This window comes from Periplaneta americana, chromosome 6 (genome assembly GCF_040183065.1).
Source record: "Periplaneta americana isolate PAMFEO1 chromosome 6, P.americana_PAMFEO1_priV1, whole genome shotgun sequence".
Taxonomy (NCBI): Eukaryota; Metazoa; Arthropoda; class Insecta; order Blattodea; family Blattidae; genus Periplaneta; species Periplaneta americana.
In genome coordinates, this window is record NC_091122.1 from 65,350,015 (window position 1) to 65,638,372 (window position 288,358).

Genomic DNA, 288,358 nt, shown 5'->3' on the forward strand with positions numbered 1-288,358 from the left:
TCGCTTATGTATAATCCAGGCTAAGTTCCCTATTTTTTAACTCTCTTCAAAATATATTTCTTTAAAAAGTACATACATTTTTCTTCTTTCAGTTTCTACCTAAAGAATTCTTCAATAATAAAAGGTATACAAAAGCTTCTAGCAAACCGTTCACAGCAATTTGTTTCGTAAAAAAAAAAGTACAATTCTTTTGTAGGACAGACTTCACAAATCAGCATTGTTTATAAATATTATTGTGTTATAAAGACATTTCCACTTTGAGTTGTATTTTGGGATATAAAGGTCAAGTTTAAATTGCTGCAACGTCCAATAAGAATTCTGCAAAACCAAGAAAAAGAGAACTTTTATGATAGATGTGTTTACTTAGACTCTTTTCAAAATACCGTTCTTTGAGAGTACACATTTTTTTCTTTCATTTTCGACCAAAGGTTTCCTTTAATAATTAAATCTATACAATAGCGTACCAGTAAACCCTTCACAGCGACTTCATTTGGTAAAAAAAAAGACACAATTCTTTTACAAGACATCTCTCAAATATGTTACAAACAGATTGCCTCTTTGAGTTGTGTTTTGGGTCATGTTTAAAACTCCTTTTTACTTGGAGATGCTTCAGAAATTCATGTATTGGAAAGGGAAGAGCATGTCTAACCTGTCGTACAATCCCAATGACCCTTCTACAGAACCACGAGAAATTAGGTCTTCATACAGCCTTTCAGCAAACCCTTCACCCACACCGTACTTCCGATTGTTACTGACGAACAATATTGCCTGTTGTAAAATCGACACAGGAATAAAAGTTAACTTTATGGCACTGCTATAAATTTTCTTCTCATGCGTATTACAATTGAGGGGCTTAGAACAAAAAGCAGGTAAGTGACATTATTAAAAAAAATGAGGTAAGTGCGTGTTGTGATAGCCCAAAAGGATGTTTCTTTGGGATAAAATCAGGTAAGTGATCGCACTGTACAGTGCTGCTATATGGGCATCATTTCACCAAACTAGTGTATAATATTTCATTGCATGTAGAACTTTAACTGTAATTTCCTCAAAACTAGGTTTATGTCACTTACCTGCTTTTTGTTCTAAGCCCCTCAATTGTGTGTCACCGTAATAATGTACACTAACAACACACAGAAAAGCGACTTTGGCTTCATAATCCATCTCGGAAGAAAGCTTCCACTACACTACTGTTGAGTGCTGCAAAACGCAAAAGAACTAGCTACAAATGTCGCTACGTGTGGCATGTCATGTGGCCACACGTAGCGACATTTAACGCAGAAACTAGCAGTAATTGTAGCGCCCGTGTGGCCACCCATTTTGCGACAATTACGGCAGCTACATTTGTAGCAGAAAACTTGCTACAAATGTAGCTCGTGTGGCCGTACCCTAAGAAGCAAAAGGAGGAGAACTTCGGTGACGGTGCGGAGCGGGGAGAGCAAAGGAAGCATCTCGACGCAGATTTCTCTCGGAGATTCTGTAAGCCACGCGAATCGAAGGTCCGAGAACATGTGATTTAATAAATGAAAGCGCTATTTTTCAGAAGTCAGTCAGTCTACAAGTGAGTCTTCGAGCGAGCAAGGAAGTTAGCCTTCGAGAGCATCTGAAAGACCGGAGTTCGACGTGCAGAGAACCGCAACTGGGAAGACTCGAGTTCGACGTGTCGTGGACCGTAGCCGGAAGACCGGGGTTCGACGTGCAGTGAACTTGAGTGAGTCGGTAACTGTGACAATGTCCACCAGGCGAGTGCGGCGTATCCGGAAGACTTGAGTTCGATGAGCAGTGAACTTGAACAGTGAGTTAGAAGAACTAGCCAAGGCGAGCGAACTGTGAACTGAGAAGTGACAGTTTGTTCTGCACACGGTGCTTTGTGAACAGTGTTGCCAATTCAGCGGTTTTCCCGCTAAATCTAGCTTTTTTGGATAACCGTCTCGCGGGTAAAATTATATTATCCCCTTTAGCGGGAATACTATCGGTTTTTAATATTTGAAATTTCTGAAAAGCAAATATTCATATTAGCGTTATTGTTGTTTTTGCAAGTTTAATACCGGTCGATTCTAAAATAATCGGACAGTAAAAAAATTAAGTGCGGTGGCATTCTAATTGAGCGTTAAACATCGAACATCTGCTGTAGCCGTGCACTAATACTTCACATGATCAACAAAGACTTTAATATTATAATATATTAGAAATTACATACAGACTAAATTCAATTGCTTAAAGAATATTATTTATGTAAGACGTGTACCATGACAGTGTTAACTATTACTCGATTTATAACTATACCGGTACAATATCGTCAAACCTTTCTCTGTGCTATTTATCCGTAAATAATTAAGATGTGGGGCCTCAAGATCAGCAACGGTTTCGTAAAGAGTGGCTACGTGAAGTGTAACATAAAGACAAACACAATTGAATTCTGGAGCGAAGTAGCCATTTACAGGGACGCATCTAATATAAATCCTTTTCAAGAATTGCTTGCTCTTATTGTTTTCTTCGTCTAATGCTCAAGTGAAGAGAATATTTTTTAGTATGATGAATGTCGTGAAGTCTACGAAAACGGATGGAGACAGAATTAATGGGTGCAATTCTGATAATACGGGCAGGTCTGGATCGTGTGGACAAGTGTTGCAAGAATTATCAGGTACCACCAGAAGTTTTGGAGCAAATAGGTACCTTGACTACGTACAAAAATGAAAGTGGACAGGCTAGGAATAACTTACTACCCCGGGGACCTCACAGTCACAGTATTATATTCCTGCGTTAGAAGGTTCAGACGGAGATGATACAGAGGAGCTGCTAATTTGAGTGAGTGATTTTTAAATTACATGTTTCTTATCAATACTAATTGGATGCGTATAAAATTGAATGTCTTACATTGTGCCGAAACGAAAGCTTCATTGACCAGCATCTGCGAAAGTTAAACTTGTGCGCTATACCACTTATTTTATTATTATTATTATTATTATTATTATTATTATTATTATAAAATTGAATAATAAATATACATTAAATCTAGAGATTTTTGTTAGAAAATCGCGGGTTTTCGAAAGCCATCTAGCGGAATTATATGAACAACTGTTGGCAACATTGTGAACATTAATTGAAATTAGGAGTACTTTGTTGTTCTTCTCAATAATACACGTGTATTGTCATTGTCGCTATGTGAAGTGCAATAACGACTACTGTGTTGCTGTGTTGAGTGGAATACCCATTGTTGTAGGATGAATTATTAAGAATAAAAGTCACTTTGTTGTCGGGTGTGTAGTGGTAAAAGTAGAATAAAAAGTGCAGTATTTAACTTCGTTATGTTTCAAGTTTTTATCGGATTGCAGAGGAAGAAGTACCAAAAATTATATTTTTAAAACTTCTTTAATTTTCTTTATGCGAAACCTTTTCATTTTTCCACCATTTCGGTGTAGGAGACGTACTAATCTTTCCCTAATTTTCGAAATAAAGTAATTGTTTTTATTGGGCTCCACCACTTTACTCCCTTCACAACAGGATAAGTTTCTAACCATAGTAAGTTAGCTTGCTATTGTAAGAAAATATATACAGAGTGATTGACGAAGATTATCGTCACTTACGGAGCTTATTTCCGAAGACATTCTGAGCAAAGAATGTCAACTCGCTAGAAGTATCATAAAATAGTTAATATGAATCGACTTGTTTGGGCTAAGTGAATAAAAAGTAAGCATTAGCTTTTAGAATTAAGTATTAGCAAAAGCAATTGCTATCTAGCATTCAGAACTAGCATTAGAATTAGCTTAATTTTGTGTGAATAATCTTTTGATAATGCTAGGTAGAAAGTGCTGGAAAATCTCAGCTTTTGCTGGCTAGACACGTGTATTCGCAATGTAGCATGTATTGTCGACAATACCATTATCGATTGTTGAAATTACTTTAATTAACATCTCTTTTCTTTAGTTTGACTCTGTGTTGGGTTAATTCAGATGTTTTCTTTAATATTTATTTAGTTCGACTCTGTGTTAGGTCAGGTGTATAGTTTTAGAAATGTCTTCTTCCGAAAGTGAGTATCCTGATGATTGTGGAAGCGATTCCCAAGCAAGGCTTGTGATTATTTTCAGGAAGCATCCTGTGATTTTTAACAGATCACAGGTTCCTATGATCAAAGATAAAAAAGAAAAAGCTTGGGGAGAGATCGTGAACGAATATCAGCAAGAACTAGGGAAGTCTACTTCAGAGAAGCAATTAAAGAAGAAAGTCCAGAATATGAAAGCAGAGGTAAAAAATAAAACGGACAAAACAGCGACAGGTAACAAGAAAATCGACCTAAAGCCATGGGAAAAAGAGCTTTTAGATTTACTGACTTCGGATCAAAATCCTGTCTTCAGTAAAATTCCAGTTGGGTCAAAATAATTTTATTTACTTAGATACATTAAAAAAGTATGAGACGTTAAAAATATGAAAGTTTACATTACTTTTTTTTTCTTCTTCTTTTTAGGAACCCTAACTGTTGGTAATTGCTCTGAGACACCCCAAGTTACTTTGGAATTTTCCCCACCATCGCCACCTAAAAAAAAGTCCAAGTTCTTTCTGACGGAAAAAGAGGAAACGAAGAATTTGACGAGTGAATTACAAAGACTTCTTTTATTGGAACAATTACAGCTGACAAAAATTCAAAAAGAAAAAGAGATGTTAATATTAGAGAGATTGAAAAACGATAGGCTAAGTAACAGTGAGAGTAATGACTTAACTTACACAATTTTATGAATGGTCACAGAATGAAAACATCTCGTGCATTTAAATTAATAATGACTGTAAAAACAATGTAATTTTCATAAGTTTGAATTGAAATACAACTAAAGTCTTAAATTATAAATAACTTCCTTTATGTCGTCTCTCTTCCTTTGTCCCAGACGTCTCAAATTTCCTTCTTCAAGATCATCTAAAACTCATCAATCTTATTTCCTTCATCTCCTTCAAAGTGGTTGGGATCCCTCAAGTATTTGGCTATATTATGAAGTACGGCACAACTAATTGTTGTAGCAGGTACCTTATCCAGTTTGACTCTCACATGATTTAGGATAGGAAATCTTCTTTTTAGTTGCCCAAAGCACCTCTCGATTATACCCGCTCTTTTGTAAACAAGTTGTTGTAGGCTATTTCTTGAGGAGTGTTGGGTCGTCTATATGGTGCCATGAGCCAGGGAGTTATTCCGTAACCACTGTCACCAAGAAGTACATAATCCTCCTGGTTGTTCATTGCACGGTAGATATCAGAGCGTTTCAGAATTCTATTACCGTGGACTGATCCTGGCCATTGTGCATCTATACTTGTAAATTGTTCCCTAGCATTACAAGTAGCTTGCACATTGATAGTAGCCTTGCCCTTTCTGTTTATATACTCATCCCCGTTATGTGATGGCTTCACAATGTGGACATGAGTACAATCTATGACTCCTATGCCGCTGGGAAATTGATACTTTTCTGCCCATTCTAATCTGGCAGTATTGAGTTCATTATTACCTCTAGGAAATTTAATCCATAAGTGAGACTTATCCAGAATTTTGCTAAGTACAAAACTCACCGTTTTGCAGACAGTCGTCCTATGCACTCCAATGTCCTTTCCAATACCTGCCTGAAATCCAGGGTCACTTACAAAGCGAAGAAAGATTTCCATTCGTTGCTTGGAAGACAAGGCACCATCTCTGGATTCATTCGTCGCACCAAGAAAATAATTAGCAATCCATTTCACATTCTTCTCATTAAAGGAGCAGTCCGCGATAAAATTAAGTTGGGTTTAATCAAACACGTTTTTAAATTTAAGTAGAATGTAATTTGCCGCATGTCAATGCGAGGCTTGGTTCTTGAGTTACAGACTTCGCACAAATACTTATGACGTCATAGCGTAGTGATTGCTGGTGTGATTGCGTAGTAGACCGAGAACATCGGCGAGTGCAGCGCAGCGCTTTGTATTAAAATAAATAATCTTCTCTGCCGTAGTAAACGTGAACAGAATTTCGGACTTAGTTATGATTGTGTGAAGTCATGTTTTGCTTTTCAGTTAATCATAAAACCAGCACATACTAATGTTGTGGTTTTATGTAGACGTATTTTCTTTTATATGAACGATTTTGAACTACAGTAGACTAAACAGAAGAAATTGTATCGTAATACAGTTTAAAATGCCGTGGTGTTGTGATTTTTCGTGTTCAGAGGGAACAACAAAAACAGAACATGAAGAAGGGTATCATTTCATGTATTTCCGAACAGAGAAAAGTTATTGCAAAGATTTCAAACATGGGTGAAGAAAATCAACAGAAAAGGTTTTGCACTATCGAAAACTACTGTTGTGTGTTCCAGTCATTTCCGTGAAACTGATTTTGAAGAATCGTCTTTACTAAAAAGACGTGTAATGAAAGACAATAGAACTCCTATGAAAATTAAGAAAACTTCTGTCCCTTTCCTATTTTTGAAAGGAGAATCTCCCCAAGACAGTTCTGATCTACGCGCTCCTCTGCTTATAAATGAAAGAAGGTCGTCGAAGAAGCAATAGCAAGTTGCAGTGATGCACCTATAGCTGAAAATATTGACGTGTGTGTAGTTCTCGATGAGGCTGAAAATTCACAGGAACCTAATATAAACAAAGTTGTGCAGTGTGACATAGGGTGCGAGACGCTAAGAAATGTGTGTGGTGAATCAGATGTGGGGGAGCAGAAACTGACTTAGAGACATATTTTCAAATAGAAGAAGAAACTTCAAATTCTAATTCATCAGGTTCCGAGGACGCTGCACATGAAACAGAAAGTAAATAGGGAGTCAAGAAGTGTGTGTGTGTGTGTTTTTTTTTTTTTCTGGTCAGCGTTACAAATTTTGTTTTTCTTCTGTAATATTTGTCATTCCTCTTTTACAAATATTTGGTACAAACAATAGGACTATTGCTGAAAGTTAATGCAGTGTGCCAGAATGCCCGTAATTGGGAGTGGAAGTCGGAACAGAGGTGAAACTTAACAGTGAGTTCTGCGTTATACTTGTGCGATATGAGATACAAATTGTTTGAAACATTTTTAAAAACTTTACAGTTATGTTTCATCGGCAAGACAACATTTTATAAAATAATTTCGAAATTCATAGAACCAACAGTAGATGTAGTTATTTTCAGATTCATGAACAACTTATCAATTCCCTAAAAGATAAAAACTTGCGAATCGCTGTGATGGCCAATTTGACTCACCTAGTTACAGTGCAAAATATACGACTTACAGTGTAATGGACCTCGATTCAGATAAGATTATAGACTTCGTAGGTCTGCAAAGAGGTCTAATTGTAGGCGAAGCAGCATGCGAAAAATTTCTAGATCGCCTAAAAGAAAAAAATGAACATTACCCTCTTTCTACCGAACCACCATAGAGGAATTAGGAAATTGATAAGGACCAAATATGAATGGATGGGCTATCAATTTGACATTTGGCACATGTCAAAAAGCTTAAAGCCGCCGCACAAATGTGGAAAGAGAGCATCATAAATCACCTATGTGGTCTTGTGCTACATGTGAAGGTGATTCTGACGATTTAGAAGACAGATTCATTTCTGTATTAAATCATGTTTGTAATATATACGAATGGGGAGAAACAGAGACATAATAAAAAATGTGCACACATTCACCCATACAATAGTGAGAGGGAATTGATCGAACCTGGATCCAGCGATTACAATGCTCTGAAAAAAATTGTATGTAACCCTGCCCTTTTAAAAGACCTAAATCAGACTAATCAATTTTGTCGCACCAGCAAATTTGAATCATACCATAACGAGAGATTGCTTTACACTCCTAAGAGAAAACACTTTCCATATGGTGGAATGGTAACAAGAATTATGACTGCGATAATGGACCATAATTACAACGTGAAAAGAGATGTAACTGGCTCCAGACTCCAGTACTCTTAAAGTCTCTAAACGATGGGTGAAAGATAAAACATACAGCTGGAAGAAAAATGCGTGGAGAGAAGATACTATACAGAAAAATGTCTTGGAAGTAGTTCTAGTTATCAACTGCCGCAATTCGATGATCCACATGTTTTAGAGGTTTCCCCAAACATAGCTTCGTGCCTAAACCGTGTGACTCAACAACTATGACGCAATAGAATAATATAAACCATGTACTAATTTATTGTTGACGTGAGATAAACACGTATTTGCAGTCCATTCATAACGAATATTTCACGTCTCACATACATTCACTCACTCAGTGAAGGCGTTGACTTAAGTTATAATGGATCGACATATTAAACCTTTTCAGTTTGAACCCTTACCAGACCCAAGTTGTTCTAATCACTATGAGTATGAAATTCAAAATGGGTAAGTTATTATTATTATTATTATTATTATTATTATTATTATTATTATAGTATATGCATGTGATAGGTCCTAAGTGTGTTAATAATAACTGACTGTAACGTATGAATATATATTTACTCGTTCTAACGTCTTTGTTCTACGCTGTATGTCAAATGGAACTACAACGCAGTCTTACGAAGCGATCAGTGGTTATGACGTCAGAGCATGCAGTATGACCTTTAATATTTCGCAAACTAAAAGGCGTAGAGCGATGCGACAAACGCCGTTAATCCAAGGATTACTTTGGTAAACATCCTATAATATAATCGAAATATGGAATTTTATCGCGGACTGCTCCTTTAAATCTGTAGAAATCACAGTAGTCTTCTCCCCTGGTCCTTACTCGTTCCCCGTAGAACTTGGGAGACCTCAACTGCATAAATCCCGCCATCTCAGATGAAAGTTTAGAAAAAGACTGAAACCTTTAAGTCTGGGTTGACCCACTTAAAATTTTTTAAGCAATTGCTAATAAAATCAAGACAATGCTTGGTTTTATTCACACTTTTTCTAGTATATGCTGGAAAATTTAGCTTTTACTAGTACCGCTATATCTTTCTATTTAGGAAAAGCTTTATCTTAGATGTTATTCACTAATATTAGTAGCTTTTGTCTAAAATGTACTAGTAAAAGCATTTGCTAGATTTTATTCACTTGACCCATGTGTTTATTACGTTGTCAGACGCTTGCTGTTATTACGGAACTGTACTTTGGAATTAATACTTTCTTGGAACCGGAACACTCGAAAAAGTTCTGGAAAGAGAATGACTTTACCCAACACTAGTCTATGAAAATCTTGACATCTGACTCTATACGTTCAAATCTTGAAATCGTGAATGAAATTCTTCCCGAAGGAGATGATGACCGTTGAGAGACAGGCCTACTACTTCTATTCAACATTGCAACTAGCTTCTGCCAACAGTCGGTACTGAACGGGAGATAGGGTTGCATAATGCCGAGGATGAGGTAATGCCCGCTTGCTCTGCACGGGAGCAGTGTAGAGCGCACATGCTCGCTTTCGGTCCAGTTGATGATCATCACTGTTCTACGTCTTTATCTTAAGTTTGATTTTTGTCCATGGTCTCTTTTCCGACTACTTTCTCAATTACTATACGGGTCATTCCAAGGTTGCGTATGTGACATTTTGACAGGAGATTCACTTACGAAAGACCTGTAGATTAAATGTTTTAAGAGCTAACAATTTTATTTTCTTATATTAACCACCAACTACTTAATTCAATTATGAAGTTTTGATTTTGGTTAAGAAGAATACACTTAACAGAAATAAAATGTCAATCTTTGTTGCGTTTGTGACGAAATAATATATCTCCTTCTCAAGCAAGTGAAGATTTTATTTCAATTCTGTTCTCTTCGATTATGTATATGATTGTAACTTGTTGGTGATATAAATAAAATGTATACTTTTAAGATTATATAATAGTATTTGCAGAGAAACATTGACATTCCACGTAAATTCTAATTTGAAAATGTTGCGTGTGTGACACTTGGAGACATGTTAAGTTTACATATTTTCATCAGCAGCAATGTGACATAGATATTTATTTACAGAGGAAACAAACAAATACAACTGCTATTGAAATTAATTAAAAAAATACACATAGCCTACAAATGTCAAACATTGTTACAAACATTCATATAAAAGTAAGCACAGACGCAAGCATAGTCACCTAAAGGCAAATTGACCCTTGTTATTAAGCAAATTAGGAGACATAGACATTAAATAATTTAATATTTTCATGAAATTAACTGTTTATCAGGTATAAAGGTTCATCTACTCTAGAAATATGGATATTACAATTACTTTGAAATATTTTAACTTTTTGGCATAAAGGGTCCTTTGACATGGAATGACCCATACAAGAAACACAAACAACATTTTCTAAACATTGTTTTAAGTTATAGTCTATACCATGGAAGAAAATAAAAAAACACAGACAATTAATAAACACTTGTTCAATAAAAGGTTTCCCAATTTGTTTAATTCATGATTTGTTTATGCTCACTTCATGTATTCGAGTCAATATAGGCCTAATGCAATATAAGGGGTAGAACATCATAGAATTGCCAGTTTGGATTTAGATTAGTTCATGCAGTTCCCATTCTTCAATATCATTAATAATGGATCTAATTTTATTCCTAAATTGGAATTTCATTGCCGGATTTTTTTTTAACTTTTTATAGCTGAATTAGACCGAAAGAGAAAGTGTGTAGTCACAGTCTTTTTCTAGATCTCTCAGCGGTTCAAACGAATTACTTAATTTTTTGAGATGGTCTTCTATTCCCGAAGCTATTCTTCTTAAATGTGTTACAAACAGTTGAGGTTGGAGTTGCAGTGTCACCACCAGGGACAGGAAGGGTATCGGTACTTGTCGTAATTGAGAAAGATCTGCAGGAGAAGATACGGGAGACATCTGAAAATTGTTGGGCTGGATATCATTACTCTGTAGTGTCTCTGTATTTTCTTCCTCCATCACCACTTCCGTCAAATTAGATGTAGTTTCTATACATGAAATAGAAATAATATTACAAAATTAGTGAGGTGTATTAGTTTATGTATATGCGTTATGTACCATTTTCTCAGTTTCATATATAGGTATATCATGGTTACATACTTTCTATGATGAACACAAGGTTCCAAAAATGATAAAGCCTCCATTAGATGCCATTGTGGCTTTACATTTCCTCCGGAACCACCGGAAAGCTCCAATTTCATTAATTGCAGTTGCAGTGTGAAGCTGTCTCTCAAAGAGACAAATCTAACAAAAGAAGCTCTTGCCGTGCCTACAAAATAAAATAATATCGGAATATTAAAAACAAATCATGTAACAATAGCTTAATGATCGTACATATATATATATATATATATATATGTTAATTCAGGCAACATTACATTCATGTTTCTGTAGCGCAGTGGAAAGACAAGGAATTCATTCAAAAGAGTCCGAGTTCTGTTCCGAGAACAACTTTTTTTTTTCTTTTTGATGTTATTTATTAAATTAATTTAGGTACATTATTTTATTTGAACCCAAAGTGGAAGGGGTTTTTACTGCAGAAATAATATATCTGTATTTCGTACTGGTCCAGCTGACGGGAGTTATTACGCTGTGGAACGGAGCGCTTATGAAATGCAAAACAGACGCAGATAAGCTACTGGCGAATGCCGCGCTAGCAGCGGAGTGGAATCCCGCAGTACAATAATCTCCCTGTAATATGGTTATAATATTATAGAGTATTTCAAAAGTCAGTTCAAACATTAAACCGCTATAAATATCATAATATTTGAGATAGAGAAAAAATAAAAACATCACAGTTTTGGGCAAACAACGGGGTTTACAAAACATTTGGAAGATGCCCTCCGTTCTCTTGTTCAACGTACAGCATTCTGTCTGCGACACCATGCACACATTTTGCAGATAATGTCTTGGAATATTGGCAATTTCTTGCGAGATGGCAACTTTCAATTGCAGTAGGGTTGTTGAATGTCAGAAAAACTCGTTCATTAAGGTAATTCACAACCAAAAGTCGGCCGGATTGAAATCTGGAGATCGTGGAGGCCACATTGTTGGAAAGTGCCTCCTATTTTGATCGGAAATCGAACCTCAATTACACGTGTTAACTCTACCATTAATTTTTAGTAGGTTAATTTACGAAGCTTTATCAGTATCTTAGGTTATTACCGTCTGAATGAGATGAAGGTGATAATGCCGGTGAAATGAGTCCGTGGCAGTGGCTGCTCGTGATATTTGATGTTGGGGGTTCACATATATTGAATATCGGTACTCCTAAATAAATCACGACATTAATTTATAGCATTACTGTTTTCGTGTATATGAACTCGTTTTCAGAAAAATTAAACATACAATCAAACTGTAAGAATCAAATACTCACCTAACCCAGTAATTCGGAAGAGGACGGTGTTGCTGTTGAATATTTGTAGTGAAAATCCATCCTTCTGTCCTTTTTTGTTGAAAATATGTTGATCACTCTCTCGTTGAAATCAACACATTCCGTAACCATAGATTTTTCAATGGATAGCATTGCTAAGGCCGTTAGACGTTCTTCCTCCATTGTACTTCGAAGAAACGTTTTCACCCGAGCTTGACTGTGTAACGTTTTATTAGCACTTCCTAATTTAGAGCGAAACGGGGGGCATTGTTAAGTACATAGAATGTTATACAGAACTCTGTTATTTAACGAACACACTTTGAACTATATAAAACTCCTGATATCAGGGATAAAACGCAGAATATGTAACGCACACGCTGGCTTCTATCTGTTCTGCACAGCAACACTCCAAGATACGAACAGCTCAAGACAGCGCTTTCGAATGCGCCGTGTAATCAGCATTAGGTGATTTATAGCAGCCCTATAACGAGCATGGCGGCACGAGGACCGAATATCATTCTCTGCGCAGCTTTCTTTGCGCTTCCTCTAGTGTGACTGACAGAGAAGGACAGTGTTGGAGCCACAGCTTTCGTTGGCGACAACAGAGTTTTTTTAACACACTTTTCCTCTACTTCTCAGCGTGTTCCCACTGCCGCAGGCTGTTTTATAAGGTCTAGCTGGTTCACTTCTGAGAATGAACCCCCAGATCCAACTATTTCGCCTGACTTTACTGGCTATAACTCACTTATGCTCTAACCAAAAGAAGCCGAACATCCAGCAGTTTCTTTCTATAGTTACTCTTAATTATGAAGGGAATGAGTGGCTTCAAGAGACAGGGGGTTCAGTGAACCAGTGAACCTAAAGACGAGCCGCGCCTGGTCCGTGGTCCCGCACCGAAAGTTACCTAGCATTTGCTTATATTGGATTGAGGGAAAACCCCGGAAAACCTCAACCAGGTAACTTGCCCCGACCAGGAATCGAACCCGGGCCACCTGGTTTCCCGGCCAGACGCGCAAACCGTTACTCCACAGGTGTAGACAATGGAATAAGACAGACTGTTACAGTAAACGGGGAGCGCTGCTACAGCATGTTACAGAACTTCGTCATCCCTAGACTGAGCAATCACGATATCTTCATGTAAGATGACGCTTCACCCCACATCTTTATCTCTGCAAAACAATTACGCAGATGTTTGGCGATATACGCTATATCATATTTAAATTTCTTGTACGTATTTGTAATTATATACGTGAAACTATTACAATAAGTGAATGTAAAAAATTGTTTGCGATAGTGTACTATTGTCTTTAATTAATTTCTTTTGTTTTGTGCGTTTTATTACATTATCTACTGTTGTTTTATTGTAACTATTTTCGGAAGCGATTGTGTAAAAAATGCCTAATTCTTTATTGTAATCTTGCTTTTCATAGGAATGTTTACAAGTCTATTTACTAGGCTATTAAGGCTAGCTATTTTATATTGAAATGGGTGGTTCGAATGCGAAGAAATTAAATGTGTTGTTTGTGTTGGTTTTCTGAAAATTTTGAAATAAAACGACTTGTTAGATTTTTCCACTGTCATGTCTAAGAAATTAAATTTATTATTGTTTTCATCTTTCGTGAAGGAGATTTTGGAATTGATATTATTGATATTCTTCGAAAGATTATCAGAACTAGTATCATGGTATATGATCAAAGTGTCATCTACATATCTTATCCATTTACTGATATAATGTTTGTTTTGTTTGTTTTATATATTTTAATCATATTTATTTAAATTGGACAGTATATCCACACAGCCGTCTCCATATAAGCCGGAGTCAATAATGTGGCGCAGATAATGAGTAGCCGGCAGCGCTGACTGAGAAGGCTACAACTGTTTATTTATTTATTTATTTATTTATTTATTTATTTATTTATTTATTTATTTATTTATTTATTTATTTATTTAATGTGATAGGATTTAGACCATAGGGTCTTCTATGCCATCCTACCAAATAGCACATAGAAATAAAAAATACTAACAGTTACAAAAATATTGCAAATTAAATTAAAGCCCTATAGAGGGCCAGGAGTGTCAAAGAACGCTACAGAGCACTTATTAAGCTAATACAAAAGGGAAAGTTAGTTGAAATAACAGTAATAGCAATGATGATAGTGATAATAATAACTTTAATTATTGGAGCAAGAGGTACCGCTACTCTCTTCATGAAACATGTGCTTAAGAGGCTTGGAATACCCATATCTATTATTCCGATTGTAACCTTAGCTACATTGAAAGGCCCAATTGCGCTACTAAAGCATCATCTATATTCAAAATGAAACTAAGTTCATTAGCACTCTTTACTTTTTCTTAATACTTATGTCTCTCTCTAAAACTAGGTATATTTCTACTAATCTAAAAATGTATTTGCAGTCCTGTACTTGTAGGAGTTTCATTTGTCAAAACAAACATTTGTATGCTTAAGTACTCTTTGTTCCTTGTGGCAGCTCACAAATGGTGAGACGATTTCAAAATTCATTTAATAATAATAAATACATTACCTATTAAGGATTATACTGACAATAGTTACAACATTTATTATATGTTATCCTCAGATCTGGGTTAAGCCAAAGTTGTGCTACTTGACAGGTATTTAACAAGCAATTCCATGATTTAGAATGTGATTCTTTAATTTAAATTTGAATTGTGATATTGTCCGACAGTCTCTGACATAGTCAGGGAGAGAATTCCAGAGGCGTGGAATCGATATGCTGAAAGATGAGTAGACGGATGTTCTGTGCAGAGGAATAGACAGAAGGTATTATTCGACCAAGGCCAGTGGAGTCCTGCAACCCGGAGCCATAACTCTACTGCTCCTGCGTTCGTAATACCGTATCGCGATAGTTCACATTACGTCAGCGGCTCCACTCGCCTCAGTCGAGTAATACATGTTCTGGGTTCAAGGTAGTGAAATGTAAACAAAACGAAATGCTAAGTAGCCTAATAAGAGGAAATTGAAGATTCTTCTTTCTTTAAGTGGATTCCAAGACAACAGTTCTAGTGACGGTGTTACATGATAAAAATTTTCTAATGTTACAAACGAAACGAACTCAAATATTGTGAACACGCTGCAGTCTGTGGACAAGATCAGTATTTAGATTCTTGAATATAGAATCGCAATAATCGAAATGGGGCATCACTGAAGTCTGAATGAGATTCTTTTTAAGGCTAAGAGATAGAATTGGTCAAGTGTTTGAGGGAATGAATTATAGAAAAAGTTTTCTTACATATCGATGGCCCAGAACGAGATTGTCCATTTTACGGTTTTTTTTTTCAGGAGAGCTATTTTAAGCTCCTGACATTCAAAGCTTCATGAAACAATTTGGAATAGCTTCATAGCACCCTTATTGAGAGGAATATTTACAATTTTGTTCGATTCATATATGCAGACAAGAACTGGAACACAATGAAACACAGATTTCTTTCTTATAAAAAGTTGGACTTAGAACAGTCTGGTTCTCAGTCATCGATATGTAAATCACTTGACTTTGAAAAGTTAAATTTGAATCTAAGTATACTACTAAATTTTTCACTGTTTTGCTGTATGTAATTGTGGTATTATTTATTTTCATGTTCGACACAGTGGCTAGATTTATTTTGTTTAATGTTCGTTGGTACCATTATTATAGTTTGCAATTTGTGTGAATTTAGCCTGAGTCCAAATTTTTGTGCCCATTGAGCTACAGATAGGGAATATCGGACATAACAGCATCACAAAATTATAGACATTTCTGTGTATTAACACTATTAAGTATATAATATACAAGAAAGGAACGAAATGCATGTACTATTATAATTGTACTGTAGACAATCTTTTTCTTCTTACAAACTAGGCCTAACGTCATTTTCATCTCCCTTGAAAATCTGTCAACTTCCTTTTGTTTGTGTTATTTTGAGTTGAATTTTGCTGTGTATCATTTTTATGTTTTGTTTAATTATTTAACTATACATTAACTATAGCAGCGACTATTGTGTCACAAATATTATTGATGAAATTTCCATTTAAACATTCGATAGTAATATAAAATTAAAGCACTTAATCACAAGTTACAAAATATTGCAAAAGACCCAAGAAAAATTGCTTCTGATTTTGAACTTCCAAAAACATAACAAATATCAATAGTTCTTGCCGTTTTTTGCATAATAATATTGAAATAGTCGCTGCTGGTTCAGAAATGCAATGTCCAAGAAAAAAATGTCAACAAGGAAAAAATGTTCAATGAAAATTTTGTCAATATGAAAAAGATGTCCAAAATCAAAAAGACCATAGGCAGATAATCCCAAGTCAAAAAGTCCATAAATAGTTCAAAGTAAAAAAATCCATAGTCTCTTCAAATTTATGAATTGTTAAGTTAATTGTAGTAATTGTTAGGAGTGTTACTAATGATTGGTCGTCTCTAAATCCAATCGAAATTTACGAGTAAAAGTATGACCTAACTAATTGATACATAGAAGAATAAACAAAATTTGTGTATGACGGTTTCGTGTATCATTTACATTCGGCTAACAGGAAGAAGGACAAGCGATATTGGAGGTGTACAGAAAAGACCCGCTGCAATTCTATATGCGTCACAAATTTTGATTTGAACAATATAATCTTAAAAAAAAAAAATGGCACAAATAAGCATCTCCATGAAGCTTGTGTTGTTGACATTGAAGTGAGGAAAGTTTCAAATGTAGTTAGGTCTAGTGCGGAAGCACGTCCTAATGAAATGTCCTCCCGAATTGTCCGTTCCGTTCTGGAAAATGTGTAGTTGGAATTTGGAAATTTAGCCAATCTGTCAGACAGAAAAAAACCAAGAAAAACTGTTAACAAATAACAAAATCAGCGTTAACTGCAAAATGTAAGAAATTTTCAAGATGTGGAAATAAATCAGCCATTTGATAAGGCATTGAAAGGTGAACAATTTATCCTATTTAACTTCGGTAGAGAAGATCTGGATAGAATCATAATATTCTGCACGAATCGGAACATTGAACATTTGAGTAGATCTGAACATTACTTCACAGATGGAACGTTTAGACGGTGCCATTGCAGTTATGCAAGTGTTCATTATACATGCTAAAGTTTATAACGCAGTAATTTCATTTGTATTATGTTTAATACAAGAAGAACTGAAGAAATGTATTCAATGATTTATGACAACCTCAAGTCTGCAGCCATTAGATTAAGACATGAACTAAACTCGCTTTCAACACTATTGTTATAATTTTCACTTGAGAGATCATGTTCTACATAAGTATCTTATGAAAATATTGTGTAATTATGACCACTTCGTGAGCCGTACATTTAACAGCAGTATTCATCTCGAGTCACATGTGTGGCTTCGACCACGGTAGTGTATGAATGAGTTGATTATGTGAGCGTTGAAGACTTGATTACAATGAACAGTCTGTAGATCACGTAACAAACAGCAGTGCCTATCCAGTGTTTACATTCTTATATACCGATGGCTAACAATAAGATGTATTATCTCTACTATTGTGTTTAGATAGCTTGGCCGGTCATAAAATTATGCGCAGTAAACCAGACAAGTCCATTTGATACTGACAAGGAAAAAAAGGGTGTATGTGTTATAGGCATCCAACAATGAAAACTTAGTGCGTAGAAACCAGCGGGCGTGACTGTCTCGCGCAGATGACGTATGCTCCCGTTCCCAGCATGCTCTCACGCCTACTGCAGGGGAGTAAGAGGGATATAGCATGCGCGCCGCGAGGAGTTCGAGCTGAGTTTTGCTTGTAAGATACCTATAGTCGCCGTGCAGTTCCTGCAGAGCTCACTTCTTTTCCTCGTACAAGTGCGTAGTATACTAATTACTGCAAAAACATTAGTACCGTAATGGAACCAATAGAGAAATTGTAGTTTATTTTATTGTTAGTGGAATAGTGAAAAGGGAAGACTGCATGTGTTCAGTGCGAGATTTCGACAACAGTGAGTGGAAAAACTGTGATCGCCCATGGAATGCAGGTACGTGACCATTGTTTTTCCACATAGCTATAACCAGGCTTAAAATCTGAAACAACTTAAGAATGAAGTGAAGTTACAGTGCAACGGAGTAAAGATGGAGTGAGGCGGCGCGTTAAGTTTTGTTTACCTGTGCGTTAGTGTGCAATCCGGTTCGTGATCAGAAGTATAGTATTCTTCCGTCTCTCCGTACGAAATGAATTCAGGCCATCACAATGCATTTTCAGTATCATAGTGAACAGTTTTTTCGATCTAGTTGCATAGTTGTTCATTGTAACTCTAACGCCTTCAACGTCGCCGAGGACATGAAAACTTGTGAGGGTATCGTGCTCCATTTTCCACCGTCACTAGATTGTACTACAGTCTTTCATAAGTAACGAATCTATCGAAAAATCAACTATTTTGGATAATTTTTTTGAAATCATGTTCATCCTCTCGAGAAAGAACCCTTCCCTGTGCCGTACAGTCTATTTGGAAACAAACACCTCCTCCCCCGCCGTCAGAGGAAGCTACTTATCCATGTGTAATGTGCATTTGATACCAACTTAAAATGACCTGGAGCATGGCCTTCTATATGCCAAGGACTTAAAATTACCTGGAGCATGACCTTCTATACGCCAAGGATAATGGCACATGGCCATGCCTATACACATTGTTGTGATAGACTGGAATGATAAAATGCCACGCAGCCGCTTAACGTTATTGCAGAAGAGAAAAATTGCTCCTTGGTTTGAACATGAAAACAGTGTCGCTCAAATTAAGCGTTTATTCCGTAGACGAAGTATTTCCAGGCAGGTGGGTCGGTCGCACAGGTCCAATTTGTTGGCTTCCGCGATCACCTGATTTGACTTCCCTGGACTTCTTTTTCTGGGGATTCAGCAAGGATCGTGTCTATGCGACTAAGCCACGCACCTTTCCTGAATTAGTGGAACTAATTGAACACATGATACAAATGGTTACGCCTGACATGCTCACCAGAGTCCATGAAGAGTTGATACGTCGCTTACATTTGTGCATTCAGCAGAACGGAAGACATTTTGAAAATTGTACACCATAATTTGTCAACAATTGAAACTGTTTTTACATTTATGTGTTTTAATAAAGGCTTAAAACAATAACCATTCTTTCGTTTAGTACCTCTGGCGGTTAGAGGACGGTGTGTTTGTTTTCAAATCGAGTGTACGGCACCGGGAAGAGTTCTTTCTCATGAGGATGAACATCATTTCAAAAATTATCGAAAACAGTTCATTTTTCGATAGACTCGTTACTTATGAAAGACCCTGTATTAAGAGTAGAATATAACGCAGCACATTGACGTTGTTACATTCACAGTATGTCTGTCTACTATGTTCAAGGAACTCTATAGTCAAGTTGTGCGTACATTGCTAAAGTGTCCCGGATCCTAAGCCTGGCCATAATTACATCAGCATGCATACAGTTGTCCTCCTTCTCACTGACTCACTCGCATCACCCCTATTCAAATGTTCGCGTATAACACCGACCAAATTATCTAAACACAACAGTATCTGTAAATTTCCAGATGAATAAAAAATATTTAAAAATTATTTTTCTCAAAATAGACAAACTTTTTATATATGTTTCTGCTTTGCAAGATGATCTACTGGAGGATAAAATATTAGTTAACTGTACAATTTTGTGAACAAAATAATTACATAGTTAAACTAAATTACCTTTTTTGTAGATACGAGGTATCACTTCTTAGTCATCAATATTTGTTTTCTGCTTCTTCGAGTGATATGAAGACTGCAATAAATAGAGGGAACAGAACGTGATTACTGTTCGCTTGTTAACACATTAAAATTACAATTTGAAGCAACTGCTTCACGCTCTGGAGTTACATGTGTGGACACAACAAACTCTAAACACAAATACAGATCAAGTAGATATGTTGCAGTTGAACACGCAAGGAGAATCTCTGTGTATAAAAGTAATATCTCTATCTGTATATTATAAAATAGTTCACCAACATGAAGGTGAAACCTACTTTAAATACGGAAACTGTGAACAAACACGGATAAAAATAATTTGTAAACTGGTTTTCAGTCAAATGTTTAATCTTCCTCCGGAGGTGCCGAACTCAATGGTAACAGCTTTGAATAGATATGGTATTATTCAGTTGGTGAAGGACGATCAGTGGAGCACTGCTTTTTCATCTCCTGTTAATAACGGTATCCGTGCATTAAAGATGCAAGTGAAACATAAAAAAGACTGCCCAAGAAGGAAAACAACCCTACAAGTTAGTGTTCAGTCACGGAAAATGTTACTGAGTAATATTGTAGGACCACGTTTAGTAGCTACTTCCGAGAGCGGAGAAGTGGGGCTAGGGGAAGCTAACCTCGCGACCTATGCGTGCTTTATGCTGAACCTGAGATAACATTATGCATCATCCGTTCATAAACATTACCGCTCCATAGTCTGTACAGCTCTTTTATTACTTAAATCTCTGCCTCTGTGCAACGTCACTGTTTGCGTTTAGAGGGAAGAGAGAAATAACAAAATGTTGTAATGTCTTTTTAATATTATGCTAAAAAGCATGAAGTTTCTGCGGAAGATTTTACAGGATCGAAGACTCATTCGAGAACGACCGAACATTATTGATTGGCGTTGCAGGAATATCACAAAAGTTAAACGCTTTAGAGCAGAACAAAGACAAGTTATCTCTTTGAGTCTTCGATAGACACCGATTTGACTTTCCAAAAATGGTGGCAGAAAAGAAAAGAAGAAAACAAACCCAAAACGCTTTTAATAGTAGATATAGGTTTCGAAACCAAATTTCTTGATGGTGGTCTTCTCATTTATAAAGGTGGCTCAACTACTGGTGAACTCCACCAGCTTCTAGAATTAATGGTTGAGGGAGCGAGTAACTCCAAACTTGCCACCTGCCTCTGTAACAATGCGAGTCTACTATGGACGAAATAATTCGAGTAAGTGGAGATGATGGAAGTGGTAATGATGGTAGTGGAATGAAAGTGCTAATGCTAGTGATAACTCTGTCTTAGCTATGCATTTGGAGAGAAAAGCACATTGTTTTGTTTTATGTGAGCGTAATAACATTTATATACAAGTTAGACTGTTATATTTGGATGTACTATAAGCTGTTGTCAGGAAGTCAAGAGGAGGATAGCAATAGCAAAAAAAGCTTTTAATAGAAAAATGGGTTTCTAAAATAAGAGACTAGTGAAGTGCTTTGTGTGGAGTGTGACACTGTATGAGGCAGAAACATGGACATTACGACGAAGTGAAGAGAAGAGACTAGAAGCATTTGAAATACAGATATGGAGAACAATGCAATGGAGCGTGTGAAATGGACATACAGAATAATGAAACTGTGCTGGAAAGACTGGGTGAAGGAAGAATAATGCTTAAACTGATCAGGAAGAGAAAAAGGAATTAGCTGGGTCACTGACTAAGAAGAAACTGCCTACTAAATGATGCACTGAAAGGAATAATGAACGGAAGAAAAGTTCGAGGCAGAATAAGATATCAGATGAAAGACAACATTAAGACACAAGGATCATATGCGGAGGCTAAGAGGAAGGCAGAAAATAGGGAAAATTTGAGATTGCTGGGTTTGCATTGAAAGACCTGATCTTGGGCAAAAAACTATAATTTAAAAATGACACTTAACTGCTAATTCACATAATATTCAACTGGGATAGTCTATGTCTACATTTATATTTTACATTGTTTAAAGTTCAATAACGTCGTAAGGAAGTGTGCAGGACACAACACTTGGCAGTGAGCTTATAATCATAAATAAAGACTTGCCACTACATCCACAGAGCGTAGTCTTGTTCTCCTTATCGGAATTCTAATATACTTGTGCTGCAAACATAGAGCAAATGTTTTTTGTACGCTAGTACCAACTACTGCAATATGTTTAGAATACATCTCGCTTATTGCGATTACGTCATAATCAGGACTATGAAGTCGCTACTAAACGCGGCCCTACAGTACTGTTATGGGGAAATTTTCACAAGGAATATCCACATTACATGAAGGGCTAAGTATGACGAAGTTCTTGGAGCTAGACGCACCTGCAGAGGACGAAACAGGTAATTCATCCGAGACAGAGGTAACAAAAGTAGCGACCGGGAGGACGGAACATTCTGCGTTGGAGAAACCAGACTGGACAGAGAATGCAATAGAAGAGGTGACAGACTCCGATGAACATAACACAGTTCCTGGGTGCATGAAAACAACATAAATTTCTCCTGATTCGAAGTCATCCCCGCAATATAAAGCTTCATGATTAGAGTCATGCTGTACTTTACAATTAGAAGAACCAGTGGAAATTCCTTAAAAAAAACTAAAACTCACAATACAGCAGGATTTTTCAAGGGACCCACGTTTGAGAAGTCGAGATGCGCGGCCTACGTGGCTAACGAGAAAGATAGGCTTCGCCACGAATCGAAGTCACGTGGTTATCATGGTCTAGTCATGACCATCTTGACAATCGCCTAATATAAATACATGTTCAAAGTTCTAAAAAACAAAGGAATAGCTATATTAAACTCATGTTAAAAGTGCATTTATATATACATTTTTCAATGTTGGCCATGTTATGTCTAAGAGTGTGACGTCGCGCCGTAGCCTGCTTTCTCGTAGCCACGTGACGCTACAGACAAAAACATGTCACATAATACTATAGTTTGTGCATTTCGAACTGGCGGCTCAAGGTCAAGCAATGGACTGTATATGCCATGTGTGCTTAACCAATCCTGGATCATTTTCCTTGACTAAAGTCAGCTGGTATAGCCGGAATTACCAGTGCTTCAGTTCAGTGACTCGTGCGTGGTCCGTACTTTTGTAGTTTGTACGTGACTTTTATTCGCCAGTTCGAAATGCACAGATTATAGCAGCAATACGAGAACAAAGACCCCCATCCATGTGATATATGTGGCCGTACTAAAGATAGCAACAAGAAAGACAGTGTTGACAGGAAATCCAATCATAAGGGGAATATAAACTCTACCATTACCATTGCCGAGTGAATACTGACTTGGATATGTCAAATGTTTAGTAAGTGTGTACTGTAAATGTCTTACTGGCGTTTAGTCTTGTTACCTCTTACAGGGTTCTTTGTCCTCAGTTGTATGCAATACGAGGCCTGTCTAAAAAGTATCCGACCTTAAATTTTCCCGCGCAAAGTAGTGATTCTAAGGCGGCGCCACTGTGCACGGTGGAAGGAGGAACCGTAATGCGCATGCTTGAGTTTTTTCACCGCATTCGCTTGTGCCAGTCACTGGCTGGTGGTCGCCAAGTAAGGTGCTGTTCTAAGTGTTTGTCGAATTTAGTTTTCTCGCAAGATGACTGAACGAATTGAGCAAAGATACTGCATCAAATTTTGTCAAAAGCTTGGTGATTCTCAAAGTCAAACAATTCGTAAGATTCAGCAGGTGTTTGGGGAAGATGCGATGGGTGTAACACAAATTAAGGAGTGGTTCAACCGATTCAAAGATGGCCGCACATCAGCTGAGAGTGAGCAGTGTTGTGGCAGACCCCAAACTGCTCGGAGTGCAGCTGTTGTTGAAAGGGTGCAAAATTTGGTGATGGCAGATCGTCGTTTGACCGTGCGGGAGATTGCCAAAGAGGTTGGAGTGAGTAAAGATTCTGCACATGCAATTTTGCGTGATGATTTGAACATGAACGGAGTGGCTGCGAAATTCGTGCCCAAGTAGTTGTCCCTGGAACAAAAACACCTCCGTCGTAACGTTGCACAGGACCTTCTGGACATGGGTGTACGGGTACGACCCAGAAACAAAAAGACAGTCGTCGCAATGGAAGCATCCCGAGTCTCCAAGGCCGAAGAAAGCGCGGCAGGTGCGAAGCAAAATCAAGGTGATGCTGACTGTTTTCTTTGATGTCCGTGGAATTGTGCATCACGAATACGCACCGGAAGGACAAACAGTGACAAAGGAGTACTATCACGATGTTCTCCGGCGACTCCGTGATGCAGTTCGGCGCAAAAGACCAGACATGTGGACGGCGAACAACTGGCACTTGCATCACGACAACGCCCCCGCACATTCATCCCAATTGATCCACACTTTCTTGGCCAAACATGGAATTACAACCGTTCGCCAACCTCCCTACTCTCCAGACCTGGCTCCTTGCGACTTCTGGTTGTTTCCAAAATTGAAGACACCACTGAAAGAATCCCGTTTTGAGAGTAGAGAAGAGATAATGCGGAACGCGACGACGGAGCTGAACACCATTCCAAAAGAAGACTTCCAGAGATGTTTCCGGCAGTGGAAGGATCGGTGGGCTAAGTGTGTGCAAGCACAAGGGGCCTACTTTGAAGGGGATTAGGGTATTTGAAATATTTTTTCTGGCTAAAGGTCGGATACTTTTTAGAGAGGCCTCGTATTTCGCAATTATGTAACTTTAAATGTAAATTGTATACTGGAAACACAAATAACAGATACTTAGCCTAATGCTTTCATTAGACAAAATGACATTGCAAGAAGTAAATACTGATAATTTCCAGTTCTTGGATCCGTAATATGTCGTAAATACAAGCGAAAACAATCGTGGTACTGCAATTTTTTTATTGTACCGTACTGGTATGGATATTGATTCCCTTGAAGAAACATACGAGTGGTAGACTGATATCCACGAGTCTCAATAACACTCAAATTATAAATGTCTATCTTCCTTCTGGAACCAACCATCATCAGGAGAGAGAACATTTTATTATTAAAGAAGTTCCTTTGTTCTTGCGTCATCGATACAATCGACTACTGTACTACCAAAACTTTTGTGGCTTTGACTAGAAAATCGAACGCTAGTGCAGTACATATCACCTACCAGCTGCGACGTGGGAGTGCCAAGCTACTTGGAACTGGAGTACGATTCTCATGATTGCGTCAGTTACTGTGTTGCCATGTCTGATGAAATCATCATGAAGGATGTGAAAACTATGTTATATCGACCACTAATCGAAAGTAGGTGACAACGCTGGAGACACTGGAGAGAAATTCAACAATATGATAAGGACGAGTTGGCACTTGGTGGTTGGGTGAAAGATCGGCCAGGTGATGTCAGTCGATCTGCAGTAATGGTTCACATATTTTCCTCGTCGTCAGAAGTTTTGGCGCATCAGTACTTATAGGTGGAAATTGGAATTGTGTGTTACACGCAGAAGATCAAACTGAAAAATATAACCTAACGCCATTATTAGAAAATTTGACAAGAGATCTGCAATTAATGGATAAATGAGAACTGCTTCGCGGTAACGACGTAGAACGTACCTTTTGTCGACAGAATGTATATTGGAGATTAGATCATTTTTACATAACGCGAACTCATTCAGCAAATCTATACAGAATACAAGTTATCCCTACACCATTTTCTTATCATGATTGTGTCTATCTTTCCTAGCAGGCATGCAAACAACACCCCCTTTCGGTGGAAGTTATTGGAAACTCAATGAATCGTTGTTATATATAAAGGAAACCGTGACATTTTGAAACTTTAAACAGCAGAGACAGAAATTCAAACTTCAATGTAACCTAAACAATAGATGAAGATAATAAAAACTGGAATTAAATACTTTTATCAGTTTGCAGATATTCGTCGATATTCATCCTCAACTTTTATTACCAGATGTTAACTGAACTATATGAGGCACAAAAAGCGATGGAAATAAATGTCTAGCTATAGTTGAAACTAAGTAAAATATTTGTGATATCTACCTCATACTTATGCATGGGTGATTGTTCGGACACGCGTACCGACCGTAAACGAAGACAAGCGATGTGCGTTTACCATTTAGTAAAAGAAAAGTGAAATGATAAAACTAAATATATATCCAAGTTCCACACTGCTGAACGGAATTGTAAATACTACAGGACACTGAATAAAAAAGTTGAGAACTTTTATACTTCACTCTACGTTGCATCTCGTGCATCACTGAATGCAACAGAAAACTTATTGAAGAGTGTGAACAGACATCTCAGTTTACAACAAAACAGCAGTAACAACAACATCACCAGCAACAGAAACAACAACTACTACTATTACTGCTACTACTATTATTACTGCCAATAACTCAAGAAGAATCTCGTAAGACATTAGAAGGCGCACCCAAGAACACTGTCCCTGGTCCCTGATGCACTAACATATAAATTTTATATTAATTAAAAGATATTACTGGAGCTGATGAATTATATTTTAGATAATGGAACTTTTTCGATGGCTTCAGTGATGGAGTAGTGACACTAATTCTGAAAAAGAATAATCCAAATAAGATGCAGGAGCATCGTCTTATATGTAACTTCGCTTAATGCTGACTACAAGTTGCTTGTGAAAGTATTGGCCAATAAATTGAAACCAGTCTTTCGGGATATATTTGAAATTGCTCAAACATGTAGTGTCCCAGAAAAATCAGTTTTATATGTAATCTTCCACCATTGGTGATATGGTGTTTCATTATGAAGAACGTAATGTCGATAAATTGAGCATTGTTCTCAGTTTACTTTAATAAGGCTTTTGGCCGGATCAATTACCTGTACCTACAACGTGTAATTAAATGTTTCTGCATACCGATCACAATAATTACCATTATCAAAAATATGTACAGTACCTACTACGCATTCCAGTGTTCAAGTTAATGCTTTCTTTACAAAATGAATTCTCATACAATCATCTGCACGCCAAGAAGGTCCTTTGTCTATGTTTTTGTTTGCTCTTAGTATGGAACACCTTATTCGAATGGCACATCACAACTTAAATTCAGAACAACGTGCCCGTCATTCACGAGCGAAGTGTACGCTGATGATGTCATCTTCCTCCTTTGTGACATGTTTGCAACACACAGTGTAGTCTCCTGTGCACAAGTGAACTCACAAAAGTTTTTCTTGTTACTCTCGGGTAGCTGACCTGACATTTTAATGTAATACCATCACGGTACGGCAAGCGAAGATAAGAGGAACGACTATTTGTCGTTTTTTCAACGAATGAATGGTTGAAATCAACTGGACAAAGGCAACTGCGCTCACAAGAGTTACACTGTTCTAAAAGATACATAGAAATCTGAATCTTTTTGAAAGGGTGTGAGATGTTAATGTTTTCTGTTCGTCAGAATTATGCTACCTAGCACAAATTCTTCCACTTTCTTGGACGTACAGTCAGCTGCTGCATCTGGAAAGGTGACCTCTGCAAACTAAAGAAAACATGATGTTGTTTTTGCCGAAAGGGAAAATAGGTCTTCTAATAATGGCAATAAAAGAAAAATGTCAAGCACTTATAACACGGAACATTTTACGCGCACGAGGAGAAAGTGATCTATGGACAATGATTTCTAGAAACGACACATTTCGCTATTGTGTAGCAGAAAATCCCCGTTACCAAAGTCTATATAAAATTTATGACAGTCATTAAGAGTCCTATCCTCCAGAACTTACTACATGGCATACAAATCAACAAGCAAAATTAATTTACAAACACATCATGAACTGTTTTCAGCCCTACGTATTGTTGAAGAATTTCATAATCAACGCTGGCACAAAATTTGGCATAGTATACATCTGGCCAATATTCCTAAACACCATCATCATCTGACAGAGTCCCCTGCATGTAAAACATGCGGTTTCCTAGACGCTCTGAAACCCAGAACAACCGGTTGTGGAACAGCACAAACGACTTGAGACGGAGCAAGAAAGCTACTCTTGCAGATATGACTCACGTGACAACTGCATGATAGGCAGGCACCAAACGTTAGTAGATTCTCAAACTGAAAACACACTGTTCTTAAAGGCTTGGCTTGCCGCAAGATTTTTGCATTACGAACTAACGGCTTCATCACATTCAATGGAAGACTTTTTTGAAGATGCTGAAAATAGAATTAAACAATTTTGAGCAAAAGTCACTGGCATAAAGTCTCAGAATTTCCAAGAACTGAAATTATTGCAATTTTAAAACATGCAACTTCAGTGTATAAATGCATGAACAGTACCAAGTGATTACCGATACGCTGTTACTGGTATTATTTAGTCCTCTTGTTTCAGTTTAATTTATGATGTAATTAATTAATAACTTAATGTATTTTGTAATTAAGAAAAAGAAAAGATAACTCATTCAAATATTATTTGTATGTCTACTAAGTACAGAATTCTGGTTAGTATACCAGTGTATGTTGGTTTATTTTAAACATAATATGTGCCTTCTTTTATTTTTACTAAGAATATTCTCTATCGAAGAATAGTAATTCTACATGTAAATGTATGTTATATGAAACAATTTGTATTATTGTAATTTTAAGACAAGATATCCAAAATATAAAATATGTGTTTTGATGTGATAAGTTAGGTAAGGGTATTGTAGCGAGTGTTTTAGTGTTCAAGAGAATGTTAATATTTAAAAGTTATGTAATAAGTTAGGTATGGGTATTGTATTGAAAGCTTAATTGTTGAAGAGAATATTTTGTTAATATTTAAAAGTTATTTCAGCTTATCATTGTCAAAAGAATTTGGTTTGATTATGATTGCACTGGTAATTTGCATAAGGAATTGAATAAGTGGATTTCAAACTGGCCTAAGGCCAAGTGACAAGTTAGGATAAAAATGACAACAATTTATAAAATAAATTTGACACCTTTAGATCCGTTCGCAAAAACATATGCAGACACTAAATCAACACTTAGGAAAGTCTGTTAAATAAACTTACACAGTTATATATAGGCTTGAAAATTATAAATTAAAACGTGAATAAAGCAAGTTAATATGTTAAAAGATGGCTGGTTAACAACAATAACAGTCTAGACCTCGGACAGTAAGGGACACCACATCGAAACTAGTCATCCAGGTGTTTTTATAATAAGACAGTTAACCTGGCCTAGTTGTGCATGAGTGGTGCCGTGTTGGTATCACTTGCGAGGTTCAGACCTGTCTTCGGACAGTTGTTGACTAAACAACAACGCAGTAAAGAAGTTATTGTTAATCAGTGATTATAAAGTATTAAAAGAGTGTATCAAACAATTAAAAAATGGACTTAGGACACTTTGGAATTCACCTCTTCAATTGCTTTGCTTAAAAGTATTTATGATTTCCTTTTCACATAACTGTGGTCGTTTATTTCCAGATAATTGTTTCTTTGTTGATACAGTATTAAAAGATAAATGTTGGGAAGAATTATGAGAGAGCCGTCCGAAAGACGTATGTTTTGTTATATTTTAAAATAATTTATTAGAATAAATTTTACTTAAAAAGTCACTGATACAATATATTGTCCAACACAAACTTGCACACACAGTTCTAAATTCACTTTTATATTTTAAACAACTTTTAGAATTCCAAATATTAACATTCTGTAAAAACAAACATGATCTTCCAACACATTGTGTTCACAAGCTCCTGAAATCTTGGAACTGAAGTTGTCTTAAAAATCACTGTACTTCAACATTTGATGGAAATTTGAACACTATTGTGTAGGAACCTTGAAAAGAACTGTAGTTGCTATACAGCCTGGTACGCAACATTTGTCAAGCATCTGAAAACAATAATATAGTTTAATAATAGTGGTTTATCCGCAATCATTTAATAATAACTACTTATCCAGTATAATATCACTATGGTAATGACAGTCATTACCGCATTGAATGCAGTAATTATTTCATTATCGCACTCAATTTAGTAATAAACTAAAATAGCTACTTATATGTCATGCTTCAAAACGGCTCCTGCAAAAAAGTTGGTATTTTCATGTGTCAATTCATACTTCACCTTCGATTTATTTCGCGGAAGCGATTGAACAACTGTCGAAGCTGCTAATTCAATATCTGAAGGCAAACTATCTTCAGAATCGCTCATTTTAGAAAAAAATATTTTCCTTTCTCACAGATTTTCGCTTGTTCTATTTCTAGACTGCTCGGGAAAAAGAGTATAAGTCAAAAAATGGCCAAAATAAGATGTCAATATTATGTTGCACCATGATATGTTCTATAGATTGGTATAAACAATATAAGTAAAATAATATAATTATTCAATTAAAATACAATGTTTCAGTATAAATAAAATGGGAAAAATCCTGCTTGGGAAAAACAATATAAGTTAATTTATATTGTTATGGCCGTACCAATCTTCAGATCTTCCTTGGCTCTAATAGTATAAGTCAGTTTCTTGTTATATTCTTTGTAGCTTACTTAGATTGATTCTAAATCAACTGCAACATCTAGGAATAGGACACAGGATCCAGAAAAAGAAAAATTTCTTTTAATAACACACAAATTTCACTTGAGTGTCACTGGTTAGAGAATTCCTGTATGTAAAGGCTGCTTCATAAAAACTTTTGATGAGACAAATAAGTTCATAACAAAGCTAGTATTCCTGCTACCAAAAGACTCAAGTTGGGGTAAATAGTATATATAGTAGGTGGAACCCAGGTGATGCAGCAGAGAAAGAGACAGACAAACATGTTCTTACTGCATGTTCGTAGAGTACATCCAGCCTGAAATAAAAGTAGAGCAACTACTGACTTTATAATCTAAAGGCGCAACAGCCCGAAGTTGGCCAGGGCCTACCTGCGTGACAAACATTTTTTCTTCATAAAGTATGGGTACAAAGTGCTGACGGAGTTGGGGCTCACTTGGAATATGTTCCTTCGTGTACTTTTCTAGAAATTCTCTAAAGTGTTTATTGTTCAATTTATTAAGCGGTATATTGGCATTGACCATCATGGCACATAGATCCCTGAAAAACATGGATTTCTTATCGTACTCTCTCTGAGTTTGATGGTACTGCTTGTTCAGCCATATTTCTATGCCTTTTTGTATTGCAGTGTCTTTTAATGTATTGTTTTCTTGCAACTTTTATATCTACTTTGCACAACTTACATGTAATGTAAATTATTATTGGCTCCGAACTCCTGAATTAAGTCCTCCAGCCTTTCATACTTTGAACTTTTTGTCTTCGGCATTTTATCTCGTCACAAATACAATGTTACGTTAAGTAAATAATACGACTTTCACATTTCACTGGTTTAAAGCACTCACTATGACCGTGTTCCGGCTTCAACACAAACTAGAGTGAGCGTGAGTAAGATGCGGTTCTATGTTGTATTAGACGGGACGTATCCCTGGGTTATGACGTCAGGTACAGTATGACTGTAGGCAACTGTATTCCAGCTTAGACGTAGCTGAAATTCTAAGCTTAATGATATGTATTCATCAGTGGACTACATAAGGTCAATGAGACTAGCTTGGCCTGAAGACTATGCAATGTAATTAATTATTGTGAATGGTTTCTCCATCTTCAAACTGTAACTGTAAGATAACTCTCATTATACAGCTTGATTACTAAAGATTTTGGAATGATGGAGAAAGACGGTCACTAAAAATTTGCTATATATATATATATAAATGTTATGTTTTATTTAACGACGCTCGCAACTGCAGAGGTTATATCAGTATCGCCGGATGTGCCGGAATTTTGTCCCGCAGGAGTTCTTTTACATGGCAGTAAATTTACTGACATGAGCCTGTTGCATTTAAGCACACTTAAATGGAATCGACCTGGCCCGGGATCGAACCCGCAACCTTGGGCAAAGAAGGCCAGCGCTATACCAACTCGCCAACCAGGTCGACTATATAATAATATTAGTAATAATTAAGAAGTAGATTTGACTCTTACCTCCTTTATTTTTGCGACAGCAGCCATTGAAGGAGCTCCCCTACTTCCGCCCGCCCCCGCGTCTAGACGATGGTCCCGGGTAATCGTCATCATAATCATCATCATCATCATCATCACCATCATCGAAAAGAGGTTTTTGCGCTTCCCGAATAATTTCCAAAGTCATTATTCGCCGCTTCTGATCCCACAGCCATGCGTCGATGTACTCGTAGTCGTCGTCTTCCAAGTCAGAAGGGTGCAAGGGCCTCTGGCTTCACGTGTCCTTCTTATTCGGAGGAACAGGACGATGACAATCCCAGGGAGCAGCGTCGGTGCGCTGTCGGGAGTTTTGTGTTTCCTCTTGCCCGGGGTTGCTTTGTCTTTCCCCTTCGTCTTTTGAGACTTCGGGGGGAGGTCAAATGTCACCGATTTCTGCGGGCGATCGGGTTCTTGATCTTTTTTATCCTTCCTGAGGATAGAACGGGGGGGAGGCGGAGGTGGCGGTGGGGATGGGGATGGAGGTGATTTTGATGAGGAAGGTAATGGGGATGGGGGGAATGACTGTCGTTTGGCTGTGATTGAACTTATTGGTGTGGGGAATGCGTAATAGTACTTAAATTGTGTGACATACCGGAGGTGTTCTGATTGTGACGACGTGGATGAGGAGGGAGTTGGATCAGGGGTCTTGGAGTCATTCCTGTCCGCTAGACTACCGCTATTCCATAGACAATAGCCTCCTATTCCCACCGTCCCAAGCATCGTCACAATTCTGACCAGTTCTGGTCTCCCTAACGAGAACCGCGTTGCGCCTCCCGAAAATTCTCGGCGTCCCGCAATCGCAGATACTCCTTTTAAGGTAGGAGGAGGGTATATTTTCGTCAAAAATGACAAAAAAAAATGGAAAAAAATATTTTTGTCCTAAATTGTAGCGGAGGGTATGCTGGTTAAATTCCACCTCCCCCCCCCCCATGCCCTAGCGCCGTAATAGACGCCATTTTTAAATGCCTGCTTATGTCACTGAGTGTCTAGATGCCATGCCTCTTCTTCCGTCACTCGTAAGTTTTCAATATAACTTCGTATTTAGCGGGCCTATTACTCTACTCAAAAGTTTACAAGTTTACAACAGATGGCAGCTTACAGAATTGAAAAGTGTACATAAATTGTATGCCGGATGGCAGTAACAATCAGCATTCAACCAAAGGAGAAGTAATGGTTTTACTATCCCTCTGCTCTCAACAGTTTGTTTACATCTGACACGTGTGCCTTCGTGTTTTAATGCTCTGCATGGATAATATTTTTAGTTATATTATAGAAATAGTGGTTTGAAGTGTACATGTGAATTAGTTTTAGTATTTAATTTAGGTATTCGTTTCGTTAGTAAACTACAGTGCAAGAAACAAACAAGAAATTCGAATTTTATGAGTGAAAATTGTATGTAGGCCTATAGGTTCGTGCTGAAATTTGATACTTTATTTTTTATGTTATTATTGTATATATAATATTCTAATGAACAATGGGAAAGCTATCATCCCTCAAAAAATCGAAGTAAAAACTTCTGAATTGTGTAACAACCAAACGATGGCAGAAATACGAGTATGTTGCATCAACTTCACAAGATGATGGTAGGCCTACAAATTCTCAATATATTCAACCCTCTCAACAAGCATTTCGAATAACAGTAAGTGATGAAAGTATAGCTAATGTACCTAAAAGAATAAAACTGCAGGAAGGCCATCAGAATATTCATCATGATGCACAGGCCCCTGATGACATGATTTTGAGTTTTCAAAGTTTACAAAATCTAATTGGTGCTACTGCTTGCAAAATTTGTGGAAATCCATCGTTGAATGTCTCAGTCAGAAATACATTTGGGTTTGCACTTCAGTTATCTGTTGCGTGCAGTGAATGTGATTTGGAGCACACAGTGTACAATTCAGAATAGTGTAAGGAAAAATCAAAACGGCGTACCTTTGATGTAAACATTAGAATGGTAAAAGCTATCTCTAGCATTGGCAAAGGTTATGCAGCCCTATGAAGATTTTGTATTGCTCTCAATATGAAACCAATGGCGCACACAACATATGACAGCATTCTTGTAAAAATTCAAAAGGGGTACAGAAACAAGTACCCAACAATTGTTAGTCAAAGCAAGACAAGAAGTGAAGAAGGCTCATATTGAAGTGAACCCACTACTTGAAGGTAAAAAGATAATAGACATAGCAGTTAGTTATGACGGAAGTTGGCACAAGAGAGGGCATTCTAGTGCTTATATGGTTGGCTGTGTTGTTGATATTCTCACTGGGTTTGTTATAGATTATGAAGTTTTGTCGAAGCATTGTCAATGCTGCAGCATAAACTCAAGAGAGTATGATCATGATGATCCAGATTTCATTATATAAAGGAAGGGCATCAGTGTGAGGCAAATTACTATGGCACATCCCAAGGGATGGAGATGACCGCAGCACTGACATTATGGCATAGGTCTAAAAAGCAAGGTTTTCGCTATACCACGTTGCTAAGTGATGACGATGCAAAAACTTTTCCATACCTTCAAGAAAATAAAGTTTAGGGTGATGTAGTAATTGGAAAGAAGGAATGCATCAAACATGTCGCAATAAGAATGGGTACTGCCCTCAGAAATATTGCCACAAAAGAACGTTTATGTGGAAAATCCCCGGATGTTCTCACAGTAGAGAAGATTGACAGAGTCACCAAATATTATAGAAGTGCAATTTATGACAACGTTAGATACAGGGGCAAAATGAAAAGATCCATCTATGCCATTCTGGACCACTGTCGAGCAACAGATCAAGTTCCACGACACACTAAATGTCCTGTTGTAACATCTGATCCTGACGGTAAGAGAAACTGGTGTTTCCACAATAGAGCCATTGCAGAGGGAAGAAAACCAGGACCTCACACTAAAAAAATAATAAAAACTGCACTCTCTGAAAAAGTGGTAACCAAAATAATACCTGTGTTTCAGAGATTGGCAGCAGATTTATTGTGAGACAGATGCTTGTTGGGTAGGACTCAAAATGCAAATGAGTGTCTTCACCACATGATTTGGGAACATTGTCCGAAGACAACATTTGTGACGAAAAGAAGAATCACCTTAGCTGTGTGTATGGCTGTATCTCAGTACAATTTTGGGTGTGCCATAACAGAATTGTCTAAACAAGATCACGTAGGTATCTCACTTGGAAGAAAATCCATTACATTAGCCAAAGTGCAAGATGTCAGAACTAAATACCGGGGACAAAAACAGCGTGTAGTAGCCTATAACATGTACAGGAAGGAAGTAAAACAGGCTAAACTGCATGCAGAACAAAGAAGAAAGGAAGAGAATGGAGAAACTTACGGGCCTGGACAGTTTTAGTTCAGCTGTGGTAAGTTGCATACTAAGAAAACACATGTAAACTTTAATTGTGATTTTCTTAAAGTTGCTTTTCCTTGCAATTTGACACAGTTGACGTTTAATTTAGCTCCTATAACTATGAAATTTTTACTGTGTATCCATGAATATGTGAAGATTGTTTCTGTCTGTTAAATTTTTTATCCAACCAATAGTTATTGAAAAAAAAAATTGAATTTTCAACAATTTTCTTTTTTGAAAAGTAAAGTTCAGGTTATGATAGGGGATAAACCACTAAAGATATAAAAAAATGAACAGGTAGATTTGTAGCATGATGTCTTAAAAACATAATGGTGAAAGAACTAGGCTTCTATCTACAAAAATAACGGAGTTACTTGGATTTTTTTGAAGTTCTGCAAATTTTGAGTTATAGCCCCAAAATGGGCCCCCAAATTGATTTCCAATTTTTTTTAACCTGTACAACGTGTAGTTTTATTAATGTCTTATTAAGAAAAAACCCTATAATTGTAGATGAAGAAATGTAGAAAATGGAAAATATACCCTCCTCCTACCTTAAAAGTGTAAGCGCAGTTCGCATCATTTCTCACGTTTTCATAGAAAATAGCAAACCACAGTGTTTCCAAGGCAACGATCCGTCTTGTCGTGTCTGTCGGCCATTGTTGATGACGTCGCACGACAATACCCAAACGCGCGGGCACGTTGAAATACCAGTACAATAAAAGATGTGAACGTTTTCACATCTTCTATATGTAAGATATTATTATTCACTTCGTTCATACTTAAAAAATTGGTTGCTAGTTTATAGCTAGACGAGTATTAAATGCTGACACACAAACGTGTAGAAATTATATTTTATTAGAATGCAATCTGCCTACTTATACATAGGTAGTATTCAGGGTGGGTTACTACTCTTTTGACTTCATACAGTGATTAATACTCAGACGCATGCGGAGGACAAAATAAAAATTCGCATGTGTCAGCTATGTTTCTAGTAGCCATGGAAAAAAAATCCTAATCTTGAATTTATTGACTATAAATTTATTGTTAGTGGTCACAGTCATATGAAATGCGACGTGAATCATGGTCTATTAGAAAGGCAAAAGAAACGTCTGGATGTTCCAATAGCACACCCATATAACTGATACCAGTTACTGCATGGAGTTGGAAGGAAAAATAAATTTAAGGTAGTGGAACTTCTTCATGGAGATTCCTTAGACTTAGCTGATTTATAAAGATTAGTATGATGATAAGAAAAAAAAAAAGCAATAGTGGTAATGCTTTTCTTTGGCATGATATCAAATGGTTCCGCTATGTTAAAGACACAAGAAATATTTTGTTCAAAACTTGCCTAAATGAGGAAGAACCATTCAGGACCGTTTTGCGAAGAGGTCAGCAGAAGTTGATTTAGTACCCAGAAGGTTGTATCAGAGTACCTTATCCTGTCAAAAGAGAAAAAAAAAAATTTTTTTGATCTTCTGCCATTGATAAATCCAGTGTTCCATGAATTCTGTAAGACGCTGAAGACTACAGAGGCCCAAAATTTGTATTGTGATGAGGATGATGATTTCTCTGATGTTTAATTAAATTAATATTCCAGCCAGGTGATGACATTTCAAATCACTTTAATTTTTTCAAATTGTTTTATGCCCAGTGATTGCAAATAGCATTGGGGGACCACTGTGTGATAGGTACTGAATAAAGATTGTTCTCGGAGGCCCCAGTTTATGGACTTTGTTTAATGATGAGACATTTTATTTTTATTGCTTTAGTGCAAAAAGTTCATGGGCTGGAAAGAAAGTTGTTAATTACTTCACTGTTATTAGTAACAAGAGTATTAAAATATTGCATAAGTGAGTACTTCTGACTTGGTCAGTATACGTATAAGTCACTGTGAGATTGTGGTCCAAACAGTATAAGTCAGCTTTTCTTTATTTCTGTATAATTTCATAAACGTTTCTCTACTTTAATTGAAAGTATTAATTTCCAAGTAATAAATATGTAAAAATCAGTTTTCTAGTATGTAACATTAGCAAACAGTAAGACTGTAAACCATTAAATTGCTTGTACTGAAAAGTTGTATATTTTGACTTATTCTCTTTTTCCCGAGCAGTCTAGATATTAATATCATTATCATGTTGTTTCTATGATCTAGGGAATATTAAACATACTCTACATTAAATCATAAATCATTAGAATATAACTGAATGATGACGCTGTTATTAAGAAATAATCGGATAGTAACTAAGCATTATTAAATGACCGCGGATAAAATACTGTACACAACTAGTAGGATGAGCTTACAGAACTCGGCTATTGCCTCGTTTTGCAAAACACACTCGAGCGATGATCAAGCTCATATCCCACTACGTCACTAGTTGTGTAAATAACTATTACCACAGGATAACAGTGCATACTATAAAGTGTATTCTTACATGTTGCGACAGTGCATAATTTATAATATTATTAACTAGTACACATGTTTGTAAATATATTTTATTCTCTATGAACAGTGTACAAAGTTATTCTAACCTCTAACAATTGAATGAATATAAGCTATTACCTATATTTAATTCCCTAACGGACTAACCTATATCGCGAGCAGTAATATCACAGACGTGCATGGACTTGTATTTACTTGTTTATGGCATTTAACTTTCTGTTTGTAAACATGAAGCAGTAATAAAAGTCAGTATGCAATATTTAGCATCAAGTAATAACATATATTTACCTGCAACTCAAAATAATACCAAGAAAGGAAGTTAACTGTTATAAATTCTTCTGTAAACAATTCGAATACGAATAGGCTTAGCTAGTCGGTCGGGTTTATACGGTTGCAAAGTGTCAAGACTCCGGCTTGTATAGAGACTGCTGTGATATCCACTATTAGCAAGAGGAGCAGCAGTTGATACAGAAATTCTTTCATTACACTTAAGGTACGTACGGCCACACGTCTCTACTTTTGCAGCGCTGCAGTACAAAAAACTGCGCAACTCTCGTACTGCGACGTGTGTACTACGGTGCAAGCCTAAAAGTAGCGGTTGCCGAATCTGCTGGCCGCTACTTTTCATGCTGCGTACAGCTTATAAGTAGCGACGTGTGAAGAGGGTTCTCAGGGTTGCAGCTGCAGCATTTTTGATATCGGTTTTGTTGAAACTGTTGCTGCGGTTGCGACCGTGTTGTCACCCAAATGTGCCAATGATACTTTTATTGTTTGGATATATTTTAATGTTAAATGTGATGAAACACGGAAATTTTACTTGAAGCAAGCAAAGCGATCGGTTTGGAAGTAAATCCCGAAAAGACAAAGTATATGATTATGTCTCGTGACGAGAATATTGTACGAAATGGAAATATAAAAATTGGAGATTTATCCTTCGAAGGGGTGAAAAAATTCAAATATCTTGGAGCAACAGTAACAAATATAAATGACACTCGGGAGGAAATTAAACGCAGAATAAATATGGGAAATGCGTGTTATTATTAGGTTCAGAAGCTTTTATCATCTAGTCTGCTGTCCAAAAATCTGAAAGTTAGAATTTATAAAACAGGTATATTACCGGTTGTTTTGTATGGTTGTGAAACTTGGACTCTCACTCTGAGAGAGGAACATAGGTTAAGGGTGTTTGAGAATAAGGTGCTTAGGAAAATATTTGGAGCTAAGAGGGATGAAGTTACAGGAGAATGGAGAAAGTTACATAACGCAGAACTGCACGCATTGTATTCTTCACCTGACATAATTAGGAACATAAAATCAAGACGTTTGAGATGGGCAGGACATGTAGCACGTATGGGCGACTCCAGAAATGCATATAGAGTGTTAGTTGGGAGACCGGAGGGAAAAAAGACCTTTGGGGAGGCCGAGACGTAGATGGGAGGATAATATTAAAATGGATCTGAGGGAGGTGGGATATGATGATAGAGACTGGATTAATCTTGCACAGGATAGGGACCGATGGCGGGCTTATGTGAGGGCAGCAATGAACCTTCGGGTTTCTTAAAAGCCATTTGTAAGTAAGTAAGTTAAATGTGATGAAAATAAATGATTTGTAACAGTTACTAAATTTACAACACAATCTCAGTATATTTGCTGACGATATATATATATTTTTTTCCCCGTAGCGTAGTTTCAAACAGGAGAGTTGCCAACATTGATTACGTGAAAATGTTGTTGGTTATCATTAGGGCTAGGATTTTGATTACCTATAAATCATGAAAAAATGCCCTAAAACAATGCATTTATGAACTAAAAATCTTTCAAAAATGCCCTAAAAATTGATCTTACATAATTGGCTTAGTAGGAACATTAATATTTAGACTAGTAATTAAATTAAATTCTAGTACCAACATTTCAGTTTATTTAATTTTACATAATTTTTCTAAGTAGTAGGCCTACACTTTAAATTATTTTACCTGATGTACCACCACAAGGCCAGTCTTATCCGGAACTAGCAGGTATAGAGGAGTCTATATTGAAGGGGTGGTTGGACTGATCCATTACGTGGGGGTGTACTACGTTAAAATGACAATATTTGTGTAGAAAAACGATTAAAATAATGTACAAAATAATGGGTATTAATTGAAAAAATATGTAGAGAAAATATCGAAGGAAATAAATAATATTTTACATTAATAATTGGGATTTATGGCCAAAATTAAATGAAAATACCCCAAAAATGACCTAATAAAACAAAAGTGCTCTTATAAGTTGTAAGAGGTAAAAAATGCAAAAAATGCCCTAACAAATATGTTTTAAAATACTCAGTTTATCACATAACATATAAATACTAAAGCAGCAATGTTTTTGGCTTACTAGAAAAAAGATGCAATTTCATCAAAATCCTAGCCCTAGGTATCATTTAAGTATATAGACGTTTTTAATAGCTTTATAGTAGAAATAATGCCAATTTCTGAATACTAGTTAGGACAGAAAAGCAAATAATAGATAAGTAAGCTATCGCACGAGTTTCATAATAATGAGAACATAACCATAAAATATGTATTGAAAAGTCAACATGGAGATGGATAGCTACAGTTAGACTGCGGCTGCAAAAGGAACGCCTTGTGTGTGAACAGACTCGCAATCTCTAATTGCAACTTCTGCAGCGCTCGGGTTGCGCAGCACAAAAAGTAGCGTGCAGCACGTGTGAACACGACACGCAACTTTTGCAGCTGCAGTACAAATGTTGCGCAGCAACAGTAGCGACGTGTGACCGTACCTTTAGCTGGTGCTTTATCTGAAGCTCGAATGTCACCAGAAATGATATGGTGTATTTAAAACGAATGGCCATAGACATCGTAATACTCGTATATAGGTATTTAAAATCAATTGAATCAAAATTTTAGGAACGATAACTTTACTGCTATTGGTAACACTGCCTTCTTACGATGCCATCTTAATGTGTATTTTTATGATTGGTATTTATTTGCATGTACAGTGTATATTTAACTTTTTTTTTGTCTAGTACGTACGGTATGTCGCGAGATAAGAAATCATTTTCAAAAAAAGGAATTAGATTCAGATACAAGGTCCTACGATGATTATATATCAGAATCCCGACGATTTATCAAGTTCTAGTGAAGAAACTTTTTCTGTTTATCTTCAGCTTCAGCATTATTCTTTCTTCACCCAGTTTTTCCAAGACAGTTTCCTTTCTTCTTCTGACTATCCATTGTCCATTTCACACGCTCCACTCTTTTTAATATCCAAAACTTCCTTGGCCATTGCTATTCTCCTTTTGACTTCCTGGCAGCAGCTTACACTGCATAATATGCATATTATGGGGCTAAGAGGTATGAAGTTACAGGAGAATGGAGAAAGTTACACAACGCAGAACTGCACGCATTGCATTCTTCACCTGACATAATTATTACTTACTTACTTACTGGCTTTTAAGGAATCCGGAGGTTCATTGCCGCCCTCACATAAGCCCGCCATTGGTCCCTATCCTGAGCAAGATTAATTCAGTCCCTACCATCATATCCCACTTCCCTCAAATCCATTTTAATATTATCTTCCCATCTACGTCTCGGCCTTCTCAAATGTCTTTTCCCCTCTGGCCTCCCAACTAACACCCTATATGCATTTCTGGATTCGCCCATACGTGCTACATGCCCTGCCCATCTCAAACGTCTGGATTTAATGTTGTAAGTAAGTAAATAAATAAGTAAGTAACATGTTTCTAAAGACAGAGAAGGAAATATGCAAGAATACCCCCGAAATAGATGTCCTTTAAAACAAGGATATTTCCAAGTTTACGGAGCGATTAGATAATCTTATTCCTCAACAAGAATTAACTCTGCTGATAGGTGGCAGAAGTACGTTCAGAGATTTGAACAGCAACAAATAAAGTGGTTGAAAATAGACTGATGGACTGAGTAACATAGATACTATAAAAAAAAAAAAAAGACAGCAGGTGGATCATTAATATCAAAGCAATGTTTGTGTACTTTTTGTTGGTTAAAGTTGAAGGTGTGTCACAAATGGATATCAGTACTGTACTAAAATATATAAAAGTTTGTCTGTGCAATTGTGTGTAAATAATCAAAATGATATTCACTGCATCACAGGGTCAGTAAGTGAAACATGAAATTAGAAATGTGGCCCCAATTGGAGAACATTCTTCTGAAGTATGTAAATTATTTCATAATAATTATCACAGCGTAATGATGTTATTGGTAACATTGAAATCATGTTGCTCAAGTATGCATAATGCTTTATTGGAGGAAGTATTCAAAAGACGCTTGTTACGTTTATTGGAACAAATTTCAAACACATTAACTAAAATTCCAATATGCAGTACTTATATGATGCACTATACTGTAAGTGCATTTTTGTTGTACGAACAGTCATCTTCCTCCTACAGTGTTACTAGAAACTGTCAATTTTATACACTATTGAAGTCTTCTAACAAATGCAGTAAATCAATAATAGGCCTAATGAACAAATTTTTCACTTTTGAACTATATGCTAGTAATCTCTTTTTGTCGGTTATTTTACGATGCTTTATCAACTGCTATTATGAAATGAAGGTGATAATGTCAGCTAAATAAGTCCAAGGAAAAGAAGCGCGAAAGAGACCCAGCATTTTGTTCTCTATTGATTCTAGTTAGTTACTGCTTCCTACTTCGAAATATCACTACACGCTACTGTGACGTAAACAATATATTGTTGTACCTTCACAGAAGTCGGATTCTGTTGTTTGTGTGGACGCCTGCGTAACCACTATCACTAGAGGCTCCACGTAAAGGTCGCAGTCTCTGGTCTCAATCGCTGCGTCCATTCGTTAAATTGGACATAAATTGTTATCTTTTTGGCGACATTGCAGTTTACATTAAACTACAGTTATAGTAGCTATGTCACTGTCTATTTTCGCCTCTAATTTAATAAGTAGAGATCTCTCTCGATAAAAAAGATAGCATGTGCCGTAGCACCTAGGACTGGGATTATATTGAAAGAGAGGTACTAGTAGAAAGACTATGCCTTATGTCGATGTAGATTTTGTTACTCTGACAGTGAAAAATTAGAGAAGGGGAAACGATTGTGGATAAAAAAAATACTCATCTAAATATGTTTTTTTTTTAAGTTCAGGGGGGTTCAAACCCGTTAACCCCCCCCCCCCCCCCTTGCGTATACTCCTGAGTTGAACGATTCTTCGATTTTTCACAACATAAATATTAAAAATGTAGGTTTCTCAAAACTTTAAATTTTGAGTTAAACCAATCCAAATGTGCCGTCGATATTGTTTTCCTGTTTTGACTTCCTGCACACTTTTATAAGAAGCGACTTAATAACATGATATGATTATGTTTACTATCACTGTCTTATTAAAACGCTAGAGAATTTCGTGGTAAAAATGTTAAAATAATGTTCTTTCTTTCTGTCCAGAATCTAATATGTTTAACGTCAAACATTTAAGAACAGGTTCTGCGAACTGCGACAAATTCAATAAGTGAATCGGAAGACTGGTGAGAAATGGCCGAATGACACCACTGGATAAAACCCTATTCGCTACCAGTCATCATCGTGTCCTCCTTTCCGAAGGTCGATTCCAAATATGCCTCTATTCGTCTCTGTCTTCCTAAGCTTTCTTCCTGTTTATTTTATTTTTTTAGTTATTTAACGACACTGTATCAACTACGAGGTTATTTAGCGACGATGAGATTGGTGATAGCGAGATGGTATTTGGCGAGATTAGGCCGAGGATTCACCATAGATTACCTGGCATTCACCTTACGGTTGGGGAAAACCTCGGAAAAAACAAACCAAGTAATCAGCCCAAGCGGGGATCGAACCTGCGCCCGAACGCAACTTCAGACCGGCAGGCAAGTGCCTTAACCGACTGAGCCACGCCGGTGGCCTTTTCCTGTTTATTTCATCCCACTTGTATCCCCGTTCTTTTAAGTTCTTCTGAATTTGATCTATCCATCTTTCCCGTGGCCTTCCCATTGGTCGTCTTCCTTTCACTTTTAAATTTAATTTTCTCTTTGACAGTCTTCCCCTGTCCATTCTTTTAAGGTGCCCAAACCATTGTAAGCTCTTATTTTATAATTTCCGAGGCATACTTGTACCAATAATAATTCAAATCTCCTGAACTTGTGCATAGCTGAAAGCGCCACTATTTCAGAACGTGGTGGGAATATAATGGTGAAGCAGTGCGCAGTCTCGCCCGTTCTCCTACTACGTGATGACGTCACGCGGGAAGCATTGCAGACTCTCTCGCATCTTGCTAGCTTAGCTCAGCTCAGCTCCGTAAGGTTTTGGAAGTGGGGTAGGTTAATTGACTATGAATACCAAGAAGCTGTATTAACTGATCCCTTCCCTACTAACGTCTTGTCAGGAACGTGATGCGCTTCCAAAGCATTCCCACCACGCTTCAGAATATAAACATTTAGCTACTGTACCTTCCCAGGTAAAAGTTTCACCGACTTCGAAGGCTCTACGCTGCTGGTTCTGCAACCACCATTTGTTGAATTCCTCGCTACTCTCTGTAATTATTTTTTCATGTCCAGCTAAAAGACAAAGTAATTCAGAGTTGAAATCTTCGTAATACACTTTTAAATTTAATATTCTCTTTGACAGACTTTCCCTGTCCATTTTTTAAGGTGCCCAAACCATTGTAAGCTCTTATTTTCTAATTTCTGAGGCATACTTGTACCAATACTAATTCAAATCTCCTGAACTTGTGCGTAGCTGAAAACGTCATTACTTCAGAAAATAAACAATTAGCTACTGTACCTTTTCTTCTTTCACCAACTTCCATGGCATTAATCGCCCGCATTTTTAGTAACCACTCCATGTGCCTTCTGTTAAATTCCAATAACTTGTCGTCCCACCTCTTGAGATATGAATCATCTGTTTCATGTCCAGCTAAAAGAAAATGTAATTTGAGTTGAAATCTTCATAATACACTGTTTGCTAACTATGAAGAGGATAAATAGGTACTGTCACTTTTAAATTTAATATTCTCCTTGACAGACTTTCCCTGTCCATTTTTTTAAGGTGCCCAAACCATTGTAAGCTTTTTTTTTCTAATTTCTGAGGCATACTTGTACCAATAATAATTCAAATCTCCTGAACTTGTGCGTAGCTGAAAACGTCATTACTTCAGAATATAAACAATTAGCTAGTGTACCTTTTCTTCTTTCACCAACTTCCATGGCATTAATCGCCCGCATTTTCAGCAACCACGCCATGTGCCTTCTGTTAAATTCTGTCAACTTGTCGTCGCTCCTCTTGAGATAGGAATCATCTGTATGGGTGGCAGCAGCTACCACCATCGTCTCTTCAGTTGTTTCATGTCCAGCTAAAAGAAAATGTAATTCTGAGTTGAAATCTTCATAATACACTCTTTGCTAACTATGAAGAGGATAAGTAGGTACTGTCACTTTTAAATTTAATATTCTTCTTGACAGACTTTCCCTGTCCATTCTTTTAAGGTGTCCAAACCATTGTAAGCTCTTATTTTATAATTTCCGAGGCATACTTGTACCAATAATAATTCAAATCTCCTGAACTTGTGCATAGCTGAAAACGTCATTACTTCAGAATATAAACAATTAGCTACTGTACCTTCTATTTCAGAACTTTGCCCGACTTCTAAGGCATTAATGCCTCTCATGTTCTGCACCCATGCAATGACATTCCTATTGAATGCCACCAAATCGTCACTGTCGCTGCTCTCGGGATCGCTGCCCTCTTCGGTATTGGTGGTGCCCGCTGTCACTAGCAACTCACCCGATGTTGTTTCTTGTCCAGCTAAAAGACAATGTAATTCAGAGTTGAAATCTTCATAATACACTGTTTTCTAACTATGAAGAGGATAAATAGATACTGTCACTTTTAAATGTAATATTCTCCTTGACAGACTTTCCCTGTCCATTCTTTTAAGGTGCCCAAACCATTGTAAGCTCTTATTTTATAATTTCCGAGGCATACGTGTACCAATAATAATTCAAATCTCCTGAACTTGTGCATAGCTGAAACCGCCACTACTTCAGAATATAAACAATTAGCTGCTGTACCTTCTATTCCAGAATTTTCTCCGACTTCCAAGACATTAAGCTCCCACGTGTTCTGTCTGCATCCACGCTAAGACGTTGCTGTTGAATACCCCCAAATCGTCGCTGTCGCTGCTCTCGTCAGTATGGGTGGTAGCCGCTATCTCTGGCAACTCACCTTCTGTAGTTTCATGTCCATGTAATGTAATTCTGAGTTGAAATCTGCATAATACACTGTTCGCAGTTATGAAAAAAATGTTCTTAAAAATATAATTTTAACGTTATTCAGGTCGTAAACTAATATGACCAACTTAAGTTATTTTGCGTCTACTCGTACTTGGGAATAATGTTTCCACTTTTCGTCTCTTATGTTTCTTGCTGCTCTCCCGAATCTATTTCCTAAGACATTCTCTGCTGGGACCAGGTGTCAATTTTTAGGACAGGATACTGGCGATTCTCAAGGTATGATTGCATACATCACATTTTCCGACAAAGTTACAGTACAATTCAACCACTAACAATTCTTAGCTAAAATTTCCCTAACACTTTGATTATTTCAGTCAATTTTTTAAAACATTCTGTATAAATTATTGTCAATACTGTTGTTGTTTAGTCAATTGCCGGAAAAGATAGGTTTGAACTCACAACTGACGCCAATGAGGTACCACTCATGAGGCAACTAAGCCAGGAGATAATGGGGTAAGATGGCCACTTCCTTCCCCCCTTTGTCTTTATTATTCCTTACAATTACATAATGTCGTCATTACCTCGTTTACTCATATGTGACCAAGAACTTGCAAATTTAAAATACAAATATTAAAATTTTACCCTCAACGTGCTATTATTATCCGTAACTGAATGTTTACGTTAGATATAGTTGACTTACTGTGAACAGAAGGTAACTCTTCCAAATGCGGAATATTATCTGCGTCTTCTTCATCGTCTCCATCTAAGAATGTATGCCAGTAGTTTGTGTTCTCCGTCTCAACAGCCCTTCGGATGTTAGTCAATACTGTTGTTGTTTAGTCAACTGCCGGAAAAGACAGGTTTGAACTCACAAGTGACGCCAATGAGGTACCACTCATGAGGCAACTAAGCCAGGAGATAATGGGGTAGGATGGCAAATTCCTCCCCCCCCCGTCTTTATTATTCCTTACAATTACATAACATGTCATTACCTCGTTTACTCATATGTAACCAAGAACTTGCAAATTTGAAATACAAATATTAAAATTTTACCCTCAACGTGCTATTATTATCCGTAACTGAATGTTTACGTTAGATATAGTTGACTTACTGTGAACAGAAGGCAACTCTTCTACATGCGGTATATAAACGTCGTCTTCTTCTATGAATGTATTCCGGTAGTTGGTCTTCTCTGTCTCAACAGCCCTCTGTATGTTAATTAGGCTGCTGGTCTCCATCGAACCTGTTAAGCAGTGCAAACTCAATATAACATTGAACAATATATAACTAAATTACACACTTTTAAGTTTGCTTTCCTCATACATTTTACTTTGTTCGCATTACTATGTGTTATTGAACATTTTAAAATCCACACGTAGCCAGTGGCCAAGTCTGTATAAATAATAAATGTTTATTTACTTGACTTACAAGTCGATGAATTGTGGTGGAGGGTATATATTTTCCAATTATTTAAAAAATTAGGACTCGGAAGTTGATGACCTAAAAATCACAGAAAATGACTTATAAAATGGACTTAAATTTGTGAAAATATTACATCAACATTTAAGAAAGTGGCCAACATTTAATAATAATAATAATAATAATAATAATAATAATAATAATAATAATTCGTAGGATCTCAGGTTTGAAGGATCGACGGTTATCTTCAAAGACATTTCTGTTTTTTAAAAGCTCTTCCCTTCTTAACTGACGTCATGGCTACATACTTGAAGTGACCAATGTTCGCTGGTGAAAAATCTTCATCAAAAACATTGAAGTCTGTGTTTTCACCTTCCAAAACTTTTCCGGCTTTAGACATTGACTGGTACCCAGTGTCATTTCCCCTATATATATATATATATTCATTTTCTCTCTAACTTCTTGTCCAAATTTTTCTGCTCATTGTTCTTCGAAACCTTTAATCTTTTTGACAGCTGAATGAATGCTTTCATATCTTTTCTCTAACCATGTTATTGTTGTCGCCAAAATTGAAAAGTTGCCATTGATATATGAGAAACATCCCTTAATTTGAGCATCATACAGCAAGCCTTGAGAAACTGCTCTAGAAGCAGCACTCTCTCTATCAATACTGTCTTCACTTGTAAGATACAATATGCTGACTGCGAGCACTGTGGCTGCAGTATTTGTACTGTTGCGTTGAATGAAAGCAAACACGTTACACACATGATCAGAAGTTAAGGTTGATGCAACCATAAGACAAATTCCTGCATGACGTATCTGTAGTACGTTCTGGAACGTAGACTACGATTACATCGTAGACTGAAAAATTTTCCTCAAAAGAAGAAAAGGGCAATAATGCAACAAAAAGTAGAACATTTCCTTAAAAATGACAAAAAATGCAAATAAATTGAAAATACAAGTAGGTATAGACTACATATTGGTTCGTGTTGAAATGAAACAAGTTTATATTGTATCCTGCATTGTCTGTGATATCTCAGAAAAAAAATGATAATTCATCAACTTCCAGTCCTAGTCATCACTCATCAACTCTCCACTATTTTCCCACCTCCCTTCTGATATTCCCAACACATCAACTCTTTGTCTCCTCACAAAGTTTTTAATCTTACCTGGTAGCACAGGAGTCCTCACATTCGTCGATCTTCTTTCTTCACTGATGTGTTCCGTCATGATATTGTGACAGCTGCACCGGGGTTCGAACACGTGTCCGACAGGGCGCGCGGCAGACGAAACGCTGGTACGGGGAGCATCTGCATGCTGAGAGGGCAGAGGGGGTGTATTACGGCAACGCGGAGAGGGGAGGTTGCGCGCGCATCTGCTACCTGCCGAGTGAGGATGGAAGCAAACTGCTACGTGCGGAGTGAAGGGGGAACAGACCCTCCCGAATCGTCCAGAAGTCCGTCGAAGTGGGAGATATCCAGATAATTCGAGAGAGCTATCTCGGGACACCCGTAGAAATTTCTCGTAACTATGGTTTAGTTATAAAAGAAGAAACGCGAGTGAACTTGAGCAGTTTATTCAGCCAGTCAGTAAGCCAGCGTTGTTATAGTCAGTGAACAGAGCAAGCCAGCCAGTCTTGTGTACCGGAGTTCGATTTGAGTGTGCGTCCGCAACTGTGTCAGCATCCGAAGGCCTGAGTTCGAGTGCGATGGACCGCAGTTGGAGGGACCTGAGTTCGAGTACAGTGGACTGTCTCTGAAGGTCTGGGGTTCGAGATTCTGTGAACGCGAGTGACTGAGCTAGAAGAACTAGCCAAGACAAACGAGCTGTGAACTGAGAACTGACAGTTCTGTGTTATAAATGGTGCTTTGTGAATATTAGTTAAGATTAACAGTTCATTGTTGTTCGTAATAGTCCAAGTAAAATTGTCATTGTCGTCTGTGGAGTGCACTAACGGATACTGTGTTACTGTGTGGAGAGCAAATCCTATTGTTGAGATAATAAAATTACATTGTTGTTGAGTTGAAATAAATTTACAATATGTTCGTCCCTTCCTGGACATCCGAATGGTGGGATGTTCTACGTCCGGAATCTTTCACAATGCAATATGTTCCACTGTATTTATTTGTATTTTTTTCTCTTATTTTTATTGTTTAATCATGTAAATCGTGTTTATTTATCACTGAACACCAGAATGTATCCCACTGTGTGATAATGAATCGCAGGATCTCAGGTTTGAAGGATCGACGGTTGTCTTCAAAGACATTTCTGTATTTTGAAAAGCTCTTCCCTTCTTCAGCTGACGTCATGGGCACATACTTGAAGTGACTAAGGTTCGCTGGTGAAAAATCTTCATAAAAAACATTGAAGTCAGTGTTTTCACTTTCCAGAACTTTAACCGGCTTTAGACATTGACTGGTACCCAGTGTCATTTCCCAATACATTTTTTTTTTCATTTTCTCTCTAACTTCTTGTCCACTTTTCCTACTCATTGCTCTTCGAAAAACCTTTAATATTTTTGACAGCTGAATGAATGCTCTCATCTCTTTTCTTTAACCATGTTATTGTTGTCGCCAAAATTGAAAAGTTACCATTAACATACGACAAACATCCCTTAGTTTGAGTATCATACAGCAAGCCTTGTGAAACTGCTCTAGAAGTAGCACTCTCTCTATCAATACTGTCTTCACTTGTAAGATACAATATGCTGACTGCGAGCACTGTGGCTGCAGTATTTGTACTGTTGCGTTGAATGGGGGCAAGCACGTTACACATGATCAGGAGTTAAGGTTGATGCAACCATAAGACAAATTCCTGCATGACAGGTTCTGGAATGTAGACTACGATTACACTGTAAAAAAAATTCCGTTCAAAAGAAGAAAAGGGCAATAATGCAATACAAAGTAGAATATTTCCTAAAAATGACCAGTAAACATTAAAAGACAAAAAAAAAAAAATAATAAAAATAAATAAATGCAAAATAAAAGTAGACATAGAATATATTGGTTCGTGTTGAAATGAAACGAGTTTATATTGTATCCTGCATTGTCTGTGATATCTCAGAAAAAAATATGATATTTCATCAACTTCCAGCCCTACTCCACTATTTTCCTACGTCCTTTCTGATATTCCCATCACATCCACTCTGTTTCTACTCATTGCTTCAAGTTTTCCAACTTACTTGTTACCACTGGAGTCCTTACATTCTTCGTCGATCTTCTTTCTTCTGTGATTCGTTCCGTCATGAATTGTCCTTCCCCAGTAACCCCCCTCCCGGACATCCGATTGGGGGGATAGTTTACGTCCGGAATTTTTTACCAGGGAAAGACTCATCATGCCATTATTCAACATTTCTTGTTTGGAGAAATAAGTACGGAAGCTTCCCATTGCTGTCCGCACACCACTCTCTCTTTCGCATCTTAAAAGATCCCAGGGGGCCTCAGCAAGAAGGTGAGGAGAGTGGATTTAACTAATTAGGCCCTCCGGACTTCACCGAAATTCACCGCAAGGGTTAAATATGAGTTCCATCAGGGTTTTTGACCCGATCAGAGACCGGGAAATCCCAATTAGCCCTCGCCCCCCTTGTTGAGTCTAAAGCGTTATAAAGTTCATCAATGTGAAAAGACCAACTAAGATCCTTATCGAACATGACACCAAAGAAGTTAGTCTTCAAGGATGATTTAAGGTTAAAGTTATGTCATTGAAATACTAGATATTTAAAATTAACATTATTACTAAGAAATAAGCATGAAGTTCTATGACACTGAAGACCACAGGGGCCCGAGATGTGTATTGTGATGAGGATGATGATTTCTCTGATGTTTAGTTAAATTAATATTCCAGCCAGGAGATGACATTTCGAATCACTTTAATTTTTTCAAATGTTTTATTCCCAGTGATTGCAAATAGCATTATAACCACTGACTGACAGATACTGAATGAAGATAGTTCTCGGAGGCTCCAGTTTATAGACTTTGTTTAATGATGAGAAATTTTATTTTTATTGCTTTAGTGCAAAAAGGTCATGGTCTGGAAAGAAAGTTGTTAATTACTTCATTGTTACTAGTAGCAAGACTATTAAAATATTGATAAGTTAGTACTTTTGACTGGGTCACTTTAGTATAAGTCACTGTGAGATTGTGGTCCAGACAGTATAAGTCAGCTTTTCTTTATTTCCATATAATTTCATAAGCGTTTCTCTAGTTTAATTCAAAGTATTCATTTCCATGCAATAAATATGTAAAAATCAGTTTTATAGTATGAAACATTAGCAAACAGTAAGATTGTGAATCATTAAATTGATTGTACTGAAAAGTTGTATATTTTGACTTGTACTCTTTTTCCCGAGATATTTGCAATAACAGGTGTATTACTAATGCAAATGTTCAGGCAGCAACTGTTCTTAGTGTTGGTCGTCATGAACATGAAACACTCCCGTCGGAAATTCAAGTTAGAGAAATAGTTGCAGGGATAAAACCAAGGGCACGGGATCATCCAAACGAACCACCGACAGCAATAATTCGTGAGTAAATTCAAAATGTGAAGATGAGGCTACGCAAGTACTTATACCCGAAAGACAAGCAATTCTACGCATTGTGAACAGACAGCAATACCACACGCTCTACAAGAATGCATAATCATGAAACCATACAACAAGACTCTATTCGGCGATCAGTTTCTTCATTGTGATTCAGGAGTTGAAGACAACAATAGGATGTTAATATTTTCAACTAATGATGCTCTTCTTCATCTTAGTAGAAGCGAAATAATTCTTTGAGATGGAACATTTATAAGTATTCCATATATTCTACCAGATGTACACTTTACATGAACTCGTCTTCAACTATGTTTATCCACTTGTAGCCCATATTGTTTGTTTGTACGCAAAAATGAAGAAACTTACACTAGAATGTTTCAGGAAGTTATAAATCTCTGTACGACATCAGAAATTAATTTGAATCCTGCAACGATAATGACAGACTTTGAGTTAAGTTCAATGAATGCAGCCAGACAGAAATTTCCTAGTGCTGAAATAAAAGGTTGTCTTTTCTAATTCTGTTAGGCATTTGGAGCATGTTGTTCAACTTGGATTAAAGGCGGCTTATAATAACAGGGAAAATGACAGAGTAAGAAATGGCACCCGAAAGTTAATGTCTATATGTTTCGTACCACTGGACCATATTATAAATACATTGGATGAAGTTTTTGATGGTGTAAGAGCAGCCGTCGGCAAATTTGTACTCACTATGACATCACTGGACGCAACCTGCAATACACAAGATGTACCTAAAATCAATTGAGGAGTACAGAGCACTCCGTTTGTATCCCAGTGGCGGACTCTCAACACAAGAACCTGACTAGACTACACAATATTTATAGATTTATAGATGTACAGATTATATATTGTTTTGCCTTTAATTCTACTGTGCTACAACAACCTAGGAAAATACGTCACAAATTGCCACTTCAATGCAACTCGTGAACTTTCGTCTGTTAGTCTTGTCATGATCTTTCTTTAGATATTACAAGTTTTCGTTGAGAAAACAAGTGTTCCGAAATATATTGAATATAGGACCAGACATAGCAGCTATGTAGGTTAGCGGCAGGCGACCTATGATAGGAGAGCATCTTATATGAAGAGCACAGGAAAAGAACGTGCTTTGTCCACTTTATCAAATTTTTCAGGAGAGCAATTTCAAAGTTTGAAATCGAATTCCATGGATACTAACGGAGATATTAATGAACACTTAAGTCAGTATGAAAAAACAGGTTATCTGAATGAATTTGAATTTAAGTTATTTTTGAAAATTGTAGTTTTATTGACATTTACGTAAAGTAATGTCATAAGTTACAGGGAAAAAACGTGCTTCTTATATACGGAGGAATTAATTTTAGATTAAATATTACAAGTAAAGCTGTTTGCTTCCGGAAACTTGTTTGTATGTCTGTTTGTACGTATTGTGTGTATAGAAATTTTGAATTAACATTCAGAATTTCAAAATCACGGGATTGACAAACCTTTAAATGATAACATAACGTTAAACATTTTCTCTTTCCTTTTTTAACTTTTTCTGTAATGAAGTGGAGTGGGGAATAATAATAATAATAATAATAATAATAAAGATCACTTTTGTCACAAAATGCGCAGGGCCTCATAAGAATAAAACAAGATCAATTCTGTCCCAAAACACACAAGGTATAATAATAATAATAATAATAATAATAATAATAATAATAAAGATCACTTTTGGCTCAAAATACACATGAACTAATAATAATAAAAATCACTTTTGTCCCAAAATGCACAAAGCCTAATAATAGTAATAATAATAATAATAATAATAATAATAATAATAATAAAGATCACTTGTGCAATTTTGTCCCAAAATGCATAGGAAATAATAATAATAATAATAATAATAATAATAATAATAATAATAATAATAATAATGCTCACTTTTGACTCAAAATGCACAGAGCCTAATAATAATAATAATAATAATAATAATCACTTTTGTTCCAAACTGCACAGGACCTAATAACAATAAAAATCACTTTTGTCCCAAAATGCACAGCCCAGTCTAGTGTGGAAGGTTTGTGTAAAACACTCTATCTTCGTGTCCACGAAATTCCTTCAAAATCTGGAGGTCCTAATACTTTTCCTTCGATATTACCAGAGAAGTTTCTTTGTTAGAAATAATGTTACCGATATTTCAATTATTAGCAGATATAAAATAAATTATTCAAAATAATTTGTGTTTTGCCTCTGTAAGCAGGACATGGGTATTCTTCAGATTGCTGCTCTCGAAATCGCAGTGAAGCTCTCACCACCGATGAAATCCTAGTTCCATTACACATATCACGATGTTGAATGAGATGAGGGTGTTCTTTTGTGATGATTACCCCTCTGATGGGCCTTGTAAGAAATGAATATTTCCTCAAATATTTCTTCTGCAGAAATGACTCCCAACTTCCCATCATATCTTGATTGAACACCACAACATCAAAAGGCGTAGGTTTACTTCGAGCTTGTACCATTATCCGCACCCAACCCATTGGAAGTTCTGCTACTGCTTTTGTATTAGTTAGTCCTATATTTTATTACATTCCATAAACGAATGTTTCATTCTGTTCATAAGTTTCAATTCGTTCACAAGATAATTAAGGTACTTCAGAACAATATAATTCTTGCTCTGGCCTGAACATGAATCACAAAAATTTTCAAGATATCCGCTTTGTTGTCCATTATTCCTGTCACAAAGTGATTTAAAAAGGATACGACTTCATTGGCTCCTTTTCTACCATTATCTTCAGTACAACTAAAAAACACTGAAGTTTCATCTGAAATTTGATGAATATTGAAAGAGTAAACAGATAATTACCTTCTGTAATACTAATAGACATCATTGATACGGTAAGCATACATTTTTTCGTAGTCCATGAAAATTGCTTCTGTTTCTTCAAACTTCCGACTTCTTAAACGAGCATTCCTCTTTCTGGTATAAAATATTTCAACTTTGAGTTTATGGACCTTGTTGTTACTGGTGATCTTATTAATTTATTCCAAAACTTGTTTCTTCATGTTGCCATTTAAATTATTTTCAGTCAGTCTTGCATTCAGCACTTCCATCTCAGCTGTGTACTTATCACATGCATGTATCACTCCTTGGATATCCAAGTGTTATATTGAATTTGGTGTTGAACATTATTCTGTATGTTTCATATGAAATTATTGAATTTTGGTATTTTTTCTTGAACATTTCATCAGTGGCGTAGCGTCAATGTAAGCTAAAAAGCTTAGCTTCCCCAGTTAATAATAATTTCATAATAAACCTGCATTAAATATTGTGATGCGGCAGCTCAGGATGATTTGTGATGCAGCAGTAAACAAGAAGCCTGCACTCACCAGCTTCCAAGCAGACCGGTTTCTTCTGTGTAATCCACCCCGTAGATTTTCCATCCCTTCCTAAGCTACCCTAGTCGCAAGGCTCGCAAAGAAGCTAGCTTTAACATTTAAAATAAGTTGTTTCCGCGTTATCCCTTTTCGTCAGTTGTGTTCAGTTGAAGTGTTAGTGTGCATTGTGGCTGATATAATAAATAATGAGCGAAATAACAGTTCCTGACACCAATTTACTTGATTTTTTTTTAGGACAATTGTATTATCAAAACTGACTTACGAACAAAAGTGTAATTTAAAAAACAAATGACCGACTCCCTTGCTGTGAATGAAGGACACAACCAAAAGACAGACGCATACTTACGTAATGATACTAATATTGTGATTTCTCTAAGTATGACAGGGAGTGAGCTAATGTTATACGTATACGTGTCTATTTGTTAAGAGATATGTGTAAACCGTGAAATCATATTTTACTACGTATCATTTGAGGTCTTGCCTTATTGGTGTTACTTACGAGGTTCCAACCAATCTTCGACTGCTGACTTGAAATTGACTACTATTTATTTTAAGACTGTATTTTTGTAATACGTTTTCTCATATTGCATGAAAGACAACTTGAGTTAGCTTCCCCTACTCAAAATTGCATGCTACGCCACTGTATTTCATACATCTTTTTCACTGATAGTTCTTCTGGGAGATACAATTTATTGGTCCTTCCATTGCTGTAATGACTCATCGCTTTCGATAAACTGGAATTATTGTAATGAGCCCAGTCATATGTAATGATTGTTGATCAGTCTTCTAAATCACTAAATTGTCTTATAATACTTGTGGCCGGTTTGTCCAAGTATTGTTAGAAGACTTAACAACTGTTAAACCTTCAACAGTTTGTTAAATACAGTTTTTCCATTTGTTCAACACCAGTTTGGCTTAACAGATTCTTAACAGTTTGTTAACTTTAAATGTAGGATTTCAGGCCGTTAACTCATTTAACAAACAGTTAAACATGGCGGATAACACCACAGCCGTTCAGACAAAAGTTGTGAAAATAACGTTATGTTTCTCTTTGAGGAATGTTTAGAGTAAGGGACGGTTTCACCAAGCTTCAGTAAATCAGTCCAAATGAAACATTAACTAGTACTGAACATTGAAATATTTACACGATTACGTTTGTATGTGAGCTGTGTCCGTAGATTTCAAGCCTAGCAGATATATATATATATATATATATATATATGCCCGTCGCGCTGTTTACGTCATGACACCCAATGGAGTAGTCAGTAGAGTGTTGGCTTGCCATCCCAGGGGCCTGTGTTCGGTTCTCGGCGATAACTTTTTTTAACGTCACTAATTTTTATACATGTTACCTTTCTTCATTTTTATAATTTTGTGTAGTGGAACTTATTATTTCGCAACTCTGGCTCCACTAGGAGAATTTAAAAAAACTCTTGGGAGATCAATTTTCTTCCCGAAATAAAACAAAGATAAACAAACAAATTAAAGAAAAATAAAAGAAATACACATGTGGATCTAATACATTGTCCACATGCCATCGGCGTCTATCACTGTCTGGCATTTTCGGGGCATTGAGTCCACCAGATCGCGGAAATAGTTCTGGTCCTTAGCGAAATCTTTCCAGGTAACCAGAACTTGATCCCAGAACTGATCTGGATTTTGAGGTGGGATGTCTCGATATTTGTCAATCCTCCTCTTTTTCATGCTTTTCCGTGAACCGTCTTTGAACGTTTATGGCGGTGTGCGCGGGGTGATTATCCTGCTGGAAAATTAAATTTCCATCGGAAAGAAAACGATTATAAATTCCAAGAATCCAGCTCTTTCGCTTCTGTTTTAAAGCCAGTGCAAACATATCTTATCGCTAGCTATAATATAATTCTAATAAATGAAAGTTAATATACCAATTAAGTTTTGTTATGTTTGAATGCACATTATATATTAATTTACTAATATTCCTTAGGTACCGGTATGTAGTTATAATAATCACTTCCATGTCTTAAAATAAAACTCAGTTGTATGTTACCTAGTTGAAATAGGCCACTTGTTCCAATTCACTAGCTACTATTAACTCTAGATTCTGTGTTACTAGCTCTTCAACTATAGCCGATGTCAATAGTGCTTCAAAATACGCAGTGAGTAAATAATAAAATGTTTCAGCAGCAATTGCTTCTTTAGGACGAAATTACATATAATTTATACATGAACCTAAATTAGAGAATTTTATATGATACGGAATTCTCCTCGGGGTTTTGTGTACAGTTGACTACACACACATTCGTGTAATTATCGTCACCTGGTGGTCATAATGCTGAGATTTTTCTAAACAGAAATTCATATTTAGCATTATAAAATGTAACCATACCTAATAATTATTATTATTCAATAGCAGTCAATGCAAGTTTCATTTATCAATTCTCTGTACTGTATGAATCATGGCTACTGTAATAGGTTACGATTTTACACATGTTTCATGACTTACTCCATAGTACAGAATTTAAATAATAATATCAGCCAATAAGAAGTTGTTTTATATATGCAAAATCATTACCAACTGCTGTTGAGTAGTTAGAATAGTATTAACGACAGTTAAAGTTAAGTGTAGGTTATTTTAAACAAAATTATGTTGGAAAAATGGAAAACATCTTAACAAAACGTTAAAAGTAAACCAGCTGTTAATTTAACATTTGTTAAGCCAAATTAAACATTACTTGGAAAAACTGGCCATTATACTTCTGAACTGAATTTCTCAAACTAAAAAGATTTATACTTGTACATAAAGTTTATGCAGCAAAACGAATTTTCTCATTATAACAATAATGAAAAACAATGGAATATTATTTTTACTCCAATTCCCTTCTTCCTGCTATAACATGCATGCCAATCCGTAAGGAAACTAAAAATTAAATCACAGAAACAGTGGACAGAGCACATTATATCCCTGTAGTGAGAGGACTTAGCACGTTCTTTCCCTGTACGCCAAATCTAAAATCTCTTGTAGCACTTCGACTATTCACATTATCACATTGGTCGATTAATAACTTTAAACTACATGGAATCCTGCATCTCATAGCATGCATAACTCATTTTTGAAAAAAAGTGGACAAAGCACGTTCTTTTCCTGTGCTCTTCATATATAAAAGTCCATGCGGCTATGTATGTATGTATGTATGTATGTATGTGTATGTTTGTATGTATGCACGTATGTATGTATCTATTTTTTATTTTAGTAGGTTATTTTACGACGCTTCATCAACATCTTAGGTTATTTAGCGTCTGAATGAGATGAAGGTGATAATGCCGGTGAAATGAGTCCGGGGTCCAGCACCGAAAGTTACCAAGCATTTGCTCATATCGGGTTGAGGGAAAACCCCGGATAAAACGTCAACCAGGTGACTTGCCCCAACCAGGAATCGAACCCGGGCCACCTGGTTTCGCGGCCAGACGCGCTGTTACTCCACAGGAATGGACTAATGAATATACCTTTGTAATTAGAAAATATCATAATAAACACCAATAACATTAAACGAATTATTATGTATTACAAAACTGCTTAATATATTATAGGGAGGATGCAACTTGAATACATTGCCAGGAAATCATTCTTTCAGATAATGTGACTATACATGGGTATCGGAGCGTAGGTGGGCCTGTACTACCTCTCCTATCCAGGCAGCTTCCTAGCATGATTATCTGTACATGCTGGAAGTACGTGGCCAACATTTAAGCTTTCTGCACCCATATCATGATTGGATGACGTTGAACTTACGTTTCTTTGCGTTTGTGGAAGCTAGACTTCGGCAATATCGAATCAACGCCGTCATGCGACCGTTCATTTTAACGTTAACCGTTATCAAATACAAGGAGCTTGTACGTGACAAACTTCAATGTACTTTATCGTAACGAATCTAACGCAAAGGAACCTCGATCGTAATCGCAGCCTAAAAGACCTTGATGGAACGTTCTCACATTTCAGTACACTATACTGTTTTCTGTCTCGGATTTAGATTCAAATATAAGCGCGGCTTAAATGATACTGACTACTTCCGATCCAGTGGCCATAAATCATTCTGAATTGTGAATTCTTTTAATGAAAAAAGTAATCTATTTCATTCAAATGGAATAAAAAATTGAGGGAGGAATACCTTACTAAAAGAGGAACACGAAATATCGTAGTAATGTGCTTAATAGTGTATTTTGTAGTTTAAAGTCTATTTATTTCTTTAAATTGTGTTTTTGAATAATAAGCAATGGTTAATTGTAGTGTATGAGGCATTAGCTCTCAAATGGAAAGGGTTATTGGTAGATGACTGCCAAAGTAATTGCAAATGGGTTTCAAGCCTGCAGGCATGATATCCACGGGCCAATTCAAAAGGGAAACAAATAAAAATTTAAAGTTTTGAGAAAACTGAAGTTCAGAGCTTAATGTTGCTGTGAAAATTCAATTAAGAAACACTATTTGAAACTAACAGCATATATAGAATATCATATGAATTTGGATTCAGTTCAGTCAGTGGCATACGCAGATTTTTTTTTAAATGGGGGATTCATTATTAAAATTGTTTACAATTCACATTATCTGTATTTTCAATTGTATTATTATTATTATTATTATTATTATTATTATTATTATTATTATTATTATTAGCAGCAGCAACTGTTTTTTCACAGAGGAATGTGAAACTAGATCCAGGGAGAATGTTAACAACTATATCGTTACAAGCCACCTGCGTGGCTCAGTCGGTTAAGGCGCTTGCCTGCCGGTCTGAAGTTGCGTTCGGGCGCGGGTTCGATCCCCGCTTGGGCTGATTACCTGGTTGGAGTTTTCCGAGGTTTTCCCCAACCGTAAGGTGAATGCCAGGTAATCTATGGCGAATCCTCGGCCTCATCTTGCCAAATACCATCTCGCTATCACCAATCTCATCGACGTTAAATAACCTCGTATTTGATGCAGTGTCGTTAAATAACTAACTAAAAAAAACATCGTCACGCTGCGGCTGCAAAGAAAGATTTCCCAATGTGTAATTTTCACTATCTTCGCGAGAATCACTACGCGTCTTTTTGATTTAAAAAAAAATTGTAAAATTGAGCTTTTCTCTTGCTTAAACATATCGATGGACCCAGAACGGTATTGTGAAGTTTACATTAAAAATATGAACTGTCACATGCACAAAACGTTAAACGAACGTTTCACAATTAAATCAGAACTCTAACGAACGGGTGAATACCGCTAGGTTAGCCCTTTACAGCATAGTGGTTGTTCAGAAGAACCACCGTTTCCTTTCTTTCTAAATTTTATGACAGATATTCCACCAAGGAACCACCTCTTGAATATGCATGGAGGGACCATCTATGTTTTGAAATTGTGTGCAGAGTTAAAATGTTGAAAAAGATTGATCGAAGCTTTTTTTTATGATCCACGAAATGAAAAACATAAAAAATTAATTTGTGATGTAAAGGGTTAAACTGAGTTTAAAATCGACAGTGCACAATATTTAACATCCGCACTACCGAACTATCGAAACAACCTTTTCAATTTCATATTGTGTCAGCTTCATTTTATTACAAGGTTGGTACGAGGCGGTATGTCTCTCTCTATAAAAAGATAACATTGTTATAATTCGAATGTGCCGCAGCACTTAGGACAGGGATTATATTGAAGGAGGGGTAGGAAGACTGTGTCTTATGTCGATATAGATTTTGTTACTCTGACAGTGAAAAATTAGTGAAAAATTTTGGATAAAAATACTCAAATCTAAATATGCCATTTTTTTTTTCAAAAAGTTCGGGGGGGGGGGGGGTTCAAATCCTTTAACCTTTCCCTTGCGCACGCCTCTTGAGTTGAACGATCCTGCGATTTTTCACAACATAAAGCTTAAAAATGCAGATTTCTCAAAACTTGAAATTTTGAGGTAAAACAACTCAAAATGGGTCGTCGATATTATATTCCTGTTTTGACTGCCTGCACACTTCGATAAGAAAGGATTTAATACTGTGATATGATTATGTTTACTGTCACTCTCTTAGTAAGAGGCTAGAGAATTTCGTGTTAAAAATGTTAAATTAATGTTCTTTCTTTCTGTAGAGAACCTAATATCTTAACTTCAAACATTTAAGAACAGGTTCTGCGAACTGCGACAAATTTAACAAGTGAATCGGACGACTGGTGAGAACTGGCTGAGTGATACCACTGGACAAATGCCCTATTGGCTACCAGTCATCATCGTGTCCTCCTTTCGGAAAGTCGGTTCCAAATATGCCTCCATTCGTCTCTGTCTTCCCAAGCTTTTTTCCTACTTATTTCATCCCACTTGATCCCCGTTCTTGTAAGTTCTATTGAATTTGATCTATCCATCTTTCCCGTGGTCTTCCCATTGGTCTTCTACATTTCACTTTTAAATTTAATATTCTCTTTGGCAGTCTTCCCCTTTCCATTTTTTAGGTGCCCAAACATTTGTAATTTCTTATTTTATAATTTCCGAGGCATAGGCCTACTTATACTATCAATAATTAAAATTCCAGAACTTGTGCATATACGGTAGCTGAAAGCGCCACTACTTGAGGGATGTAAACAGTTACTGTACCTTCCCAATAATCGGAGTGGTGGGTTAGAAGGTAGCTGTCGAACCCCGTGAGTTTCTCCGACCCCAACCATTCGCAGTACTGCTTTACCTCCACCATGTAAATGCCTTCAGGTCGAGCTAAAATGCAATGTAATTCTGAGTTGAAATCTTTGTAATACGTTGATTGCTAGCTATGAAGAGAATTAATAGGTACTGTCCGGCCGAATGGTTATATCCCGGTTTGCCCCTCTCGTTTCTCCTCTCCTCTCTATATGAGCAAGTGACTGAGTTGTTAGATTCTCCTCTGCAAATATTTTCTGTACGGAATTGAAAGTTTATGTAACTGTTTAAAATACTTTAAAGAAAAAGGCCCCCTTAAATAAGTAACTTTCATGTGATTTCCCTTGTTTTGACGACCGTGTGACATAACCACTCGGATGGACAGTAGCATGACAATATGTACGTCACCAAACTGTTAACAATAAGTGAATTACAATTACAGTATGTCACTTTTTAACTATTTTCGGCTCTAATTTAATAGGTAGAGAAGGAACAATTTTTTCGTAAACGAGGTACCATTCATTAACAATATTATAGTGTATTCTTAAGTGAACAGTAGTTAGCGTGTGAAGTTACATTTCTAACGTGCAGTGCAGTTGTATTAAGATGAATTAAGCACCATGACGTATTTTCAAATTGAATGTTATGGTTGTCCTGCTATCTTCTCTTGAAGGAATTGTTCCAGCTCTAGTCATCCTTGCATACACTTAAAATTTACTATTCCTTACGCCTGAAACAGGAACAACACCAGCGAAAACCCGAGCGACAACACCGGCGACACCAGTAATAAGTCCGCCAAAATGGATTCTTCTGTCTTCTCCTCATCCTCTCGGTTTTTCTCCTGAGTTTCAACTTTTCCTAAAGGCGTAGTATATGATAGGGGGTTCCTGTTGCTCTTGCTGTACCTCTTCGTGGCGCTGATGATGCTAATGATGACGATGATGATATTGGTGATGGTGGTGGTGGTGGTGGTGGTGATAGTGATAGTGATGAAGATGGTGATGGTGGTGGTGGTGGTGGTGGTGGTGGTGGTGGCGGTAGTGATTGTGATGATGATTGTGATTGTGGTGATGATGATGATGATGATGATGATGATGATGATGCAGCTGTCCTAGTGTCCACCGAACCTGTTAAGCAGAGGAAACTCAATATAACATTGAACAACGTAACTAAATTACACACTTTGAAGTATGTTTTCCTCAAACATTTTACTTTGATCACATTACTGTGTTGTTATTGAATATTTTAAAATCCACACGTAGTTAGTGGCCAAGCCTGTAAAATAAATGTTTATTTAATTGACTTACAAGTTAATACATTGTGGTGGAGGGTATACTTTTTACAATTATTTATAATTACGGCTTGGAAGTTGATGACCTAAGAATCACAGGAAAATAACTTATAAAATAGCCTCAAATTTGTGAAAAACACATCAAAATGTAAAAAAAGACCAAGATTTAATGATAATAATAATGCCAATAATAATAATAATGATAATAATAATAATAATAATAATAATAATAATAATATCGATAGTGATTCGTAGGATCTCAGGTTTGAAGGATCGCCGGTTGTTTTGAAAGACATTCCTGTATATTGAAAAACTCTTCTCTACTTCAACTGACGTCATGGGCACATACTTAAAGTGACCAACGTCCGCTGGTGAAAAATCTTAATCAAGAAGTCAGTGTTTTTATCTTGCAGAACTTTCTCGGTTTTAGACATTGACTGGTACCCAATGTTATTTTCCAATACTTTTTTTTTTTCATTTTCTCTCTAACTTCTTGTCCAATTTTTCCTACTCATTATTCCAAATGTTCTTCGAAACCTTTGATATTTTTGACAGCTGAATGAATGCTGTTATCTCTTTTCTCTAGCCATCTTATTGCTGTTGCCAAAATTGAAAAGTTATCATTAATATATGACAAACATTCCTTAATTTGAGAATCAGACAGCAAGCCTTGAGAAACTGCTATAAAAGCAGCACTTTCTCTATCAATATTGTCTTCACTTTTAAGATACAATATGCTGACTGCGAGCACTGTGGCTGCAGTATTTGTACTGTTGCGTTGAATGAAAGCAAACACGTTACACACATGATCAGAAGTTAAGGTTGATGGTAGTACGTTCTGGAATGTAGACTACGATTACATCGTAGACTGAAAAATTTTCCTCAAAAGAAGAAAAGGGCCATAATGCAACAAAAAGTAGAACATTTCCTTAAAAATGACCAGTAAGCAATAAAAGACAAAAAATGCAAATGAATTCAAAGTAAAAGTAGGCATAGACTACATATTGGTTCGTGTTGAAATGAAACAAGTTCATATTGTATCCTGCATTGTCTGTGATATCTCAGAAAAAAAAATGATAATTCATCAACTTCCAGTTCTAGTCATCACTCATCAACTCTCCACTATTTTCCCACCTCCCTTTTGATATTCCCAACACATTAACTCTGTGTCTCCTCACAAAATTTTTAATCTTACCTGGTAGCACAGGAGTCCTCACATTTGTCGATCTTCTTTCTTCACTGATGTGTTCCGTCATGATATGTTCGTCCCTTCCTGGACATCCGAATGGTGGGATGTTCTACGTCCGGAATCTTTTACAATGCTATATGTTGCGTGTAATCATGTAAATTGTGTTTATTTATCACTGAACACCAGAATATATCCCTCTGTGTTGTTTTTTATTATTAATCTATTTTTTATTGTGCACATTTTATTCAATTGTCGGCTTCTGGTTTGATTAAGTGAATCCTAGTTAATTACTTACTTGTAATCTAATACTAATATGTATACTAATGTGTTTATTTTTATTTTTACTGTGTATATTTTTTATTGAATTATCGGCTTTTGTTTTTATGTGACTCGTATTTGGTTCTAACAACATTAATTATGTATTCCACTATGTTTATTTTTATTTTATGAGGCAAATTTTATGTAACTACTTCTTTTTATCTCATTATGTACCTAAATTGTATCAGTATGTACTTAATTCCGATCCAGTTGTATGTTCAACTATGTAAGCAAGTTTTAATCCTTGTTGAGTGTAAGAGAAGGCCTTATGGCCTTAACTCTGCCAGGTTAAATAAAGCCATTATTATTATTATTATTATTATTATTATTATTATTAGTATTATTATTATTTACCGGGGGAAAACTCATCATGCCATTTTTAATATCTTCTTGGAATAGATAAATGTTCAAGCATTCTATTTCTTTCCGCACACCACTCTCTCTCGCATCTTAAAAGATCCCAGGGGGCCCCACCGTGGAGGTCAGGAGAGTGGATTTGACTAATTAGGCCCTCCGGACTTCACCGCAAGGATTAAATATAAATTCCAGTAGAGTTTTTGACCCCATCATAGACCGGGAAATCCCAATTAGCCTTTGCCCCCCTTATTGAGTCTAAAGCATTATAAAGATCATCAATGTGAAAAGACCAGCTAAAATCCTTATCGAACATGACACCAAGAAAGTTAGTCTTAAAGAATGATTTAAGATTAAAGTAAAAATGACAACATGTACGTCATGGAACTGTCAACAGTAAGTAAATCATTTTAAGAAAGCCGTGTTTATGTACAGTAGTGGCAAAAAAAAAAAACCGGACCGATCCTTGTACCTGATTTCAGAGCGTTGTTCACTCAGAGCACGATAGACTGGTAACTAAGACCTTCGTGGTTCGAATCCCGCCTGGGAAGGAAACTTTTTTTTTGTTCCTTATTCAAATTTATTCTCAATACTTTTCGATTGCAGCGATATTTTACTACTTACTTAATTTATTGTTCCGAGAACATGAATTTTACCAGCTATCGAAATGTATTCGGAATAAATTTGAATAAGGAACAAAAAAAGTTTTCTCCCCAGGCAGGATTCGAACCACGAAAGTCTTAGTTACCAGTCTATCGTGCTCTGGAGTGAACAAGGCTCTGAAATCAGCTACATGGGTCGGTCTGGTTTTTTTTTCCACTACTGTACACTGGCAGAAGAAAGTTTAAACTGTTAGTAGTCAGTGGATAGCACGAAGGACATATTAATTGCAAGTTTGCACTGTATTTTACAGAATTTTTACTTTAAACCTCATTACCCAATTTTGACTTACTCCACTTCTGCTGTGAACGGCTCGTATATTAACTTGTAAAGTGTTGATACGTTGTCAACATCACTCCTAACTATCTGAAGATGGCACATGAATGCCGAAAAGTGTATCATTGTGTAGCATATTACTTTTTATGCTAATATGTGAATAAACAATCACTTAGCAACTCGATAAGCTACCTAAGACGGCAATACATTATTTACTTATATTCAATTCCTATACTTACTTACTGGCTTTTAAGGAACCCGGAGGTTCATTGCCGCCATTGGTCCCTATCCTGAGCAAGATTAATCCATTCTCTATCATCATATCCCACCTCCCTCAAATCCATTTTAATATTATCTTCCCACCAACGTCTCGGCCTCCCTAAAGGTCTTTTTCCTATACTTTAGCTTAACGGAAATTACACAGCATGCCTATAAAAAAACTTTATCAGTCAGGTAATCTATTAGTACTTTTATTTTTATTGTAATTGTAAATTTAAAATTAATTATAATTATAATATTGCAATTGTATTCTTCATAATATTGTAGTTGTAATCCCCTGGTAGAGGAGAACTGATGCCTTAACTCTACCAGGTATAAACAAAATGTATACTACTACCACAGTCTAGTTACTAGTAAAATGATGTCAAAGCAAGCGCATTTTTGTGACCTTGACGTCGTGCGCGGGCATCAAGCGCTAAGATGGAAAGAGGAAGGTTTGTGTATATTAATAAGCAGCCTGTTGGATTAAGAAAACAGTAGTGCACAAAACTTCAAACGGAACATGAAATTTTATGCAGCAATTTTTATATGACTTCTTTCTGTTTGATATTATTGTCTGTAAAACAAAGGTACTAATACCAATTTCTTAATATTGCAGTTGTGTTTTAAACGTTAATAACATAATAAAGAGTTAAGAAGGAATATTCACATGAATTCCATAGTAGTACAACTATACTGTACTAAATGGATGAAACAACACATTAATATAGAAAGTGATATCCCCCCCCCCAAAAAAAAAAGCGATTGAGTATGACATGATAAGTTGAAATTGATATTGATGGTACCTTTAGCCTTATAAAAGTAATCAATAAACTAATCAAACCAATATTACAGTACAAAGCAAAGTTACCTAGGTGCTGTATATGTTTTAAGACGTTTAAGTGTAACTGATATTCAATAACAAAACTCTTATTGCATTATGCTTTTAAGGAGATATTGATGAGCAACTTCATGTCATCAGAATATTAAATTATTTTCTCGAAACTTGCTGAAGCTATAGAGCTGGTACAACACATGGTCACATATCTTTTGCTTATGATGTAACAGTAGTTGCTTTGTTAATTCATTTCCTTATAAACAGTTTCCATGCGAATATTTTCAAAATGTTCAATACACTATCTTCAGTAATACGTATTTACGGTATATTAGATTTACGAAAACATTCTGTAAGGCTACTAAATAAATAGGCTTATATCTGAAAATTTCACTTTTCTATAAAGAAAAACTTGAGAAAATATTGCTTTCGAATAAAAAATCAAACTTGTGAAAAATGAGCATTAAAATTAAAACTTACATTCTTATAATGCACTTATACTTCTCAGACAAATCTAAAAATTAACATGGATACAGTTTTAATAAGTTCTCTTCCCTTTATCTATTGAATCAGTGCTGGCCATCCCTGAATATAGCTCGACCAAGCGACATATACTACCTCTTTCGTCTGTCTCTTTCCTTTCAGCTGTAAAACGCTCAGGCTTTCCTGGGCTCTAAAGCGTGGCTTGCTCCTATGGGCATCAATTGACATGACTGGACTCTAGTATATACTCGTACAGTCACGAAACTCAATACGTAGTAAATATGCATCCATAGATAGTTGCCAACCACTAGGATCGCTAATATTGCCTCATTACAGACAATGCTAAATAGTAGCGGCACAGTCAATTGTTCCCAGCACCCTCACAACTCAATCTTCGTTACTGTATGGTCTGTTTTTCTTTTCACTCTGTGTGTTTTTTATGCTTTGTCCAATGAGGCAGTCCCGTTATTGGGAAAGCTGACAAACTCTCTCTCTCTCTCTTTCTCTCTCATGCCTACCCACTTCACTTTGCGTGATTCGGGTTCCGCATATTGCGGATAGATGGCAGGACTGTGACCCATTTTCAAATTGCACACCACTTCGACGGGCCAGGTTATGCATGATGTGTATCTGTGAAGAGTTATGTCGTGTACTAGGGTGAGTGTATGTTAAATGTTCGTATAAGTGTAGTGTAGAGAATGGGTGAGGATGATGATGGTGAGGAAGGGGAAGGAGAAGGGGAAACCCAGTGCCGGCACGTAGCCTACTCCTCTGAGGCGCGTAAAGTTTTTTCACAGGTAATACTGTGATTTCTTTCGATCTAGCACAATAAGTAGAAATATTATGTTGTTTCTATTATACCTAGGTATAATGAAGTTCAATGCTATTCATCCGAGAATATATTATCATTTATTAAACTTACTGCCCAGTCACTTGGACTTGGTATAAGACCACTAGTCTGCTTACTTTCCTATTTAATTCACCTTCAGACTTGTATTCAAAGCTGTATTTTTTATATGGTAACATTCATCGTAATATTAGTCTTCGTGTAAAACACATGCTGGTGAAGAATTAATGAAAAGTACGTGCCCTGATGTATCGTTATAAGGAGAGGAACAAATTGAACAGTTATGCGTTGTTTATACACTAATAATAATAATAATAATAATAATAATAATAATAATAATAATAATAATAATATCAATACTTCACCTGACATAATTAGGAACATAAAATCCAGACGTTTGAGATGGGCAGGACATGTAGCACGTATGGGCGAATCCAGAAATGCAATAAAGTGTTAGTTGGGAGGCCGGAGGGAAAAAGACCTTTGGGGAGGCCGAGACGTAGATGGGAAGATAATATTAAAATGGATTTGAGGGAGGTAGGATATGATGGTAGAGACTGGATTAATCTTGCTCAGGATAGGGACCAATGGCGGGCTTATGTGAGGGCGGCAATGAACCTATGGGTTCCTTAAAAGTCAGTAAGTTTTAAGTTTAGTTTTTATAATAAGAATATCAGATATATTAGTCGCCTGGAATCAAATCAATTGCACTTTATCAAAAAATCTGAATTTTTAGGAAAGACGAAAAACTAGTGCAGTTACACTCCGAACGGTGATTTTACTACTAAAGTTAAGGTAGATAAATAATTGCAGTTTGACTCTAAACGGGCAGTTATCACATTCCCTGCAAAATCATCCATTAAAACATGTCTTAAACACATACATGTATTTCATAATTTGGAGAAAGTGTAGTTTGATTCTAGACGACTCATTATACATACACTACCCCTACAATGACATTATAGTTGATGGTGGTCTTATAACTACTTCATAGGCCTACTACTCTTAATACCTGTTAAATGAAAAATATTATCATTACCCTACTTAGTCCTTATTGTAATAGGGATCAAGGAAGTTTATAAAACTTTCAGAATTGGAAGAAAAAATCAGCAATATTTTAGAAAAGTATTACGGAATAAGAAAAGAAATCCTAGAATAAATTTGTAAAAAACATAAAAAAATAGTAAATGATTATGAATCATTTAGTTTATGTGACAATTAGAAACTAAGGCCGGGTGCATATAGAATCAGACGCGAACTACGTTTTGCTTTATGCATAGTTTACAATGACGCGACATGACACAGCGACGCGACATTATATAAATTATGGCCCAATAGGAAATCAGAATTCCATGACGTCACGACGCAGATCGCGACGCGACGAAAGTTGAAATTGAGTTAAATTTTACCGCGCTACGTTACCGCAATGCGTATGTGTTTTATTTATGATGGCGTCGTTTGCAGCAAAATTGAATACTTTTTCAGATGTGATGTTGATAGAATTGGTTAAAGAATACCCTGCATTATACACAAGGAACCGTGAGTAATGTCATTAATTTCAAGAGGTTATTCTTTAGGATATTTCAAACAAAAAAGTTTCATATGATTTTGCTTGTTTTTTCTTCATTTTCGAGAAAAAAAATTATTTTATGTGAAACAATTCGTAGCGTATTTTGGGAAAGTCATTGAATTAACTTAATTCCCAATATGCTTTGTCAATTTAAGGGAGCAGTGTATTATGACAAAAAAAAATAGTTTTTGTCGTTTAAATATGTAGAAATTTCATCTGAACAATTGAGGGGCGTTTTCACAAAACTCGTTATCTACATTTTTTTTCGATTTTGAGGTTTTAACGTATCCTTATGTTTTTGGGTCAGGAGAATCCAATGGTGCTATCAGAATTAAGCTAAAGTTGGTAAATATATCAGTAAATTGTTGTTGAAATAAAAGAGATTTTTCAAAACTCGGTATCTACATTTGGCGAATTTTTACAAAACTTGATATCTACAAGAGTTGGCATTAAATAAATGTTATATTACTTATTTTTCACTTGGTGGCCACGCCGGCTAAATAATACTTTGTATACCGTTTTCTTTCAATGTTAGACCAGTTTGTACTGCTTCAGGATGCATTTAAATCTCAACATTCTGTAGACTGTTGCTCAGCAGAACAAGGTTAAATAATATTAAGAAAAATGAGTGAATGTGTGTCACCCAGTGCAACAGATTCCAAAAGCCGCAAGAGGCGTTGAAGTGAACAAGAAATTCTACCTAAATATTAAAGGAATGTTGATTCTGGTAATTTACCAAATGTCACTTGTCTTCACGATCTTGACATCGAGAGCAAAAAGGTAAATAAGCATTGCCCCGAGAGTGATTTATGTTAAAATGACTTGATATGCTTCAGACAAAATTTTTATAACAATGATACAAAGCTGAAGCAGGATATGTTTCTAATCAAGTACATGACAGTTGCAACCCTGCAAGGCCAACTATCACTAAAGAGGAGAAGAAGAGAAACAGATCTGTGACGATTTGCTACCATGTAACAGATGAAGATGTATCATGAGTGTTTCAAAGGACAGATTACAACGTCTGGCTAGAAAATATGTAATCACAGGACAAATTCCAAAAGAAAATTGTGGTGGTCGGCGAAAGAATGAAAGGGTTGAAGAGCAGACAGATCAGATTAAAAGAAACATTTTGAAATACAAGTGTAGGGAGGCACACTATTCCCGACGAGATACCTGCTGTTCTTTTTTTTTTTTTTTTTTTTTGTCACCTGAACTGAACTTGATTACGTGAAAACGATACAACAAGTGCATTCGGTTTGGTAGTTTGAAATGTTCTTTGTCTAAATACAAGTATTTCAATCTAGGATTTGGTTATCTTGCGAGGTCACAGACATCTGTTCTACATGTGCACAGTTCTTACTGAAAATTAAAGCTTCCTCTGTTGGATTAAAAAAATGGGAACAGTATTATAGGCTTCACAAAATGAATGCCAATTTTTTTTTTCAAATATTAAAGTCGACTATCTGTTTTGACTGCCAGCAAAACCAGACACTTCCCAAAAGTCCTGATATACAGGGTGTTTCATAATTCCTATTACAAACTTCTAGGGGTTGTAGAGGGGACTAAGTAGATAAAGTTTTGATTAGGAACCCATGTCCGGAAATGTATCGTTTCGATGAAAAATAAGTTTGAAGATCGAATCGATTTCACATCGCCTACTTCCCTAGAAACAATGAAGATTTTCCTCCGACTGTACAGATGTCTCATAAATAAGGTTCTTCATGTGGCCCCAAAGGAAAAAGTCGAGAGGAGTTAAGTCTGGCAACCGTGATGGCTAAGGAATTGGATCATCTCGAGCTATCTGCCTTTCCCCGAATGTTTAGTGGAGACGTTCGCTGACTGCAAGAGAAAAGTATGCAGGTGTGCCATCATGTTGGAACCATATTTGCAGACGTAGTGGCAGTGGCAAATCTTCACATAACTCTACCAGTACCTCTTGCAGGAAGATCAAGTACCTGAAACCCGTTAGGCGGTGCTTGGAACTACTCTCGTAGTGCACACTGGCAAGAGCTCATTGTCTCTGGTGAAGAGGGAGATGTGAAATCGATTCGATCTTCAAACTTATTTTGCATCGAAACGATACATTTCCGGACATGGGTTAATAATCAAAATTTTATCTACTTAGTCCCCTCTACAACCCGTAGATGTATGTAATATGAATTATGAAACACTCTGTATAAAGAAGCTAATGAAATATTTTGACATAAATTGATAAAAGTAAAGTGTTATACCAGGATGTGTTGAAATGGTGCACACAGAATGACAATGACAACATCGATGCAGAATATCAGGAAGGAGCTCCATACTAGCTATATATTTCATACGTCAGTATTTGTGTTATCCTGTGAAAATAGGTACCGGTATTTTTTGTGATTGTTTCACCAAAAATTTGGACATCATTATCTAACAATAAAATGTGTGTATACTGTAAATAATATAACATTATTGAGAAACATTGGTGCAGAGAACTGTAGAAAAACATTTATGCTTATTCATGGCTAAAGTGCAAATATTAATATGAAATGTAACATTTTCTAAAATTTTCAGCTTCATTGTGTAATGACAAAGCGTTGTGTTACAATAAATATCAGTATGACACATAATAGAACAAACATTTTGGATAAATTGATATAAACCTCATATTAAGGGAAGCAGATAACGAGTTTTGTAAAAATTCAATAAATTTATTAATATATTCTAGGAAAATACAAATTCACAATTTTGTTTGAAATGTGTTTACCAATTCCATTCTAAGATTGCAATATATTATATTTTTTACGCATTAAATTTTCATCACGATATAGGTGTATTTTAAAAAACAGCTCTCCTGAAAAAACAGGTTTTTATAGATAACGAGTTTTGTAAAAACGTCCCTCAATTGTAAATTTTCGTTCTCAAAAAGGAATTTTAAAACGTCACACTTATCAGTTCAAATTTCTGCGTATTTATTATCATAATACAGTGCTCTCTTAATTGACAGAACATATTGGTAATTAATCAATGGTTTTTCCAAAAGACGAAAAGGAAGCAAAAGAAAATAGTAATATGTGTTACAAGAGCGGTATGTTGATGTTTCATGTTCGAGGAAAAGATTGAAAAAGCGAAACGTAGTTGAGCTTTTTCAATTTCAGAGAACATGAAAACAAACATACCGCTCGTGTATCATACATTATTTTGTGCGAAGATCGTTTATTACATACCTGAAAGAGGAATTTCTAATTAGTTGCAATGAAATCTCCATCTTGGTTTCTGTTCAATGACGGCAACTTTTAAAAACAAAAATATCTATCTTCAACATTGTTGCTATAAAATGTTTTCTGTGTTTACTATATTCCAGCAGGCCGTGATATACGTCTGTCTTTTTTTTTTCCCCCAGTCTACAAATGTGAACTTAAAACAAACGGTAAGGTTATGTAATGATTTATTTTTCATTTTAATATTTTAACAATATTATTTATATAACATATTGCAGTAATAACATCGGCATCTGGAATCTTGTTGATTTTTCCACGGCTTCCTTAATGTTACTTTCATTACAAATGCAGTAACTTTTGTGGTGTTGTAGAGTTTACTTAATTTTTGCAAATATTTAAAAACAATAATTAACAGTGCAATTTAGGTGAAATTGCAGTGGTAAGTTTCCAATTTATAATTATTACTATGTTAAACGTCTCTAAAAATAATATGTTAAAAGCCTAAAGCAGTCAAATGAATATGGCGCTTAAGCGGTAAGAAGAGGGAAATTGTTATGTGTGTTACGTTGGGAATACTGAATGTGGTATTTCACACTTACCGCGTATTGGTTTTGTGCGGAAAGCAAGCAAATACGCACGATCTCGCACAAACAATAATTACATTAATTTTTTGTTTAAAATATCTAAAAAAATAACCCTCTGAAATTAATGAGGGGCTTAGCTGACCATTCCAAAATGAATTGTAGATTAAACAGATTAGTTTGAATAATACGAATATTAAGAAATCAGTATTTAGTATGTAATATTTTCCATGTACTTTATTATTTGTACAGCTTAAGGGGAGGGGCAAGACTGTTACATACACCTCTTAAAATACATTTCTCGGCGATAAAACGATAATTGTAAAATACATTTCTATGTCAAGGAAAATCTCAAGCCATTCAACATTTTAAGGAAAATTAACAGCCGGTTGTGATATATTAATTCCGGCTCACGAACAGTTTCTTACTTGTACTGTATACATTTAAACATTTTTTTCATTGCTCACACCTATTTGCTACACGCTTGGAAGTCAAATCCGAAAATTCTTGCAGCCATAACTATGTCAGAGAAGTCTTCCAAGTCTCAATTTTTCACATTGCACAATTCATATATTCACACGCTATATTTCACATTTAGAGAACTTAAGCCAGAATGCATAATTACTTTACTCCATCGGCAAGTCTATCATGCTATCAAAAAGGAGTGCGTTATATGGCAGTAAAAATTCTTAATAGCCTCCCTATCGGTATAAAAAATGAAACTCAAAACATAAGATTATTTAGGGCCAAATTAAAGAAGTACCTAATTTCTCACGCCTTCTATTCTGTAGGTGAATTCATGACATTCATTCATGAAATTGATACTAAAACTTTGTCCATTTTGAATCTTGCGTACACTACTTTTAACACTTGAATATAATTAATTGATTAACTAGTGGACTTACTAGTGTTAATTATGTAAGATTTGTCCGGCTTACAGCTGTTTCAGTGCTTCACGCTCTGAGGCTCTGAGGATGGTGCGTGAAGCACTGAAACAGCTGTAAGCCGGACAAATCTTACATAATTAACACTAGTAAGTCCACTAGTTAATCAGTTAATTGAAACTTTGTGTTGTATTAGTAGACTATATTGTAAATTCTTCTGTATATATTTCATCTAGACTGTGACTATAAATTAAGACTTTATAATAGTATTAAGTTTTTTGACTTGTTCCATATTCTAGCTGTGAAGCAACGTATGAATGTTAATAAATACAATACAATACAATAGATGCCAGGCAGGAGGGGTAGTTGAGTGCACTTTCTCTTTTTCCAAGAACCTGGTTTGTGGACCTTTAATTGTGCCTCACGGCAATTCGACTGCTATAAATCAATGAAGCAACCCTCGATCATACCATCGAATATGGTATGTACAGTCCTAGTTAAAAAATTAATTTTGAAATTCACAATAATTTTCGAAAGAAGTGAGTCTTTTCACCTTTCAGATACAAAACATGGTAAATAGGCAAAATTAGGCTCTATCGAAAAAAAAAAAAAAACATTATTAAGTTCTATAAAAGTACCAATTTTATGAATATGTTTCTATGAAACGTGTACTTGCAAGTTTTATATACTTATTATTTAAGGATTAGAATAGGTTTTAAATTAAAATCCGAAATCTAGTTATTACAACAAAGAGTAACAATCTGTAAGACTACATTGTAAAAATGTTTCAGTGTCCCTGTAGTGTAGTAGTGTCAGAGTTGTAAGCTCCGAAACCGGTTGTGGTGCTAGAGATGTCCAGTCGGAGCGTGAACTTGCTTATGTCTGTGGAAGCACCGGAGCTCGCAACGAGTTATAGTGGAGCGCTCCGCTCCGTTTAGGTTGTGTCTGACAACGCTGCTGTAGTGGCTAGGTCCATTGTTGCTATCATACCATTGTTGCTGCTGAAGTTCACGAGCAAGGCTTCTATACACTCAATAGGTTATCATATTTTTCATTAGCCAATCAAATGGCTAATTGGCTGATGACGCGCGAAGAGTCCATGCTCATTGGTCCTTTATTTTCAAATTGATAGCGACGTCAGCGTACATTATAAACATAACCGCCTCAAATAAAAACATTACAATGGGTATAAATCAATTGTGTACGTGTAATGGCATAATATAAATACGTTGAGTGTTTATATCATATATATATATATATATATATATATATATATATATATATATATATATATATAAAAGCTTGTACTTACACTTCTCACTGCATTATTTTTCTGTATTTCTTAACAATTCGTCTGCTCTCAATGTCTGCCGTCCGTTTCCGTCTGCTAGTTTTCAGTCTTGTGTTTAAAAAATTCTAACATTGAATATTTTTTAATAACTCATTCTAAAGTTTGGAAAAAGGAGCATGTATCGGTAATGAAATGTCAGCCACACGTTCATTTACAATAATCATTATAACTCAACAATTGATTGTCACTGGAGGCTTTTATGATTAACCCACTGAATATGCCATAAGGACAAAATGTCATAAATCGTTAATATAAAATCAATATAATGAGAATAATTATAGACATTACTGGTATCAGTCGCTAACTCTCCACCCTTTTGGTATGCGACTGTTAGTATAAGTAATATGATTATTTTGTTAATTGTAAGTTATGTACGACCCAGCAAAGGTTACAGAAGAAAGAAAATATGAACCTAATCTAATTATTATACAAAGCTAGTAATACTGTAGGCTACTTACATAGGCCTACGTGATTTATGTAAACTTATCTGTAGCCTCTAACATTCTCGGTCGTTTCGGCTTTATTTTCATTAAAGCTGCTCGAAAATCATGAACAAAATCGTCGTCTTTAAAATGATCAGAGCATAATCTGCTTGTATCAGGATTGAATTTATCCTGACTCTTGTGCGCAATTACCTATTTTTTTTTCTAATTCCTCAATCTTTAGGAATGGTAAAGAGAGACAACTCTTTATTTTTATCGTTAGAATTGTTGCATACCGCAACAGCACACCTTTGACCTGGCATAATGCATTCAAAACAACATAAACAAGAAAAAACACGAGATACTGCTTTGAAGCATTTGAGCTTTGGCGCGCTCAGCTATCTTGTGGCGTCAGAATGGCTCTCCTTTCCCTGTCGATCCCTCGCCAACAAGCTCGATAATAATGCAACCTATGAGAAGTTTAGAAGCCTTGGATCACGAGGCGTAATTCGTTGCTGGATCGGAGGTGAAATGATAAATGAGGAAATTTCTCCACTAATACTGAAAGTTGGACGTGAATGTAGTTGTCCATTTTCTTCTTCCTGCTCCTCAACTAGTTTATTAACCAGCTGCCCAATTTTTTCCTTCGTAACTCTCTTTCTTTTGCCGTTTAGAGAGTCAATATCTGGTAATAGCCCTCGAAAAAAAAAAGTAGCATTGGATCTTCAGAATAATTATCATTCTTATTTATCTTGGCTCTGATATATTCTGATACAGGACCCGCAAGATTCTGGGATGCTGAAGGGGTTTTCTTTTGTTGACTGACAGTGAGGCCCGACTGATATGTCACGTGAATAATCGGGTATCTTCTTGAACATTTTCGACGTCGAGTTCGTCTTGTTCTTCGTCAAAAGTTTCTTGGTCAATAATACACACTGTATTTGCAGAGTCCATGTTGCCAGTAGTTGTTCTATGTATACACATGTAGTCTTTTAGGAAAGACATAGCATCAGCAAGATACCATTTCTTCTTTTTCGATGCTGGAGCACTACTGGGAGAACTTTTGATGGATCTGAGGTATCTGCCGTATGAGTTCCGAAGGTTCTTCCATTTCACTTGACATTCTTTAACTGAAAGTAAAGGAAATAATACCATAATCCGTGGCTGCTGTAGCCTATTGTTTATTATTACTTACTTACTTACTTGCTTTTAGGGAACCCGGAGGTTCATTGCCGCCCTCACATAAGCCTGCCATTGGTCCCTATCCTGAGCAAGATTAATCCATAGCGCCATTCTCTATCATCATATTCCACCTCCCTCAAATCCATTTTAATATTATCTTCCCATCTACGTCTCTGCCTCCCTAAAGGTCTTTTGCCCTCCGGCCTCCCAACTAACTCTCTATACGTATTTCTGGATTCGCCCATACGTGCTACATGCCCTGCCCATTTCAAACGTCTGGATTTAATGTTCCTAATTGTGTCAGGTGAAGAATACAATGCGTGCAGTTCTGTGTTGTGTAACTTTTTCCATTCTCATGTAACTTTATCCCTCTTAGCCCCAAATATTTTCCTAAGCACCTTATTCTCAAACACCCTTAATCTCCGTTCCTCTCTCAAAGTGAGAGTCCAAGTTTCACAACCATACAGAACAAACGGTAATATAACTGTTTTATAAATTCTAACTTTCAGATTTTTCTACAGCAGACTGGATGATAAAAGTTTCTCAACCGAATAATAACAGGTATTTCCCATATTTATTCTGTGTTTAATTTCCTCCCGAGTATCATTTATATTTGTTACTGTTGCTCCAAGATATTTGAATTTTTCCACCCCTTCGAAGGATAAATCTCCAATTTTTATATTTCCATTTCGTACAATATTCTGGTCACGAGACATAATCCTATACTTTGTCTTTTCGGGATTTATTTCCAAACCTATCTCTTTACTTGTTTCAAGTAAAATTCCCGTGTTTTCCCTAATCGTTTGTGGATTTTCTCCTAACATATTCACGTCATCCGCATAGACAAGCAGCTGATGTAAACCGTTCAATTCCAAACCCTCTCTGTTATCCTGGACTTTCCTAATGGCATGCTCTACAGCAAAGTTAAAACGTAAAGGTGATAGTGCATCTCCTTGCTTTAGCCCGCAGTGAATTGGAAACGCATCTGACAGAAACTGACCTATACGAACTCTGCTGTACGTTTCACTGAGACACATTTTAATTAATCGAACTAGTTTCTTGAGAATACCAAATTCATTGTTTATTATTATTATTATTATTATTATTATTATTATTATTATTATTATTATAATAGTTTCACTGCTTCATTTATTTACCTTCCCCTTAATCTATTTATTTTTTTCAAATTTCTTGCAATTGGTGAACGTTTCAAGTGTCTCTCCGTGTACATGAGAGCTGGACACACTACGTTAGGGGAAATAATAATAGAAACGTGTCAGTCAATTTGGAAAATTCTACAGCCTTTACACATGACAGTGCCTACGAAAGAAAAATGGATTGAGGTTGCAAGCCGTTTCGAGTCGATATGGAACTTCCCCAACTGCTGTTGGGCAATTGATTCAAAGCACATCAGAATTGAAAGTCCTTAGCATTCTGGTTCTCTGTATAGAAATTACAAGGGTTTTAATGTAATAGTTCTTCAAGCAATGGCAGATGCAGAATCGAGGTTTTTAGCTGTTGATGTTGGAGATCTGAGGCGAAACAGTGACGGTGGAGTGTTCAGTAATTCAGATTTCGGAAAACAATTTTTCAACAATACTTTGAATCTTCCACCACCTCGTACAATTGACGGAAAGGAATTTCCAATCGTGTTTGTTGCTGATCAAGTGTATTCTCTCACTACACAAATCATGAGACCGTTTTCTCGCAACGCGCTAACTAATGACCGGAGAATTTACAATTACAGACACTCAAGAGCTAAAATCGTTGAATGTGCATTTGGAATATTGACAAAGAAATTTAGGTGTTCGAAAGTGCAATCCTTGTTTCTCCTGAAAAGGCCACAATTATCACGCTGGCTTGATAAGAGACAAAGATCATTTGGTCGAGATACATGGATTCCTACTTCAGCCCAATGGTGTTACTATATATGATCCAAGTAACGCACAGGAGATGGAAGAGCAGAGAAATTAACAAACGGGAAGCACCAACGGGTATAGAGTGCGTAATATGTACGCAAGTTATTTTTTGTCTGAGAGAGGGACTATTCCTTGGCAAAACCGTATGGCCCTAGTGGATGAAAGTTAAACATTAGAAAATTGAGAGGGTGGCAGTTAAAGCTCCCATTAATTTTAAAAAGCTACTTCAATGAATTAAATTATTGGGACATGACATGAGCAAATTATACAAAAATACAATTTAAATTACGTTTCATTTCTTTACCATTTCTTCAGTTTCACTTTTATGTAAAATTCATGTCATTTACTCGTATGTTTATATGTACTTTAGTGTTATTAGCAGGGAACGGATTTATATGGACTAAAAATATATGAAATATGTAAATATATATGTAGTTATTTTTACCAAAATATGGAATTAAATATGGATTTTTACCAAAATATGGAATTAAATATGGACTTAAAATTATAAAAAAAATGACTATGTACGTTAAATATTGGTACATTTTAATCAAACTAAACAAAAAATATAATGGACGTACCTTATCTTCCAATGTAGTTTCAACAAAACACAATTTTTATTGTCTGTTACCATAACAATAGGTTACAAACATTTCTTTCAAGTGCTGAAAAGTGAATCTTCTTCTATTGTCTCTGAGGATAGATTTATACTGACTAAAAGAGCGTTCGACGTCACAAGAAGTAACTGGTACATAATTCAATTTCACAATGTCTGCTGGGGATAAGTCCAAGTTAATCTTCACTGTTGATTCACCACTCATCACAGCAACAACCTTTTGTAGTTCTTCATATCCAGGGTTTTTTGAAAGTACAGTGTCCACCTTAGCTCTTACTGCATCTGCAACTTTACCTCTACCACGATTCAGTTGTTCCACAGTACTATTTATAATTTCAAAACTTTCAGATAGTGAAAGGTGCCTATTTTGGAGACTTTTGAGCGTTTTTATGATGCATGAAAATGTATGCTGAATGTGAGCTAAGTCATTCTTCACACTTATGTCACAGGTAACTGTTTTCGCAGTATCAATTGAGACTGCATCTTCAGAGTCCAATGCAAGGAGAACATTGTTAATAGAGTCTATATGTTCGGCATAATATTCAACTGCTTCTAGCCATGTACCCCATCTAGTTAAAATTGGCTTTGGTGGCAATGGAATTTCAGGGTACATTTCTTTCAACACGTTAACTCTACTGGGAGCTTTGAGAAATACTTTTTTCACTGATGAAATCAACAAATCTACTTTAGGGAAATTGTCTCTGACCACTTCTGCCACACGATGAAATGCATGCGCCACACAAGTAAAATGAGTCAATTTAGGATATACAACAGATAATGCTTGTCCAGCTTTGACCATATAAGGGGCAGCATCGCTAATAAAGAATAACACATTATCGTACATAATACCCTTTGGCCACAGGATACCCATAGCTTCGTTGAACAGTTTAACTATAGTTTTGTTATTGCACTTTTCTAGAACATCACAATGTAAAAGAATTCGTTCAGAATATTGTTCACTTAACAAACCGATAACTACATTACCAACAAGTCTACCTTCTTTGTCGGGAGTCTCATCAATGGAAACCCAAATTGAACTATCTTTAATTTCATCTCTTATCTTCTGTATTGTCTCATCGTAGATGGATGGAGCATACGTCTTCCTAAGTGTTGACTCATCCGGGATTGTATGTTGAGTATATTTTTCAAGGAATTCCCTGAAGACCTTATTCTTTAGTTTGTAGAGAGGAATATCAGCAGAGATGAGAGAACGGCACAGGTCGATGTTAAACTCAGATCTTACATTCGATGTTGTTGGTTGTGTTAAAAACAATTGTCTCTGCTTGGAATTTAGTTGTTTGTTGGCCTGATGTTTACTAGTTGTAATGTGTTGTTGCACCAGGAACTTTTGTGTAGATGATACTGCACACTGACACAAATTACAAAATAATATTTTATTGTCAGTTGATAAACCATCTTCTTTAAATTCTGAAATGTAACTTGTTAGTTTTGATTTTAAATTGACTGAATGACGTACTTTTGGCATATTTACCGTCTTTATAGTATGATTTACAAAACTGAACCTATGTGTACTCTGACTGGCATTTAACTGTTGAGCTGCACAACTGAAGTCTGTTAAAAATTTTAAATTAAATTAATACAGTTTTGTAACTTACTTTCCCATTGTTGATAGGACTGCTAATTTTCAAATAACTCTGATGTTAAAGGGATTACTGAACATGTGTTTAAATCTCTATTGTTGAAATGTATTTTTAAAAGTTAATGGAATTTTGTTTTGTTTTATTGTTAAACCTAATATAATATGGACTGTTTTATATGAAATATGGAAAATATATGGAAATTAACGAAAATATGTACTAAACTCTAAAATATGGAAAAATATGGAAAATAAAAGTAGGATTTTTCAACCCTACACATTGTGAAACATAAAGATAATGCAAAATATAAATTATATTAGCTTTATAAGTAAATATGTATTTACATATAAATCCTTTCCCTGGTTATTAGTGTTAAACACTTCGCCATTTACTATTAAAATTTATATGTTAAATATGCGTGTTATTTACAATTGAGGGGGGTTTTCACAAAACTCGTTATCTACATTTTTTTCGATTTTGAGGTTTTAGCGTATCCTTATATTTTTGGGTCAGGAGAATCCAATGGTGCTATCAGAATTAAGCTAAAGTTGGTAAGTATATCAGTAAATTGATCTTGAAATAAAAGAGATTTTTCAAAACTCGGTATCTACAGTTGTGTATTTTAGAAAAGAGTTGTCTTGAAAAAAAAGAAGATTTTGTAGATAACGAGTTTTGTGAAAACGCCCCATTTATACTATGAATTTAAGCTATTTAATGTATTGTTTTAGTATGTTCCATAAAATTCCATTTCTAATGTATTTGGTTATTATTTCATAAGGACGCATAATACATATGATCTAGGTTACATGTTACAAATAATTGCATAAACGTCATTTTGTATGTTTATGATTATTTCACGAGCCACCATAATGAATTATACTAAAATTTAATAAAGAATGATAGTATAGAGCACAGCAGTAGACCTACTACAAATTATTATTAGGCCTATTAATTATTATTACTCGCCTGATGCTTTCATTTCATTTGCATTTCCTCCCACATTTTATAAACCATATTATTGGCATGATATTGTTTTAAGGTTGGATTATACAGAACGGGCCTTTCCTGTACTAAACAAACAAATTTATCTGCATCGAGCTCCGTGATGAATGCACTACGCGACAATAGTATCTGTAGACAAGGAAGCTTGCAAACGTGGACGTGGCTATTAACGCATGCGCTGTACGCTTCAGCCATCAGTCTCCTCAGCGAATAGGGATTATAAAGAATGGACACTTCGCGTCGGTACCTTTGATGTAGCCGGACTGATTTCAATGATCTTCAAGCCAGCTAAAGCGTGAGATTCTGCTTTCTCCCTAGAGTTGGCGCTGACATCACACCAGCTAGCAGTCTACACAGCGGAAATATAACACATACAATTAATACATCTAGGTACATTATGTACTCAAAATAAATTGGATCCATAAAATAATAAATCCTTCATTAACTGTAATGTCTAGACTCTAGAGTTCCTTTATAATGAGAGTTGAGACGTTGACCGAACAACAATTAAAATATGTAATGATTTGATAGCGCTGGAAAAAAAAAAAAAAAAAAAAAAAAAAAAAAAAAAAAAAAAAAAAAAAACTCTTACGAGAAGTAAAACCATATACGTATATTATATTATTATACAAATATTAAACGAATTCGGTACTTAATGTTATAATGTATTATATTTTATAATATAATGTATTATATCTGAAATATAAAATATTATTATTACAACTAGTTTGTCACTGAGGAATAAGGAAAAGCTGTTAACTTGAATTTATTTGAAGCAAAGCGCCTATTGGATTATGCAATAAGGTAGGCGATGTTTGGATCCTGTGTCTCAACTCTATTCTCAATTATTATCTTAGCGTATGCTCGATTACACTACCTCTAGCGCTTGAAAGTGGAACTAACCGCTGGCGCACAGAGAAACAAAACACAGGAAAATTCGCTCAGTGTCCATTCTTTATAATCCCTATTCGCTGGTCTCCTCGCGACGAACTTCAAGCAGTCATTCGATGTTGTCTCTTCGTGTCTCCTCGTGTCCGTCGCGCCGCGTCTGACTCTGTGTGCATCACATCATAAGAAAACAATGGGAGACAAGTACCATGAGACAAAATGTCGCGTCTCGCAGCGCCGCGTTTGATTCTGTGTGCATCCGGCCCGCCTTGCGACAGCTTAAAAACTGTCTGCTCGCGACAGCTGATTTGCTGGCTGTGTGGGTTTGGAAAACTGGCCTAGACTAGAAAATGGCGTCAATGAAAGTGGACTGTCTATATGAAAAATTCTATTGTATTTGATTATTATTTCCTAAGGACGCTTAATACGCCTAAAAATCTATACGATTGAAAGAGTCTTAAAATTAAATACTACTAATGTACTGGACAAACGTCATTTTGTATGTTTATGACTACTTCACGACTCACAATATGGAAAAATAATATATTAAGTCAACAATGAGTGATAGTATAGAGCAGAGAATTAGGCTTACTACAAATTATTATTATTATTATTATTATTATTATTATTATTATTATTATTATTATTATTATTCACGAGGCGCTTTCATCTCATTTGCAGTTTCTCCCGTATTTTTCGAAACCACATTATTGTCGTGATATTGTTTCAAAGATTGTACAGAACGTATCTTTCCTGTACTAAAACAACTAATTTATCCCCATCGAGCTCCATTATGAATAATGTGTACTACACAACAATAGTATTCGTAGGTAGTGGAAGCATGCAATCATAGCCACTATAGTCGCGACGCTGTTATTCCCGGCATGACTCCTCCACTTTGCTTACGTCTTAGGAAGTGAAGGCTCTATAAAGTTTAGGTAGGTAATATCGTTCGCCATTTTTGTTCTTTCGTTGCCGAGCTACCATACGAGGAATCTATTTGCCACACCGTTAAACATTATCATGTCGTAGCTCCTATGATAATAAATCAAACGCACTGTAATTGAGCAAATAATTGAGCGGCAAATAACGTCTTCGTGTGCTTTCTGCGAACGCCAACGAAAGAGCCAAAATGGCGGGCAATTATATTAAGCATTTATCGAGCCTTAAGAAATGAATAACTCTTCATAAGCGAATCACAAGACGCACACGTTTAAATGTAGCTGACTTGCAACGCGATTGGCTGCCGGAAATTAGAGCGATGGGACTATACTAACGCATGCGCAGTACAGTGCATCTATCAGACATTCTCCTCGCGACGAACTTCAAGCACTCATTCGATGTTGTCTCTCCGTTTCTGCTCGCGACCGTCGCGCCGCGTATGATTCTGTGTGTTTCGCATCATAAGAAATCAATGGAAGACAAGAGTACCAACGGACAAAATGTCGTGCCGCGCCTCGCCGCGTCTGAATCTGTGTAACATTAAAGTGAGGTTACGTGTGTGCGAATGGAACTTTATGTTTCCTCCTTTCAGGTATTTTTCTTTGCATTCATAGCAACAGTAGTAATTCGGCATCACTGTGGATATAATCAGTACATAATAACTTATTATTATACAGTGGATGCAGGATGACTTATCGTTGAATGTAAGTGCTCATTTACTATATGTTACATTTTTTTTTTTCATTCAGACCATTGGCTCAACAGGTTTTAAACGTAAACAGACGTCAACATGCTACTGTATCTCCGTACAGTCAGAAGGAAAAGAAAAATAACGTACTGTAGTACATATCCTGCAAGGTTCAGTCCTCGTCATCATTGATGCAATTACCAGCGTTGCAGTAAACGACGATATATTCTCGTAAGTTGTCGAAGCTGAATCGTCTTCGCCTATCGCTTAAACAGTTTTTGTATCGAGAGAATTTCTGAAGAAAATCTCTAAAATGGGGATCACTCAATTTCTTTAGAGGAATATTTGTACTGAGCATCTTGTTGTACGTGTCGTAAGACCGCACAACTAAATGATGATTATGATGATGATGTAGATGGTTTCTCAGATTTCATTTCAACGCATTTCCTGTGGGATGTACCTACTGGTGCAATGTTTATCTATAGCAGAGCTGGGCAGCAAGAGCGGATTGTACTCTCTCACGGGGAGCCATATGATTTCTCTTCATCCCTTTTCTTCCCCGCCGAACACCGCGCAGCGTTGATTCAGTAACGGATGGATATTAAGCATCCCCGTTTCGAGTCTAGTTCCGCTCCCGATGCCCAGCTCTGCTCTATGGCCTGAGTTGTTCTGGTTTTTATTTTAATTTTACATGCATTACACACGATATTGTCTCCGTTAATACATAAAATGTCACTCTCATACTTCTTAATTGCATTTCGTATCTCTAAGCGAATTTAACGTTTTGACTTCGACATTATGAATGGATCAGCACTACACTATTCAACTCGTACTAAATACTCGAGGAGGATAACACAACTGCAATGTGGACCGGGGTTTCTTCGTTATGTACGGTGCTGTACTCGCCAGGTACACAAAAGACGGACGATGCGGCACGTGCCATATACTCCGATACGAAACAACTTCACTTATCCTTAAGTCATCCCGCATCCACTGTCTACTTATTATCTTGCTTTAAATACATTTCATTAATGAATCAAGACCCCACGTATAAAAACACTACAGAATCGTCTGCAGCATGTCAAAGTCACGTGATTTAAGTTTTCAATGTCGATATCCTGCGCAGTAGACCAGACGCTCTCTATAATATACCACAGTCTAATAGGCCTTCATATGTATTAGACTGTAGTATATTCTACCTCTATGCTTACGACACACGTGCGGTAAGTAAATAAATCAACTTTTATTTATTTACTTAAAAGTAACGAACTATCAGTGTCGCGCCCCACTATCTGCTATGAAGAAATAACTAAATGTTTTATTATACCTGTACTTTTTCTAAATTAAGTTACTGGAGTGGAGAGCTATAAGAAAACAGGAATTAATGTAGATAAGACGTTAAGTATGAAAACCATTTCTGACGACTTGCGGTTGCACTGCTCTGTGAAGCAGTTGTTGCTCTGAGCGCCACTCGTGGCGTCGTGGCTGAACACGAAAACATCCATGGAGTAAAATACGTATTCAAGCATTAACCTATGCCGATATGCAATTTATTTACACGGATTTATAATTAGTGTATCACCTACAAACATTTTCTATATGCTATTTACTTATATTGATGTGTAACTATATTAATGTGTCACCTACTGTACCTACTTCTTTGAAGACAAAACTAAACTTTTAATAATAATTAATTTTATTACAATATTTTCACAATCGCCGTCGAATAATAACAAATGAATAACACTTATCGACAAATAACAAACGGCAATCACACATGAAAATGTTACTTACAAATGGCTTTTAAGGAACTCGCAGGTTCATTGTCGCCCTCACATAAGCCTGCCATCGGTTCCTATCCTGTGCAAGATTAATCCAGTCTCTATCATCATATCCCACTTCCCTCAAATCCATTTTAATAGCTATTATCCTCACATATACGTCTCGGCCTTCCCAAAGGTCTTTTCCCCTCCGGCCCACACATGAAAATGTTACTTACTTACTTACTTACAAATGGCTTTTAAGGAACCCGAAGGTTCATTGCCGCCCTCACATAAGCCCGCCAGCAGTCCCTATCCTGTGCAAGATTAATCCAGTCTCTATCATCATACCCCACCTCCCTCAAATCCATTTTAATATTATCCTCCCATCTACGTCTCGGCCTCCCTAAAGGTCTTTTTCCCTCCGGTCTCCCAACTAACACTCTATATGCATTTCTGGATTCGCCCATACGTGCTACATGCCCTGCCCATCTCAAACGTCTGGATTTCAAGTTCCTAATTATGTCAGGTGAAGAATACAATGCGTGCAGTTCTGTGTTGTGTAACTTTCTCCATTCTCCTGTAACTTCATCCCGCTTAGCCCCAAATATTTTCCTAAGCACCTTATTCTCAAACACCCTTAACCTATGTTCCTCTCTCAGAGTGAGAGTCCAAGTTTCACAGCCATATAGAACAACCGGTAATATAACTGTTTTATAAATTCTAACTTTCAGATTTTTGGACAGCAGACTGGATGATAAGAGCTTCTCAACCGAATAATAACACGCATTTCCCATATTTATTCTGCGTTTAATTTCCTCCCGAGTGTCATTTACATTTGTTACTGTTGCTCCAAGATATTTGAATTTTTCCACCTCTTCGAAGGATAAATCTCCAATATTTATATTTCCATTTCGTACAATATTCCCGTCACGAGACATAATCATATACTTTGTCTTTTCGGGATTTACTTCCAAACCGATCGCTTTACTTGCTTCAAGTAAAATTTCCGTGTTTTCCCTAACCGTTTGTGTATTTTCTCCTAACATATTCACGTCATCTGCATAGACAAGAAGCTGATGTAGCCCGTTCAATTCCAAACCCTGCCTGTTATCCTGAACTTTCCTAATGGCATATTCTAAAGCGAAGTTAAAAAGTAAAGGTGATAGTGCATCTCCCTGCTTTAGCCCGCAGTGAATTGGAAAAGGATCAGATAGAAACTGACCTATACGGACTCTGCTGTATGTTTCACTGAGACACATTTTAATTAATCGAACTAGTTTCTTGGGAATACCAAATTCAATAAGAATATCATATAATACTTCCCTCTTAACCGAGTCATATGCCTTTTTGAAATCTATGAATAACTGATGTACTGTACCCTTATACTCCCATTTTTTCTCCATTATCTGCCGAATACAAAAAATCTGATCAATAGTCGATCTATTACGCCGAAAACCGCACTGATGATCCCCAATAATTTCATCTACGTACGGAGTTAATCTCCTCAAAAGAATATTGGACAAAATTTTGTACGACGTCAACAAAAGTGATATTCCTCGAAAGTTACCACAGTTCGTTTTGTCCCCCTTTTTAAAAATAGGTACAATTATGGACTCCTTCCATTGTTCTGGTACAATTTCCTTTTCCCAAATAGCAAGTACAAGTTTATAAATTTCGCTATATAATGCACTTCCACCCTCTTGTATTAATTCTGCTGGAATTTGATCGATACCTGGAGACTTGTACTTTTTCAGATTTTCTATCGCAATTTCGACTTCTGAAATCGTGGGTTCGGGTATAAATGGCTCAGCAGTTTGTATTTCAATATCGTCCCGATCATTTCTATTTGGCCTATGTACATTTAGTAGTTGCGCAAAATAGTTTTTCCATCTGTTTAGGATTGATGAAGAGTCTGCAAGCAAGTCACCATTCTCATCCTTGATCACGTTTACCCTTGACTGATATCCGTTCTTAAATTCCTTTATACCCTTATATAAATCTCGAATGTTTTTATTCTTACTATTTGTTTCTACCTCATTCAGTTTTTCCTTCAAGTAACCTCTCTTTTTATTCCTAAGTGTACGACTTGCTTCCCGTCTTTCATTGAAATAATTATCTCTATTCTCCTCAACTGGATCCTGTAAGAATTTCAATTTTGCCTGTTTCCTTCTTTCTACTACCATGCAACAATCTTCATCAAACCACGGTTTCTTTTTCTTAGTTTCATAATAACCTATGCTCTGCTCAGCTGCAATTTTGATACTATCTCTGATATTTTCCCACACGCTATTAACATCTAATTCTTTCTCAACTTCGTCGGAACTTTCTAAAGTGGCAAACCTATTCGAAATTTCGACCTGATAATTTTGCTTAGCTTCCTCGTCCTTTAATTTCAAAATATTGAATTTAGTAATATTAACTTGTTGCTCTACTCGCTTGGCTACTGATAATCTTTCTCTTAATTCTCCAATCACCAAATAATGGTCAGAATTACAGTCTGCACCTCTGAAAGTTCGAATATCTACTATACTAGTATGTCTCCGTTTATCTATCAAGACGTGATCTATTTGGTTGTGTGTCAATCCATCTGGAGAAGTCCAAGTATATTTATGTATATCCTTATGGGGGAATGTTGTACTTTTGACAATTAAATTTTTCGATGTGGCAAAGTTGACTAATCTAACTCCATTGTCACTACTAATTGCGTGTAGGCTCTCTTTTCCAATAGTCGGTCTAAAAATATCCTCCCGTCCTACTTTAGCGTTGAAATCCCCCAATAAAATTTTCATATGATATCTAGGGAACTGATCAAAAGTATGTTCCAATTCCTCATAGAAGCTATCCTTTATATAGTCGTCTTTCTCTTCTGTAGGGGCGTGAGCATTTATAACTATGATGTCGCACCATCTACCCTTAAGTACTAAATATGATAACCTGTCACTGATAAATTCGACCTTTTTTACTGCTGATTTTATTCTTTTATGTACAAAGAATCCTGTTCCTAATTGGTGATTATTGTTTCCTTCCCCATAATACAACAAGTAATCTCCTATTTGTGATATGCCATTCCCATCTAACCTAACCTCTTGTACTCCCACAAAGTCTATTCTATATCTAGCTAGTTCTTTTGCTACTAATGTTACCCCTCCTGTTCTATAAAGACTAGTTACGTTCCAAGTGCCAAATCTCAAAACCTTATTCCTTTGCTGTGGTCGTGCCAGAGAATCAGTCCTATTCCGAGGCTTACTGTAGGAATTCGTAACAAGCTGTTTTTTACGGTGATGGGTTGTTAGCCCTTCGCCCAACCCCCAAGCTGGAGGACCACCCCTTATCGGCTGTCCACGACTGCTTATTCAATATATTCGCAGCTACCCTCCATATCTGGAGGCCGTCTCCTCTATCCGCAACCTGAGGACGCGCCATGCCGTGGTGATAGGGACCCACCATACATGAAAATGTTAGCGTCCAAAAAAAAACTATTTAAATAAAAATTATGAATAATTTATTTTTTTAAGATCGGCCAAAAATTAGTATGTAGTACATGTGTTAAGTGCATAACAGAATCTCAGAAATAAAGAGGACTCGACTTCGTCTCTTCTTCTCTAACTTTTTCTCGATTCTATTATAATGCACTTACCACGCTTGTATCATAATATACTATCTTCAGATGAAACCAAAACGTTGCCCTTTGCTATATTAGTGGTTGTTATCTATTGCATATACATTAAAATTTTTTGTTACTGGAATTGAAATCAATTTTTTATCAATAAAATTGTGTGTATTCATTTGTTCGTTCCTGCATTATATTAACATCAAGTTCATATAAAATACGGTGACCAAACATACTCTTTTAGACTCTTTTTTTCTTTGAAAATATCTTCAATTATATTTTTATTTTCATGTATTTTCACGTATTTTTTTAATTGAACTTCTTGTAATTTTTAAATTCCAAATACATTATAGAAAAAAGTAGGCTTACATAGAAAAACTCGCCAAGTTTTTTTTACACACTACAAGTCCCTAGTGATTCCGCACACGGATGTCTAATGAAGTTCGTCCCACACTCGATGTACTATGCTCCTGTCAATTTCAATAAAGACGTTGTGATGCGAGCCCGGAATTCTGGTAAATCTGTCGGCAATGGTGGCACAAACACTGAATCCTTCATATATACCCCCCACGCACGCACGCACACACACACACACACACACACGAATGAAGTGATCATAATAATAGCACAGTCTAGTAAACCAACAATTGGAAAAGAGAGCCTACACGTAAGTAGTAATAACAATGGAGTTAGGTTAGTCAACTTTGCCACATCAAAAAATTTAATTGTCAAGAGTACAACATTCCCCCATAAGGATATACATAAATATACGTGGACTTCTCCAGACGGAATGACACATAACCAGATAGATCACATCTTGATAGATAAAAGAAGGCACACTAGTATAGTAGACATTCGAACTTTCAGGTGGGCAGACCGTAATTCTGACCATTATTTGGTAATTGGAGAATTAAGAGAAAGACTATCAGTAGCCAAGCGAGTAGAGCAACAAGCTAATATTAGTAGATTCAATATTCTGAAATTAAAGGACGAGGAAACTAAGCAACGTTATCAGGTTGAAATTTCAAATAGGTTTGCTGCTTTAGCAACTGCTGACGAAGCTGAGGAAGAGTTAGATGTTAATAGCGTGTGGGACAATATCCGAGATAATATCAAAATTGCAGCTGAGCAGAGCATAGGTTATCATGAAACTAAGAAAAAGAAACCATGGTTTGATGAAGATTGTTCCATTGTAGTACATAGAAGTAAACAGGCAAAATTGAAATTCTTACAGGATCCAGTTGAGGAGAAGAGAGATAATTATTTCAATGAAAGACGGGAAGTAAGTTGTACACTTAGGAATAAAATGAGAGATTACTTGAAGGAAAAACTGAATGAGATAGAAACAAATAGTAAGAATAAAAACATTCGAGATTTATATAAGGGTATAAAGGAATTTAAAAACGGATATCAGGCAAGGGTAAACGTGATCAAGGATGAGAATGGTGACTTGCTTGCACACTCTAATTCAATCCTGAACAGATGGAAAAACTATTTTGGGTAACTACTAAATATACATAGGCCAAATAGAAATGATCGGGACGAAATTCAAATACAAACTGCTGAGCCATTTATACTCGAACCCACACTTTCTGAAGTCGAAATTGCGATAGAAAATATGAAAAAGTACAAGTCTCCACATATCTATAAAATTTCAGCTGAATTAATAAAAGAGGGTGGAAGCGCATTATCTAGCGAAATTTATAAGCTTGTACTTGCTATTTGGGAAAAGGAAATTGTACCAGAACAATGGAAGGATCGATAATTTATTGTACCTATTTTTAAGAAGGGGGACAAGACTAATTGTAATAACTTTTGAGGAATATCACTTTTGTTGATGTACAAAATTTGTCCAATATTCTTTTGAGAAGATCAACTCCGTATGTACATGAAATTATTGGGGATCATCAGTGTGGTTTTAGGCGTAATAGATCGACTATTGATAGATCTTTTGTATTCGACGATATTGGAGAAAAATGGGAATATGAGGGTACAGTACATCAGTCATTCATAGATTTCAAAAAGGCGTATGACTCGGTTAAGAGAGAAGTTTTATATAACATTCTTATTGAATTTGGTATTCCCAATAAACTAGTTCGATTAATTCAAATGTGTCTTAGTAAAACTTACAGCAGAGTCCGCATAGGCCAGTTTCTATCTGATGCTTTTCCAATTCACTGCGGGCTAAAGCAGGGAGATGCACTATTACCTTTACTTTTTAACTTCGCTCTAGAATATGCCATTAGGAAAGTTCAGGATAACAGAGAGGGTTTGGAATTGAACGGGTTACATCAGCTTCTTGTCTATGCGGATGACGTGAATATGTTAGGAGAAAATCCACAAACGATTAGGGAAAACGCGGAAATTCTAGTTGAAGCAAGTAACGCGATTGAGTTGGAAGTAAATCCCGAAAAGACAAACTATATGATTGTGTCTCGTGACCAGAATGTAGTACGAAATGGAACTATAAAAATTGGAGATTTATCCTTCGAAGAGGTGGAAAAATCCAAATATCTTGGAGCAACAGTAACAAACGTAAATGACACTCGGGAGGAAATTAAACGCAGAATAAATATGGGAAATGCCTGTTATTATTCGTTTGAGAAGCTTTTGTCATCTAGTCTTCTGTCAAAAAATCTGAAAGTTAGAATTTATAAAACAGTTATATTACCGGTTGTTCTGTATGGTTGTGAAACTAGAACTCTCACTTTGAGAGAGGAACAGAGATTAAGGGTGTTTGAGAATAAGGTGCTTAGGAAAATATTTGGGGCTAAGAGGGATGAAGTTACAGGAGAATGGAGAAAGTTACACAACACAGAACTGCACGCATTGTAGGCCTATACTTTACCTGACATAATTAGGACCATAAAATCCAGACGTTTGAGATGGGCAGGACATGTAGCACGTATGGGCGAATCCAGAAATGCATATAGAGTGTTAGTTGGGAGGCCGGAGGGCAAAAGACCTTTGGGGAGGCCGAGACGTAGATGGGAAGATAATATTAAAATGGATTTGAAGGAGGTAGGATATGATGGTAGAGACTGGATTAATCTTGCACAGGATAGGGACCAATGGCGGGCTTATGTGAGGGCGGCAATGAACCTCCGGGTTCCTTAAAAGCCAGTAAATAAGTAAGCACAGTCTAGTATACAGTCACGAAGGTCGAGTTGTTGAGGGAACTAGGAACAATAGACTGTGCCGGTACTATTTCGCATTGTCTGTAATGAGGCTATAGTAGCGATCCTAGCGATTAGCAACTATCTGAGGATGCATATTCCCTACGTATTGAGCTTCGTGACTGTATATACTAGACTAAGATAGTAATTCGTGATCATTCCCTTTATGACCAATCTATCGGTTTCGCAGTCTGGTTACTAAAGTCACGAACGCCAAACTGGCCTGTATGCCCTCAACTGTTTCTTCAGGTACAGGAGAACGACCCATTGACTTCCTTTACCGAAGCATAATTGAGAAGCAAACTATCAAAACTTGATATGTACATTTTCAGAAAGTGCTACAAATATGTGTCTATGTAATAAACGAAGATTTTCCAATGGTGAAATTTTATATTAATTTATAACAAAAATTAATAAATAAATCCTTCTTTAATATTTCATCACAGAAAATATTTTGTTCATTGCAGAGATGTAAGTTTGGCATCTGAAGTGTTTTTCTAAAAATGGACATGTCAGGTTTTGAAAGTTTGCTCCTCATATTATTATATTGCTTGTCAAGAAATTGTTGGGAACCCTATGTAAAATATGTTATCATATACATAGGATAAGGAATTGAAAGTAGGCCTATGTACGGAAACTGAAAATGACTGTAAAGTGGGTAAACTTTGCCATAAAAATTAAACATCAGCCATATTTGTGACTTAAAATAATCAGGATTGATTGATTTGATTGATTGATTGTTTATTCTATACATGACCATATACATGGATGTACATGTCAATTACATAATAAATCAGAAAGGCAAAAAATTAAAAACACTATAAATTAAAATACATTTAAAATAAATAATATAATCAAGTACTATTGCATATACCATAATTTGTAATTTAAGAATTCTTTTACTGAATAAAAACTTTGATCAGTTAAAATCTCTTTAACTTTCACTTTAAATTTTATACGAGGTAAAGTTTGTATCTGCAATGGTAATTTATTAAAAAACACAATGCCAGTATAAGCAGGCGATTTTTCATATTTCGTAAGTCTATGATTTTTATTGAAAATAGATGTGCATTTCGTACTGGATATTCATCACAGGAATAGAGCCGGTACTTCGGGGGGAGGTCAAATGTGACCTTCTTCTTCGGACGATCGGGATCCCGTTCTTCTTGTTTATCCTTCTTGAGGATAGAACGGGGGGGAGGCGGAGGCGGAGGTGGCGGTGGAGATGGAGGTGAAGGTAATGGGGATGGTGATAATGGCTGCTCTTTCACCGTCATTGAACGTATTTGTGTGGAGGGTGTGTAAAAATACTGAAATCTTGTGGGATACCGGAGGTGTTGCGAGTCTGACGTCGTGGATGAAGAGGGTGGACAAGGGGTCGTGGAGTCTTCACCCCTGTCCGCCAGACTACCGTTATTCCATAGATAGTATCCTCCAATTCCCACTATCCAATTCATCGTCACAATTCTCACCAGTTCTGGCCTCCCTAGTCTAGTGACATCCGCGTTGTGCCTCCTGCAAATCCACGGCGTCCCGCGAGCGCGGATACTTCTTTCAAAACTCTACAGTAAAAGCAGTTCGCAGCATTCCTGAAACATTCATTCAAAATAGCAAACCATAGTGTTTCCAAGGCAACGATCGTTCATGTCGTGCCTGTCGGCCATTGTTGATGACGTCGCACGACAATATTCAAACGCACGAGTAGGTTGAAATACTGATACAATAAAAGATGCGAACGTTTTCACATCTTCTATCTTTAAGATATTATTATTACTATTATTATTATTATTATTATTATTATTATTATTATTATTATTATTATTATTATTATTCACTTCGTTAATACTTACAAAATTGATTACTATTTTATAGCTAGAATAGTGTTAAATGGTGACACACAAATACGTAGAAATTATAATGTTTTATAAGAATGCAATCTGCCTACATATATATAAGTAGTATTCCAAGGTGGGTTACTACTCGTTTGACTTCATACAGTGATATATATTAGAGAATTTCCCTCTTGTTTAATTCTGCTGTTCCATAAGATAAAAATTTCGGCACCCCGGCGACGCTGATATAACTTCTGCAGTTGTGAGCGTCGTTAAATAAATAATAATAATAATTATTATTATTATTATTTATTATTATTATTATTATTATTATTATTATTATTATTATTATTATTATTATTCACAGAATAGATGCAGCTCTTTGTTTCATTCTCTTGAAATTTATTATTATTATTATTATTATTATTATTATTATTATTATTATTATTATTATTATTATTATTATTATTATTATTATTCACAGAATAACGTCGAGTCCCGCCCTGCACATCTCAACCTGGGCAAGTGCATCCCATTATTCATTCTTTGTCATTTTCAATTAATGTTCATACTGTTTCTTCTTGAATCGGAATTTAGGTTTCTTCTCGCGCCGTGACCTTCTTCTTCGGACGATCGGGATCCCGTTCTTCTTGTTTACCCTTCTTGAGGATAGAACGAGGGGGAGGCGGAAGCGAAGGTGGCGGTGGAGATGGAGGTGAAGGTAATGGGGATGGTGGTAATGGCTGTTCTTTCACCGTCATTGAACGTATTTGTGTGGAGGGTGTGTAATAATACTGAAATCTTGTAGAATATCGGAGGTGTTGCGAGTCTGACGTCGTGGATGAAGAGGGTGGATTAGGGGTCGTGGAGTCTTCACCCCTGTCCGCCAGACTACCGTTATTCCATAGATAGTATCCCCCTATTCCCACTATCCAATTCATCGTCACAATTCTCACCAGTTCTGGCCTCCCTAGTCTAGTGACATCCGCGTTGTGCCTCCTACAAATCCACGGCGTCCTGCGAGCGCTGATCCTTCTTTCAAAACTCTAAAAGCAGTTCGCAGCATTCCTGAAACATTCGTTCAAAATAGCAAACCATAGTGTTTCCAAGGCAACGATCGTTCATGTCGTGCCTGTCGGCCATTGTTGATGACGTCGCACGACAATACCCAAACGCGCGAGTACGTTGAAATACTGATACAATAAAAGATGCGAACGTTTTCACATCTTCTATCTTTATTATTATTATTATTATTATTATTATTATTATTATTATTATTATTATTATTATTCACTTCGTTGTCCCGCGCCGTGGCGTCGCGGTCTAAGACATCCTGCCTAGGACTCGCGTTACGGAATGCGCGCTGGTTCGAGTCCTCATGGGGGAAGAAATTTTCTCATGAAATTTCGGCCAGTGTATGGGACCGGTGCCCACCCAGCATCTTGATGTACTTGGGGAGCTACAATAGGTAGCGAAATCCGGTTGCGAATGCCAGCTATAACGGCTGGGGGGATACCTCCATTCTGGTTGGATGATCGTCCACCTCTGCTTCGTCATGTAGGCGTGAGGCCAGCAGCCGGTTTGTCGGTTTAGGCCCTTCACAGGCTGTAGCGCCACGGATTATTATTCACTTCGTTAATACTTACAAAATTGATTACTATTTTATAGCTAGACGAGTGTTAAATGCTGATACACAAATACGTAGAAATTATAATATTTTATAAGAATGTAAACTGCCTACTTATAGATTAGGTAGTATTCCAGTATGGTTTACTACTCGTTTTGACTTCATACAATGATAAGTATTAGAGACTTTCTCTTGTTTAATTCTGCTGTTCCATAAGATAAAAATTCCGGCACCCCGGCGACGCTGATATAACAACTTCTGCAGTTGTGAGCGTCGTTTAATAAACCATTATTATTATTATTATGTTTATTATTATTATTATTATTATTATTATTATTATTATTATTATTATTCACAGAATATATGCAGCTCTCTGCTTGTTTCATTCTCTTGAAATGAAATAACCCAGAACTCACCACGTGGAGGTGGCTGCATGTCGAGTCCCGCCCTGCCCATCTCAGCCTTCGTACCATGTGACAAGGGCATTCCATTATTCATTGTTTGTCATTTTCAATTAATGTTCATACTCTTTCTTCTTGAATCAGAATTTAGGTTTCTTCTCGCGCCGTTTCTTCCGCTTGCCATTGGGGCAACTCTTCCTCCACTGGAGTATCTGCTGATGGGAGTTCCGTTGTCCTAAAGTAGGTACTCCTCTCCCATAACTCGGACATAGAACTCGTGGAGAGAGATTCTATCCCGGGGTTGGCAATTTTCGTCCTCTGACCTTCGAGGTGGATATTCATCAGAGGAATAGTACCGGTACTTCTGGGGGAGGTCAAATGTGACCTTCTTCTTCGGACGATCGGAATCCCGTTCTTCTTGTTTATCCTTCTTGAGGATAGAACGGGGTGAGGCGGAGGGGGAGGTGGCGGTGGAGATGGAGGTGAAGGTAATGGGGATGGTGGTAATGGCTGTTCTTTCACCGTCATTGAACGTATTTGTGTGGAGGGTGTGTAAAAAAACTAAAATCTTGTGAGATACCGGAGATGTTGCGAGTCTGACGTCGTGGATGAAGAGGGTGGATCAGGGGTCGTGGAGTCTTCACCCCTGTCCGCCAGACTACCGTTATTCCATAGATAGTATTCCCCTATTCCCACCATCACATTAATTGTCACAATTCTCACCAGTTCTGGCCTCTCTAGTCTAGTTACATCCGCGTTGTGCCTCCTGCAAATCCACGGCGTCTCGCGAGCGCGGATCCTTCTTTCAAAACTCTACAGTAAAAGCAGTTCGCAGCATTCCTGAAACATTCGTTCAAAATAGCAAACGATAGTGTTTCCAAGGCAACGATTCTTCTTGTCGTGCCTGTCGGCCATTGTTGATGACGTCGCACGACTTTGCCCAAACGCGCGAGTAGGTTGAAATACTGATACAATGAAAGATGCGAACGTTTTCACATCTTCTATCTTTAAGATATTATTATTATTATTATTATTATTATTATTATTATTATTATTATTATTATTATTATTATCAGTATTCACTTCGTTAATACTTACAAAATTGATTACTATTTTATAGCTAGACGAGTGTTAAATGCTGGCACACAAATACGTAGAAATTATTTTCTGTTCAAATTCGGGATTAACAGTAGCATTACACTGAAACTGTTACTTTCTTTTCAGGCGTACACTTCCAAGAGTCTTCCAATTTTAGCGGTGGTTTCTCAATACTTTTTGTTATAACTTTAGTTTTTTTCCACAATGAACCATCAGCAGTATTTAGAGATAGCAGCTGATTTTTTACAGCGTGACTTCTTTCTTCTTTCAACGTTTCTTTTAGTTTCCTGGTAGCTCTATTATAATTAGTTTTCTGGGTAGGATATTTAGTCTGTTCCCAAAATTTACGACAGTATCTCTTTTCTCGTAGCAGTTGCGCAATTTTCTCTGTAGGTCTCAGTCTATTACATTTTCTTATAAGATTTTTTACTACTGTCCAGATTTGCTGCATGATGAACGTATCTGGTTAGTTTGCTAACAGCCACATCTACAGTGTTTATCATCCTTATTCGTACATATCTAATTTAAACTAATAAGACAACATTATATACAAAATAATTATAGCCTACTCATATACTAATAGTAGTGTACCGTGCTTTAAAACCATTTCTTAGAACGTTAATTTACAACCAGTTTTTATTTTAAGCTCTAATTAACAAAAATATTAATAAATACATTACTTTGAAAGTAGAACTGTATGTCATTTATATTCGTACACTTGAGTAATTTTGACTTATTCGGAGGTGCCGTGCCTTAATGGTAACAGCGAATGTGTATTACCGTGTGCTCTAGGATTTGTTTTGCTTCAGCAGTCAATTCTGTTCAAAATGGGCAAGTCGAAGGAACTCAGTTCAGAGCTAAAGAAGACGATAGTTAGACTGGCTCTTAAAGGTTATTCTTTACGGGAAATAGGCAATATAGTAAACAAAAGTCATTCCACGATACAATACGTGGTTAATAAATTCAAATACCGTGGATTTACTGCAAATCAGAAGAGAAAACCAAAAGAAAAAATACTAAATGAGAGGGAAAAAAGGTTTAAAATAAGACAGATAAAGTCAAATCCACGGTTAAGTGTGCCGAAACCACGTTCTCTCATGACAAAAACCACAAGGAAGACTGTTAGTGTAACGACGGTGCGACGTGTCCTATATAAATATGGATTTCATGGTAGAAGGATAAGAAAAAGGCCCTTTGTAAGTAGAAAAAATCGAGCTTTAAGAATTAAATTTCCTAAAGTTCATGTAAATTAGGAGCAAGAATTTTGCGACAGTGATGAGAATCCGATGGTGCCCATAGAGTGTGAAAAAAGAAGAATGAGGCCGATAAAGTGGATAACAATCTTCCCACTGTGAAACATGGAGGTGGCGTCATAATGATTTGGTGCTATAAATCCTCGAAAGGCGTGAGTAACATCGACTCAATTGACGCAATTATGGACAATGTAGTCTATAACAACATCTTGAAAAATAATGTCAAGGAAAGTGCAATAAAATGGATTTACCGCCTGTCTACATTTTCCAACAAGACGACAGCAAACGTACGGCAGAAATGAACAAACACTGGTTGATATGGAACGTTCCGAAACAACTCCATACTCCTCCTCAATCACCTGATCTGAATCCCATCAAGCATTTGTAGTCCAAACTTAAGGAAAATATACATAAAAATACAATTTCGTCCAAAGAACACCTCAAAACTGTTGTGCTGGAAGAATGGCGAAATTTCACACCGCAGTAATGTAAAACATTGGTACATTCCATGCAGAGGTGCCAGGCAGTGATCAAAGCCAGAGGATATGCAACTAGGTATTAGAACGTAATTGTTTATTTCATCTTTGTTTTGATTTTCCGACAAGCTCACTATAATGTAATACATTTCAATTAGACTATCTATGCTTATCTTATGTTACAATTATAAATTATTTTTTATTAATTTGTCACATTAACGTTTTCGGTACGTTGGTGTACCATCTTCAGATGTGTGTATATGATACTAATTAATAACCAAGCCAATAGGCGCATGTATCGTAGACTTAAATGATCTGTGTTTGTGTGCATAATACACTATGTCCATGATGTATTACAATAATTACATAAATAAATACCTTAAAACTCTTATATGCTATTTGGCTGGTAAAACACTCTATTAAAATTAAAATGTTAAAAATCAATATTTAAAACACTATTTAAAACCACATTGGTCGTTGCTGTTACGTCGTGATCTGTTGATGTGTTTTATCATGATGATATAATAGGGCAACAAGTTATTAAATTTCACTATGTTGTATCACTGTATTAGTTGCACTGTATATTGAATATAGTTTAACCTTTAGAATTCTTGTGTAATTGGTATTGTCACTTAATGTTCATTGTTGTGCACACGCTAATATTGAAGCACTTTTAAATGGAACGTTACATGGAGTACACCAATGTTAATAATTATGCGCGTAAATTAACTCAATCATCTTACATACCTATTTAAATTACAGTTTTTTTTTTTAATTTGTTGTCAATCCCCGGATTCCAGTGAAGCCTTGCTTTCTGCAAACAATGTAGATTAAGTTGTAAAATTTTTGTTAATGTTACATGATGCACTGTAAATGATGTGCAATGAACTTACGTTCAAACTGCTTGACGTGGTGTGTTCTCGGTGACAGCTTGGCTTATACTGGGATTAATTAGTATCATATACACACATCTGAAGATGGTACACCAACGTACCGAAAACGTTAATGTGACAAATTAATAAAAAAAATTATAATTGTAACATAAGATAAGCATAGATGGTCTAATTGAAATTTATTACGTAATTGTTTATGTTATTTATGTATAGTTATTTAATTTTGTTACTAACTGTACGAATACAAATGACAGGTAGAGAAATTATATATTTTGTTAAATTTCGTTTATTTACATGTTTATGGTATATATGAAATTTACTTTTTGTTTTATTTGTATTCATAATGCTACTGAACAGAATTTTCAAAGAGAAATGTAATACTTTCATTTCATGTGTCTTTTATCACCAAAGTTGTTACATTTTTCACCTGTACGAATAAGACTGATAGACACTGTATATCTTGAGCAGTTTTTAAAAGAAGTCTTAAATCTGTAATTTCATTGAGAAGGATTGAATAGTAGTTCCAATTAAAAGGATAGTTTATTAATGCATAGTGTTTATTCATGACTATTACACTCTTACTACGTCATACTACTTTTGACCAATAAAACGGTACGAAAAGACGTATTTCAACCAATCATGGCTGCTTATCGCAAATTTTATCGCGTCCCTAGCAATTGTTTAATTTTATCGCGTCCCTAGCATTTGTTTCTTTGTTTGCCAACATTTGAAACTGCGCTGGTCTGGACGTCAAAAAAAAAATACTATATATATATATATATATATATATATATATATATATATATATATACAGTATATAAAATTACAAACCACTCCAGTCTATGCACAGCAGTTTCAAATATGACTCGCATTGGCATTCAAGAACAAGAATTAATAAAAATCACTGATCATACCTATGCATCTTCTGAAATCCGATTTACAAATAAATGAAGAGCACCATTCGGAAATCCTAAATAAGTTGAATACACCATGTAGGCCTAAATCAACGAGTTCCACTTCTATTACGCACACGTCCAATATAACATCAATTGAACCACCAACCACATTCAAATTTGAAAATTGTACATTCAATAATTATTCCTCTTAAAATTATTCATTCGGAAATTCTGAATAAGTTGAATACACCATGTAGGCCTAACTCAACGAGTTCCACTTCTATTACGCACACGTCCAATACAACATCAATTGAACCACCAACCACATTCAAATTTGAAAGTTGTACATTCAATAATTATTCTTTTTAAAATTATTCATGTTTATTTTTTTATGTCATCGTCGTTAATTAAAACTTTTCTAACACTTGTGTATATTAGTTAGGTTATGTTATAGCTTCTGCTATATGATATTATGGATAGTCACGTATCAGAGATTGTTCAATATTAAGATTTATTGAAAATCATCTGCCAAGTGACGTTGATTACTGGGATTAGGATAATTGAAGTGGAATGTTGCATTTTAATAAAAATGAAACTGAATCAACAAAGCCTTCTTGACTAGTAACATTGCCATCGTGTATAATAGATCGAGAACTTCTCGACGAGAAGGCATTGCTCACTACTGCCATCTAGCATGCATCTAGCGTAATATTTGTAATGTTGAGATGGTACAATAATACATTTGAAGACAGTTGTATTTTCGTAAGTCAATTAATATTTTATTGTATTGGAGTACTTCGTTACTTCTATTCTTTATATACTTTCTTCTAATCGTGTAATAGTCAATTAAATCCCACTTGATTTTCTCTAGATAAATCAAAACGTCTAGTGAGATTACTGTTGATAATTTCATTTGAATAAACAGTAGCCACTAATGGATAATGGTCTGAACTAAGTTCATAAGTATGAACTGATGGCATCGAGCATAAGTGACATATATTTTTATTAATGAAAAAACCAGTACCTACATCAGGCATCTGCCCTCCATCTGGGTAGTGTGTGGGTTCAATTGGATGTATGAATTCTAAGGAGAGTTGTGTTGCCGCATCTAGAAGTATTAGGCCTCTTGGATTGACTAAATTTGATCCCTATCTGTGATGTTTACAATTGAAATCTCCACCTAGTAGAAATTGATTACCCATAACATTAACGATGTTCCAAAAGTTGAAAAGAATTATTTTATTAGCAGGTGCAGAATAAAAGAAACCGATCTGGTACTTCATTCCATTTAAGGTAATTGATATACGTGAAATTTGAAATTCGTCTTCAATAACTGGTAGTAATTCATCATGAGCTACAGTGGCTCTCATAATTGATCGTACACTTACATTTTTCATATAAATCAAATTATATATTGTATTTAGTATTATAATTTACATACAAAACAAATATAATTGTAATGTCTATTATCATTTCTCCAACTAAACATAATTTGTACGTAATTTGTCTACAATGTTAATGAAATAAAATAAAAGTTAACAAAACACATCCTATTTCAACATCACATAATTGATGGTACAGAGGAAAAAAACATAACATTATTTACAAGAACAATGAACTCAGTACTTTGTAGACAGTCCCTTGGCTTTAATAACTTCTCTCAGTCGTTTTGGCATGGACTGTACTAATTTATTTGCGATGGAACTAGAAATATTTGACCATTCTTGAATTAATGCAGCCTTCAGCTGACTTTTATTTGTCACATGGTGTTATTGTGCCCTTTTTTCCAATTTCCACCACAAATTCTCAATTGGATTGAGATCTGGGGATTGAAGTGGTGTATTCAAGCATTTTGGGGTATTATATAGCAGCCACAACTTAACATTGAGGGCCGTATGTTTTGGGTCGTTGTCATGCTGGAATTGATAGTACAACCCTAAGCCCATTTTCTCCGCACTTTGTTGGAGATTTTGCCTCAAAATGTTAAGGTAGCCGTACTGGTTCATTGTGCTCTCTATGAAAGCTAGGTTCCCTTCACCATTAGCAGACATACAGCCCAAACCATAGAAGAACCACCATCATGTTTTACAGTTGGGCGGAGATTTTACTTTTTAAACTCTGTATTAACTCTGCGCCGCACGAAATTTCGTCCATCCGAGCCAAAAATGTTGAACTTACTTTCATCACTAAAGATGACTTGATTTCCAGAACTCTTCACTACAATTTACATACATTTTCGCAAAGTCCAATCTCTTACGTCGATTTACTTCCGTGATTCATGGCTTTTTCCTCGCTACTCTGCCGTGATAACCCGCTCTTCTTGAAGTGCGACGAATCGTTTCAGTAGATACAGGTTGGCTAAGTGTTGCTGTAACGTCAGAGGTCAGTTTCAGAGCATAAGCCGTGGGTTACGTCGAACTGTGGAAACTATCTGGCGTTCATCTCGTTCGTTAAGTAGTTTTTTTCTATCTCGGCCTCTAACATTTTGTATTCTTCCGTTATATATGTATCTGTTTACTATCTCTTGAATTGTAGAATGTGTCGTTCCAAAAATTGCGCCTATTTCTCTACGTGATTTCACTTTTAAACCCAAATTAATAATTGATTTGCGCTCCTCCAAGGAAGTTTCTTTCCTCTTGCCCATTTCAACTAGCGCACGGAACTAAACAGTCCACTCTGTGTAGTACACCTACTGACGGTCAAGACGCAACTGCTGAACCTCTTGTCCGGATAGTAATAGAGGTGAGTTTGAGGCATGTTACGTTCAATTTTGTGATGTAGTTGATCGTGTATTTAAGCTAATAAAATTATTATGCAGTGCTTACAGTATCTTCAAACAGAGGTGGAAGGAAAAAATCGTAATTGTAATGCGTAAACACATCCTCTCCTTAGAATAATTAACGTTATTTATGTAAAATCGTCTCTGTGTGATTAATGTCATAAAACTGTATGTTTAAATGATGGTTTAAATGATGAATTATGAGAGCCACTGTATATGATTTTTTACAAGAATGGCTGATCCCCCTTTCCTGTTATTACTGGGATGATCAGCTCGATAAGTTATAAAACCAGGTACATAAAAGTTCAAGTGGGGTGTGAGTTTTGTCTCAGTTATTAATAATATATCGATATTATATTAATCTAAAAACAACTTTAGTTCAAAATACTTGTTATTGACACTTCTGCAATTCCATGTGCAAATTAATAAATTGTTGTCAGAATTCATTTTTTGTTAATAAGATCAGGAAGAACTTGTTGCAATGTACTAACAAGAGGCAACAATGCAGACATAAGAGTGTCAATCTTATCCATCAGCTTATTTATCAATTCTTCACTATGACTAATAGCTGAGGAACCAATATTCTTTTTTAAAGTTTCAGCACATGAACAATCTGGTGTATATTGAGAGTATTTTTTGCTTCAGACTGCTTAAGACTTCTAGATGCAACAGAACTTATATTTGTGTTTCCATTTCCTGCTAGAGTAGACTTCTGAAGTTCTTTATGAACAGGAAATCCTCTATAATTAGTAGTATGTTGGCACTTGCAATTTACGAAAATTGGAGGAGAATGTTGATTTTAGTGCATTGAGGAATTGGATGCGGCATGCGGCCCATCACATTGACACAGCGCGGAGAACGATGACAGTAATTCTTACTGTGACCGTAGTCCTGACATCTTATACATTGCAATACAGAATGTTTAGGCTTAGGAGATTCGACCTTAATGACAGATTAATAAAGCCTCTTAGTTTCATAATTATATTAATTCGTGGGATTGGGTTTGAGATCCAAGAAAAATAAAGGTAGAGAAACTTTAGATATGGGATGATAAACTGATTGAAAACCTAGGTCATAAATTTCTTGCATCATCAAATCAGTATCACAAGAGGGATGGAGTCCCCTAATCACAACACAAATGTTTTTCTGTTTTAATTTGGTATGCATAGAACTCAGCATTGTTGGTCTTGAGATATTCTAATGTTTTTCTACAGCCTTCAGTTGTTTCACAGTTTAATTTGACTTTGTTATCATTGATAGTCATATGTTTATACTGGTCAATATCTAATTTTATGAAGGCTGTTTGCATATTTTTTTAAGATTTCAAATATAAATTGACCTTACATGTGTGATTTAAATAAATAGGTGGAGGTTTGTCTCACTCTTTAGTATTATTTTGACTTTCAGTACTTACATCAATTACATCTTTATTTATATTACATAAGGGTCAGTGGCGGCTTCTCAAGGGGGTTGCAGGTTTGCACACCCTCCAGTAATGTTCCTAATCTCCCGGCTTTGTTACTTTTAAAAATATAATTTTATTTTACAATTTTCATTCATGACTATCTGCAGCTGGTGTCTTGTTTTGTACGTCTGCAGGAGCCTCCGAGCCTCTTTGAAGATGTTGAAAACCTAGGGAAGATAGTTTATTGAGATGTTCGGCTAATGCGGGGCCAGGGGGTTAGAGGCGTGGTCTACTGCTTTCCTCATTGTAGTGATGGGCGAAGTTGTTCTTTTCCCGGAACAGTTCCGACGGTTCCGGTTCCGAAAAAATACTATGTTCCAAATAACAGTTCCGAAATAACAGTCACCAGTGGTGATGAGTCGGAGTCGTTGAGTCGTTCAAACGAACGGTACAGTACTCTCCCTCTTTACCATAGACAAATAACACCATGCAGCTCACACTGGAGCACTCATAGGCATGACATAGTACACATTCTTATCTATAGATGGCACTGCAATGCACATTCGAATCGATTTTGGAAAATTGCTGTGCATGCGGACAGAACGCAAAAGCTTAATGTTAGTAATTACACAGCTGTTGACTACAAGGACAGAATACAACACTTTGTTTTCGTACATAAAGTTATAAAGATATGGTAGCCAACTAAAAAAAAAAAAAAATCATTAATTTTTATTTTTACTTTTCTTAATGCACAGTTATAATAATAATAATAATAATAATAATAATAATAATAATAATAATAATAATAAATATTACAATTTCATAAATAAAAAATTATATATATTGGCAGTACTGAAACCTGGAAACCCCGCAGTGGGTTAGTAAAATGTTGGAATCGCATCTTTACCAAAGTGTAATTTAAACTTCGCATTAAACATCGCTCTCCAAATCAGTACTTATATGGGTAGTTTCCAACAAATAATGCTACAACATTTTTGTCGTTCTTTGATAACAGAGAAGATAGCACAAAAACTTGTGCTTGTCAGACTTAACCTCAACAAACGACATACAGACATTGTAACTAAACCACTCATTACCATTTACGACTTTAACCTTTGTATAGAATCAGCTGATCAATGAATTAATAATAGTATGCGTACTTTATGACTTTGTAGAATGTTTATAAAAACAGAATTAGTCAACTAATGGTGAAATAAACCATAAAGCGGGAATGAATATTACAGATTATTAAATACTTACTATAACATTACAGATGATTGGCCAGTCTTAACAAATGTTGATATTAAAAGTTCGCGCCACCGCAAGGATTTCAATTTCCATGCGCCCCCCTCCAACCACGTGAGAGTTTCAAATACCAACTTCATCCAACGAAGTTCCAAGTACAACATAAAGAACAACGAGAACAGTGGAACTGCTGCTGTCGTTGGTTCATCGGAACAAGCTCCGACGTTCCGACTGTTATCTCGGAGTCGGAACATACCTTGTGCAACGCGGTACTGCGAGCCCGCAACAGCTGGGCAAGTGAGCAGCTCGGAGTCGGAACACTGTTATTTCGGAACAGGAGGTTCCGACCTACTGTTCATTTTTGCAACAGTTCCGAGACCGGAACAGTTCCAAAATAACTGTTGTGTTATTTTTTACCCATCTCTACCTCATTGAGAACGGTTTGTCGCACTCCCTGATATGGACACCAACGTCAGTGCAGAAGAAACTAAATTCACTGGGAAAATATCTGTTTCAACTAGACATTTGTCCGAAGTAATAAGCATGAAAAATGTATCCATTCGGCTTGTGCAACAAACAGTCGCATATTACTTTCTCAACCTACATGCACACAAACGGCACAATAAATAAAGGAGCTTGTATTTTGCTTTAAAGTTCTAAGAGTTATCGTTCTGACAAGTGCTGCTATCTCCCGACAGCCTACGAAAGCTGCATTTGAATTTTATGAACGAAAACGTTGCACTTGGAACTAGGTAGCATTCTGATGAAGTTTCTGTGCTCAAATGTTTTTCATGAGGGTAAATTGCAATAAAGAGAGCTCCGCCCACTACCCCTTCCACTTTTGGACTTCTGTATAAATAGGTATGCTTGTATTTAGTCATTTTACTTATTGATTGCATATAAATTAGCTTTATATGTATACGCCCTCAGGTATACACGGTTTTAAACTTTAAAGTAAAGTATGTTTAACTCCTCTTCGATATCCATTGTGCACCACCATATTTTCAAACCACCAGCCGCCACTGATAAGGGTGCAAATTTGTTCTGTGAAATAAATGGAGAACTATGTTCCAGCTTTTGCCTCTTGGCATTAGCAATGGCTGCTTCTTTTCCCGTATCCATAATGGGCAGAAATAGTGGATTTAATGGCACAAAAATACTTAAATAGAGTCACTTACTTACTGTATTGAAGTTAATGAAACACTTAATTCAGAAACGCAACTTTAAAATAACAATTAAATTAAACAAAATCCACAAAACACTTAATTGTAATGGAGCACTTCAAACAATTCAAAGAAGCTATGCATAGCCTACTCTGAATGAGAAACTTGTTTCCAAATTGCAATTTTACAGGAGAGATAAATTCTCCTGTACTTTTCTGAGGGCACAAACTTATAGAATCTTTGAATTTCTCTAATGTATATAACATTGTTAGTAAGTATTGGTCTTTTCAAGCATACTATATCTACTCATTTAAATATTTATTTTTAAGTTCAAAATTTGGCGTAGCAGGTTTTGGAAATGAAATTTACCTTTAGCACGTTTTGGAAATAAAAATATAGATTTTAGCAATTTTTTGGAAATAATTATATTCAAAAGTACTGTACTACTGGCTACTTCAAAACAAAAACATGTAGGGGCTGATTAAGAGGGGAGCCATCCCCTCCTTAAAGTCCCTGTCAACTTAAAAATAAAGTGGTACTCAAAATAAAAGTTTTGATTAGAGAAATGTAACAGTGAAAACCACAAGTTTCTACGACGCTCCGTTCTCTCAAAACTGCGTGTATAATCATAGTCTATAATAGTATATACAGTCACGAAGCTTGAGTTTATGAACAGTAGACTGTGCAGGTACTATTTCGCATTGTCTGTCATGAGGCGATAGTAGCGATCCTAGTGGTTAGAAACTATCTATGGATGCTCATTTACTACGTATTGAGCTTCGTGACTGTATATACTATATTTGTTTTTTTTTTTTTTTTTTTTTTTTTTTTTGAAAGATGGGACATGACAGAAGCGTTGCGATCGGAAAAACAACTGAATGTCACATAGCGTGGTAGGCCTGTTGCTATGGTAACAACGGTTGAGTTGCCAAACTTAGAGTTCGCACATGGCGAGTACTTAATAGCTCTATAGGCGAAATTTATTGTGCATACATTGTTAGCATTGGTACGTTTCGTCTTTGATTCTCTGTCGATTTTTGTATTGTTTTCTTACCTTCGCGTCAACTGCCAATGAATGTTTTAACGTCAGCCATCTTAACGACAATTGCTACATTCCATCAGCTGGCAGCGTTGTAGTCCATATTGGCAACATGGCACTGTAGTTCCAACCTCGGCCGCTTAATAGTCACGTCCCATCTTTCAAAAAAATAAGTGTAGACTGTGGTATAATGATACACCAGCTATAGTCATGACGTCACAACTCTAGGTAGTTCACTGCGATTCTTCCTTAGAGCTTCACTCAGTAGCGTTTCGTACGGTGAAGCAACTAGTGTCTTATTATTTTATATATAAGTTTGTGTGCTATTCTACCGGAAATGCCTCACTGTCGTGTTTTTGGGTGTTCAAATACTACAAACACAGATATTCATGTATTTCCTAATCGTCAAAGATCACCGATTAGATTCAAAGCGTGAGTGAATCGAATAAATCGGCGTAATTTCGAACCCACCCGGAATTCCGTCGTTTGTTATGAATACTTCACTCTATAAGATTTATAAATGAACTTCTGCGTATCAAAACAAGTAGGTCGGTTTTAAAAAAAAAGTGCAATCTCTTCCCTAAAATTGAAACCGGATGAAGTTAATGGACGTCAGAGAAAAACTGGTGCATATGTAAGGAAGAAGATTATAAAACAAGCAATAGACTAGTCATTTACAGGTTCATGCAGCGACCTTTGTGAGGCAGTGAACGAGGAAGCAGGGACCAGTGATATCCAAGAACAAACAAGTGATGATGCCAATTTAAACACACATACAAATTGCAATGAATTAGGTGTGCAGTGTGGGCTCCCTGTCCATAGGTCTCCTGCCGAGCGGATGGCAATTCAGTACAGATAGGCCCTATTTCGATAAACAACTTACAATGCCATTCACAGTTCAGGAATATCATATGTTATTAATTTATGGAGAAATTCGTCGTAATTCGTTACATGTCTCGGTTATAACTCCTGTGTGTACAGTGACATTTGAAAGAACATTATGTACACCAAGAAAGCTGAGCAAACAGTATTAGTTAGCTATACTTGGCTCGGAAACATGACGGCCTCTCTTCTTGGAATTGGTAATCCCTCATAAACCCCCATCCTCTACTCAACCCCTAGCCGCGTGGCAGAAATACAATAGATCCCAGCATTGCCAAATCTAACAGTCATTGCCTCTACCTGATGGCTTTCACCCGTTCTCAGTGTCTTTGTCGACGTGTTGTTTTATACCGTTGTGCGCCTCAATATGTCTAATTTATTCCGGCCATGATTAATGAGTGTTGGAGCAGATGATCCGCAGCTAGGCCTCCTGATACACCTGGAGATCACGACAAGAACAACAAATAACACCGTCGAAGAAAACAGAATATCTTATTTGCAGAGGAGCGTAGCTAAGAAAACAAAGTGTTAAAATTGTGTCTAACGTTAGAAATTCTATCCATAAAGTAATCGAAAGTTCAGGCAATTTAATAAGTATAAATCTTAATCACTTAACATCGGACGCAACCGGCGGAGTTGGATATATGGGCATAGAAATTAAGAATTACGGTTCACCAACTAAATAGAAAATAAACCAATTAAAACAGAATTCGGTAAGATAGACGATTTTATACGTGATTTACTTCGCCGAACAGTATGTGAACAGTACGCGAAAGAGATATGGCCAACAGCAACACCGTCCTTAGCAACCTAAATATGACATTATTCACAACAGTGCTTAAAAGTTTTCTAACTTACAGCAGTGAATTAAATGTTTTTAAATCACTCTCTACATGACAACCAACATATTAGCATTAATTAAAATGAATGTAAATGACCTTCTTCGCCAACAACACATTACAAAGAAAAGCCCTACAATTTAAAATTAAATTTACATACCAGTAATGAATAAAATATTGTATAGCACACTAGAATAAACAGATTTTATGCGTTCGTGGAAATTATCACCCAAGGCAAAGCAGATAAAATCTAACTTTACTCTTTTGTACTATAAATTCTATAACTATTGAATGATCACAATTTCAGAAAATTTTACCAGCGCAACATTCTTAATTAAGTATAAAATTCTGGAACTTCAATAACATGAGAATTTAACACTTATTATAGAGGTCTGCATTTTTTTGTTTATTTAGGCAAAACATGTTAGTGAAAATATAAATATAAAGTGTTTTTAAAATAAGTTTGTTCATTTTTATACCAATTTTGTTTTAGTAATTATAAATTAAGGTATATTTACAAAGATAATATAGTCTTTCTGAAAATCGCGGTTTCACGGAACACAGTTTGAAAAACGTTCGCAAATCACAATGACTTCAAGAATTGGCAACTCGGCTAAGGGTTTATCCCTTGCGCGTGCCTGCAGTTAACTGGTGAAGGGGATGAGGGAAGGTCGTCATGTTTTCGTGCGAAGTATACATTAATTGTTCGTCTGAAAATGAAAATGAAAAAAATGGTGGACATTAAATTCTGACTAAAAGTACGATATGTCCTCCTTGTGTTTTGCAGAACTCCTCAGTATCTCTATAAAAGAAACCGGAGTTAACTTTCATTTCGAGTAGCTAGATCTTTTTCTACTGACGTCATTGCGAGTGTAGAAAGAGGGATTACTCAGGGATGTTTTTTTATACGTTTTACAGCTGAAAACGAACGCTCTACTAATGATGTGGTTGAAGGAACGGTTTTCACTAACTGAGTCGCCTAGAACCAAACTGCACTTTATAAAAAAAATCGAATTTGTCAGAAAAGACGAGAAACTAGTGCAGTTAGACTCCAAACGGTGATTTTACTACTAATTTAAGACAGATAAATTCCAGTTTTCCTCCAGACGAGCAATTTATCACATCCCTGCAAAATTCTGCACTGGAACTTACCTTAATCCCATATTTGATAATTTGAAGAAAGTGCAGTTTGATTCCAGGCGACTCAGTTCACACAATTTTCATCTTCCCCCTTTCTTTTTTTTAAAAAAAGTCCCTTGTGCAGACACTCGTATTGCCTTATTTTGACTATGCCGACATTTTACTCACTGACTTTTCCAACGCCAACAAAACGAAACTTCAACGTTCTCATAATTTGTGTGTACGTTTTGTAAGCAATGTTGGCAATTAGGATCATATAACCCCATCCCTGGAAGCAATAGTTTGGCTTAAAATAGATAAGAAAAGAAATTTACATACATTTATCCTTCTCTTCGAAATATTGAACTCTTCTATTCCTTCGTACCTGTCGTCTCGCTTCACTTACCTTTCTTCCCACCACAATCTGAACAACACACGCTCTCGCCATGAAACAATATTAACAATACCATCACGCCAAGATTCTGGAATTCGCTACCTGCTATAAAATTGAATTCAAACACAAACTTAGTAGATACTTGGTCAGTAATTGAGACTCGTTCAGGCATGGCTTCTTGTAAATAGTTCTCTTATGCTGGCACAAAATACAGGCTGAACCGCTCGAATGTACCTAATTTCAATTGTATGTGACTGGTGAACGGTTGAAGATAGAACCTTACGGTAACGTTTATAGGAAAGGAAAACTCAAGTTTCGAATCCTGTCGGTGGATGGTGCGCAGACAAGGTTTCTTTTCGTAGATTGTATCGATTGTCAAAATGGCGATACCACAGATGAAAGCGCAAACTTGTTGTAGTATGCGGAGTTTAAATCAATTGTTACAGTTCAAAGGGAGTATCGGCGAGTGTTTAACCATGATGCTCCAACTGCTTAAAGCATTAAGAAGTGGCACGATACATTTTTAGCTGCAGGACCGGTGTTGAAGAAGCATAGTGGTGGTCGTAGAACATCCGACGAAATGGTTGCAAATGTTCAAGCCGCGTATGAGCGAAGCCCGCGGAAGTCATTAAGGAGACCTTCGCGGGAACTTCAAGTACCAAAATCAACATTGCAACGAATTGTCCACAAACGTCTCAAACTGTACACATACAAAGTGCAGTTAATGGAACGTTCTAGAGCCGGATGACAAACCCAAACGAGTGGAATTCGCCAATACGATGCTAGACCGTATCGGCGCTCATCCTGATTCTCGGATTTAACACCGCTCGATTTCTTTCCCTGGGGCTACGTCAAAGATAAAGTGTACGCCACCCCAGTCAGAGACCTTCGTGGTCGGGCGCAAATCATAGAGGCTATTGAGAGCATTCCAGAAGACATGCTCCAACGTGCTTGGCAAGAAATCGTTCATCGCCTCGATATCGTCACAGTAACAGCTGGAGCTCACGTAGAGATATGGTGATGTATATATCGAAACTTGTCGAGTTTTCCTTTCATATAAACCCAAAGACGTTGTAGTTATAGGCCTATATCTAGACACACAATTGGCGCTGGTGTCGTGTACAAATTTGAAACCTCTCGCGCAGGTTCGCGCGACGCCATGTTTTGGGAGCACGAATGATTGTTTCTATAAAGCATTCGGAGTTTAGAAAATACTATTGAGCATATAGGCGTTTTCTTAGCGGATTTCCTCCTTCACTGTAATATAACTAAACTTATTTACGTATTTTCTAACGTATAATATAAAATAACAGAAGTAAATCTAAATATTGTAACTAAGCATTGTTTTAAATATAAACGCCTTATATTGCTCATAAATAGACTTATTAGTTTATTTTTATTTTCTATGACCGAATACATGGAATATTTTTACTTATCTTATTTTATATACGTTAGACAATACGTAAATAATTTATTTAAATTATATTACAAAGAGAGGGATGTCCGTTAAAAATGTCTATATACCCCAATGTTATTTTCCAAACACCTAACGCACTGTAATAATAATTCTCTGTGTTTTGAAAATCAGAGGCGATATGACTCTTCTACAGCAGACATTGATTGCAATTCCCTCATTCTTACATCATTCTCAATGACACAATATTGTTAAAAATGTGATTGTATTCATTGCTGGCTTAGTTGTTAAATCATTAATAAAAATATGGTATAATAAATCTAAAGGCTCAATTTATGGTACGTAGCCTACTAGCAGTAAACAAAATCTCTTTTATTTTTTTAACGAAAGAATAATGGGAGTCTTGTCATACCATCATCTGAGATTATAGAAATATGCCGCTTAAGTGAAAGAGCGATTATACAGATGTTGACAGTTCAATGGCATATTACCACCCTCTCTTACATCGTATGGAAACAATGTGCTCTAGAAGTAGAACACTTGTACAATCTTTCTACACTTATAGGAACATATTTTAGAAAATGGATCCCAGATTCCTCCCGAGAATCATATTTTAAACTTGTTAAACTGACCATAAAAGTACATAAAGATCTACTGACGTAGCTCAGTGGGCTAAGGACTGTCGGTCCGGAGTCGCGCTAGGTCGCGGGTTCGATTCCCGCTGATTTCCTGGTTGGGTTTTTCTTATATCCCCAACCGTAAGGTGAATGTCAGGTAACCTATGGCGGATCCTTGGCCTCGTCTCGCCAAATATCATCTCGCTGTCATCATTACCATCGATGCTAAATAATCTAGTAGTTGATACAGCGTCATTAAATAACCAAATAAAAGAAAGTACTGCATAAAGAGCTGATGTTAGCACACAGCTTAAGGTTACCAGTACAACACGACTTTACATAAAAATGTTGTAAGACAATATTTAACGGAGTCAATAATAATAATAATAATGATAATGATAATAATAATAATAATAATAATAATAATAATAATAATAATAATAATGAATCAATAGGCAAGATGTTCTGTACACTAGGCCTGAGTTCTATTATATGACTAATTGACTAATTCATGCAAGTGACGTTTATTTCATACTACAGCTGTGATAATAAGCTATTATACGGTAGGCCTACTTATATTTCTAACTAAAACATTAGGTATACGTTTCTATTTTTCAGGTGTAGGCCTATATTATGTGATATGGAAGCGAATAAATAATAACTGTTCATTTCTCGTCCACATCAAAGCAAACGTGTTTACAACATAGGCCTAATGTAACGTCTTACACAGGCAGTGTTTTGTTAATAATAGTTAATACTAATAATTTTCTTTTCATCTGAACTATTACTACAATAAGCATTTGTATTTCTGTTCGCTCTATATGTTGTCAAATAACTATACAATATCTTTAGTTACGATATCAAATTGTTACAGTTTTCTTTCGTTTCATGTCAAACTAACGGTAACTAAGTTTGATTATATCTTTAACGTGGTCGCTTTAAATGTTAATAAGTTTTTTTTTTTTTCATTTATCCATTCAGATTGATTTATAAGATACACCAAACAAATATATTAAACATTCAGCATTGTATAGTGCAGCCGTCTGCTAGCCGGTGCTTCTCCCAAAGCATGGCAGCGGACGCAAGCTTCAATTTGTCCCTACTCTAACTTCTGCGCAGCCTCGGCTGTAGGGGCTCGTATAAACCATACCTGCACAAACAGCGCTCAACGAGCGCGCGCACTCCTTCGGAACGGGAGAGCTGTGTTTACCGCTCGCCGAATCTGAGAGGAAGATACGTCAGAATGACATAGACTTGCTATAGGCAGGAGAGGGAAACGACCACTCAGCTATCTAGTGGAGTGCAGTGCGTATTCTCAGTAACTGTTTCACGTTGCTTACTTACTGCTACAGTACGGTATGGAGGAATCTAAAAGACGGAAAAGTGGTGATCAGGCAAATTCTTTCAATGTTGCATGGGAAAATGCTTATTTTTTCATAGCTGCTGGAGTAAACACTCAGTGCTTTATCTGCCACAACATTTTGAAAGGTAGAAAGAAACATAACATAATGCGTCATTACGAGTCCAGACATAAAGCTACTGAAGATATTAATCATCAACAATTTAAATATCTCTCTTCTGGGAAAAGACCAGCTCAGTGTTGATACAGTATGTTGAATAAATTACGGGATTTCAGTTGTAAACTTACACTTTTCGTAAGTCAGTTTCGGGAAGGTAATATGGCTTACTTTCGAACGATAGAAACTGCTCGTGATGAAGCCACGTTAAACGATTATGTGCAAATATTAATTGAAATTCAAAATGAATTTAATTCTAGGTTCTAAGATCTTGTCTTAAGGTCCACACCTGTGGAGTAACGGTTAGCGCGTCTAGCCGCGAAACCAGGTGGCCCGGGTTCGATTCCCGGGTCAAGTTACCTGGTTGAGGTTTCTCCGGGGTTTTCCCTCAACTCAGTATGAGCAAACGCTGAGTAACTTTCGGTGTTGGACCCCGGACTCATTTCACCGGCATTATTACCTTCTTCTCATTCAGACGCTAAATAACATAAGCTGTTGATAAAGCGTCGTAAAATAACCTACTAAAAATCTTGTCTTAATTAGAAAGAAGTTTAAAGTTATCATAAATTTTACAACTCCAGTTGAAACAATGCCATATAAGTTACAGGTGGGCCTGGTTGGCGCAGTTGGTATAGCGCTGGCTTTCTATGCCCGAGATTGCGGGTTCGATTCCGGGCCAGGTCGATTGCATTTAAGTGTGCTCATATAACCTCGGCAGTTGCGAGCGTCGTTAAATAAACATAACATTTAACGATTTACAGCTCGGACTTATTGATCTTCAATGTGGCTTAAGGGCTAAAGATCGTTTGAATAATACTACTAACCTGGTTGAGTTTTACAAGACTAAACATTAACATTAACAATAATATCCACGACTACACAGGCTGGCTGTGAAAATGATTGCTATATTTGGCTCAACATTTATATTTGTGAGCAACTGTTTTCTATAATCAACTTTAATAAAGGCAGACATCGAACATCTGTAACTGATGTTTCATTACGATCAGTAGGCTACTGTTCCTTTCAGCTGCCAACAGCATAAAACCTCGTTTTCATGTACTGATAAATAAAAATATAACAAAATGATATTGTACATTTAAATAGGTATAACATTTCTATTATTTCTGTAAAATAAATATTTCTGTATTAATTAATAAGTCCAAGATAGTTTTGCAAACACTGAACGGGAATTCATTTCATAAACACTCGTACTAGTACTTCCCTTTTGCGTACATTTTGTACGAGATCACCCCTTCTTCCAGTCCACCCTATTCTGAGCGCAACTAATATCTGCATTCCGCTCATGAGCTGTGAGCCGGCTCGGAGAGCGGAAACCTTGTGCAGGCCTGATATAAACGTTACTGTAGGTTTCTATCTTCAACCGTTTACCAGTCACATACAATTGAAATTAGGTACACTCGAGTGGTTACTCTGTATTTCAATTAAAATTAACTGCGAAATTGATTTAAACTAGAATAACTATTGAATAAATTAACTGCATATGTTCTATTGTTTGGAATTGAATATTATCTTCCTTTTTACAGGATCGAATGCGTTTCCATACTTAAGCTTATTCTTAATTGTTTCAAACAATAACCCTATCCTACATTATTCACATTACCATGGAATTTCTTATTAGGTGCATAATCAGTATAACACAAACTGATCATAGAAAGGCTTACAAGTAATGAAACAAATCATATGGAGCATTAAATAGGATTATTATTTAACAATAACTAAACGAATATATAAAAGCCAAGGCAGACAATTAAGGTGAGAAAAATAGTGTTAGAAGTTATTGATATAATTATGTATGTACTGGAAATAGAGTGATTGGAAATAAGCAATTCAGCTACAGAACTGAAGGAACATACATTTCAGTACTAGATAAACAGCGATTAAGTAATGTAAGTGATTAGGAAAGTTTAAATGTGTGATTTTCAGTTTCTGTTTTCCGATAAGCAAAAATGCCAGCCATTTTCAACCGCAAACAAATTAAAATAGTAAAGATTGTCGTAGTAAATTGTAAAAATAAAAGTGAAGAGTAGTAAAAAAGTGAATCCACAGTCAACGTTCAGTAAACGCGTTCCCTCTAAAACCCTAAAAATTCCCCCCTGTTTGGGAACCACTGGTTTAGATTATACGAGTGTGCCACGGGATTTTAAATTACAACTTTTGAGTGCTACACGTTCAAAAATGTTGAAAAACGCTTGTCAATGCTCTAGTCAAATACTATTCTTTTATACTTTACGTAATAATTTCTGCTTCCATCCCAACAATCTCGAAATTGAACTCTAGAAAATTATCTATAGTAATCTCAGACCTCGAGTGACATTTATTAGGACTGTTTCGTGAATAAAATAAAAATGTAAATAATATATCCCTAAAATTCGCTCACAAAATTTTAACAATTGTATATTTATGAATACTTAACCTATTCCGACATTGTGAAGTCGAAATAGATGAATAACGATTACTGCAATAAAGAAATTGAATGTTATTCAGTAATGCCAATTGAGAAACGCGAAATACAGATTTTAAAATGTTAATTACATATAGGCCCTACTGCGCTTTTCTCTTGTTGTTATAACAGAAATAAGTTTTCATTATCTGTTGAAATCATAATTTAATTTAAACATTTTATAGTATAATTACAAATAACCTGATTAATACATTAATTAAATGAACATTTATTATGAAGGAATGTCATTTTCTTTAGATACAATGGACATGGAATTAGAAGGTGAAGCTGTAGATGTGGAAGTAGGATTTCGCACTTCATTTAGTACATGGATTCATGTTCCTCGATTTACGTGGAAACAATTGGCGACACTGACTAAACAAAAGAACGGCCATGCGATAAATTGATAGTGAGAAATCGAGCTGCAGAAATTATCGCGATATATGACTGTGATTGGTTCGAATTCAAAATTTCATTTCACTTCATTGGCCGAAAATGTAATGATGTCAAATAAATGAAATAGTCGAACTAGGCTTAATTAATACAGTAAAAATATACTTTAACAAAAAGGTTTTAAACCATCTTGGTTGTCCGCTTTTCATTTTTGTATATTGGAATCAAACATAAACTTGACAAAAGATGTTGAATTAACACATTATAACGATCTAAGGTCCTCCGTTGACTATTAACATTATAAGTACGTACCTACCAGTAGTCAAGACAAGGCAAAATGAGACGAGATCATGTCAGACCATCAGACAAGCAAGCAAAAGTTTAAATAAAATAATAATGTACAAATACGTAAATATATAAACAAACAAAATAAATAAAAGCTTTGCTGAATTTCGCGTCAATGTGGTACCTTGTTGGTATCACTTGTGAGGTTCAGACCAACAACGTAAAATAAGAAGTAAATAGGGACAAAATGGTGCGACAATTTATGAAGAATTTCTGCAAACATAATACTAAGCGCCGTAAAATTATGGCATTATAAACTCATTGGTCCAGTAGACATAGCTAGCCTGTAAAGAGTAAGCGATATATTCAAGTCGCTATGTATTGATTGGCTGAATTGTGCATACAGATCTTACATTTTATCTCTGCCATTCAGTGATCGTTAAATGTCAAGTGGCTTATCTTACAAGTGGCGTCAGCGTTTTGAAAAACATTATAACATTCCTGCCCTCTCCTTGCCTCCCCATCGCAAATGTGACGTTGTACAGAAGCAGAGATAAAGTATAAGATCTGTACCCAAAAATTTAACTCTAAGAACAATTCGAGGGTTCAGAATGAAAAGTTCTATCTAGTATTTAGTAAATTTTACAGGAGAGCATTTTAAATGTTTGGTTGTTATTTAATAAAATCAATGCAGATAAGAACCTTTTGAAACTAACTTTATCACGAACATTAATTGAGATATCAACATATAATTTATATGTTAGGTAGCTGTGAAGTAGCAGAATTCAATGCAACAAAAATCTCAATTTTATTAAAAATGTCAGATAGAATCTTGTCATTCTGAGCCCGCGAATTAAATATTTTATTACGAAAAGGAACAGTGTTTAAAAACAATTCTTTAGATTCTAACAAATAAACTACTCAAATGAGTCCAGTATAAATTTTTATCACACTGTATTAAAACGAGTTGAGAAATGGAATGCAACTTTTTACCTAATGAAATAAGTTAATAAGAATGACAGTTACTTACAGTAATAATTATTAATATTGCATAGGATACAAATCTGATGGTTTGAGTTTGTCACCTCTTCCAGGGACGGAGTCTGTAAGAATACGTGCAATTGGTCAATAAGAAATACCACATTACGACACAATTTCTCTTGCTTTCTGCTGCGAGGAATTATGATCACAAACTAGTGATGACTGCCGGCACACTAATGGGGAAATATCAGTACTGCACAATGAATTTCAAACTAATATTCTTCGCACGGAAAATAATACTCTAGCAGTTCGTTTGAACGATCGATGGTAATTGAAGGGTTCAGAACCAAGTGGGCCAAGCGCCATTTACTAAAACCGTAGAAAACAAGGGTTAAAATGAAGTTATTACCATAATTCAATGAAAACATATAGCAAGTAATATAAAATATACACATTAAAACTAAATGAATGGGTTATTTATGAAATGGCCTAAGTCGCTAATTTTGTGAAAATGAGTTTTTAATGGAATACTGCTCTTTGGGTGTAGATACATTGATTTAGATATGAAGAGAACTAAGTTTCGCACTCTAATGCTTAGTATTATGACCTAGAATTTGTCGTTTGATTTTGAAAGGAACTAAGTCAATGACTTAGATTGTTTCAAAACTAAATATAAGTTTTCAGCATGTGGCATCACTGAAATGTTAAAAAAAGGCATTCGATTTTTTTTATCTTATATTGCTATTTTGTCATTGTTGGGTAAGCGAATTGGTTATTCTGTATTGCAGTTGAGAGTTTATTATATCTGTACGGAAATTCACGATGAATAGTGAGATTGATAAAAAGAGAAAGAAAGGTGTAAGAAACATTTGTGATTATAAAGGCGAAAAAATCAAACGTGCAAGGCTGTACACAAAAGGAGAAGTGAAAAGTTCTATAAGTGCATGAAAGAAACCGAGAAAGTGTGTCAAAATGATGAACGTGTGCTAGGTCTTTGCTTTGACTTTATGCAAACCATTAGTTTACCAAACATCCCCGTCCAGGACCTATTTTACCTCCGCCAGCTATCGGTTTTTCCTTTCTGTATACACAATTTGAAGGATGGTAAAGCACATTTCTATCTTTATCATGAGGGAGAGGCTAAGAAAGGACCTGATGTAACTTGCTCGTTTCTTTTGCACTACATAAAGAACCATGTCCCTAGTACAGTAAAAGAACTTCATCTCTATAGTAATATTATGGGGGACAAAACAAGATTCACACCTTCTTACGGTTTTGTCTGGTCATGACTGATTTAAATATGTTTGAGAAAATCATGCATAAGTTCCCTATAAGGGGACATTCATTTCTCCCCTGTGATCGGGATTTCGGTCACATAAAGAAAGTCTTGAAGAAGCATGATCGGTATTATACACCAAAACAAATGTGCAATGATAATATCATCAGCATACCCTGGAAAATTCACAGTTCATATTGTGCAACCTCAATACTGTTTTCATTTTAAGGACTGGTGGCCCAAATACTACAAAAAAAGTTGTAACTCCTTAGAAACTAGTGGTCCTGAAACACCTAGGGACAAGAGACAGTGTTTTATGATCAGTAAATTCATGGAGTTTCAGTATGATCAGAGCGGGTAGAACGCTCTGGTATGATCATAAAAGAAAAGGTACAATCATTGCTTCACAGTTTATTGGCGGATTTCAACAAACATTTTTACTTGGTTTACGAGGCTCTACAGTAATGTTGCCCATTCAGAATGCGTATCCAAATGGAAAGGTGGAGATCAAGGAAAAGAAGATAGAAGACATAAAGAAAATAATGAGGTATATAAATGACGAAGACAAAAAATGGTATGAAGAAATAATTGCCTGGAACTAGTCTTAATTCTGGACACACTTCCATCGCAGTACAGATACGCGGAATTAAATGGACACCTTGAGCGAATAAAATAAGTTCAATTTTCACAAAAATAGTATATAAGTGTGTTTTCCTCTGAAAAAATAAAGTATTATTAAAAAAATTGGTCATTGAATATTTGTTTATGAAAGGGCCTAAGTTTTCAGATTTCAAAAAAAAAAAAAGAAAAAAAATTAATATAGTCAGCAAAATGTTAATACCTGACTGGTCAAATTCGTTTCAAAGTAGAATTTATGATAACATTTTTATTTCAGCCTCAATTTAAAAATTTCAGCCTATAAGCAGTTTTTCTTAAATTGCCAACAATTTAGTATTCATGACTTAGGCCCTTTCATAAATAACCCATTCAAAAGATATGTCAATCTTCATTAAATATGGTATTCACTTAACTTTAATCCTTGCTTTCTTCGTTTTTAATAAATGGCGCTTGGCCCACTATGGCTCTGAACCCTTGAATTCGAAATGAAAGATAAAGGAAATGAATAGGCCTACGTTGAATAACTTTTAAATGTAGCATTATGAACGACAACAATTATTCAAATACTCACCATGTTTAAACTTTGAAGTCTATCATGAAGACTGTGACGAAGATCATAATATTGGTGGTGACAACGAAAATAAATTCAAAATGATAAGTTACAAGTGGTAATCACAGAAGCAGACCAATATGCATAATGATATGATACCGTAATAAGGTTCAGCAATCTGCTCCAAGGCAGGCGTGAATATTCAGGTCGCCGTCTACGATACGACATAGACTATACGTATACTGGAATATATATGAGATCTGGAAGCGAATTTGACTTATTTTGAAGTCCGAAGCTTCAGGATCTATTCCTTTTCTTATAGATGACCTCAATGAAATTTATGATAAAGTTCTGCTGTGGCTTGAAGATGGTAAGTACTCACTTTCATTAGCTTATATGACTTTGAAAATGAAAATGTGTCGATTCACAAATTGAAAAGTCATCTTATTACAGAAGGAGTGACCAAGAATTTACAATCAAAACTAGGCAACAGAGAAGAGATAAATAGAACTATAAAATATTGTTTAATAAAATTAAGTAAATGTGTAATTAAGTTGATGTGTAATTAAAGAAATTGATGTACAGTTAATTAAGTTAATAAGTAAATAACTAAATCAATTAATTCAATGTATAATTAATTAAGTTGTGCCGTTATTAAGTTGATACGTTTTTATGTTGATGTGTAATTAATGAAGCTGGAGTGTAATTAAGTCGACGTGTAATTTAGTTGATATGTAATTAATAATTAATTTGATGCACAATTGATTAAGTCGATGTGTAATTAATTAATTTTATGTGTAATTAAATAAGTTTATATGTAATTACGTTGATGTGCAATTAATTAAGCTGATGTGTAGTTAATTATGTTTATGTGTAATATTAATTAATTGGATCTGTAATTAAGTTTATGGTAGTTATTTAAGGTAATGTGTAATTAATTACATTTATACAGTACATAATTAAGTTGATATTTGAAGGGTTTCAAGCCGAAGGTGACTATCCCTCAAAATTAAAAAAAAAAATATATATATATATATATATATATTGTCTTAATCAGTTCTCAAGACAAAGATTTAGCCTATGCAAATTACAATCAACATGTTTCTCAATCATAATGTGCTGCACTCTGTGAAATTGGATAGGCGCAATGTAGTAAGTGCTAATTCCATCAAGCCACACATGACCAACCAGAAACATCTAGTGAAACATTTCAAAAAATAATCCGTGGCGCTACAGCCCGTGAAGCGCCTAGACCGACCAGCCGGCTGCTGGCCTCACGCCCACATGCCGAAGCAGAGGTGGACGATCATCCAACCAGTATGGAGGTATTGTGTGGTTAGCACGATGATCCCCCAGCCGTTATAGCTGGTATTCGCAACCGGATTTCGCTACCTATCGTAGCTCCCCAAGTGCATCACGATGCTGGGTGGGCACCGGTCCCATACACTGGCCGAAATTTCATGAGAAAATTTCTTCCCCTATGAGGACTCGAACCAGCGCGCATTCCGTAACGCGAGTCCTAGGCGGGATGCCTTAGACCGCGACGCCACGGCGCGGAACGAAACCTTTCAAAGGACATGAAAAACAAATGCATAGGAATTAACAGTGATTTGGTTGTTTACTAAACCTGAATCAAGAAGTTAAAAGAGTACTGGTGCATTTATTATAAGAGATAGTTACTATATTTTGGAATTATTATTGCTGAAATAGAAAGCAGAATCGAAAAAAAAAGTGAAAGAAAACGGAAGTTAGAGACAGGTGAGGAATATATTAACACTAGAGGAAATCTTATCTCTAAAAGAGTATTTATGGATTCATTATGCAGTTGTTCACTAAACTGTAACCAAGACATAACAGAAGATAGGAGGCAGAAAATATTCAATGATTATTACAAACTGGACTGAGATCTTAAATCGTGTTTCATTATGAGTCATGTCGAATCTGTTAATAGCCTACTAAGAGTAATTCTTCAAGGCGTAATTATACGAGAATCTACAAGCTGCCAGCATTGGATGATAATGATGACATTGTTGTGTGCAAAACTTTTTTCAAACAAACGTAACAGATTTCTGATGGTAAAATTGACCTCACCTTCAAACGAAAGCAGATAAGAGGAGGACGGACGTGGTCATCATGAACCCCATGATAAAACAGGTCAAGAGGACAATAAATATGTATGTGATTTCATCAATGAATTTCCATCGTACCATTCACATTACAGTATGAAGGATAATTCAAATAGAAAATAGACGTTTTCTACATTTTTGAGATACAACTTTCATTTTTGGTACACATATGTATCTTACCAATGTAATAGAGTTACCAAAATTTGACTTTCGTCATGTACTTATTTTTCAGTTATTCAATTTAAAGAAGGGAGGTCAAATTTTCAAACTTCTGCTTCTTATACAAACTTAATTCAGTCAGTCTGAATATTTTACACAGCTCAACTGCTATGTTAGAAAGGGAACTATGCATTCAATGTTTAAATAGCAATGCCAGATTACAGAAAAAAAGTGAAATAACCACAATAATTTTTAATTATTTTGTTAAAAAACACACACACACAGTTAACTTCCTAGAGGACTGAAATCAGGTCTATAAGTTAGGGAAATCTTTAACCATCCATAAACGTTAGTGAACGTTTTTGCAGTTCTACAAGGACCGTTGAAGGTTTAAGAACTATAAAATATGTTTGCAAACTAGCATTAAAATCAATGTAAGCCATACTATTTGCGTTTATAACGCCAGATAATTAGGCAATCCTTCAGATATTCATAATGAAATTTTCGTAAAATAAGTAAATTTATTTTTTCGACAACTGTATGCTAAAAAAAATTATGTGGCACTCATTTTAGTTGAAAAAAATGTTTACTTTTTATGTCAGATATAATTAACATCTTCAGTTTGAAAATAAAATATCGTTCTGTTTTATGCCATACATGACTAACATTTTCAGTGCTTTCAAAACGGGACTTCTTAATTAAGAAGTTAATATTTCTCTTACTGTATATTCCATTTGACACCTGTAGGTTCCAAATAAATGTTGGTGGATACAAAAACTTGCTGTAGATTTAACAATTACTTCTTTCCTTCATTCTTCAATATCTCCAAACCTCTTCCTTATGGCTTAGTCACCTTTGGCTTGAAACCCTTCATTTAGACATAGTTAATTGAATTGATGTATAATTAATTAATATCGTTATGTATAATCATAATATATACTGGCAGCTGACCTAAACTGACTGGAAAGATATCTTACATACGAGTACATTCCAAGAAAATGCACTCTGTGTTGGAAACCTGATGATACTGGTACAAATGAGGAGCATCTAGTACAGTACGACGACTTGACCAAGAAGAAATAAGAAATAAGTGTGATGGGAAAAGAAAGAATGAATGTCAGAGAACAATAAATAACGTAAAACTCAGATTAAGCAGAACTGTACTACAGTTAGAAAAATGAAACAAAAATGGTTAGTACAAGCAATTCGTCTGTGGTAGACGGAACAAATCTGTAGAATGATTTTTAATATATAAATAATTGTCAGCATGTTAAGAAAAATAATATTTTTGAATATATTCAGAATTGAGATAATCAAGACACTTCTGTCACAATATGGAAAAAATAGCCTAAAATTATCAGAAAATATTGAACAGGAAATACTTACGTATGCAAAAACGAAGGAATATAATCGATATTGAACTGGAAGCAGTGGGCGGAAATATTAAAAGCAGATAATAACATTTTTGTTTCCATATGATTTTCACAATTTCTACTTCATGTGCTATTTGTGTACAGTGTTTCAAGGGAAGAAAGAGAGAAGCATCAATTATTATAAAAAAAAATGGAAAGAAAGGGTAAAAAAATGAAGAACAGAAAGAAATGTCACTAAATCCAAGCCTAAAATTATTACGAATCGTTCTAAAAGCTCACAAAAAGGAAAAGAAATTACAGAAAAAAAAAAGAGAAAAATGAGACCAATTTTTTTGGTTGCACTGAAATGCAATGATTATAACATTGCAGTAATTAACTTATGTGGCTTTTATAAATTGAGACAAAGAGATTGAAATGGAATGATAATATATGCATTCGATAAAATGATTCATGTCAGAGAGTATTATGAAAAAGTTGAAAATGACAAAATGAATAATGGAATGCCCACATGGTAGGGAGGTTGGGTGGGCAGGGCGGAACTCGACATGCAGCCACCTCCTCGTGGTGAGTTCTGGGTTGTTTCAGTTCATAATGAATGAAACAAGCAAAGAGCTGCATTTTTTCTGTGAATTGTGGTACAAAAATTTATACAAGTTGGAAGACGTTCAATGACAGTTATCATATTTACCAGACAAAATCCTTAAGAAAAAAAAGAATTAATATAATTTTACTTTGCCGTTCTGCGTTACTTCTTTCATTTGTTAAGAAATCGATTATGTTTCCTCAAAAAATAGCAACAGCTCAGTAAATTCAATAGCACATGTCAACGCATAGAAACACACTTTTCCATATCAGTGAAGGCGTTTATGCAATCAATGTCAAGATGAGGCCACTGCCCTTTATTGCCCCGGTACTTACAATTAGACTTACGGTGAAGTACACGTCTTATAATAGCGCTGAATAACGTCCAATACCGGTACTAAAAATGATTTATTAACAATGAAATTATTAAAATACTGTTAAACCGTAAGCCTAAGTGTGACAGAAACATTTGTATTGGGTACTGATATATATATATATATATATATATATATATATATATATATATATATATATATGCGTCTTTAACATAGATTGTTAGACCGACCTTCAAAGATTCAAAGACAGTGAAAAAACGAAAATGAGTTATAGTGGCGGTTATGCCCTTTTAACATCGACGCGTTCATATAGACTAGTTTCTTTGCGGTTCTGAAAAATGTACATCATTGGACTTAGAATGTTACCCAATTCAGGTCTTCCATTAGAAATTATTTTGCTGCAGGAAACAATATTTTACCGGACATAAGAAGGCTAGTGTCGGCAAAAATCAGAAAAAAAAATACTTCTGAATTAAGCGGGAAGTCAGGAATTTAAATTTGCTTCTAGAAGTGTGATGATGCTCATATAAGCAGTACATGATTATGTAACAGTTAATAACAATAATTAAGCTAATTATAAGCCTCATTATGTAAAACTGCTTAAGTTAAAGAGAAACTATGTTCATTATTTGTTATATCCTATTATTTTATAATTAATTGCATTTATTAGAGAGATAGGTACTGCTGCAAAACATGCTTTTATTTGTTTTCTTGTATGAGCATAACACATTATCTATTATTGAAGAGCAATTTAATCATCTTGCAGTAGTAGGCCAATAGAGTTCATTTTGCTCACCCCTTCTTTCACTGCTACTGCCTGCAGAATAGATTCATTGGAACCCGTGAGCTCTTCGGAGCACGTAGAGTCTTTCATGTGCTCTGACCTTGACATCCCTGTGCTATAGGCTCGCAATGGACCAAATTAAGTCTAAATGCAAAGATCCCTTTCGGGTCCAGCCCTCGAAAAACCAAGCCAAACATTAGTGGAATTCGACAGTGAACTTTGTTTCTTGAAACTAAATAAGTTCTTTCCCATGTGCAAGGCGATGTTGAAGCAGTTTGTACTTTCTAATAGACTTGATATGTCACCAGATAAGAGTGTTGTCGAATTGATAAGTGCCTCGGCTTTTCGAGTGCTGTACCCGGAACAGATCCTTGCACTTAGACTTGCTTCTGCAAAGGTCCAATTCATAGTCTGTGTAAGATGATATGGTATCGAAAATGGTGTTAGAGAAAATATTTTTATTTTGTAAACCGCTAAAGCTACAGTAATACTAACGGGAAATGTTTATTCCACATTTTTATGCAACGTACTAGTAAGCATGATTTTGACTAGACCAAATACAATGGTATAGACGTATGTACCGAAAGCGCCAAGGAAATGACTGGACATCGAAATAGTCCCATTGTCAGATTACAAGAAGCTATTGCATCACAATAATTACTACCTGAAGTGGATTGTGTTTTAAAATCTTGTCACTGAAGTGGTAAATCCAATCAAAGGAAGAGCGTAACAAATTCGTGAAAACATGGGTTCTTTACATGAAAATGTTTATCACACGGAAGTAAGATGGCTTTCGAGGGGTACCGTGTTGAAAAGGGTTTTCCACTTAAGAGCAGAACTTTTAATATACGCCTACCAAAAGACGAGAAATCGTAATATGCAAATCTATTTTCTAATTTTCTTTGGATTCATACACTGGCCTTGTTGATATTTCCGAACACTTTGAAATTTTGGCAAAAATGCGATTCTCAAAGACCAAGGACACCAGAATAAAATTATGTGACACGTTTCCTTATTAAGATGAAATAAATGGCAGGAATTTTTTAACATGATTTCTTTAATTTTCGACGTGTGGAACCATTTATATATTAATTAATTAAATTGATTAAAATTACAACATCTCCAAAACCATCAAAACTAGATAAAAGAGATTTTGCACAATGTACAAATATATAAAAGTAGCATGTGATAAAAATTTCAGCTCAATAGATTGAAAACTGTAAGATTTAGTAATTTCACCTATGCCTTCCTTTAAAACACTTCAAATAGTAGTGGGGTCATTCCATACAACATTTTAAGAATATGCCAGCGATTCATGATTTTTTTTGGGCTTTTAATATAATAATGTTATTATATAAATTAATTAAACCGCCAACTATGACCGCCATATCATTAATATTTTAGTCATACGGATGACTGAAAAATGGGTGGCAATGTTATCCATCATTAATAATATTCTAGACACCATATATGAAGTGTCATCGAAACTAAATAGACGCCATTGTAAACCTGAATAACCATATTTTAATATCTTAGGGTGCTATGCAAAGACACTTCGCTAGTCCGCGCTACGAGCATGCTAAACTAGCCCTGGCTATCGACTAGTTACTTGTAGACTACAGGATTCATATATCATATCGCTAACACTGGTTTATGAATACGAAAAACGTTAGTTCGCTGATCATCCACCGGAAGCCCGTGCTAAGAATGTCTATGAATATGGCGCTGAAAGACTAATCCGAATAATATTAAGGCATGCTCATAAAAACACCTCATTGAAAAAAAAAAGAAGTAGTTTTATATTCGAATGCAACAAATTAACTTCATGCGAATATCATTCGTATTAAAGAAAATCTTATTCCTAATCCATCTCCCAAGTTTTATGACTATATCTAAAAAAAACCTGTGAATAATTAAATTAATAACATTATTAATTTTGTTCCGACGGTTGAAAATCGCTTGCTATGTGTGGCGGTCGCAGCGTTCGCGAGACTTCATAACGATGAGTAATCTCAAACGTCCGTCTCCCTGACCTTGATCGCGCAACATTCTGTACGACAGGAGAACCTACCTGCTGAGCTCCTTTGTTCCGGTGAGTTATTTTTATTAAAAACTGACATGATATTTAAGTCAACATTCTGAAATGTTCACAGTGGAATCAATATACCCTAAATAATTAAACATATGTTTTTTCGTCTGTAAAAGTGAATTGCATTTTGTGTTCTATATTTTTTTAATTATTTTACGATGGGTAACTATTTAAAAATTATATGTATTCATTTGAAGGGCATTTATAAACAAGGCTCTCCTTTTTCGAATTGCATTGAAATCATTTTTCCATCTTCCTTTACATAGTAAGAAAACTTCAATGAAGGAAACCGTGTTCTTTGTTAAACCAATATTTTAAATTCTGATTGCTGCCAAACTATGAAAGATTTTAAAGATATAAATATAGTATTGCTTGAAATTCATATTTAGAACATAAAAAATAACCTACTACAATATTTTTAACTTTTGGGACATCATGGTCCAAAAACATACTTTTTTACATGGAATTACTCAGTATTTCAAGGCTACATGTTAACATAATAACAGCCAGAATAAAATCAGTCGATTTGTATAGAATCTTGATTTGATTCATTCCAGTGTATTAAAAACTCGTTTCGGCTCCCAATAACCTGTTTTGACTTTTGGCTGTTAATTGGGGCTGGTCGTTTTGGCTCCCGCAGTAACATCGAAAATCGGTTGTTTCGGCTCCCTTTTCAACACTGAAGACTGGTCGTATCGGTTCCGCTTCGCATTTAACAGGCTTAGGACTAAAATATTGGCATGGTTAAAAATTATGTTAACGTAGGAACGTTTCATCTAAGTTATAAACATAATGTTAACATAAGGTACCTTTTGTCCATGTTGTAAATTTAATATTGACTTGAAAATTTATAGCTCACTTTTCTCATGTACTGCAGTCTAGTGATCTTCCCTTGTTGGAAGATTTATGGTTGCCTCAATAATAAAATTGTATCAACTGTGTTCCGGTTCTTTGATTTTCTTCTGTCGTTATTGTTTCGAAGCTTTATGTATGTGTCTTCTTGAATTTCCTTCAATACTTCCATGAAATGATATATACAAGGCTTTCATTTCAAAACTTCCCAGTCTAAATAACTAATTATTTAAATTTAATTCAATTAAAAAAAAAACCTCAGTTTAGATATTGAGGGGGAAGTCTGAAACCAGACTTAATTGCATTTTATATTTCATCCCCACCCCCATTTTTAAATTTCAAATGGCACCCCTATATTTTTATATTTAAATATGAAAGAGCAATCAATTGTCTGTACACCTCATTCTTTTGTTTTCGCATCTTTTGTTTTCTACCGTCGTCGTCTGGCAACCTGTATTTTTGTTAACAGTTGACTGTAGGATGAAAACACAACTTATTTTGTGTAATTTCCTAAATTTAATCAATAAGGATGATTTATGTTTTCTGTTGAAGGGTTGCAGCATTTAAATAGTACATTATGCAACGAGCCTATAATGATAGTAATTAAGAAGCGAGTATGGATGTTTATGAAACGAGCGCAAGCGAGTTTCATAATTTTCATACGAGCTTCTTAATTACCATTATAGGCGAGTTTCATACGACTTTTTATGTTCGACCATATTTCTAACTTGAAATTATTCATTTTATTTGTATCTAACTGACCTTGAGCAATACCTCGTAAATTGTGAGATGTGCGCAGACGTGAAAGTATTGATTTTTTCCGAGGAACAGATGTCCACATTGACCTTGATAGCCTATAAGAACCTACAGAGTAAACTAAATATTAACTTCGATATAACATTGAAATTAAATTAGACATTGAAAAACGAGATGACAAATTGAATTTATTTGAATATTATTTACAATTAACGCTAATTATTATAGTAACAGAACATAACCTTCTGCGACAGTATTGGATTTCCAGCCTCCGTGACTTTTCGCTAATTCTCTTTCGATTGCATATCCGAGAATAATCTATACTTGCGGTTTTATAACGGTACAAAGCTGACTTGTCATTGGCTGAGGTTTTATAACGGTACAAAGCTGACTTGTCATTGGCTGAACACCTGTACTTTAATGAGTAGGTGTACTTCAATGACATGCATTAAAGGACTGCTACCAGGTGTATAATTACTACATTTCGGCATGGTCGAGCATAAAATAATTTAACACACAAATACAACTATTACATGAAATGCTCGATAAGTTTTTGTAGCGTTATTCTCTTCAGCTCTAATCAACAATAGCAACAATCCAGGTTGCCAGGCGACGATAGAAAACAAAAAATGTGAAAACAAATTAATGAGGTGTATAAACAATTGAATACTCTTTCATATTTAAATATAAAAATATAGGGGTGCCATTTGAGATTTCAAAATGGGGGAGGCTAGGGGTGGGGTGTGAAATTTAAAATGCAATTAAGCTTGGTTTCAGACTTCCCCCTCAATATCTAAATTGACGTGTTTCTTGTTTAAATTGAATTCAGTTTAAATAATTAGTTATTTAGACTGGAGAGTTTTGAAATGAAAGCCCTGTATATTAGCCTAGTATGAGCAGCATTAAATTCCTGGTTGAATTTCGCATGAAACGATTCGCAACAATTTGTAATGCGGTCTTCTATTTACCAAAATTAGCCCATATTTCAGGAGGGAAGTCTAATTCACAACACACAACGCAAGAGCCGTTCAGGAAAGAATACCGCTCCACACCCGGGAGCCGATACGACTGTTCAAGTAAAAACAACGTTTCAGACGAGGGAGCCAATACTACCATGAAGTGTAGCCACGGGAACCGATACGACTACCCCGGATAAATCCATTGCTTAGGTTCCTAAGAACGGTGAAATAAAGAGCAGTTTCGATACCAGTCACGGTTAAAATAATGTTTCAAATGGTTAATCAAATTCAGTTGATACTAGGATACGAAAAGGTCTTTGTATGTATGTTTGGTTTCAAGCTCCTTTTGTTATGTATAAATAATTGGAATGGGAGAGGTTATCGTGGACATGATATGCCACAGAGTTCTAAGAATCCAGTCCTGAACAATACGTAGTCAACATTGCAATCCGTCGCTTAACTGCGTAAGTGTTCTCTGGCTTCAACAGGATATTACATAGTGTTACGTATTTACAACGAAATAAATTATTTTCAGACAATGTAGGATTCTTGACTCAAGCCTCGGGCCATTTGTTACGTTGCTTACGTAATTTTAATGCATGGCTTACGACTTTGTTGACATATTTATAAGGAAATTACTATTTCTGAACGCAGGACAAATAAAAGCAGACCTATTTCTTTGCGACAGATAGCAATTAATATGATATCATCGTATATCCTGCCTCCTATTTCTCAAAGTATTATAAAGAATTGTAATATAATAAATATGAAAACTTTTCACGATATACTCACTGTGAAACTCGGTTCCTTCTCCTCAAGGCTACTTCACTGATATCAAATGCTTTTGTGCTGGAATAATTTATCAAGAAGTATAAAAAAACAAACGTCAACAGATAAGAGTGTAGGCATAAATTATACTGCTTACGCGTTAGTATACATGTCTTTTTCGTTGCACTCACTCTTTGAGTATTTAGAAGTATGAAAGTATATTCTTGCATCCGCTAAAATGTTCAATTTTATAAGCGTTTTAATCTAACCTAAGTATCCTTTGGCGATTATGAAAAATAATGGCCTGTACCAAAGAGTGTGTAATATAGAGTTGCTTTCCTAAGACTCAGAGCATTGAATACGGTGGGTGAAGCAGTTTCAAATGCGCGCGACACCATAAAACTTCTAAACAATCGAATTGTGTCTTTAAAATATTCTTTCAGAAGAGAAAAAATAACTAGTCTCAAATAGTCTACCTGATGTATAGTGAGGATCGCGTAAGCAAGGGCCGTATTCATAAACATTTTTAGCGCGGGCTTCGGTGGATGATCAGCGTTTTTCGTATTCATAAACCAGTGTTAGCGAAGGATATGATTTGAATTCTGTACTAGTAACCAGTAGATAGCCGGGGCTAGCTTAGTACGCTCGTAGCGCGTGCTACGAAATGTCTATGATTAGCACCCTAAAAGTCTAATTTGGCCGTCTCTTCAGTGTTGCCAACTAATACCAGTTATCACCAAAGAGGGAAAAATCACAATGCTACGTACTGAAATAATAATAACAATTTCTTACTTATTTACCACATCTCATCTTTATGTTGCGAAGTGCTTTCTAAATGGTTCAATAAATTATAAAGTATAATATTTTCATCCTGGACTTCTCGCATATTATGTTGGTAATTAGTAAACCGCGGGAGTGCGGGCCCTTTACCGTCAAGTTAAGTATGACTGGAGCGTTCCGTGGCGAGTGTAATGAACTCTCAGGTAAGCAACTCACTGTGTGTGCTTCAGAAGTACAGTCTTGAGTATATGAATTGCATACATACAATAATCATACATTTCGTACTTATATAATTGATGAGATGTTGAAGGAATTTTACAGTCCGTGCGCAAGACAAGTTAAATGCACCAGTTGAAATACCGCTATTTAAGTTGTTTTGCTGCCTTAATAATATATAGAGCTGCATTAGTGACAAAAAGAAGTACATTATTTATATTTAATCCTTTCCGGCCATAAAAGGCGCACAGCCTTGGACAATAGTTGCATGGTTTACCTTTTCCAGTTTCTCTGAAGTTAGCACAAATTTTTCCCTACACATTTGCCACATATCAACCACTTACATCTGTAGACTCATCAACTGAAACCCATATATTTTCTCATCGTTCACGCTTTCTCGAATTTTGACAATCGTATTCTGGTACGAAATTGGTAAATATTCTTTACGTATTGTTGCTTCTCCTGGAATATGTTGATTTGCGTATTTTTCCAGAAATTATCTAAAGTGAGGATTGTCTAAGTTCTGAATGGATTGTTTGTGTGTACCAACAAGTCACATAAGTCTATATATATTGAATTGTGACTGACTATTTGAACTCGATTGGTTCTCGTTTGAATTGCTTCAACATTTTCCTTGTGTGCTTTACTATTACAGTGTCTTTGAAAATAGTACTTCTTAGTTCGTAATAATCTGAAATTACACACAACACATACAACACTTTCTCCTTCTATAATAGTCTAAATATATCGCGTCCGAATTGTTCTACTAAATTATTTAGTATTGCACTTCGTGAACGAGTTGTTTTAGGCACTGTAATATGTGTCATTTCACACACGCAACTCTTCAGTACGACAGATAAACAAACTCTGAATGTTTCGGGTTCGATGCACAGAACAGTACGGCGAAAGGCGAGAGAGATTTACGTCATACTCTACCCGTCTGCATAGTCAACTGCAATCGCCGTATTAGGGCCCGCACTCCCGCGGTGTAGTAATTAGGATTAATATGATCTAATATTAAAATTTATTTTGTCGGAAACATGAAATACATTGTTTTAACTAAACAGTTTACGATTCATGACACCTAACCTAAAAATGTACTTTGATCACATGAAATGATTAGTACGAATTCCGAAAACAGAACACCACTTTAAAAATGTATAGCTTACTTAAAGTACTTACAAGCACTTTCTTTCTTGGAGAAGTCACTCTTGGATATTTTAATAAAAATCTAAACACGAAAAAATTTAATTAAAATGACAAATATATTTACGTGCATGTTTCATACGAAATAGATCTATAAGCTAGACCTATATCTATTTAATTACACTTACCTGAATATAGAGTTGAATTGGAATCACAACGCAACAGAACTGAATTGGGTATTGATATTAATATTAATACCGCTATTACTAATTAATTATTAATTCACAAGCCTAGGTATATGCATTTTCAACAGTTTACTTTACTGCAAACCGAAGTTATTGCTGCCAACGTAACAGTTAGAAAATAACTGCTAGTTGTAGTATATGTCAGTACCCGAAATTCGAAACGAAGTTGGTAAAAGAAAATTCAACCTGAGAGCTATAAAATCACTATAATCCACTAGCATATGTAGTATTAGGGAGAAAATGGTTAGGTTTCACCCTTAGGATATTAAGTAAGCTGATCCAGTCTATATATTTATAGCAAACTTGATGTTTTCCCTCTTTCTGAACAAAGTTTATTCAATTTTACTTAGAACTTAAAACTTCCTGTTTCAGCACAAAACTGTTTCTAATATGAACATAATTCATCCTCATACTCGTAATGACATCAATATAGACCTATAAGAGGAAGAACAAACATAAAATTCTTACATGTTATGAATTCATGTTTAATATTTAATCAGTATGGAGGATAAATAACAGTGTTGAAACCACGCAGAACTACACTGGAATGAAAGCATAAGGTCAGACTATATATCTAGAGTAGCGGTGACCAAAACTCGAGCTGCAGTGCTGTCATCAAGAGCCAGTGAATAATATACGATTTTTCTTGCTTCTTTTTTTAACCTTCCTCTTGAATATAATCAGGAATTTTCGAAATACTTCTTTAGATACTTGGTCGAGGAGAAATTCGTAGTTTTTCAAAATTAAAATCTTCTTATGAATAAGTTATTTAAGCTGTTTTAATCATTACTCTTTTGAGAAATTCTGTTCTATTAAAAGGCTTTAAAGCACGAGATATTTCAAACCTTATTAGGTAGCTGACTTCCTTACATTTATTTATCTCATCTTTCTCTTCCTGGCTATGATTTAAGACATGTCAATTCCTGGCGTTGAACAGTTCGTTGGCATATAATATTGAATCCTTTTTTCTACAATATTATTATTAAATGAATAACTAATAAATAGTTACCCTCATCTAAAGATTAAGAAGATTAAAATTGAGATAAAACCTAATAATTTTATCCTTCTAGGGAGAAGATCTAAAAACTACAAAATTTCAAGTCACACGTAGTTTGTGTGCATTCGATGTGGATTTCTGGCGTCTTGTCATCCCACTCGAGTTATGTGGACTAAAAAAGGGAAAAATTCAGACTGTCGGGTGAAATTATTGGGTAGCTCAGTCGGTAGAGCGTTGGTGCGCTAAGCCAAAGTCCTGGGATCGTCATCCGGCCCCGGAACAATTTTTCCTTTGAATTTATTATTGTATTATTTGTCAGTAATGTTTACTTTATAATGTTCTAATCCTCCTGATCATAATCTACATCACAACCTGTTACAGTGGGCCATTCTTCAAGTTGTTCCTAAAACTCACAATTATATTGTTTAACTGTAGTTAAATCCTCTAGCTTCTTGGGGTTGATTGCAGTAGCGGCCGGTGATCGAAATCCTCGGTGAGGCCAGATGTAACTAGTTTAAGTGCCTCCGATAGGAAATGTTTATTTATGATATTAATTATTGTTATATTATTAATATCATGATTACTGTATTATTATTATTATTATTATTAGTATTAGTATTATTATTATTATTAGTTTATTATTATTAGCCTACTATTGATGAAAAATAATGTCACTCACCAAATAAGCTGTTATGCTGTGAGTTTCAGTGATTGTTTCAGTGTGATGAAGCAACCCACATTATGTGTTGAAAATCCCCTCCTTTCTGTTCTTTTTATTTTTTTTTCCTTGACAGCAACGAACAAGGCCAACAGAGAAGTTTATTTTACACCACATTACCACTTAACCATTTATGTTGCCCATACCAGGATGCAATAGAAACTCGCGTTTTAAGATTATCTGTCAGAAAAATTGTCAGCGATGTCGTAGGTATCTCGGCAGTCTCTCTCTTTATTTAAAACTTCCTTTCTTTCAACATTATTTCTTCTTGAAAAAAAGGACACTTCAACAATGAATTAACTGCACCAGCATTATTTCTCGCATTTGTTTCTGTTTATATTTTCCCGAAACACATAACAACTTTGGCCCAGATTCACTACTGTACTACGAATTACAATAGTACAACACCCTCGCTTAAGTCATAAACTAAGACATAAGGGGAGGGAATAGTGTGGGTCTCTGCCTGCCAAAGAGCTGGAATTTGTGTTATTTATGACCTATTTAGGAAGACAAGTCACCATTGCTATTCCCGCCCCACTCTACCCTTGAGGCCGGCCCATGGATGTGAGGAGTGAAACCTGACCAGGCCACGAGGCCAGACGAATTGTGCCTCGGCTACAACGTTTTAAGCGCAAGCTCAAACCCCACGAAAATACAGGAAATTCAGAAGACAGACCCGGCACGAACGATTCTGGCCTCGGGAACAAATTTTACTGCAAAACAGGTCTATATACATCACAACCAGACCCGGCACGAGCGATTCTGGGCTCAGGAGTAAATTTTACTGCAAAACAGGTCTATATACATCACAAAGTTTTAAAATGCTTCTACAGCGATATATGCTTCATTCAAATAACTAATACATTATATAAAAACACAAAATTTGATTTCTGTTAAGCCAAGTGACTGAGGCCCGGCCTCACTTGCCTCAGTCAATCAGCCGCCACTGGTTGATTGGCACCTTCCCTCCAGGGTAATAAAACTCTGTTTGCAAAATTGGCTAATTTCTATAAGGAAGTAGCAGATGAATCTTTTCTTGAGTCATACCATCAAATGAACACTTCCGTCACCACCATACCAGGATTATTCTAGTCATATTTGAAAGGCACAAACTTAGAGGGTGCGAAATTAATCTTCTGTTCTTTAGAAATCTTTCCCATGGCTGCTTTCTGACAAACATGTTTTCTTGAAAAACTCGGACCACCATCTTTTGAAGTAGATTTTTCATTAACAGTTTCAACAGAGAAATTTTTTACTTACTCTTTTTATTTACTTCTCAGGTGTGTAGACTCTGTCATGACGTCTGATTACTTTATTAATAACACCAAAATCGCGGTCATTAGATAGTCCCTTCACTTTAGAAGTAGAATTATATTTCTTATATACTTCTCAGGATGAATCTTTATTTTCTTTCCTTTACGGAAGTAAACTGATGCAGCATTACCTCTGTCTTCTGTATCTGATATGATTGCTGCAGTCACAAACTCAGAACTAATATGATTGTTAAGCTTGAAAGAGAATGATATAACAATAATTTAAAACAGAAAACAAAATTAAGGCGGGAACAACAACTGTTCTGATCAATATTGAAGATTCCTTGAACAACCTTCACTGCAGATAGGGCATGATTCAGTGACTCAGGCCTTTTCTGCAAGGATTGTAAATTTAAAAGCCGTGAAACTCTAAATACAAGCTCTTGACTCATGCCCTTGTTCTTGCGAATGGTAGATCTACCTTTTAGCTATACATTTCAATGAAAACATATTTTCGCGCAAAATGTTGACTCATGACCTTTCTCCAATGACCGATTCAATTATTAAAAATCCGTACATTTTGTTAACCTTCAGTACTGTAATAGTATATTACGATACAAGGTTGGGAAGTGCCTTTTACAAAATCGAGGAAAAGTTTGAAAAAACGAGCATCTTTTCAGTTTCCGAGATTTTTTAATGCACTTCAAAAACGTGTATTGTACAACTTATTTTGCACAATCTAATTTTTAAAACTGCAAATACAATATATTTTACATTGAAAATTTTAGAGCAATTTTATTCCAAAGCCTTGACAAAAGTGCACTATAATGGTAACTAAGTAACAATAAATGCATTGTAAGGGGTGTATATTATGAAGAATGGTTTCCCTAGCAACAAGTTTCTGTGTGGGAATTCTAACTTTCCAGGCCTAACAACAATAGCTGTAAATACAACAAAAAAAAAACACGATCGCGCGAAAAATACATTGCGTCTCTGGGTAAATTACTATTTCTAATTTTTAGCTTTCCTCTAATTTCTAGTGAGTACCACTGTTATAAAAGCTTTTAATTGCAAAAGCACGTTGTGCACCGCTCCACCTTTCCATGATGACTAAATTGCATTATTGGCAATAATGTGCGCGCAGTCTATCGTCCCTCAACTGTACTCTAACAAACTTACGTTTCTTTGCATGGGACCATGAAACTTTTGATAGATATGTGTGCAGACACATGAATTTAACATTTTTAAAAGGAATTGTAAGAATCCTTTTTACAAATGTAATCTTCATCTTACGATATTTGGTCCGTTGATGTGACATATTAATGAATTTAAATACTATTATAGTCACAATCGTGCCATGGTAGTATTTAAATTCATTAATATGTCACATCAACGGACGTATATACGTCACCAAACATCGTAAGATGAAGATTACATTTGTAAAAAGTTTCTTCACACCCATAAGCATTGCTAACTAGATCAGACGCTATGGACAGTATACTCTATAACAGAGTCGCCAGTATGAAAGGATAATTCCAAGCCTTCGGCGTGAGACGAACTTGATAGCTCAGTGGTAGAGCGCCTGACCGGAGGACAGGAAATCGCAGGTTCGATTCCCGCTCGAGGTTGTGTAATTTTTCTTTCATACCATGGCATGATTGTGACTATAATAGTATTTAAATTCATTTATAAGAATCCATTGAAATTTGTAATTTTTATTTACGTTTTCATCCCTAAAAATCTCGCATAAACTAAATTTTAACAAATTTTTTCTTTGCTTCGAAAATCTAAACCTATGATAGATACTGATGTAAGCACACGAATTTAACACTTTCTGAAAGAATTAGAATAATCGGTTGGAATTTATAGATTTTATTAACGTTTATACAAATCGCAGTTTTGTCTCTTGAAACGAACGATTTTCCCATTTGGAAGTCATACACTAACAAACTTGTGTTTCTCTGCACAGCACAATTGAAGGGCATACATACTGCGCTGAATTTAACGATGAAATCATAACTATTAATATTTTCGTCTATGAAGAACGATTGCTATAATTACAGAACATTTTTGAAAGTCTCTCTTGAAACTATAGACGTTATTCAGGAGATGCTGAGATTGTGCTAAAACAATAATAAATCGGATTAAACCAATGCTGGAATGAGAATGGCAGAGGAAAATGAAGTACTCGCCGAAATCCGACTCCCACAGTCGCTTTGACAACCAATGTGGAATTGAATTTCTTGAGAAACCTTCAACTAACTCAAGTAGACTACGTTTGAGGTCTTCGTTTAAAAAAGAAACAGAAGACTTTACTAGTTTACCTATCTCGATTTTAATTTTGTAGGTTATGAACCGTAGTAAGTACAATGGCTCGTTCTGACGTTGCAGTACGAAGGACAAAGCCATGGTCGAGCTAGGGCGATCACAGCAACGCCCCGGAAACTCCACGCTTGAGCGACAATCCCTTATTTCTTCTTGAACGTTTGGGATTACGTAATTATTGGTTTCGAATTCACTACATATGATTAAAGAGCCTACGAGGTTCCATTCTCGACGTGGGCAATGGAAGAAATTTATCTTCCGTCCACGGAACTGGATGTTTGTCCGTTGTCTTGCGATTGTCCTGTCATGCCTCAGTAGTGGCTCTGCGTCATGCCGATGCCATGACCATGGAGGCTCGCATTTGTGAAATATCTAGTGTGCGATCCAATGAACCCTCTTATCCGCGTGTAAGTCTGATAAAAAGGGAGGTAAAGCATAATAAGAAATAAAGATTAATGGATTCATCTTATACAACATAGTTATGCACAATGTGTTGTATAACCTTGTGTTATCGTACAGCGGTGGTAAGGGAGTAACCAGTAATTTGGGAATGCATCCGCAGAAAAGTCACACGTCTCCTATTTCTCTTCAACTAACTACATACCCGCTACCTCTCTTATGTTGAGTTCTGGTTTCGTACATCTCTGATAGCATAAATTTATCTGAGGAGCATAATATCGAAGTTAGACAACTCTATTTTTTGCGATTTCGAGATATTGATTGTTTCTCATAGAATTGGTGTGCTGAATGCGATTCTGGAACTGTTTAGTTTCAAAAACAGACAGAACAGAGCGAAAATAGCACTTAATTGTGCGCTTTAGAATCAAAATGTGGACAACTCCACTGTGGCTTGGTTTCAAATTAGGACAATTCCTTCAGTAGCCAATGAGAAGCCCACATTCGTACCACCTTTTCCCATCACGCATCGCAAATCCAACATGGCTGATTGTTTATATTATAATCTGTTTGTGGATGAATAAGTACTGTTTTACTTAAATTTCCTTTGAAACCGAGTTAGAAGAGCTTTAGATTCAAAAGCAGACAATTTCGCTTTAAATATGGCTTCATTTGGTTTCAGAAACAGACAACTTCATGACTTAGTTTCAGAGCTGGACAACTCCACTTTTTAAACTTAAATTTCGACCAGAATATTAATTTTAATCACATTTTGAGACTGAAAAAATATTTCTATGACCCATGAGAATGTTTAAAAAAAAGTACGTATAACGGTGACATTGGTTTCCAAGTGTCTAGTTTTTCGGCTCTCCTGTAAAAAAAAATGGAGTTGTCCAACATTGATACCATGCTCCTTATCTTATGTAGCACTATAAACGCTATATTTCTTGTCTGCAAAGTTATGCTGTAGGCCTATTTTTCTTCTATGATATCTAACATCGGTTGCCTTAAAATCCTTTGTCCCGCTTTCATATAAAATGCAATTCAGACTATCGTATTGCTATGAATAGGACATCTTATCGTTAGGTGAAACCTAAAACAATATGCCAATACGTTGCATGAACATGTGAGTCCGTGTGATCAGAAGCTATGTATGTATGTATGTATGTATGTATGTATGTATGTATGTATGTATGTATGTATGTATGTGTGAGGGAGTCAAAAAGTAATCTTAATAATTGTTTCTTTTAATTATATGTACAATAAGACTACAAACACTTCATCACTTTTAACATAGTATAACAGGAACACTTGCATTGAACGTAGTGGGGACTATGTTGAAAAGTGATTAAATGTTTGTAGTCTTACTGTACAAATTCAATTAGTAAAACAATTTTTAAGGTTACTTTTTGATTCTCCCTCGTATCTATCTATCTATCTATCTATCTATCTATCTATCTATCTATCTATCTATCTATCTATCTATCTATCTATCTACTGTTACGCAGGCGGCCCGGGTTCGAATCTCGGTCTCATAGTGACACTTATGGCGGACAAGGTCGCAGTTGGGTTTTTCTCTGGGTTCTCCCGTTTTTCCCCATATTAGGCATTTACATCATTCCGTCACCATTTCTCCACTTCGTTATCATTCCGTAGCATTCCCCGATCGCCGGCTGGCGACGCACGGAGGGTGCTGGCCTAGGGATGAGTGGAGTTGCCTGCTCGAAACCTGAGTATATAGAGAACCTTAGTGTGGTCAGCCGGTGTGGGTTTGGGAATGCACCACTAGAAGGTTAGCGCAATAGACCTTAACAGGTCGCAGTGCTGGGCCATAGTGTCCCCTCTGTAAATTCCATTCCAATCCATGTATGTATGTATGTATGTATGTATGTATTAACATTACCCGGTGGCAGTGATATATAATATACAATAAAAGCATTACAATAATATTACAGTAATGAAATTACAATAATTGCAGGAATAAATAAATAAAATAAACGTAAATTTAATTCTAACCAGTGGCGGTTCCTCGGGGGAGGGAAGGGAGGAACGTCCTCCTCACATTTTCTTCTTTTGAAAGTAAATACCAAATAAAACATGTGTCTTGAAATTAGAGGAAGATTCGATAATTTTAAGTTCACAGCTATAAGAAAAACTCGGTTAATCGAGTTTTAAACGACGCGCGCTCATGTGCTGTAGAAAACTGTGAGAAAGATGCGAGATTGTCTGTGTAGAGGAAAGGCACTCCATTCCTCCTCTACTGCAGTTAACACACATACACATACAGTGTAACACACATAGACCGGCCAGAGGAAGAAGCAGAGTTTTAAAGCAAGTAAATGAACGGAGAGGGAGGAGATCCTCCTCTGAATCAATTATGGGCAGGAAATAGAAACCGACTGGTCGTGCAGCAAGCTCGCTACCGCTGCCATCTAACGATGTTGCATTCAACCGGACTATAACACATCTAGGAGACACAACAAAAACAGTTTTAACGCAACGCTATGAAAGACACCATGTAAACTTTTTTTTTTTAATTATAAATAAAAAATATTATACATTGAATTTTATATAGGCTACTATTCATGGATATTTGAAAGTTAAAGTCGGGTTTATGTAAAACAAAGAGGAAGTAGTTTTACGTAATTGGCCCCTGAAATTCACTTCTATTAATTGTTTACTAGACAGGGCAACAGCCAAGTTGTCAGTTTTGTACAAATATATTTGAAACTGAAAGTAGGTACTCCAAACTACATCATTTTTAACATAAAAAATTAATCGGCCACCGGCAGCTGTGAACAATAATGCTAGTATGACTTTACAAGAACTGACATTCTTCAAAAGTATGTGATACTGAACTTGTAAAATGTACATGTGGCAACACAGACCACGTGGGTGGGTGCAGTATTCTCGCTTTCCTCAGATTATTTCCCATTTCCATTTCCGTAAAACGGTTCCGGTTACGAGTTTAGTAGCTAGTCTCTTCCAACACATGTGATGCTGTAGTGTGCTCGAAAAATGCTACGAGGTTGTGAATTCCCTTGTAATTGTTAATTTGTGCAATTATTCAACAATGAATGGAAGTGAAATCATAATATATTTTGGACAATTTAGGAAACTAAGTTTACAAGAACAGATTATTGCTATACAGGAGGGAAGGACAACCCCAACCCCAACACTACCTGGTCTTACATGTATGCATGTAAGCTAATTTGTAGCATGTTTCATTCAAGAAGGTGTCATTTAGTGCTGTTAATTTTTTCCTCCTCTTAAGAAATATGCAGGAGCCGCCACTGATTCTAACTATAAATAAATGCAATAAACCTAGGACTATAAATAAAAAGGCTATGTTATAATAACGCCTACTACTGCGTGTTCAGTTCAAAGTATATCATGGCTCGCTGTATGACGTCATGTGGCTAGCCGATGAGCCTAGAGAATTCAGTCTTCCTACACTTCCGCAAAGGCGTATTACCTATGTGCCAGAGAAGTTGCCTGGCAAGTACGGCGTTCATTCAGAAGAGTACTTACCGATACGTACGGTAACGCCGGTAGTGGCAGGAATGTGAACTGTTTGGAAACACGTACTGAGGTGAGTTTTTTTTTCTTTATGTGGAAAGGGTTAAGACGATTACTTACGTATTTATTGACATTAACTTCGACTGTCAACATGGACACGGAGCATCTAATTTGTATTGTGGAATGTTGCCGTACGCAACCGATGATAACAAATACCATGCGTACGACTTGCCCGCGCAAAACACAGTTCGAAAGAGGTTATGGTAGCACACAGACCGTACAGACTGCCATCTGTTGCTACGACGTTCAAGTTATACCGTCCACGTTCTCAACTTCAGATTGAACGCCTTGAATAATAGGCAACTTCTCTGACATAAAAGCTGAAACTCGCTTCAAATCGCTGACTCACAGCAGTGATATCATGACACACTTTGAAATGAACACCCAGTATAAGCAAAAGTAAACCTAACTATATTCTTAAGTATATTATGCCTGGTGGTTCTGTGATGTTGTAGGCTGGAATAAGCTTGACAGCAAGGACAGAGCTGATCTTCATTGCCTTACAGCACTTCGGCAAGTGCAGGAAATCCTTCAGGAGCATATAATAAAAGTTTAAAGTTCAATCTATAAGATTTATCTATTTTGCAAATGTTTATTTGCTATAACATTGTATATGGAATATTAACGTTTTCGCCTTTTCGGCATCATCAGATATTGTTAAGAAACACGAAATCTAAACCTTGAACAAATTAAAATGTACATAGTAATATGCATGACAAAATGGACTTTCATGAGTTTTATGTAGTTATGTCTTATTAATGAAAAAGGTTTATTTTGAAAAAGATTTCCAGGAAATGTAAATTTGGAAAATGTCGATATGATTTCTGGTACATATAACTCATGTCACAAAACACATATAAAATAATAATAATAAAAATTGACAAAAGTGTTTTATATATATATATATATATATATATATATATATATATATATATATAATATATACTGCATTAAGTCATTAACAGAAATACAAATATCAGAAAATTAATGAAATATTGGTGGAAAAGACTCAATTGTTGAATTTGTAATTAATTACCGGGGATTATGAGTGGAATGGTGATATAATATCAATCCATTTTATATTTAAATAACATTTGCTATAAAATCAACAATAGATAATTTGATAAAATCTTATGTATCGTAGTATGTGTGTGTCATGCTGTTGAACTAGATTTATCTGAAAACAAAATGAATTGTAAAATACTTCAGGAGCATATTGTGTCATTTGCTCCATTTATTGGCTATGGTTTCCTGCTTATGCATAACATTTCACACCCGCATGTGGCTCAATGTGTGCAACAGTTCCAAAATGAGATTCCGGATTCATGTCATGGAATGACCTGCTCGAAGTCCGGATTTGAATCCTATCGAGCAGCTGTGGCATAATCTGAGAAGAAGAGTCCGCCAACATTACCCGGACACCCACAAGAACTTGCGGGAGGCTTTCCTAGAAGGATCAGGAGCATCCCTGAGAGGTTTGAATGGCGTAATTAATGAGAGATGACAGTATACGATTTTAAAGGTGAGAATAAAGTGTCAGTGAAGTGCAGTAAACAAAAAAGAAGTGTTAGAGTGAGTAGGCCTAATGAATGAGTTCTCGAAACAAAACAGTGTAAATATTTTGTGTACTTATGTCCTTGCAAACATTCACTTAAATTGTTATAAAAATAAACTTTTTTTCATAAACAGAATTTTAAATTTAACTGTAATTTAGTACTGCACGATAAAAGAATACGATAACATAGAAATGTATAAAATAATTCTTTATTTTAAAAAATATTGAAGTGTTGCGTTTTTTTGTCCTATCAGTGTATACTGAATCTCTGATAAGCTGGGAAACATACTCCCGAGAGCCCTCACCCTAATGCACTGCATGTAAGGAAAATGAGGAAAAATCAATAAGCCTGTTATGCACGACTTCGTTCCAAAGTTTACGAAGCCATTCCCTAGAAAAGATCCTTTGTGCGTCTCTGATAGTGCTTTTTCTAATTCAGGAAGTGTTTCCTGGTCCACACCTGCGGAGTAACGGTTAGCGCGTCTAGCCGCGAAACACAGGTGGCCCGGGTTCGATTCCCGGTCGGCGCAAGTTACCTGGTTGAGGTTTTTTCCGGGGTTTTCCCTCAACCCAATATGAGCAAATGCTGGGTAACTTTCGGTGTTGGACCCCGGTCTCATTTCACCGGCATTATCACCTTCATCTCATTCAGACGCTAAATAACCTAAGCTGTTGATAAAGCGTCGTAAAATAACCTACGGTACTAAAAAAAAAAAAAGGAAGTGTTTCCTTAAGGATGAAGATTTTAGAAATGTCTGTAACTGTTCCATTCGATCGTCCTTGTGTTTTATAGCTAATTATTTATTACTGGTAGTTGAAAATTGATTTAAAATGTACCTGCTGTAGCCTACATCCTATAATTTGTATACCATATATTTATGCTGAAGTGTTCTAATGCCAGTTCGTATCATTTTATACGTCACATTTAAGTATCATATGATAACGACGATCTATAACTGTTACGGAGATAAAAACTATGATAAGGAATGATTAGCCTATTCTAGCGAATATTTTATCACTTTTACAGTCAGTTACATCACATCAGCCATCCTACTCAGTTATTACGTGATTATGATTAAGCATTCTTTCGATTCCCCTGACGCACGAGACATATTCAACGCTAGATTTTGTGGTTTAGGGTGTAGGTTACAGTGTTATCTTTCGATTCCATTTTCTTCGTTGCATATACTGATTTGTACTACACTATCTTATCCTTACACCACTTATCATGCTATGTCATCCTCGTTCCTTAACTGTCCAGTATTTATACGAATGAAGTCTCAAGGCCGCTATGTGGTAGAACTTGCGTGCGTATGAATTTGCACTTCGTGGGACTGGAAGGTATTGGTGTTTCTTCCTAACAAGCATCATTCCAAGCGAGTGGCATCAGTACCAACGATTACCGGGATAAATTATGGAGAATCTACGGCAAAGGAAGGTAATAAAGCATTGTTTTATTGTATTATGTTTTTAATCCTAATTTGAAACATTTATGTAAATTTCGAACATCAAAAAATAGCCGACAGGGTGCATTGATGTCAACTAGCAGACGATTCAACGCTGTTCAAATCAGAATGGAAGTTCTGTTAAATTAAAGAGTGCCAAATTTTGCAGTAGTTAAATTAATGATTTACATTTCAGTGAGTTCTAAAATCCAATGACTTTATATTCAGTTCATAATCCACCAGTCGGATCTATACTTTTACGTAGTAAATGCCACATGTACGTTAATTGTTAGTATGTAAGCAGTGGAAAGGAGATAGGTTATAATAATGAAATAATAACATGTATTTTGTGATGTTACTATTTATGCAAATATTAAGCAATAAGTTATAACAATACATGAATATAGTAAATTTATCCTATGTTAATTTTATATTGGTATGAGGAGATAATGTAGTTGTGGGCTATATAACCTTTTTATGTGCCTTGTGTAAATTCAATTTTTTCAATGACGTTTACTAAATGACACATTTTGAGCTGTCAAAGTAAATTAAGAAAGATTATAATAAATTTAGTTGTATTGTTCTGGTTTCATTCAAGAAGGAAATATCTAGCCTATACCGTAATTGTACATTTACTAACAATTTGCAAGGCTGATCTCAACTTCTGTCTGTACGGTAATTCATTTCATGCTCTTTAATGAAAGATTACATGAACACAAACAATTTGTGTTCTTATTAACTTATTACAATTCAGTACCGTGTGTGTTTTACGTATGTATATTTCAAGTGGTTTAGTACTAAATATTACAACTTATTTTCTTAAAGTAAGTAGAGTAGGTATCCGTAAATAAGTTTTGATACTAGGCCTATTTCACAAAAGCCATTCCATTCGTTCTAAATATCAATACTGTAGATGAGGTTATTATATTGCTTATCCATTTTCCTTTTCATTTAAAGTATAATAGACGTATAAAGGTTTGAACTAACTTAAATATTTATTTTACTATTGTGATAGTAAAACAAACTTAAAAATCTGATTATACTTAAAATGGTGGTATGTAATGATACTCAAAGTTTTTTATTGTACAGTGTTGGCCCAAAGTTCAGGACATATTCATGTGAATAATGTTTTATTCGATTTTAAAGTGAAAATTTAAACTAATTCAAATGTGTTAGGCTGCAGCCATATGTAGGCCTATACGATTGTAATTAGTCTAATTAGCTTCACCATTCTGGATATATTGCAGTTTTAGGGATTAAAATATAACATTTATTATAATTAGTGTGTTTTTCACTTCTTTACATGTAGATTATCAAAATTATAATTCATTTGACCATTGGAAAATATCTCATATTATGTGTTTATTGTAAGTTACTAGATAAAATAATACAAGTGAAGGTTTTAACAATAACAGCGGATTTGCGTCCCTTCCTTCAAACCTAAAGAAATACAGCAGCAACATGTATTGTACTCGCCTCTGATTTTCTCTTCTTTGTTTTTTTTTTTTTTTTTTTTTTGTGAAGCTTTACTATTATTATTCGGATGGTGTGTGCCTGCCATCACTTTCCAGATTGCTTGAATGTGATTACTGTGATTAGTTATAGTATTTATGCCATATTTGTTTATTGGAGTAAATTGTTTTACTTTGACGGCAATTTGCAGTAGCTAGGTCTATATAATTTATTCTTGAGATTTTATAATATACTTAATAAACTTATTAACTTATGTTAACACTAACAGTGAAGTTGCTGTGCTGTGGAGAGGAAATCAATGTCACAGGCTATATATAAATCCCACAAGCCTTCAGTAAGGATTGCCAAAAGACACAGCATACTGAACAAAAATAAACATTTGTGTTATCAGTTTATGATTATTATTTTCAAATGGAAGCTACTCTTGGGAAAGTACTTTTATTCAATAATTATTAGTAATCAGATAGAATATAAAGAAATTTAGGTGTACAGGTATTACATAAAATCTGAACAGAATATCATTACATCTATGGCAATAATATTCAAAATTTTTAAAGGAATTCCAAAGGATTTGAAACATTCAACTGAGAATTTTGGAATTATTCCCCTTGCTCCGAACAGTAGTCCAAATATTTCAATCTGTCCTTGTATATGATAATAATCCTTAAAGTATTGAATTGTAGGGTCATAGATGGTCTTGTTTTCTTCATGTACTGCTACATGTTGTTCAACTGCAGTTTCAAAGCGCACAGTGGGATCGATGATAATTGCTCTGTCATTTCCTCTATCAATGGCAATGATATCAACTCGCCGCGAACTTCCATCTTTTGCAATAACAATTTATCTTATAACATCTTATAACAATTTGTTATAATGCATAAGTTGGGAAGGACCTAGAATCAGATCCTTAAATTACTAAATGTGAGCAAACATTGTGCTTCAAATACAACTCAGTCAATCGAGATATAACGGATGTTACATTTTTACTTTTTTGAAGTGATATATTAACCAAATAAATCTTGTTTTGTCCAATTCTGTGGTTTAAGCCAATAAATATGCATGTAGGTAAGCAGTTAACACTATAAAGTTTCATGAGAAAATTTTAAACTCCCTTGAAAAAAAAAAATAGAATATTTAATAGTTAACTGATATTACAATTTTTGGGAACAAGTTTACAAGTTCGTACCTTTCCATTCAGAACTCTGATTATGTATGTTACAAGGAAAAAATTGAGTTGCACTTTTTCTGTTTTATAGAGAACCAATATGTAGGCCTATGATGGAAAAGATCATTTTCATAGAAAATAAAAATTCTGTGATTTATGACTTTTTCTTAGTGTAATGGATGTTACACCAGTTTTGTAATATTACTAGTAATTCAGTAATGATGTTTTAAATGGTTTTGAGGCAGTATGTTATCTTATAGATACTAATATATCTTACTGAAAGTTAACTTTAAGTAATAAATAATATTCCCATACATTTAACTTTAGATTAAATACCACTGTGATGTACAATTATAATTGATAAGAAGGAAACGCAAAGAACAATGGTTATTATAGATTTTGGGTTGGAATTTTATTGCATCAATATAATGTATGCCCTAAAGACGTTATATAACATGACCCATATTAATCATTGAAATTTCAGAATAGTTCTCTTTTAATAACCGATTTCAGAATTACTTTTGAAATACAACTGGTTAAGGAAATTCGTAGAGTAGGTACTCTGTTACCTACAGTCTTTACAGTCGCTTCCCCTTTATTATGCTTTCACTTTATTATTTTTGTAAAATTACAATCCTATCAGCGTGCAGAGCTGAGAGGTCCCGGGTTCGATTCCCAGTGACGGAACGAATTTTTCTCAATTTAATAGGTATTACAATCCTATTTGAGAAGAAGGAAAACATAACTGTGGCATATTTCACACTGGTTTGCCATGCACAATTCACTATCAAGATTGCAATATAGAACTTGTAACAACGATCTTGGAGTTGATGAAGTCCCTGATTAGAGAATTCAGAGATAGCCTCTACCAGAAATGATACGTCAGCATGCTGTATACACACACATATTGTGAAGTGTTTTACTATAAGGTAGGCCTAGTACATACTTAGACTTCAACAAACAAAATTTGATAACACAATCTCAAGAGAAAAAAATATTGGAGTGCAACAGGTTAAATGATTTTATTGTCAAACGCCTGGCATTAGAAAACAATAACACATATTTCGGTCTAAGTTCATTTATAATTTATACCTTGACAGAGATATCGAACTTTTCTTCAAAAAGTGCATGAGCTTCATCTATTTTCATTTCAAGGTAAACATTTCTGCAAGTGCATTCTTTCACCAGTTTTATTATATGTCACTGATTTGAAGTCACGTTTATCAGAAGCCTGTCAGTCAATCTCATCACTTTCATAAAATTTAATCACATTATTTACAATTTCTAACGAGGTTGATCTAGATGAGGATAGTTTCTTCCTTTCATGAAAGTCATTCCGAAAGGTTTCTTTCTTAAACTGACGAACTACAACTTTTATTTCTTGTGTGGACTATGTGGATTGTATTCTTCACCTGACATAATTAGGAACATAAAATCCAGACGTTTGAGATGGGCAGGACATGTAGCACGTATGGGCGAATCCAGAAATGCATATAGAGTGTTAGTTGGGAGGCCAGAGGGAAAAAGACCTTTGGGGAGGCCGAGACGTAGGTGGGAAGATATTAAAATGGATTTGAGGGAGGTGGGATATGATGGTAGAGACTGGATTAATCTTGCTCAGGATGGGGACCAATGGCGGGCTTATGTGAGGGCGGCAATGAACCTCCGGGTTCCTTAAAAGCCAGTAAGTAAGTAAGTGGACTATGTGGAAGGGCAGATTGTACAGCTCGCGCAGAAGATCTGAAAGCCTGGTTGACGTCATTGGAAGGGAGGGACAACTGAGTGAAACCAAGCCCCTACAGTCTCGGCTGCGCGAAACGAGGAAACCGGGGCAAATTGAACGCTGCGCTTGCCGCCATATTGTTGGAGAGCAGAGAAATAATAGCAGTGCGTAAATCACGCAATTTAACGCTGTGATGATCTAAAATTGACATATTATGGCCATTTTCGACGTTTAACGTAAAATTAGGACGAAATAAATATATTCAAAGTTTCATTGATATGTGTTAGAACATTAAAGAAAAGAAAATACGTATGCAGCAATTTATAGAAAACATACTGATACATCTATAAATAGGCCTACACAATACACATTATAGATTGTATAATTTTACGATAATCAGCAAATTGTTAGGTTTCAGAGAATCTAAAATTATATTAACATATTAACTCTTAGATCACAAGGCATAAATATATGCACCTTGATTACACAAGTTCTTGTTATAATCAAATTCCTAAGTGAAATAAATATGCGATATTCAGTATAGACTTGTTGTTAAGTTTTAGAGAATCAAAAATAAATTACATTACCGGTACTTTTAGACCACAGGACATAGGTAATCTTGCAAAATATAATATGCGAAGGTAGCCAAATTACATTGAATTCATTCTTCAATTAATAAAGGGAATGCTATCAATTATAAAAAGTGTCGGTACCTAATACATTGCAAACAATAGGTAACGTGAAGACCTAAAAACTAAACAATCACTTTATGCAAGATAAAAAAACCACATACTTTTTATGTGTGGATTTTTTACATATTATATTTTTATTTTAAATAAATAAAACAGATATATTATCATTGCTTGCGGAGTGATGGTACATAATTTTTATGCACATGTGCAATATCAATAAGATGCCATTTCTTGCTTTTGTTAATAAAATATATCCGGCAAAATGTAAAAGAGTTATTTATAGGTGAACTCTGAATCATAAATTCACAAAGGAGGCTTAGCTATTATAGCTATTTATTTATTTATTATCTGTATATTTATTTATCCATATATGGATCTTGAATGAAAGTTTATTATCTTGCAGATAAATTCATTTACATAATAAAAACAAAAAGTGATCTTTCCACTAATGTTTTAACATCTGATGTGTAATTCTAAATAATTCAATCAGTGGGATTTCTCTACAGTCTGATATACCTGTACTAACAATTAAGTATTCTTTATTGTCGTAAACTACTGATTGATTTTTAATGATATTGATATTGTAACAACAGAGATAATATTATATCGTACCTTTTGCAAATAGCTTGGAAAATTAAACAGGGATGGTATTATCGCCGCGCTCTCATGGTTAACATTCGGCAGGTCTTTGAGCGGCCTCATGCGTTCGGCAGGTCTTTGAAATTTAATTGTATTATTGTTTTCAATTTCTTGTGTCGCCGCTCCAATCACTCGCCTCAATTTCAATAATGCAACCAATAAGCTGCTTCAATTATTATTAAATGACACTTACTTGTCTAATCCACGTAGACTAAACCCGAGGTTGCAATGTCTTGTGCTGAGGACGAACATTAAGGTATGTGATTAAAAATTATTATTAAAGAGTTATTATTAAGAGTTAAGAAAGCCAACGTACTCGTATATGAAATAATAATAATAAATAATAATAATAATAATAATAATAATAATAATAATAATAATAGCCATTTAACAATATAACAAACTAGTGCTTATTCTTATCGAGAAAGTAGACGTGACAACGTGACGCTTAGAGTGAAACCTACAGAGCAACAATCGGTCGGCAAAATTATTTTTTTAAACCACACCGCACGTTATTGTATGATGCCGACATGTTAAGCATGAGTCCGCGGCGATAATATATCATCTTTCAAAATTATATTGCCATTACTTTCACACTATTCACTAAAAACACCCGAGACAAAACAAAGGACAAGTATGACAATCGTGTTTACCGCTCTATTTCTACCAGTAGCATGGCGGCGTAAACATGCGCAGACTGGTTTCAATTTTGGACAGCACACCAGCGCTCTGTGTGAGTCTAGTATACTATTATAACGTCTTTGAGTGAAACCAACAAAATATGCGCGCTAAACATCTAACTAAAAACATTGACCTCTTACCATATGCCATTAGTCAGAGTCCTCAAGTTCCACTATCCCATCCATTTTATTGTTATAGCTGGAATTACCATCACTGTTATCACTGAGATTTATGATAATGGGGTCTATAACGTCATCAGGAAATAACTCTCATTTCATATAATTATTTTCAATTTCTGTTTAACATTTTCACAAAGAGGATACCAATTTGATTCTTTTGAGAATATTAATCCCTAGATAAGTGCAGAGCTTTCCAAATTAATGAGAAACCTTTGCTAACCTGCAATGTGTATGGTTATTAGGAGCTGTTCCTCTGATACCAACGCTGAGTTGCCGCTCCAAGACTTGCTGTGCAGGTGGTATGGCAATGTATAACTCAGCAGGATACACAACACTTCTTCCCTCAGCTCGATCATTATAAATTCGCCTCTGGTAGTTCATCCTCTTTTGCTTGATATCGTATTTTTCAACTAATAACCTACTTGTTTTCGTTTTCTTTCGAGAAATTCCCAGTTTTTAGCATTGTTCTAACACTAGTATTGCCTCAGTAAATTCAATTGCGTGTTTCAGTTTAATTCATAATGCAGTGACTATTAGGACAGTGCTAAGCTCCCATTATTTCTCATGGCTGTAATCGTGTTTGCAAATTTATTGTTGATCCCTGCTAGGGCACCATTTTTAATATTGGTAGCAAGAAACTATCTAAAGCCCATTAACCTATAACAATAACATTACAAATAATGCAAGACCTCTTCTAGAAATTACCAGGACATTACTGTAGGAATTCTCTAATTGTAGAATTTTTACATGTTTATTTCTTATCTACATTCCAACATCTTCAAGAAATTGTTGATGGGTTCATTTGTGCCATACAGTCGATGAAATTGTGAATTTTGAATATGGGGTATTTCAGAAACTTAGATTCAGTAATTTTTCTTCACTGCACATGTTTTTAAAGGTGACAATAGTAATTTTTTTTTTCTAATTGTATAATTTCCAGAAGTAAATTTCCCAAAAACTTCAAAATGAGTCTTTTTGTCTTCGTTTTTTTATATGTTTCTGTTACTGTTGAAGGAACCGGGCATTTCATCCCCATAAACTTGATAGTTTGGTCTTGTTTTTTTCGAATTGGTGATGAGTATGATGATGATGATAAAGAATTCATGGAATTGTGGTAGAGAAAATGGCAAGTTATCTAATTAAACTTGACTATTGAAACAACCTTTGCCCACAAGAATTATCACTAGAGGATGGTGTTATTAAACCAAACATTTCTTACATTCTGTTAAAAGTAAAACACACTAGCAATTCAGCTAACATTACATTCTCATGGTTTTGCAAGGTGATTTATACAAACATAAGTTAGACATGTTTTTATTTTTATTATTTACTGGACATTGTTGATAAACATACTTATTCTGGTTTCAGCTCACAGGAGAAGATGGATCGCCAACTCACATACCGAAGTCAAAAAAGACATCACAGAGTAGGGGTTCGGGGAAAATGCAAAGATGTTTCTGTATATTAACTGTATTTGTAGTGATTTCAACTTTTGCAATAGGTAAGAAAACACTCTTTTGTTGAAAGAATACTAAATTAAAAAATCTGTTCTAGAAGAATAAAATTCAATAATTTTTAAAATAATTATAGTACAGTGGTGAAAACCCGACATGCCACTGGCATGGCTCAGTCGGTTAAGGCACTTGCCTGCTGGTCTGAAGTTGCACTTGGGCGCAGGTTCGATACCCGCTTGGGCTAATTACATGGTTGGGTTTTTTTTCCGAGGTTTTCCCCAACCGTAAGATGAATGCCAAGTAATTTGTGGCGAATCCTCAGCCTTATCTCGCCAAACACCATCTCTCTATCACCAATCTCATCAGCGCTAAATAACCCAGTAGTTGATACAGCGTCGTTAAATAACCAACTAAAAAAATCTACATATTTTGTAAGCTGAACATAGCCTAATTTTCAAGTTCCATACTTTCAAAATTGTGAACTCATGCAGTGATAACATCACTAAATGAATTGTCTGACTGCTGGTATAACGCCCCTCCCCCTGCATATCTGTGCAACAGTGGTCGAATTGGGCCAGTATGAGCTTGTATGGCAAATTGAAAGTAAAATAAGATGCCAAAAAGTATACCGACAGTAAAAATTTTAAATTGACTTATTTAGTGAAGCTGATTACACAATCAATTATGCTAACCGATAGTGTTGTCATACCTTTTTTTTTTTTTAATCTGAATGAGTAAATGATATTTTAACCACTTATTTATGGCCAGACAGAATAAGAAATGTAGCTGTGCTAAAACGAGTTTATGAAGAAATGCATTACCGGTATTCTTTCTTCACTCACTCTTTCCAACACAGCTTCGTTTCTTATTGTATCTGTCCACTTCACATGCTTCATTTTTCATCTTATCCATATTTCAAATGCTTCTAGTCGTTTCTCTTCACTTTGTTGTAATGTCCATGTTTCTGTCCCATACAACATGTGGATATGTACATTGTTAATGTGAAGGATATTTCGATAGGCTATTGGGAGTAATCTCTTCATTAAACTCATTCACTCTTTCTCTCTCTCCGAAGTGTTTTATCATCTTGACAAGTCAGTCTGTGTCTATGTACAAGCAAGACTTAAAATCTTTTGTCTTCTACGAATGCAGTCATTCATTTTTTGAGTATGTGTTGAAGGATTGGATCCATTAGTCCAGTGTTTTTCAAACTTTTTTGAAGTGGAGACCACTTTTTTAAGTCAGAACAGTTCCGCAGACCACCTTACTCTTGTTCCCTTCGAAAGCAAATTTATCATTTTAGTAGTATATTTTAACATCAATATACTTATATTTTAAAATAGAATTAATTAAAATTAATTAAATTAAATTAATTTAATATTAGTATTAACTGATTAAGCTAATGTTAATTGAAGGAAATTAATTTTTGTTTCTTTAATAATTCAAGGCTATTAGAGTTTGCATAATCTTCAACTTATTAACTAAAAAAATAATAAATAAATAAATGTTGGTACTCACATTAATGAGATGAATGAGCTTGCCGATTCTTGCACAATTGTTTTACATTTGGATGTATGCTGGTAAGCTTAAGTCGGAGATGGTCACATACATCGAGTCGATTTCGTTAGCCTGCTTTGTTTTTATTAGAGTTAGTGATGAAAACTCTTTCTCACAAAGATATGTAAAAGCAAACTGAATTATAGTCTGTAAAGCACCATTGTACAGTTCACGATATTCTCTTTTCACTTGTGATGAGGTCCAGAAATTAACCATACGTTCCGTTTGGAATTTCATTTTAAGTATTGTCTCATTCGAGAGTTCAATTAACTGTTCTCTTTCACTCAATAAAGTTTGTTAGTTTCAATATCGTAATGAAAGTGATTACGAACCCATGAAAATTCGTCATATTTACTTGGAAAATAAGTTTCAAATTGTAACCTCAGAGTTGTATTATTGGTGTACAACATACAGTACGTGACCATTTCAATGTGCAAACTGGGTGTCGGCAAAACTATTAAGAAAGTCATAAATACATGAAAAGGTTCGGTCCTCTGTTATGAATTTGGTGGTCCCTGGCTGGGTTACAGGCACGGTGCCAGATGTGCAGGGAAAAGATGGCGAGAAACACCACGTTCATAGTGCTTTAAATCCCTCTTTTGTTGTTGAGAGTAGAGTGGGAAGTCAGTAGACGAATAGGGTAATAAATTTCATAAAATGTCAGTACTGAGAGAAAAAGTGAAAGGCGATTGCCATGTGTCATTTCCAAACTCTGAGATTTTCAGCTATTGAGTGATAAGCAGTTCGTTTGAATTTTATTTTTTCTTCTGCCTTTTTTGAAGGACCACAAGGGCAGACCTCGAGGACCACAGGTGGTCCGCGGACCATAGTTTGAGAAACGCTGCATTAGTCCATTCTGTTTCATTCTTCTGAGGATTTTGAGCTGTTACTACACATACTTAAACTAAATCACCACTTCCCTGCTGGGAATAGAAGCTGGATGCTTCAGTGTACTAATGGTTTATTTGTAAGACTTAATAAATACGAGGGGGATCCAGGAAATAACGACCGTTCGCGCATACCCGCCGCGCAGCTGACTCCCCTTCCTTGTTTGAAGGTCAACTGGCTTCCTTAACATGTGTTCTCATAATGTTGTGAGTATTGGTTGCAACAAGTCGCCATTGTGCATTTTGTGTTACTTCAAAATGAACGACGTGATTGATAATCCCGCCGACTGTGAGGTGAGGAGTGTGATTCGATTTTTGAATGCTCGACATTTGAAACCTGCAGAAATTTACCGGCAATTGAAAGAAGTGTATGGTGATACTGTAATGAATGAAAGAAATGTGAGAAAATGGTGCGAAATGTTCAACAATGGGCGAACAAATGTCCACGATGAAACTCGACCCGGACGCCCATCACTCTTCACAGAAGACCTGAAGACTAAAGTGAACGACAGAATCTTGCAAGACAGGCGCACATCACTCGACGAATTGCATATTGGCTTTCCTGACATTTCTCGTTCTTTGCTTGGTGAAATTGTGTCGCAACATCTTGGCTACCACAAAATCTGTGCACGATGGGTTCCACGGCAACTGAGTGACCAACACAAAACTCAGAGAATGGCCTCAGCATTGACATTCTTCATGCGATATCACACAGATGGAGACGCCTTTCTTGATCAAATTGTGACTGGTGATGAGACCTGGGTGTCTCACAACACCCCAGAGACCAAGCGCCAATCACGTCAGTGGCATCATCCCTCATCACCCAAGAAACCGAGAAAATTCAAACAGACTCTCTCAACACAAAAAGTCATGGCTACTGTCTTTTGGGATCGCAAAGGTGTTCTTTTGCTGGATTTCATGCCAAAAGGCACTACGATCAATGCAAATCGTTATTGTGAGACTTTACGAAAACTACGGCAAGCCATCCAAAACAAGAGGCGAGGAATGCTTTCGAGAGGAGTTGTGCTTCTTCACGACAACGCCCGCCCGCACACTGCTGCTTCAACTCGAGAATTGCTGGATCAATTCCGTTGGGAAATCTTTGATCATCCGCCCTATAGTCCAGACCTTGCTCCTAGCGATTTTCACCTTTTCACTAAGCTGAAAGACTTTCTGGATGGTACGCGTTTTGGAAGTGATGAAGAGTTGAAGAAGACAGTGAAAACCTGGCTTAATGAACTGGCTGCAGAGGAGTATAACACGGGAATTCTAAAGCTAGTGAACAGATACGACAAATGTTTAAATGTAGGTGGTGATTATGTAGAGAAGTAAAGGAAGCTTCAGTTATGTAACAGACTTTGTTTTTTCAAATAAATATATATTTTTTAATTATTACAACAAAACGGTCGTTATTTCCTGGATCCCCTCATATATACGTGATACATTCTTTATAGATGATGATGTTGCAACTATCACTTTTATTGCAGGTTCATACTTCGATGTTCTTCCCTGGAGTGCATACACTCATGCCACAAATGCCTTGGATAGAGTGGCGTTTATGCTGGGATTGCAGAAGCATTCATATGCTGTTATCATAGATGCTGGAAGCACGGGCTCTCGTGTGCTTGCTTTTACATTCCATGAATCTATTATAGGTAAACTTCCAACTGTGAACACAAGTATCTGTTGTTTACTGTCTGGGCAGTGATGGTTTCACTAAGTCACAAGATATACATTAAATATTGATAGACTAGAAACAAAGTTGAATCTCTTGGTAGAGCAACAGACTAAGACAGGAAGAACTTAAGTTAAAGTCATTGTAAAGGTGCGATTTTTCACTTTGAGAACAGTTCTGACTGGGATCCACTCAGCCTTTTATAAAAGTAAGTAGGGTCATGAAGGGTAAAAGCAAGACAAAATATTCAAATTCTTTTAAATGTCAAAAGAGTACAAGTAGTTATACTTATGATTAGACATCGGATTTATATGCACTAAAAGTTAAGAATTCTGCAAAATGTATTAGAATAAATGTGATGTCCATTGGGAGAGTTTCTAGAAGGTTTCTAGACCTGCTTCATAAGATTCTGAATCTAACTTAAGATAACTGAGTCACTTCAACTTCAGAATGCATTTTGTAAACTACACATCAATATGTAAGTAAGGCCAGTAGTAGTATTAAAACAAAATGCTGGCAATATTTTCTAACCTTATCTGTCATTCATGCATTACCACATTGTAAAATTAATTTGCAGAACGAAAAATTACATTTGTTAGATCAAATTTCTGCACATTTAAATGATAAAACTAAAATTCTTTCACTATGTACAGTACTTTATTATCATAATACACTGCACTCTTAAATTGACTGAGCATATTGGGAATTAAATCAATGACTTTCACACAACACGCTGTGAAATGTTTCATAATTTTTATCTCAAACAGGAAGCAAAAATGAGCAAAATTGTATTGAACTTTTTTGTTTGAAATATCTCAAAGACTAACCTCCTGAAATAATGACATTACTTATGGTTCACTCTGTATAGGCAGTCAATCATTGCATCTAGATGAGGTATTGTGTAGACATTTTCTTCCAAGATACAAGCATATCTAGTAATTCCTTCTCATATTCACGAATAATATTGCAGTAGTCTTCAAACTCTAAATTAATTGTACTTTTGTTATCAAATAGTAGTGTGAAACCATTTTTTTTTTTTCAGATAGAAACTTAAAATTAGACCATGAGCTCTTTGTGCAAGTGAAACCGGGTCTTTCAGCATTTGCAGACAACCCAAAACAGGTAATGTCTTTACTTTCAAATTATGTTCATTAGTGATTTAAGTGGGTACACATAGGCCTAGCTCATGTGACAAAGAGATTTGAATTTTCAGTCTGACTAGTTTATTATAGCTTAAACTCTCCTCTTCATTAAAGTAAAACAATAATTTAGTTGCCTGCACTGTTTTTGAAACTATGTTTTAATGTACAAATAGATTTGTCACTTTATGAAGCTCCGACGAAGATGAGAAAGAGTTAGATGTTAATAGCGTGTGGGAAAATATCAGAGAAAGTATCAAAATTGCAGCTGAGCAGAGCATAGGTTATTATGAAACTAAGAAAAAGAAACCGTGGTTTGATAAGATTGTTCCATGGTAGTAGAAAAAAGGAAACAGGCGAAATTGAAATTTTTACAGGATCCAGTTGAGGCGAATAGAAAGAATTATTTTAATGAAAGACGGGAAGCAAGTCATACACTTAGGAATAAAAAGAGAAATTACTTGAAAGAAGAACTGAATGAGGTAGAAACAAATAGTAAGAATAAAAACATTCTAGATTTATATAAGAGTATAAAGGACTTTAAGAACGGATATCAGGCAAGGGTAAATGTAGTCAAGGATGATAATTTGACTTGCTTGCAGAATCTCATTCAATCCTGAACAGATGGAAAAACTATTTCAGGCAACTACTAAATGTACATAGGCCAAATAGAAATGATTGGGACGAAATTCAAATACAAACTGCTGAGCCATTTATACCCGAACCCACACTTACTGAAGTGAAATCAATGATTTTATTCAAGCAGTGAATACACTTGTATCTTGCATTACAATAACTGATCTATATTAGTTACAAATACGAACGTAGGCGGTACATAATAACAATTTAAAAAAAATTAATTTAGATATTGTCTTAGAATTTTTGTGTGACTCACAACTAGTAATTTACAATTCATATTGATTTTTCACATAAACCAATTAACATGTATACATTCATTCATTCATTCCTTCATTCATTCATTCATTCATTTATTTTATTCCATAGATCTTACATGAGCAATGAAGCTTTAAGATGTGGAACATGTCAACATTTTACAATATTACAATTACAATTTTTACAAATTTTTATAGTTTTACAATTTAGTAATTTTCTACAATTTTTACAATTTTGTACAATTTTTTTACATTTTGGCGAGATGTAGTGAGATGAGATGAGGTTCGAGGATTCGCCAAAATATTACCCGGCATTTGCCTTTTCGGTGGGGGAAACCTCGGAAAAACCCAACCAGGTAATCAAATCAAAGGGGGTAATCAAATCAAAGGGGTTGATGCCAAGGACTCGCCATAGACCATCCGGCTTCAGTCCCACGGCTGGGGAAAACCTTCGAAGGAACCAAAGTCCAAAGGGGGATCCAACCCAAGCCCGAACGCAGCTCCGGATCAGCAGCCCAGCGAGTCTGCCGACTGAGCTACATCGATGGCTCTACTAAAAGTATACAATACATAGCCAATCAGATTATTAAATTTACAGACGCAAACGATCATTCAAAGTTGAGCTATATTATAATACAAAACAATTTAATTAAATTTAAGGCATAAACAATTCAACCAGTTGTGATATACAGAAATTGATAATACATATCATGCAAACTACTTCAAATTACAAACACAAACAATTTATCAGTAGAGCTATATAGATTACTATTCAATTTAAAGCATATACAATTCATCGGCCAAAACTATACAAATATATACAATACAAAGTAGCATACTTTCATTAAGCTATACAAATTTGTGCAATTAATATCAAGTAGATTAATTCAATTTATAATCATAAACAATTCATCAGTTGAGCTATACATATTACCATTCAATTTACAGTAGGTCTATATACAATTCATCAGTAGAGCTACACAGACTAGTAATCATTTTAAGAACATATACAATTCATCAGCCAAACTATACAAACATATACAATCAAATTAGTTCAATTTACAAACTTATTTTCGTTAAGCTATACAATTCATATGAAGTAGATTAATTCAATTTATAAGCTTAAACAATTCATCAGTTGACCTATACAGTATACTATTCAATTTACAGTACATACAATTCATCAGTTATGCTAAACAAAAAATACAATACATAGTAAACAGATTAAGTCAATATAAAAACATATTTTAGTTGAGCTATATAAAATTGTACATGTCATTTAAGTAGAATAATTCAATTCACAAGCATAAACAATTCATCAATTGTGTAGAAGGTATGAGTATGTAGAAATTTGGTTAATTCTTTTCTGAACCTTTTCTCGTTGTTCTTCAAATCTTTAAGATAATTAGGCAGTGCATTGAAGACTGTTATACATGAATAGCGAACTCCTTTTTTAAAACAGCTTAGACTAACAGAGGGTAGATGAAGATCTGATTTATGTCTTGTATTAAAATGATGAATGTCTTGATTAGTACTGAATTTATCTTGGTTCTTAATATACAGCATCATTAGGAAAAGAATGTATTCACAAGGTAAAGTCAAGATTTCTAAGTTTCGGAAAATATTTTTACATGAGGTCCTTTTATGCACACCGGCCATTATTCTTATAGCTTTCTTTTGTAAAACAAAAACGTGTTTACCTTCAGACGAGTTACCCCAGAATATTAATCCATATTTCATTACAGAGTGAAAATATGCAAAGTATGACATTTTAAGTAAGTTTATATCACCAATAGTAGATAAGGATCTTAATGCATAACAGGCAGAGCTCAATTTATGAGTAATACGTTCTATATGCGTTTTCCAGTTCGAGTGATTATCCAATTCTAAACCAAGAAACTTTGTGCTTATAGATTCTTTGAGATGAGTTCCATTTAATCGAATACTGTAGGAAACCTGAGCACTATTGTGTGTACTAAATTTGACTGCACTGGTTTTATCAACATTAAGTGCTAGTTTATTTGCATGGAACCATTCATTCATTAGATTCAGCACTGTATTAGAAGTGTTTATAAAATGATCGTATTGTTTGCTTGAAATAATTACACTTGTATCATCTGCAAATAAAATTACATGGGATGAATTGTTTATGGTCAAGGCTAAATCATTAATATAAACTAGAAACAACAATGGACCTAAAATTGACCCCTGCGGAACACCATGTTTAATATTTCTAAATTCTGAATAAGTAACTTTATGACTATTTATACTATAATAGAATACAAATAAATTGATTAGTTAAAGAAAGAAAATTTCATCTAAATGAGAGGACTCTGGGAAGGATGCAAGAATACTTGTGGCATTACTGCGCTGAATGGCGATACCAATGCACTGACATAGATATTGACTGCTTCGAGGGTCCCCAGAAAGCTGCACTAAACTTCTGCCTATGGTGGAGATGAGAGCTTTCTGAAGTCGAAATTGCGATAGAAAATCTGAAAAAGTATGAGTCTCCAGGTATCGATCAAATTCCAGCAGAATTAATACAAGAAGGTGGAAGCGCATTATCTGGCAAAATTTATAAGCTTGTACTTGGTATTTGGGAAAAGGAATTTGTACCAGAACAATGGAAGGAGTCCATAATTGTACCTACTTTTAAGAAGGGGAACAAGCTTAACTGTAGTAACTTTCAAGGAATATCACTTTTGTTGACGTCGTACAAAATTTTGTCCAATATTCTTTTGAGAAGATTAACTCCATATGTTGTTGTTGTTTTCTAATGCCAGGCATTTGACAATAAAGTCATTTGACCTCTTGCACTCTAATATTTTTCAAAGATATTATCATGACCAGCCACTGAAGCACAGATTTTGAGATGTTCCGAATCCATTTCTTGGTTTGAGTTGCACAATGGACAGTTAGGGGACTGATATATTCCAATTCTATGCAGGTGTTTGGCCAAACAATCATGGCCTGTTGCCAATCTAAATGCAGCTACAGACGATTTTCGTGGTAAATCGGGAATTAACTGTGGATTTTGATGCAGAGAGTTCCATTTTGTCCCTTGGGATTGTGTTATCAAATTTTGTTTGTTGAAGTCTAAGTATGTAGATTTAATAAATCTTTTTACAGAGTTATACGTAGATTTAGTAACTCCATATGTAGATGACATTATAGGGATCGTCAGTGCGGTTTTAGGCGTAATAGATATACTATTGATCAGATTTTTTGCATTCAACAGATATTGGAGAAAAAATGGGAGTATAAAGGCACAATACATCAGTTAGTTATTCATAGATTTCAAAAAGGCATATGACTCTGTTAAGAGATGATTTTATAAATTGCAAGATAATTAACTAGTATATGTTATTTTACTAATAATTAAGAATCATGAAGATATAATATATCTGACATAATGTTTGCAGGGAGCCAAGAAAATTGAGGAATTATTGGAAAGAGCCAAAGAGGTGATACCTTCCTCAGAATTAAAAAATGCACCACTTGCAATGAAGGCTACAGCTGGACTGAGACTTCTGCCTGTGGAAAAAGCTGAAGGTTTATTAGAAGAAGTAAGTTTTATACCTCCTTCGATATATATAAACTTTTGTATTTTTCGAATATTCTTATGTTACTAAAAATTGATTCATGTTTAGTTCGTTCTAAACTATATTTCATTTTCATTTAATTTTTGTATTCCATAGAGCTTTCTTTCATTAGCATTGAAGCTTGAAGATGTGAAACAAGTCAAAAGTTATACAATTTCTTAGCGAGATCAGGTGAAAAATTCCATTTCTTAACTTTTGTTATGAGTGTTATGACCTACAGTGACGTGCAAAATATTATGTCATCCTTTATTATGAATCTATATTCTAGTAGGTCTAGTTCTGTACTACTGTTTTCTGTGGCAGAATTGCTTATTTGGGTGACAGTCATTGTTTCAAATGGCTGAATGTGCCAGAAGTGTTGGCATGATCCATTAATTCTCTGACCTTCCAGTATAAGCCTACCATGTTTTGTCTTCTTTCTTTTCTGAATCAAGTTCACTGCATTGGAGGTAATTTTTGTTCGTGGTCAATAAAGATCCTATTGTATGTTATGTTTTCTGAGTGAAATTGATTCATATTTTAATTTTTATTTATTTTCTAATATATTTGAATCTTCCATCTATTTTGTATTGTTTTGGCTGTTGATACATCGTACTTTGGCTTCAGGAAAGGAAAAAGTACGAAAGATACACTTGGACTGCTGTGAACAATAGGCAAAAAGATAACTCGAGAAGAATAAAGAAGTGTATATAGCATTTGTGGACCTAGAAAAGACATTTGACAAAGTGGACTGGAATAAACTAATGGGGATCCTGAACAAAATTGGTGTGGATTGGAAAGAGAAAAACGAGTCAAAGTCAGAATAGGAAAATAAATGTCAGAAGGAAGTGAAACAGAGAGAGAAGTACAACAAGGATGCCCTTTATCACCTAACCTGTTCAACATCTGCTTGGAGGATTTAGTGAAAACTGTTCTCTCCCCCTCACCTCTTCCCTCTCTCCTCTCCCTCTCACCCTCCTCCAGCCTGGGGTTGGGCAAAGGGCTAACAACCCATCACCATAAAAAAAGAGCTTGTTACAAAACCCCAACATAAGCCTCGGAATGGGACTGATTCTTTGGTGCGACCATAGCAAAGGAATAAGGTTATGAGATTTGGAAGAATGTATATGCAGCAAGATAAATATATTTGTCTTGATACTACACTGACTGGCAAAAAAACCCGATTACTTGAGAAAAATACTAAAAGTCAAGTTTAAATGTAAATTATGAAGTGATCTCAGAAATAACATAACTGTTATCGTACTAAATTTAAAAAGTACATTTTTATGAACTTTTGGCATGTAAATTCACGCCTTTCACACCAATTAATTTTCGGTTTATCGCCTAACAACGAAAGAGTGTGTTTCTGTGCTGAACATGTGGGGTAGGTCATCATAAACAATTGAAGAGGTTTTATTGCTTTATTGCTTCCTTTCCTTTCTGAAAATCAATAACAACTGTCGAAAATGGTTTGTTTGCCATTTCGTCAGTAAGTTTAGTTCAGACAATGCCTCTGTCACCACAAGACGTTACCAGAGCTGTCGCTCTCATTGATGACAGACGCAGCCTCCGTTACGCCACTGCTACCATAGGAGCACCATACACCACAGTGCAAGAGGCTGTGAAACAATTCCAGGAAACGCAGAGTTACTCCAGAAGACCTGGATCTGGCAGAAAAAGGAAGACTTCAGCCCGAGATGACCGATTTCTCGTCAGCCAGGTTCTAAGAAACTGCCATACCACAGCTCGGAATCGACTACAACATATGCGGGGTGTTAATGTGAGCGAGAGGACTGTTCGACAACGCCTTGGAGAACAAAATCTTCTATCACGACGACATGCTACAGGACCATATCTGACCAGACAGCACCGAGCCGACCGTCTTCAGTTCGCTCGTCAGCATGCCCAATGGACTATGCAGCACTGGAGCAGTGTACTGTTCTCTGATGAGTCCAGGTTCTCCCTGAAATCCCCAGATGGTAGAGAAAGAGTCTGGAGACGATCTGGAGAACGGTATGTAGAGTGCACATTGTCTGCAAGGATGCCATTCGGTGGAGGTTCTGTGATGGTGTGGGGTGGCATCTCCATGGAGGCCTGAACGGAATTGGTGATTGTCGAGAATGGTAGTCTCAACGCTCACCGCTACATCAACGAGATTCTCGTTGATCACGTCGTGCCCTTTGCTCCATTTATTGGAGATGATTTCATATTCATGCATGACAATGCTCGTCCACATGCAGTGTGCTGCGTATCACAGTATCTTGATGCACTGGAGATTGTTCGTCTCAACTGGCCAGCTCGAAGTCCCGACCTAAACCCTATAGAACATCTCCGGGATAGGTTGAGTAGACCTATCTGAGATCGTAATCCTGTTCCGGAGACCTTAGGTGATTTGCGGGCGGCACTCCAAGAGGAATGGGACAATATCGACCAGAGAGACATCATAACCTTAATCGAAACCATGCCTGAGAGAATGGCGGCTGTAATTAGGGCCAGAGGGGGACACACCAGCTACTGAGTGTTTGTTTCAGTTATTGTTAGTGTGAATTTAAGTTTTGTGCATCAACATCATTTTCAGTGAAGTTTAGTGGACAAATATTCAGCTGAAAGTTAAGTAAACAATTTTACAACATTTCAACAAAAGTGTAGGTTTATGAATATATGACGATCATTGACTCAAAATTGGTGTAAAAAGTGTGAATTTACGTGTCACAAGTTCATAAAATTGTAATCTTTAGATTGAGTACGATTATAGTTACGTTATTTCTGGAATTACTTCATAATTTACATTTAAACTTGACTTTTAGTATTTTTTTCAAGTGATCGGGTTTTTTTGCCGGTCAGTGTAATAAGGAGAGTGGATGGAACAGTTATTAATTGTACATTTTCTAAGAAATTATTTATATAAAATTAAAATTGAACATAATGGATTTCATTTTCATTTAGTGTTGTGCCCAAGGGCAGGTCTTTCACTGCAAACCAGCTTCCTCCAATCTTTCCTATTTTCTACAATGTGTCCTTCCCCAATATCCCCCTCCTAGACATCCGAATGAAGGGATAGTTTACGTCCGGAATCTTTTACCATGGAAAGACTCATCATGCCGTGTTTGCAGTTTTTCTTGGGAAAGACAAATGTGGTAGCTTCCTGTTGCTTTCCGCACACCATTCTCTCTTTCACATCTTGAAAAGATCCCAGAGGAGCCCAGCGTGGAGGTTAGGAGAGTGGATTTGACTAATTAGGCCCTCTGGACTTCACCGAAATTCACTGCAAGGGTTAAATATCAGTTATATCAGGGTTTTTGACCTGATCAGAATCCGGGAAATCCCAATTAGCCTTTGCCCCCCCCCCCCATACATGGATAATGGTATATATTTCCAGTTCTCAATTTTTAGCATTTTTGAATCTGCAAAACTTTCATGTCTTTGCAATAGATAATTACATAAATACAAACTAACTAAAATGCTGCGAAATTCTTAAAAGATTCATTTTGTCTAATGTAATAAATCTTTTTTTTTTTCAGGTTAGACAGTTGTTCAAGGCATCTCCTTTCATGACAAATGAAAATTCAGTATCTATTATGGATGGTGCTGATGAAGGACTTTTCTCCTGGTTCACAGTGAATTTTCTTCTCGGTATGTCACTAAATTGATATCTTAATTGTTGAGGTAACTGATTATAGTCTTTAGTTTTTCATTGTATTGAGTGATTGAGAATGTTATGAAATAAAGTTGGCAGTGTATGACAAATTGATAGCATAAAATCTTATACCTTTCAATTTTAGATACAGCCTGGTTTTTATGTGTTTATATTGAAGTATATAGCATTCTGTGAGAAAGCCATCTCAGAAATAAAATTTGTAACGATAATTCAGCTCTTCATCAAGTTAACTCTTCAATTATTTAAGCTATGAAATATCGTACTTTGAAGAAAAATACATGTCTTTGAAAATACCAAAATGTATAAAGATTATGGGAGTCGTAAATTTAATTCTTAAGCCCCCTCTGATTCAGAAGTGCACTCAACTAAGGGGCGGTTATTCAGTTGAAGTAGGTGAAGTGCCACTTCATCTATTTACGTGTGAAACACAATTTTATCTGGTATTAATAATTAATTATAGTTACTAACAGTACCATATTTAAAAAAAAAATTCTTTTCAGTTGTTATGAAGAGTGTTTAGTTGTATGAATAGTACCTGTAACCGTCCGCTGAATATAATAATATCAACTGTTACGAGCGCCGAGCGGAGTCTATTGGCACTTGCAATATTGTAGAGGTGAAGTTATTTGGGCTGCCATTCTCATACAGCACTTGGTTTCCATGGTAACATGATGTCACACACTAAAGAAAGATTGTATGAGTGAAGTGCGTTTCTAAGTCTTCCAGTTACGGGGAACTCTCAGTGTCCAGTTTGCAGATCTAATGGGACTAATAATAGAGAAGGGTTGAAGCTGGTCTCCAAGGCCGGGGGCTATTGTTTAAGGGCTGTAAAATTTTACATTATATACTACCTAACTCAAGAATAGTATACTCATTCCTTGTGTTCAAGCAGCCACCCCTGCAGCGGTAAATTATCTTGCCCTATGTTATTTTATCAGGAATACATCCCACATACATTCGCAAAGTTTAAAAGTTGTTTTCCACGGCATGTGTTATTTCTTCTCATGAGCCTTGCCAATTTTTTTCCAGCTCTTGTATTTGAAAGTTCAATATGCACATAAATGTAGGCTATACATGTAGTTCAATATTGTGTATGTATATATTAACTTATTATTTAATGTATTTAGAGTATATTAGTGATAAGTGTATATAGTGTATTATTCCTGCATCATTATACAAATACTGAGCTACCAATAGGCCTACATAGAAAATGTGGATAAATCGTGAAACAGCGAATGCCAATAGGGGAAGTTATCCCCACCTCGCCGCTCGGCACCTCACTCGCCTGCTCTCTCTCTCTCTCTACTGTCTCTCTCTACTATCTGCCCCGCTTCAGTGGATCACTGCCTACCACCTCGCATGTATATCATATTTTACAACACAACACAATAAAACCAAATTGATGTGGAATGTCCTTGATGTGCATTAGACAACGTTTGGATCTCGAAATAACACATACTTTGAATAAAACAACACTGGTGGATCACTGCCGACCGCCTCGCATGTATTTCATATTTACGTTTCATATATAAGTTTTTTCCTCGAACTAACACACTAACACTCGTTAACGCGCATTAACACTTATGCCACCCCCGCAGTCAACCCCTATCAAGCTAAATTTACAAGCCACGCTATTCGGTCATTGTCCCGAACATAAATAGATTCATTTTCCCTTCTACCACCAACTCGTCTTGGTAGCCGAGAGGTCTAAAGTGTGCGTGCGTTTCGTTAGGAACATTCACGGATCGAAACCTACCCTCTGCAAAGTCATAAAAAAAAAAAAAAAATAAATAAACATCAAGCAAGGAAGAGAGAAGAAGAGGCTGGAGAGAGAGAGGAGAGACAGGAAGATAGAATGAAGTTCCTCTTTTCCTTTGTAGATGCCGCATTCACTCTTTTTGTTCCACTTTCCTCCACTAAACCCCCTTTTTCCACTCTTTCCCGCTAGAGTGTGTGGTGAGCTTGTAGGGGAAAAGTGGAAAGGGGTCGTGGGCAGAGCTTAGCGTTCGCTGTTTTACGATTTGCCCGAAAATGTTGATAAATGAGTGAAATAATTGTATCCCGAAAATGACACATTTGTAATTTATTAGAAATGCCATTTTATAGACTTAAATATAAGAATAAAAAATATGTTTTAAATTGTGGACGACCTACAGTTCCATTTGTTCTTTGTCTTAAAAAGTGCTAAGAAAATAGAGAAGTTGTATAAAGTAACTTTAAAAATTTCTTCAGATGAAAGAAGGTTTTCTGTTTGAAAAGACTGAAAATTTCACTCGGAATACTATATCACAGGAGAGACCTTCATCATTAGCCCCATAGCTTTGCAATAGTCGACACTTTATATCACCACTTTGCAAAGTGACACTTTTGAGGAAAGTGGCTCTTTTATATTAGTGGTATTCATAGACGATTGAAGAAGTGCACTTCACAAAGTGTCACTTTACGCCAGCAAAGTGTAGAGTTAAAATTTGGTTGGTAATAGAAGTCCCACAATGCCTTTCAAAACAAGTGAACAAACAATAACAAATTAATGACGTATAACCTACAAATTGCAATGCTTGTGATTTGAATTGGGAGCCTATTGATTGCGCGAGGAAGAAAATATATATTTAAAGTTGTTTTATTTCAGTTTCTAGTTTTTGTTGCCGATAGTTTAGATTATTTCAGTCAGTTCAGATATATAACATTTTATTAAATAGTTAGTGATACTGCTGGTGAAATTAGGTTAGGTTTTGTACAGTACATAACTGATCCATTAATTTATATAGTTAGATTAGGTTCTGTACATATCCTTTTCATTGATTTATGTCGCTAAGTTAGATTATGTATGTATCCGTTCCACTGATTTATACAGTTCGGTTAGATTTTATAGCCTACATATCTTCTATTAGTTTATATAGTTAGGTTAAGTTGGACTGAGTAGGTTAAGTTTATATATATATATATATATATAATCATTAAATTTATATAGGTTAGGTTTTATACGTATCTGCTTCATTGATATATCGTGTTATTTCCGTTATTTTCATTTTTGTCTTTTTCGTGAATAGTGAATAGAAGTAAAAAAAGAATGAGATAAACACATTACTACTGCTATTATTATTATTATTATTATTATTATTATTATTATTATTATTATTATTATTATTATTACTATTTTCTCTCTCTCGTTTCCATTATTGCCTGCTCTTCAGGAATATTTTGAATGCCAAATGTTTCTATAATGCAAAACAAAATAGGCCTAATAGTATGAGATCTCTTTTCATGGTGAGGTTATGACTGCACATGAACTAGAGACAGTAGATGTATTGCTTACCGGCGTGAAAATATATATTACCGGTATCAAAACAGTAATGATTATATCAACATCAAGATAAATCTTATCTCAAAATACAGGTAGTCAACAAAAATCAAAATCATTTTAAACCCAATATAATCATGGAATCTGCTTAGAAGGCAGGCACGTGAGGTCTCTCAATGCTAATTTAATATAATTATGCCTACATTAGATTGAAGTTAGTTTAATATTATTTAAGTTAAAAAATTCGTTTCAGTAATAAAAAGTAGGTTATATAGGCATATCTACCTACATATCACTTCATCGAATTGAGGTTATAAATATACGAATGTTACTACAGAAATACCTGAACTATAATATTATATATATATATATATATATATATATATATATATATATATATAAATGTATGTACATATCTGTAGCATAGAATTTTAATGCAGTCAATAACTGTATTATTGGAGGCACTGGCAAACGTCTATTATTCGTTTTTGTCAACCAGTCATCGAAAATATAAGCAATCTCAATAAGTTTCTTTACCAAATCGGAACCGTTTTTTTTAATTCTATATCATTATAAAATTCCACGGGATTGTCTTTAGGCCTATCTCTAATTTGTACATTGTCCACTAATTGTGCCATCTCTTCCGCACGTTCTAATAATTCGACAACTTCCAAGACGTCCGCCATTTTTATACAAAGTGCCACTTTCGGCTCAAAGTGTGGTCGGAACTACACTTTCATCCAAAGTGTTCCTTTGCACCAAAGTGTCGACTGTGCAACGGAAAAGTGATACTTTGCGTCTTCCAAAGGACACTTTAATCGAAAGTGTCGACTATGAATACCAGCCTTAAAGTATTACTCCTTTTAGAGCAGTGATTGTTAACAGTGTTTATGTGTATTTCTCTCAGATCGTTTTGGTGGTGATCCAGAACAGACAATGGCGGCACTTGACTTAGGTGGTGGCTCTACACAGATCACATTTGCTCCTACTGACCAAGTCACACTTAAAGAAACGAATCCAGAATTCCTGCATCACATTTCAGCTTTCCATCACAACCTTACAGTTTACACAAAGAGGTAAGTAACTTATGCTTTATACATATAACATCTGGTAGTGTTTGCTTTCACTATTTTTGTTTCACTTTATTTATTTATTTATTTTAACAACTGAATAATACGCACGGTAGACCAATGTCGATAGTCGACATTACTCGTTAGCCACTAGTCAGCGGGCTGTACCGAGCGAAGTCAAACAAAAGACAATCGAAATGGTGGTAGTAAAATTCGTGACTATATTCTTAAGTAAATCACTTCATTAGTCAAATGCAAGGTTTATGCACTATGTACCAAAGCCAAAGATAAAAAATGGAGCATTTTAATAAAAAAACCAGAAATTATTCCAGAAATCCCACGTAAGTCTGCAGTAGCAAAATTCAGACTGCTTACAGAACACGATTATTTGGCCAAACACTTGAATAAAATAGGAATTTACACAAATCCAAATTGCCCTCTATGCAACAAACCTGTGAAGTTCTACCTGATGGATCCACCACAGAGAAATATAGGAAAGCAAGAATGCTAATGGCTTCGTTGCCAAAGCCCGGCATTAGATAACAACAACAACAACAGGTTTATGCAGTACAACGACGATGTTTTGAATGCACCAAAAGAAAATGCAGATGTAGTAAGATGTTAAAGTAGGTTATGACAACGAAATAAAGGGGAAAAAAGGTGTGTTTCATGGAATATCATTCAAATGACTGAAAGTAAATTTTGGTCAATGTTTGCCAAAGCGTTAAGTGCATAATTATGACCGCATTGCAGTTTTATTTGTGACCTAGAGAAAATACCTAGCCTTTCACGAAAAAAAACTTTTAGGGGCCATGAAATTATTCACCACTTTAATTATATTATTGTTTATCAATATTATGAAACAATAACTGTCATAAAGACCATGACAGACTAAAAACATCAATACCGAAGAGATAAACCCATTCGACTGTGATGAAACAAAAGAAAATGCGAGAGAGATTTTAGTTCGAGATAAAATTGACACACAATTTTGATGACCAAACTGTTAGTAATTGGAGATCACTTGTAAGATTTGTCTTGATCTTCTATGTAGAAATGTCGTCCAAAGAAATTGGTGGTCCAGGGAAAAATCATTGAAATAGATGAGAGTAACAGTGGTGCTATCTCTCAGTAATCTTCAGAACGAAGGAGGTAGAGAGAAAAAGAAACAAATTTCTCTTTCTAACGACATCCCAGACCAAAGTCATGTTCTTATGTTGGCAACATTGTGTATTTAGTTAAATTTGGTCATAACTGTAACGGTACGATCCAAAGCTACCTTGTTAATTCTCCAGTGTAGCGTTTTTTTTTTTTAATTCTTAAATAAAATAATTGAAAATTAACATTTTATAGCACATTCATTCTTCAGAATAACATTTGGAAAAATATATGAAAATATTCAAACCATAATAACATTTGGAAAGACATTTGAAAACATTCAGATCAGAATAACATTTTAAATTATTTAATGTCTTTATCATTGTTATTGTTCTCTTCTACTAGTTATCATTGTTGAGTCATCAACATCATCACCCTCACAACCATTGCTACCATCAAAACAGCAATAATTTGTTGTTGTCATTGTCATCTTAATAATTGTGTATTCTAGATGATTGGGTTCTGTGGACAGTCCTGTCTTTTCTCTCATGAGGATTATTGAGTTCTTTGTTGATTATCTGTCACAGAATACTGAACAAACACTAAACAAGGGGCAAAGGAGGAAGAAGGAACATCTCTAATTCTGTCAGAAATTAAACCCAGGGCTGTTGTATTTGTAAGCACAGTATTGCTAATAAATTCACTTTGGAGTTTTATGACATTAAACTTATTGCCGCTGTGCCTCCAAAATCTGGTATGTGCACTTAAATAGATTATTCAGGAGAAAGAAAGAAAAAGAGCAGTGGAGGGGGAAAGGAACTGGCCACCCTACCCCATTATCTCCTGACCTAGTTGCCTCATAAGTGGTGCTTTTTTGTATCACTTGTGAGGTTCAGACCTGTTTTCAGACAGTCGACGAAACAACAACAGCATAGCGTTTAATTCCTTTCATTTTCAAAGCTTTTGGTATAATTTCAGTCATTACTTGAAAAATGATGAAATTATACCGAAAGTAGCTTTGAAAATCGAGGGAATTAAACGTGATATTGCTTTTTTCTTTCTCCTGAAAAAACTGTTTAGATGCACATAGCAGATTTTGGAGGTGCAGTAATATTATGTTATCTTTATCACTATACACAGTTGGTATAATTAATGTTTCTGTAAATCTTAACGTTTATCCATATGAAATATTTAATCTTATTGCTAATTAATCTAAGTCCAGTGTAGCTATTTGAGTTCTGTTAGATTCTTTTTATTTTTAATTCTTTAACAGGTTTTACAATGTTTATAACATTTTCCTGTGCTCTCTATTATTCCTGTCACCGACCTCCAGTTCTTTATGCTGCATACTGCTTAAAAATATGTCATTTATCCATTTTCTTCCGTCAGGTAGAACCCATTCTTTTACTATAGAGCCTTGGTTCTATGTAACTGATTTAAATTACATACAACTCAAAACTGCGTATAATAAAGGTCTAAATATATAGTCCCGTCGCTTTAATTTCCAGCAGCCAATCACGTTGCAGATCGGCTACATTTAAACATGTGCGTCTTGTGATTCACTGTTGAAGACGTTAAGCATTTTCTAAGGCTGGGTAAATACTTAATATAATCGCCTGCCATTTTGGCTCTTTCGTTGGCGTTCGCAGGAAGCACACGAAGACGTTATTTGCCACTCAATTATTTGCTGAATTACAGTGTGTTTGATTTATTATCATAGGAGCCACGACATGATAATGTTTAATGGTGTGGCAAATAGATTCCTCATGTGGTAACTCGGCAACGAAAGAACAAAAATGGCGAATGATACTACCTACCTAGATTTTATAGAGCCTTCACTTCCTAAGACGTAAGCAAAGAGGAGGAGTCACACTGGGAATAACAGCATCGCGACTATAATTTCGAATGTCTAGGAGTCAGTTGAACAGAACATAGAGAGCTGGGAGCACTTAAAGATTCTTGTAATTTGTTCAAATGTGTATTAATCAATAGAAAGTTACTAGAATTTTAATGTTTAATACTCGTATGAATGTACTACATATAATTACCATGACATGTTTTCTTCAGTCATGAACTCAGACTTTTAAGATTTCCTAGTTCTAAAGTTTTTATATTATATATAAACCTCTTGCGGTTTCAATTTTTGTCATTTCATTCAGATGCTAATGCTAGATAACCACAGCAGTTGATAAAGCATCGTAAAATAATCATTAAAAAACAGTGGTGATATGTGAAAATTGCAATTCTTCATGGCAGAAATGTTCGTCAGGATCATGTGGAGCTATGAGAAATGTTGAGTGATAGTGCGTTGCCATATCGAAGTGTTACATTTTCGGTGGAGTCCTTCAAATGTGGATGCTTAGCATCTGTTGACCTGCTGCGCAGTGAATGACCCATGTCCGCTCACACAGTGATTTAAGTGTCAGTTATCAATCAGTGGTTAACAGACGACAGGCATTGGACTGTGCAGTAATTGTCCACACGTATAGGTATTTCTGTACCGATAGTGTTCTGCATGGATGTTGAATTTTACTTTTTTTTTTTTTTTTTTTTTTTCAGTGCATCTGCAACTTCAATTGCATATAATGTATTCCACTATGTGCGCATTCCTGCAAAAATACTGATTTTTGTATTTGTTTGACTATATTATTATTATTTTTTTTTTTTTTTTAGTTGTTGGTAGTCTCAAAATATTTATTACTAACACAAACCCTACTTAACATTTTGGAAATAACGATCCATTTATCCATTTGTTATTTTGCAGTTATCTAGGACTTGGTTTGATGGCTGCCCGAAAAGAAATTCTGTCTGTTGGAAACCCCAAAGATGCTAAAACACTGAAAAGTGAATGTATTAATCCTATTATCAAGACAGAATGGACATATGCTGGAGTAACTTACACAGTCATGTAAGTGTTTGGTGAGATTGATTATGCAGACTGTGTAACACCTACTTCTGTTTTGAAGATGTGTAATAGGTGTGGTATGTTTGTATTTAAGTATGTAATAATCACACGCTTGAGGCATTAATATCGCATATCAAATACAAGTGAGTATTCTTGCAGAAAGCTTCCTGCACCTACTCGTTTTAAGTTCACATTAAAATAAATGCGTCATTCCTATATAAAACTAAATTCAAACCATTTATTATGGTGATTTCCTTTCAAGTCCCGCAAGTGTTCTAATCTTTGAATTCTGTTTCTTATATTTTATTTTTCCTTCAAGTAATCTCTCTATTTATTCCTAAGTGTACGACTTGCTTCCCGTCTTTCATTTTTAAAGTTCAGGATAACAGACAGGGTTTGGAATTGAACGGGTTACATCAGCTTCTTGTCTATGCAGATGACGTGAATATGTTGGGAGAAAATCCACAAACGATTAGGAAAAACATGGAAATTTTACTTGAAGCAAGTAAAGCGATCGGTTTGGAAGTAAATCCCAAAAAGACAAAGTATATGATTATGTCTCGTGACCAGAATATTATACGAAATGGAAATATAAAAATTGGAGATTTATCCTTCAAAGGGGTGGAAAAATTCAGATATCTTGGAGCAACAGTAACAAATATAAATGACACTCGGGAGGAAATTAAACGCAGAATAAATGTGGGAAATGCGTGTTATTATTCGGTTGAGAAGCTTTTATCATCTAGTCTGCTGTCAAAAAAATCTAAAAGTTAGAATTTATAAAACAGTTATATTACCGATTGTTCTATATGGTTGTGAAACTTGGACTCTCACTCTGAGAGAGGAACATAGGTTAAGGGTGTTTGAGAATAAGGTGCTTAGGAAAATATTTGGGGCTAAGAGGGATGAAGTTACAGGAGAATGGAGAAAGTTACACAACGCAGAACTGCACACATTGTATTCTTCACCTGACATAATTAGGAACATTAAATCCAGACGTTTGCGATGGGCAGGGCATGTAGCACGTATGGGCGAATCCAGGAATGCATATAGAGTATTAGTTGGGAGACCGGAGGGAAAAAGACCTTTAGGGAGGCCGAGACGTAGATGGGAGGATAATATTAAAATGGATTTGAGGGAGGTGGGGTGTGATGATAGAGACTGGATTAATCTTGCACAGGATAGGGACTGATGGCGGGCTTATGTGAGGGCGGCAATGAACCTTCGGGTTCCTTAAAAGCCATTTGTAAGTACGTAAGTATTCCTATACTTTGTGAAATTTTGAGTGATCACTGATAACTGACATACTGTCGTAGGAAATATCTTAAGGATGATTTGAGACTTTTACATTGTTCAACTTTGCGTGAGTTTTTGCATCATGCCATAGATATGCATCAGCTCTATTTTCAGGGAATTCAGAATTATTGTATCTTTGATTCTATCAGCATGAGCTATTTTCCAGGATCCAACAAATATGTTTCCCTTTTCCTTCTTTCTGATGATATCAGTAATACATATCTCCAAACATCAAATGAGCTGTTGAGAGCAGAAGTGGTGTAAGTCAAAAATGGGTAATGACTAAAGTAAACATTCTGTAAAATACAGCGCAAAGTAGCAATTAATATTGAATTTATTTAAATTATTAGTAGTCAGTGGATAGCACGAAAGACATATTAATTGCTACTTTGCGCTGTATTTTACAGAAGTTTTACTTTAAACCTCATTACCCAATTTTGACTTACACTACTTCTGCTCTGAACGGCTCAAATGTTTCTATCTATATGACAGAGTGTAAATACACAAAAATCTCATCCTTTTTGTTCAAATCCAAATTTCCATGAAAATTTCATAAATATGTTATTAATACTTGATCATTTTTACTGCTCACGTCTATTTATTAAACTTGGTGATCTTTACATATAGCATTCTACGAATATGCATTTTTATTTCCCATCTTGTGTGTCACTTCACTTGGAATCATTCTACTATAAATTTATCATTCAGCACAGTATCCAACTATTACTTACTTAAACTTGTTTATGTCATGTTAAAAAGGGTGATGAAAACCAGAGTAGTAATTGAATTGTATTGCAGGGGACCAGAGAAGCCTGCATATAAAGAAATAAAAGCAGACAGAAATGTAAAAGAGAAGTATCCAGTTGTAAGATTCGACGAGTGCTTGAAGATTATAAATACTTACGTTAATAACAAGGTGGATAAACCGAAAGAGCTGAATCGAAAGACAGTTAGTGCATTTTCGTATTATTATGACAGAGCAACGGAGTATGGACTTATAGGTTAGTATTACAAGTTTTTATTCTTCAATCTTAAAAATGCATCTTTTGTGATCCTCATATTTCATGTCTTTAGTTTCCAAACGTCTCTTCTACATTTTGTACTATGTTCCGTATTATGAAATACTGAGTTGTAGCCAAGTCATTCACTCTCATCAGATAGGAAAAAGTTTGAACCTTGCCATATGCCTCGAGATTTGTGGTTAACAAATACAGTATATTATTTTGTATTTTTGTGCCGTGCTAATTGGAGGTTTTTGGTATCAGGAGATTCTGTCCAATTGTAATAAAATTGTGAGCGTGTAAATGAAATGCTGCATTTTGAAATGAAAAAGGAGAATAGATCGGTTAGTGCAAGGAAGTGATTACAGCTTATCAATGACCAGTCATCTTCAAATAAAAATCTTGTACCTAATAATAATTGTCTAATGACAGCTAACAACCCAGTAGAATTTTAAAAACAATCTCCTTGACATATTAACAAGAGCTAAAATTATAAGCAAAGAGGAAAATAACACAAGTTGCTTTACTTTTCTGGTGCATCAGTAGTAATTCATTAGTATATGAGTAATGCTAGTCTTTTGTTTTGATTTTGTTGATTTCTCATTTCAAAATTCTAAATGTTATTTTCCTTAACATAATGATTCTTTCCCACCTGACAAAATATTCTTTCCTTTTATCAGAATTGTTAGTTTTATTATATATTATATTATTCATTTTGGTTTGTTTTGTTAATTACATACATACATACATACTTGTTCTGCTGAAAGGCAGGTCTTTCATTGCAAACCCAGCTTTCTCCAATCTTTCCTACTTTCTGCCTTCCTCTTAGTCTCTGCATATGATCCATATATCTTAATGTTATCTATCATCTGATATCTTCTTCTACCCAGAACTCTTTTCCCATTCACCATTCCTTACAGTGCATCCTTCGGCAGGCAGTTCCTCCTAAGTCAGTGACCCAGCCAGTTTCTTTTTCTCTTTCTGATCAGTTTCAGTATAATTCTTTTTTCACCCACTCTTTCCAACACAGCTTCATTTCTTATTCTCTCTGTCCATTTCACACACTCCATTTTGTTAATTAATAGTTGCAATTCTTGTTATTATGTCGAGATTCGTTTTATAATTTTTTAAATTCTACTCAGTTGTTAGTTACTAAATTATTGTTATTTGAAGATGACAGCAAATTCTCAAGCTGTATAGTCAATCCCTTTTCCAGCCACCGGCATGGCTCAGCCGGTTAAGGCGCTTTCCTGTCTGTCTGAAGTTGTGCTCAGGCGCGGGTTCGATCCTGGCTTGGGCTGATTACCTGGTTGGGTTTTTTCCGAGGTTTTCCCCAACCGCAAGGTGACTGCCAGGTAATCTATGGCGAATCCTCAGCCTCGTCTCGCCAAATACCATCTCGCTATCACCAATCTCTCCTAACCGCAAGGTGAATGCCAGGTAATCTATGGGGAATCCTCGGCCTCATCTCGCCAAATACCATCTCACTATCACCAATCTCCCCCAACTGTAAGGTGAATGCCAGGTAATCTATGGCGAATCCTCGGCCTCATGTCGCCAAATACCATCTTGCTATCACCAATCTCATTGGCGCTAAATAACCTAGTAGTTGATACAGCGTCGTTAAATAACCAACTAAAAAAATTTCTTTTCCAGTAGATTACTATTGAAATTCTAGTGCATAGATTTCATTTCATTTAGTGTTCTAAGGGCAGGTCTTTCACTGCAAACCCAGCTTTGTCCAATCTTTCCTATTTTCTGCCTTCCTCTTTGTTTCCTCATACGATCCATATACCTTAATGTCGTCTATTTCTGATATCTTCTTCTGCCCCGAATTCTTCTTCTGTTTACCATTCCTTCCAGCGCATCTCACAGTTCGATTGTAAGATACGACATTATGAATGAAGGAGGTTTAGGAATCTATGCTATAGATAATACAGCATTATTGTAAAAATATTAAGATTATATTAATAAAATTTCTGAGATACGCTTCAAATTAAAATTATTAACGATACTACCAAAAACAGAAAAAATCGGAATGGAAGAAATTTATGCATGAACCAAGTTTAATTCCTGATTTTTCGAGATGAGCTTTTGCAATGTTTAGACTTGTCACCGATTGTAATAGCTTTGCAAAACATTTGTTAAAAATTTTATTGTTTTAAAAATGTGTGTTATTAATAAACCAAAAGAATTGGATGCAGTGACGTGTCAGCATCATATTATAGGAGCCCCATTATGTATTCGTTTAATGAGGCAACCTTTCTTTCTTAATGAAACATTGTATAACATTATTTTGCGCACTACAGTAGTATTATTTAAGCCAGAAAATAGTTTTTCTGTGTAGTCTCACCTTAGATGAAAATGAGATCTAAGTTTTAGAAAATGAAAATTAAATACATAGATTCTTAATGTTTAATTTTTACAGATCCGTTTACGGGTGGTGTTGTAACTGTACGAGATTTTCTTCATGCTGCCAATAAAAGTAAGTGGTTTCAATTATATATACTTCTTCTGAGAGTCATCATTGTAGTGGTTCCTGTACTTGTCTTTGGACATGAATGTCATCATTGATTCGGTCCTAACCATAAATTTTAGGTACAAAATATTCTGGTTTCCAATGCGTAAAAATGTACGGCTGTTGACTAGATTTAATAGGTATACTACATTATAAAAGATCTCTTTGTTTGTTGGCCTGGGTAGTCGGTATAGCGCTGGCCTTTTGTGCTCAAGGTTGCAGGTTCCAGCCCGGCCCAGGTCGATGGCATTTAAGTGTGCTTAAATGCGACAGGCTCATGTCACTAGATTTACTGGCATGTAAAAGAACTCCTGTGGGACAAAATTCTGGACACTGGCAACGCTGATATAATCTCGGCAGTTGCGAGTGTCATTAAATAAACCATAATTTAGAATTTTCTCTTTGTTCATGAGTGCAGACAAAATTATATTTTCAGACCTGTCATTACTCCATTCTCAACTCCAGCAACTTACGTCATGATAATGATTGTGAAAGTAAAAAACAATGGGGACATATCAATAATTGAAATAGCACCAGTCCACAGCTTTCTATATTCATAGATACCTGCTGATGTATGTTGAAAATGGATAGCGTTTAGGCTAAGACAACTTGTGAAGAACCGACATTTGGATTGGAAAGCAAACATTTTTAAATTTTAAGACACATTTATCACTACAATTAACATCATCTTCACTACTGCCATCATCATTGCTGCAATGGTAGTTTTTCAGTTCAGTTTTCAAGAGGTATACTTTGCCCCCTATACAGCCTATGAGATTAGAATATATATTATTTTTATGAAATTTTTTTCATTCAATAACTGTGTGGTCATGTAAGTTTTCCATGTAATCCACTATTTTTTCTGTAGTAATAAAAATTCTAAATAATTTATTTATAGTACCATATTTTCTGGCCTATACAACGCACTCCTTTTCCACGAGAATTTACCGTCTTTTATGGAGCTTATTTCCGAAGACATTCTGAGCAAAAAGTGTCATAAGCATGGGTCCTATTCTCAATACTTAAAGAGTTACGTTTCGTTATTGGAATGCATTGCTGTGAACACATGATCTTGATCAGCGTGCACTGGCCCAAGGTTGCGGGTTCGATCCCAGGCCAGGTCGATGACATTTAAATATGCTTAAATGCGACAGGTCATGTCAGTAGATTTACTGGCATGTAAAAGAACTGCAGGATAAAATTCCGGCACATACGGCAACGCTGATATAACCTCTGCAGTTGTGAGCGTCGTTAAATAAAACATAACATTGATCAGCGTGCAGTCAGCAGCCAGCGTGAGCGCTACAGAAATCAAAGATAGCTGTATGTAGTTACGTAGCGTGATGAGTGCCGTTCACAAGCGGACGGCAACATTTTTTAAAATGTGTTGTAAACTCTCAAAGACTGTAAATTAGGATGCAAAATTGAACTGCAAATAATTAAGTCGGTGGAAGTGATGTGATTTGTAATAATTGTTGTGATAAGTGCATAAGAATAATGTAATTTTCTAGTTAAAAATAGAAAAAGATGTCTGTACGAAGCAACTAAGGAGTTCACAGCACATTTTTAGCTTCATAATACTTGCCAATTAAAGAAGTGATACTTCTGAATGGTTCATTTTCTATTTGTAATTATTCGTTTATCTTCAAACTAAAGAAAAAAAGCGTATTTTACAAACAACTTTAAATTAGTGTAATCTGAAAATATTGAGAGTAGGAACTATGTTTATATGACATTTTTTGCTCAAAATGTCTTCAGAAATAAGCTCCGTAAAGGACGGTAAATCCTCGTGAATCAACCTATATACACACACACAAATAGTTTTATCTAAATGCATGCTAGCAGATTTTGACAGATTGAAATTCTACTGGAATTTCAGCTTTCCGTATACAAGATACACTCTGTTTTTGAAACGATCTTTTAGGAAATTATATATCTATTCATTCAAAATCAGTGTTGGATAGTGTGAAAGTATATGTGAGTTTCAGTTGCGATTATTACCATTTTTTGCAGCTTGTGATACACCAAATGCTGATCAACCATTCATGTGTCTGGATCTTACATTCATATCAGTCATACTGCAACAAGGCTTTGGCCTCTCATTGGACAAGTCATTACACGTAAGTGCTTATAATGGTACATTAAGTAAATACTAATCCAAAGTTCTCATAAAATCTCGTATAAGAATATTTCATATATAAAAATACCATGAAAAAAGTTAATGCAGAAACAACTGACTAAGCTTTCAGCAGTGTATTTTCTGAGCAAATGTGTGTGATATAGTCGGTATGTGTTGTCCACTTTCCAATCTCCCCATTTCTGAACATTATCAGTGCAACAGAATCACTACATAACTATGTATAGTAAAGTAAAATCTTTGGACCTCTCTGTAATAATTACAACCTCTTTTTATCAATATTATATTATTGAGATTCTTTTGTTTCGTGTTGTGACAAACTTAATTGTGTAATATGAAAGTACAGTTCTATTTAGTTTAATAAAGCCTAGAAATCAGGCTAATCATTATCTTATAACATCACAAACTGCAGCAGCCTTTTCTTCTAATTTTTTCAATTTCAAGGAGGAAGGTATAACCTGTATCAAAATTATTACTGCAAGAAGATGCTGTCAAAATGAATAACCTCCTTGTTTATTGCTAACCCAAGCATGCCAATAAGCAGCTAGATTCATTCAAGCAAACTATCAATTAAAAAGATTTAAAACTTAGCACTTAAACCATTTCTTGCGCTATATGAAGATATGGTATAATAATGATGTGGGAATGTGAGGACAGAAATACCACAAGCAAACTTGCCTCAACATTACCTCTGTGCATTTCACTTGATCTCTTCAGAGTTAGAACTTGTTTGGAAAGTCAGTTCACTGAACTAACATTTGTTTCGCACATTTGCAGTTATTGAATGATTGACTTTAGCTGCTGTTTTTGTTTTTCTATAATAACCTTGTGTTTTATTGAAAGCTTAATTCCTTTGTTTTTCCAACATTTCTACATCAGTTTGGTTTTCTGTCTTTCTGAGTTGGATGGATGGATGGATTTCTTCGTTCCATTATATTCTTACATTTGCTTTATAGCATAGGCTAAAGAACATGTCAATTTTTATGTTTAACATATAAAATGCAAATATGAAATATGTACAGAATTAATACCTAATAACGATAATATTTTATACAATGCAATATGTTTACCATTTAATAGTATTAAAATATTTACACAGTACTGTGAAATGTCAAGAATTCATCTACAGAATAGAAAGTGAGAGATGTTAATTTTTTAGTTTTACCTTAAATAATGCAGGGTTTTGGCTATGATTCTTAATGTCTTCAGGAAGACTATTGAACATTTTTATCACCATGTAACGTACTCCCCTTTGATAGCATGATAAATTTGATGATGGCGTATGAAAATCATTCTTTCTGCGGGTATTTATACTATGTATGGCTGAATTAATTGGAAAATTTTCTTTATCACATAAGAGGAAATTTATTAAAGAGTATATGTACTGATTTGTTAAAGTCAGAATCTCTAATTTTTTTTTAAATAATCTACATGATTCTCTAACCTTTGCTCCAACTATTATTCTAATGGCTCTTTTTTATAATAAGAATATATTTTTACTATCTGCAGAATTTCCCCAAAATATTACTCAGTAGGACAATGAAATGAAAATAGGCAAACTATATTGTCTTTAAGATACTGCTGTTTAGAAATTGTAACGACCTAATTGCGAAGCATGCTGAGCTAAGTTTGGGGGTTATTTCTTTAATATGATTTTTCCAATTTAATGTATTATTAATATGCAAACCAAGAAATTTGGTTGTTGATGTTTCTAGTAGGGTATGAGCTTAGTTCTGCAAGTGATGTTGCTCTGTCTTTGCTTTAATTAAAGTTATTATTTACATTCTGTAAATTCTTTTGAATTGCATTAATTGTGCATTATTAGTTTATAATATCTGGTATCTTTATTTTTATATAACATTGATGTGATGCCATATTAGTGACGTAAACATAGATATTGTTGGACCATCGAATCTGTGCCCCTTCAGCGCTGTCGTCGTTCGTGGAAAAGTTAACACCTCTACTCACCCCATTCCACCCGTTTCTCTCCTACTACGTCAAACAGCAGGCCACGAACCTTGCCGAATAGGGATGTTGCCAAACTTCCATCAAACAGTGGCATGTCTCTTGAATATTGCTTATAATAATGTAAGGTTAATTATTACTTATTCATAATTTAATTTAAGTAGGTCTAATGACGCTGACTGACTTACGATTGTTTGCAGATAATTATATTATTACAGTGGATATTTATTGGTTAAATGGAAAGTACGCGAAGGGAATCTATTTCGTTTTTAAAGAGAAGTATTTTCGTCATAAATATTTCTCCTTCACCTCATTATCTTATTCCATCTTGTTTGCAGTACATGGTGGCTTATTTTCTTGAACTGTGTGATATTTTGCATTGTCCATCACCACAATGCAGTTGGGAGGTAAATTTCTTGTCAATTTCTTCAGGAGCCACTTCTGAAAGTTGGCGCTTTTCATTTCGTCGTGATAATCACCCGTTTTACTTTTTGACTTGAAAATAAGTAGTGCGCCATCAATAAAACCTTCGCTGCCTCCAGCATGAGTGATTATCAGCCGTTCGCCAGGACTGTCGTAAGACGTAACTCCAGAAACATCATCGCTTTGCCAGCATTTTTTAACAGTATAATGTGGATGTATCCATGTTGCGTCTAAATACACAATATACTTTCCTTCTCTGCGAAATTTCGCAATTTTTCTTAAATAACTGGCTCTCCATGCTACAATATAATTTCTTTCAATCAAAATACATCTTGTATTTCTACATTTTTTAAATCAAATCCCATGTCTCGAATCACTTTCTGTAGCGTTTCTCTCCCTCCATGGAAATTTATTGCTTCTCTCACAACCTTCAATAATTTCTCCAATGTCGGAACTTCTTTCTGCATGTATAAAATTCTTGTATCTTTCTTCTTAAAATACATCCGTCCATATCATCTACAAGAATTAAAGTTTCCCTCGGTCTGTTCTTTCCTGGTGACTCTAGCTTTTCATCTCCTGCACAGACTCCCTCTCTCTCCGATTTTCTTTATTGGGCGCTCTGACCTGCCTATATAAATTACATAAAAATGTTGTATTATATTAATATTAGTTAAGTAAGTAATTTTAATACGTAATCAATTGAAATAAAATAAGCCTCACCTGTGATCGCAGCTGCTCTTTCGTTGCCTAATTTATAGGAAACAAATATTGACCTGTTTGTTTCTCTTCATAGCAAAATGCTATTACTTGCTTAATAATATTTCTTTCACCACTCCGTGCTACAGTATTCATGTCGAGTTGACAACACTGGACTGCAAATGCAAATAAACTGTCCTGCAAGAAGGCTCAAAATTGTGAGTAGTGGGGGAGAGAAAGAGAGAGGGATAGAAAAGAGAGAAATAGGAATACAGGGAGAGAAATGAATTGCCGAGGCTGAAAAGGAATTAAGGTTCAGTTCGCATATCTTACGGGGGCACAGATCGGATGGTCGAACTATATATATATTGAGAATTCAAGAGTATGAATACTATTTAATATAATTGTTAAATACTGTATGTTTTTCAGCTCTTCAAGCAAGTGGATGGACATGAGATCAGTTGGGCTCTCGGAGCGGCTTTCCACATTTTACAAAATGGACTCTAGGATCCAGTTCATCATAATCATTATTTTTCTACAAAGTCATATATAGTACAGTGTTTCTCTACCTCTTGTGCCTTTAATATGCTAGTCGATTATAGAATACCGTATACTCATGAAATGGAGAGGTGATAGCACGTAGTATATAGGGATCATTTGATTCCTAACTAGATTGTTTGCTCATTCAGTAAAATCTCTCAGCTCTAATATTACATACAGAGCGTTTGCCTATGGGTGAGGCCAGGAAAGCAGCATGTACTGATACGCCGCTTTGTGCGCGCAGTTGTTGAGACACGCTCGACAATCAAGGTGGACAAGTTATCAGTTGTGAGCCAGCTGTTGCAGTATTTAACACGTACAGTGCAGTTTCTTGACACAGTTGCTTAAATATTCAGCATGTGTGTAAAATTTGTTAACAATGCAAAACTCAAAATTCACGCTTGAACAGAGAGTTTTTATGTATGATGCATATGCGAAAACAGAGTCATGTAGGGAGGTGCGTAGGCAATTTGAAGTGAAATATCCGGGTGCTCCAATTCAGGGTAGAGAAACTGTTAGACGTCTTGTTAACAAATTAAGGACAACAGGGTCGATAAATGCTACAATTCCTAAGAGAAAACAAAGAATATTGACAGGAGAAAAAATTGATGAAATTAGTGCATAATTTATTTACACGCTCTCCTAATAAATCTCTAAGATGTGTTTCACAGGAAGTTAGTGTTTCAAAAACATCAGTCTTTACTGCTGCTAAACTTTTAAAATTAAAACTCTACAGAGTATAGTATAGAAAGCGGAAGCTTACGGATAGATGATTCCCGCAAGCGACACCGCAGGCAGGCCGCTTTCCTGGCCCCACCCGTAGGCGAACGCTCTGTACAATTAGTATAAAATGCAAGAAATTTTAATTTTTCCAAACTTCTTTATTCTACAGATTTTTAACGACACTTTAAGAAGAGATTTAAAAATAATGAATTTGGAAGTCTTTAAAGCTATAAAATTGGTCTTGAATAAAGACTAATGCACTTGAGCAATATTGTTGCATTATATCATAATTTCGAGTATGCAGGTGGCTGTGTATGTGGCAAGTTTATGTTTAGCCTTTATATTGTCACCTCTAATATTGTCTATATTTGTCTGTCCTCCATATAAAAAGAAGTTGGCTGCATACAAAGCCATGCCTTGACAACTTCGCAAACCTCATGTTTTGAGTACGAAAAATCGGCTCTTCAGTGCATTTCTCAAGAGTAAAGTGTGAAAATCGCAAGGCAACAGGACAGTTTTATGAGTTGACATTCTAACTGAAGTACTATAGTGTGTCTTGGCTCTGATTTTTGATACGTGGCCAGGCATGGTTGTGCAACAGGTTGATACTCCAGGACGACAGTCTGCCTGTACTTTTTATGTTTTATTGGCTGTGCAAAGTTTTTCAAGAATGTTACAATTTTTTACATCTGAGGAATGGTTTCGCACACAGCTAACTTCTTTCTATGCTAAGGGCATACTGAAACTAGTAGAGCATTTGAACATATGACTAAACATTGCAGATGCTTATGTATGAGCTGAAATGTCAACCATGCCATATGTGTATACGACGTTATGATGCTGTGAAACATGAATGAAAAGTGAGCTGGACGACCATTACATATATTTGCACAATCTTTTGTCAGTTTAGTAAATGAAGGATTAGGGAGATTCTGTGTTATTGCTTTTACACTGTTATCTCATAATATAAGTCACAGCATAACGTTTGGAATTAGATGTTATAGGCTAATGGAATTTTTGTTCACATAAACATAAATAGATATACAACGAAAGTTAGTGATCATTTAATAGTCTTGATATTAAATTTGGAAAGGTTGAGGGTCTATTACACTTCCGTTAGATTATGTACCCTAAGTTTATCAACGTCCAGCGCTGTGGCGTCGTGGTCTGAGGCATCCTGCCTAGGACTCTCATTACAGAATGCACGCTGGTTCGAGTCCTCATGGGGAAGAAATTTTCTCATGAAATTTCGACCAGTGTATGGGACTGGTGCCCACTCAGCATCGTGGTACACTTGGGGAGCTACGATAGGTAGTGAAATCCAGTTACGGAAGCCAGCTATAATGGTTGGGGGGATCATCATGCTAACCACACGATACCTCCATTCTGGTTGAATGATCGTCCTCCTCTGCTTCAGCATGTGGACGTGAGACCAGCAGCCAGCTGGTCGGTCATGGTCCCTCATGGGCTGTCATGTCTCGGATTATTATTATTAAGTTTATCAATGGTGCTTCCAGAAAAATAGTAGTTGGCTTAGCTTTGATATATCAGACGTAGTCTCTTTCTCTATTATAGTCAATCAGAGATGATTAGAATTGCCACCACACACCATGCAATATCTAAAAGTAGGGCTGACAGTACAATACCATTCAGAATTGTGATACTGGTATTTCGATAGTTTTAATGTATGAAGTCGGAATTTAAGTTTTGCTTAAGCACTGTTTATACAAAGTAAAGTGAACACTTTAGAAATATATGAAACCAAGACTATTGTCATTTTAACTGGTTCTATTGGTGATACGTGGGCTAGTTAATGGCAGAGAAACACTACTATTTATAGTGTTCAATATAATGTCTGTATGAAATTAGATCTGAGTTTTACAACATTTTCATATTTATGTTATATTTGTATTCAGTAACTAATGATTTATTTTCGATTTTATGACTTTCATGTGAATGTCAGAAAGATATATTTTTAACTAGCACCCAGGAGTATCTGGCTTTTTTTGGAAATACTGTTACCTGATTATAAAAAAGAAAAGACCACTGTCAACACTGCCGAGGATCTCTGGATATTTGTATTGTAAGCCCTATCTTACACTGTGCTTACAGGAAATGTAGATTGATTGTTTGCTTTCACAAGAATTCTGCAATTTATACCATGTTTGCAAAATAGTAACATCAGTTATTCTTTCCTGTATATTATACTGCTATGTTAATAGATTTCCATTTTTCGAGTCTTCATATTCACCTTCACAGAATGTATTGAACATAAGTTCAGTAGTGCCTGAGCTGGCTGTGCAAATAGATGCACCTTTCTTGCTTCATAAGTAGGGGGTGGATGTTGATGACCTAAAAATCTACTTAAAATGATCATTAAAATGCCCTTAAACTAATGGAAAAATAACATAAAATTAAAAAAAAAAAAACATTTAAATATTATTCACCTTACTTGCACCACAACTTCTTAAAAATTATTCACTTTGTTTCAATGACTGCCCTGCAAATCTCGGATAGAGGAGGCAACATTCTGGAATTTGGCTAAGATAAAGGAAAAGAACATCCAACAAAATGAAGGTTTTAAGGGAAAACTATAGATTTTAATGAGGGTTTACAGTGTGTTTCAATCAGGGGTAATCCATGTCAGTGCCTTCATTCTCCATCTCCTCCTCTTTCCGTGCTTCACTTTTGTTACCAGATCTTCCAGATGAGGGAGTGTGAATTGTGGGCCCAGCATGCATTCTTGCAATCCTTGTGTTAAAAATACTGTCTACTACAGTAGACATCCCTTTCGAACCATGTTGAGGACACAACATCCTGTCCAGGACATGGTGAAAGTTTCCCCCCTTCCAAACATAAATTCTAAAGACACCCTCGTATCGACTAAAGAACAGTAGCAGTCAAAGTCTCCACTTAAACCAAGCTGCTGTTAAGCATTTTATATTACTTCCGTTGTGTGAAGTGAAGCCTTCAGAGGAATGAGGGATGGACTTTAGAGTCTGTTCCAAACTATAAAACTCAAACTTTACTATTATTCACTTATTCAGTAGGTAATTACTACTGACCTATTTGGTTAGAAAATGATTTAACAGACCTGTCGGTAAAGAAGAAAGTAAAATGCATTCCAAATGATCTAAAAGTTCTTCAAAGTATTAAAAATGCCGAAAAATAAATAAATAAAAATGACCGATTAGTTCAAAAACGTCAAAAAATGCAAAATAAGAAATTACTTTTTTACGTTGATATTAACATAGAAAGGATTTCTATATTACTAGGCATCATCCTAATGTGAAAAATAAGATGACTTTTCATCAACATCCGCCCCCTATTAATAAGTAAAGAATTACAATGATTAATACTGAACAACATTGTTGAGATATATTCTCGTTCATCTTTGAAAAAGAATGCAAGTTGACAACTAGAGAGACAAAATGTAAGCCTGCTTCGTGTCACCCCATCACGAGTAACATTTGAACATACTATTTATTTTATATTTACTTCATTGACATTCTCCGTTATCTGCTACCTGCTACATAGGGCAACAAATTACAAATCCCACATCTACAATCATTCTTAAAATCTGTTGAGTTCAGTGTTCATCATTGGATTTCATCAATTAATTATAAACAGTTTCTGATAAGAATCCTGCTGAATTTAAGAAAACTTTATGAAAAAGCAATGCCATTGATAGCTCGTCAGTGAATTAAAAATATGCCTATTGTATTACTCATTTCACACAGCTTGTCACCCTCGAAATTTATATTGAGTTTTGACAGGAAGAATCTACTCTTTTTAGCAATAATGATATAGCTGAAGTCATGCCAGGTAGAATTGTTGTGTAGTAGTTCATCTTCAGACTTTCCATGTCACATTATAGTTGCCCACACAGTCCTAATTACACAATTAAATAAGGCACAACATTTATATTCTTGCTTTGACCTATTATGCAAGATTTTTCCAATTTACATCTTGTAAGACGTAGTGTATCAAGGTGAACCATATTTAGCTTATTCTCATTTCTCTATACACATAAATACAGTTTATAAACTCTCCAGTAACTTCGTGTTAAAGAAATTCAACTAAAAATATTATACTTCTACAATATTAATACACATTTATCACGCAGATATATTTAAACAAGTTTTACATTCTCATATACATGCTATAGAACGTTTAACATGCAGAAATATTTAAAGAATGTTTACATTCTCACATATATGTTGTAGAACATTTGCCATACAGAAGTATTTGAAGAAGGTTTACACTTTCATATATTATAGAACATTTACCATACAGAAATATTTAAAGAAAGTTCACTCTCTCATTTACATATTGTAGAAGTAAGTGTATGAATTAACGCAAGGATTTGTTTCCTATACTAAGTAAATAATAAGTGCTTTTGGATTAAGAGATATCATTTGTATATGAAGGGTACACGGGAATAACGATCAAGGTCCATTTTAGAAAGTTTCGAGAAAAACGAATTTTAAAGTTTAAGCACTTAATAATTTCTTATGTGTGTATTTAATAGAAATTGACATAGTGGAATGTCAAGAACGATGATTTCTTATTACTAGCTAGACCACATGATAGTACTTCTTTTCCACTATAAGATAGCATTATTAACTCAATTTCGATTTTTGATGGACCTTGATCGTTTTTCCCGTGTACCCTTCATATGGTAGTTACACGGGACATCTCATTTAACGTGTTTCTGAGAAGAGTGAATTGTTATACTAGATTGAACAACTTCAGACTGAAGAAGTATGATTCCATATGGGTGTACAATTACTTATCTCTGTGAGTCACTTTCTTGTGAAATAAATACGTACATACATATAGTAGGATTTTTCAAAGGATCCCCAGTCAGTCTCTCTTGTTGCTAGAAGAACTTAGCCGCATGGTTCATCCCGGTCATTAAGGGACGCATGCGGAAATTTCTAGGCGTCCAGTTGTCACATTTTACATTGATTTCGCCACATGGGTATGAAACAATCGTATATTTATTTCTATACAACAAATTGTACTTTCATTCAATCACAAATTAATGAATGGATAATTTTGAGTTACTGTGTGTATAAGGATCCATTTATAGAGCCATTGTACGGTCAACTTAATGTACAGTAGAACCACTATTATCCGTGTTAATGAAGGAGGTGGGCTGAACAGTTATTCGAAAAAATCGGATAATCTGTACCATAAAAGATCTTCGTAAATTTAGTGAGTATGCTTACACGCTCATAAGCTCCTCTATGGTCTTGTATTGAATACACTAGGTAGTGGATCAGAACTTCACTGATTTAAGTCTGGTTGTTAACAACGGGTTGTTACGTTTCAAGGAAACTCATAATGACTGTCTGTCGGAATATAGGAAGAGTGGACGTTTCATGTTGCAGATTTACGCACTTTATACACTTTATCCTTGATTTTTATTAAATTGCATACAGTTGTGATTCTAATCTCGTATTCTGAGATGAGCCACAGTTTCTCGTTCCCCAAACCACTCTATTTGCACTTTTTGATACTTAGTACAACACGATATAGAAGTTATACAGTACAACAACTCGAACAGTAGACCATACTGTGTAAGAGTGAAGTCTTGTAATAATCCTCTCTCGAAAAAATAATGTGCTGATATAATGTACAGAACTTCATTAACGTTGTCACATACTTATATTTATATGTGTATATTATATTTATATTTATATATACTTATATGTGTTCGTCCATGGTCTGGAATTTAGGTTAAGTTTAGATTTAAGACCTCTCCTGGCACCACATTATCATAATCATCCTATCGCATCATCAGGGTAATGTAACTCCGCCTTCCAGGCGCCCCAACCTCAGAAGTGGGTTACAATTAAGCCACAGCCAGGAGAGAAAACCAGAAATGTCGAAAAGACAACCTGGTGGCATTGGATTAAAAAATATATATATAATTTTCTGTAGAAAAAAGAAGCAAGAGGAAGACAGTCGGATAATCCGACAGTCGGTTAATAGGGTGACAGATAATCGGGGTTCTACTGTATTTTCATATAATAATAATAATAATAATAATAATAATAATAATGAAAAGTAACACTGAAAGAAGATAATGTCAATTTGTATTTCGTGTTTAAATCCACAGTGAAACCTAAAGTGGTATGTAATATCACAGCATTTTGCTTCTCTTACCTCTATTCATTGTCACTCTCTCCTAAATGAATCACAAATCTCTCTTGGTTACTGTCCCTGTCGTCCTTCATGTAATTAATTCTCTTCTGTTTTAATTGCATGTTGAATACAGGAGGACCAATTATGGGGACCGAGTATTGCAGCTCCATTACACAGAAGTTAAGACACTAGACTCAAGTCGGGGTAATATTGTTTTTCCTAACATAAGACTTTTTAGTTGATGCCAAATCATTTCCAAAGGATTTAGAATGCAGTGGTACGGAGGAAGTCATAACACTTCATGTCCATATGAGGCTGCGAGCTTCTCCACTGCATATTTGTTACTAATATTGACTGATTTGATTTCCTGCAACATAACTGTCTTGATGGGTATGGGATTGGACACGTTAATATTAGACTATTGTGCCTCATAAGTTAATTATGTCTTTAACATTGCTGTTCATCTATCATTGCTATCTTGGAGTTGTAAAAAACTAAGTAATTTACAATATACTCTACAAAACAGTTGTAATAATAATAATAATAATAATAATAATAATAATAATAATAATAATAATAAAATTATAGAAGACTTTCAAACAGTGAACAAAAACACTTGTGAATTGTTTGAACATGTTAAGAAAGACTGCAGTTAGTGTTAGCATTCAGGCGAGAATTGGCAATATTTATGTTTACCTCAGAAAGCGGAAACAGAGATTACCCCATCCCCCGAGTGGACAGAAAAGGTTGGGGGACCATCTTACTTCAAAAGGCAACCGCTCTGCATGCTGTAGCCTCTGTTTTTAACTGGGGATGCATAGAATGATCCTACTATACATACATACATGGTTATGAAGAAGAACAGTAACTTACAAGAATATGGAAAAAATATAGAAATAAATGTAAAACATACAGTATTTTAACTGAAAAAGGAAAGATGGGTAATAATGGTTATTGTAAAAAAAAAACAATTTAAAAAAATGTTGCACTTTCCTTTATATTTTTCTTCATCTTCTTGTTATTATGTGTCTGGTTATAAACAAATTTTATAATATCCACAAAGATCCGTAACTTACAAAGATGAAATTATAGACTTCCCCCCCCCCCCCCCCATTTTATTCAGAATTAAAATTTCAAAAGAAGAATTGGTCAAATGTTACTAAACACTTCAAATATTTATAAGACTTGCATGTAATAAGACAATGACATTATATTAAAAAAATAAATGAGTTCTAAATCCTGACTTGTCAAAGGCATGTTGTAAAACTTCATTGCTCAGGCACACAATAAATGAGATGATCTGTATAACTCATGAAAAGAAAGAAATATAAGTGTAACAGGTACCAATAAGAAGAGTGTCCTGTGTGTTATGTGACATGGAATTTTTTCTTCTTCTCTTTTTTTTTTTTTTCTTCCATTATAATTGCATGGCGCAGAATATTAAAATGGAGATAAATTGTTGCCAACCAGCATGTTTGGCAGCATTACCAGTTGGAAGTATAGGAGGGCATAAAGGGTCCCACAACAACACAAGGCCTTGCAGTAATACAGTTCGGTAAAATTACAGGCCAGGCTTGCTACGTGATTCATTACAGTGTATACAGCAGGCCCGTTTTATATTCATTTAACTATTCTGTGCTGTATAATAGTAGAAAATATTTTCTGAAAATTATGTTGTGGGGTATAAATATATTTGAGAAAATTTATACTAGTTTAGAATGTTTTTGCCACTTCATTGTAAAGTATTATATAATTCTATATCTGAACATAGTTTCTGTGGAAAGTTGAGTTAATTTATCATTGCATGTTTATCTTTATAAATTGGTTATTTTGAGAGAAATGTTTGTGCAGTGGTGTAAAAACATATTTCAAACAAATACTACCATAAACTAAAAGTCAGCATCCCCTGGAATAAAACTTAATGTACATTATGTCGTTTTTCCTTTTCCAGTATATATTAAATCCTTACTAATTAACACATCTTCCTCCCTCCAGAAAGTACATAGCACCCTCTAGAAACATTTGAATGTCGTTCTGCACAATGCTAGTACACCAGATCTCAAATGTTTGATGCTCTGTATCTTAAATTCAAGATTTTTGTAATTAAGTTCTTGTTCCAGAGAATGCCTCAATTGGAGGCCAATGTAGTGAAATTGTATACACCTAACATTTTTGCTAATAATTTAAAATTAGCTACTGTTATCTTTTGGGTGTTAAAATTCAGTGTGTCATCTGCCATTATATGACATACATGCAATATTTTTAAAGAAATATCAAAGTATAATCTTAAAACATTAGACCACGAAGAGGGATTTTGTTGTGGCCAAAAATGGCTTTAGTTTAGAACTGGTTTCCAATAACAGATGTACCATAGTCCAAAGTATGTGTTTATCTCATATGTGAAAAAGTCAATCATTGGTGTCCATACATAATTTCTAAGATTGCTGTTTGTAGCCTATTTGCTGATAAATTCATAAAAACTGTGACAGAGTAGCGCAAAATTTTCAAACATATCGAGATATACCGCACCATTCACTGTGTTCTCTATGAAGAAAAAAGGTCCGATCACTTCTGAACTGATTAATCCACACCAGACATTTAACTTCCGTGGACTTTGCTGCACGAATGGCTTTGACATTTTCATCTGATGTTCTCTTCCTACCATTGCCACCATGTCGCTGAAAGTCTCCATTTTCTAGCAAATGTTTGTGCCACTGAACAATGGTATGGCTATCAGAAGCTGCACGGCCGTATTTTTCATGAAATCTCCGCTGAACTGTAACTGAAAACTTAAACTCTGCTACCCAGTAACAGCTCTGCACTTTTTCTTGCGGTGTGAATGAAGCCATTTTGGAAAACAATCTGTGTACACACAACAATAGGAATAACAAGTTCATCAATTTCACGAAATACATTTTAGTGCAAGCTGGCTATATGTAACTTATTGATGTCTAGTTAGTTCATTTCTTTATCGGTAAGTTTCATTTCGGACACGTGTACTTATATTTGATAATGGAAAACAAATCTCTTAAATAAAAAGAAGTAAATCCTTATGAACTATTACAATATCAAAATTGTCATATCTGATCTTCAGTCCATTGTAAAAATTATGATGATAATATTATGTTATTTTGTCACACACTATTGGTTTCTGAGACAGAATTCGAGCATAATATCTTGTATTTAGTTTATAGAATGAATTTTATTGACTTCTAATTTTTACTGCCATTTGTGAGTGCTTAGAACATTCTCATTGTTCCTAGAAACTACTTTAATCTACTTTATCATCATCTTACAAATGAGAAACACTGTGCTTGGTAAAGATAATTCCTTTTCAGAAGTAGTTATAAGATTAATTGCATCTTTCTCAGTAGTGAGGTTGTACTATGAATGTTACATACTTCTCACTGTATTTAGATTGGAAACATGTTATTGTGCATTTGTAAATAAGGTGATTGTTATTCCTCCAAAACTTAACACAAATCTAAATTTAATTTCTCGTAACACAAAATACTTCGTTTATTATTAAAGAATACTTTTATATTATATATGTTGCTGTAAAACGAATGATTGAAGAAGAAAGGAGCCCCTATTACAGAAACGTGAAGACTTTTTTTGCCAATTTAATAGAATAAAAGACAAAATTATTTATGCTTAAAAGCATCCAAAATTTAAATAACGAATAATATTTGCAATGAAATAGGTTGTGTAGAAACATAAGCATTAAAATAATCTTTCAAATTCTGTCTTTGAGCTTAAATTATTATATATTTAATTTTAAGTTAACATTTTATTTTTATATACATTTATAGTATCTAATTGACTTTCTTCCCTCATGCAATTCTCACAAAGAAAAGAAGCATAGAAGGTATTAGGTTTTTATTAACAATTTATACATGACTAAACTGTCAAAATTGATCTAAATGATGAAGAAAGCAATGGTGACTTGTTTGCACGGGGTGTAGATTGGATTTTGTACTTTTTCTTAACCTCCCAGAAGTATGACTATCTATCATCCAAGATGGAGTTCGTAAACTAAAAGTAAATTTCGGTTTTCTTGATTCTCTCTTCCACCACTAGATGAACAGCATTCATCCTGTACCAGTATTCCTGTTACACATTTTTAACTGATGTACTATATCCTGCTTATTTTCACTGGTGTTTTATTCTACTACACTGTCTTTCCATGTCCCATTCTATAGTGTGAGTCATAATTTACTCCAGGATTTCGTGATATCACTGCACAGTAACGATTAAGGACAGGGTAAAATAGTGAATGTCGATGTAATGAGAAAAGTTCAGAATTTGTCTACCTCTGAGATAGCTGTGGTAATCCAGTCTCACAATTCCTGTAAGTCTCAGAGCAAAGACAGCATGTACACAGTGTCTTTAACAAATTCCCACCGGAAAAATTTCAAGGAAGTTTAAGTCCAGTGCTTAAGGAGGCCAGGTGAGAAGTGATCGATTGTCATTAGATGCATGTCCACTCCACCTGATTGACTTCATGGAGCTATGTTGAAAGGCATCTCTTATTTGATCGATTGTTTCCTCACTAGGACCTGGTTTCCCATGGCGTTAGACATGCACACACATCCTGTGTTCTCGAATTTTTAGTACCACTGGTGTATTGTTTTGTCTGTAGGTATATCCTTGTGAAATCTAGCACGAAAATGTCGCTGCACCGCGATAATGGAGTTGCTCCTCTTGAGCTCCAAAACGGAGTAAGCCTTCTCACCACCTGTCTACATCCGACTGTAGCCATAACTTCAATTTCTTTTGCATTCAAGACCGCACAAACACATTGTTGTATCAGAGTATCATAATATAATGCAACAATACTTGAAACTTTCTCTTTAGAACAACATGCATTGCATATTTGTCGCCTCTCCCCCCCCCCCCTCCCGTGGTCTAGGAATAAAGCACTCTCCTCTAGACCCAAGGGTTGTGGGTTTAAAATCATCTGGGTCAATAGATTTTTCAGGACACAAAAATCCTGGGCACAAGTCCTCCAGGAGGGACTTTAAGCTGTGTGTTCCATGTCATAGTTTTTGGCACTTTAAAGACCTCCAAGCCTAAATTAGAGCTTCTGGACTAAATTTCTCCTCTCTCGCGTCCTAGTAATACCTTAGTTGCGTTCTAGGTGGCATTTGAGACATTTATCCCTCTGCTCTCTGTCGGCAAATAAGTATACCTAAATTTCTTGTAGGTATTGAAATCTCTGCTAGGGGGATACTTATTTTTTGACTCCAGAACTATGGGTTAAATGACTGAATTGCAATGTTGTGTCTATTACATTGTTAGGGTTGGCCAAAATCCTAGAATAAATTATGACTCACAGTGTATTTTTTGTTATATAGTTATTTTATTCATATAATACAGTATTGTAACTCTCATATGCTCTTTCTTTTGCCCATAGACTCCGCAACCGCAGAAGTTTCGTTGATCAGTCAAGCAGATTAGCTATTTAAAATGATCCCAATGAGTGGGAACCCCTTCTTACCTCAGTTTTTGATCGCCTGAAGTCAGAGTCAGTCTTTGAAATGTATTTCCTTTTTCATAACCAGCAATGGAAAAAAAATCCAGTCTACACTTCGTTCTAAACTGTCAAAAGAATTATAAAATAACTGTTTACATCTTATTTGTAATTTTACAAAGAATAACGAAATATCTTGTTTGAAGACATTACTTTTATAGCAAATATTACACACTGGTCTTCCACTGCAGCGCTGGTTGCTGTTGAGAGTGTAATGTGATGTTACATATTGTGTAAAGTGCCTTAGGAAGATGTAAGGTAGAAATGGTAATTTTATTTCAGAATTGTTATATAGTTTATAACTGGAAACTTTGAGAGATTGTATTGTAAATATTACTTTCATGTATAAGTTCTTTTTCGTAATTTCGTTATTGGAAGTGAATTCTTTGTCAATCCAATCATTGTGATCGGAATATAAGAGATTATGTGACTTGTATTTTCATGGAGTGATGTCTGTTTTATTTAAAATGCAATTATCATCAATTTTATATGTAATATGGTAATATAAGTTGATATCCTTCTGGTTAATCGGTATTTGTTTTTATTTCGACATTGAATTTAACCTAGAATATTTCCTCTTTCTTGCAGTTTTATGAAAATTAAACTTTATTACTGCAACTGATTATTTTTAAAATATCATTTACCAAAGTGCGTAGTTATTTTAAGTGGTTCAACTTCGACTATACAAGCAATACCAACTAATAATTTTCCTATCTCCAGTAAAGTGTTAGGAATAAAAAAGATTATCAGATTATTGTTTAAACAAAATAAAACTATCCATCTTCACTGGATACCCTATCATTGTGGGATCCATGGTAATGATCTTTTGGCAAAGAAGGGCACCAAAATTTTACAGAAACCAAATCAAACTTTACCCTAGCATTCTGCAAAAATTATAATTAAAAGAAATTTCCAAAAAACTGTTGGAGCATTTCAAAATTCAAAGTAATGACAAATCATGAGCAACTAAATAAATACTTAATTCCCGAACACCCAAGATTTGATGCTGTAGCAACATTTAGATTGTTAACAGGTTACGACTATTTGGCTGCACATCTTAATAAAATTGGAATCTTCAACTTTCCAAATTGTATCCTGTGTCATGAAGACAATTCTACAATGAATAAGGATCACCCTTCGAGTTGTTTAGCTCTCAAGACGTCACCTACAAGAATGCTGGCTGGACCTTATTGGGAAGCAAGAAAGCAAATGGAATGTATCCAAGCATTTGGGCGTTAGATTACCATTACTACTGTTTCTAATAAGCAACTCATTTATAGCGACATTTAGCAACTAAGAATTTATGTACACTAGTGTCCAAAAGTTAAGCATAATTAATAAAACAGAGAAATTAAAGGGAACATGGTGAGCAATCGCTATAAAACTTTATCACAATATGTGCCGCATCGTACTTGTGCTCTGTACATAGGGAGGGGATACCCCAACCTCTGCCTCCCCTCGGAATAAACAAATGTTTTGAAGGTAAGCAAACAGACCCAGTGCGGCTCATTCATTCTTGTTCTCTAGTTGTGAACAGAGGGTAGTTTCTTATCACAGTGTATACAGGATAGCACCAACATGCCACAAAGACGCCAACTGGACCCTGTTTTGAAGGGTGGAATAATCGATGTCTGGAAGCAGGTCAGACATAGACCGAAGTTTCTCGAGCCCTGAATATGGCATTAAGTGTCATTTCCAGGCTTTGGCGATGGTTCGAAGACATAGGAAATACTCGTTGTATGCCTGTACAAGGTCGCCCATGGGTCACAATGCCGCAAGAGGACCGATATTTGACTTTAACAGCACGAAGTAATCGGACGACGCATGCAAGACAACTGTCTTCTGAGCTTGCAGCCACCTCAGGCATTCGAGTTTCCAGGCAAAGTGTATACAGGAGGCTCAGGGCAGGCGGTCTCTATGCCAGACGACCAACAGTATGTGTCCAACTCACTCGAGTACACAAAAGGAACTGTTTACAGTGGAGTCGGCAACATCAACATTGGACCTTGAACGAATGGAGGAACGTACTGTTTACAAACGAGTCCAGATTCAGTTTGACCAATGATTCCCGTCGCACACTAATCTGGAGAGAACGTGGAACCCTGTTTCATCCCACAAAAATCGTGGAAAAACGCCCATTTTGTGGTGGTGGCGTACTTGTGTGGGCAGGGATAATGTTCAATGGACGTACAGATCTGCACATCTTCGCAGCTGTTCTGTGAATGCCCAGAGGTACAGAGACGAGGTATTGGAACGACATGTGCGACTTTTCAGATGTGCAAACTTCATCTTTATCCCTTCAGTACTCGCGTGGATTACAATAGTAATCCACTGATATTTAATCCTGTATTACGTCACCGCCTGCAGCACTGCGTAGCTGAGCGTCAATGCAATTTCTCGTCACAGTCTAAGTGAGGCATTACTGGTGTTTAGACGTATTTGTCGCAACGCTTTGGAAAGTTATACGGAGTTTTATCAAGTTATACGCAGTTTTTCCGAGTGGATTACCATTGTAATCCACGCGAGTACTGACGTCAGTTTCTTACTCAGGTAAGTGAAATAGTTTTTATATGGTTATGAGTGATGCAATGCAGGAACTTTATGAAAAAAGTGTGTGATATTGTTCCATCCTCTTTGTAGTTGGCTCCAATGGGCACGGAAAATACAAGCAATATTTGCAAGTGGCTAGATGAAGATCTGGATGTTGGCATTGAAAATGAAAGTGATGATGAAAGCAACAAAGAAGATCTTTTGAATGAAGTTCACGATTCTAATTCAGAACAAGACAATGAGGAGGAGGATGATGATTATGGTGATGGTGATGAAAGACTAATGTCTATAAATGATGGAAACTGCTATACGGGAAGAGACAACACTACAATTTGGCAGGAAGAACCAGTATCTCTACGAGGGAGAAGAAGAGCACAAAATATAGTGATTCATTTACCGGGCCCTAAAAGAGCTGCAAAAAATGCGCGGACACACACAGAGTGTTTTGACTGCTTTATTGATCAGACAATAATCAATGTAATAGTAAGGTGTACTAATATTTATATTGAAAAAGTGAAGCGTAATTACGGACGTGACAGAGATTGCAAATTAACAAATGACGTTGAAATTCGAACACTCTTAGGTATTTTGTATCTTGCTGGTGCTTTGAAATCGGGAAGACTGAACGTAAGAGAACTATGGGATAAAAATGGCACAGGTATAGAGTCAATTTACCTGACTATGACCTACAATAGATTCCAATTTTTGTTACGATGTCTACGCTTTGATAACATTCATGACAGGCAGGAAAGGAAAGAAATTGATAAACTGGCTGCTGTACGTGAAGTGTTCGAGTTATTTGTTCAGAATTCACAAAGGTGCTACATTCCAAGCGAATATGTAACTATAGACGAGCAGTTGGTTGCATTCAGAGGACGATGTCCCATGAAAGTGTATATACCTACTAAACCAGCAAAATATGGGATCAAAATTTTTGCTATGGTGGATGTGAAAACATATTACACTCATAACTTGGAAATTTATGCTGGTATTCAACCAGATGGTCCATTTCACCAAAGTAACAGTGCACATGCAGTGGTGAAGAGGCTGGTTCATCCCATCAAAGGAACAGGAAGAAATGTGACCACCGATAACTGGTTCACGAGCATACCTCTGTGTTTAGATCTTCTAGAAAATGACAAAATTACACTTGTAGGAACCTTGAAAAAAAACAAAAGAGAAATCCCTCCTCATTTCACAACTACTCAAGACAGGGAAGTTAACAGTACATTGGATTCAATGAAAACTGCACAATTATTTCGTATGTACCGAAGAAAAACAAAACAGTGTTAGCATTATCAACCATGCATTATGATAAGGCAATGGATGAGGAAACAGGAGGAAGCCAGAAGCCTGAAATAATATCTTTTTATAATAGAACTAAATGTGCTGTGGATGTCCTGGACCAGTTATGCTCAGCCTATGATGTAAGCAGAAATTCACGCCGCTGGCCTCTGACTATTTTCTTTGACTTACTGAACATAGCAGGTGTCAATGCTCTTGTTGTTTATTCTGAAAACAAACAAAAAATTCTACGGAAAAACTTCCTAAAAACCCTTGCTCTGGACCTAATGAAGCCACTAATTTCCGAGCGTATCACCCAACAGACAATTCCAAGAGAAATAAAGAGAAGAGGAGAGCAACTGTTAGGCATTCCACAAACAGGTCAAGAAGAAGGAACACGGCCAGAAGGTATTGGTAGGTGCTACATGTGTGGTAGAACGAGAAACAAGAGCACAAGACAATCTTGTTCCCAGTGCTTGAAGAGAATTTGTCCTACTCATTCAGATGTAATTTGTTTGAACTGTGTAGAAGAAATGCATAGGCCTACTCAGATAATTGAATCAGATGTAGATTAGACTCACGTGTGTAAAGTGTGAAATGCAAACATAAACATGAAAGTGCATCAATATCCTTCTTACAATACACAAAAACATCTGTAAAATATTACAAGTGAAGTGAGAATGATTGTTACATCCCTGAATTTTTTCATTGCTACACCCCTGAGTGAGGTATTCGGTTATCAAATATGACGTAAGTAAGGTCAGCAGTAGTGAACTTGCGTTTCCCGTGGGAGAGATTAAGAGAGATCAAGAGTTCAGATGACCTTCAAACATCGAGTGAGCAACAATGCTAGATAACCTACATAATTATGATGATAGTGAACTAACTCATAACTATGATGCAACAATAAATTATGACTCAAAGACACGACCAGTGTTGAAATATTATGCAAACATGTCACTTGAATGCAATTTGTGTACTATCTATTTCATTATTAATATTTATATTTAATACGTTCCGTTATGCGTACCATATCTATTCTTATTACTGTAATAACTGAAAACAATATATTTCTTAACATTTAAATCTAATTCCAATGTTTAAACCTTGTCTGTAAACAAAAACAAATGTGGATTACCATTGTAATCCAGGTGAGTACTGGCGTTACGGAATTTAACGCGACTAACGAAGGGTTATGGACGATAATGCACGTCCGCATAGAGCCAACCTGGTGGACGAGTATCTTGAGGGAGAAGACATCCAGCGCATGGACTGGCCAGCGATGTCCCCGGATCTGAACCCTATACAGCATGCCTGGGATGCATTAGGAAGACGAATTGCAGCCCGCCAGCCACTACCGAGGACACTTCCAGCTCTCCGCAACGCTCTTCATCAGGAATGGGAACAGCTGCCTGCAGAGCTCTTGAACCACCTGATAGAGGGCATGCCACAACGCTGCGACACCTGTGTAGCTATGAGGGGTAACCACACCTCATATTAACCGCTCAGCACCATCATTGTTCTGGTCAGATTTTGTACCGTAATTGTGTAAAATGTGTCCCTAGGCCACAATAAAACATTTGTTGATATGTATTACTCTGCTGCGTACCAGATCCTGTGTGATTCATTTGTACAAGTTTGGTGCCATTCTGATAAGTTGGGAACAAAATATTGAATTGTGCTTAACTTTTGGACACTAGTGTATTAAACCTAGTATGTTGTTCAAAGGAAAAGTAGCCAGTAATGTTATTAGTGACGAAATGAATAACGTTTTCAGTTACTGTGATAATAATAATTTATAGTATAAGAGAACAAAATTGGATTTTATCCGCATGTGGGAAGTTTAGCGCACGAAACAAAGCCGAGGGTGTTAATTTTCACAAGCGCATAAAATCTGTTTACTTTCGTGTGCTATACAATAGTTTATCCATTACTGATATCTAAATTTAATTTCAATAAAGCCATTGTTTAGGTTGTTAAGGACGGTGAGATATAGCAGTCATGGATAAAAGCATTTTGCGGGCCACAAATTGGTATTCTAATAAAAAGAGGGTGGAGTGTGGGGCAAGTCAAACTTTTTCTTCCATTATGGCAACAACCCTTCAAAAACAACAGTAGACCAAGGTATATACTGTACTGTAATTAAGACTGTAACTTCAGACATTCAGTTTGTAAACAGGTACTACATACAGAACATTGTAGTAAGGTACAAAAGAAAGTAAAGTTCTAAGTGTGAAAGATAAAGTTAATGTTACGAAATGATTGAGAATTGTAGAAAGAAAACTGATGTATGCCGTGAATTGAGTTTAATTAAGAATTTATAATGATTTTCAGATGAATATTTTGCAAAATTGATGCAGAAAATAATACATTTCTTCAACTTACGTTTTTAATTGCAAGTACTGTATGTATTTTATTTACTTACTTACAAAAGACTTTTAAGGAACCCGAGGGTTCATTACCGTCCTCACATAAGCCCTCCATCGGTCCCTATCCTGTGCAAGATCAATCCACTCTCTATCATATACCACTTCCCTCAAATCCATTTTAATATTATCCTGCCATCTGCATCTGGGCCTCCCCAAAGGTCTATTTCCCTTCTGTCCCCCAGGTAACACACTATATGCATTTCTGGATTCCCCCATGCGTGCTGCATGCCCTGCCCATCTCAAACGTCTGGATTTAATGTTCCTGATTATGTCAGGCGAAGAATACAATGCGTGCAGTTCTGCGTTGTGTAACTTTCTCCATTTTCCTGTAACTACATCCCTCTTAGCCCCAAATATTTTCCTGAAGAGAACCTTATTCTCAAAACCTTAATCTCTGTTCCTCTCTCAAAGTGAGAGTCCAAGTTTCACAACTATACAGAACAACTGGTAATATAACTGTTTTATAAATTCTAACTTTCAGATTTTTTCGCAGCAGACTAGATGAATAATAACAGACATTTCTCATATTTATTCTCAACTCTTATATTTAGTTTTATTATCGAGGAACTCTTGCATGTCCTCGATTACACTAACCTCCAGCACTTGAAAGTGGAACTAAATGCCAATGGAGTGCATGAACACAGAAAAACAGAACAGAAAAATTCGCTGTATCCATTCTATGTAATCCCTATTCGCTGGTGAGACTTTTGTTGCTGTTTTCTGTCAGAAAGTTGCAAGCGTTTCCTCTGTTTAGTTTTAAGCACAGCCATGGCAAGAAATGCAGTTTTACAAAGATATGTGGTGAAAAAATAAAGAAGAAATCTGATTGATATGTCATGTAAATTTGGATAGAGACAATCTGAATCTGAACTTTTCGACACAATCATGAAAATTATTCTCCTAAGAATATTTCTATTATAAATATTTATTCGTGAAAAATGCTTAGAAAGTACAATGACAAATTCCAGGAGAATATTTCACAGCCCGATATAATTGACACCAGGGCCTGGTATTGGGCCACAGCCCAGCAGTTGAGAAACACTGGATTAGGCAACCAAGCAATATCTGGACTTCTAAATTTAAAGACTCACAAGGAAAGCAGCCTCCTTTGATGCAGAGCTACCTCACAGGAACGACATTACAAGTGGAGGGAGGGATGGACATCACTAGAATGAGTGGGTCTGGGCCGATTTTTAGACGGGAGAGAAAGGCACAAATATTCACAAAACTTTTTTTTTTTTTACATGAAAGGGGAAGTCTGTTAAATCACAATTTTTTTTAATATGATATATATTTGTCGTTCAGCACTTACTTTCGGTGAGATGGCACTTCACATATTTTGTATACAGTGCCATCCCACCTTGTTACATAGCAAATTTATGCAAGTCATAACTTACTTCCTTCTCTCTTCCACTTATGTTCTCTTTAAATGTATCTTGTCATCTCTCGTTCACCAGCCTATCTATCTATATTTCCCCAATTCTCCACTACTGACCCCCACACATATATCCTCCCCTCATTTCACTTCACTTCCTATTGATATCCTTGCCGCCCCCACCCCCCACTATTTTCTTGTATTTTTCTCCCACTACACCAACTTCTTAAATCATAATGTTTCTTTTTACTATTCACCTTTATTCCTTCATAACTGCTCCTGGATTCATTCCATTTCTCTTCACTTGCCTTGTTTTTCCCTGACTCCGCAACTCATGTACAGACCGATTATTTAGTCCTGACAGCTCAGCAACGCGAAAGAGGGGAAGTAATAGGAGTAGTGGGGAGAGTTCCAGACTAGAGATAAGGGAGAGCGGTCGGTAAAGGAATGCAGTACAGCTTAACTGTACTGGAAACACAATGCTATACCCCATGCATGACATCTGATCACTCTGACTGCAGGTGACAGACTAACCTGAACATCCCTTGGTGTAACGTAATGGACTCACCTGACCCACGTGCACATGGCTCGTGACTGTCAGGACTAAATAATCGCACTATACTTGCCTTGGAATTGCCTCAAAATGCTGACAGCAGGAATTTTGATGCGTTTGTAGATTTCCACTACACGTTATATTTTTAAATAATAATTATATTTTCAACAAGTTTTAAGAAGTAGGCTACTATTGAAGGGTTATTTTCTTCTTTGTGGGAACAATGTAATGAAATATCCTTAGTTTGCTGTCTTAGTACTATATATGTATTTAAATTATAGCATGGCAACATTCACTAAAATACTGGAGAGGGGAACACAATTCCTATGGGCAGTCTAGATCGAGAGAAGCAAGATGAATGCTAGGAAAGGGCAGTAGATTTTCTGAAATGAATTTTGCACATTACGTAATTCCAGGCAGACTTCAAGAATAAGTCTGTCTATAATTACAATTATATCTTTATAGCCTTGCACATGATACAAAAATTTAATTTAAGGATTACATAAAACCCTCCTAAGCAATTTTTAAGACATAGAAGAGACGTTGGTTGGTAATGACTAGCCTCGGATATTACTCCATTTGCAGTTTTTCTTACCAATATGTTGTTGTTTTCTAATGCCAGGCATTTGATAATAAAGTCATTTGACCTCTTGCACTCCGACAATTTCCAAAGATTTTCAGCCACTGAAGCACAGATTTTGAGGGTTCCGAATTCATTTCTTGGTTTGAATTCCACAATGGGCAGTTAAGGGACTGATATATTCCAATTCTATGTAGGTGTTTGGCCAAACAGTCATGGCCTGTTGCCAATCTAAATGTAGCTACAGACGATTTGCGTGGTAAATCGGGAGTTAACTATGGATTATGATGCAGAGTTTTCCATTTGTTCCCTTGTGTTATCAAATTTTGTTTGTTGAAGTCTAAGTATGTAGATTTAGTAACAGGTCTGTAAGTAGCAGTGCTGCCCTTCTGTGCTAAAGCATCCACATTCTCGTTTTCCAGGATTCCACAATGGGATGGTATCCATTGGAATACAATTCTTTTATTGAGTGACATTAATTGAAAGAGCATTTTAGTTATTTCTGCTCTTTGAGATGAAGGTGTGTGTTTAGAGACTATTGATGGAATAGCTGCTTCGGAGTCTGACAATATAACTGCATTCTTAAATTTATTGATGTGGCATAAAAGATTCCTGAGACTTTCACTTATTGCAATGATTTTTTCATCAAAACTTGTTGTTTCATATCCAAGAGATCTATAAAGTGAGAAGAGACAGCACGTAACACCTGCACCTTGTTCCCTGGAAATCAAGGATCCGTCAGTGTATAAATGAAGCCAGTTTTGTGGAGAGTACCTAATATTAATTGTCTCTAAAGACAATTGTTCCATTATTTCAGTGTTTACTTCTGATTTCAGTATTTCTTCTGTTAAATTTAGATTATACTCTATATTTAATATAGTTAAAGAGTTTGGTTAAATTTAATATAACTACATGGAAAAGAGGACATAACTAGGTAAAAATGTTTGATAAGTCTACTGACATGGGAATAGGCCAGTAAACATTTGAGTGCCTGAATGGAATAAGGGTCCATCGCAATCTCTGTTGAAAATGACAGACGTCAGTAAAACTGTAAAATTTTGCAATTAACTTAGGGGGCTGTACATTTTCAGGTAGACAGATTGATCTGTAATGTAAAACCATGCCAAGAAAGAATGTATGATTTATATATTTATAAAGAGAAATTAGTACCTTATATTAAAGTTTTTAAAACATACAGCAATTGGTATTGGCCCTTATTCCATTTAGTCACTCATTTCTCTGAAGAAATAAGTGAATTACGCAATGTCAAGCTTTCTACTTTAATAAAAGTCTTTCTATTTACATATACATAATGAGAATTAAAATCCTTTGTCCTGTAACCACTCTTCAACTATTCTGACATAATCGCCCTTGATATTGATATGTCCAGCAACTTCCTGAACTTGTAACGATATATACTTTCCACTTCTCTTCTCTACATAACACTTCAAGTCATCTTGCAAAGCCTGCAAACAAACGATAAAAATATATACAAGTTCACCATCATTTGTTAATCATTATTTAATTAAGCCCTTTGCGAGTTATGAACCATCAATCACTACATTCACAAGTAGCGACAGTCTCTAGTAATACTGTCAGAACAGTGCTTAAGACAACATTCGATAAACATAAAACAAGAGACACACACCAAGTTCTAAGAGAAGAGAAATAAATTCTCACTTCGCAGTTGATAAGCAAACCCAGCTCTGGCTGGATTTATAACGACATACACTACCATTTGAACCACAATGTCCAAAATATTTTCAACATACCCAAATGTCCCCTTGAATACGCTTTAATTTTGTAGTTTTTATTTCTCCTCTGCCTTGTATCTTCAAGTAGAGCGGTAACATGTGATTCCTATTTCGCTCCACGAAGTATGGATAACTGGAAAGAGAAGCTAAAAGAAAAGGTAAAAGTTGTGTGTAAATTGTCCAAGTATGCTACTTAACTCTTATGATAACTGTTTATAAATTAAATAGTAGACTATGTACCTGTAGGGGGTCTCCATCCTGATGGATACTCTGATTTTGTCGAAGGTTCCGGCACGAATTTTGAGGGCAGGAGTCTTTCCACATACTTCCATTCCTCAGGAGAAGTCGATATCTCTACATTGGTATAAAGGTCAGGAGAACCAACAGGCTTACTGCTTCTGTATGATGAGTTTCTTGAAGGCTGTTAAATATGAATAAAATAATGTTGTTTACTGAACTAATAAAGTATTACAAGGCGCAAAGTGGACTTTCTATCTGCAAAGCAGAATAGCAAACAATCTAGATTGCACTGTATATTTATGATTCGTTTCATGTTTACATCTACAGTTTGCGGATATCATCATCATTGGAGGATCAGTGAGGGAACTAGAATAGATGCTAGAGGAATTGGAAAGAGTAAGTGCGGAAGCAGGTTTGAAAATGAACCCAAAGAAGACACAATGACCAACGACAGGAGAGAACCAATAAACGTAAATGGCACACAGCTTGAATATGTCTCAGAATACATCTACCTAGGCAAAATATATCTTTCCACATGCACAGCGATAAATAAATTAAAAGGAGAATAGGACAAGCTTGGAGAAAATTCTGGAGCTTGAAGTTCATACTGACTGATACATCCCTGAAGACAAGCCTGAAAGTGGAGGTGTTCGAGAAATGTGTACATGGTCTTTGAACGAGAAGTTGAGACAGATGGTAAGTCTGCCAGAGAAAAATGAAACTAAAAATAATGCAAGTGACGCTAAAAGACCGAATCCGCAATGTGGACCTCAGGAAGAACACGGGCATGAAAGATGCAGTACAGGTTGCAGACGAACTCAAATGGAAATGGGGAGGTCATGTAGCTAGAATGCGTGACACCCAGTGGAATACAGTGTGACCATGTGGGACCCCAGGATAGGGAAGCGGAGTGCAGGAAGACAGAGAACCTGATGGGCGGATACATTCACACAGAGAGCGGGGAAGCAGATCAACGTGGAAAAAACTGTCGAAGAAAACATCAATCGGTGAAAAGTGAAATGTGTTCTAAAGTGCCAGCAGCAACTCAAATGAATATGTGAATAGTGAAATGATGCAAAGTGCGCGGCAGAATCAGTGAATAATGACTGTAAACCAGTGAAAGTGCTTCATACCCAGCACGAGAGACTATGAACAAGAGAACTAGGTCGAACACTCTCTAGGGTAGCTCACCTAAAGAGTGAATCAAAGCTACCCTACCTACGTGCAGGAGGCCTTAACCTTCGAGGGATTTCATAGGCTAAATTCTAAATTCATGTTTAATTTGAGTTGCTAGAATAATTAATCAGACGGCTGTATTCATAATTTAACTTCAATTTTTTTATTGGTTTATTTTACGATACTTATAAACTGCAAAGGTTAACTAGCGTCTGTGTGAAATTAAGATGTTAATGCCAGCAAAATGAGACCAGGGTCCAGCACCGAAAGTTACCCAGCATTTGCTCTTAAGGAGAATGGGTAGTGATTATAAAAGTTTGGTTCAATATTTCTAGGCTTTTAGTGTTCAGAGTGGAATAAAAATTTCCATGGTCATACAATCAATCATTCTGAATTCAGTGGTATAAAAGGTAGTTTCTTATTCAAGTGCAAAAGAAGAACCCTAACTGATAACCTGTTTTCCCACCTCATTCTTCAAGTACCGTACATTTTTTATTTAAGTAGGTTATTTTATGATGCTTTATCAACATCTTATGTTATTTAGCATCTGAATGAGATGAAGGTGATAATGCCGGTGAAATGAGTCCGGAGTCCAGCACCGATAGTTATCCAGCATTTGCTCATATTGACTTGAGGGAAAACCCCGGAAAAAACCTCAACCAGGTAACTTTCCCCGACTGCGAATCGAACCCAGGCCACCTGGTTTCGCGACCAGATGCACTAACTGTTACTCCACAGTGTGGACTTCATGTACACATTACTTGCTACAATCTTCACTCATAGCCTAACTTATGCCTTACATTTTTGTTAAATTATCAAGTAATGTAGGCTATATTGTAAATTATAAAGCAAAATTTAGTTAAATATTTCACCCTTAGTGAAACAGAAAAAAATATTAAACTTCGATTAACAATTTCTTCCATTTTTTTCAATCCTATATATATTTTTTTCCACGTGTTAATGTGTATGTGATATTCTTAAACTTGTAGCTACGTTTTGTAAGGCACAGGCTGCAGAAAACCATGTAAAAATTTCATGGAAATTGATTCAGTAGTTTCAGAGAAAATGCACTTAAGTTTGAAAAATACTAACTTACGGAAAACATTTAAAAACAGAACGATATATTAATTACATGCACCGCCAAATTTAAAGAGGCCATTCAAAGGGCTTATCTGCAGAGATAGCCACTCAGATAATCTGTCCGAAAGAATTTGTCGGGACACCAGGTCAGTGGACACAAAAGCGGTGACAATCCCAGAAAACGGGGAAGTATGGCAACCCTGTCTTCAAGTCATCCATCGCACCATCTTCCCATCTTAAGTTGTCTGCAAACTGCTCTACTTGCTATAGGTTTCCATTTAACTTTTTTACCAGTGTCTGGTCATCCATCCTTATTATGTAGCCTACCCCAACCATCCTATTCTGAGTGATGCAGACTGAATTGGTATAGGGAAGTGGTATTTTGGCAACACGAGTCCTAGGCCACATTTCGCCATAAAATTTAGAATTACATGACATTCACCTTATGGTTGAGGGGGAGGGGAGAATTCAGCATGATCGTGATACGCAAATCTGTATGATAGACTTATTTCTACTTGGAATGTGATGACAGAAATTAACCTAGAAGAATAATGTTAGTCAGATACTGTGTTAACTGCCGTATCACTGAATGTCATACTAGCCTATTACACTTCACACGATCGTGGAATTAGCAAATGAAGAAATGATTCCCTTTCGGCCCTTCCCTACGAAACAAGAAAAAACTGATTATCGTAGGATCATGTTCATAACATATACGTGAAATGAAAGGGACTTTTAGATATTCGAGCCAGATAAAAATACAAAGGCAAATTTATAGTTAAGCTAAATGACAGGTTTAAGGCAATCATCTCGAAGATTTGTTTATGCACTGTGCAATTAAAAATACTCTACTAGCATTTATTTATGATTAAGGTTGCTATCTTAATCTAAATAGGTAGGCTTATGTGGTTTTTTGTGAGAGCTGTCACGTTTAGTTTTGTAACGATCTATAAACAGTAGTGAGGTTAGGTCTTACACATTGAACTGTATCTTAAATCCGTTGAGAATGTGAGGTACAATTTTATGCTGCTTCAGACTGCTTAAAACATTGCTTCCATTTTGTTCATAGCTTTATCTCTTTTATATAAAAACTATTAACAAAAAAAAAAAAAAAAATCACTAGGCCTACTTTCATTACTTTTCATATATTGTCATAATTTGTTTTTAATAGATGTATATCATACCGTGAATATTTGTGGACGCTGAAATTTATTTAGAAAATTTTCTATTCTAACAGTTTGTATGCAAGTGACTATTCTTCTCCCTGCCATGCTAACGGGCCACTATTGTGGTATCGGTATTTGTGCACTATGATAGTCAACTGTTTATTTACCCCTCTTAACCCTATTTCTCCGTTGGATAGCTGTGATCACCGCCTTTCAAATATTCCCTTCAGTCCGATTCTGGCGGCTGTGATTATTTGCCAATATGGAGTAAACGCGCACTAGTATTTTTATATTTAAAGATATTGTATTCCAGTTGTAATTTAGCAAGGATTTAGCACATGATTTGAAGCCGTAGACACCGACGTTCTCGTACATAAAAAATTCGTGTGTGAACATGGTGATCTAACTTTGTTATACATGTGGACGCATTAGGGTCTACGTGCGTCTGTGAGCATAGGTGGCGCTAAATAACACGAAACAAGGAAGGTGTTTTCTGTGTGTGTGCGCTTCCTCTCCAAGTTTTGAAACACTTTTTTGAAACAACGAAGGGGACTGTCATATGAATTTATAATGGTTAATGTACTAGAAGGTATGGTAAATGTTTCTATATGCAAGTTTTAAAGCATAGTGTAGTGTAATTGGCAGAAACTTTACTCAAAATGTTGCTAATTTTACGGATTTCACCTCGATCGTCTTTTGTTTATGAATAAAATGTAGTTTTTTGTACCGACTATTCCATAGTGGTATTGCCCTTTGTTATTGACAGTTTCGAAGATATGAAAACATTAATGATTAAAAACTATGAAATGGTTCGAACTGCCTTCCATGTATTTCCTATGTCTGTTATGCTATCTATATTTGTATCTTATTACGCATGGAATCAAATGTATAGATATTTTTGACGAATATTAAAACATCGTATATCATGTTCCCATTTAATCCAGACCACGAATTGTGATTGCCGTGGTAATTGACCTCTCGGAAAAAGTAGCAATACGTCGGAATATGCGTAGGGTGTGCCATACTAATGAAACTGTGCCTTTAGTTACAGATGTAGACTGAGAACTGCAATGGCTGGTAGAGAAAAGAAGCAGCTCGGCAATAAACAATTGGGGGTTAGAAAAGAAACTGATAAAGCCGCGGAATCACAGAAAGATGAAGCTGCACCTAAAACAAGAGAGAGTAAACAAGTTCAGAAGGATGTTATTCAAGGAAAAAGGTCCATTCCCAACCGAAGATCAACAGGTGGCATAAAGTCAAGAAAGAGTGCTGGAAATGTAGATGTCAGTTTGAAAAATAGAGGTACTGTAGGTGTTGAGACAGCTGCAGGAAGGAAGTCAATTCCTCATGTAAATTCTGAGCGAAGTCCGAAATTACGCCAGGCCAGTAAATTAAATAAGTTAGGAAGATCGCGGAGCGAGACAAATTTAGCCAGTCAGGTTCTTCCGCTTTCAGGTGATACGAAACGCTCACAGAGTCCACGCTTAAGCAATGTAAATAAAGTTTCTAAAGGTGGTAAAACTGGAAGAAAAACAGAAGAAACAAATTTGGCAGATGGTTCAAATAATGTACAGACCACAAAAACACAGAATGCAAAGTTAAAAAGGTTTGGTAAATTGAATAAATTAGGGACAAGTAGTTCAGAAATACGAAATGGAACTAAGGGACGCAATGCTCCGTACATAACAAGGTCAGATTCTCCTGCTCGAGTTCTGAGAAACGGAAAACGAAGAAGACTGAAAGATCCTAGTCTTCTGGAAGGACTTGATGTAGGTTACACCAAACGAAGACGGCTACACAGCACAACCAGAGATGGCAGTGGAAGTGAAATGGGCTGTAAAAGTGAACCTTGTTTAGATGATCAGTCCAGTATTGCAGGGAGTGATATTAGTTTCTATGATTCTCCAAGATTGGAAAATGGAAAAACAAACTGGGATTCAGATTGTGATTCCAAAACTATAGTGGATGATCCGAAACAAGAAGAAATTTCAACTCAGGGTGTCCAAAGTGCACTATATCCAGATAACCAGTCCGATACTACACTTGATACTTGTTTAGGAAAATCAATTTCAAACAAAATAGCCGAACTGATAAATAGAAACAAGTTTCTTGAATCTATTGGTAAGGAAATAACTCCTAAGGTAGATGGAAAACCAGCATCTACAAAATCTTCAGAATCAGTTGTAACAAATACCGAGAAACTTGCAGAAGCCGAAAAGAAATTGACAGACACAAATTCCAACGTATGTGGTCCAGAACCTGTGCCACCTGAGAAGACTACCAAGTGTTCAGCCGAACATAAGGATCTCAGTGAGCATAACGCAAAATGGACTCCCAGCAGCTATGAAAAAACAGAAGCCAAAGAAAAAGTTCTCCAACTTGTGCCTGCAAGTAGTAAAGTGAATGTTCAAGATTCTGCTGAGTTAAAAGAATTAGAACATAAGAATGGACAAAATCCTTCAATCGATATACCTCTCAATGCAATTTCTGACAAATCAAAGAAGAAAATAAAAGAATTGAAAAACATAAAGAGTAAAACAAATTTTTTCCAGGCGTGCCCAAGCTCTAGTGGAGTATTCTATGTTGTTCAGAACACGAAAACTGTCCCGTTTCGAAAAGGAGAATTAAGGAGTGAAGAAAATCAAACTGCAGAGCCTACTAATCCGCAGCCCTTGAATATCGATAGCAAGAGAGTTAATTCATCTATTCCAGAAGAGCAGTTTGCACAAAACAGCACATCACATGAAAGTAAATCAGATATTACAGTTGGGAAAGATGAACCTCTGCATGATAAAAGATCTACCGTTCCTGCTCAAATGTCAGAGGGGGACGCTGAGTTATCAAGTGTTAAGGATTCTGTCAGTGGTGGAAATGTTGAGTGCTTTAGTGTTAATGTTGACAATCTAAAGTGTAATAATAGCGATGGTAATAGTCTAAAAATTATTGACAATAGGAGAAACTCTGTTAATAAAATAGAATCGGATGACTCTGTTAATAAAGTAGAATCGGATGTTAAGATTGACTCCAGTGCAATCAGAATTGATCCTGGTGAACTTGCTGCCTCCAAAACTTGTGAAGATACTTGTAATGTGAATAATTCTGAGGATTCTCATATGGAAGGGACAGATACAACCTCGAATGAATTTAAAAATTATATTCCTAAAATAGATTATGTTTGTGATGATCCTGTTGTACAATTGGAGCATTCTGTTACGGATGTTAAAACTGTTGATATTGATGAAGTCAGCAGTAGTAATGTCACTGTTGATAGTAAAATTGATAATGTTCAGTCAGCCGATGAGAGTGATAATAATGCATGTTTACATGAAGTAGTTCAGAAATTTGACGTGAAGGATGCCCCTCATGTCGACCAAACATTAGAATCTGTTTCAGATGGAGACCAAAAAACATCTGTTCTTACAGAGGTAACAGTCAAGAACCAGGCATTGTGTACCGAATATGAAAGTGAGACATTCGATGGAAGTAAATCTGCCACTAGTCTATCAGTGGATAAAGTACAAGTTGCGAATAATTGTTTTAAATCAACGAAAGAAGAAAAGTCTGTGAAAGCAAATTTTCCAGTAAAGAAACATGATGTTATCAAAGACGAATCAGAACTGCTCTCTCTCTGTTTGGCTGAAGATGATTGTACAATGGAGTGTGATGATGCTGCATTTTCAGCTAAAATTATTTCCGAGACTGAAGAAAAGAATGTTGTGGAAGTAATGGACATTGAAAAGAGTGAAACAAAGGCAGACGAACTACCTATGGATATCAGCACAAACTCTCTGATAGCACAAAGTATTACACCCGAAGAAAATGTGTGTGCAGACGACGTTAGTTTTATGGAAGTCGAAAAACAGACAGGAAAACAATTAATTAAAACTGGAGAGAACGAAGTAAACTTGGATTCAAAAGAGGAAGAAGAAATAAAAAATTCATACAGTGATACAAAAATTCTTCAATCCAGTGCCGACTCAGGAGCAGTTGTTGAAGAAGAAAAAATTTCATTTGAGGGAATTGAGGTGCCCACCTTGAAATCTGATGATTTAAATGATGTGATCGAAAGTGTAGAAGCTATTATTAATAAAGAAGATTCTCTTGCTGTGGGAACTGAAATAGAAAAAGAAGATCAAATTTCTAATATTACAGACTTGTGTGGTAAATCAGAAGAAATGGAGAGTGCTACAAACTTACCGGTAGAAAGTGAGGGCAGTTCGGAAGTATTGACAGAGTTGAAGAAGGATGAAGCAAATACAGAGGATGAAAAAGAAACTTGTAAGCTCCAGAATGGAATTGAACCAATATTATTTTACTCTAAAGAAAAGCTGAAAGATTCTGAAGTACCGGTATGTGATTCAGAAGTGAAGCTTTCAGATATACTCTCAGAAGAAAGCTGTGATTCTAAGAATTCCAAACATGAACCACTTGAAGGAAATGAAGTCACGAGTGATGGTTTCATGCCCATTATTCCAGAGTGTTCTAAGGAAGTTGTAAATTCAAGTGACGACAGTAAACTGTTAAGTTCAGAAGTCTTCCAGAATGATGCTGTTGAGGAAAAATGTGATGATTCTGTCAGTAAAGCATCAGCAGTTGAATCCAAGTGTCTATCGAATGTTAGTGTTGTGCTGCATGACCTGAAACAACAGCTCGGTGACTCGTTTGCTGAGGTGTCCAGTTCCATAGACAGCGGCGTGGTGGATAGTTCTCCAAGTTTAGATGCTGCAGAGAAGGATTCTAAAATCATTGACTCTGAAAACGTCGTTACAGAAGGAGAAGAAGTGAGTCCTGAAGAACAGGCCATCAAAGAGACAGTTCTGAGTGCTCTTGGATTGCAACCGCTTCGTACATTGCAGGTTAGTTCGTACATTGAATGCTTACAAAATAAGTAAAAGCTTATATAAAAAGTAATAATTACAAAATCTCTTACCACACTGTAGTAATACACTTTATTGATTCAACAAACTTAAATGTATTCTACTGCATTAATTTTGTCTGTTTTCTTATTATATCCTCTAATGCATGTGTGATAGTATGTGAAATGATCTTAAGAGGAGAAATTAACTAAAATTTAAAACAATAACTTTAATTTTGTTAATTTTAAGTTAAAGTTGAAATGCCAATGACTTCTTTTCAAGCAATATTCATTATAATGGGATTGCTAGGAGAATGACTCTGACAGTTGTATGCAATGTTCTAGCAAACAACGGCCAGCTTCACATGTTACTGTTGTAAACTTTGTTATATATTTTTGTGTCTAAGCTGGGACTGGGCATCGAGAGCGGATCCAGACTCTAAATGGGGACGCTTAAATGTACGGTCACACGTCGCTACTTTTGCTGCGCAACTTTTGTACTGCAGCTGCAAAAGTTGCGTGTCATGTTCACACTTAAGCCAAAAGTAGCGTGCTGCACACTACTTTTTGTGCTGCGCAACCCGAGTGCAGCAAAAGTTGCAACTGGACGTTGCGAGTCTGTTCACACACAAGGCACTACTTTTGCAGCTGCAGTCATGCTGCAGGTTTCCATCTCCATGTTGACTTCTCAATATACATTTTGTTGTTATGTTCGCATTATTAAGAAATTCATGCGAAAGCTTACTTATCTATTATTTGCTTTTCTGTCCTAACTAGTATTTTTACTATAAAGCTTTTAAAAACGCCTATATACTTAAATGATAACCAACAGCATATTCACGTAATCAATGTTGGCAACCCTCCTGTTTGAAACTACGCTACGGAAAATTAAAAAAAATTAATTACATCGTCAGCAAATATGCTCAGACTGTGTTGTGCATTTAATAACTGTTACAAATAATTTATTTTCATCACATCTAACATTAAAATATATCCAAACAATAAAAGTATCATTGGCACATTTGGGTGGCAACACTGGTTGCAACCGCAACAAAAGTTTCAACAAAACCGATATAAAAAATGCTGCGGCTGCAACCCTGAGAACTCTGTTCACACGTCGCTACTTTTAAGCTGCGCGCAGCATGAAAAAGTAGCGGGCAGCAGGTTCGGCAGCCGCTACTTTTCAGTTTGCACTGTTGTTCACATGTCACAGTGCAAGAGTTGCGCAGTTTTTTGTACTGCAGCATTGCAAAAGTAGTGACTTGTGATCGTACCTTTATATTCATCCGTCACTGAATCAGTGCTGCGCGGTGTTCAGCGGGGAAGAAAGGGGATGAAGAGAAATCATATGGATGCCTGTGAGAAAGTAGAATCCGCTCTTGCTGCCCAGTCCTGGTCTAAGCCGTACTTGTACGAACTTGACACCGTGATGGGAATATAATGGTGAAGCAGTGCGCAGTCTCGCCAGATCTCGTACTACGTGATGACGTCACGCGGGAAGCATTGCGAACTCTCTCGCAGCTTGCTAGCTTAGCTCAGCTCAACTCCGTAAGGTTTTGGAAGTGGAGTAGGTTAATTGATTATGAATACCAAGAAATCAGAACCAAATATGGCATTTTATATTACTTGTTATTAATTAAATATACTAAATTTTATTAATTCTGTATGTTTAAAACATAAAACAATTTTAAGCACAAGAGGTGGATACAGTCACCCCATTCGGAATTTAAAATACCAACACGCGTCGAAAAAAAATCTGAATCTAAATTTAAAAAATAATAAACAAGTTCACCAAAATTCAGATGTAACAATTCTTCAGTTCTTCTACAATAGACCTACATATTATAATTATTTAACAGTAAATAATTGAATTATTGAAACAGCAGTATAATTTGTGAGCTAAAAATAACTATAAAGCTACCTACTAAAATTAAATTTACATTACACATTCAGTTTATGACAAATGGGCCGGTTTCACCAACTTCCTCACTAAGGTTTTAATGATTTTTTTATTTATTTACTAGTTCATTAAATCATTTTTATATCTCACCAACCATCTTTAGCCTAAACGAACCAATAAAACTATCATTAAATTTAGTGATAGAAATTTCCGAATTTTAAATTTTTAATGGTTCATTAATTGCAATATAAAATGGCGGAACGTTTCGACGCAGAATTGTTAGGCCTATATCGGGAACTGCTCGAAAATTAAGAGTCAGATGAAAATAATGTTAACCATTTAAGTAACGATAATTTTGAAAATTTGAATGACACAAAAATTCACGAAAGATACCGCATCACGAAGATCGTGGTACTCAAAATTTTAGAAGAAATTGATCATAGGTTAGAACAGGCCTGCAGAACTGTAGCTCTTGAGAGCGACTGCTATACTCCCCTTTCTTACCGTACCCACCTTTTCTACCAGCGCGGCCATGACGTTCTAGTTACGCTCGGCTGCATTAACATTCATTCGCGGCGGCAGGTATACAATACGCTATCAAGAATTACAAATGAACAGGTAATAAAATTTTTAGAAACATACCTTTAGAAAATAAGAGAAAAATGAATGAGGGAAATAAATAAATTAAAAGACATGTAAAATAAATGTTAAAATGTATGTATGCATATAATGTAAAAAGATCTCCCTGTGTATAGCTTATATCGTCCTATTACTAGTAAAGCCGATTAAATCCACTTTTTGTGTAAAATAAGTTAAGTACAGTCCCCGACATGTCTTTCCGTGCTCTGTATTTTGCTAAAATGAAATAAGTCCGAAATGCTGCTTGCAGGTAACAAACCAATTACTTTATTTGAAGAATTTATTATGATTTTTCGTGCATTAATAAAGTTTTAATTCCTGTTTTTACAAAACTTGTATTACTGGTCTTAACTGGTTTTACTAGTAATATGACGATAAATAAATTGTACGTTGGTAAGTGAGTGATAGCTATATGACCGGATTTCAATGCTGTCATTGAACATTGTAACGCACTCTAGCCAAATAAATAAATAAATAAATAAATGAATGAATGAATGAATGAATAAATGAATAAATAAATAAATAAATAGACAGATAGATAAAACAGTACATACATAAGTAAATAAGTAGGCCTAAATAAGTAAGTAAATAAGAAAATAAGTAAACAAATAATACGTGTACTGCAGTTTAAAGAGAACTGCAACATGGCAAAATCTAAACCCGTGAAGGAATACTACTTCCAAAGGAAATGGGAATATGATTAATTTGTTGTTGAAGACGAAAGAATTGCTTGTTTACTGTGTCCCATCCAATTTATTTCCACTCGTCATTTCCATATTAAACTACATTTCAACAAAGTCCATATTAAGAATTATAGAATGCACAAACTTTCGGGTAAGTTCATTATTACGAACTGTATATTGATTATTTATTTATATACTGTAAAATTAAGGACGTCACTCGTTGTGTTAATTTTGAATTGAAATTAATAGTGACTTTCAAGGTTCATTACTTAAACGCTATAAATTTACGTTTCCGTCGGTGATGATAGGAGGAGAGTTTTCGAAAATCTAAAACAGGTTAGGTGCAAAGAAATCTCAAAGAAACTACCAACAGGAAATCTAGCATAATTGTAAACCTTGAAACGAGATAACGCATTATAAAAACAATGAATTTATTACAATCCTTTTTGAAAATTACATGCCGCCACTGATGGACCTTTGACGACAAGAGAAGGTAAATAACCCTACGGGGAAATCGATCATCCCCAATAGAAGTGGAGTGAGGCTGTCGTCATATTTCCCCTCCTTACGAGTTCTGCAGGCCTGGGTTAGAATGTCATAAAACAGCTGAAACAAAGCTGAAACTAGTCAACTCAGTAACATACAAATGAGTTTTATTTTAACACATGAAAGTGGTTATTATAACTATACCTAAGAAATATTAGTAAATTAATACATAATATGAATTCAAACATAACAAAACTTAATTGGTATATTAACTTTCATTTATTAGAATTGTATTATAGCTAGCTATCAGATATGTTTGCACTGGCTTTAAAACAGAAGCAAAAGAACTGGATTCATGGAATTTATATATAATTTTCTTTCCAAAGGAAATTTCATTTGCAGCAGGATAACCACCCCGCGCACACCGCCATAAATGTTCAAAGACGATTCACGTAAAGGCATGAAAAAGAGGAGGATTGACAAATATCGAGACAACCCACCTCAAAATCCAGATCAGTTGTGGGATCAAGTTCTGGCTACCTGGGAAGATTTCGCTGAGGACCAGAACTATTTCCGCGATCTGATGGACTCAATGTCCCGAAGATGCCAGGCAGTGATAGACGCCAGTGGCATGTGGACAAAGTATAAGATTCACATGTGTATTTTTTTATTTTTCTTTAATTTGTTTGTTTATTTTTGTTGTATTTCGGGAAGAAAATTGATCTCCCAAGAGTTTTCTTAATTCTCCTAGTGGAGCCAGAGTTGCGAAATAATTCGTTTCACTACAAAAAAAAATAGAAAATGAAGAAAGATAGCATGTATAAAAATTAGTTACGTTAATAAAAAAAAGATTCTCACCGAGAGTCGAACTCGGGTCCCACGGTTGGCAAGCCAGCATACTAATGACTGCTCCACCAAAGAGCCGAGACGTAATAAGCGTTACGAGGCATATAATAGGTGCTCGGCTTGAAATCTAGGGAGACAGCGCATATAAACGTACTCATGTAAATCGCGGCCAAAATTTCAACATTTCCACTACCAAGAGACATAACAAAACTGTTTTCTAATACTGTACACGATATGCAATACAAACGTGGACAAATTATTAGCAAAATTGAAGATTTGTATTGTATATTTTTAGAAAATTTGACTCTTCAATTTGGACTATATTTGATATTTTTGCATATTTACAAATTATTAGCAAAACTGAAGATTTTTATTATATATTTTTACCAACTCTTCAATTTGGACTACACTTCACATTTTGGATATTTCCAAATTATTAGCAAAACTTAAGATTTTCATTTTATATTTTTACAAAATTTGACTCTTCCATTTTGACTGCAGTTGACATTTTTGCATATTTATAAAGTTTTAGCAAAATTAAAGATTTTTATTGTGTATTTTTACAAAATGTGGCTCTTCAATTTAAACTACAGTTACATTTTTGCATATTTCTGTCTACTATAATGATGGAAATATGAAAATTGTCAACTGTAGTCTAAATTGAAAAGTCAAATTTTGTAAACAGAATTATCATAAAAATCGTCAATTTTGATAATAATTTGTCCACGTCTGTATAGTAGACTGTGGTTTCGTATAAAGAGTTCTGATATAGTTATGAAAAATTCATAGATCGCATTTATTTATCCTTAATGAGCCATTATTTACTGTTCATTAAAAGTTAAGAAAATTTGGTTGGTGAGCAGCTCGCATTTTAGTGAATCGTTAAATATTTTAATGTTCAGTAGTTAATGTTTCATTTGAACTGATTTACTGAAGGTTGGTGAAACCGGCCCATAGACGTAGTTTCGCTAAATATACTGTGGTAATGCTCAAATGTCACTGTGTGATGTGCGTTATTCCAAGTACCTCATCGATTTAAAAATGTGTCACATTAATAGCATTACTGATACAAGAATAGCATTTAATATAATACATATATAAACAAAGAATTAACCCCGTGCACGTACACACAACAGCTGTTTGTTTTGTTCCTCGAGGACTGCGGTGCGAATTAGCGCGCCGCTGCTGCTTCCCAAGTGACGACATGCGCAGTAGGAAACGAGTTTGAGTCAACCGTCTGCTACACCATTATATTCCCACCACGCTTGACACCATGTTTAAGATCAGCTGTAATAAAAATTTAAGTTCTTAATAGACTAGAGCAACAGCATTCCATAGACCGTAGACTTGCTTTCTGTACCCATCAAGGTAACAGAAGCACATGCTTCTGTAGAAAAGCATCGTTAGGTAAATGTCTTGTTAACATAAAACTCTGTAAAGTAGATCAAGTTCGTGAATTTCCTCTTATCCACCTTGAAAGAGCTATCAAAGTCATTCCTTTAGCAGTCTAAGTGCAGTTATGGTTGTAATAAACATGCATTGGGAAAATCTTAATAATATCTGCTCCTTCTATGTGTTTTACGAGGGTGTGGAATGTGCATTACTAATGAGTGACAGTGTTACAGCAACAGCAATGGTGAGAGGACATGGTACAGTAATCAGTAGCAGCAGATATTAAGATTATGTCCAAGCATCTCGTTCCTATTGGCAGTTACGTCTTTTCATTATACTTATGAATGGACAGACTTAAAACTAAAGTTACCTCAAACACCCATCATAATTTCTCTAGGCCTGGCAACAAGGTGACCAGTCAGGACACACAAATACATTCTTTAAGCATAGAAGCATCTCAGCTTCTAATTCTAATCAAGTTAAGATTAATAATTATAAACATTTATCTGTGTACAGGATTGTTACCGATCTCTGATAACGAATTTTAATGACATGTGCATCAGGAGTCACACAACAGCTGAACTGTGGTGCGAGGTGACAGACCAGTAGTAAGTGATGTCATACTCAGAGTGCACGGCGACTCACAGCAGAAATTCCCAAGAAAATCGAGCCTTTTTGGGAGAGGTACATTACGACCCTTTCCAATGTCAAATAAAGTTAAGTGAAAATAAAAGAAGCCTGCAATAAACGAGGTTTCGTTATTTCCAAGAAAGACATCTTCTGTGTACTTAATAAGATTGATTAAGCTCGAATGGAATTAATTTGTATCATCTCATGGGGTGCGGCGACTTGTGACGGGGGGTGGATTTCCTTGCTTTTTTCCACTCTAGAATTAATCCCATCCGAGCTTTGCTAGTCTTACTAGGTACACACAAGATGCCTTTCTTGGAAATAACGAAACAACGTTTTTTGCAGTATCCTGTGATTTTCACGTAACTGTACTTGGCATTGGAAAGGGTTTTTATGTACCCCTCCCAAAAAGGCTCGATTTTCTTGGGCATTGCTACTGTGATACACCATGCACTCTGATTATGAAATCACTCACTACTGGTCAGTCACCTCTCGCCGCAATTCAGCTGTAGGTGTGATCCCTGACGCACATGACATCATTGAAATTCGTTATCAGAAATCGGAAACAACCCTGTAGTATAACAGTTGACCTTGTTCACTGATGATATTGGTGTACATGGAAGGAACTCCAGAACAACACACAATGTGATGTGATAGAGTAACTTTTTGTTGAAAGTTTAGCTGTTTTTCAGCATGTGCACCAAGCTTAGACTCACCAAATCTGCATTAGATGCATTAGACAACTGTGCAAGTGTTCTACCGGCCAAGAACAAGTATTGGTTCTTGCTTTAGTATCTTCCTGTTTCCAGCAAATCTAACCAAATATATGTTATATACTATTAAATTCTAGAAAAGTTTTAACTTACTCTTAGAAGTTACATACTGGTATTATATGTTAATCTTGGTGGTGGAAAAAGTGGTAATTTTCTGTCAACCTTTATTTGTTTTTTGAGTATTGTCTGCATTTTAATCCTTGGGCAAGTTTAAGCTCATTACAGTAAATTCAGATTAAGTTGGGTTTTGTTAGATTGATTTAAGTTACGTTGGCATAACTTAGAAATGTAATTGTTGCATCTGCCTATCTCCCAATATGTAGACTTATTTATTAACAATATTAAAGCAATATTATTGTGTTCTCTTTCTAAGTATAAATGAAGTGTGCCTAAATTTTTTGGTAGACTTAGATCTAAGGCTTATTAGTTTAGCCCTGAGTACTTCATCTCTGTTGAATTATTATAATATCCCTTTGACATAAAAAGGCAGAGTTAATTAAATAGACCTGACATCTTAATCAGTTTCAAGAACATCACAACTCAATTTGTTGTTGTTCTCTTCCTCGAAAATTCTCATGTCAGCCCTTAGGATGAGCTGAGGAGGACAGTCTTTCGGTAAACTCTTCCAGACGCAAGTATTCTCTGCCTTCATCATGGAACACACTAGATTTCATAGAGTACCACATAACAATTGTGGTTCAGCCAAGAATATTTCCAGTCTCGAATTTTTCCGTAGCATTTACAATGTCGAAATAAACTAACATATAATGCAAGTAACATCTTTGGCTTATAGTTATTTGAAGTTACCATCGAATTAGCTTAGATTTGTGCAGCTTAATATTCTATGTAAAAAAATAGAAACTGAAGAAGTACATAAATGTTACAGGCCTATGTTTCTGTTTACAGTATTTGTTTTTGGTGATCTGATGCTTACTGTGTTTGTACCTGGACGTAAAGCTTATCAGTACAGGTCTGACCAAAGGCAATAGATTTTTTAAGAGCTAATAAAAATCCTTAGCATGGCTGCCATTGAAAGGAAAGGAAGACTAGAAGTTTCCTGTCATAAGTCTTAGACAAGTAAAAAGAAAACTTAATTGTCCGAGAAAAATAACCAGCAATCAAATTATCGCTTTTTCGTCCAGAACTGCGAGTTTCCGTACCTTGTAGACATACAGGGTGTTTCAGAATTCCTATTACAAACTTCCAGGGGTTGTAAAGGGGACTAAGTAGATAAAGTTTTGATTAGGAACCTATGTCCAGAAATGTATTGTTTCGATGCAAAATAAGTTTGAAGATCGATTCGATTTAAAATCTTCCACTTCACGGTATGCAAACAAAACGGGCTGAGGGCGACTTCTGCAGTCCCCTGATATCGTCTATCTCATCCTGTACTGCTCAATGACTGAATCACAACTGATGTGAAAGCCGACTCCGTAGAACTGATTGTAAACAGAAGACACATGATATCGGGGACTGCTGTCTCGTCCTGTACTGCTCAATGACAATCACTACTGATGTGAAAACCGACTCCGTAGAACTGATTGTAAACAGAAGACACGATATCGGGGACTGCTGTCTCGTCCTGTACTGCTCAATGACTGAATCACAACTGATGTGAAAGCCGACTCCGTAGAACTGATTGTAAACAGAAGACACAAGATATCGGGGACTGCTGTCTCATCCTGTATTGCTCAATGACAATCACTACTGATGTGAAAACCGACTCTGTAGAACTGATTGTAAACAGAAGACACACGATATCGGGGACTGCTGTCTCATCCTGTACTGCTCAATGACAATCACTACTGATGTGAAAACCGACTCTGTAGAACTGATTGTAAACAGAAGACACACGATATCGGGGACTGCTGTCTCATCCTGTACTGCTCAATGACCATCACTACTGATGTGAAAACCAACTCTGTAGAACTGATTGTAAACAGAAGACACAAGATATCAGGGGACGACTGCAGAAGTCGCCCTCAGCTTATTTTGTTTGCGGGATATTTCAAATCGAATCAATCTTCAAACTTATTTTGCATCAAAACGTTACATTTCCGGACATGGGTTCCCAATCAAAACTTTATCTACTTAGTCCCCTCTAAATAAATAAATTATGGTTTATTTAACGATGCTCGCAACTGCAGAGGTTATATCAGTGTTGCCGATGTGCTGGAATTTTTGTCCCGCAGGAGTTCTTTTACAGTAAATCTACTGACATGAGCCTGTCGCATTTAAACACACTTAAATGCCATCGACCTCGGCCGGGATCGAACCCGCAACCTTGAGCATAGAAGGCCAGCGCTATACCAACTGCGCTACTGAGGGCGACAGTCTCCTCTACTATCCCTAGAAGTTGGTAATAGGAATTCTGAAACACCCTGTATATCACTGTGTCAATTATTGAGACTGCAGAGAATCTGCAAGGTAAATGGTTTGCAGGTGGAGAGTGAGACAAGCCCACACCTCTTTAGGCCCCCTTATCGGCCTGTTGCAGTACCTTATGCATTGAATGTTGACATAGGCGAGAATTGGCAGACATATTTTACCCAGAGCCCTCTTATTCAGAAATAGGATTCTTTTATATGCCATAAATCTATAATACAGACCTCCAGATTTCACGTCCTTTCCAAAGTAAACCATGCTAAGGATATTTATTATCTTTAAAATCATCATCCTCAGCTAGGTTTGAGTCCTTGAACCTGAAATTTATTGGCAAGTGTAGTAATCACTACGCTATTGAGGATGACTGATGTCTGCAAGATAACATCTCTTGAGACCACAGATTCTTCTGACAGATAAAGCACGAAACGAAATAAAAAGAGTGGAACACAATAGACCTGCCATTTAAGAGAGCTAAATGGAGACATTCAGTATAAGTGATTTAGATTTAGAAATGCAAGATGACTTTGAAATATAAGACAGACTTTTTGACTTTGTTAATTTATTGGAACTTACATCAGAATATTATGTTGTGTTCGTTTATTTTACTTTTTAGGCAGGAGTTGTAGCTCCCAGAAGACGTAGTAAATCATCCAATGGAAATTACACTGGAACACTGAAGACTATAATCAAATTACAACGAGCATCACCAGAAAAACGCAGAAGTTCTTTAAAACTGGTGTTGAAGCAAGGAAAAGCCCACAATAGTGTTCATGAACCATCTATGGAAAAGATAGATAATGCATTAGAAGACTTTGATGTTGAAGGGAATAGCAAAATAGAATACAGTGTTTATAAAGAGGTACAGTTAATATATTTTTTATTACTTTCTCATTTTATGGGGGCATTACAAGCTAAAGATTAGGTTATCCACATATACAGGCATTTCATTCTCTTAACATCTTCTTCATCCATGCTTATGCAATATATGAGATCTGCCTCCTTTCAAAGTACTTCCCTAGGTACTTTGCACACTTATCCATAGGCTGACCAGATTTTTTATGGTCCAACAGGGAACAGCGGCAATTTCAAGAAAAACCATAAATGCTTAGTCACTCTACATTGAAATGTTAAAGGAAATACATATAACAGTAGATACAACGATAGAACTTTGCACATTAAATTTATAGAGTATTTTTTTTTTATTTTAGTAGGTTATTTTACGATGCTTTATCAACATCTTAGGTTATTTAGCGTCTGAATGAGATGAAGGTGATAATGCCGGTGAAATGAGTCCGGGGTCCAACACCGAAAGTTACCCAGCATTTGCTCGTATTGGGTTGAGGGAAAACCCCGGAAAAAACCTCAACCGGGAATCGAACCTGGGCCACTTGGGTTTGTGGCTAGACGTGCTAACCGTTACTCCACAGATGTGGACTATAGAGTATCTTAAAGGTTTGAATTAAATGCATAAACACACGTAACTCCTGTATGTAGATAATTACAATTACTAAGAACTCAATTTCAGAATTGATGCATGCATGGAAGTCTTCCACATGATAGACCTATTGTACAAACTGAATTCTAACACACACACATTTTACAAGTACTTGTCTGAAGAATGTATCTTTTTAAGAATCTGTTCATTCCTATACAGCTTCACACTAAGTTCTTCAAATGAGAAATGAAATTTTTTTTTCACTTGTAGACCTAACAAAGCTTTAACTGTTTCAACTTTTTTTTCTGACTTTTTATCAATCCAGATTGAGTTCACTGTGGAGAAAAGTCTTTCAACTGATGAATTATTGACCGGAAGACACATGATTAATGACACTATTTTGAGAAGATTTTCAAACGGAATGAATTTTTTCTTGAAATGTTGCAAAATATCATACCACTTTTCACCAGTTGGTTTGTCACAAAATGTCTCATTTTTTAACTACTTACAAATGGATGCTGCGGCAGTTCTAATGCTTTCATGCAACACGAATGCTAAGATGACCAAAGACAAAGATGCTATGTTCTTCTCAAAGAGTGCGGAATATCTCATACAGTGCTCGCTGGTTCTTCTGTCTGATACTGAGAAATGTTAAAAAAGTGCATGAATCGCAGGAGTTCCATCACTATACTTAAATATTTATGAGTAAAATTTTATTGAAACAAAATCAAAGCTTCTGGGGTCAAAATTAAATTCCGGGGACATTTGCTCCCCGAGGACAGCAACTCAAAACCGGGGACTGTTCCCAGAAATCAGGGCCGTCTGGTCAGCCTATCCCAGCATCCCTTCTAGTTTTCAAAACAGTTTACAAAAAATCCTCTTTCAGGATCACCTTCAGCTGCCTCATATTCTCCTTGATGTCGTCCACAATCTGCATTCTCCTACCTTTCAGTAGTGATCTTAGCTTTGGGAAAGTCAGAAGTGACAGGGAGCCAGATTTGGTCTGTAGACTATAGGGACTAACAAGTCTGGGTGTTGCAATGCTTTGCAAAGTACCCTGCACGAGAATGGATATAGGTGCATTGTCATGATAAAGCTGCCAACCACCACTTGCCTGCAACTACAACTGTTTTCTTCATACAGTATCCCTCAGCTGGTAAAGAATTTCTTTGGATATGGAGACTCGTGCGACTTCTATTGGAAAGACTGGGCTTTTGTTTTATGATTATAGCAGTAGACTCATGACTCATCTTTGGTTATGACTGTTTTGAAGAAATGTGATAATTGTTAGCAGTTGCAAGAAATATATGTATTTTGTTTGAAGTTCAGTCAAAAATTAACTGTGGTAAAAGTTGTGATTTATTCGACAAACATTTTCAGATCTTAGGTGTATATATAAGAATACATTCTTATAATAGCGTGTACATACAATTACGAATAATAGGACACTTACATAATAGTCAAATGTTAAAATATTTGTACAAGGATTAGGTCTACATATTGTGACTTTTATTCAAAAACAATAATGTAACTTTTATTTCACAACAATAATCACTTTCTATAATTGAATTTAAACACTCTCGTCAACAATGGGATTTCCACTCCACACAGCAACACAGTATTCGTTATTGCACTCCACAGATGACAGTGACAATTCACTTGGATTATTGAGAACAACAATGTACTGCTAATCTCAACTAATGTTCACAAAGCACTGTTTACAAAACAAAACTGTTAGTTCTCAGTTCACAGTTCGTTTGCCTTGGCTAGTTCTTCTAGTTCAGTCACTCAAGTTCACAATATATCGAACTCAAGACTTGCAGAGACAGTCCACTGAACTTCGAACTCAGGTCCCCCAACTGCAGTCCACCGCACGTCGAACCACAGACTCCGGATACGCCGCACTCCCCTGGACGCTCGCACAGTTGTGGACACACACTCAAGTCGAACTCTGGCTTCACTGCTACACAAGACTGACTGGCTTGCTGTTCAAAAACTGAACTCACTTCTCCTCGTGTCCTGTATTTATTACTAAACCATAGTTTCCAGAAAGTACGATTTTGGGAGTTTCCGTTTCTGGTGTCTTCCACCTTTTACTCGCGGCTTCTGTTTCCGCACGTCTGTTCGGGAGGTTTCGTTCCCCCCCCCCCCCCCCTTCACCTCGCACAGTGAAGCACCTATAGCTTTGCGTCCCCTTTCGCCTCTCGCCGCAGTGCACCTCCCCTTGCCCTCTCGGCATGCAGACGTTCCCCTTACATCCGTCCCCTCCAGACCTGCGCGGCTGCAACCTTTTTCATCACGTCGCCTGTCTTCTCGCACGCCCTGCCCTCTGTGGGACGTGTGATCGACTCTCGGGTGTCACAACATATTACATATTGTTGTGTGTAGATGATGACAGAGCTGAATATTACTTGTTGATGTGGTTATTGCTTTGATCTGTAATGTAATTTGGAAAAAGATTTTTTTTTAATAGTTAAAATGAATGTAGGTATGATTATGTAAGTTTAACCTGTTCCACATATCCGCTCTTTTCTGGGACCTTTCATAATAATAGCTCTGTAGAGACATGAAGTACAGAATGTCTATCTGTGCAAGAAAATGTCACACTAATTCGAATGTACTGTAGCAAAGAAGAAGTGGTGTGGACTGCCTGAAACAATGTGTGTTAACCTGCTTCACTTCTTGTTGTTGTGGTGGTGGTGGTGGTGGTGGGAGTATATTTTGTGTTTTGCTTCAGAATTTCCTTGCTAGTACACTGCCCTCCAAAGAAACTGTGATACCTAGTTTTTTTAACAGAAACCATATCTGAATGTGGAAAAATTGAATTTGCTTCAACTATAGCATTTTAAAATTAGCTATTTCCACATAGATTTACATCTTTAAGAATGTTTACATAAATTTAATGTTACCACAGTCTTGTTAAAAATAAAAAGAACAATATACGAGTGTTATGGCATAAACGAAATTAGAGGATTTATTGATTATATATTTGAAACAATACATTTAAAACTTCAAAACTGTTCATTTTATGATCAGTACCCAGTATTACCATCTCTTGCCTTTATTACCACTATGAGTGTTCTTGGCTATGCCATTAGGAAAGTTCAGGATAACAGACAGAGTTTGGAATTGAACAGGTTACATCAGCTTGTTGTCTATGCGGATGATGTGAATATGTTAGGAGAAAATCCACAAACGATTAGGGAAAACACGGAAATTTTACTTGAAGCAAGTAAAGTGATAGGTTTGGAAGTAAATTCCGAAAAGACAAAGTATATGATTATGTCTCGTGACCAGAATATTGTACAAATTGGAGATTTATTCTTCGAAGAGGTGGAAAAATTAAAATATCTTGGAGCAACAGTAATAAATATAAATGACACTCGGGAGGAAATTAAACACAGAATAAATATGGGAAATGCGTGTCATTATTCAGTTGAGAAGCTTTTGTGATCTAGTCTGCTGTCAAAAAATCTGAAAGTTAGAATTTATAAAACAGTTATATTACCGGTTGTTCTGTATGGTTGTGAAACTTGGACTCACTTTGAGAGAGGAACAGAGATTAAGGGTGTTTGAGAATATGTTTCTTAGGAAAATATTTGGGGCTAAGAGGGATGTAGTTACAGGAGAATGGAGGAAGTTACACAACGCAGAACTGCACGCATTGTATTCTTCACCTGATATAATTGAATCGCACTTTTTAGAACGGAACTAAGTCAAAATGTTCTATTTTTCAGGAGAGCAAAAGGACTTACTTTCATGAATACCAGTGCCGTAATATAAACATCAACTCGATGTTAGAGATACAGGGAAACGTTTAAGTTCCTTCCTTTGTTTATCTTTGCATTTGGAAGTATTAATCATTTCATCAGAAGAAATAAAAATGACAAATTTTGACTTAGTTCCTTTCTAAAAAGTGCGATTCAATTAGGAACATTAAATCCAGACGTTTGAGATGGGCAGGGCATGTAGCATGTATGGGCGAATCCAGAAATGCATATAGAGTGTTAGTTGGGAGACCGGAGGGAAATAGACCTTTGGGGAGGCCGAGACATAGATGGAAGGATAATATTAAAATGGATTTGAGGGAGGTGGGATATGATGATAGAGAGTCGATTAATCTTGCACATGATAGGGACCGATGACGGGCTTATGTGAGGGCGGCAATGAACCTTCGGGTTCTTTAAAAGCCATTTGTAAGTAAGTAAGTATGACTCTTCTTGGCAGGATCCTGATCAAAGCCTGGACGTCCTCCTGTGATATTTCCTCTCATTCTTTCTATAGTGCCACCTGTATTTCGACTGGAGTGGTGAAAACTCGAATTGTCTCCTCTGCTCCTCAGTCCAGTGTTCATGTTCCTGCGCAAAATGTTATGTTATATATCTAATGCTCTTGATTTAACAATGAATTCGTGCTTCCCAATATTTCGACATGATGTCTTGAGCTATTTGAAGGGCTATGCAGCTTGCCAGATGATCCATTTTTAGTGTCATAAAATATTAGCATGGTTTTCCTCAAAGGTAAAGTTAAACGAGGTATCCTGAATCAGGTTTATACAGTAATACGTTAAAGAATTCTTTCTTCTTTTTTTTCTTCAACTTTATGGCTGTTGTAGTTAGCCTTAGCTTCCCTTGAAATACTAGCCCACTGTTTTCTGTCTTGTGCTTTAGTCTCCACCGCTTTGCACTCAGAGCCCTCAAATCATCATTATCCATCTATCTCAGGTTTTTGTCTTCTAATATATCTACTTTCGGGTTTTGATTTCAGGACCTTCTTTGGGATATGGCAATCCTCCATCCTAATGACATCCTAACCATTCTAATCAACATGTCTTAATTTCTGCTATAATATCTGGAGATTTTTACTGGTTTTTTAATTTCCAGATTGTATATTATTCTCCATCTTCATTTATTTCCAAAAATCTACATATTTTTCTTTCCCATATCATTAGTTGTAATCCATCTTTTTAGTCAGTATCTACGTTTCACTTCCATAATGAATAGTTGGTCGTGTAATTGTTTCATATATTTTAAGATTTTTATTTATACAGAGGAATTCATTGAGAGCTTGTAGACATCTTGTACAAAACCTTTCTGGTTTCGAACACATGTAATTTATGTTCTATGAATCTGAGGTGCATGAAAATAGTACCAATGGAAAGAGAAACTCAAAAAGTTTAGTTCCTTACCTTGAAGATATTCAATGTGTCCCCCCCCCCTTGGTAACACTGCACACATCAGGCCTATAGTCAAGTTCCACGTAATTAAGACTTAAGAGAAAAAAACCTTTGGGGAACCAGTTATTTTTTTCGCTCCACATCTAATTATAAATTTATCGCTTACCTTATTTTGCATCTTGATTCTGTTGTATGTTTTAGAGTATGTTAGTTCAGTGAGATTAATCAGTTTATTTAGAATGTTACATTCTCTCACAGCTTCCAACATATTCATGCTAATCATTTTAGTACCTGTTTAAATTCTTTGGAGAATTGCTGTATAGTAGAATTCCTCGTGTCTGGCAACTGTGGGACAAAGCCAGTGCCAGATGATTGGAAAATACGTTTATAGGTAATGTACAGACATACTGTACTGCACAAACTTTTTTTTTTCCATGTTTGAATTTAGTAATTTTCATATAGAATTTAAAAATAAAGTTTTGAAATACGTACAATGTTTATTTTGAGTACTGAATACAGTAATGTATGTACATTCATCAGTTCATAATTTATTGTAATGCATAAAAGCGTAAAAAATACTAAATGTTTTCAAAACCTTAAGACAATTTTAAGTAGCGGCCATGTGACGTGAAGAGCAGTGTAGCCAACATCGCAACTATGAAGATGAAGTAGCGCTCGTTGATTTGAACCTCTTTAACATATCTCTAATGTCTTCTTGTTTATATATAATATCTATCACTCGAATGAAGCTGCAGGAACAGAATTTCACACTTTCCTATTTAGACTCCTCAAACACTCCTTCGAACGGGCGAGTTCAAGTGGTAAATTTAAAGACATTATCTCTGCGAATTGTTTGCAAGGCCCAAGTGACACCTTACCAATCTTCAGGGACATAACAGGGTTTTCTGTCTATGTTTTCATGCGTGAACAATGTAAAGAGTAAACAATATGCGGCATGTTCAATCCACTCTTACATCTTCATCTGACTCCCCTTTCGCATGAATGACTTTTGGGGGGGAGGGGGGGGGGCTAGCCAAAAGTGCTGTTGTTTTGGTATTGCCGGTTATTTGGGTGCCGGATACGAGGGATTTTACTGTAATTTAAAGGAACTCTGTATCTCAATGAAAGGCTTCAGTCCAAATTTATCGATTACTTTATGTCCACACCAAAATTCAGTTATATCACTCATCGTCATTAACTATAATATATAGGGTGTAATTTATTCTTCGTATTCCTCAAAGTGAAATTGTCCACACTATCAGGCTATTAGAGTTTAAAGTTATTTTTCCTGTGACCATATCTAAAGACATGGGAAACCAACTAATATTATTTTTAGCTTGTTTGTAAGTTCATAAACATGGCATGATAAGTGCAAAAACATCGAGGACAACTTTATCTTAAAATGTATGTTGTAAATAAGGCTTAATGTTTGAAATTATTGTTTCAGACTGGAACATCTGAAAACTCCAAGGATCCATTTGCTTTTGGAAGTCGCAAGTGCCTCAAGCCAACATACTCATATCGAAGTTTTGGTTTGTGCTGTTTATTTTTTTTATTTAAAACTATTTGAAGTACAGTACATATATCTGCAGGGAATATGGTCATCAGGTTTGTTTTCAATTAAATTTGTCTTCTTTCTGACGTTTTTAATTTTCTTCATTTTAAAATTCCTCATAGGCAGATCATAGTTTATTGCAGTATTCCAGAAACTCTTGGCTAGTGCTTACATTGGTTCTTGTATAATAAATAACATACAGATAACTTCTCTACATTGAATAAGTTCCTGTAAATTAATTTCAATTAACAATTCATCCATTTTCTAAAATGGGTGCTTTATATTGGCCATATTCCTGGTATGATTCTGTTGTTTTATTATTATTATTATTATTATTATTATTATTATTATTATTATTATTACTATTATTATTAAATATTTGAGTGTTTATATGTACAGATATGGAAATAAAATTTGGAGCTCCTTTATTGTGTAAGTTTTGCTTACAACACACTGCGCACGTGCAGTGAACAAGAACTCCTGCATGTATGCTACTTGTGGACAGTCATACAAAATTGTTGCTTATATAAGGTGGACTCCCATCAAGACTTGCTCCAAATTTTAATTCCATATCTATACATATTTAATAATCTTAATCATTATAAAGTGAATTGCCATAGCACATTTTTTACATTGACAGCGCATCCCATACATTTTAAAAATTCTGAATTTCTATTGCAGAAAAAAAAAATAAAATGAACAACTTTGTCATTTAAATACATAGTGTACAGTTAACATCGTAATATCTTTCTGAATCAGCTGCAGCGTCTTTTTGTTACAACAGTGGATCTATAGCGTATTTTTGTTACAACAGTGGGTCTCTGTTTGGTGAAATGCTGGCCATTTTGTCAGCAGAAAAATATACACATGAACCATATTCTACCTTATCTTGTAATAGAATTTTGAAATACGAACCCTTTCTTGGTAATGTTTTCTACGAATTTTTCTCTGGTATTTTTCCCCAGTGAATATTACATCAATATTATATGTAAAAAATTTTTATCGAGTGTTTAGTAACTAAACATAGTACCTGCTGTGTGCTGTTGAAGTTAGAAAAGACTGGGCTGAGACATTACAATAGCAGTGACAATATTGAACTAGGTATGATTTGAGGCTTTCCCGGTGTTTGATGTAGAATAACTCTTCTCGGGTTCTCAGCCAGGTGAGTTGGAGATTAGCTTCCAAGCTTTCGACGGCTAGCTCTGCCATCTTCTTCAGGGAATGGAGTGATGTGGGACCATGTCTAGCTGGTATATACTCGTATGCAATAGTAGGGCTTCCCGCTGCGGGCCAATCAGGAGCTAGTTCCTAGTCCTGACCGCCAGGCACATTCTGATTGGTGGAAGCGGTAGCCAATCAGGAGCTAGTTGCTGGTCCCGACTGTCTGCCGTGTGCTGGTGGTCGAAGCGTATTGATGGCAGGTTTCCATGCTGTACTCAGCTGTAGACCCCCGTCTCTGTTGAAATTATTGCCATCTACCTGGATTTCGATGGCTTCCTTGATAACCAAGTCCCAGTAACCTGATGTCTTGTCCAAGATGGTGGTGGTGCCGAAATGTATCTTGTGACCAGTTTCTAGGCTGTGTTGGGCTATTGCAGACTTATTGGGGTAATATAGAAACTGGTCACAAGATAGATTTTGGCGCTACCACCATTTTGGACAAGACATCAGGTTACTGGGACTTGGTTATCAAGGAAGCCATTGAAATCCAGCTAGATAGCAATAATTTTAACAGAGACGGGGGTCTACAGCTGAGTACAGCATGGAAACCTGCCATCAATATGCTTTGACCACCAGCACACGGCAGACAGTCGGGACAAGCAACTAGATCCTGATTGGCTACCACTTCCACCAATCAGAATGCGCCTAGCGGTCGGGACTAGGAACTAGCTCCTGATTGGCCCGCAGCGGGAAGCCCTACTATTGCATATATACCGGAGACATGGTCCCACATCACTTCATTTCCTGAAGAAGATGGCAGAGCTAGCCATCGAAAGCTTGAAAGCTAATCTCCAACTCACCTGGCTGAGAACCCGAGAAGAGTTATTCTACAGTATTGAACTAGTATCATTGGATGTATGTGATGATAAATGCATCTTGTCCACCATCAGGGAAAGCTGGACTCAGTTCTTTTAGAAACTTTGTACAATTATTGTTTAATACTTGATACAATAATTATGAATGGATATTGTTAGCTTACACCCACTATTGCCCAAGAAGGATTACAGTACCGATAGGTTAGGAAGCTTTAAATAAAAGCAAGATGCATCATTAGCCGAACTGGGATAATATCCATTTTGTGTATCAAAGGTCTGGATTCAAATCCTGTCAAGTTTATGTTAAATCTATTGTGAAGTGAAGTGCAAGCAGCCTCTAAGACAGCAAAGTGATTTGAAGCTGAAGTATTGCTCATAAGAGGTTCGTGTCTGACAATGCGCGCAAATGCGTGTATGTGTGTGTGTTTTTGTTTTATTTTCATTCAGTGCATGTCCCATTACATCCATAGTAATACTACATGCTGATTCTTCTTAATATTGTCATTAATTCCATCCTTAGTTTAATGTCTTGATGTTACATAATTGTACCAATGGCTGAATGCTGTTACTTTGTACTGTATAATTGTATTACTTTTTTGTTTATTTGTTTTAATCCCTTATGTTGAAATTTCCTACTGTATAAAACCTGTTATGGACTAGTAATACATCTAGTATTTCTTTATCTTGACATTAAGTTCGTACAATATTTTACTGATTTAATATTCTTAAGTAGTGTTCTGATATGTGCCAAATTAAACTTAAACTCAATTTGACATTTATCTTGATTGTTTTTTTTTTCTCTGGTATGTCTTGATTTCCTGGGACGTGTCGTAGAAGCTGGAAATCGAAGTGTGTGCGTGCGTGCGTGCACGCGTGACTTATTTAGAACATGAAACTTTCTTAAAAGTATATTACTTTTTTAACATTTTATAACACTTTTAATGTTTTAATTTTAAAAAGTTTTATATATGTTTTGGTTTGCATATTGTACATTTAATGATTTTAATAATTGTCATCGATTTTCTCTACAGTGCATGTAAGTCTAATGTGTGAATTGTTAGAAATACTGGATATCTGCAATATTCTAGGTACGTTAATTTTCTTCAGTCTGATACTCTGTAATTTATCTAATCTGCAACAGTTAGTTAAATATAAATTATACAGTTATTGTTAGTTTATTTACATATTTACGTGTCAAAGCTTAAACACGAAAAGAAGCATTTAAAATGTGAATATGGAGAAGAATGAAATGTATGAAGTGGACAGACAGAATAAGAAACGCTGCTGTGTTGGAAAGAGTGTATGAGGAAAGAATGATGCTGAAACAGATCAGGAAGAGGAAAAGGAATTGGCTGGATCACTGGCTGAGAAGAAACTGCCTACTGGTGGATGCACTGGAAGGAATGGTGGACGGGATAAGAGTTCGGGACAGATGAAGATGTCAGATGATAGATGACATTAAGATAAATGGATCATATGAAGAGACAAAGAGGAACACACAAAATAAGAAAGATTGGAGAAAGCTGGGTTTGCAGTGAAAGACTTGCCCTTAGGTAGAATACTATGAATGAATGAAAGCTTAAATAAACCTAGCCTTAAAATTCTTCAGAAATTGTTGCAGTACATTCCAGGAAGTTATTCATATTTCTCTCATTTTTTTAATTGATTATTTTACGATGCTTATCAACTGCTATGGTTATCTAGCATGAGTGAGATGAAGGTGATAATGCTAGTGAAATGAGTCCCGGATCCAGCACCGAAAGTTACCCAGCATTTGCTCTTAATGGGTTGAGAGAAAACCCCGGAAAAACCTCAACCAGGTTACTTGTCCCAACCAGGATTTGAACCTGGGCCCGTTCGTTTCATGATTAGGCATGCTAACCATTACTCCACAGCAGTGGACACCTTTGTCTTACTTCTAAGTTTGATTATTTTCAAATATAATTAATTTTATGAATTTATAATACTCTTTAGTATGTGGTTATTAGTTCATTTTTATGGACTGGCCATCTCCCTCCCCCTCATTTTTTGCTGCAGCTTAATATGTTCCTTTCGGTGTTAAATAATTATATTACAATTTAAGAGAATATGATCGACTGATCCTCTTCCTTACATATGCATGTTGGGTATCTTCTGTTATGTGAAATCTACATACGATAGCAGGGGTTTAATCTTTCGCGCGTGCGTGTTCCCCCCCCCCCCCCTCTTTTTCTTACAACATGCCCCATTACAAAGTAATACTACATGTTTTAGTTTTCTTTTAGCTGTATGTTCTAACTTAGCAGAAGTGGTAAAAGTTTATTCACTTTCGAAGTTGGAGGTGATTAATTTATTTAATGTTGATAGTGTTTGATTTTTTTTTAAATCCTTCTCTAATTTATGGATGTATATTTTTACTTTTATATATGGGCTATTCCATCTCAAATCAACCGAAATATAGAGAAAATTGACCTTGCAATTTTTAAATACAATGAAACTTTTTCTGTCCATAGACAACTATGATACAATGCTTTGTGCAAAGTTCGAGGCATCAGAACTTCATACTGTTTAAATTAAAAATATTTTAATTTATCGTATTTTCATAAAATTGGCAACTTTAAACTGTTGTGGCTCCGAAACCCTTTCACCCAATGATCAAAATCATGGTTTATTTTGATGCTGAAAAGTTAAAGTTTATATTGACATGTAAACAGTTTTTCTTACTTTTTATGGAAATGGAGAAATTTAGATTTTTCTTAATTAAGACACCTTTGCCCACGAAAAAATATTTTAAAAATATATAGTTAGACTCCGCATTGAAAGTACAAATAAACACCTATTTTTTTTATTGGTGCAACGTTAATAAGAAAGTATTGAAAAATTAAATAAAGAAAATAAATAGTATGCACGTGAGCTAACCAGCTGACTGTGAGGCGGGAGCTAGCCTAGGCAAGCAAGGCCAGGAGACATAAACACGTGATGTTTCGTCTAGTAGCGCATAGCTGGGCTAGCTTTGTCACAGGTTTTCATAAACACAGGAGTAAAATGACACCCAATGATGGCTTATCTTCATCTCTCGGCCAGTGCTTGCTGTGTTGCGCCTTTCAAGTCTAGGCGTGTGAATATAATTTATTTAGATAGATAGATAGCTTTATTGATATTGTTCACAAAAGTACAAAACTTAATAATTTAACAAAAGATCTATATACAAATGTAGTTCTACATAATAAATATACAATTTCCTAAACTAATTAATCTATTGCAAATCTCAATAATTTATTGGTTCAAACTTGCACTTACGTCTTGTTTTAGTGCATGTTTAAACCAATCGTGATAACCCTTAAGACTTTAAACCTTAATTATTTGCTCCTTTTCAAAAAATCTAATTGTAATATTTAGGTCTTATTTTACATAATAATTTATTATTCCAATTAGATGATCAGATGTCGACATACTGTAAGTCATGAACCTGAAATAGCTGAATCGGTACATTCCATATGTAGGTTAATCTTTCTTTCTTACAATATTTTCATGTCAGCAGAAACGTTTGCGTAACTTCTACGAAGACTACCGCATGCCTGCTTAAAAACAAGCTTGACAAATTGCTTACATAATCAACCTCAATTTAGTTTCATCATTATGTCGCATGTACTCATTATCGATTCATTTCTATTATGATTTCTATTATGATCTAATAAATTTATTATAATTGCATTCTTATTGGAATTAAAATATATTAGTTAACCAATTTATGAAGTCAAATTTTCTTCTGAACTTTTACTAATTAATATAACTATCGGAATACCTTAATAACTACCTTAGTTCTCTATTTTTCAATTTTTTTTTATTATTATTTAAAAAAAAACCTTGACGTAATTCTATCTTATTTTCAAAACCTGTCTTCTTACCTTATTTAATTAATAATAAGTTTTTCTGATTTTAGGAAAATTTAATCTTTGCTGATGCCTATCTCTTAGTAGGTAGTTTCGTTCAGTATCTATAGTTTTGATTGAATCTACTTTATTTCTGTTAGAGTTTCTATTTGTCATTTTACCTCTTATTAACTGTTCGTCACCTGCTTCTACTTCATCGGTCGGTAAATATAATTTAGTTAATACCCCCAAAACTTATTGCCATGACACTAAGCAAACAATGCCGAATCCCTCTTAATAATGCAAGGTTTTTTCTCCATATTTTTTTTACATTTTTACAAATGAGCAAAAAGCCTAAAAGTAAGTAAAATTAGATTATCTGTCTCTCTGTATACAATAAAAATAAGGATTACTTCTTATCATTACCTACCAAATGTCAGCTTCAAAATGAGCTCTCGTTCAATGTTCTGCAGTAAATGGTTCCAGAGTTCTGAGTGCTGAAAGAGGCTTGTTTTTCTAAAATACGCTAAATTTGTCGCTCAACAATACGAAAACCGTTTGACTTTCGATAGTATATTTTTGCAAATGCACTCTCCTCAGCATCTTGTATAAATAGGGAAAAAATTAGAATATAAAAAATGCGAGGTTTTTTACTGATCGATTTCATATGGAATAGCCCATATATATATAAAATTCTAATCCCATAAAGTAAAAGTAAAACTATAACATATTTACATCAATTACCATTTGATATACATATATACCATACAATACTTATATACAAGTGTGATGTTGAGTCTTTTTCTTTTATATTGATGTGTGTGTGTGTTTTTTTTTTTTTACTACATATATCGAGGGAGTTGAGATATTTTTTCGTTATCAAGGTATTCAAATGTTTTTTCACTCTACTGTGAAATTTAAAAATTGAATATTTTCACATATGAGGTTGCTGTTCAACACTATCTGTATGGTAACATAAAGTGATTGAGTTTAAGAAAAGGTAAAGTTGTCCCTGCCAGTAAAGCCACACTCAGATGGGAGAAATGAAAATAATTGTTAATTTTATTTAATTTAATTCCTGACTATAGACATACCTAATAATAATAATAAATAATAATAATAATAGTGTGTTTTTTACGTGATGTTCCACCAATCAGACCCTGCCCAAGCAACAACATTGTGTTACTTACTACTGGGCAAAATGAACACTAATGTGGTTAGTTGATTCTTCACTACAAGTTCAGTTTATGTATTGTGAAGCCTCATTCACAAAAAAAATTTAAAATGTAAAATCAACGTTGCCATGAAAGCTAGAAACCATTCCATAACAGTACATTCACATAGATGCAAATGTAACGACATAAAATTAGAAGTTTCATGGCTCCCAATGTTAAAGTTTAAGTTGGCATCAAAGTAAAAAATACATTCCCTCACATGGCACAGTAATAGAAGGTTCAGAATTGAACAGAAACTAAATGTGTCATATTTTACCAAGCAGCACTGTAAAACCTCCTTGCAGTGTCGGAATTAGCAGCCAAACTCCGTGACACAAAATACAAACAGAACTTACTACCTTAAGTTACAACACACAGTCAGTTTCTTTCCATAAACCAAGTCCATCAGTGTGCAATACTACTCCAGAACCTATAGAATTGGAACTGGCTGATGGATGAGAAATATCCTCATAAGCTTTTGTCTCTATTGCATTCTTTATTGGCATAACACTCATCAAAGCTATTCCCCACCACTTCTCTGCTTGTGTCAAGATTACCTTGGTAAATTTTTTGTATACATTTTAACAGCAGGTGGCCAAGTGAATGGTCACAGAAGAAAATAATGTATTTCGTCGATTTTTGACTAAGTAAACCATATAGAATACATAGGTATGGAACAAGAACTATCTTTCCCTCTGCATCTCCGAAGTTCTGGCCATTCTGTTTACTTACTGCACTTTCCCTTTTTCATATTTTGAGTCAGTGTAAGAATTTTGAGTTGTGGCAATAAAACTTCTTTTTATGTATGTCTGTAACTTTTTTAATATTATGTATTTATTTATGTATTATGTAAACAAATTAACAATATAGTAGAAGTCTGATATAACACAGTTGGGAGATATACATTGCCCCCCCACATTATAGCTTAATCACAAGTGTATCAGAAGATGGACTGTACAGTAACAAATGGTGGAGTGGAAGGACGAGGAAAAAAGACTATGTACTACTATTATGTGGCCCTTTGCGTGAAAAGGGACCTAAAGTCATAAAAGGAAATTTTACAGGGGAACAAAATAACGAATTTTCAGTGTAAAAACTGCATTTCTATGTTTTGACATCTAGCGCTACCCAGAGGCTTTATTTACATACTAAACTAGGACGTAGTTTTACACAGTGCTTCTTAAATACCTAAATCTTTCTTATAGTTGATAAGAAAACAAGTGAAAACTTTAATTGTATTTTCCTCGAAAAGTACATAATGTAATATCAACATTCAATAAGTAATATATTAAAAACTATAGCACCTAGAACTATTAATTTTTTTTAATGCTCAGTATGTCATTCTCTTTTTGAAATCACAAAAAAAAAAAAAAAAAAAAAAAAAAAAAAAATGGAAAATCGGACATATATGTAAATTTAAGTAATTAAACATGATTTGAATATAAAAGAAAAACTTATAAGTTACTGTATATGCTTTACTCCTACAAAGTAAAATATACTGTAACATCACTGTATATTTATCAAGCCCTAAATTTTGTCAATGATAATTCACAAATGTTGACACATAGGAATGATGTTCACCTATACAACAACAGAAACCGTGACCTTTTTGATATACCTAAGTGTAGGCTAACCAAAACAATGAATAATTATTTTATTATGTCTTTAAAAATTGTAAATAAATTTCCGACATGGAAAGGAAGTCTCTTAACAGACTTGTCTGGTTGGTCGATCAACAAACCCTTTTATGATATTAATGAGTTTTTTAATGTTAATGTTATTGAGTGTTTCTGATACTTTTGTTGTTTTTTATGTGTCTGTTGTTTATTTTATATGCATTATTTGACTTTGCCAATTGCACAAATTTGTGTTTACTGACTGTACGATACTCAGTATACACTAGTTACACAACCTACTGTAGGCCTATTTGTCTTCGAAAAGTCCAGAAGTATTGTTTGTCGTGTTAATGCACAGTAGTTTCATCTGCATTTTTTCTCTTCATTTCATTGTATAAGCATTCTATAGATCATACATCAGCATTGTTGTACATTTGAGATGTGAAATCAGTCGAAAGTTGTTCAAAAATATGCAGTAGATGGTAAGCGGATTTATTCAATTTACAATTATTGGTTGTTGAGTAAAAGGTATGAATATAAGTTACAGAAATTTTGTTAATTCTGTTCTGCACCTTTTCTCTTGTTTTATACTTGCAAGATGCAGTGAATGATCGTTTCTGGGTTCACATTGTTTCTCCATCCATGAAATTTATTTATATATGTGTGATCAGTTGAACAATTCATTAACATACGAAATCTTTACTTTCAGTGCCATCTCATTTACTTCTTCATTATTATCATCATCCTCGTCTTCTTATTTTTCTTTGCTATTTTGACTTTGGGCTGATGTATCTGTATCTTATCTCCTATACATTCTGAAACAATTATTTTATTATTCAGAAGATTTTAATCAGTATTTTAAAGAACTCCCTGCAAATTCTACAATTTCACTTCTTTTTTTTCAGTAATCTTGAATAGACCAATTTTTAAATATTTATTATATGTTTTCTTATGATTTTAAAAACTTTGTCAACATTGTTCTGAATCCTTATTAGATGGTCGATGATCTTTTAATAAATCTTTCACCAGTTTTTCTAACAGAAATTTTCCATAAATAATGGTTTTCCTTCATCCAAACTTAATTTTAGTTATTCATAAATCTCTGTCTGCTGTAAACCCTTGATTGTGCATGCTTCTCTTTACTCTGTCAATCCATTTTTCTTTTGGCCTTCCTTTTCGTCTGTTGCCTTCTGGATGCAATTAAAAATTTTCTTTGGTATTCTCTCTACCGACATTCTTATGACATGTCCATACCATCTCAGGCTACTCTCTTCTATCACCTCCAAGATATTAGTTTTAACTTTTAACATTTCCCATATAACTTTGTTCTTAATCTTATCCCATCTTGATTTTCTTGCTGTCCTCCAAAAGCCCATCTCAGTGGCTAATAGTTTTCTCGATTGTTGAAAATTGATTGTCCATGTTTCTGCCTCATATAAAATAATGCTCTGAACAAAGGCTTGGTAAATATGTATTTTTGTCTTGTAGAGAATGTAATTGTTCCAGAGCATTACCAACTACTTTTCTTGCATCACTGATTCTTTTTTCAATTTCAGATCCAGTTGACCCATTATTTTCCAAAATAGATCCCAAGTTTTAAATTTCTTTACTTTTTTAACACCTTTGTCTTCTATAAGTGAATGTTCCTCTGTGCCTGAAGTTAGATATTCTGTTTTTAAATCATTAGACATTCCAGCCACTTTACAAAACTATTCAGAATCATCAATCCTACATAATTTCAACAATAGGGGTCTAGAAATGGCATGGACTCCCTCTCAATTCGAGATTGGGTTAGTGATAAATTGTAATGTAGAATAATTTACTGAACAGTTAAAAATTATTTCACTAATAATGGTGTTTTCTTTTTCCCCAGGGAACACACTTATCCTGTTATATGCGAATTAGACGATATATCAGGCTTCTACTGTGCTATTAAAGCTCTTTAACATAAGATTATAATTTCTAACAATATGTGATAAATAGAATATTTATTTGAATATATTTGTCATTGTAATATTACTTCAATTTAATAATGTGGCTTTAAAATAGTTTAAATTTTTTTCTCTTCATTTCTCTCTTAGATACTGGCAGTCAGTCCCAGGTGGCTTCGGACAACATTTCTAATGATCCAGCAAGCCCAGAAGCTAGCTGTAAGGATGATACAAAGTCTCAGAGGTGTGTAAAGTTACTATAATAGTTACCTCAGAAGTTTTGTGCAAAGAGTATATAATTTATTTAACATTTAATAACCAGAGCCCATGAAATTGCGTACCAGTGCATGTATGTACTATGATTGAACATTGTGCTCATTGCCATGTTTCGGTATCGTAGGTGGTGGTAATGCAAACAAACATAGTTGGTCTTTAATCATTTACAATTAATCTCTGTTAATATCACTTTCATATACAGTAGAATCTTGTTAGTACATTTTTCTAAGAACTAAAAAATTTGAACGTCATATACGGGAAAATGTACCGGTACTACTGAAAAACGTTTTTTTTTTCATCTGCGTTAAAAACATAATTTGAGCTGTACTTTTCTGTAATGAATGGAAGTGTCGTATTTTTCCTCAATTCGACAGTGTCAGTATTCACACTTGCAGCCTCGCCTCGAAAACATCTTACGTTAGGCTGTGATGGTTCTTGAACCTTTCAATTTATCCGTTTGAAGCTTTGAAGTCCGAAAGTCCAATCTGTAGTGCTAAATGCGCTGTTTTAGCACGAACAATGGTGCCATCAATTGGTGTACTCGAAGCACGGACTTGTTTGAATCATTTTAGTAACATGTTTTCTAACTCTGGAAACTGACCTTCACATATATGTTTTCGTTTGCCGCTTTTTCCTTCTAAATACACTGCTTCGATTTTTTTTTCTTTTGCTGACTCGTGTATTCAGTGTCGATGGAGGAATGTTGAGCTTCCGCACAATATCAACACACTTCATGTGTGGGTTGCAGTCCACTTCTTGAATTATGTTCAATTTTTCTTCATTTGTAATATGACTTACTTTCTTCTTATCCATGGCATACGAACTCGTGGCTTACGTACAAACTTCTACCAACAATGAAAGAAATTACTGACGATACTATCGGACTTCGTCCTCCTTCGTCTTCTTCTAATGGAAACGAAGTAGCAGCATCCCTTTGTTGGCATAGGTTGAGAATGGGAGAGAAAATGCATGTGCGCACGATGTACGATTGTTTATCAATATGGCCGCTGACGGCCAAGTTTGAATGCAGTAAGCGGGAGATGTCAAACATGTAAACGTGTAATTTTAATGTTATGTTTAATGGCTGGGACGTCCAAAAATAGATGTACTAAACAAGAAAACGTGGTAATGAGATTCCACCGTATGTGTGGGCATCATTTGTTGTCTTAAAAGAAATTAGTCTGATTATTTTTTTTTGCCACTTTCAATTAAAATTTCTCTTGAAAAAACACTACTTTCGAATAAATTCATGCTAAAAACAAAAATTTCGTCTTATTTCGAGAGCTCAAACTTACGATTTTGACTGAAGAGACTTGAAACATAAAATTTTTGCTTTTGTCAGCTGAAAAACAGTATTTCGCGAATCTTTGGTTTGTAAACACTAGGTATCTCTACTAATACCATATTGAAATTCCAAAAACTAAAAGTTACACTGTGAACTGGGTCATTCCCAGTGACAAAGGGTTGACCATGATTCCTGTTACATCAATGATTCAAGGGTTCAAATTTATTTGAGGAGAATTATAAAAATTCTTAGCACAATTTCCTTCTGAAGGGAAACAAACCCCAAAGTCCTTTGTCATGTATTGCCACTTCAAAATTCAATGCTTTACTATCACCCTCGATTATCACTTATCATTAAAGTTAACAAATAACTTCTTTTAGATACCTCCATCTCTGGCCAGACTAACATATGAGTAATTCAGAAAGATCATACATGTATACATTGAAAATTAACCTGGATTGTAATATAATGGTTATAACTAGGGGGCGGATGTTGATGACCTAAAAATCTACTTAAAATGATCATTAAAATGCCCTTAAACTAAGGGAAAAATGACATAAAATTAAAAGAAAATGACATTTAAATATTATTCAAAATACCCGCATCACAATTTCTTAAAAATTAGTCACCTTGTTTCAATGACTGCCCTTCAAATGTCGGAGAGAGGAGGCAACTTTCTGTAATTTGGCTAAGATAAAGGAAAAGGGCATGCAAAAAAATTAAGGTTTTCAGGGAAAACTATAGATTTTAATGAGTGTTAACAGTGTGTTAGAATCGGTGGTGGTCCATGTCAGTGCCTTCATTCTCCATCTCCTACTTCCGTTCTTCACGTTTGTTACCAGATCTTCCAATGGGGGAGTGTGAATGACAAAACAAATTGTGGGTGAAGCTTGCATTCTTGCAATCTTTGTGTTAAAAATACTGTCCCTTTCCTTCCAGTCCACGCCTGTGGAGTAACGGTCAGCGCGTCTGGCCACGAAACCAGGTGGCCCGGGTTCAAATCCCAGTCAGGGCAAGTTACCTGGTTGAGGTTTTTTCCGGGGTTTTCCCTCAACCCAATATGAGCAAATGCTGGGTAACTATCGGTGCTAGACCCCGGACTCATTTCACCGGCATTATCACCTTCATATCATTCAGACACTAAATAACCTAAGATGTTGATACAGCGTCGTAAAATAACACAATAAAATAAAATTTCCTTCCATGGGGACATAATGTCCTGTCCAGGACATGGTGAAAGTTTCCCCCCTTCCAAACATAAATTCTAAAGACACCCTCATACCGACAAAAGAACAGTAGCAGTCAAAGCCCTCACTTAAACTAAGCTGTTGTCAAGCATTTTATATTACTTCCGTTGTGTGTGTAATGAGGGATGGTCTTTATAGTTTGTTTCAAACTATAAAACTCAAACTTTACTGTTATTCACTTATTCTGTATGTAATTACTACTAACCTAATTGCTTAGAAAAAGATTTAACAGATCTATCGGTAAAGAAGAAAGTAAAATGCATTCCTTCTTCTTCTTCCCTTCAAGTATTAGGCCAAACGGCCTGTTACGATCTCACAGTTGAATTTTCAATCTAAAATGCATTCCAGATGATCTAAAAGTTCTTCAAAGTATTAAAAATGACCAAAGAATGCCGAAAAATATACATATAAAAATGACCTATTAGTTCAAAAACGTCGAAAAATTAAAAAAAATGCAATATAAGAAATTAATTTTTTACGTTGATATTAACATAGAAAGGATTTCAATATTAATAGGCATCGTCCTAATGTGAATAATAAGAAGATGACTTTTCATTAACATCCGCCCCCTAGTTATAACATAACCTTTGTTTTGCTTGCAGCACAAAGCAGAGTACTAATTTGGTAATACCAGAGAAAAGTTCATCATTCTCCATACACCCAGGTCGTTTGTGCTCTGATGTATGCAGCTATTGTTTTGGCAAGTTCGGCTCTCTGGATACTCCGTGTCATGTGGCACAATTGAAGAGTACTGAACGACAGCAAAAGATACTTCAGGGTATGTAACAGTTGAATAGTGATATCTGTAAATAAAATTCTTTCATTTTTTTTTTTCGACTTCTCCAGATGCTAAGAGTTATTTCTCTACAGAGAAGTTCTGATTGCTTACACAAAGCTTTTCTTCAGTTTTCTCGAAAGTAATACAGTAAAACCCTGATAAGACGCTGTTCAAGGGACCGGGTGTAAAACGCGTATTAACCGGAACTGCATATTAGGTGGGTATACTAATTTTGACTTATAATCTTTTCGCTGTAAGAAAAATCCTAATGTAAACAATAGCACGTGACTGAAGTGAGGCTTCATTGGCCGCTGTTTGGCGCCATAGATTCTCAGTACGTGTTCCCGCCTACTGTTGTACATTCTGTTTCATGTTAAACATTTCCCGTTACTCATCAAGTAGGCCTAACCTCACTACTATGCATTCGTTTGCTTAGGAGACATTTACTTTATAATTATTGCAATTAAATTATTTTTAAGTCTTACATCTTCACAATGGGCAGTTGAGGGTACAGAAGCCATACTTCAGTACCACGTGCTTACGTGAACAACTAGGAGCTCAAGTGACGCCAGCTTGTTACAAGAACAGACTACCTCGGTATTACTGTTCATCCGTGTTCATAGTAAATAACAAAATATAAAAGTAGCTTTTGTTTTACATAGCGTTTTACATATGAGTGAAGTTAAATGTTTCATCGTATTTAACAACTAGAATTCAATTTTTTATTTTCAAATAATACAAGATTATGGTTTCCAAATACGAACTATATTTTCCTGTGTCATGTGAGTGTTTCGACTGGGAGCCAATGACGGGTATGACAGCAATGTGCTTATGTTTACAGTAGGATTTTTCTTACAGCGAAAACAGTATATATACAGTATCTATTAGCATTTTTCTTTATTGAAATACATGATTCATGAAAGGTAATACAGTTGTACTCCATTATATAATTACTATACTCTACGTCAAAGACATTTACAATATGTACTGTACTTAATTCTTTCGAAAAAGGCCATTTATAGTTTTTTTCTGTGTGTGTGTTCTCCAAGTCCTCATGTTTATTACACTTCAGTTTCTGCGATTACATCCTCCCAACGTCGCAGCTGTAGTGATTGAGTCGCGATTTTTTATTATCATTCTTAATATTGATGATGGGATTCCTAATGCATCAGGGAGTTGTTTCTGAGTAAGAGTACTGTTCTCATCGTACTTTCGTAAGATTTCCAATTTTTGCGACACAGAAAGCGCTTTTCGTTTAACACTCATTGTAATCCCATTCACGTACACTTCAATACACAAAAGGACATCAAACTGCCCAGCAAAAATTTCCAAAATTTTATTACGGCCGAGTGAGGAATGTTGTTTGAGAGAGAGGGTTAGCAAGAGGGTGAGATATTGTACGAGTAACTATGTAGGCTTCAACCACGCAGATAAGGAGTCGAATAAGGGAGCTTAACAAGAGGGTGGGGTATACTAAGGTATGAAGTATGAAGGTTTAAATGCGCAAGTAAAGGGTCGAATACCAATACTTTTCAGGTTAATGGCAGCAGTGAGTTCAAAGACCAAGATGTTTCATTGCTGTTACAGTACATGGCTGAAAATTACATCGAAAATATTCCACAAAATCAGCGTATTATGCGGGACTAGAGTGCAACAAACGGGGTATTTTATAAAGGCATTATATATGAAATGTGCAGGGACCGGACAAAAAAAGCGTATTACATGGGATAGCGTAATAATTGGGCTCGTCTTATCGAGGTTTTACTGTAATTTCAAGTGTAGTGAAACCTTAAGTACAGACAATTTAGAAAATGTTACCAATGCCAAAGTAAAATGGAATTGCATATTTAAAAAAAGTTTTAGTTTACATTGAAAAATAGGCTAAATCTGCACGAGAGAAATAAGCAAAATAAAAAAAAAAGTGTGATAGACAGTACGTTTCACATATTTTTTTTAATAAACATTACATTTTCTACCCTTCATGGTAAAGGCATTTTGTTCATTTTGGCTTCATAGAGCTGTATGGAGTAGAATACATTCATAATTATTAAATTATGGATCCTAAAATTTAATTATCTTAAGATTTGTTCTTAGAAAATAAATATTTTTGTCATCTGAAAACAAAATGAGAATATTTATAATTTTCTTCTGTTATACATAGTGTTTCAGATTCTTTTTCTGTGTTTGTTTAGCGGAAACACATCTGACAGCTGATTCATGCCTGTGTGATGCATGCTTCCGTCATGTTGATCGTAAAGCAAACTGTCCATCGTACAAACCAAAAAAGCGTGGACAGCATCACCGCAGCACTGCTGCACTGAAATCAGTATGCTGTGTCCAAGGCTGTTCACAAATTGCTCACCATCATGTCAGAAGGAAGTGGCTTATCAAGTTGAAACGGAGTATTGCTAAAAAGGTATTGATTAGTATTCAGTGCTGTGGTCTGTCACAGTAAAATCTTTCTGTGTGTGTTTTTTTTGCATCATAGTATTTATGATAATCTCACTGGTTTCTAGAGCCCCGTTAGAAAGTTTCTGTGAACATGTGTTCAATTGCAAATACTTATTTCCAATTTCCAGATGTATATCATTTTGAACCAGGTTTCTATAGGTTTACCAAATTTTTGTTACAAATGGAAAGAATATGTGCCCACGCTATCATTGTTCTCCCACTTAATACGGTATGGAAAAAAAAAAGAATTGTGACCTATACACTACTGGCAGTATGCTAGAAACAACTTCTCTGGACCAGAGTCCGTGGATATCCAGAGTACCGCAATCCCTTGCACCAGAAATGCCGACAAATCAGCCATTGTATTGTAGCGCACGCTATTTGACATATACAGTTGTAAGGGAATGAATATAGCTTATGTAGTCTAAATCAGAGTCAAATATTTTTAATTTTAAGGGCCATGGACACTTTCCTAAATTGAGTTTTGCTTTAAATGTTCCTATCCCAAGCATGTTGAATGGAATAACAATGGCGGTCAATTGCGTTGCTGTGGACCTTCAACTGTCTCCATCTGTAGCCTTATCAATTAATGTTGCATGGGTAGTTGTGGACGTGCTCTACAATCATTTGTTTCACCTATAGAATTTATACTTTGCAGCCATCTGCATTTAAAAATCAAATTAAATCTATAGATTCCTCTGAAATCATAATCTTGGATAATTGGGGTACAGACGTATCATTGATAAGTCATTAATTATTTTTATGTTCTTTTTTTTAACAAAATGATAAAAAAAACTTTTTTCAACGTTAATCTCACTAGAGGTTTTGATTTATCTAGAGAAAATAAAAACTCGAGTGGGATTTAATTGACTTACATGATTAGAAGAAAGTATATGAAGATTAGAAGAAATAAAGTACTCTAATATAAAATATCAATTGACTTATTAAATTCTATTTCACTAATGTTAGCTTCACCAAAACATTTGAACAGAGCCACCATTTTCAGTTGACGATCGCAAAGCATGTTTTATAGTACTGTAAAGAATTTGCAGTTTGAAATGTTGGCAAACAAAGAAACAAATGGTAGGGAGGTGATAAAAAACGGAAGAAAGTATATGAAAATTAGAAGAAATAAAGTACTGTAATAAAATAAAATGGGTATTAATTGACTTACTAAAATTCTGTTTCACTAATGTTAGCTTCACCAGAATGTTTAAACGGAGCTGCCATTTTTAGTTACTATCTATGCAGGAAACAAATGACGATCACAAAGCATGTTTCATAGTACCGTAAAGAATTTGCATTTTGAAATGTTGGCAAACAAAGAAACAAATGCTAGGGAAGTGATAAAATTGTAGCGATAACAGCCATTATTGGTTGAAACATCCTTTCGTTCTGTTTTTTTGGTCAAAATTAGTATGACGTAGTAAAAGTATATGTTAAGAATTTGCATTTTGAAATGTTGGCAAACAAAGAAACAAATGCTAGGGAAGTAGTAAAAGCAAACATATGCTAGGGAAGTGATAAAATTGTAGCGATAAACAGCCATGATTGGTTGAAACACGTCCTTTCGTACCGTTTTATTGGTCAAAAGTAGAATGACGTAGAAAAGTGTAATAGATTAAAAGACACAAAAATATTATGCATATCTAAGAAAAATACCGGTATCATTTAAATTTCTATGTTACAAACGTACCCTTGTGATTTAATTAAATAATGCTTTTGCGAGCATTTTTTAAAATTAACAAATATTAGGCCTACTACCAATTGTAAGAATCAAATTGTTATAATATACAATAATTGTTGAATAATGGATCTATGTTCACATGGACTGTTTTACTCAAGATAACTTCAAGAAGAAGCTTCTTAAACGAATTAAACTTTGTATAAGTAGCTTCAATTTCTCCATTAAAATATATAGCACCTTTCCTGGCACTTTATACATACAAGTGAAATTTTGTTTTAACATTCCCGTTTTTAGGGAATGATATCATCAGAAGTCCTGAAAGAACTACCATGAAAGCAATGTACTTGAGTCCCACTTTTAAGGAAAATCCTAATTTCAAAGAATACTATACATTTTGATGGATTTGCAAATACACAACCAGTGTTAGTGAAATACCAAACCTGATCCAAACACTTGTGATTAATGTGTATGATTACATCAGTGTAACACTAGTAGAGAGATACTGATACATTTTAATTAGTAATATGCATTATTGAGATAAGTATGCTTGTAAAATTGTTATTGTGGTTTTGGAAAATATATAGTCCCGTCGCTCTAATTTCCGGCAGCCAATCGCGTTGCAGGTCGGCTACATTTAAAATGTGTGCGTCTTGTGATTTGCTGAGGAAAACTTATTCATTTCTTAAGGCTCGATAAATACTTAATATAATCGCCCGCCATTTTGGCTCTTTCGTTGGCGTTCGCAGAAAGCACACGAAGACGTTATTTGCCGCTCAATTATTTGCTGAATTACAGTGCGTTTGATTTATTATCATAGGAGCTACGACATGATAATGTTTAACGGTGTAGCAAATAGATTCCTCGTATGGTAGCTCGGCAACGAAAGAATAAAAATGGTGAACGATACTACCTACTTAGACTTTATAGAGCCTTCACTTCCTAAGACGTAAGCAAAGAGGAGGAGTCACACCGGGAATAACAGCGTCGCGGCTATAGTATTGTGTATTTGAAAATCTTTATTGATATTAGTGTGTGTTTGCTAATAGTACATTTAAGATTATGTAAATTTAATATAGTTACATGGCCTAAGAGTGTTTTAATTTCTAGTCTCATGGCCAGTTTTTCCAAGTAATGTTTAATTTGGCGTAACAAATGTTAAATTAACAGCTGGTTTATTTTTAACGTTTTGTTAAGATGTTTTCCATTTTTCCAACACAATTTTGTTTAAAATAACCTACACTTAACTTTAACTGTCGTTAATACTATTCTAACTACTCAACAGCAGTTGGTAATGATTTTGCATATGTAAGACAACTTCTTATTGGCTGATATTATTATTTAAATTCTGTACTGTAGAGTAAGTCATGAAACATGTATAAAATCGTAACCTGTTACAGTTGCCATGATTCATACAGTACAGAGAGTTGATAAATGAAAGTTGCATTGACTACTATTGAATAATAATTATTATTATAAGTATGGTTATATTTTATAATGCTAAATATGAATTTCTGTTTAGAAAAATCTCAGTATTATGACCACTAGGTGACAATAATTACACGAATGTGTATGTAGTCAACTGTACACAAAACCCCGAGGAGAATTCCGTATCATATAAAATTCTCTAATTCAGGTCCATGTATAAATTATTTGTAATTTCGTCCTAAAGAAGCAATTGCTGCTGAAACATTTTATTATTTACTCACTGCGTATTTTGAAGCACTATTGACATCGGCTATAGTTGAAGAGCCAGTAACATAGAATCTAGAGTTAATAGTAGCTGGTGAATTGGAACAAGTGGCCTATTTCTGTTTGTAGGATATTCAAATCTGACTTCAATTTCCTGCCACGTTGAGATCGCACATTTCCTCAATGTTAAATGGATAATAGCTAAGCATCGAAATAAGCGTCAGTATGATAATCAGTTGACTTATAAAGATTATCTTCCGTATATTATTAGCCTACTGGTTCATTAAATCATTTTTATATCTCACCAAGCATCTTTAGCCTAACGAACCAGTAAAACTATCATTAAATTTAGTGATAGAAATTTCCATCTTTAAATTTTTAATTATTCATTAGTTGCAATATAAAATGGCGGAACGTTTCGACGCAGAATTGTTATATCTGGAACTGCTCGAAAATTAAGAGTCAAATGGAGATAATGTTAACCATTTAAAAACCGATCATTTTGAAAATTAATTGAATGACACAAAAATTCACAAAAGATACTGCGTCACGAAGATCGTGGTACCGGTACTCAAAATTTTAGAAAAAACTGATCATAGGTTAGAATATCATAAAAACGGCTGAGACAAAGTTGAAACTAGTCAACTAGGTAACATACAACTGAGTTTTATTTTAAGACATGAAAGTGATTAGCCTATTATAACTACATACCGTTACCTAAGAAATATTAGTAAATTAATACATAATGTGCATTTGAAACATAAAAAAACTTAATTGGTATATTAACTTTCATTTATTAGAATTATATTATAGCTAGCGATAAGATATGTTTGCACTGGCTTTAAAACAGAAGCGAAAGAGCTGGATTCTTGGAATTTATAATAGTTTTCTTTCCGATGGAAATTTAATTTTCCAGCAAGATAATCACCCCGCGCACACCGCCATAAACATTCAAAGACGGTTCACGGAAAAGCATGAAAAAAGAGGAGGATTGAAAAATATCGAGACATCCCACCTCAAAATCCAGATCAGTTCTGGGATCAAGTTCTGGCTACCTGAGAAGATTTCGCTAAGGATCAGAACTATTTCCGCGATCTGGTGGACTCAATGCCCCGAAAATGCCAGGCAGTGATAGACGCCGGTGGCATGTGGACAATGTATTAGATCCACATGTGTATTTCTTTTATTTTTCTTTAATTTGTGTGTTTATCTTAGTTTTATTTCGGGAAGAAAAGTGATCTCCCAAAAGTTTTTTAAATTCTCCTAGTGAAGCCAGAGTTGCGAAATAATTTGTTCCACTACAGAAAATTAAAAAAATGAAGAAAGGTAACATGTATAAAAATTAGTTACATTAATAAAAAAAATTGTTCCCGCCAAGAATCGAAGACGGGGCCCTGGAATGGCATGCCAACTCGCTACTGACTGCTCCACCGGAGAGTCATGACGTGATTAGCGCGACGAGGCACATATAGCTGCTGGGCTTGAAATCTGCGGAGACAGCGCACACTGTATTATAAACGTATTCGTGTAAATATTTTAATGTTCAGTACTAGTTAATGTTTCATTTGAACTGATTTACTGAAGCTTGGTGAAACCGGCCCTTACTCTAAACATTCCTCAAAGAGAAACGTAACATGTTATTTTCACAACTTTTGTCTGAACAGCTGTGGTGTTATCCGCCATGTTTAACTGTTTGTTAAATGAGTTAACAGCCTGAAATCCTACATTTAAAGTTAACAAATGGTTAAGAACTGTTAAGCCAAACTGGTGTTGAAGAAATGGAAAAACTGTATTTAACAAACTGTTGAAGGTTTAACAGTCGTTAAGTGTTCTAACAATACTTGGACAAACCGGCCATCAGTCTTTCCTTTCTTATATTGAGTGATAACCCCCTTTAAAAATAAATCTGAATTTAAGGGAAAAAAATTAGAGATTTCTATACAAGGGGTTATACTTTTTTCTTTTATTATTATTTTTAATGTGTTTCTGAAATGATGGCCTTCACTCTAGCAGGATTTGTTATTTTCTTTAATCATGTTGCTAATTTGGCATGGTATCCAAGCATATTCTTTGTACATGAAATTTTGCATGGAGGACTATTCTAATATCTGGTTTTATCTGCAGGTTCCCATTGACATGGATAAGATGCCTCAACATTTGCCTTTCCCATTATGCCCAAAGCATTACTCCTGGGTTGATTACTTCATGGTATGTGGAATTTGCAAACGCCGACTCACCCGCAACCACATGTACCCTCTTGGACCAGAAGTACACGAGTTGAACACTGCTCTTGCTAGTGATGGAATTCCTGTGCAACTGTCAGATAAACTGTTCCTGTGCAAATTGTGTCGTTACTTTTCGTCTGTGCGACTGAAATACAAAGATCCATCTCTGCTGGCTGGAAACCATAAACTGTTCTTTCAGGGCTACAGAAAAAGGTAAAAGCCTATTAATACATTTATTGATTTAATCAGCAGGCTTCAAACTGTGGATTGTGACAATATGGCCAGCCATAATTGATCTCTAATAGAGATAGTCACTTTTCTCAAGTGTTGCAGATTTTGAGGTTTGTTTATGATACAAACTGAAATTGTTGTTTTCAATAGCAGTTTGAAAATTTGGTCACTAGGGGGCGGATGTTGATGACATAAAATCCACTTAAAATGATCATTAAAATGCCCTTAAACTAGTGGAAAAATGACATTTAAAATTAAAAGAAAATGACATTTAAATATTATTCACTGTACTTGCACCAGAACATCTTAAAAATTAGTCACCATGTTTCAATGTCTGCCCTGCAAATCTCGGAGAAAGCAGGCAACTTCCTGGAATTTGGCTAAGATAAAGGAAAAGAACATGCAACAAAATGAAGGTTTTAAGGGAAAACTATAGATTTTAATGAGAGTTTACAATGTGTTTCAATCATGGGTGGTCCATGTCAATGCCTTCATTCTCCATCTCCTCCTCCTTCCATGCTCCACTTTTGTTACCAGACCTTCCACATGAGGGAGTGTGAATGACAAAACAAATTGTGGGCGTACCATGCATTCTTGCAAGCTTTGTGTTAAAAATACTGTTTACTACAGTAGACATCCCCATTTTATGGTAAATCTTCTGATTCAAAAACTTTGATTTATTCGAGTTCAAGCTACTTCGCAGATTGAAGAGTGATTAGCTGTCAGACAAGGACAGTAAAATATACAAGCTCCGGCATATATAATCGGTTTACAAGCAAAACACATTAAGTTAAAAATAATACTTGTGAAGAAAAGGCATATATAATATTATGTATATTGTGTGTAAACTTAGAATTGGGAAATTACTCATAAAGAGAAATAAATTACTAAAAATAATATTTTGAGGATTCAGTTTTGTCAAGAGCTTTCAAAACGCCTTTTTCTCAGAGGTAGTATTATTTACGTAATGTGTTTTGCTTGTAAGCCGATGATATTGTCATTATGTCACTAAAGTCACATAACTACCAGCCTTCCTGCACTCATTTCTCTGTAGATTTTTGTTTTTGTACCTACTTTAAATTGGATAAGCCTATATTGTGAATTAATAATATAACTATGTTTATATGCTTCAATTTATTGATTTGTTCGATTGTTACAATAAAATTATAACTAATTGAAACTGAAGCAACAAGACTTTTTTTAAATAAAATGAAATAAAGTGCCAAGTATTTCATAGCACTTGATTAGGCACGAGTAAAAGTTAGTTGTTTAAAAGTTATAGCAGCTGGTTTGTTATTATTTATTTATCTATCTATATATTTATTTAAACTTACCATACATTTCATGGTCTGCCCTAAGACAAAGTATACTAATCGAGTAAATATAATATAAAAATGTGTTATTAAATAATTCATTCATAGTGTTCTGCCCGAGAGCAGGTCTTTCACTGCAAACCCAGCAGTCTCCAGTCTTTCCTATTTTCTTCCTTTCTCTTAGTCTCCGCATTTGTTCCATATATCTTAATGTCATCTATCATCTGATATCTTATGCCCTGAACTCTTCTCCCATTCACCATTCCTTCCAGTGCATCCTTCTGAAGACAGTTTCTTCTCAACCAGTGACCCAGCCAATTCCTTTTTCTCTTTCTGATCAGTTTCAGCATCATTCTTTGTTCACCCACTCTTTCCAACACAGCTTCATTTCTTATTCTGTCAGTCCATTTCACACACTCCATTCTTCTCCATATCTACATTTCAAATGCTTCTAGTCGCGTCTCTTCACTTCGTCGTAATGTCCATGTTTCTGCCCCAGACAATGCTACACTCCACACAAAGCACTTTGCTAGTCTAGTCTCTTCCTTAGTTCTTTCTCCAGAGGTCCGCAGAAGATGCTCTTTTTTTCTATTAAAAGCTTCCTTGGCCATTGCTATCCTCCTTTTGACTACCTCATTTAGAATTGCCAAGTTTACCTTCTTTACTTTTCCTGTATGACCATGGTCTTCGTCTCGTTGGCATTTATCTTCATTCCATACTGCTCACAGCTATCATTTAGCTTAAATAGCATATCACTGAGTATCATCTCCTCTTCTGCTATCATCGCCATATCATCAGCAAATCTTATGTACTTTATTCTTCTTTCTCCTACTATCACTCTTCCCATGTTCTGAAAACAGTTCTTCATCCCTCCTGCCAGGGCAGGTTCGGAGGAACACGCATCACTAGATTTGTAGGTTTGACAATGTCATGCTTGCACATTATTGGCTGTCGAGAAACGTAAGGAGATTTGGACTCCACTGTACTGTTTATTTGCTGCACTTGAAACGTCATGTATTCATTATTTTTAGAAATAGTTTCAAGGGTGTTTTCTAGTAATGTGTCCAGAGTAATTTTTCCTAGATTTCATAGTTTTATCATTGAGATTATATAATTATTAAATTCCTTACTTATATTGATGTTTAGTTTTGCTTGCTTCTAGCAGGATGTCTGCCTTTCTGTTGTTGATATCTGTATTAATGTTTCATTTCGATAGTTTCCTTTTACTTACTTACTTACAGCTTTTAAGGAACCCAGAGGTTCATTGCCTCCCTCACATAAGCCCGCCATTGGTCCATATCTTGAGCAAGATTAATCCAGTCTCTATCATCATATCCCACCTCCCTCAAATCCATTTTAATATTATCCTCCCATCTACGTCTCGGCCTCCCCAAAGATCTTTTTCCCTCCGGCCTCCCAACTAACACTGTATGCATTTCTGGATTCGCCCATATGTGCTACTTACCCTGCCATCTCAAACGTCTGGATTTAATATTCCCAATTATATCAGGTGAAGAATACAATGTGTGCATTTCTTTCTCCAATCTCCTGTAACTTCATCCCTTTCAGCCCCAAATATTTTCCTAAGAACTTTTTTTAATACAGTTAATTCCTCTTCCCCCCATTTTTACCATAATTCTGCAATTCCTACATTAGTGTTGTTGTCTGACTAAGAGTAACTAGCTATTTTCCATGAATCTCTTTTCTGCTGCTCTAACTATTGATTAGTCTGCTGCTTTGATATTAGAAAGGTTCACTGCCATGTAGAACAGTAGGAAGAGCCAGAGTGTTGTATAGTTTGATTCTAGTTTCCCTTAATGCTGCCCTTGGTTTAAATATGCTATTTATTATGACTTGTTACTTTTTTTAATTGTGTGGCTTGTTATTGATATCCTTCTCTCCCTTGTATTAGCTGTTCCTAAATAGTTGAATGTGTTTACTGGCAGTGGATTAAGAACAATAAAAAATCTTAACATGGCTTTCTTCAAAAGGTAAGATTGGTGCAATAATTTCTATCATGTCCTGCTTCCAACACCTCCAGTAGGCCACACCATACTTCCAGGAAAGCTGACTGCGTGAGTCCAGAAAATAGAGCAAACTTGGGATGCAACTTAGCTATAGATATTGCTGAAAATGTTGCCTATTTGCACATTTGCATTCTTGACGCCTTTATAAAAAATTGTTTTCACTTGGAGAAATGTAATGTTTGAAATATATATTATTTTTCTCCACATATTGTCCTTTAGTTTCTCTAACATGTGGGGATTATTTTTGTAATCACTGTCTTTTTAGGTTTCTCCATCTAAACTTTCAGGGGTCAAATTAGAGTAATGCAGTGCTTATAGCACGACACTGATAACTTTATCTTCAAGCATCAAGCTGCAGCTGTATAGGCAGTAGCAGAGTCCTGTTGGAAGAAAGCAGAAGGTCAAGGTTTTGAATAAGTAGATTCAGTTTTTGTTACCTGCATCTTTCAGAATTGTGTCCCTAACGAAAAACAGATGTCATTCTTTGAGCACTTAGAGCATAGCACACATCAGAATCTTAAAAATTCGTCTTCTTTCTTTTCTGACTCTGTTTTTATATACTCGTCATACATAAGCACTCATTCCTGTAATATATACTTAGAGTTTACCATTATAACGTGAAAAAACATTTTAACTGAAGACACATATTACGATGCAGTGACCTTCCAATACCTAATCCAAAAACACAAATTTGAACGAAAGCACAGTTTAGTAACTCCCAAGATGGATGAGAATCAGAACTAAATGCTCAATATGCTCTAATATCTGCACTTGTGGGTGGCATTCTCAGAACCTGCCTGCTTGTTGTGTGGGATCTGTTAGCAGCAGGACATGAAGGAAATAATTATGATGTATTTCGGAAGATACTCTTCTGTATCTGACATGATTTATATTAATTGTATTGTATTAAAAAAACATAAAAAAAAACATTTTAACTTAATGCATTATCATCCTCTGAATTCTCCTTTTGAAAATTCAGAGAACTACATCAAAACTAAGAAACATTAAGGAGACACTCAACTTAAAATTTCTACACTAATTTACGTGACAGAACTAAATCAATACGCAGAATTCTTCCCCTATTCATTGAGAAGTCACAGTCAAATGCACAAAGCCAACAAATAAAAAATGATAATTAAAAGTAATATTGCAATTAATGATTGATTAAAAATTGAAATATTTTTTATTTTGAAAAGTATTGGATCTAATGAGCTGAAATTTTGCATGTTACTTTCCATGTGCATATTAAACTTTTTCTCCAAATTTGAAAAAGATTGGTCAAATAGGAAAAAAGTTCCAAAATATAGTCGTGTCCCCTTAAAGATTATATATTACAGTTATATGAACACTAATAAATATAATATAATTATTAAAGAAATTAGTAATAGACATGTTTTGGAGATGCTTCTCCATCTTCAGTGACTATTTACCATGACTAATGGTTCAGGTGATCGAACCGCATTGTTGCTTGGCTTAAAGGAGACTGACTGAGATGGGGGAAAGAACAGAAATGTAATTTCTTTAATAATTATATTATATTTATTAATGTTCATATAACTGTAATATATAATCTTTAATGTTTCTTATCAAATTTATGAACACTGTATAATTGACCTAACATGTGTGTTTTATCTTTAAATATGAAAAAAAAGCTAGTGAAGAAAAATTGGTCAATTTTTACTACGACGTACATCTTAAAATAGAACTTTTAAATAAGAAAAATTTGGTTTAATAAAACCTGCTTAAATGAGGCCTTTCAAAAAAATGGTAATTTCTGTTCTTTCCCCCATCTCAGTCAGTCTCCTTTAAGCCAAGCAACAACGCGGTTCGATCACCTGAACCATTCGTCGTGGTAAATAGTCACTGAAGATGGAGAAGCATCTCCGAAACATGTCTGACTATTACTAATTTCTTTAATAATTATATTATATTTATTAGTGTTCATATAACTGTAATATATAATCTTCACTGTTTCTTATCAAATTTATGAACACTGTATAATTGACCTAACATGTGTGTTTTATCTTTAAATACATCAAAACTAGTCAGTCAAGTAAAATAACACCACAATTTAAATATTAACACAGTGAAGTCATTTATTTTATTCAAATAACTTAATAATTCATCAGTGATATTAAGTGTTAAGAGAGTGTAATCAAGAATGAAAAAAAAAAAAAACTTTGATTTATTTTAAACACACTCTAGTGTTTTTGTTCTTTTGATTACACTTATTTTGGATTTATCAATCAAATGCACTCTTTCCTGTCATTTCTCAGATGGACTTATAAACTCTGTGGTGGCTGTGGTGTCATTGAAAAAATCCATAGTGACACTTCTGGCAGACAACGTCACAGTTGGGGGTTTTTCCAGAGTTCTCCCATTTTTCCCCAAATTAGGCATTTACATCATTCCGTCTCCATTTTGTTATCATTCCATAGCATTCCTCGAATGGCAGCTGGTGACACATGGAGAGTACTGGCCTAGGGACAAGTGACGTTGCCTGCTCGAAACCTGGGCACACAGAGAGCCTTAGTGTGGTCAGCGGGTGTGGGTTTGGGAATGCATCACCAGAGGGTTAGCGCAATAGACCTTAACAGGTCGCATTGCTGAGCCACAGTGCCCCTCTCCGTTAAATTCAGTTCAATTCAATGACTTATAAAAATTGAAAAATTGTGCACCATGGTTTACTTATTACAAAAAAAGTGTTTAAGTATTATTTTCCAGGTTATTTTCATCATGAACAGAGTGAATATAAAAAGAAATATAGCAGAAACGCTGTGTAACATTATAAAAAGCAATTTTGACTTCAAAAATGACAAAAAAAGATCTGTAAATTATGTATTTCAAAAATAGGGAGGGGGACACAAACAGAACTTTTAAATGCATGCCTAAAACTTCTATCTAAAGGCAGTAGAGTGGTATGTCATCAATATCCAGGCCCTGATCATATCGTTATACCATCGTCATCATTGTCATCTTCAAGTTATAACCCCGAGTGACATTTTATAATGCCCAATTCTCTTAGAGGTGTTCCCAGTGTTCAATAATTTCTTAGCTTGTTCAACAAAATCAATTTTGGCATTTGAAGAAAATCTGTATTATTCGAGTTATAGTACACCTTCACTTATAGCATTAGGAAGTTGAAGTAACAAGTTTTTGATCAGTCTTACAGTATTTCACCTTAGAAAAATATTAAAATAATTTTTATTTGTATTTTTTTAAACAGGATTCTCCATTTCCATGATATAGAAGACGTGGATGATGAAACAACAGAAGAATCTCCTAGGAGAAAGAAAGTTCGGAAATCCAAAATTTCATCAACTACTGTCAGAGCAGATAGTGAAGACGATAGTGGGACCAAATCTAAATATGAACCAAGTTCTCAGTCAGAGGAGCAGCCAGGAGACACCTTTAGTACAGCAGTTGCTGATGTAAATCATTTTGGTGACACTCCTATTGACAGGTCAGGTGCTAGCACACCAATGATCGACTACAGTAGTTTAGGTAATGGAACTTCAACCTCAAATACGGTTTCATTTGATGATGTTAGTTCATCTCGGAAGCAATCCATAAAGTTGGAGCGTGTGAAACCAACAAAGTTAAAGTTTAAACTAAGCAGTGGAGGAAAAATCGGCAGCTTGGCTTACAGTCACAGTGACGGACAAAACAGTGGGCCCATCCTTCTTCCAGAGCGAGATGGCCTCGAAGTTACTCCAGTACATGATTCGCTGAGCAGACCATTCTATCCTGGGCAGGAAGAATTACCACTTCATGCAGACTTCGAGTTCCATGGCAAGAAACAAGAAGAGAATGTAAACAAACGAACTGATTGGGAGAAGTGCACAGCTACAATTCAGTTTGATAAAGACACGAAGAGTTTATTTCAGCAACTTCAGCGTCCTTACGGCAATCATTCGAGCTTCTTCCGTCACCTTATCCTTCTGGAAAAGTATTGGAGGTCTGGAGAATTGACTCTTGCTCCTAATGCTACTTCCAGAGCTATGAACTATATTAACAGTGTTCAGAACCGTATTCGTGCCTATGAAGGTCATTCGTCATCTTCTTTTGTTCACCTAAGTTCTCCTTTCTCGTCTGCAAGTCACTCTGCCACCATTTCACCAGCTCCTCCGACCACACCAGTACCTATCATCGATCTCCCCCTGAAACGAAAGACAGGAGGTGGAGTTGCCGCAGGTCCTGATGGTCCGTCTCGATCTATAACTATTACTGGGATGTCTGGCATGAGTATATCACCCAGACCAGTTACATTCTCTTCCGTATCAACTATCAGTCCCAGTGCAGTTTCATCTACCCAGTCTCGTATGCCGGTGTTCACATCTTTCTCGCATCTCCCTACTTCCTCTGCATCTCGAAAAGTGGTTGTGGACACTACAGCAACATCGTCTTCATCGGGAAGTCACTTTCAGCAGAACAGAAGGATACCGAACATTCTCCAAGTTACAGCAGGTGGTAAATCTTTCTCCATAGTGCCTGGTTTGTCGCAGATACGTCAAATTCAAGCAATTCATCAACAACAGTTTCAAAAACAACAGCAGCAGCAGCAACAAAAACAACACAGTCCCAGTCCCACATTTGAGCCTATGATTTGTGATGTTCGTTCGTTAGCAACTGAAAATGGTTCAAGTTTGTGGGAAAAAAATGTAACCCATCCCAGCAGCAAAAGCTCAATGCAGCCGCAACCAAATATATCTGTGTCCTTTTTACCAAAGACAAACTCGACAGTTCAGTCCTCTGCTGCTTCTCTAAAACCTTGTACAATTGTGACTCCAACTGGTATCATATTATCTAGGAAGCCAGAGATCAGTGTTACGGCTGTTACAGAGAAAAGAGAGGTTAGTTTGAAACCTAAAGTAATTTCAAGTAGAAAAGAGAGTGTTTCCAAGGTTAAAACAGTGTCTGAGTTGATGAAAGTAAAACCAATTTTGGAAAAGAAAGAAATGTCAGTTTCAGACATAAAGGACAGTTTGCCGAAAACAAAGTGCTGAGCCTGAATGCCTTGATGAGTACTGCATTACAAATCAGATCAAGTCGTGGCCCAAATTCAGTGTTTTAAGACTGTAAAGCAAACTATTTTTAGATTTGGGTCGCAGACTACAGTTCTGACTTGGTTGGTTTGTAATGTGGGAGACATTAATCATATGAGCATGTTTCATGCTTAGTGTTTATCAGGGTGTTGTCAATTCTACAAGTTATAACGTTGCATATGTGATTAAGATCATATACATTTTTTGTTTCAAAGGAAATACCTGAGAACAAAACCTCTACATTTCTTTAAAGGCAATTGGCAAAATTCTGATGTTTGAAAGGTAAGACCGAGAGTTTCAGTTTCTATTTTCAGAAACTTTTTATGAATAGTTTATCAGAGTGTGTGTAATATTGAAATCATCTTGATGGTTTTATATCATACATTGACTATTTTGAGTAATTACCTAAGTTCAGTGAAATGTTGTGTTAAGATAGATTACCATAAACATATATAATTGTTAATATTATTTTTTTTTGTACTTTATTGCCTCAGTCGAGTTCTGTTTGTAAAATCTGTTTTATTCCCTTCAGCTTGATTAGTCATCACTTAGTGTGTATTCTAAGATGAATCAGGTGATGTTGAAAATTCTTAATTAAAAAAAAAGTTAGTGATTACTCTGGCAATCAGTCCAGACTTTTTTAATTTTCATAATATTACATATTTATATGGTTGATTTGCTTAAGTTTGTTATGAATACATGAATGTATATATACCTGCACATATATTTTGTTGTGAAGAAGATTTTAAAACTATAAATAGACGCTCTATGAAGAAGCTTAATAATAAGAAGACCCCTGCACAATGCACATCTCCCAAAGTAATTTTTCCTGAAATTGAGTGCTTTAGTTTCTATACTTTTCTAATAGCAGAAATATCTCATGGAGTTAGGTATTACAGCTCATTGTGAAGCTAAAGAAACCTTTGTGCTTCTTGAAACAGAAATGAATGTAATTTTATTGCAAAAATTTTTATACAACATTAACATGACTGGTTTCACAGTTATAGTACTTCATAATGAAGGAACTATCTAAATGTGAAGAAGAAAAATAGTGTAGTTCACAAAATAAGTTAAAAAACATAATAATTTGAGGACTTAGGAAAATGTTCAAGTGATTAATAGTAATGTTAATTTTTTGTATTATTTAATTCTTGAATCTTTACAATTTTATTGCCAGCCCTTATTATGAAGACGTAATGAATGGGACTACAAAATGGAGTCTTAGTTTGAAACATTAATATTCATGTAAGATAATAAGAGTACAACTGGTAATATATTTATGATATTTGAAACTTAAAAGTTTTAGTTGACATTGCAGATGATTGCTAACAGTATGACTGGCTAATTTGCATAGTGTGACACCTTGAAAATGCCTTACAAATGATACAGCTTTCATGACATATATTTTTAGATTTCCTGCACAAAGATGACAGTAAACAGTCCTTATACATGAATGGATACATTTCACGAAAATATACCATGTTTCTTCAATACTGATATACCGAAAATTATAAAAGAATTAGCCAGGCTTTTTTTAAGGGTCATTCCATAACTGTATATCTGACGAAATTGAGCTTAATTTAAATATTCATAATTATAAATTTTAAAATATATTTGCTTTGCAGTTAAATTTTTTTTGTTGTATTACAGGATGAGTCAGGAGGAAAGGTACATGGTTTGAGGAGTGATAATATTGGTGATTCTAAACAAAAAAGTTTATATGAACATATGTCCTGTTCTTAACGGTTTCGGAGAAACAGTGTGGAACGGAAAAAAGTGCAGGTGGTAGTAAATTAAAACATTGTTACTTATGTTCCGTTTAATTGTGTACTTTTCTTTACAGAACATGTTAAAAAAATCCACTGTCAACTTTAATGTACTTTGCAGTTCTTGTAGACAGTTGCTCCGTTGCTTATCTGAGCTGATTCGAATGTTCCTTTACTTGAGCACTAGCATGGGAAATGCGAGTGAAAAGTTCGTCCCTTGTTTACACTTTGCACTTGTAGTCAATTCCACATACAGTAATCCAATGGAGTAAGATCGGGTGACCTTGATGGCCAAGAAATGAGTCCACTGCGACCGATCCAAAGTCCAGGATATGTTTCATTGATCCTACTACAACTTAATGTCGTTTTGGTTGTGTCCTCATGTGAGTGCTGATGAAGGACATGAGACTGATTCCCGTGATTTTCAAACAGCTGTGTGTCAGATATTGTTAAGAACAGGGCATATGTTCATATAAACTTTTTTGTTCAGAATCACCAATGTTATCACCCCTCACACCTTGTATCTTTCCTCCTGACTCATCCTGTATGAGAACCTTAGAGAGTAGTATTCAGAAAATATCAGATCTCTGCCACAAACTTAAGGGAGGGGGAGAAAATTTCCTGAGTGGCTGAATTGTATCATACCTGTAGAGTAAAGGTGTAACAGGATTTGTATTGTGAATGCATTAAGTGAGATTAATACAAGGCTTTATTTATCAATCTTGTTGGTTCAAGCAGTGTTTTACTTCTTGGCTACTAAGCGTCCTGCATTTGATGGTGCCCATACTTCGTCTCAGCTTCCTAACACTTGTATAAAATCTTACCTTATACAAGATGCTGGAAATGTCGTCTTTCCTCTGCTAAACAGCCATTGTATTGAGAAAGCATATTCTGATTAACTGGATTAAGTTCGGCTAGTTTTCTTTGGCCCATCCAATGAGTAAGGATCTGATTTGTAAACTTTGCGATTTTGTTGGCGTACGTTCAAAATTTGCTCTAATTTTGTAATTTTGTCTAGTTTTTCCTCTGTTAAAAATGAACATTTTCACTTTTTTTTTTTTTTTTTTTTTTTTTTTTTTTTTTTTTTTTTTTTTTTTTTTTTTTTTTTTTTGTACTGAATCAGTAGATCAAAATCTTTGCACAATATCGTGAATTACAGTTCTGTTAGGAGGCAGTTGATCAGGAAATGTCTTCATAAATTTTGCACGTACAGAATTAGCTGATTCATATTTAAATAACATTTACTTACTTACAAATGGCTTTTAAGGAACCTGGAGGTTCATTGCTGCCCTCACATAAGCCCGCCATCGGTCCCTATCCTGAGCAAGATTAATCCAATCCCTACCATCATATCCCACCTCCCTGAAATCTGTTTTAATATTATCCTCCCATCTACGTCTCGTTCTCCCTGAAGGTCTTTTTCCTTCAGGTCTTCCAATTAACATTCTATATGCATTTCTGGATTCAACTATATATTTATTAATAAAAAATGTGTTACTCTAAAGTCAGCTGTCTAACCATCTTCGCAAATGAATGCATACTGCTATTAGATTGTTAGGAAACAGGTTCAGATATGAATTCTGTGGCTTCAAGGCAAAATGTGATATGTAATTTCTTGCAGATTTTTAGGAGCAAGCATTTAAAGTTTGAACGACTGTATAAAATCGTAGGATCATGTTTCATAACAATGGCTTAGAGAGAAAAAAATAATAGAAATATGCATGTTATCTTTTACCACAATAAAGATACCATCAAGATGCACAACATATCGCAAAATCTCATTTTCGCCAAAAAATTGACATATCACCTTCTTTCTTGAAATCACAGAATTTTCAGGCAACTGGAGTTGGGGTTGGAGTTGAAGTATGGGTGCTGCCAGCTGTGGCACGCTTGGTAACTAGATTTAAAACACTGTGTGAACAGACAAAATTTATAAATAAAGCCCTGTAATATTATTTGAATCTGAAGAAATTTCTGGAATGGACTACAAGAAAAGTCTGGAAATTGCTCTATTTCAATAAAAATGTTATTACTGTGACAAAAAAAAAAAAGGCAACTTTAAGTGCATTTCAAATTATTTTGTTATTAAAACGACCTAGTTTTACTTGAGCACTATTGACGATCTTTTAAATAAAACTCTTTAAAAGAAAATAAAATATGGCCCTTCTTGTTGAATAATTTTGTTATTTTTACTTTGCAAGTAATTATTGACTTACTGCTATACAAAAGATCTTATTTGGCCAAACTCACATTTTTTTTTTTTTTTATTTCATAATATATACAGTGAAACCTTTTCAAATCAGAACCTCAATAATACGGAATTCTGTCTATTTTGGAACAATTTATTGGTCCTGGCGAAATTCGTATGTATTATGTGTAATAAAACGGAAGCTGTCTCCTACTGTTCAAAACAGAAATAATATTTTAGACACACTACTTTAGTGTGAACTATATTTTGAAACAGTATGTGCTTTCAAGGAATGTACAAAATACGTAGGTCACTAAGATAAAAACATGTTTTCTTTGCAAAATTTTAGAGGGTGCGAGGGTGTTTGGCCTGATGGTCATAAATTTTATCACCCTGTTGACTAAGCAGACAAGTCCCTTCAAAGATTTTCAATGCTTCACACCCGTATACTGCTACAATGGGTAGAACACACATGTAATGATTTCGTGATAAAAAAAAAAGTTGCTTAAAAATATGGCAATATCATAAGTGATGAAGTAGAAGTTATCGAGTTAAAGGAAAATGAAAAACAAAGCATATAGGAAATAATGTTGAAATTCAGTTGTGGAGAACTCAGGTGTAACACTTTGAAAAATAAAGACCATATCATGAGTGAGTGGCTTGCAGTCAATAATGATGGCATAGAAAAGAAACAAAAAACAACTGGTTACACAGAAAGAAATGAACTGTTGTGGGAGTGGATTCTTACTGCCCTTTCAAAGACCATGCCAATTTCTGGATCTATTCTGCAAAGCAAACCCTTGAACTGGCAAAGAAATTAGATAAGCCAGAATTCAAATAGATAATCGATTAAATATTTTGATCGATCGAAAGTACTAGTTATTTCAGAATGTATATATGTCTGCATTTACTTCATGGAACTATCCTTTATGTTCAAGCCTTTGTATTTATATTGCAAGTTGTTCAATGCTGTATCCAGTATCCATTTATTTTGTGTTGATAATGTATTTCAGTATACTTGAACATTATCCTTTTCTCTTTGAAAACATTGAAAAAGAATCTGTATTTGTTTCGTTTAATTTTTATAATTGTTTCTGTTTCCTGATTGAAAGTATCTGTCAGAAATTCTGAGTTGCGAGAAAATTCATTCATTCATTAAAACATTTCTTCCTACTTTGAGATTTTTCACGGGTAACTTCATACGTTGAAACGAGTTTATTTATTGAATTCAACTTTTTTTTTATGTAAAACTTGTTTTTTCTTGCAGCAAAATGTTACATGTAGATCTATGCTCCAACATTGTTCATTTCATGATTAACTTTACACTCGAAAGTCAACTGCTATAACATTAATTTTCACATATGAATTTTTACGTCATATTTTCATACAAATTACAAAATCATCGTGTAATTTTAAACTTACTGAAATTACATCTAGATCAAAATAGATATTGAAATAAATAATTATTGAAAATTATTGTTCTCTATAAACCTATTAACAATATATCATTTAGTAACGAAATATAATAATAATAATTATTATAATAATAATAATAATAATAATTTGTGCTGTGACTTGATATCTCATACTTCGTAAGGCATTCTAAAATGTTCATGCTTAATTATTAAAGAAACTGTCTTGTTCTTTCAGAAACCTTATGTTTTACTAGATATTACTGATTGAAGTAAGTTATTTATATTTTTAGTTTAATTCCAAAATGAAATTAATTTTCTGAATAGCTTTCTTCACAAAATATATGTGCGTTATTAAAACCTCTGAAATGATTTTAAAAATGTATTCTAAAACACTCTTAATTAAAATGCAGGTCATTAAGATCATAGCCTTCGGTCAAAAACATAGATTTGAGCCTCAAATCATTTGGTACTGAATTGAAAAAAGAATTAATTATCCAGAAAGTTTTATTGTAATTGTATCATAATATGAGCTTAAACTGTTGTGGAGGTGGATGTTTTGTCTCCTCTCATTTGAAGGTATTGACATTGATGTTCAAAATGGTGGTTTGCTCAAGCTTAAAATTATGGGGATCTTCTTAAGAAGACAGGAAACTAATTTTTGAAAATGTTAACGTCTGTAATTTTTTTTTCTTCCATGATTCTTGTTTTCATAACTGAAAATAAAAACGTCTCTTGTGAGCATATCTGGAGTTGTAAAAAATTGAAAGTGTGACTTTTTGTGAACTTTTGATTTTATAATTTTTTGGGTACCGTAACATGGGGTAACTTTGCACCTGCAGGGGTAACTTTGCACCATTTATGAAAAACTTTTTATATAGGTCTAGGGGTGTTTACGTGAACCAAATTTATCTGTTCATCACTTCCACCAATAGATGGTATATGTGTACAGTATTTTTCCACTGTTCGTGGTCACAGAATCTGTTTATGGTATTTCTGTACCTTAACAACAGAACGTGTGCATAATTTGATTAAAATATAGATCAAATTAATTATCTTTAATCACAGATGGTGTGCACAATCTTAAGATAAGTTATACATGTATCTGTTCCTTATTCATGCATTTAGACTTTCTAGTTTCGTTTATGCAGCTGTTTTGTCGGAAAATGGTGTTACAGAATAATTTTCTAATCAAAGTGAATTTGAGACTAAATTGGGGTTACTTTGCACAATAACACAAACGAGATTTTTTAAATTTTAATTGCATTATTTTGATTTGAGAACCTTCCATGAAGTTTAAAAATGCTTACTATAATTCACACTTTGCATTACAGCTAAATTACTTGAATTTGTTTCTCTTTTTATTACATATTAAAGTCATATATGGTCTCTCACTGCCAAACTTGGTAACAATCTGCAAATATGCCAAAGGAAAATGCTGAGAAAGATACAATGCAAATGATTTGAAAGGGACAATATTATGGAATATGAATGGGAGGAAGTAATTGGGAGACTAAATCCACCCAAGAAATTATCAAGAAAGGGCTTGCTTATATTCCATTTCAGAACTTGGCACAAAATAATACGTATAATTTTTTACAGTTATTCATGTGCTGTTGCCTCGACTTGTCATTTGAAAGAACTAAAAATATTTTTTAAACAACATTTTAGAACAATGTGACCACTTATATTCAAATTTTGTGTAGTTTTTTTTTTTTTTTTTTTTAAAGTTTTGTCCGTGTTTATAGCAGTTTTTGAATCTGTGTTCCCATTTTTTCTGTTCTTGTTACAGTATATTTCATTTTTTAACACGTATGGTGCAATGTAACACCAGCAGTGGCAAACTTTGTACCACTCCTCTTAAAACTCTGGTGGTGCAAAGTAACCCCCAACTCTGGGTAACTTTGCACCAATTTTTGGCAGATTATAAATTTCAAAAGACATTTATTTTCGAAGATATGACTAGCTAAATACATTCCCACATGCCCCTAGAACGTATAAAATAAATGCCCATTTCAAAATTAGACATTTAAAGACTACATACAGACTGAAAACAAATTTTTAACTAGAAAATGGTGCAAAGTTTCCCCATTACGGTACTTAAAATAAAAAAGATAAAAAACATTCATAAAATAGATTTAAATCTTGAATGCATAGAAAAATCATTTTAATAGGTATCTTTTCATTTGAAATTTAAACAAAAGAAATTCAAGATCTGGAAAAGGAAAATTGAGATTAACTATTTAATGTAAATGGCATTCATAGATCTTTTTGTTATACTTTATTCAAAGTAATCACATGGATATGATAAGATTTTCTCAGTGTTATGTTTCTTCGATCCGGTAATTACATGTTATAAATATGTAGTGGTTTTTATGTCTTAATTTGAATTGATTTAAGTCATGAGTGGAATTACAGGGCACATTTATAGCATCTGTCATGTGTAACATCGACTTATGAAATTAGTGATCATTGTGAGTTGGTATTCTGTTTAATTCAGCACCTAATGTTAATATACAATATATCTATTCAGGACACATCTAAGTTTTGAGAAGCTTGATCAGGAGAGTGCCTACATTGCATAGTAATATACCATAATGTACATTGTTTTCATGCAACATACTATAATCTGCTTACATTATTTTTTTAGAAGTTTGTACAATTGTTGAAGGAAATGTTACATGTAGATATATACTCCCAATAATATGGGAAAACCAAAACATTTTTAAAAAATAATTTATAATACTGTAATTTATGATTAATATACATGAGAGGTGATGTGATATTGATGGTTGAAAGTGCTGGGAAACCTGTTGTAAGGTCTTGTTTGAGGTTGCGACTGTCCTCTAGTGGGTGTGTGCTTGTGTCTTGTATGCTCTGTGGCCCATCAAGAACATGCAGCTTTTTGGTGTCTGGAGCCCCGTTTATAAAACATTTTATTTAAATGCGTATTTTTTAATACATTAAAACAATTTGTTAGGGACTGAAGACGCTCAGGAATAGTGGTTTAATCAGAAGAAAGCAATAAGCCTTTTCATATCAAATTAAATTGGAGGAGAATGTTAATGTGAACATTTATTATTCAGTTGGTATGCGGAATTGTTTTATTCTTGTATAAAGTTATATGTTAAGTACCAAAGGTTCACTGTAGGGTGTCGAGGTAGCAAAAATCTTGTTGACATTGAATTTGGTTTTTAATCTGTAACTGTCAAGTCCTAAAGTAACCATATTGATTTTCCATAAGCATGATACACAAAGCCTAATGACTAAGCAGTACAAAGGAAGATGTAAAGATACCTCAGTGTAAACTGTGTGAATACAATAGAGTGTTGGTTATATGAAGTGGCATGGAATAAAGTTATTTTACTAAACAAAATAACTGACAAAGAAAATAATTGTCGAACAACTAATGTGTATAAAAACTAAATATTTTTCTAGTCCCTTAAAAATCATTTCATTTTTATGTGTAGCTTGTCTTCTGTTATGTATGAAAGTAATAAGTTGCACTGGAACATTGGGTTCATATTTTTCATTAAAAAAACAGCCATACTCAGCTGCACGAATGGAAGACGTAAATTCTTGTATAGAAGCAAGATCATTGTAGCTGTAACATACCAGGCGTATGTGGTACATTACACTTTATACAGGGTGTTAAAAAATGTGTCCAATATTTTAAGAGGTGTTAGTATGCATCAAAACAAGAAAATGTCCAATAAACATGGGTCCTATAACATATACTTTCTGAGATCTGAACACTTGTTCATAAGAGGTGCTCAATGTCACGTCCATTCATGGCAATGTATTCCTCTGACCTTTGGCGTAAGGAATCGCGCATTCTTTGAAATTTGTTGTTAATAAGAGAGTCCTGATAATAAGCCCCAGTTAATCTCTGTGTTGCACATATGGCCCTTTTAATCTATCACCAAGAACGCCTGTCCATACGTTGATTGAGAATCCGTGCTGATGCCTTGTTTCTTCAGCTGCATGAGGATTTTCATCAGCCTACACATGCTGATTACGAAAATTCACAACACCATCTCTGCTGAACTCCACTCATATCCGCAACCAAACTTTTGTGTTCAGTATTCCTTGCCAGGGGTGTCAACTACGATATGATTATCTGGTAGTCTGCTGTATTGTAGGGCAGAGAAATGCATTGCAATAAATGGACGTCACATTGAGTACCTCCTATGAACAGGTGTTCAGATCTCAGAAAATATGTGTTGTAGGACCCATGTTTATTAGACATTGTTTTCTTGTTTTGATGCATACTATCACCTCCTAAAATATTGAATACTTTTTTTAACACCCTGTATACTGCTACTGTTGGTAACATCAGCTATGGAATTTTAAGTTTATGGTGCTGGCTTAGTGAACAAAATGTCACACTATTGATTCACTTAAGTGAAGATTTTACTTTGTATATTTCGAAGTTCAAAGTCACAAGCCTTGACCATTTGCTTTTGATATTGATACTCAACAATACCGGTTTCTATTCACTGCATGGAAATGTCCCTCATTTTCATTGTCAATAGGAAGTAGAACTGTACTGTTTTCATTGATAGTCAAAAGTACACATCATTTTGTTTTTCAGTCTCTTTGTAACAAAAAATATTGTGTAAGACAAACTCAACACACTATCACATTAAAATACTCAAATGTAGGTAACTTTCAATACCAGCATGAAGAGAATGTCAGTAAGCAAGTAAGCACTTGGCTAAATGGTGATGATTGCCAACAACTCATGTAACTACAAATCTTGCTGCTATAAAGCCTGAAGATTTCACATTTTACTATTGGGTCTAGTAACATCAAATAGTCACTGTTAGCCTATGATATTCATATAATAAGTACTCTGTTGTGTACATTTTACAAACCATAGATCTCATTCTGAGGTATCTAATTTACAAATCAAATTCTTTAAATACAAAGGTATTACTTTATGTTTTAAATTATGAATAGAGTTTGAGTATTTGTCATAATAAGGACTGAACAAATATAATACTGCATTGAGCAGTGCGACTAAATAGATATTTAAATAATTTCATAAAATAAATATTACGATACATTATTTTCAAACACTCTTACATTATTATTTTAGATTTACCTGTTTTTCCTAAAACATTAACTGACATTAAAAAATTGACTCTAATGTAGAATTAGAATTACTTCAGAATTGACAAGTAAATGAATAAACCTAAGCTTCAAAAGATACTACAGTAGAGCATCGATTATCCGAAACAGTTGGGGAGAGGGGAGTGTCCGGATAACTGATTTTTCGGATAACCAATTATTTACGAAAACAAATTGTACCGGTGTTATAGGAGCAGTATGAAACAAAGAAACACTTTATTAAACACAAAACTGTACATATATATCTTGTATCGCACGTCTTACAAATAAAACAGAGAACTGACTAGCCTAGTTTGACAAGTTCAAAATGGCCGTTAAAGTAGGCCTACAGTTTAGGAAAAGAAGTCCAAAATTTCTTTTTGCTCGTTTTCTTGCCACTATTTATCGCAAACAGCAATAGCGGAACTTCTACATGGCGTGCACGCAAATTTAAATTTGCCAACTGGAATCCTTTCGGTTGATTGGTTTTCAGATAATCGATGCTCTACTGTATGTATCTTAAGGACAGCTGTTCAAGTTACTGATTTACGACCATGTATTTATTATGTTGATTATTTGGTTGTTTACAATGTTGTCATATGTTCTTTTCCACCTCCATACATTACAGATTGTCTTATAGTTTGTGATTTTCATAGTTAAACTGGAATAGCCTCTATAATTCAGAATAATTTAAAATTAACTAAATCATAGAGGCTAACAATCAATTATACTACATTTGCCACTTGACTTAACAAAGCTGTTCTGTTCCCAGTTGTCTCTCCATGGAGTGTCAATTCTAACGTAATGTTAATCCTACATGAATAAAGATTGAATTTACATTTTAAAATTGTTTAAATCATAGAAGAAGTAACTTCTTCACCACAATAGAATGTTTTCAGATTTTGTAAATCGATTTTTAAAATAACTTACCTCATTAAAATCTTTTTCCTCTACTCTATTCTACTGTTAAACTTAGTTTTGAGTAATGTGATTATTGTTTGATATCCATAATCCCCTTGTTTGAATTTTTTTAAATGAAATATCATTTAAAAATTTATGATTTGAATGTGAGATATAATTCTTTGGCTTTGGAAATATTTAATATCACATTTGTGTGACAAGAAAAATAGAATATGAGATATTTTCCATGAAAATAAAAAGAAGTACTTAGGCTAATCTTTATGCAAGTCTGAACTTATAATGTATGAATATAAAGTCTGTCTCTAGGTATTAACAGAGCTATAGTAGATGCGTGTTTATGTTTAGCTTGAAAACAAAAAAGCCGTGAATATCCTAAGAATATGAGCTTAATGTGAGTCAGGAATGGTTGAAATTATTTCACAAGTTTAGTGTCAGAATCATTAGAAGAAAAAAACAAAGGAATTGAATTAGATGTACCTACGACTACCTTCCATGTTCACTATTTAATAAATTACTTAATTTAACAGTCCTCTTTAACAAAGCTTCATTTTTTTTAATAATGTGCATTTAGAGTTGTGGCAGCAACTTTCTTCTTTTTGTAATGCTGGAGTCAGAATTTAAATACAAAATCATCAAGGTGACTTAGTATTAACAAATCTAAAGTAATTCACCATTTAAAATACAAGTATTCTACTGTAAACGTTTCGCTGCTAGATATTTAATAATACATTTCTTTTGAGTCCTTATTTTGATAATTTCTCTTGCTCGCCTTTTCTTGTGCGTGATTTCAGCTTATTCCAAATTGATTGGTTGTCATGCCATTTGTAATATATTAGTTAGTACAGTCTTGTAAGTGAAAGCACAGAAGTTGATAAAGTCAGTTATTTGATTGTGGTAACATTAATTATAATAAAATGTTTTGAAAAGAAAATTAAAATATTTAACTTCTACAAAAAGAATTTCACATTAAATTAAGATTTTGGAGTTACAGTTTACTATATTTATGAACATTTTAAACTTGTTTCATTACTGAACATTGAATACTGAGCTTTGCATAAAAATTCAGGAATCCCTGTATGTCTATAATTGTGTACACACTAATATTAAAATTATTATTTTATATTTTAAATTCATATCAAGTAGCCCCTTCTTCTTTTGTGGCTGTACAATCCATTATGAATCTTGGCCACTTTAATGACTTTTTGCCAGTTGTCTCGATTTTGTTCAAATACTTTCCAATTCCTGTATCATGTTTTCCACAGATATAACTGAACTCTTTCTAGCCATCTGGTTGGGTCTTGGTCCTCTTTGCCGCCCTGTATTTCCATATAATATCATTTTGGATATTTCTATATCACTTATCACTAGGGGCTGATGTTGATGAAAAGTCATCTTATTTTTCACATTAGGATGATGCCTATTAATATAGAAATCCTTTCTATATTAATATCAACGTAAAAAAGTAATTTCTTATATTGCATTCTTTGACGTTTTTGAACTAATAGGTCATTTTTATATTTTTCCGACATTTTTTTGTCATTTTTAATGCTTTGAAGAACTTTTAGTTCATTTGGAATGCATTTTACTTTCTTCTTTACCGATAGGTCTGTTAAATCATTTTCTAAGCAAATAGGTCAGTAGTAATTACCTACTGAATAAGTGAATAACAGTGAAGTTTCAGTTTTATAGTTTGGAACAGACTCTTAAAGTCCATCCCTCATTCCACTGAAGGTTTCACTTCACACAAGGGAAGTAATATAAAATGCTTGACAGCAGCTTAGTTTAAGTGAAAACTTTGACCATTATTGTTCTTTTGTCGGTATGAGGGTGTCTTTAGAATTTATGTTTGGAAGGGGGGAAACTTTCACCATGTCCTGGACAAGACGTGTCCTCAACATGGTTCGGAAGAGATGTCTACTGTAGTAAATAGTATTTTTAACACAAAGATTCCAAGTATGCACGCTGTGCCCACAATTTATTTTCTTATTCACACTCCCTCATCTGGAAGATCTGGTAGCAAAAGTGAAGCACCAAAGGAGGAGACGTAGAATGAAGGCACTGATATGGACCACTCCTGATTGAAACACATTGTAAACCCTCATTAAAATCTATAGTTTTCCCTTAAAACATTCATTTTGTTGCATGTTCTTTTCCTTTATCTTAGCTAAATTCCAAGAAGTTGCCTCCTCTCTCTGAGATTTACAGGGCAGTCATTGAAACAAGGTGACTAATTTTTAAGAAGTTGTGGTGCGAGTAAGGTGAATAATATTTAAATGTAATTTTCTTTTAATTTCATGTCATTTTTCCATTAGTTTAAGGACATTTTAATGATCATTTTAAGTAGATTTTTAGGTCATCAAAATCCGCCCCCTACTTATCACTCATCCATGCTACATGTCCAACCCATCTTCATGTTAGTGATTTTACTATATTCTTCTGATGGGTGGGTCTTTGCAAATGGAATACAGTTCATTGTTGTACCTCCTCCATCTTCCTCTTTCACGGAGTGGGACTATTATTCTGCAGAGTACTTTCTCAACAACTCGATATCTCTTGCTGTTATTGGCTACTATTACATCTCAGAGACATGTGATCACCGGTGTTTTGTAAGCAGTTAATTTGGTGACTCGAGATAAAATCCTTGAACAGAGTAGTTTTAGCGAAAAGTAGGCTCTGTTGGCCATCATTAGCCTGTATTTTATTTTGTAGATAGTATCATTGAAGTTGGTAACTGTTGATCCCAGGTATTTGAACTGTTCAACTCTCTCACATACATAATTACCCAGTATTATTGAGAATGGTATATTCCCCCTACAAGCTTTTCTGGAAACCGCATATTAAGTTTTTGATTGGTTGATAATGACTCCCATGCTAATGCAAAAAATGCCTCTTCCAATGCTCTTCGGGATCTTGCCACATTGGCATACGCTAGTCTTTGCACTGACTTATAGAAAATGCTTTCGCTTTTTGTCCCGCGCCGTGACGTTGTGGTCTAAGGCATCCTGTCTAGGACTCGCATTACAGAATGCACGCTGGTTTGAGTCCTCATGGGGGAAGAAATTTTCTCATGAAATTTTGGCCAGTGTGTGGGACCGGTGCCCACCCAGCATTGTGATGCTACGATAGGTAGTGAAAATCTGGTTTCGCAAACCAGCTATGATAGCTGGGGGGATCATCGTGCTAACCACACGACACTTCCATTCTGGTTGGATGATCGTCCACCTCTGCTTCAGCATGTGGACGTGAGGGATGGGCTGTAACGCCATGGATTTACTTTTACTTTTACTTTGCTTCCTCCTTTTAACAGGTTTGCTTCTGTTACCATTTTCTCAAGAGACATTAAAAAAAGGCATGCCAGTGTGTTTCTCTTTCTCCTGTCATTTTGAAGTTCCAGTGGCTCTGACACTGTCCCTTGAATCCTTATACTGCATCATGCATCTCATAGGGCAATATATCAATGTGCCAGGAACTAATAAGTCAAAAAATTCTATTTTCATGGATCATCACAATACAAGTCATTTAGCAATAAGTAGAATTAAAAAAAAAATACTGTACAGTGCAAATAAATCGGATTTACAAAATATTTTGATGTTTTATTAATTTCAAATCCTCATGCGTTTATGTTGTCACAAATTTACAAACTTCAAACCTCTGTCCTGAAAACTAGCTATTTTGACTTACATTCTTATTCCCTGGCACAAAAGATATAACCATTTCATATTTTTGCAGCATTATATTCAATATAGAGGTTATATGTGCTAATCCCGAATTCAGTTGTTTTTTTTTTTTTCTAATATTTGTCTCAGCATGAAGATTTGGTCAGCAGTTGACTTATTTGTGAGAAATCCACTTTGATATGTTCCTATCGCAGAATAAATGGGAGGAGGCATTCAAATAGCACATTGGATAATACTTTATGATTGGTATTCCTCGATAGTTTCCACACTCCATTTGACCTCCTTTCTGATATCGAAGCCATGCCTTATTTGTACTAATCAAAGAAAACCATAACCCTGCTTTGTCAAGACTTCCATAACAGTTTTCATACCGAATTTTTAAAAGTTGCGAAAGTGTAGAGCGATAGCCTCACTCTATCTTTTCCCCTGCAATAAAATAAAATAGGTTTGTTTCTGCAGACTTTCCAACAGTTTGCAACTGTTATGAGCAAGCGCACATTGACTTTACAACACATGCTCATGACAGTTGCAAACCATTGAGAACTCCTGCAGAAACAAACCTAATATTTATCGAAATACATGCTAGTATTCTGCTTTATTTAAATACATTTTGTACATGTTTAAACAGTTTTATTTCTGATTAAATTTGAAATATGTAATGTATATTACAAAAAAATATTATTCTTGTAGCAATGTGCTATAAATATAATAGGCGCATATCTGGAATTTTATCAGACTTGGTTCGTACTAGACTTGAGACTTCCTGATTAATAGGATTAATTCAAAAGACACATTCTAATGTACGAAAAGGCAGTAATACTTCTACTTGTATTAGGCCTACATGCAAGACTGTATTAACAAACGGACAGACACTAAGTTATTTTAAAATTCCATACCATAATGCAGTAAAGAGAATGAAGAACCGACGATATAATTGCCACACATACTGGTATATAGTTAAATCACAAAATATTTTCTGATTTATCTTACCATCCACTAACTAGAAAATTACAGAAAACACGAAGAACATAACTGTAATTTTGTGTGATATTCATTCACAGTATTATTGTAGGACTGCATTGCTATAACACATCTACATTACATTTAACATTCAAGTTCTACATAGTTCATAGCTGACAAATTAAAGCCGTGGCTAAAAAAAAAAAAAAACAGTAATTAAGAGAGCTTTTGGTGAAGTATGTTTAAGTACAAATATCCTATTAATTTAATTGACAGATGATACATAAAAATTTGCGATATTTTCGGGATTAAATTTCATCATGTTCATCAGTGGTGACATCTATTTTCTTTAAGTAGTACTAATTACGACAGAGGCTATCATAAAATTAAACATTTTATTAATCATAACTATATTACTATTTATTACTGCAACAATATTAATTTTAGAATTTGGTGGTGTTAGTTATCAAAAAACAATGAACAAAGTTGTTATTGTATAAAAGTATTTTAATTTTTTCCTGATATTTACGTCTTTTCATATGAGATAGGTTTGGAATTAAACATACTTAATGCCAATGGCACTCTAAATCCTTTAAACAACTTTCTTCAACATTAACCCTACAAAGCATGATTAAGTATAAACTTGAACAAATAAGCTGATACAAGGTCTCAGAGACCCAACATCTATCCTAGGGTTAAGAATGAAAATTATTTAGCAAGTTCATACTCGTTTGTCTAGGAAATTTTTTAGTTATTGTAATACAATAAAAAGTGACATATTGATGTCATCGTATTACGAATTATTTAATAACTATTGTACCATCTTTCTCATAACTAGGGGGCAGATTCATATGCACTAAAAAAAACGGTAAAATATACATGCACATATGCACTTAAAAACCACGATATATGCACTAAAAAGAACAAATTATACACTGTAGAATTGAAAAAAAAATTAAGCAATATACTATTATTGATGGCTTTTCTATTATATATAAGAATATTGAGATACCATCAGTTGCTGAAGTTGCGTGTCTTTCAACCCTCTGCCTAAGCAGTACACTTCTGACACATTTTTAGTTAGACATCATTGATAAAACTAATTCAAAATTAATAATTTTCTTGTGGCTAAGCTTTTCTAAAATACAATGCGCTCCACACACACTGTTGAAGTTTCTAAGACCTGTCACTATAATAAAATGAAATATCCTGATTTGCCACGTTGGTAAGTAAAAAACAGAAAATTTCATTATTGTGCCTAAGTTATTGTTGACAGGCAGCGAAATTCGAGTTTAGCAAGTGCAAAGAAATTTATGAATATTTTCTGTAACTTCTGCTCCAATCATATTGCAGCATTCTAGTGACAATCTTACGCAAATGCGGAGTAAACGAGAAGGTGGCTTCTTGTTTTGAATGTCTGTTCTTTTAATCACAACTTCCATCCATCATAATGTCTCAATATTGTATTTGTATAGTCAGCAATGCACTTAATTATTTTATGCTTTGTTGATTGGCGAGGATTTGTCCAAAATGATTCGCCGACAACAGTACACTGTCTGCATGTTGTCAGATTGCAGTAAATAAAATATAACTCCTGTAATATGTTTCATCGTCTGAATTTCTTCCGTATTCAGTTTTTTCGATTTTCTGTATTCTTAGTCTTCATTTAAGCTAAAAAAATAATAAAATACACTTTTATATGCGTTAAAAGCTGAAATATGCATTAACCCCTTAAATAAACATATATATGCACAATAAAATCTTGATCTTTGGTTACAAATAACTTGAAATGCATTTATGTAATGATAGCATATGATTTGCAACTAAGGAATAAAACATTCAAATACGCTAAAATCCGCCCCCTACTCATAACAATGACTCTAGGTGTAATTTTCCTTCATCATTTCTCCGTTGTTATGGTTATGGTGAAGAATTAACAATATTAATACCAGTGAATTCTATATCACAGTGTAGATTGTTTTTTTACTGGTTTTTTGCATTGTAGAATCGAAAATGAAAATACTTTTTTCGGTTTTCTGTATTCTTAGTCTTGGTTTAAACACCACATTGCTAAAAAGAAATAAAATTGCTTTTATATGCGCTAAAGGCTGAAATATGCATTAACCTCTTAAATAAATATGTATATGCACCATAAAATCTTGACCTTTGGTTACAAATAACTTTAAATGCATTTATGTAATGATAGCATATGATTTGCAACTAAGGAATAAAACATTCAAATACGCTAAAATCCGCCCCCTACTCATAACAGTGACTCTGGGTGTAATTTTCCTTTATCATTTCTCCGTTGTTATGGTTATGGTGAAGAATTAACAATATTAATACCAGTGAATTCTATATCACAGTGTAGATTGTTTTTTTACTGGTTTTTTGCATTATAGAATCGAAAATGAAAATACTTTTTTCGATTTTCTGTATTCTTAGTCTTGGTTTAAACACCACATTGCTAAAAAGAAATAAAATTGCTTTTATATGCACTAAAGGCTGAAATATGCATTAACCTCTTAAATAAGTATGTATATGCACCATAAAATCTTGACCTTTGGTTACAAATAACTTTAAATGCATTTATGTAATGATAGCATATGATTTGCAACTAAGGAATAAAACATTCAAATACGCTACAATCCGCCCCTTACTCATAACAGTGACTCTGGGTGTAATTTTCCTTTATCATTTCTCTGTTATAGTTATGGTGAAGAATTAACAATATTAATACCAGTGAATTCTATATCACAGTGTAGATTGTTTTTTTACTAGTTTTTTGCATTATAGAATCGAAAATGAATATACTTTTCTTATTGCATTTATCATATGTGTCAAAATTATTGCAGTTGATAAAGAGAAAATATGCATAATTCATATACATCAAATATAGTATTTTGTTTAAGTAACTGTACGTTTTGTCATTAAAGTCAGTTCATGTAGATTGCGAATTGTATGATCAAACCCTTTCAGAAGTGATTAAGGTACACCTCAGTATTAATATTTATAATTGTT

At 35.4% G+C, this 288,358-nt stretch overlaps 4 protein-coding genes across 7 annotated transcripts; 2 read left to right on the forward strand and 2 right to left on the reverse strand.

Moving 5' to 3' along the window:
- Nucleotides 1–9,672: 9,672 nt before the first annotated feature.
- On the reverse strand, nucleotides 9,673–134,246 carry LOC138701393 (uncharacterized). Its single transcript, XM_069828243.1, has 14 exons — nucleotides 134,069–134,246; nucleotides 109,931–110,073; nucleotides 62,637–63,035; nucleotides 61,870–61,986; nucleotides 48,543–52,639; nucleotides 47,066–47,197; nucleotides 46,655–46,798; nucleotides 45,793–45,949; nucleotides 45,341–45,526; nucleotides 44,904–45,074; nucleotides 44,507–44,638; nucleotides 44,173–44,280; nucleotides 10,988–11,156; nucleotides 9,673–10,875 (listed from the first exon to the last, which is right to left on the reverse strand). Exons 9-14 carry the CDS (start codon nucleotides 45,387–45,389, stop codon nucleotides 10,863–10,865), a joined length of 642 nt encoding a protein of 213 aa, XP_069684344.1. The 5' UTR covers nucleotides 45,390–45,526; nucleotides 45,793–45,949; nucleotides 46,655–46,798; nucleotides 47,066–47,197; nucleotides 48,543–52,639; nucleotides 61,870–61,986; nucleotides 62,637–63,035; nucleotides 109,931–110,073; nucleotides 134,069–134,246; the 3' UTR covers nucleotides 9,673–10,862.
- Nucleotides 134,247–148,315: 14,069 nt separating this feature from the next.
- On the forward strand, nucleotides 148,316–201,985 carry NTPase (ectonucleoside triphosphate diphosphohydrolase NTPase). Of its 3 annotated transcripts, none has more exons than XM_069828249.1 (12): nucleotides 148,316–148,692; nucleotides 156,620–156,752; nucleotides 160,637–160,804; nucleotides 161,867–161,946; nucleotides 166,282–166,425; nucleotides 169,962–170,073; nucleotides 174,307–174,475; nucleotides 178,332–178,475; nucleotides 180,567–180,769; nucleotides 183,198–183,254; nucleotides 185,301–185,407; nucleotides 188,938–201,985. In XM_069828249.1, exons 1-12 carry the CDS (start codon nucleotides 148,669–148,671, stop codon nucleotides 189,013–189,015), a joined length of 1,419 nt encoding a protein of 472 aa, XP_069684350.1. In that variant the 5' UTR covers nucleotides 148,316–148,668; the 3' UTR covers nucleotides 189,016–201,985. The 3 variants fall into 3 exon arrangements, with proteins under 3 accessions (XP_069684350.1, XP_069684351.1, XP_069684352.1); XM_069828250.1 differs by lacking the exon at nucleotides 148,316–148,692 and adding an exon at nucleotides 148,803–148,894; XM_069828251.1 differs by lacking the exon at nucleotides 148,316–148,692 and adding an exon at nucleotides 148,840–148,976.
- A 9,504-nt stretch (nucleotides 201,986–211,489) lies between these two features.
- On the reverse strand, nucleotides 211,490–215,831 carry mRpL49 (mitochondrial ribosomal protein L49). The gene is made up of 4 exons (XM_069828255.1): nucleotides 215,663–215,831; nucleotides 212,223–212,403; nucleotides 212,001–212,128; nucleotides 211,490–211,694 (listed from the first exon to the last, which is right to left on the reverse strand). The coding sequence occupies exons 1-4, from the start codon at nucleotides 215,747–215,749 to the stop codon at nucleotides 211,548–211,550; spliced, it is 543 nt and encodes a 180-aa protein (XP_069684356.1). The 5' UTR covers nucleotides 215,750–215,831; the 3' UTR covers nucleotides 211,490–211,547.
- east (enhanced adult sensory threshold) lies at nucleotides 215,832–272,067 on the forward strand. Of its 2 annotated transcripts, XM_069828252.1 has the most exons (9): nucleotides 215,832–216,233; nucleotides 216,690–220,500; nucleotides 230,847–231,092; nucleotides 238,292–238,376; nucleotides 249,198–249,291; nucleotides 252,458–252,633; nucleotides 254,826–255,049; nucleotides 260,585–260,898; nucleotides 267,483–272,067. In XM_069828252.1, exons 2-9 carry the CDS (start codon nucleotides 216,715–216,717, stop codon nucleotides 269,260–269,262), a joined length of 6,705 nt encoding a protein of 2,234 aa, XP_069684353.1. In that variant the 5' UTR covers nucleotides 215,832–216,233; nucleotides 216,690–216,714; the 3' UTR covers nucleotides 269,263–272,067. The 2 variants fall into 2 exon arrangements, with proteins under 2 accessions (XP_069684353.1, XP_069684355.1); XM_069828254.1 differs by lacking the exon at nucleotides 230,847–231,092.
- The last annotated feature ends 16,291 nt before the right edge of the window (nucleotides 272,068–288,358 follow it).

What these genes read in the sequence shown, in the direction of transcription:
- east (XM_069828252.1), top strand. Translation starts at nt 216,715, where the DNA reads ATGGCTGGTAGAGAAAAGAAGCAGCTCGGCAATAAACAATTGGGGGTT. An exon ending in ATACTCATATCGAAGTTTTG is followed by an intron (nt 238,377 to 249,197) that starts GTTTGTGCTGTT and finishes TTTCTCTCTTAG; the next exon opens with ATACTGGCAGTCAGTCCCAG. An exon ending in TTTCAGGGCTACAGAAAAAG is followed by an intron (nt 260,899 to 267,482) that starts GTAAAAGCCTAT and finishes TTTTTTAAACAG; the next exon opens with GATTCTCCATTTCCATGATA.
- LOC138701393 (XM_069828243.1), bottom strand. Translation starts at nt 45,389, where the DNA reads ATGAGAGGCATTAATGCCTTAGAAGTCGGGCAAAGTTCTGAAATAGAA. An exon ending in AGTTGGTGAAAGAAGAAAAG is followed by an intron (nt 44,639 to 44,903) that starts GTACACTAGCTA and finishes ATTTTCTTTTAG; the next exon opens with CTGGACATGAAACAGATGAT. An exon ending in TGAAACTTTTACCTGGGAAG is followed by an intron (nt 11,157 to 44,172) that starts GTACAGTAGCTA and finishes TTTATTTTGTAG; the next exon opens with GCACGGCAAGAGCTTCTTTT.
- NTPase (XM_069828249.1), top strand. Translation starts at nt 148,669, where the DNA reads ATGGAGAATCTACGGCAAAGGAAG. An exon ending in AGAATCTACGGCAAAGGAAG is followed by an intron (nt 148,693 to 156,619) that starts GTAATAAAGCAT and finishes TTCTGGTTTCAG; the next exon opens with CTCACAGGAGAAGATGGATC. An exon ending in TCTTCATGCTGCCAATAAAA is followed by an intron (nt 183,255 to 185,300) that starts GTAAGTGGTTTC and finishes CATTTTTTGCAG; the next exon opens with CTTGTGATACACCAAATGCT.
- mRpL49 (XM_069828255.1), bottom strand. Translation starts at nt 215,749, where the DNA reads ATGGCAGGGAGAAGAATAGTCACTTGCATACAAACTGTTAGAATAGAA. An exon ending in AGCGTCCACAAATATTCACG is followed by an intron (nt 212,404 to 215,662) that starts GTATGATATACA and finishes CATATTTAACAG; the next exon opens with CCTTCAAGAAACTCATCATA. An exon ending in GTATTCAAGGGGACATTTGG is followed by an intron (nt 211,695 to 212,000) that starts GTATGTTGAAAA and finishes GTTTGTTTGCAG; the next exon opens with GCTTTGCAAGATGACTTGAA.